The 288,358-nt window shown below is 44.1% G+C and overlaps 4 protein-coding genes across 20 annotated transcripts in view; 1 reads left to right on the top strand and 3 right to left on the bottom strand.

Annotated features, from left to right (window-relative positions):
- Positions 1-65,575, bottom strand: part of LOC310677684 (tigger transposable element-derived protein 1-like) — a 92,722-nt gene extending 27,147 nt beyond the window's left edge. The window contains exon 1 of the mRNA XM_083440837.1: positions 63,517-65,575. Coding sequence (XP_083296963.1) covers positions 63,801-65,252 — 1,452 coding nt within the window. The 5' untranslated portion in view covers positions 65,253-65,575 and the 3' untranslated portion in view covers positions 63,517-63,800. The remainder of the gene's footprint in view (positions 1-63,516) is intronic.
- Positions 1,784-24,593, bottom strand: LOC310677752 (uncharacterized protein; the record flags this gene model as incomplete). Its single annotated transcript, XM_083440994.1, has 4 exons — positions 1,784-2,050; positions 3,394-3,423; positions 5,074-5,160; positions 24,535-24,593. The coding sequence occupies 4 exons, from the start codon at positions 24,591-24,593 to the stop codon at positions 1,897-1,899; spliced, it is 330 nt and encodes a 109-aa protein (XP_083297120.1). The 3' UTR covers positions 1,784-1,896.
- Positions 65,576-68,128: 2,553 nt separating the features above from the next.
- On the bottom strand, positions 68,129-195,890 carry CCDC91 (coiled-coil domain containing 91). 6 transcript variants are annotated; one of them, XM_083440788.1, is made up of 15 exons: positions 193,894-194,061; positions 184,358-184,391; positions 180,037-180,080; positions 179,077-179,155; positions 171,423-171,490; positions 169,393-169,587; positions 168,780-168,884; positions 152,338-152,415; positions 119,870-119,977; positions 111,724-111,816; positions 109,046-109,114; positions 107,909-108,085; positions 90,294-90,407; positions 73,826-74,403; positions 68,129-73,352 (listed from the first exon to the last, which is right to left on the bottom strand). In XM_083440788.1, the coding sequence occupies exons 3-14, from the start codon at positions 180,064-180,066 to the stop codon at positions 74,272-74,274; spliced, it is 1,248 nt and encodes a 415-aa protein (XP_083296914.1). In that variant the 5' UTR covers positions 180,067-180,080; positions 184,358-184,391; positions 193,894-194,061; the 3' UTR covers positions 68,129-73,352; positions 73,826-74,271. The 6 variants fall into 6 exon arrangements, with proteins under 6 accessions (XP_083296914.1, XP_083296909.1, XP_083296910.1 ...); XM_083440783.1 differs by lacking the exon at positions 184,358-184,391 and adding an exon at positions 187,067-187,207 and having other exon boundaries at positions 193,894-193,919; XM_083440784.1 differs by lacking the exon at positions 184,358-184,391 and having other exon boundaries at positions 171,423-171,592; positions 193,894-195,890.
- Positions 195,891-281,500: 85,610 nt separating this feature from the next.
- Positions 281,501-288,358, top strand: part of PTHLH (parathyroid hormone like hormone) — a 15,954-nt gene continuing 9,096 nt past the window's right edge. For 2 of the 12 annotated variants that reach the window (XM_083440974.1, XM_083440978.1), the window contains exons 1-2: positions 285,011-285,140; positions 285,455-285,582. In XM_083440974.1, the coding sequence (XP_083297100.1) occupies positions 285,482-285,582 (101 nt within the window). In that variant the 5' untranslated portion in view covers positions 285,011-285,140; positions 285,455-285,481. The other 10 variants (XM_083440975.1, XM_083440983.1, XM_083440979.1 and 7 more) reach the window with 9 other exon arrangements.

Below are 288,358 nucleotides of genomic sequence, written 5' to 3'. Positions count from 1 at the left end.
TGGGACTTGTGAGCAAATGTGAATAACAAGAGTGTCTAAAATTTGCCAGGTTAAAAGGTGGCAGCCATACAGTAAATAAGTGGTGTTCCTGGTTATTCCCCATGTGTGCATCACCACTTCATTCATCCTTCCCCATCCAAAGTGTTCTGATAATCAAATCTGGTCTTTGCATTGTGTTACAGCATATTGCCATTTGGGGGGGAATGGTGTCAAACTCAATTAAAACAATGATCCATTGTTGATCTATACCGCAAAGGAAGATTTATTGCATTACAAAGATGGGGCAGAAGATAAATCAAGACTGTAATTTTTATTTCAATGGATGTTCAATTAAATGGCTATTAAAATGTTTACATTTGGCCTCATCTATTGCAGATAGGAAAGAAATAATTAAAGTAGCTAATTACTAGATCAATTTCCTAAACTATGTAATGCACATCTCTAAAAGAAGCTAATCTTTCATCTAGATTGCTTACAGCAGGCTTTCTTTTCCTGGCACATGACTTCATATCAGGTAATGTAATGAATAAGACAGGAGCCAAAATTTATTAGGAGATGAAAGGATGAGTGACAATGGCGGCCATTCAGAGCTCGTTCTTACATGCTCTAAGACATGCCCTCATTCCATTTGCAATGCTAAAGGAGGATGATCCAGTCTCCAACTGATGAGGGGTGGAGGGGTATATAAAGAGCCTTCTGTTTGGAACATTCCACCCTTCTTGCCTTCATTATGCTTTCCTGACAACGTGGGATGTTCCAGCTTGAAGACTGTTGCAGAACACAATAAAAGTAGTGTTCTTTCTTTTCTGGAATTCAGTGATAAATAAGATGGTTCTTCCATTATCAGGTGTACAATATTCCATAAATTGGGTCCTTCTCTTAGGCGTGACTTCAGAGGATAAAGATGAATGCTCAGTCTGCCCCACATTAACATTTTTTCTTCCTGGGCAAAACACCTAACAATTTATCTCAACTGTTTCTTCTTTGCTGCTCCATTATATGCTTTCTGTTTATATTGTTGTCTGCCATTCCAAACTCCAAGTGGTGTGAGATTCCAGGTTTGGTTTCCTAGCCTTCCTAGGTTTGGTTTCCTCAGAATGAGGGATAGCGGAGACTGTGGTAACTTTATGATATATGGCTTATTTACCTCTATAGAAATATACAACCTGAGCCAGTGATGGATGGGCTCAAAGCATTCACACCCCAACAAGTTCTGGGCCATAGGCCCAGATTCCAACAGAAATCAGGCATGGCTCTGTCTTCCCAGCCTGCTGCCTTGCTTCTAGCTTCTATCTCTCACACACCTCATCTCTCAACTCTGGCCTTTTGTCTTTCTAACTACCAGCAAGTGGGGGGGGGGGGTACTCATTTTTATCTGGCACAAAGCCACTTCCTTAATGGCCCATTCTTAGAGGGAATTACATTTAGGAAGCTAGTTTGGCTATTCCAGGAATTGAATATGTGCTGGATTAGAAGGGTATCTGGCATACAGCCAACCTTCCACCAAATCATAATATTATAGTATCTTACTAGCAGCTATTAGGAGACTGAAGTCATAATCAGATAATCAGAGATATGCAGTGTTTAGTATACAATATTTAATATCTGCACAGCTGCTTCAGCACTGCACAGGTGTGGTAGCTGTTCAGTGGGCTGAGTGCAGTGTCTGTGTTCTAAAGCTCTGAAAACAAAACCAACAAAATTCATCAATGGAATGGCAGCAGTAAAAGTTATTCCAAATCAGCAGATTTAAACAATTCAAGAAAACAGCCATCTACTCTGAATTGTGCCCAGAGCGAAATAGAAGATAGTGCTGCTATTTCACTCAATGAGTGGCAAGCTTCTTATATGCAGGCTGGCCCCTGCTCAAAAGTTGGCCACTGTGCTCTGGGCCAGCTAGTTTCCAACAGCTCTTCCAGAAGAGAAGGAGGGAGAGAGGCAGACAACCCTCAAGTACAGTACATTATAATAATCCAAATATGATGCAATAAGGCATGTGTTTGCATTCTCCAGGAACAGGTGCAGCAGTGACAAGAGACTGGTGCCAGTTCTGTTAGGAGCGAGGAAGGGACAATATTCTTAGCAAGATTCGAAGGCAGGCACTGAAATTTAATCAGGATTAAATTGCAAAACAAAAGCAAAACAGCAGTGTGCTTTTATAACATTTATTCTGGTTACTTTTTATAGTTCATATAACTGCAGCAATAATGTCAGCACTGATGAAACATTCAAACATAATTATTTATTCTAAAGCAAGGGATTTATTTCTTTGGCGTGTATTTCTGGTACCCATGTAATTGTTTAGGAAAAGTTGGCCAGAAAATGGATGCTCTGGAAGAATAATCTCAAGTGTTCTGAAGGTGCAGGCTGGGAATGACATTGTTCCCCTCTACCTTCCCTGAAGGTGCCTCTGGTGTAGTATCGTTTTGGTGTTCTCACTCTCTCTCTTTCCTCTTTGCTAAGCAACAAGACTAGCCTGAGGATCCAACACTGTGTGAGGTAAACTAGTTTGTACAAGTCCCTGATCCAGCAGCCCTGTGTGGGGGATCTCTGGAAACTCAGGCAGGGAGGGCAAGCTGTTAACATGTCACAGGCTTGTTAGGGTAGAGGCTTTGAAGCACAGGTGTGCTTTGCTGGTCGGTTGCCTGCTAATTTTGCCAACTTCACTTGGCCGGCAGTTCTTCCAGCAACAGAGTCATGACACAGGCTTACAAAAGTGTATTGGCTGCTCATGTTTGCATCAGAAAACCAAAAGGCCAAGTCTTGACAATGGGACACTTTTCTAGATTAGTTTGGTGCTGAAGCTGAAGAAGAACCGATGTGTTAGATGTAGTTCCGACTTCTGCTCTTAAGAATAGTGTCAGGAGAGTATAAGTAATGGATATTTATCAGTAAGGTATGAATACAGTGGATACTGAATACTGAATACACTGTACCTCAGGTTACAGACACTTCAGGTACAGACGCTTCAGGTTACAGACTCCGCTAACCCAGAAATAATACCTCGGGTTAAGAACTTTGCTTCAGGGTGAGAATAGAAATCATGCGGCGGCGGTACAGCGGCAGCAGCAGGAGGCCCCATTAGCTAAAGTGGTGTCTCAGGTTAAGAACAGTTTCAGGTTAAGAATGGACCTCCAGAACAAATTAAGTTCTTAACCCGATGTACCACTGTATTGGTAAAGCTTTCTGCAAGGGTATTGTGAAGTTGTCCTGTTATGTCCTCCCAACATCCCCATGAGATAAGGCTAGGTTGAGAGACAGAGAAATGGCTGGTCTAACAGGACAATTCCATGGATGTGGGATAGGATTTCAGCTGAAGATGCCCAGGTAAACTCCATGTCTGGATAGGGATTTGAACCCAGGTCTCCCCCAACAGGACTTATTCACACTTACTTTTTGGAGCAAAAAAACCATGGACCATGCCTGGAAAGAGCAGAAGAAAGATACATGTGGATAAGCCATTAAAATTATAACTTTACTTTAACACATGCAAATGTTAAAATACTAAAACAGATTAAAATTGCCTCAACTTTCTAAGCATCTGGGTAGGCTTGTCTAAACAATATTTTTAGCAGGAACTGAAAAGAGACGCCTGCTTGATCTCAATATGCAGGGAGTTCCAAAGTGTCATCTGATCACACTAAACGATTGTCTCACGCTGCCACACTAAATGTTCATGTTCTTATGAATGTGGAACGGGTATTATGTGGCACCTGTAGCAGTGCCAATATAAATTTTAAACAAAAACAGAAATTCTTTTCAACGTATTAAAATAACAAAAGATTTGTTCCTAGTTATTCTCAACTGTCCCCATGCCCATATTCTCATATTCCCCTAACCTCTGTGGAACAAGTCCCAGGGCTGGGCTATTTTCAAGTCTCTGCTGCCATCACAAAGAAGGAAATGTGAGAGGACACAAATATTTAGGTTAAATAGGCCACAATTTATTGGTTACATATGTGAGCGGTTTAGTTTAGGCATTGAGTGTAATCCAACTATATCATGACTCCTACCCGTCTGCAGGTAGTCCCACTAAGGGTAAACCACCAGTAGGGGAAGCCCTAGGACATACGTCAAATTGGGGCACCCCGGGGTCCCTGATGGGTCATGGCGTGGCCCTAGCCCATGACCAAGCTTTGGACAGAATCCACACCCTTGCATCCCTTTAACAGGATACCCTTATTGAGGAGGGGCAGGCGTGGGGCTACAACCTCCGCTCCCATAGACAAAGGCTTAAGGTAAAGGTAAAGGTACCCCTGCCCGTACGGGCCAGTCGTGTCCGACTCTAGGGTTGTGCGCCCATCTCACTTAAGAGGCCAGGGGCCAGCGCTGTCCGGAGACACTTCCGGGACACGTGGCCAGCGTGACGAAACTGCTCTGGCAAGCCAGCACCAGCGCAGCACACGGAAATGCCGTTTACCTTCCCGCTGTAAAGCGGTACCTATTTATCTACTTGCATTTTAGGGGTGCTTTCGAACTGCTAGGTGGGCAGGAGCTGGGACCAAAAGACGGGAGCTCATCCCGCCGCGGGGATTCGAACCGCCGACCATACGATCGGCAAGTCCTAGGCACTGAGGTTTTACCCACAGCGCCACCCGCGTCCCTTAAACAAAGGCTTACCCAATGCCTAATTGCCACTCAAGCCAAAGGGCTCGCCACCAACACCCTCACACCTACAACTGATCTCTAATGCTCTCCATGATGTCAGCCAGCCAAATATCATTACTCAATCGGAAAGGTGAACCCCATCGTTGTGAAACAAGGCCTCCTGGTCAAAAGTAATGGTCGGGTACCATATCACTTGACCATTCAAGAGTTGCACCGTCCAGGCCACTGCATGATTAGCCATTTTCCTGGCTCTGTTGATTGCTGACGGGTGACGGCACTCACGCCAACAACCCCTCCAAAAGTTGGGACCAGATTAAAGTCAAGTGCTCGTCCTTAGAACCAGATCCTTCTCTCCCAGTTGAACAATCAGAGCACTGGGGGAAGGCATGTAAGGCAGCTCTGACCGTCACCATTGGCATAAACTCCTCCCATTTCAAGCCATGTCTTGTGACCCAGGAGACTTACGTTTTCAGGACGCCCCAGGCAGCTACCCAAGCCGGTATCGATGGCATGCACTGTGTCCCACTATCCATATGTTCATCACTGGGTAACCTGAAAATAAAGGAGTAACAGAGTGTGATTACTGTGGGTTATTGTGGATATGCCTTCTGTATGCATCAGATCTCCAGCATCCCATATCCTTGATTCAGCATCATTCCTGAAGGAATGCGCCGTGAACTCCATGGCTGGAAGACTACAGGCCTGGATGGCTTTACACATCATGCGGGTAAACTGGTGTCAAGCCAGGCGAGAGTTATCTTGGTGAATAAGGAAGGGGCCTGGACCAGGAGGCCCTAGGTAGAGTTATCTCCTGGCACCTTTACGGGACACAGACCCTTGTGCTCCAATGCCGAGAGTCTGATAAGGGCGCTGTCAGGGAACTGCCATCGGAAGGACAGGAGGTGCAAAGGCTCACTGAGGTTGAGAGAGACGCAGCAGCTGAAGAGGGAACCAGTAGGGGGAGAGCAGGAACTTCAAGGGAAGGTGAGTCGGAGGGATGGCTCAGAGACGCTTCCAGCGAAAACAGCGGGGAGGTCTCAGGACCTCCTATAGGGACACCCATTCCTCGCCGGAAACTGTCACGCCGAGAGTCCAGAAGACGTGTTTCCGTTAAGGAGCTTTTATGTTGGAAACGATTCCGAAAGCAACCACTTTCGGATTCTGCTAGCGATTGACGCAGCCATGCTGGAGGGGCTCCGTCACAGGCAGAGGTTTGAAAACTTGATCAAACTCTGAGGGACTTGCAGTTTACGCACAAGCAGCTCATCATCCCATCACAGCAATCCGAAAGTCACCGAAAGCTAGCTTGTGCAGGGAGAGGCATCATGAGCGACCCAGCCGGAACCGGAGGAGCAGGAGCAGCTGGAGGGGGTCCAAGCCTGGAGGAAAGGTACAGAGCGTTGGAGATCCAGCTTGCCTTGCAAACGGCGAGGCTTGAGGAGAGGAGGGCTCAGGATGCAGAAAAGGGGAAGGAGAAAACCACCCCGCTCGCCAGAAAGATGCCAGGATTGGTGCAGAAATTCGGGGGGGACCCCAGAAACTATCATGCCTTTAGAACAGAGATGCAATACGCTCTCAACCTGCAGTTTGATGACTTCCCCGACGAGGAATCGCGAGTGGCTTTTGTAATTGGCCATCTCGAATCAGGGGCGAAGGACTGGGTTAGACCCCTGATGGCAGCGAATAATGAGATCCTAAAGGACACGAGGAAGTTTTTTCGTGCCATGGACCTGATGTTTTCCAGTGACATTGAGCAGGGAGTGGTGCGAAGGCAGTTAATGGCTTGCAAACAGGGGAGCCGGTCTGTCCGTGAGTACTGGACTGAGTTTACTATGTTGATTCATAGATTGGGGTGGGACCTATCGGCGGAACCCATCCAGATGCTTTTCGAAGAGGGGCTTTCTTCGGCCCTTAAAGATGAACTTTCCCGGGGCCCCAGGGCGGAGTCTATGGACCAGCTGACCAAATCCGCGCTGGCCATAGGAGCGCGCCAGGAAGCGAGGGCTTTGGAAAGGCGGGAAGGGAAAGGAGAACGTTGGAGGGAGCTCCGCATTCCAGACATTCCAGAGCCGCCTTTCCCGCCGGCAGAGCCGATGGAAGTTGGAACAGTGCGGGCGCGCGCAGTTTCAAATCTCAGTGAAGGGCGGAAGAAGGAGGGAAAGAGCGCCAAGAAATGTTATCTCTGCCAACAGCCAGGGCACTTTGCCAGAGTCTGTCCACAAAGAAAGGAATGGCAAGGGATGGCAGGAGCTGTTGGGGGAGAAGAGGAGGAAAGCAAGGAGCAAGTAAAAGCCAACGCCTGGCTGCCACCGTCGGGGCACAGCAGCCAGGCCAAAGAGCAGTGAAAGTGCCCACGCCAGAACCTCCCAGACCTGCTTTAGTGATAGAGGTGTTGCTAGAGCTGCCAAACGGACACCCACTACAGATCAAGGCGCTTTTGGATTCAGGCAGCTCCTGTAATTTCATGAGTAAGGAGTTTGCAGCTGAGCACCAGATACAGACCATCCCTTTAAGTAACCCCTTGCAGGTGACCACGATTGACGGCAGAGAGCTGTTGGGAGGAGAAGTGAACCAACAGACAGTCCCGATGATAATGAGGGTGGCAAGGCACACCGAAAGGATAGCGTTTAATGTGGCCACCTTGGGAGGAGCTCCCATCATTTTGGGGATGAGCTGGCTGGCACTACACGATCCTCTAGTGGGCTGGCATCAGAGGGTGGTCTCCTTTGGGTCAGCGCATTGCCTAGAACACTGCAAGCAGGGGAAGGTTCCAGGAGGAGCCAGAGTCACCCTAGCCGGGATGGAAGTAATGAATAAAGGGGAGGTGCCTCCGCAATACGCAGATCTGAGCAACGTATTCAGCGAAAGGGAAGCAGACAAACTGCCGCCGCATAGACCCTTTGACTGTCAAATCAACCTACTCCCTGGGGCCCAACTCCCAGTGGGCAAGCTGTACGCCATGTCAGACAGGGAGATGCAGGAGTTGAGGGAGTTCATTGACAAAAACCTGAAGCGAGGTTTCATCAGAGAGTCCCGAGCGGTGGGGGGCAGCCCAGTGTTTTTTGTGGACAAAAAGAACACAGATAAGCCGAGACTTGTAGTGGACTTCAGGGCCCTAAATGCCGTGTCGGAACCCCTGGCTTTTCCTATGCCCCGAATTGATGACATTCTGACCAGGGTGAGGAAGGGGAAGATTTTTACAAAACTGGACCTGCGGGGGGCGTACAATCTGATACGCATAAGGAAGGGGGATGAATGGAAGACCACCATGTTCACCCCTTTGGGAGCATTTGAATACCTCGTTATGCCCTTCGGTCTACAAGCAGGCTCGGCGTGCTTTCAAAGTTTTATGAACCACGTCTTGGGACCTTTGCTCTACAAGAATTGTGTGGCCTTTTTAGATGACGTGTTGGTGTATTCGGAAGATGAAGAGCAGCATGTGAGGGACGTGCGAGAAGTGTTGGGCCGGCTGCAAGCCAATCAGCTGTGGGTGAAACTGGAGAAGTGCCAGTTTCATACCAAGGAGGTGGAATTCCTGGGGTACCGCTTGTCAGACAAGGGATTGGCCATGGATCCAGGCAAGGTCCAAGCGGTACTGGAATGGAAGACACCGAAGACCAAGAAGGATGTGCAAAGATTCCTGGGGTTTGGGAACTTTTATCGGAAGTTCATCAAGAACTTTGCACACTTGACGGCGCCCATCACCGACTGCCTCAGCAGCAAGAAGAAATTTGTTTGGACGGCGGAGGCGGAGCGAGCATTTGAAGAACTGAAAAGGGCTTTCGCCTCGGAAGAACAACTTCTGCATGTGGACTTACGGAAACCCATGAGAGTGGAAACAGACGCGTCCGACCGGGCGGTAGGGGCGGTACTTCTTCAACCGGGAAGGAATACGTCGGAGTGGAGACCGTGTGCCTTCTTCTCGAGGAAGCTGAATAAGTCCGAGCGGAACTACACGGTGTATGACAGGGAACTACTCGCCATTCACGAAGCGTTCCGGAGGTGGAGACATTTATTAATTGGGGCACAACACAAGGTGCAAGTGTGCACCGACCACAAGAATTTGGAGTATTGGAGAACAGCTCGAGTACTCAACCATAGAACAACATACTAATAGTTGCAATGTCCAGCTTCTATGACCCAATATCTTAGAATCATAGAATCATAGAATCATAGAATCATAGAGTTGGAAGAGACCACAAGGGTCATCGAGTCCAACCCCCTGCCAAGCAGGAAACACCATCAGAGCACTCCTGACATATGGTTGTCAAGCCTCTGCTTAAAGACCTCCAAAGAAGGAGACTCCACCACACTCCTTGGCAGCAAATTCCACTGTCGAACAGCTCTTACTGTCAGGAAGTTCTTCCTAATGTTTAGGTGGAATCTTCTTTCTTGTAGTTTGTATCCATTGCTCCGTGTCCGCTTCTCTGGAGCAGCAGAAAACAACCTTTCTCCCTCCTCTATGTGACATCCTTTTATATATTTGAACATGGCTATCATATCACCCCTTAACCTCCTCTTCTCCAGGCTAAACATGCCCAGCTCCCTTAGCCGATCCTCATAAGGCATTGTTTCCAGGCCTTTGACCATTTTGGTTGCCCTCCTCTGTACACGTTCTAGTTTGTCAGTGTCCTTCTTGAACTGTGGTGCCCAGAACTGGACACAGTACTCCAGGTGAGGTCTGACCAGAACAGAATACAGTGGCACTATAACTTCCCTTGATCTAGATGCTATACTCCTATTGATGCAGCCCAGAATTGCATTGGCTTTTTTAGCTGCCGCGTCACACTGTTGGCTCATGTTAAGTTTGTGGTCAACCAAGACTCCTAGATCCTTTTCACATGTACTGCTCTCAAGCCAGGTGTCACCCATCTTGTATTTGTGCCTCTCATTTTTTTTGCCCAAGTGCAATACTTTACATTTCTCCCTGTTAAAATTCATCTTGTTTGTTTTGGCCCAGTTCTCTAATCTGTCAAGGTCGTTTTGAAGTGTGATCCTGTCTTCTGGGGTGTTAGCCACCCCTCCCAGTTTGGTGTCATCTGCAAATTTGATCAGGATGCCCTTGAGTCCATCATCCAAGTCATTGATAAAGATGTTGAATAAGACCGGGCCCAAGACAGAACCCTGTGGCACCCCACTAGTCACTCTTCTCCAGGATGAAGAGGAACCATTGATGAGCACCCTTTGGGTCCGGTCAGTCAGCCAGTTACAAATCCACTGAGTGGTAGCATAGTCAAGACCGCATTTTACCAGCTTCTTTACAAGAATATCATGGGGCACCTTGTCAAATGCCTTGCTGAAATCAAGGTAGACTACATCCACTGCGTTCCCTTCATCTACCAGGCTTGTAATTCTGTCAAAAAATGAGATCAGGTTAGTCTGACATGACTTATTTTTCAGAAATCCATGCTGACTATTGGTGATCACAGCATTCCTTTCTAGGTGCTCACAGATTGTTTGCTTAATGATCTGCTCCAGAATCTTCCCTGGTATTGATGTTAGACTGACTGGGCGGTAATTATTTGGGTCCTCTCTTTTCCCCTTTTTGAAAATAGGGACAACATTTGCCCTCCTCCAGTCTGCCGGGACTTCGCCTGTTCTCCAGGAATTCTCAAAGATGACTGCCAGTGGTTCTGAGATCACATCTGCCAGTTCTTTTAATACTCTTGGATGCAGTTCATCTGGCCCTGGAGACTTGAATACATCTAAACTAGCCAAGTATTCTTGTACTATCTCCTTAGTTATTCTGGGCTGTGTTTCCTCTGCTGAATCATTTCCTCCAAATTCTTCAGGTCGGGCATTGTTTTCTTTATCGGAGAAGACTGAGGCAAAGAAGGCATTGAGGAGTTCAGCCCTTTCTGTGTCCCCTGTTTGCATTTCACCATCTTCTCCTCTGAGTGACCCCACTGTTTCTTTGTTCTTCCTTTTGCTACGAACATACCCATAGAAGCCTTTTTTGTTGCTTCTAACCTCTCTAGCAAGCCTGAGTTCATTCTGTGCTTTAGCTTTTCTGACTTTGTGTCTACACGTGCTGGCTATTTGTTTGAATTCCTCTTTGGTGGTTTCCCCCCTTTTCCATTTTTTGTACACATCCTTTTTTAATCTTAACTCAGTTAAAAGTTCTTTAGATAGCCACCCTGGCTTCTTTAGGCACCTTCCATGTTTCCGTCTCATTGGTATTGCCTGAAGTTGTGCTTTTACTATCTCCCTCTTAACAAACTCCCAGCCATCATGAACTCCCTTTCCTTTTAGTATTACTGTCCATGGGATCTCACCCAGCACTTCCCTAAGTTTTATGAAGTCGGCTTTCTTAAAGTCAAGAAATTGAGTCCTAGTATGCTTGGCTGCTCCTTTCCATTGTATAGTAAACTTCAGAAGAGCATGATCACTTGCGCCTAATGATCCTTCCACTTCTACCCCACTAACCAGGTCATCGACATTGGTTAGGACCAGATCTAAAATGGCTGTTCCTCTTGTTGCTTCTGCCACTTTCTGGACAATGAAGTTGTCTGCAAGGCCAGTGAGGAATCTGTTTGACCTTATGCTCTTGGCTGAGTTTGACATCCAACAAATATCTGGGTAATTGAAGTCCCCCATTACTACTATCTCCTTTCCTTTTGCATGCTTGGCCATCTGTTCCAGGAAGGCATCATCTATGTCCTCCGTTTGGCTTGGGGATCTATAGTAAACTCCCACAATGAGGTCACTATTATTCTTCTCTCCCTTAATTTTGACCCAAATGCTCTCACTTTGGCTTTGAGGTTCTAAATCTTGGATCTCTTCACAGGTATACACATCCCTGACATATAACGCCACTCCTCCTCCTTTCTTGTCTGGTCTGTTTCTCTGAAATAGATTGTATCCCTCCATTTTTACATTCCAATCGTGGGACTTATCCCACCAGGTTTCAGTGATGCCTATTATGTCATATTTAGTTTGCTGTACCAAGAGCTCAAGCTCATCTTGTTTATTTCCCATGCTTTGTGCATTAGTGTACAGACATTGAAGTCCATTAGTCATTCCCCCGTGTCTCTTATTTAAGGATTTTTTCCTCCCACCACTAGGTCTGCTTGCTGCTTGCTCCATTTGGTCTATGACATTTGGATGATCATCTTCAACAATTAATAGACTCCTACCTTCAGGAGCACTGTCTCCCTCCCCCACATTAGTCAGTTTAAAGCCCTCCTGATGAGGTTTCTTAGTTTTTTGGCAAAAACATTCCTCCCAACCGTTGTGAGGTGCAGCCCATCGCTTGCCAGAAGTCCATCCTCAAGAAACTGCAGTCCGTGATCTAAGAATCCAAACCGTTCCTGTTTACACCATTTGCGAAGCCAGCTGTTTACTTCCACTATTTTCCTCTCTCTCCCTGGGCCACGTCGTTCAACTGGGAGGACAGATGAGATGACGATTTGTGCATTTAATTGCTTCAATTTCCTGCCCAGAGCCTCGTAGTCTCTTTTGATCTTCTGGAGGCTATTGCTTGCAGTGTCATTGGTTCCCACATGAACCAAGAGGAAGGGGTATTTGTCAGTGGGTTTTATGATTCCTTGCAGTCGTTCAGTTACATCTTGGATCTTAGCCCCGGGGAGACAGCACACTTCCCGAGACATCTTGTCAGGCCCACAGATCACTGCTTCTGTTCCCCTCAGTAGGGAATCCCCTATCACCACTACACGCCTTCTCTTAGGTTTGGTCAGGGTTCTTCCGTGAGCGGTCCGTTCCAAGGTCGCCTGCACATTCCCTGAGGACTGACTTTGCTGCTCATCTTCATATACGTGATCGACTGTAATGAGGGAGAGATCCTCAAATGGAGTCTGCTCTTCGTCTTCCATGCTAGGGGAGAGGACCTCAAAGCGATTGTGTATTTCTAGACAATCAGAGCGAACCCTGGGCCTCCTACTTCTTTGAGTCACGTTTCTCCACATATCGGGCTCCTGTGTTGGTGTTGGTGAACTAGCCTCCTTCTCAACCAACGACAAGTGAGATGGGCACAGGAATTCTCCAAATTCCACTTTGAAATTTGTTATGTGCCAGGCCCAGAAAACGTCAGGGAGGACGCTCTCTCACGCAAACCAGAGTATTTGGAGGGGGAGGGGGCAATCGAAGAAAGACATGTCATCCCTGAGGACCGCTGGGTGTGTGGGGCGGCGCTGGTGGGGCGACGAGAACTGGTAGAGGAAACGGAAAATGATGAGTATGCCCAGGATAAGCTCAGAGGTCTCAGGGGAGAGGGTGAGAGCCCCGAAGGTTTTGAGGAAAGAAATGGGGCATTGTATTACAAAGGGGCACTGTATATACCAGAAGGTGAATTGAGGGGAAGAGTACTCAAGCAGTTGCACGATAGCCCCACGGCGGGACATTTTGGGCAACACAAGACCATTTGGATGGTTACCAGGGAATTTTGGTGGCCCAAGGTGAGGGAAGATGTAAAGGAGTATGTAAGAGGGTGTGACCAATGTCAGAGAGCCAAGGGGGAAAGAAGGGCGCCGGCAGGGTTATTAGAACCATTACCCACACCAGAACGGCCTTGGGAAGAGGTATCAATAGATTTTATGACGGACCTGCCGAAATCCAAGGGGAAAACAGCCATCATGGTAGTAGTAGACCTGTTAACTAAGATGTGCCACTTTGTAGCATGCTCACATGCAGTCACAGCGGAAGAAACAGCGAAGTTGTTTGTAGAACACATCTTTAGGCTGCACGGCGCCCCCTTGAGGGTGATCTCAGACTGCGGCAAACAATTTACTTCCAGGTTCTGGAGGAAGCTCATGAGCTTGCTGCACGTGGAAGTCAATTTTTCGACTGCCCGGCACCCTGAAACCAACGGGCAGGCGGAAAGAGCAAATGGCATCCTCCAACAATATCTGAGGTGTTATGTCAATGACAGAGAGAACGATTGGGTCGAAAAGTTGGCGCTGGCAGAATTTGCCTACAATAATGCGGAGAATGTGTCCACAGGGATGAGCCCCTTTTTGGCTAATTACGGGTGTCACCCCAGGGCATTTCCAGGGGAGGGAGGCGAGAGATGGAGCGTCCCAGCGGCCGAACATTTTGTAGAAGAGATGGAAGCGATCCATCATCAGCTCCAGCTCAACTTAGAAAGGGCCAAGGCACAATATAAGAAGCAGGCAGACAAGAACAGAAGGGAAGGTGAAACCATAAGGGTGGGGGATCAGGTGTGGCTGTCAACCCAAGGGTTGCCGTTCAAAGGGGGTTGTAAAAAATTAAGACCCAAGAGATTGGGACCCTTTGAGGTCATTCAGCAGGTCAACCCAGTGGCTTTCAAACTCCGGTTACCCAGCCACATGAAATTGCACCCAGTGTTCCACAGGTCGTTACTGTCACCGTACAGGGGGTGACGTGAAGGGGAGCACACCAGGGGACCAGCCTTGGAAGAAAGGGAAAGCAGCAACCATGTAGCGGAAATCCTCGATTCCAGGTGGAAGGGAAATCAGGTGGAGTATTTGGTGGCGTGGGAAGGGGAACCGGAGTCAGAAAACACCTGGGTGACTGCAGGGGAGGTCAATGATGAGGTTTTAACAGAAACGTTCCACCAACGATTCCCGAGGAAACCACAGCCGGTAGCAAGGTTTAGGAGGGAGTATTTCGGCACCACCGACGAGGAAGAGGAACTGGAAGGATTCGCGGAGTCGGAGTTGGAAGAGGGAATGGACTCCGATGACGAGGAGTACCGAGAGACCAGGGACAGCAACAAGTGGAGGAAAGTGTTCGAAACTTCGGACGATGAGGAAGGTTCTTTCAGGGGTTTTACCTCCTCACAACCCGTAGGGGAGGAGACGGGAGGGGGTGAAGGGGGCCCTGGAGGGGAGGTGGATGTCAGGGAACTGCCATCGGAAGGACAGGAGGTGCAAAGGCTCACTGAGGTTGAGAGAGACGCAGCAGCTGAAGAGGGAACCAGTAGGGGGAGAGCAGGAACTTCAAGGGAAGGTGAGTCGGAGGGATGGCTCAGAGACGCTTCCAGCGAAAACAGCGGGGAGGTCTCAGGACCTCCTATAGGGACACCCATTCCTCACCGGAAACTGTCACGCCGAGAGTCCAGAAGACGTGTTTCCGTTAAGGAGCTTTTCTGTTGGAAACGATTCCGAAAGCAACCACTTTCGGATTCTGCTAGCGATTGACGCAGCCATGCTGGAGGGGCTCCGTCACAGGCAGAGGTTTGAAAACTTGATCAAACTCTGAGGGACTTGCAGTTTACGCACAAGCAGCTCATCATCCCATCACAGGCGCCTTTACCTGATTGGTCGGTTTTAGATTGTCAGATGCATATTACCAATTCTGAGGGAGACAAATTTCTGTCCACTAACAGTAACCCCCTGGAGGAGGCACCTGGCTCACCCTCATTGACAATTTCGCCCACTCTGAGAGCCGCAAAGAATGCTATGGCGTATGCCACTGAGAACAAGCAACATTTGTATTTTGACCAGCAAATGTCTCTTAAAACCCTATGTATGCAGCAAAGGTCAAAAGTGATTGGCTTCCTTCCCTCCATGCTTGGTGGCTGAAGTCTACACCAGCCTTCAGTTGCCCTGCGTGCCACAAATGTTGTGCAGGGGTCAACAGAATCGATACATTTACTAAAGAAGGCAATAGCAGCGGTTTGAATGGAAAATGTCTTAGCAGCGTACCCTAGCCTCCTGAGGTGCACAAGGTATTGTAACACTTGATCCTCAGTAGGAGGCTGGGAGGGCCCGATCACATTTGCTCTTGTGGGAGTCTGTTCCACTGTGAAAAACAACTCTTATTGAAAGGTAAATCCTTTCAGAAGGATGCATTTTTGTTTGTTTATATATCCAAATGACCTCTTACCAGAACCTTCCCCCATATCTTTTGGGGGTCTTCTCTCCTGTAACCCTTCCCCGATCCCCAAACACACTTACACGGATTTAACACAATCTCTTTACATTCTCTCATTTTGATCTCCTCTCAATAGTCATGATGCCAACTCACCCAGACACACTTTCGGATCCCCTACAAATCTATTTAAGACCAGACTTCCGGCTTGCTCGGCATGTCATCTCTGTGTGATATCCGAGGGTGCCATTTCAATCTACCTTCTCTGTGGAGATGACCTCTGAGTAACCTCTGTATGCACCCTGGGACATATTTAACTTGCTGCTGGACTTCAAACCTAAGACTTGGCAATGGGTCTGTGGCATGAATCCTGCTTTCTGAAATCACTTGGCATAGACTCCTGAGATCAGTGCCTGAGTTCCAGCTCTTCCACCACACACACCATTTCCAGAGTGTTTTAAATCAGAGGTAATCTTCATTGCCAATCGCCCATTTTTAGTTAGAACGCCTGCGTGGTTGTGTTAGAATATTGTTTGTGTGTGCCCAGTACTATGCTGCATTTTATTGTTAAAATTACCTTTAATGTGTGATAATAAATCACTTCCTTTTCTATAATCTCTGTGTGGGACACCTTTTCTAGACTGAAGAGTGTTCTGATGCATGCAAGGGGTGGGGCTTGGTTCAACTCTGACTAAAAGTCCCATTGGAGCAGAGTGTTTTAGGAATCAGGTGGGTGGGCATTTCACACACAAGGGATTCCCTAATACACATGCCTGTCAACCCTGTGTCAACATGTGAGAATGTAGGCTTCTCAGTTGCTGTTGTGCAAAACTTTGTACCAGATTTTCCCTAATCTTTTCTGAACAAGTATACTTTGGCTTTGGTTGCACAAGCTGCATGTTCAGACTAGATGCATTAACAATAGTTGCTTATTATCAACTGTGCATGTGACTGAAACTTGGAAAACCCTGAACTCTCTGCCTCATGTTATATTGGCCCAAATCAAGAGGTATAGAGATCATTGGTGAGATCCTGAAGATGTGCCGTTCATGATCCTAGTTCTGGGTTCACAAAATTTCAATATCTCTGGTGTTTGCTAAGCTATATCAAAGAAAGTTGTATTTCTGATTGCAAAGTATTTAGGAACTCTAAAAATTACACAAAATTATCTGTACTGGTGTGTGGATCAATCTTCTCTAATAGACCATGACAGATTCTTCGCTGAAACACTATATTCAGATGAACCATTTTAATCATGCCAACTAGGCATTTGGCCTTTCATGCATATAAAAAAATACAATGGAAGTATTATTTAAGAAGCTCAGGCTACCCCAAGAGTTTTTAGTTGGCCAATAAGTAATTACAGAACCATGTAGAAAGCTGTTCCCCAATGCCACCTTTGCATTACCCATGGCAAATATGTGTTATATGTAGGGCTGCCTTTGAACTGTTTACAATCAACTGAATAATACTTACTTAGCAGAGGTAATAGATCTAATTCTGCACTGAACCAAAACTCAGCTCTCAGGTGGACACCATTGCCATTATAAGAGAACAAGGGAGGCATTCATGGTGAATTCCAGCACCTCTTTTTCCAGAAAAATAGCACTGGTTGAATCCAACAGGGTACAAAGCCACTGGATCTCAGAATCCTTCAGACTTTCTTTAAAAGACTGAGTGAAATTTGGATAACACTCAGGGACATCTTGGGCTATGTGGGAATGAATTAGGTGCTGGTGTGACTAGGCCAGGCATCAGCATCATCTCTGATAGCAAGGGCCACATGCATGTGCACACTGAGGCCGCGCACACCCTTCCTCCCATCTCAGTGTGCCTTTCCCTTTTCACTCGTGGTGAGTGGTCTTGCATGTTCCTATGACCCTTGTGAGCGAAGCCATCGGGAATCTAATACTCCCAGCAGGATCACCCAAGGCGGTAAGGTCAAAGGGGAGGAGCCAGACAAAGAATGATCCAATATGTCCTCAATGGCAGAACAGGTGGATGATAACAAGCGGTATGTTACAACAACTGTGCAGAGGATGAAGACTGCAGCAGATAAGAATCTACTGGTTGTTGTGATACTCAGGCCATCGGAATAGAGCCTTACTGCAAAGACTGTGCGTTGGTCAGCGTGCACTGATCTACACACATAAAACAAATTCACACACAGGCGTCTTCCAAAAATCCAACCCAAACCCCCAAAGTCCCATGGCGATCAGCAAATGGTAACGGGGGCATGATTGTGAAACCTGGAAGCCCCAAGTCATGAACATAGGTAGTGGATACGGATTCAGTCGTTCCGACTCAAGGAATGAGGGAGTTGAGCAGCTCGGCAGCTGTATCCATGACTGATCAGCCCTTTTTAGGATCTACTATGCTCTCCCCGAAAAGAGGGAGGGGCTAGAAAAGGTGCCCTAAACATAGTCTGCCTCCCTTTCCCCCTGACTGGATTACCATACACAGTGGGGTTACCACCCAGCGGAGGTAAAAGGCAATTGAACTTTGGAACATGGAATATATGTACTTTGTTGGATAACACAGATAATAAGCATCCTGAATGCAGAACTGCCAATCATTGTAAGAGAGCTGCGATATTTTAACATTGGTATTGCACCGCTTCAAGAAACTTGAAGAGCAGGCAAGGGACAACTGAAGGAAGAAAAAGGAGGCTACACATTCTTCTGGAAAGGTCTACCTGAACAAGAACGTTGAATACATGGAGAGGTATGATGAATGTTGATGAATGCTCGATAGATCACCGATTAATACGCTTCACAGTGGCTATCAATATAATACCCTTAACGCAGGCTTCAAGGAAGGAAACCAAGACACAAAATGAACACTCAAGCCCTTCAAGATCCTATTAAGCAGGACTGCTTACAAACAACTCTTAAGGACCATCTGCTTTCAGAATTCCCTGATAATATTGAGGAACACTGGACCAAACTAAAAACATCCATTATTGCAGCATGTGAACAAACTAAGGGGCACTAACTGACCAAGAAACTGTCTTGCCTGGCTATTTCAACAATCAAATTCCCCAAACTCTCAACAATATGTATCTTCTGCATCTTGGTGCCTAAATTATAACATTTGTTTGAGTATTTTAACGATACGGTTATTAACATTTGTGGGAGGTGGGGTTTGCACATATTGTTTGTTCTAATGGGTTCTAATGGGTTATTACCCATGCTTATTTTTCAATATTCTGATAATTATTTGTTTGGCTGCAATATTGAATAAATTTATACCAATGAGTCTTGATTTTGCAAATCCTTCTCACAAGGTCTTACGCTATTTTGTGTAGTACTGCTCAGTGCAGATACTTCCTTAGCAGAGAGTTGATATGATTTGTTGTTTCTAATATTCACTGAAGTGGTAAATCTATGTTTCAGCAGTACTGTTTTTGATATTAGGGATGGAATGTGTCACTGATTTAATGTTCCTCCACAAGGGACATTTTTATTACCCATTTATTTTTGAGTATCTTTCATGGACTGACTGGATGCAAAGGCACCAACTGGGAACCCCCAGAGGAAGAAGGTTCAGTGCCAGGGATTGGTGGTGGGATGACAATGAGTGGTCAGAGGAAGAAAAGGAGCAGGCTTGGAGGAGGAGGTGTCAGAAGCAGAAGAGGCAACAGTGTTTAGTGAGCAGGAAGAGGCTAGGGCAGAGAGCAATCCAGACTCAGAGGCAGGAGAGGAGGAGAGGGCATGAGACAGAGATGAGGCAGGCTGCTGAAGAATCCAGGGAGTCTAGTCATCCTGCTACGACCAGCTCCCCTCCCCCTGGTCTCCCAGAAACTACAGAGGTATGAAGAGATATGAAGATATGAAGAGAGGTATGAAGAGAAGCAGAGATAGACAAGGTGTTGAAGCCTCAGATTGCTTGGGAAGAAGCCAGGGGATAATAATAATAATAATAATAATAATAATAATAATAATAATAATGTCAGAGCTGGCTCCAGGTCCCAGCTCACAGAGGACCAACGCTAGCCGGTAGTAATGTACAAAAGTCTTTATTGAAGTACAGTTTCCATTTTCAAGCCGGAGCGCCCCAGCTCTACGTCTAGGGTTTAGATCGGCGCAGCTCCATCTGAATCTCCGCCCCCTGTACACCAGTTTAAGATTCTAGCCTTACTCCACCTCTTCCGTCTCTCCTTTCTCCTCTGGGTCCTGCTACCCCCCGGGGTCCCTTCCTTCCTGGATTCTTCTGAAGCTGACGTTGACCCCCCTGACTCCTCCCGCTCTCTTCGGCGGGCTTTGGGACCTGGCTCCCTATCCGGGCTGCCAACTGCGCCGCCCTCCTGTACATTTGAACTTGGCGCGCACGCCCAGCCTTCAACCTTCCTCTCGACCGTTTCCTCGCTCCCCGATGGAGGCGTGGCCAATCCTGACTCATGTCCTCCCGCTGGCAGTGCGCCGCCTGATCCCGATGCCTGGGACTCCTCCCCCCTACTGCACTCTGGTGTGGGCGCTGGTACTGATTCCCGACTGCTGCTCTCTGAGTCCCCTCCGGCCCCTTCTTCCTGGGGTGCCCCCCTAGGCACCCCCCTTGCTCTGACCATGGGAGCCCCTTTCTGTGAATCTTCCGATTCGCTGGAAAGACTCAGAGACCTCGGACCGCTGTCATCGCTAACATTTCCTTCGGACTCCTCCCCCTCGCTCTCTATTTCCTCCCTTTCTTGTGCCTCTGCTCCTGAACCCCTGACAAATAATAATAATAATAAATTTTATTTATACCCCGCCCTCCCCAGCCAAAGCTGGGCTCAGGGAGGCTAACAACAATAAAAACAATCCAACATTCTAAAAACTTTTCACCATAAAATCAATCAAAAACAAATTGATGGCAACCAGCAAGCAAGACCCTGTGCAGATTGCCAGAGGAGGGGGTCAGGCTGCGCCCTGACCAAAGGCCTGGTGGAACAGCTCTGTCTTACAGGCCCTGCGGAAAGATGTCAAGTCCCGCAGGGCCCTAGTCTCTTGTGACAGAGCGTTCCACCAGATTGGTGCCACAGCCGAGAAAGCTCTGGCTCTAGTTGAGGCCAGCCTAACCTCTCTGAGGCCTGGGACCTTCAGGATGTTTTTATTTGCAGACCGTAGGTTTCTCTGTGGGGCATACCAGGAGAGGCGGTCCTGCAGGTACGAGGGTCCTAGGCCGTATAGGGCTTTAAAGGTTAAAACCAGCACCTTAAACTTGATCCTGTACTCCACTGGGAGCCAGTGCAGCTGGTATAGTACTGGATGAATGTGATCTCGCAGCGACGACCCCATAAGGAGTCTCGCTGCGGCATTCTGCACCCCCTGGAGTTTCTGGGTCAGTCTCAAGGGCAGCCCCACGTAGAGCGAGTTACAATAATCCAGTCTGGAGGTGACCGTCGCATGGATCACATTGGCTAGGTCAGGGCGAGAGAGATAAGGAGCCAACTGCTTAACTTGGCAGAGATGAAAAAATGCCGCCTTTGTTATAGCTGTAATCTGTGCCTCCATAGAGAGGGAGGTATCGAAGATTACACCCAAACTCTTAACGGACGATGCTGGCACTAGTTGCACCCCCGCAAGAGATGGGAGTTGCCCCCTCAATCCCATATCGCCCCATCCCAGCCAGAGGACCTCTGTCTTCGAAGGATTTAACTTCAACCGGCTCCCACGAAACCATCCAGCCACAGCTTCCAGGCATCTGGTCAGTGTGTCTGGGGCCGAGTCAGGATGGCCATCCATCAACAGATAGAGTTGGATGTCATCAGCATACTGATGGCAACCTAGCCCAAAACTCCGGATGAGGAAACTAGGGAACAGTGGCGGGGGGGGGGGACCTTAAGTCCTTGCAGCTGTCTCACTGGGGCAAGACCTACTCAGAAGAGTTGCTGTGATCACCAGGCCTGTGATGTTTGGGTTTCTTCACTGGCACCAAGTGTTTTATTTCTGACCTACTCCTGACTCCGGCTCCTGACAGTTTCTCATGAAAGAAACTAAGCTAGAAATAATATCAATATATGGTTGTCCATGTGGAATGGTTTTGTAGGGAGAAACAGTGCATTATGTGAGTCCTACATCAGTTTTGAAGCACTAGAGCGCAACTTCAGTGGAAACACAGCCTGAGAGAGCGTTGCCAGTGGATATTTCTGTAGCCTAAGGCCACATTTCCTAAACTTCTGATATCAGAGGCACTTTTTTCAGAATTAAAATTAGAAAATATATTAATCTTATGCAGTCCTTTTTTCCCTAAAAAAATGTTTAGGATTACTCACATTAAACACTCGCTTCCATTTGAGACTCAGGAAACACCGTGACAGGAAATGAGGCCACCATCGGGGTAGCAGCAGAACTGATGATTCACCATGCTAGAATTTTTTGTTTCTTCTCCAGTGAGATTCACAAAATGTTTAGGGGTGTGCATACCCCTGCATCCCCCCCACAGAAAAAAAGCACTAATCTTACAAGAGAAAGGGTTTATGTTGAAAGTAAGTAAGAGTAAGAATTACCTTTCCTCACAAGTGCCTACCCTATGTATTTTTTTATATGAATCACTATCCTGGGCTTGCCTACTTACTGGAAACAAGCCAAGACTAGAGATTCATGCAGAGACACAACGTGAAATACCCTCTGATGGCAGATAATTCTGCCCTCTCTCTGTACTAGGAGTCACTGATTGAATACATGTTGTGGAATGGCAGAATTAGCCCCCCTCCAGCTGCAGAGACTGATTGGAAGCAGACATGGTCAGATCAACACATCAAGGAGATGCAACCAAAAACATCCTGTGTAGACTCACAGGAGCCTTTAATTATTTAATATATTTCCTATGGCACATTTGCACATAGCACACTGGGATGTCCTGGCACATAGCATAGGAATTAAGGGCCCAAAGGAAAGTAAAAGCAAACAAAGGCTAGGCTAAGCAAGTTCACTTTTCATAAATTAGTATATTTTGGCTTCTCTGTGGGGTGTACTAAATGCTTTCCCCCATAAAATATTCTTCATGGCTTTCCCTCTCTTCTTATGCTAGGGGGAGCCAGCTTCATTTTGTCTTCAGCTTAAATGTATTCCAAGCCAAGCTAGACGCCTGAAACTCCTCCATCCCATTGCTGGCTTCTGCACTTGGTTGGATACCAGCCTCCCTCTGAATGTTTGGCATAAATCCTAAAGACCCAGAGTTATTCCTTCCTTAAGTGGAGAGCAGCTAATTACTTGTTCTGCAGAATAACAGGAAACCCACAGAAGTTCTTACAATGATGAAGATGAAATTTGCCACCTGTGGAATTTTTGGAACAGCAATAATCTACACAAAGTTTCCGAATTTAAGCCACAAGATATACATACGTGTGCACACTCTAAAACCCATGAAAGCTTTGTTCCACTGGGTCAAAGCATAATAAAAGTTAAATTTGCCATGCTTTCTAAACACCAAAAGATCAAAAACACCTTTCAAATCATCATGGAAGCAAATCATTCTGCCAATAAGCAGAGCACTGTAGTTGTGGGTAATTTACCTTAATTGCCCTGACATACCATTAACCAAAAATATTTGTGCTTCCATTGGGTTGTGTGGTTTGATAGCAAAATATATTGCTTTAGAAGTGTTGATCCAAATTTGATTGTAGCCTGATTCCACACTTCAGCTCCTAATATCTCACCCCAAAGGCGTCAGGAGAAGTGGTTAAGCTTTGTCTAGAGATGTTTTTGCCAAGATATAATCTCTGTCCCAGCAAAACCCCACCCCTATCCACCAGGTCAGAATATCTTCATAGAAACTCTGACAACCAGAAGGCCCAAATGAAGACAATTCCAACAAGAAAGAAAGGTGGGCTTGCATAAGGAGCTTACAGATGAGCTGAGATTTAAGTCGGGCATGTGTAAGAATTGGAAGAAAGGGAAAACCACAAAGGTTTTCCCTACATGGCCTCTGTCTTCACCCTAAAGCAGACATGTCCAACTGGTTGATTGCGATTGACCAGTAGATTGCGGGAGTAATCCTGGTCGATCGTGGGATTAAATAAAGCGGGCAAGGAATGTCGCTGCCCCCACCACTGGGACCCTCTGCCGCTACCGCCGGTGAGAAGGTTGGGCTGGGTGGCAAGTGCAAGGAATGTTGCCGGCCCGGCCTTCACTGCTGCAGCGGCAGCCCTGGTGCTGTGTCCCTTTGACAATGGGGGAGGGAGGGGGGCAGGCGCGATCGGGATCCACATCAGGTGTGCAGCTCCCTTTGATGGGGGGTGAGAAAGGGCTGGCTTGTGGGGGGCGGAGGGAGCTGCTTAAGGTGGGGGGGGGAGAGAGAGAGCGCTGGCTTGGGGAGAGAAGTCGACTGGCTCCTCAGAGAGAGAACCTTTGCCTCCCTTTCCTCCCCCCCCTTAAACTCCCCCCTCCCGCGTCCAGTTAGCCACCTTCTTCCACACATGCACCCTATGCATGCTCCTTGTCCTTTCAATGACAATGGGTAGATCACTGCCAGTTTTTTATACCGGGAGTAGATCGCAGCCTATTTGAAATTGGATGTGCCTGCACTAAAGGAAAGCAATGCCCTACCCGGAAATATTATACCAAATGATGCAAGGGATGAACTGCAGTCCAAGATAGGAAAAGAGGGGTCAGGGAACACCTAGCTACTTTAAATGAATTCAAATCTCCAGGGCATGATAAGCTGCACCCAATGGTACTGTGATAAATTCCTGTGACTCTAATTTATTTTAACTTTTTAATAGTGAATGTTATATTATTGTAGCACATCCTGGGACCTGCGGGGGAAGGGCAGGCAACAAGTACTGCAGCAACAGCAGTAGCAGCAGCAGCAACACCCCCAGCATATGTCTGAAGACAAACCCTTATGCATTTGCAGTTGCTCATGTATCAGAGATCCTTGTAGGGGGGGTTCAGCTTCAAAAGTCCACAGGTGATCGTCATTCTTATTCAGCACATGAGTGCACTCCAGGTGAGTAACATGTGAGGCTTACACTTTCCAACATTCCAGGTGTTGCAGGCGGGTGAGGGGAAAGAGAAGTAAAAAGCAAGAGCCAGAGGGAAAGAATAGAATTCACATTTCCTTGAGTTTTGTGATGCAGCTCTTTCTCTCTCACTCACTCTCTCCACACACTCACACACCAAAAAGAGTACCTACTGTTGTATGGCACCCGAATCTCCAAGTGGTGCAAAATTCCAGGTGTTCCAGGAACTCATCCAAGGTTTGTGTTTCCTTTTGGAAATGAGGGACAGTGGAGACTGTGGGGTCTTTAGGAGATATGGTTTATTTATACATGTATACAACCTGAGCCAGCTCACAGCATCAGCATCCCAAAAGGGTCTTGTTTGTTCCAGAGACACAACCTTGGATTCAAGCAGAAATCAGCCATGGCGTTCTCTCTGCCTTTCAAGCTTGCAACTTTTTTCTGTAGGTCACATAACAGCAAACTCTGTCCTAAGCATCTGAGAGCTAGAGGAGGGTCCCACCCATTTGTCATCTGACACAGAGCCCCCTTTTCCTTGTTCTCCCAGCAGCTACCTCACCAGGAAGCTAGCCTGGCTTGATTAGCTTTTAACACTTGCTAAGATTATTAAAGGAGTCTGGCACCCACAAACTCATAACAATGTGTGTATGTGTGTCTAAAATGCATATATTCATGAAAATAACATACTATAATACATTATACTGTATATGGGGAAATTGCTTGCAAAGTTGTACACATTAGACAAACCTGCATATAATGTTCATCAAAACGTTATGAGAAATTGCAAAACTGATATGGAAACACAAAAAACTGAGCTTGAGAGAGGTAAGAACCCATTGCCTTTCCACTAGCAGGTGAAGACCTTGTTCCAACAGACTTTGGGGAACTGACTGCATGTGATGAAAGGAATGATGTATTACTGCTTTTATCGTAATTGCTGGTATGATTTTAATGGATTTTACATATGTTTATAGTTTCAATTCTACCAATGTTTTTTAAACTTGGTTATCTTATTTTTATTTGTAAGGCACCTTGAGTTCCTTCAGGGTATAAATGAATGCAATGCAATGAAATGAATAAAGGTGGCAGATTTACTGATCCCTTTTTCAGGGTGCTCCTAGATCTATGATTTATGAACTGCCACCTCCCAGTTTGATCATTGCAATGAGGGAGCCTTTAAAAATGATCTGGAAACTCCAGTTGACCCCCCAAATGGCAGCAACCTTACTAATGGGGATTAGCAGATATGAGCACAATCCTATAAATGCTTCATCATCTGTTCTACATTCCAGTTCATTTCCAATCCACTTCAAAGTGCTTTAAAGTTCTAAATGGCTTAGGACCAGGCTACCTTAAGGCTCCTGTATGTACCATATTTTTCGCCCCATAGGGCGCACCTATTTTTTTTGGGGGGGGGGAATAAAGAAAAAAAAGGTTATTTCCCCCCCCCCCCCAGGCGCAGGGCTGGGGCGGGGGAAGCCTGAGCTTCCCCCGACCCCAGCCCCCAGGACAGGCAGCTCTCCGCAAGCCGTGGGAGAGCTGCAGGACTTCACGCAGCTCTCCCACAGCTTGCAGAGAGCTGCACGAAGCCCGAAGCCTGGGGCCTGCTGAACTCAGCGCGCCACAGGCTTCTGGGTGCAGGCAGCTCTCTGCAAGCCGTGGGAGAGCTGTGCGAAGTCGCGCAGCTCTCCCACGGCTTGTGGAGAGCTTCCTGAAGCCTGGAGAGCGAGAGGGGTCGGTGCCCCTCTCGCTCTCCAGGCTTCAGCGAAAGCCTGCATTCGCCCCATAGGACGCACACACATTTCCTCTTCATTTCTGGAGGGGGAAAAGTGCGTCCTATAGGGCGAAAAATACGGTACTTGCTCCTATATATACTTGCTTGGACCTTCAGAATGATGCCAGAGGCCCTTCCACAGGTTCTTCTGCATAAAGAGTCAAGGTGGGTGGCCACTAGGAAAAGGGCCCTCCTTGTTCCGGCACCCTGGTTATGGGCTGCCCTCTGCCATGGTGAGGCTTGTGTCATGTGACAAAGAGACATGAGAGCAGAAGCAGCAAAGCAGGCTGGGAAGTGCTAGGACTGCACAGTCATTTGGGCCTACTCAAGTTATTCAGGCCTAACTGCTAACTGTGGAGTCACTCTGACATGTGACTTAGTAGCCAGTTTCTCTTTTGTGTTCTCTGTAAGATGTGAGAGTCTTGTCTGTCTCAGCTGTGAGCAGTGTCTGTATGCAATCTCAGTCAAACTGTCTGGAACCATGTTGTTTATGAAGAAGTTTATTTTAATTCAGTAAAGCTTTTATTCTTTAAAACTCTGCATTATTAATTTACGCTGCGCGTCAGCTTGCCCTGCACACAACAGCAATACCTCTTCGGCACCAGGTGAAGACCTATTTATTCTCCCAGCCCTTTTAAACCCATCTTTTAGTTCTTGGAGCAAATAATTTTAGCTGTTTTAGATTTATTTTATTTTGCTTGTGCTGATTTTAGCAAATTAACTTTTTTTTACTGCTATATTTTTTATTGTTTGAATGTTGCATGAGCCACCCAGAGGACAGTGTTAATGAGCAAGCAATGAATGTCTAAATAGGCAATTTTAGAAATAAGTGGAGCGCCTGTTCTGTCATCTGGGTATTTAATGAACACCCAGCTCTAGTTTGCTGCCTAAATATAAAGCAGAATCATTATGAAATAGTGGGTCAGAATTCCAAATCCCCATCTGTCTTGTGTTCATCTTTTGTAAATAAGCCAAGTCACCGTATTTAGCTTGTTCACATCAGGCAATTAATAGTGACTCGGCAGCTTTTCTGAGCTCTTGATTTTGATCAGGTAGGAGCAACAGTCACAGTGAGGCGGTAGTGCAGAGCCACCCTCCTGGCTTTCAGCCACTTCCTGGGATGGGCGAGGGAAGGGTGCTGAGGTCTGCACTATGTGGGGAACTGGCAGAGCCCACTGGCACAGCGTTGCACTGGCTGCTCCTGCAATCACATTCTCCTTGAGGGCGAAAAGGACATCAAACTTAGCCAAAGCACTTGCTCACCCTTTGCCTCTTCAGTAAGGGTAAACATTTTATAAACACTGGGTGGAATTCAACAGAAACCATGCACTAATGCAAGGATTAGCAGAAGTGCTTCAGGATTTTGCCCCTTTCCTCCCCAGTGTACTCTCCTTGCTGTCTCCAGAGGGTTGGGGGAATCCCCAGAACAGATTTAGGGGGTGCACCTGGGGATGAATGGTGTATAACTTCCACTGCACACAGAAAAAATATTTGTGCCTTAGTGTTAAAACAACCCTTTGCTGGCTTCATTGCCAATAGTAAAAAATGATGACTTTGTTTGAATGTTCCTTCTACCTTATGGAGCATTTTCTGGCTAGAAAAAAGAATCTTCTCTTTCAGATTCTGCAGCCGGATATTTAGAACTAGAGACTTCTGGTGTAGGAAGTGTGTTGTTTTCTTTACCTAGTTATGAATTTGTTTTTAAAACATGACTTCTTACACCATATTGCAAAACATGCACCTTGGAATCTTGTTATTGCTTATTTGTACTTAGAGTGAATTTTGTGCGCATTTTCCCCATCTCTCCTGGTGGATTGGTGACAGTAATGCTCACTTCTTTTCCATGCCTAAAATCACCAAGAATTAGAACTTTTAGAACAAGAATGACTAACTTACCGTATTTTTTGCCCCATAGGACGCACCGGCCCATAGGACGCACCAAGTTTTTTGGGGGGGAAATAAAGGGGAAAAAATTATTCCCCCCCCCCCAGGCGCTTGCGGGGCAGGCAGCGGGGAGAAGCGCTCTTCTCCCCGCCACCCGCCTGCAGACCAGGTCCGGGGACAGCGGGATGGCGGCGTTCCGCCTCCCCGCTGTCCCCCGACCTTGTCGGGCTGGCGCTGCGGCTCTCCTGAAGCCTGGAGAGCGAGAGGGGTCAGTGCGCACCGACCCCTCTCGCTCTCCAGGCTTCAGCGAAAGCCTGCATTCGCCCCATAGGACGCACACACATTTCCCCTTCATTTTTGGAGGGGGGAAAGTGCGTCCTATAGGGCGAAAAATACGGTAATTTGAACTGTAATCTTAGTGAGAACAAGGATCAGTCAAGTTTTAGACTGTCTAAACAAGGTCTTTCATGCTTGCAGAAAACTTCTGACAAAAGATTTTGCTGAGTTTCAAAATATGATGCTGGAACTCAAAGACCCCAAAGGCATTGTTCAGAGCTGCAGCATCAATGCACTACATTTTGAAAATATCTGAGAAGCACGTCAGGAACGTGGCAATAAGCAGCACTCAGTAGTTGTTATATGGCCCCTCCCTCTTCTTCAATCTCCCCCCACCCTTTGCCCTGTCTGCTCTTCACACCCACCCTGCACCCCACCCTCCCCCTTCTCCTTCCCCTCCCCCCCAGCCACAGTGTGATGGTGACTGTTAAGTTGTGGGCGAACATATCAGACGACACAGTGATTTCTCCAGAGCAGCTCTTTATTGTAAGCTGGACAGACTGAACAGCAAACAGCTCAGCCGGCCTGCTTTTATAGAAGCCGGCTGTCAACATTGTAGCAACAACAACCCAGGGTTTCCCGCCTAAAATAACTGACGTGGACCTGAGTGAAAACTATCTACAGTAACCCCCTGCTGGCCCAGGGTGAGAACATCAGTACATAACACCCCTCCCCACCGAGATAAGGCGTTAGTTACAATCGTAATGGTTTCCTTATATACAGCACTACACGTAATGGTTCAATTAGGCACAAAAGCATATCAGTTACATTTCCCATACTTAGACCAACAGTGATACATGTCCAACAACATAGTCCTTTAAATAAGTTGGGCGCTTGGAAACTCTGCCAGACCGCCGGGGACTGGTAGCCAAGCCCGGGGGGCCACCCAATTCTTGCTGAGGCTGTGGTGCGACCCTAGGTGGCGTTGAAACCAAATCCCCAGGATCCGCTGCTGTGGGTGGAGCCTCCGCAAGTGGAGTGGTCTGAGTCTGTGGTAAGTCTGGCAGACCCTCTGAAGCGGCTTGGTTCGGCTCCACGCTGGCAGTTTGCGAGGGTGGTGTGGGTGGAGCCTCACCATCTGTAAGTGTCTCTTCCGGAGCCACGAGTGCAGTTGGGGGCACCACGGTAGTGTCCAAGTCCCCAACCCTGCGCCTAAGCTGGTCTATGTGCCGGCGCCACAAGCGTCCGTCTTCGAGTGCCACCTGGTACGAGCGAGGTCCAGTGACTCCCACTATGGTGGCTGGCACCCAAGGAATGTCCCCCACATAGTTCCGGGCAAAGACCTGGTTTCCTGGAACAAATGACCGTGGCGTGTTGGCACAGCCTGGAGGTTCAGCCACGGCAAAGTCCGGGTGCAGCCGGTCGAGCGGTGACCTGAGGCGGCGGCCCATAAGCAGTTCAGCAGGACTCCGCCCTGTGGCCGCATGAGGGGTGATGTGTTGCACGAACAAGTATTCGGTGACCCGCTCGTGCCAGTCTCCCCGGTCCAGGCGCGCCAGTGCCTCTTTTGCCGAGCGCACCATTCTCTCCGCTTGCCCATTGCTGGATGGATGAAATGATGCCATTAGGGCATGGCGGATGCCCAGTCCCAAAAGATACCGCTCAAAAGTGCCTGACGTGAACTGCGGTCCGTTATCAGAGACAAGGACATCAGGACACCCATGCGTCGCAAAGAGGCCTCGCAGCACCCGGATGACGGCCTCGGTAGTGGTGGAGGGCATCAGGGCCACCTCCAGCCATTTGGAATAGGCGTCTACCACTACCATAAAGGTCTGGCCGTGAAAGGGGCCAGCCAGATCGATGTGCACCCTCGACCAGGGTGTCTTTGGCGTCTCCCAGGTGTGTCCCTTAGCTGCCGGTGGTGCAGGCCTTGATTCTTGCCACGCTTGACAGGCGGACACCCAGGCAGTGATGGCATCGTCCATGTTAGGCCACCAGACATAACACCGAGCCAACGCCTTCATTTTGACAATTCCCGGGTGGCCAACGTGCAGAGCCTCCAGGACGCGTTGACGGAGGCTTTGTGGAATCACGACGCAGTCTCCCCACAGCAGACAGCCGCGATGAGCCGAGAGTTCATGTTGTCTGGTTGTGAAGGGCTGGAACTCCGATGCAAAAGGCCCTTGTGGCCACCCCCTCCACACCCAGTTGAGCACACGGCTGATGGTGCGATCCTGGGCAGATGCGGAGGCCACAGTGGCAGCCGATACAGGCGCTTCTGGAAGATCCTCGATCAGGAGGAGCAATGAAGCTGGAGCCGGGTCTTCCACAAACGCTGGAAGAGGGCAACGGCTGAGGGCGTCGGCATGGCCCATCGATTTCCCCGGGCGATGGACGAGCCGGTAGTGGTAGGCAGCCAGGAAAACAGTCCATCGCAGCATGCGCGGCGAGAGGACCGGTGGAGTTGGACGATCACCGGCGAGGAGGCCCAGGAGCGGCTTGTGGTCAGTGATGAGGTCAAAAGTCCTGCCATAGAGGTATTCATGGAACCTCTTCACTCCAGCCACAAGTGCCGGTGCCTCCTTGTCGAGCTGGCTGTAATTCTGTTCCGTCGGAGATAGCGTCCTGGAAAAGTAGGCGAGCGGTGCTTCTCTTCCGTCTGGAAAACGGTGACTAAGGACAGCGCCGATGCCAAAAGGTGAGCCATCGCAGGCAAGGACCAGCGGCCTGGATTCACTGTCCTGTACCAGCACACTGTCCGATGAAAGGAGAGCCTTGACCACGTTGAAGGCCGCCATCTCCCGATGACCCCAGGACCAAGGCGTCTTTGTGCTGAGGAGTCGGTGAAGAGGCTCAGCCACCGTGGCTTTGTGGGGCAGGAACATGTTATAAAAGTTCAGCAGCCCCAGGAACGCCTGCAACTCTGTCTTGTTCTTTGGGATGGGGGCCTGCTGGATAGCGCGGATCTTGGATGTGGTCGGGTGAAGGCCGGAGGCATCGATAAGATAGCCCAGGAACTCTACCTGTGGAACGGCGATCTGGCACTTCTCCCTCTTTACCTTGAGCCCGGCCTCTTGGAACCTGGTCAGCACGGCACGGAGGCGCTCGAACAGCTGCTGGTGTCTGCGGACACCAAGACGTCATCAAAATATGGTACCACGCCCAGAAGCCCTTGCAGGAGACGCTCCATAAGGCTTTGGAAGATGCCAGGAGCCACACTTACCCCAAACTGCAGCCGGCGGCAACGGAATGCCCCTCGGTAGGTGATGATCGTCTGGGCTTCAGCAGTGGCATCATCGACGGGCAGTTGTTGATAGGCTTGGGCAAGGTCCAGCTTAGCGAAGACCTTACCTTCACCCAGGAAATGCAGCAGGTGTTGGACAACAGGAACCGGATAAGCGTGCTGCTGAAGTGCCTTGTTGATCGTGCACTTGTAGTCAGCGCAGATTCTCACCAACCCGTCTGGCTTGACAGGCGTGACGATGGGGGTTTCCCACTTGGCGTGGTCAACCGGCTCCAAAACTCCTTGGGCGATCAGCTTGTCCAGTTGTTCGTCCACCTTAGCCTTGAGAGCAAAGGGAACCCGGCGTGGCTTTAGCTTGATGGGGGCGACTTGTGGATCAAGGCTAAAGGAGATGGGCGTACCTGTATATTGCCCCAAAGTGCCGTCAAAAACCTCAGCAAAGTCTTTGACCAGACTCTCAGCCTCTGCGTTAGAGATGCAGTTGATGCCGGTGACTTCCAGGCCAAGGGCATCAAACCAGTCTAGCTCTAGGAGGCTTGGCCGCTGGCCTTCGACCACCACCAACCGGAGCAGGCCCGAAAAATCCTTGAACGCAATCCGGAACCGGCCAACGCCTACCACGGGAATGTCGTTTCCCTGGTAGTCTCTCAGGTGTACGCGGTGAGAGTCGAGTTGCCTTTTGGACACTCTGGGTACCAGTCTTTTGATGGTGCTCCAAGACACAATGGACAGGGCAGACCCGGTGTCGATCTCCATGTCACATGGAGCTCCTTCAATGAGCACCGTGACGTTCAGCTTGCGTCGCGTAGGCGAGTCGGTTTGGCCAATCGTGGTTCCAGACGGGCAGCGGCAGTTGGTGAGAGCGAAACAGCTTTCCTTGGCAGACTGGAGTGAAGACTTGGACTTGTGAGTTGGTGAAGGGGGGGTGTCAGACGGAGCCGATCGGCAGACCTTAGCGATGTGGCCCCTTCTGGAACACTTCCTACAGATGGCGTCTCTGAATCGACACTTGGCACGGGAATGGTTGCCTCTGCAGCCGGCACATTCCGGTTGGCCCTTGGACTTCTGTTGGAACTTCCTGCGCTCCCGCTTTGTCTGGTGCACGCCATCGTCTTCACTGGAGGATGCCTCATCACTGCTGGCCTCTTCATGATGCACTGGAACTGGCTTCCTAGCAAGACGCGGGCTGCTGGACTTGCGGATCTCCTGGGCGGAGCGTTCAGCAGCTTCTGAGGCCACAGCCTCCTCAATGGCTTTCTGTAGCGTGAGGTCTGGCTTGGCGAGGAGACGCCGTTGCAGATGGATGTCCCTGACCCCGCAGACGATTCGATCCATCAGGGCATCGTCTAAGTCTCGGAACTCGCAGTGCATTGCAGCCTGTCGCAGGGCGGTGGTGTAGTTGTTGATTGACTCCCCCTCTGCCTGGTTCCGGTGGTAGAACGCATGACGGGTAGCAATCTTGGACGGCTTTGGTGCGTAGTGGTTGCGGAGCTTCTCTTGGATCGAGTCCCACGGTGTTGCCTAGACTGCTTCAAGCGCAACCAGTGCTCGGGCTGTCTCAAACACTTCAGGCCCACAGAGGCTGAGGAATAGGCCCCGCTTACGCTCCTGTGATACTTGCGTCAGCTCGTTGGCTTGGAGGTAACAGTCGAACCGAGCGAGGTAGGAGTCCCATGATTCAGAGGCTGGCGCAAACGGCGGTAGAGGTACAAGTGAAGCCATGATTCCGATGCCGGCGTGAAGGGCGATGGATGGAACACAGTGCTCTAGCCAGAACAGTCAGCTCTGAATTGGTTCTGTTCAGTGATTTCGCTCAGTGATTCAGCTCAGTGATTCAGCTCTGCTCAGAGGGTGGCTGCATCTGGCTGTGCTCTGATGTCCATCTATCCCATCCTCGTCGCCAGTGTTAAGTTGTGGGCGAACATATCAGACGACACAGTGATTTCTCCAGAGCAGCTCTTTATTGTAAGCTGGACAGACTGAACAGCAAACAGCTCAGCCGGCCTGCTTTTATAGAAGCCGGCTGTCAACATTGTAGCAACAACAACCCAGGGTTTCCCGCCTAAAATAACTGACGTGGACCTGAGTGAAAACTATCTACAGTAACCCCCTGCTGGCCCAGGGTGAGAACATCAGTACATAACAGTGACGCTCACAGCAGAGGCTGCTGCCTCCTCCCCTTCTGGCTGCCCCCGCTTGCACACACTGCAGAGACTAAAGGGAACCAACACTTGCACAACCGCACACAGCACATTCAGAGAGAGAGACACACACAGGGCAGCCAAGGGGAAACGGGGCAACCTGTGGACTGAGAGCGGCAACTACAGCCTCAAACAAGGGCCTCCGTTTCCTCGCCACTGCTGTCTCAGCCTCCTGCTTTTCACATTCCCCCTTTCAGCCACGGTTGTTTTGCTTGCTCTCCCCACCCTCTATATACCTTATTGCATGATTTGGGGTAAAATAAAAAGGTGCCACTACTGTGTACCGCTGAGTACCACCAAGGGGGAGGGGCTTATTGGGTTGTTGTTGTTTTTATTTAATTATGTATTTTGTGGTTTTATATTCTGATTTTATCCTGTGAACTGCCTTGAGACCTGTGGGTATAGGGCGGCCTATAAATTCAATAAATAAAGCAAGCAAGCAAGCACTAGTTATTATGGCAGAAAAAGAAAAGGTGTTAGCAGAAGAAATCCATAAAGATCAAGCGGGCTTTCTCCCGGGCAGACACTTGTCTGATAATACAAGGAACATAATTAATATCTTAGAAAAATTACAAGTGAAGATTAATACTAAAGCAGTTTTGATATTTGTGGACGCGGAGAAAGCCTTTGACAATATTTCTTGGAGTTCTATGAAGAAGAATTTACAGGGGATGGGGGTTGGTCAAGGTTTTGGAAATGGTATAGGTGCAATTTATTCAGAACAGAAGGCTAAATTAATTGTGAATAATGTAGTGACGGAAGAATTTAAGATTGAGAAAGGAACACGACAAGGGTGCCCAATCTCTCCACTGCTTTTTATATCGGTCCTGGAGGTTTTGCTAAACATGATTAGAAGGGACCAATTGGTTAAAGGTATACAAGTGGGAGCTAAACAGTACAAATTGAAAGCATTTGCTGATGATTTGGTATTGACTTTACAGGAGCCAGAATCTAGTACTAAAAGAGTATTGGAATTGATTCAAGATTTTAGTCAGGTAGCAGGTTTTAAGTTGAACAAGATGAAAACTAAGGTTTTAGAGAAAAATCTAACTGTGATGGAGAGAGATAAGTTTCAGAAGGAGACTGGTCAAGAAAGTGAAATATTTGGGGGTTAACATGACTGCTAAAAACGTGAACTTATTTAAGGATAACTATGAAAAATGTTGGACTGAAGTGAAAAAGGATTTAGAAATATGGTCAAACCTGAAGTTATCACTGTTAGGCTGAATTGCTGTGATAAAAATGAATGTATTGCCAAGGTTGCTGTTTCTGTTTCAAACATTGCAAATTGTGGACAAAATGGACTGTTTCAAGAAGTGACAGAGAGACATCTCCAGATTCGTCTGGCAGGGCAAGAAGCCTCAAATAAAATTTAAGATATTAACAGATGCTAAAGAAAGAGGTGGATTTGCCCTGCCAGACCTTAAACTTTATTATGAATCAGCCGCATTTTGTTGGCTGAGAGAATGGATGCTTCTTGAAAACACGTGTTGGATTTGGAAGGTTTTAACAATGTATTTGGTTGGCATGCATATTTGTGGTATGATAAGGTTTAAGTACACAGAGCGTTTAAAAACCATATTGTCAGAAAAGCACTGTTTAATGTCTGGATAGGATATAAGGACTTGTTAGAAAATAAAACCCCAAGATGGCTGTCACCAATGGGAGCGAAGGCACTGAAAAAACTCAATATGGAGGCCAAATGGCTGAAGTATTGGGAAATTCTGGAACAAGAGGGAGACAGGTTAAAATTGCAGAGCTTTGAAAAATTAAAAAACAGAGTGTGAGATTGGCTCCATTATTATCAAATAATGGAGGCATATAATCTGGACAAAAAACTAGGCTTCCAGATGGAAAAATCAAAATTAGAAACAGAATTGTTAGACCCCAAAGTTAAGAACTTGTCAAGAATGTATAACTTGCTTTTGAAATGGAATACTCAAGATGAAACGGTGAAATCTGCTATGATTAAATGGGCACAAGATGTTGGACATAACATTATGATGGCTGACTGGGAACAGTTATGGACCACAGGTGTGAAGTTTACGGCATGTAATGCCTTAAAAGAGAATTTAATGAAAATTATTTACAGGTGGTACATAACACCAGTCAAGCTTGCAAAAATCTATCATTTGCCCAATAATAAATGCTGGAAATGTAATGAGACTGAAGGTACATTCTTTCACCTTTGGTGGACGTGCCCAAGGATTAAGAACTTCTGGGAGATGATTTATAATGAAATGAAAAAGGTATTTAAATATACCTTCTTGAAGAAACCAGAGGCCTCTCTCCTGGGCATGGTCGGCCAATTGGTGTCAAAGAAGGACAGAACTTTTTTTATGTATGCCAGATGGAAAGGATTTGCTGAAATAACTAATTGAACTAGAATACAAAAAAGGGAGGTGTGAGGAGGTCGATGAAACAAGTAAATGAAAGGTAAAGATATGGAAATATTGGATGTATTTTTAAATGTTTTTGTTTTTCTTGTTGTTTTGATGTATTGTTTTTTTCTTTTTCTTTTTGATGTATTGTTTGTTAAATTTTTTATTTCCCCCCCTTTTTTTCTGTAACTATTAAACTTCTAATAAATATTATTTTAAACAAATATATTATGGCGGAAAAAGCTCTATGATGCCAGGAGACTGTCGTTAAACCATATTGTGAGTCCATTGTTAAACTGTGGTACATAGACTTTCCATTAAAAAAACATAATCAGTGACCACAGTGATCTCAAATATCCAGTTTAAGACTAGCCCTAAAAAATGTTTCAGAAATGAAAATGGCTAATCTATGTCTATACTTCTATATAACATGTGGACATCAAACTTTTAAAATATCGTAGCCAAATGTTTACATAGTAGAGTTTAGTAACCTTCATGCTAACTATTAATGAATATAGAAGCACCTCAATTAATTAGCCCAAAATGTTGCATCTCTTTAGTCTGAAAAGTCCCATTTTTGCTCTCCAGATCTTAGTGATATCATCCTTCTTTGCAAGCAATATGGCCCCAGACAGCCACTCACTCCCTCAAACTAGCTACTGCTTTGGGAGGCAATGAAACGTGGCACTTGGGTCTGCCCCTTCTTCAGGACAAGAGGGATTTCCCTTCCATTACTTCTGTATGTAAAGACAAAGAAACAAGGGTTAAGCCAACATGGTTCTGTTTTTTGGAGATGTTTTTTTCCACTCCTGCTCTGGTTCATAGGGCATGTAAGCAGGATCAGAAAAATGCCGCGTTCATTTTGTTATCAAGTTCTGGCATGGTGATTTCCAAAGGCAGGCCCCTACACCAGAACATAATGATTGCAAGTGAATTTCTGCTGTGACAGAGCTAAATCTCAGCTTGACTCTCACAGCAAAAAGGCTCCTTGCTTCAGCCGTGATGCTGGGCCCCAAATGCCAGTGCTCAGAATGTCTTTAGCATTTCAGTGTGTATATTGGCTGCTGGGTGTTCAATTTTTCAATTAAGGATGAAAACAGCTTTAGATAAATTTGCCAAACTGGACAATGAGGTTCTTGTTCTTTAGGTAGAATTTTTATTTAAGCTTTGCATTGATGTTTAGATTTTTCTTTCAAGAAGAGTGTACTCTGATCTGGAATTAGGCCATACTGTGTTTACACAAAAATTTAGACAACTTTATTTTCAGTGGAGCAGACGTTTCTCAAAGACATTGAAAAGCTCATACAGCAGTAGGAAAGTCTTCCTCCTACTCTTGAACCCCATGGCTGAGTGAGATGAAGCCCAGGAAGCATAATTTGTGAGGAGTCGATGGAAGCAGAATAGGCTGAGGAATTATGAGCTTTATGCCCACAGATTCCATGTTTTAAAAGCTGTAAGATGGAGACACCATTTAGAAATTGTACTGTATTGTAAAACTGAGTATCCAGGAAGATAGTGTGTTTACTGGGAACAGCTATTGACAATGGCCACTTACCTAGTTTGGGATGGGCGGCGGTTGCAACTTGTTGCAGCAGCTCCGCTACTCCCTGAAGCAGCACCATTATGCCTGCAACTGTTGACTTCCTCCCCAGCCGCCACAGAGCATTTTGGGTTCCCTCCTGACCCGATTTTGAGATTTGGCCAGTCCATGGTGGCCTGGGGGGTGGGGCTTTCATTCAGAATCTTAGCACATTCATTCAGGTACTCTGACAGGGACAGAAATTGTGTGAGTGTCTGGATGCATGATGACACGGAGATATGTCCATAACAATGTCCTTAGGCTGTTTTGACCACCACAGATCCACCTTCCCAGGCAGTATTTGATAGTTTCTGTATCATGTTGTTCAAGCACCATGCTGTGCACCAGATTGATTTGGAGTGTGTGTGTCAGGATTTTGAACAACAGCATTATACGGAAGTAAGTGCCTGGATTTTTCACCCTTTCCACCCCATCTATCTTCCTGACCAATCCTCCAGTTGCATCAATGCTCCTACTTGGAATCTTGGTCATGTCCAGGTACCGATGGTAAACCTGGGGCTGTGCTGAGCTGTGATATCTTACGCACAAGTAATCATATGGCACCTGCTGTATAACACTGCTTATATGGCAGTGTGTTCTTTGCAAGTGCAACAGCAAGTATTGGATCTTCAGGCAAGAGAGTGTCCTTCTGAACTCTGCACCTGCCACTCACAGGACATTTGTCATAAGTAGTTGACTAGGTTCATGATGATCAGATTGATCATATCTCATAGTGACATCTGCATATTGATGATGAAGAGCAGTTGCATGTTTTCAGTTGTCCAGCTCTCACTCTTGCTACTCCAACTTTTCTTTCAATGATAATCATTGAAGCACCTCTTGTAAGAGCACTGCATTATTACTGGTCCTTTGACTCATCCCATTACTGTGACTTGACTGCCATACGCCCAGGTTTTCCCAGACATTTTAGCCACTTTTCGGAGATTCCACCTGGACGTCATTTTTGAAGGATGAATCCCGGCTATGTCTGGGAAATTCCAGACATATGGCAGCCCTAAGTTTCTTCCAGAAGTTTCTTCATAATCCTATGCTATTGCTTCCCTTTTTCCACAGCAAAAGCCTCACCTCAGAAATAGGACATGTTTGTGGTCTTTGCATTATTTTATATACTATTGGAAATATATTAGAAATACAGCCTTAATTTATTTTATAAAATTTCCAAACCTCAAAGCAGTTTTAAAAAGATAAAACAGTAAGATAAAATAAAAACACAACTCTACTGTAAAACATTAAAAAAAACCAAAAACAACGAAAGCAGATTAAAATTCCTTAAACTTTCTAAGCAGCTGGGTAGGCTTGCCTAAATAAGAATGTTTTAAGCAGGTACCAAAAAGAGTTCAGTGAAGGAACCTTCTGGATCTCAATAGGCAGGGGGTTCCCAAGTGTTTGTGCTGCAACGCTAAATGAGGCAAGATTCCAATTTCTAAACTATATATATATATATATATATATATATATATATATATATATTAGGATAGTAAAGGTAAAGGTACCCCTGCCCGTACGGGCCAGTCGTGTCTGACTTTAGGGTTGCGCGCTCATCTCGCTCAAGAGGCCGGGAGGCGGCGCCGTCCGAAGACACTTCCGGGTCACGTGGTCAGCGTGATGAAACTGCAGCTGGCGAGCCAGCACCAGTGCCACACACAGAAACGCCGTTTACCTTCCCGCTATAAAGCGGTACCTATTTATCTACTTGCACTTAGGGGTGCTTTCGAACTGCTAGGTGGGCAGGAGCTGGGACCGAACGACGGGAGCTCACCCCACCGTGGGGATTCGAACCGCCGACCTTACGATCAGCAAGTCCTAGCCACAGCGCCACCCGCATCCCATTAGGATAGTACAGTACTCCAGTTGTTGTTGTTTAGTCATTTAGTCGTGTCCGACTCTTCGTGACCCCATGGACCAGAGCACGCCAGCCACTCCTGTCTTCCACTGCCTCTCGCAGTTTGGTCAGACTCATGTTTGTAGCTTCGAGAACACTGTCCAACCATCTCGTCCTCCAAGTAGACTAAGAAAAATAACAAAATGGCTATTTATTATTGTTTGTTGTAAAATCTGTCATTATTTGAAACCCAATTTGATTATACACATATGTACACACAAACAGAAACACCTTGCTTCATGGGTGGGCCGGCCCTGATGCCAGGTGTGAACCTGGCTCCTTTGGCATCCTCCAACAGTGAATTACGGCTCCTTCTCCAAAAATATCATCTGTGACATAGCTTGTGATGGCTTATCCACGTACCAGAGTAATCAACAAGCAATTTGTCTCTTGAATGCAATTTACAGTGGTACCTTAGGTTAAGAACTTAATTTGTTCTGGAGGTCCATTCTTAACCTGAAACTGTTCTTAACCTGAGGTACCACTTTACCTAATGGGGCCTCCTGCCGCCGCAGCGCAATTTCTGTTCTCATCCTGAAGCAAAGTTCTTAACTCGAGGTACTATTTCTGGGTTAGCGGAGTATGTATCCTGAAGCGTCTGTAACCTGAAGTGCCTGTAACCCGAGGTACCACTGTATACAACATGACGTGTGATGTCACTCATCACTTGTTCTCCTTGCCTTTCCCATTATTCTGTCTTGCCCCATTGTCAGAGCAATTTTAGTGGCAGGGTGTGATCTCCTTCTGCTTTTACTGTCTAGTGTCACAGACACTGATGCTGCTGCAGTATCAATTCCAGATTTTATCATTCTAAAGAAACAACTCTTTAAATAATAGAACCTATTGCTTTGAATATCTCCTATCTAATTCAGATTGGCAAAGAGAGAAATATTAAAAGTAAAAATGCTCCAAAAATGAATTACTGAGAACATGGAAAGCATTACATTTTTGTGTGTGCAAAGGTTTCACTAGCTAAAGTTTATGGGTTGTAAACTGTCTGCATAAAACTTTGCGGAGGGGTTTTCTCTCCCTCCAGTTAGTCTAGATTGGCAGGGCAAACAAAGGTGCTCCCCCTGCAGACAGACGATGCTGCATTCCGAGATGCTCTTGCTAATGGCCTGCCGTGTTTGGGTCTCTCTCTCTCCTTGGCCACAAACCCACAGCCATAACACAAAGCAGGCCTTATTTTTTGCAACCTAAAGGGACATGTTGATTATTTATATATTTTGCTTTATGGGCCACCACCATGGTCAAGGGCTGAACCAAGCTGTGAAAACACCTTTTATTCCATTAAAAAATTACATCTCCCACTGTCTAAACATAAGTTTAATAAGCTTCTCTCTGTCCATGTTTTATTACTGTCACTTTGACTGCCTTAAGTCTATCACCAGGTGCTTTTTAAAAGCAGCACTCTGGAGCAACTTGAGGAATAAAACATTGCTTTGGTATCTCTGGATCTTGTAATTTTCCAGTTAAAAAACCCAGACTATTTCTAAGAACTGTAATGAAAGGTATTTACAACACAGTTTTATGTTCCAGGTTTTAGCTTGTTTTGCAGAACAATTCTGTTGCCTGAATAAGGGAGGATGTAAAATACATTTGTCTGGGTAGTTGACACATTCCTCGTTGTTAGAGAGAAGTTTTACATTGACTAGCTCAATGCCATCAACATGGTGAGGATAAAGTGAGCAGCCCACTGTATGCATGTGGGCCCTTGGGGCAATCTAGAACCCTGCATGATCTGGGTTCTAGCTTACACAGGTAGCCTATGTGTGTACAGCAGGCCCCCCACTTCAGAACTTCAGCCCCAATGCACAGGGGTTGGTACAGCCAGTCATTGGGTTGTTTCTTAAATTTGAGGGTTCAAGTTTCAGCAAGCAGAACTGAAGTGCTTCCTTTTCCATTTTTACAGTGGGAACTGCAAATGTAGTATATTAACTGATTAGACCTTGCTGGAAAATAACTGTCACTTTACAGACAAAATGGAGAGTATTGAGTCATCGTGATCATGTGGGAAATAAAATGGAGATAAATGGTGCTCTCTGGCAACAACATGGTATAATCATCTCATACATATGCAGCCTCACAGATGCACACGTAATGTGGAATGCTCTACACAGACAATGATAAGCTACAAGTGGCAGCATTCTATGCATAATAATAAAAAGAAAATTCAGTGTGGTGCAAGAGTCTCAACATGTTTTGATCCAGAGCTCTGATTCAAGGGATGAATTTAGGTCTTGCCAAATTTTTATACAAATTTAAACAGCAATTAAAATGTGTCACAACCTCTAATATTGTATGGCATTATTTAATACACAAGCTGCTGTCTTATGTGTAGAATAAACAAGTAAGTACAGGTTGTCCTTTCTCTTTGCTACTTTATCTTTGTGCAACAACACAATATAGGAGGGATTCACCTAACCAGCCCCTGCTCAAGGTCTCCCACTTGTGTAAGGGGGCTTTACTCTCCTCTCCCTGGGTTTCCCCTGTGCTGCCTTTATTTATTAAAAATTGACTAGGGGGATTGGGGGAACCCCCAGAACAACATGTGGGGTGGGGTGGGGGGTTGTTGCACCTGGCCAGCTGCAACACTTTCACAGATGGACGGATTGGAAGAGTGGAATTGGAATTGAATTAAGCTTATTTTTAATGAACAGAGAAAAATGGGTGAGAAGAACAAAGTGCTTGTTAATTAAGTTAATTAAGCTAAGGTGTTATTAAAGTACATTGATAGTATTATCATGAATGAGACAATAACTAATGCAGACAATACTACACATCATTAGAGCTTGTGTCAAACTGAATGGTTCATATTATTTGTATAAGTGCCAACTTGTCATCTTAAAGTACATATTTCTTTCTTTTTGTATGCTATGCTTATGGTGAAGAGCAGTGTTTCAAAGCACCATAGGCAATTTGAATAAATATTGACTTGCACCATTTTGGGTTTTTGCTTATGTGATGCTTGATCTATAGGCACCATGCCATATTCCCTTCCACAGCTATCAAGCCCCAAAAGCACATTGACTCTCCTCCATTTTGATAATAATACTGAGAAGATACTCTTATGGAAATCAAAACCACGTTGCCTCTTTTTAAAGTTTAAGAAGAACAACAAGACTCCCCCTAACCAGGCAGGCCTGGTCTGCCAGGAGTGGATAAGAAATGTGCCAAAGGCTACAGGCTCCTGGCACGGGAGCCCTGCTTCATCCCGCTGAGGAGTAATAATTTGACACCTCTGAAACAGCAGGACCTCATACTCTGACAACTGAAGCCTTGTTCTATATCCCCTAAGCCATTCAAACACATTACAAAAAAATCACAGTCAGCAACATCCATGGTGGATTCCCCCACCCACCCACCTTAGCAGTTCTCTCACTACTCTGATGTGGGCTCAGAGATAGACTCTGTGGTATCACGGTTAAGTTTTTCATTTATTTTTCCATGCTTACCTACACAGAATGAAACACTCCCTTTTAGACGCCAACCCAAATTATTCAAGAATACGTTTGACAGCTGCCAAGTAATTTATAACGATACCTTCTTAACACCTTTTCAAAACAGACCTGACAACCCAGAGGAGAAAGGCTCTTTCCCCACACTTCTATTATATAGAAATGCTGAACCATACCAAGAGGATTTCATTTCAACCAGTGTTCCTCCCTCCCTCCTAGATTCACAGAACGACTTCACAGGACTTCCCCACTTACAAAGCTCCTCAGTTTACTTTAGCTTTCCTCCCAAGTCCTGAACGCCAGCTGATGAGCGAACAAGGCACTTGATACCAGGTGACAAAAAAAAAAAAAAAAAACCAACATGTTTCCTGTCACAATGGTTTGTGGGAATGCAAAAATGGAAGGGTGTCTTAAGATGGATCTGATTTGAAAGAGGAGAGAGACCTGATGGACTTGCATGCAGTTCTTCATCTGTGTCCATAATCTAATTTAAAGGATAGTTCTTTAAGAGAGCAACATACTATACTGTAGTGCAGGTTTCCTCAACCTCGACCCTCCAGATGTTTTGAGACTACAATTCCCATCATCCCTGACCACTGGTCCTGCTAGCTAGGGATCATGGGAGCTGTAGGCCAAAATCATCTGGAGGGCCGAGTTTGAGGAAGCCTGCTGTAGTGGGTATTTTCTGTGTCTTTAAAAGACAACTAAAAAAGGTAAAGGGACCCCTGACCATTAGGTCCAGTCGTGGCCGACTCTGGGGTTGCAGCGCTCATCTCGTTTTATTGGCTGAGGGAGCCGGCGTACAGCTTCTGGGTCATGTGGCCAGCATGACTAAGCTGCTTCTGGCCAACCAGAGCAGCGCACGGAAACACCATTTACCTTCCCGCCGGAGCGGTACCTTGACATGCTTTTGAACTGCTAGGTGGGCAGGAGCTGTGACCGAGCAACGGGAGCTCACCCCGTTGCGGGGATTCGAACCGCCGACCTTCTGATTGGCAAGTCCTAGGAGGCGGATATGTGAAGAGGGAAGTTTTTGAAACTCACAAGGGTATATTTTAAAAGTCTAAAAGCCTATATTTCCACACTTTACTTTGCTGCATATTTTGTGATTTTAAATCTCTGCTGGGGTTCTTTCACAAAATAGTACTTTCCCTAAACTTGAATCCTATCATCCAAGGAATTCTCATTTTTAATACCTTTTTTGTTTTTTTGCACCAACACTCTAAACATAATTTGTAGAGTGATCAAATATGTGACAGAACTGTGCAAAATTATTACAGTGGTACCTCAGGTTAAGTACTTAATTCGTTCCGGAGGTCCGTACTTAGCCTGAAACTGTTCTTAACTTGAAGCACCACTTTAGCTAATGGGGCCTCCTGCTGCTGCCGCGCTGCCAGAGCACAATTTCTGTTCTTATCCTGAAGCAAAGTTCTTAACCTGAAGCACTATTACTGGGTTAGCGGAGTCTGTAACCTGAAGCGTATGTAACCTGAAGCATATGTAACCTGAGGTACCACTGTATTATTATTATTATTATTATTATTATTATTATTATTATTGCATGATCCCAGGATGAGCCTTTGTGCACCTGTGGAGACAAACTGTGTTTGTTGCAAGGTTCCATTTACTTTTCTGCTCCAAGCTATGGAAGCAGTAACTTATCTTGATCTATAAATTTTGTACATGACAATCTAGCGTAATTAGGTGCAATTTTCTGTAATTTTATATACCTATGTAACACTGACATCAGCATTATGTACTTGTGGACCAGGGTCTTTTCCCAGTCTATAACTGTTAGTATATTTGTGGTGACAGAATAAGGTTGTTAGCACCTGAGACAACCATGTCATCACATTTCTTTACACAGACACACAGCTTGTGTTAACCTTCCTGCCTTCTTGATCTCTCTTCCTTCACTATGTGGTTTTGTTCTTCAGATGGAAATGAACATACTTTGAGAATAGCAGATTATCAAGTCTATTTGTAAAAACTACCAATTAGCAGGAGGAGACAACTTTTTAGCCACATGCAACAAAGATGAACTCTTTATCAGGTCTCACTTGCAGCAGGTGATGTCTGCTTATGGTCTACTTTTACATTATCTCAAAAATAAACAACCAGTTCCTTTGGCTGGCTTCCTTCCTTGAACACAGACATGGAACGTTCTGTACAAGGAAGTGCTCACAATAATTTGAAGGGAGCGTCTCTAACGAAGTTACCAGTAACTGATGCATCCATGATATCGTTTGAAAGGGAGGAGACATACAGGAGTTTTTCAGCAATGTGAGAAATAGCAGCACAATACATTTGGAATATCCCACTGATGCAAGTTAAGAAGGAATATATTTTTGCAACATGGATGGAAAACCTATGTAATGTATTGGTATCCATGAGATACAGCAGCAACATATCTTCCAAGAGTTCAAACAACCAGAAGTGTTATGCTTTTAAAAAATGCAGCAAAAATGCACTTGACTTCTTTGCTGATGACTTCAAGTCAATGCTTATGGGGACATTTTTAGACTGTTATTACCTTTTTAAATTGGATCCTGATTTCCTGCAAAGAAATCTGGATGTGAAGCCTTAGGGAGCGATAGCACCCTAGGAGATGCAGACCTGCACCAAATCTTCATAGTGTTTCCAAGACACAACATGGGGGAAACAGCTGTTTCTTGGACGCTTCAGAAGCTATTTAAAGAAATAATAATAATAATAATAATAATAATAATAATAATAATTTTTATTTCTACCTCACCCTCCCCGGCCAGAACCGGGCTCAGGGCAGCTAAAACTAATAAAATTACAATAAAACATAATAGGAAAGGGGGGGGGGACAGTTAATTAAAATACGGTTTAAAATACTATTTAAAATGCAGCCTCATTTTATTAGTAGCGCATAAATCAAAATCATAAGGGGAGGGAAACATAAGGGTCAGACTGAGTCCAAACCAAAGGCCAGGTGGAACAGCTCTGTCTTGCAGACCCTGAAGAAAGATGTCAAGCCCTGTAGGGCCCTAGTCTCTTGTGACAGAGCATTCCACTAAGTTGGGGCCAATACTGAAAAGGCCCTGGCCAATCTAACCACCTTGCGGCTTGGGACCTCCAAAGTGATGTTAGTTGTGGACCTTAAGGTCCTCTGGGGGGCATACCAGGAGAGGCGGTCCCGTAGGTATGAGGGTCCTAGGCCGCATAGGGCTTTAAAGGTCAAAACCAGTACCTTAAACCTGACCCTGTACTCCACTGGGAGCCAGTGCAGCTGGTATAGCACTGGATGAATGTGATCCTGCAGCAAAGACCCTGTAAGGATCTGAAGATTTATTGCTCAGAGAGATAAAGTCCAGCAGACTTCCCTGCGCGCAGCATGCATTTCCAGACCTCCGAGCAAAGCAGAGTAAACACACAGCGACCAGGTCCTTGGCTTTCTGTCTTCTGTGCAGCAGTGTGCATAAATCAAGACCTCGCGCAGCTTTACTAAGCTAAAAGCGATTTATTTTACAGCAGCATAGATCAGCCATTGTCTAACACACAAAGCATGTCTGCATCGGACAAAATTGGGTGACACCTGGCTTGAGAGCAGTACATGTGAAAAGGATCTAGGAGTCTTGGTTGACCACAAACTTGACATGAGCCAACAGTGTGATGCGGCAGCTAAAAAAGCCAATGCAATTCTGGGCTGCATCAATAGGAGTATAGCATCTAGATCAAGGGAAGTAATAGTGCCACTGTATTCTGCTCTGGTCAGACCTCACCTGGAGTACTGTGTCCAGTTCTGGGCACCACAGTTCAAGAAGGACACTGACAAACTGGAACGTGTCCAGAGGAGGGCAACCAAAATGGTCAAAGGCCTGGAAACGATGCCTTATGAGGAACGGCTAAGGGAGCTGGGCATGTTTAGCCTGGAGAAGAGGAGGTTAAGGGGTGATATGATAGCCATGTTCAAATATATAAAAGGATGTCACATAGAGGAGGGAGAAAGGTTGTTTTCTGCTGCTCCAGAGAAGCGGACACGGAGCAATGGATCCAAACTACAAGAAAGAAGATTCCACCTAAACATTAGGAAGAACTTCCTGACAGTAAGAGCTGTTCGACAGTGGAATTTGCTGCCAAGGAGTGTGGTGGAGTCTCCTTCTTTGGAGGTCTTTAAGCAGAGGCTTGACAACCATATGTCAGGAGTGCTCTGATGGTGTTTCCTGCTTGGCAGGGGGTTGGACTCGATGGCCCTTGTGGTCTCTTCCAACTCTATGATTCTATGATTCTATGATTCTAAAAGTGAAACTAGACTGAAACAAAGAAAAACAGACCCCGGAAATGACGCAGGGTCCCTCCACCCCACAGTAGGGCAGGACACACACTCTGTTTAACCCTGTAAGCTCAGGTTCTCCTCACAAAGGAATCTCACCGTTGCATTCTGCACCCGCTGGAGTTTCTGGGTCAGCTTCACGGCCAGCCCCGCGTAGAGCGTGTTACAGTAATCAAGCCTGGAGGTGACCGTCGCATGGATCATCGTGGCCAGATCAGGGCGAGAAAGGTAAGGGACCAACTGCTTGAAATGGCAGAGATGGAAAAATGCCACCTTTGCTGTGGCTGCAACCTGCGCCTCCATGGAAAGGGAGCCTTCAAAGGTTACACCCAAGCTCTTGACAGAAGGTGCTGGCACTAATTTGAGCCCCCACAAGAGATGTGAGTTGGCCCTCCAACCCCATGTCGTCCCGACCCAGCCAAAGGACCTGTCTTCGAAGGATTTAACTTCAATCGGCTCCCATGCAGCCACCCAGCCACAGTTTCCAAGCATCTGGTCAGTGTGTCCAGGCCAAGTCAGGGCGGCCGTCCATCAACAGATAAAGCTGGGTGTCATCAGCATATTGATGACAACCCAGCCCAAACCCCCAGACAATCTGGGCAAGATACTGAAGATACTGAAGATACTGAAAAGCATCGGGGAAAGGATTGCGCCCAGTGGGACTCCTCACACCAAGGAGTGCCGCGGTGACAACTCCCTCCCTAGCGCCAGCCTCTGTCCCCGACATGAGATAAAGGAGCGCAGCCATTGTTGGACTGTGCCCTGAATCCCCACATCAGCAAGTTTGTGACCGACCATATCGAAGGCTGCTGACATGTAAATGCATGATCTCTAAATCTCTAGACAAAAGGGACAAATTGTTGCTTTAGATATGCTATTAAAGTTAAAATGGAATGTAACCAAACCAAAGGTGAGGAAAAAAGTTTTTGGAAAGGAAGAGATGTGTGGAAAAATGCTAAATGTCATCTCAGTATGTAAACCAAAATAGTAGCTTTTAAAGGGGGAAATGACTTCACTTCCCATCTAATAATTTCATTAAAAGATGCAAACTTGTCAAAAGTTCTAGATTCCTTCATAGAGAAAATCGGTTTTTAAAAACCACACAGACTTTGTTTTCCTTTCTGACTGCTAACAGTTCAAAGCTTTCAAAAGCAGAATTTACATCAAATGATATTATATTTTTGCCTAACTTGCTCCTTCAACTGTTTCCAGATCCTTGATCATCTTGATTGCCCTCCGCTGCACATGTTCCAACTTGTCAATATCCTTCTTAAATTGCAGCACCCAGAACTGGACACAGAATTCCAGGTGTGGCCTTACCAAGGCAGAATACAGTGGTACTATGACTTCCCTTGATCTGGACACTATACTTCTGTTGATGCAGCCTAGAATAGCATTAGCTTTTTTGTAGATGCATCATATTGTTGACTCATGTTAATCTTGTGGTCCACTAAGATCCCTAGATCTTTTTCACACGAACAACTAGTAAACCAGATGTCTCCTGTCTTGTATTTCTGCAGCTGGTGCAGAACCTGACATTTGTCTCAACTGAAGATCATTTTGTTAGCTTGGATCCAGTTCTCCAATCTGTTAAGGTCATATTGAATCCTGATTCTGTCTTCTGTGGCATCAGCTACCCCTTCCAGTTTGGTATTGTCTGCAAATTTGATGTGCATTCCCTCAGTTCCTTCATCCCAGTTATTCATAAAAACTTTGAACAACAACAGATCTTACCCCTTGTCATTTTCCCCCGGGTAACGAGGAACCATTAATGAGTACTCTTTGGGTTTGGTCAGTCAGCTACAAATATACTTAACAGTTAGCTCATTCAATCCACATTTTACCAGCTTCTTCACATGAATATCATGGGGGACTTTGTCAAAAGCCTTACTGAAATCAAAATACACACCATCCACAGCAGGTACGTCCAAGTCTGGCCCGGGGGCCAGATGTGGCCTGCCAGTCAGTTTAATCCAGCCCCACCGGCAGTTTCTTTCCTGGGTGTGGGCGTGGGCGGCGGTTCCACTGGGCAGTTATTCACTGTGGATTGCTAACCTGCCCACCGGTCGGCTCTCGCAGCTGCTCACTGTGCGGCTCTTGGAGCCACCCATTCGTTGGCTCACGCATGTGCCTTGCTGTTTACCCTGGCCGTTGGCCGGCTCACGCATGCACCCTGCGTGCGGCTCGAGAACCCGTCCAGCTGTCGTCTTGCGTATGTGCCCTCCTTTCTATTCCTGTTGGTTGCCTGCTCACACTAAATAAATAAATAAACACATAGATTTTATTTGTATCCCGCTCTCCCCAGCCAAAGCCAGGCTCAGAGCGGCTAACATCATATAAATAAGACAATATGCATAATACAATATACAATATGTAAATAAAATAACATTCAACATTAATTAAAACAATATAGAATAATATTAAATATCAGCATTTCAAAATTAAACAGAAATCCACCCAACAGTTACAATAAGTAATTTCTAAATTCCAATCAATAAAACAACAGCAAACCACAGTGCACGACATAATACAATACAAAATGAGAAGCAGATACTGGAGGGTGGAGCAAGGCAGGTGGAAGGAGGCCTTGCCTGATGAAGTCTCTCCCCTCACACTGGCGCCCTGTGTGCAGCTCTAGGTCCTTGTCCACCCATCAGCTTTTGCATGCGCCCGCCTCTGTATCCTGTCCGTCTGCTGTCTCTCACAGGCGGCTAGCGTTCGGCCTTCTCTCCCTCTGTGCTGCCTGCAATCTGAGCCAAAAGGTAAAGGTAAAGGTACCCCTGCCCGTACGAGCCAGTCTTGACAGACTCTAGGGTTGTGCGCCCATCTCACTCAAGAGGCCGGGGGCCAGCGCTGTCCGGAGACACTTCTGGGTCACATGGCCAGCGTGACATCGCTGCTCTGGTGAGCCAGAGCCGCACACGGAAACGCCGTTTACCTTCCCGCTAGTAAGCGGTCCCTATTTATCTACTTGCACCCGGGAGTGCTTTCGAACTGCTAGGTTGGCAGGTGCTGGGGATTCGAACCGCCGACCTTTCGATTGGCAAGCCCTAGGCGCTGAGGCTTTTACCCACAGCGCCACCCGCATCCCAAAAGGTATTCTTTGACTAATCCTTAAAAAAGGTCCGGGGGGGGGGGGGAACGACGACTCCTAAAAAACTTCAATCAATCCTAAAAAAAGGTCAACAACTTTGGTTGGACCTCACGCATGCTCACTTCATCAAATCTGGCCCTCTTTGAAAAAAGTTTGGACACCCCTGGTCAACCAAGCTTGTACCTCCATCAAAAAAAGAAAAGAAATGAGATGAATTTGGCATGACTTAATTTTGAGAAACCCATGCTAGCAATTTTATCCTTTTATTATCCTTGTTTTGAGCACATGATTTTATTGGTTAGTTTTATTGCATCCATAGATGCATAGATGTCTGCTAGAAGACATCTCCCAGGGCCAGCCCAAAACATCTTGGCTCCTGAGGCAGACCCCAAAATCACACACTGCTCCCTGCCGTGGGTAAAGAAAGAGCTACATCAGAAACAAGGGGGGAGAAGGATTAGCTTGGGATCTGCTGCCCTGGTAGATCCTATTGCTTGAAGCAGTTGCCTCACCTTGCCTCACAGTTAGGCTGGCCCTGCCATCTTCAATGAACGATTACTGAGCAAGGTCAAAAGAATTTACTGTTGTGAAAGGATTGACTAAGGGCATTGTGAGTCTAATTTAAGAACTAATTAATTAAGCCAGGTTTTAATGTGACTCAATCAGTAAATCAGTCAATTTTTGGAATAAGGAATGGTGAGTGATTTCTCTGTTTTGAAAGATCTTGACATCTCCAGGGGAGGGCCTGCTTCTATTCTGGGGAAAGTTAATTTTCCTAGTCTCCTAGGGAAAATATCTTGTCACCTGGAAAATATGATGTCTCTTTCTGGCTGTAATTCTACCATGTCAAGAGCTGGGTAGACAGTAGTTTCATAAGCCTTATAGACCCCTGTTGCATCATGCTCAAGACATCACAGAGATATTCAAGGATTCCAGTTTGTGCTTTTAAGTGAAGTCGGCTGATTAGCATTTCTTACACTAAAAAGTGGATCAGAATGCAGTTCTTTAATCTTTAATCTTCAAGATCCAACTTTTGTAATACACTTCTTGAATCAAAAATGTCCCAAAAATTGTGCATGAAATGTGTATCTTAGGTTAAAGGGCTTACTAAAACCCATATTTTTAGAATAAAATGCACACAAACCAAACGTGCATTTTGTGAAAAAAGTGTTAAAAAATAATCCACATTTTTGTGCAGGGTTTTTGATTTTTTACAAAATAATACTGATTGATGCAGAAATAAGATGGAACAGTAGCGTGGGGCGGGGCGGAGGTTATCCTGAATCCACAAACATTTCCCTCTGATGGCCTCTCCTGCAGTCCCTAAACTAGCCTGTTTTCTAGAGATGAAGTGGATGACACCAGTACATTATTGATGTGGGGCATAGATCACTGCCTTGCCATGGCAAAGGGGCTTGAACTATGCCGAGCAGGGCACCCAAGATGGACAGGTCATAGTGGAGAGTTTTGACCAAACGTGATCCACCTGGAGCAGGAACTGGCAAGCCACTCCTGTATCCCTGCCAAGAAAACTCCACGGACAAAGGCAACAGGCATATAAAAGTTATGTCGCTGGAAGATGAGCCCCTCAGGTCGGAAGGCGTCCAACATGCTACTGGGGAAGAGCGGAGGACAAGTACAAGTAGATCCAGAGCTGATGAAGCGGCTGGGCCAAAGCCGAAAGGACGTTCAGTTGCGGATATGCCTGGAAGCGAAAGGAAAGTCCAATGCTGTAAAGAAAAATATTGCATAGGAACCTGGAATGTAAGAACCATGAACCTTGGTAAGTTGGATGTGGTCAAAAATGAGATGGCAAGAATAAATATTGACATCCTGGGCATCAGTGAACTAAAATGGATGGGAATGGGTGAATTCAGTTCGGATGACCATCATATCTACTAATGTGGGGAAGAAACCCGCAAAAGAAATGGAGTGGCCCTCATAGTCAACAAAAGAGTGGTGAAAGCTGTACTGGGATGCAATCTCAAAAATGATAGAATGATCTCGATACGAATCCAAGGCAGACCTTTTAACATAACAGTAATCCAAGTTTATGCACCAACTACTGTTGCTGAAGAAACTGAAATTGACCAATTCTATGAAGACTTACAACACCTTATAGAAGTGACACCAAAGAAGGATGTTCTTCTCATTATAGGGGATTGGAATGCTAAAGTAGGGAATCAAGAGATAAAAGGAACAACTGGCAAGTTTGGCCTTGGAGATCAAAATGAAGCAGGGCAAAGGCTAATAGAGTTCTGTCAAGAGAACAAGCTGGTCATCACAAACACGCTTTCCCAACAACACAAGAGACGACTCTACACATGGACATCACCAGATGGGCAACATCGAAATCAGATTAATTATATTCTCTGCAGCCAAAGATGGAGAAGTCAGCAAAAACAAGACCTAGAGCTGACTGTAGCTCAGATCATCAGCTTCTTATAGCAAAATTCAAGCTTAAACTGAAGAAAGTATCATAGAATCATAGAATCATAGAGTTGGAAGAGACCACAAGGGTCATCGAGTCCAACCCCCTGCCAAGCAGGAAACACCATCAGAGCACTCCTGACATATGGTTGTCAAGCCTCTGCTTAAAGACCTCCAAAGAAGGAGACTCCACCACACTCCTTGGCAGCAAATTCCACTGTCGAACAGCTCTTACTGTCAGGAAGTTCTTCCTAATGTTTAGGTGGAATCTTCTTTCTTGTAGTTTGTATCCATTGCTCCGTGTCTGCTTCTCTGGAGCAGCAGAAAACAACCTTTCTCCCTCCTCTAAGTAGGAAAAACCACTGGGCTGGTAAGATACAATCTAAACCAAATCCCTTATGAATACACAGTGGAAGTGAGGAGCAGGTTTAAGGATTTAGATTTGCTGGACAGAGTGCCTGAAGAACTATGGGTGGAGGCTCGCAACATTATACAGGAGGCAGCAACTAAAACCATCCCAATGAAAAAGAAATGCAAGGAAGCAAAGTGGCTGTCCAACGAGACCTTACAAATAGCGGGGGAGAGAAGGCAAGCAAAATGCGAGGGAGATAGTGAAAGATACAGGAAATTGAATGCAGATTTCCAAAGAATAGCAAGGAGAGACAAGAAGGCCTTCTTAAAAGAGCAATGCAAAGAAATAGAGGAAAACAACAGAATGGGAAGAACCAGAGATCTGTTCAAGAAAATCGAAAATATGAAAGGAACATTTCGTACAAAGATTACCATAATAAAGGACAAAAGTGGTAAGCACCTAACAGAAGCAGAAGACATCAAGAAGAGGTGGCAAGAATACACAGAGGAATTATACCAGAAAGATATGGATGTCTCGTACACCCCAGGTAGTGTGGTTGCTGACCTTGAGCCAGACATCCTGGAGAGTGAAGTCAAATGGGCCTTAGAAAGCACTGCAAATAACAAGGTCAGTGGAAGTGATGGTATTCCAGCTGAACTATTTAAAATTGTAAAAGATGATGCTGTTAAGGTGCTACACTCAATATGCCAGCAAGTTTGGAAAACTCAGCAGTGGCCAGAGGATTGGAGAAGATCAGTCTACATCCCAATCCCAAAGAAAGGCAGTGCCAAAGAATGCTCCAACTACCGCACAATTGCACTCATTTCACACACTAGCAAGGTTATGCTTAAAATTCTACAAGGAAGGCTCAAGCAGTATGTGGACCGAGAACTCCCAGAAGTGCAAGCTGGATTTAGAAGAGGCAGAGGAACCAGAGACCAAATTGCAAACATGTGCTGGATTATGGAGAAAGCTAGAGAGTTCCAGAAAGACATCTACTTCTGCTTCATTGACTATGCAAAAGCCTTTGACTGTGTCAACCACAGGAAACTATGGCAAGTTCTTCAAGAAATGGGAGTGCCTGATCACCTCATCTGTCTCCTGAGAAATCTCTATGTGGGACAAGAAGCTACAGTTAGAACTGGATATGGAACAACTGAATGGTTCAAAATTGGGAAAGGAGTACGGCAAGGCTGTATATTGTCTCCCTGCTTATTTAACTTATATGCAGAATTCATCATGAATCCCAAGCCGGAATTAAGATTGCCGGAAGAAATATCAACAACCTCAGATATGCAGATGACACAACCTTGATGGCAGAAAGTGAGGAGGAATTAAAGAACCTTTTATTGAGGGTGAAAGAGGAGAGCGCAAAATATGGTCTGAAGCTCAACATAAAAAAAACCAAGATCATGGCCACTGGTACCATCACCCCCTGGCAAATAGAAGGGGAAGAAATGGAGGCAGTAAGAGATTTTACTTTCTTGGGCTCCATGATCACTGCAGATGGTGACAGCAGTCACGAAATTAAAAGACGCCTGCTTCTTGGGAGAAAAGCAATGACAAACCTAGACAGCATCTTAAAAAGTAGAGACATCACCTTGCCAACAAAGGTCCGTATAGTAAAAGCTATGGTTTTCCCAGTAGTGATGTAGTGATGTAGTGATGTAGTGAGGGCTGGAATATAAAGAAGACTGATCGCCGAAGAATTGATGCTTTTGAATTATGGTGCAAGAAGATCAAACGTATCCATTCTTAAGAAAATCAGCCCTGAGTGCTCAGTGGAAGAACAGATCGTGAAGCTGAGACTCCAATACTTTGGCCACCTCATGAGAAGAGAAGACTCCCTGGAAAAGACCCTGATGTTGGGAAAGATGGAGGGCACAAGGAGAAGGGGACGACAGAGGATGAGATGGTTGGATGGTTTTCTTGAAGCTACCAGCATGAGTTTGATCAAACTGCGGGAGGCAGTGGAGGACAGAAGTGCCTGGCGTGCTCTGTTCCATGGGGTCACGAAGAGTCGGACACGACTAAATGACTAAACAACAACAACAGGGTGCACAGCTAATGAGTTCTAAGCCTCCATTCCTTCCTGGAGGGGTGAACCCAGAAGGTGCTACTGAGGAATTCCTGTTCAATACTTTGGCTGGAGAAGGTCCCTCAGGGTTCTGTTCTGTCCCCCTTGCTATTTAACATTTACATGAAACCACTGCGAGAGATGGAGTTTCAGTGTTCAGTGTCACCAGCTCTGTTTCTCCTTTCCACCTAAGTCTGAGGAAGATATCTCAGTCCTAAAGAGGTGTCTGTCTTACGTAATGGACCAGATGAGGGTGAAAAAATTGCAGCTAAATCCAGACAAGACAGAGGTGCACTTTGTACAAAGTCCTGGGAGTAGAAGGTGCCACACCTTCTTTGGAAGCAAATAGTGAGTAGCCATTTCTTTTTATTTCATGGAATTTGTAAACAGCTCAATTACAAATAAAATCTCTAAGCAGATTTAGCAACTCCTTGTGACATGAATAAAGGCTGGTGAGTTGATATATATTAGTAAAAGAAGCAAAGAAGGGAGGTGCTGGGTGTGACTAGAGAGAGATGAAGAAAAAGAGAGAAATCAGAAATGCAGTTGGAAGGGGCCCTGAAAATCCAACACTTTCAGGATGATGAATACTGTCAAAAGGTCATCAGAAAAGTGCGAAAGCCCTTGGCCAGCACACACAAATTGGTTCAGTTAATCTCTTAAACTTAGATTCTAGGGAGGTTTGTTGGAGGAATCTGTTGAAAGCAAAATACCAAGAGCATTTCCTTCCATGCTCCAATTTGCCTCTCTCCTCCCACCACAACACAACACAAATTCTTGTTATAAATGTTTTTCACTTTAGCTCACTACAATGAACTTCTTTTAATTTTAAATCACACATTATAAATTACTTTGCAATGTACATTGTTTACATATTCATTGATACTTAGCTGCCATTGTTCCAACAGGTGCCTGAGGCAGTCTATATGTAAGGCTATAATCCTAACCATGTTTACTCAGACATAAACTACACTAAAGGTGGGACTTACTCCTAGGTAAATAGGGTTAGGGTTACAGCTTAGTTCCTACAATGTATGTTAATATCAGGTGGAAAACATTTTACTATTGTTTTTTTCACACAGAAGTAAGTGACATCTTTGGTCCCCTGTACATTATAGCTGTGCTCCTCAGTTAAAGGCCAGGCTCTTCATCAAAGTGGAGAGAAGCATATGCATTTCTGACTGTTTCAACCGAGGGAAGTCCCAAGACTTTCTAACATCAGCTTCAAACAAATACTTTAGGTTGTTTACTGTCCAAATGGATTCCCTCCCTCATCTTCTTCAGAAGCTTCAGTAAACACAAGTTTCTTTACATGGAAACTGTAGAATAGTGGGTAGACATAGCAGACGACACAGCGATTCTTCCAAAGCAGCTCTTTATTTGTAAGCTGGACAGAACTGAACAGCAAACAGCTCAGCCGGCCTGCTTTTATAGGCAGCCAGCTGTCAACAATGTAGCAACAACAACCCAGGGTTTCCCCCCTAAAATAACTGACGTGGACCTGAGTGAAAACTACATACACAATACTCCTGGTGGCCAGGGTGAGAACTTCAATACATAACAGAAACCACTTAACGTGAAAGGCTGTGAAGCTGTCAATAAATTGTAAGTTACACTAAAAATAGTTTATTTTTTGTTCTAAGCTTGCCATCACCCTGATGCTTAACATTTGGGGCTGAGAAAGAAAGAGTGGGGAATAGGAAGGAGGGGGAAGTAGAGGGACCTGACCCGATGTGACCATGACTTTCTCGATGAATGAAGAGGGCTGTTTTTGAGGTAGCGATGGCTTATCTAAAAGTGTATGTTTAGTATTTACCACCCTTCAGTGCCAGCACGTCTCTTCAGAGTGTGGTTCATAAGTCACTGGAAGAAACCGCATGCTGTTAAGACTTAACATTCTTTGAGTAAGCCTCCTCTCCAACTGGAGAGGGTAGTTACTGAATTTTTCCAAATAAATAAAGCAAACAAGTTACTTCAGGAAGAAAATCACAGCTATATGATTTATGATAGTGAGTTGGTCTGCTGAGCAGAGAATGAACCCAGTGAATCAGCTGTCACAGGCCACCCATCGAGGTCTGTGTTGCCTCCGATGCCTTCCCTCACTCTAAGTGGTACACAGCCACCAGCAGTTTAGGCCTGTCCTGGTTTTAACTAATGTGGGCAGATTCTTACTAGTTCCACAAATTTGCAGCTTACCTCTGAGCTCCAAAATGGACTGATATTAACAAGAGAATATAGGGATCCTATTTACAGCCTTCTGGCACAGAGAAATTCAAAAAGGTGCCTCCAAAATCAATGTTTGCTTTGCTGAGGGCCTCCTTAGGTGTACATTGGAAACAATTCCATTGATCTGACACAATTAAGTCATCCTGAAATCAGGTTTGCTAGCCAGTAGTAGTTTGTGGTCCAGAATCACGTAATGGTGTTGAGCAATACCAGACACCCCCAAGACTAAAGGGGATGGAAAATGCTGTGTGTGACATAGCAACTGATGAATGATGGCTAGAGATTATATAATGGGGCAAATGGATTGCTTGTTCCCTTTGTGAACCTGCGACCCAACTCATCATCTGGTAACCTTAAATTCATGAGTATTTTTAGAGACCTGTTTCCCCCCTGCCAAAACCCAGAAAGTGTGGTGCACTGCATCCACAGTCGCATGGCAACTGATTTTATGTTGAATTAACTCCTTTTATTGGATTTCCCCCAGACTGAGTAAATCTGAATTTACTGTGGCAAAAGTGCAGATGTCATGTGGGCAGGAGTGAAAAGAAATGGGACATGTGGAAGTACAAATCCATATTAAACTCCAATGTGGGTCAGCCACCATTTTGGTGGATGGATGACTGTGGCTTACCACCATCTTACTGCCTCAACCATTACTGTGACTGTAGAAAGAGCAGTTCCCATGTCAAAGCAGATAATGCATGAATTTGCCTTAAGTTGTAGAAATTACTAGGAATTATTACAATTACTAGGAATGATCTTCTTTGGTAGTGAATAGCTGGGGCTCCCAAAGAAGAACTGCTGAGGTAAAATAGGACTGATTTATTTTGGTTAGTACTGTACTATTCTGTACTTCAGGCAACTGTGATAGACCTGTTTTTAAGAAGTCATACCCTCCAAATTCTTGCAAATAATAATAGGGAATCATCTATATTTTCCCCATTATCTTACAGTCTTCCTCTGCATATATTGCTGAGACGTCCTATGCCCATCATTTATATGCTAGATGCATTTGTTTACTCTTATAGCTTGTCCTGCTCTTTTAAAAGCTTACAAGACGTTTGACACTTAGGTTGAAGCAGGATTAGGGAGCCTGTGCTCTCTAGTTATTACTGAATATTGCCAATTATGGGATTATGGGAGCTGGGGTTCAGCAACATCTGGAAAAATGATTTTTCCACTTCTGGGAAAAATCTGCTGGTAAAATTTCAATGTGAGAAGCAAACCAAGAGGATCAAGTATTTGTAGAGACTGGAGTAAATTTGTAGTTTACTTAAAAAACCAAAGTAAACAGTTAAAATCATTGGTAACATTGTAATGTGAAATTGATTACAATAATTAAAGGTAAAGGTAAAGGACCCCTGACCGTTAGGTCCAGTCACGATCAACTCTGGGTTTGCGGCGCTCATCTCGCTTTACTGGCCAAGGAGCCGGTGTCTGTCCGCAGACAGCTTCCGGGTCATGTGGCCAGCATGACTAAGCCGCTTCTGGTGAACCAGAGCAGCGCACGGAAATGCCGTTTACCTTCCCGCTGGAGTGGTACCTATTTATCTACTTACACTTGACATGCTTTTGAACTGCTAGGTGGGACTGGGCAACAGGAGCTCACCTCGTCACGGGGATTCAAACCGCCGACCTTCCGATCGGTAAGCCCTAGGCTCTGTGGTTTAGACCACAGCGCCACCCAGATATACAATAGTTGGATAAAGTAAATGATGCAGAAAACTTAAACTTTTAATATAAGAACCCATGGGAGGGAGGGAAGAAGTCCTTGCGATTCAGTGTTTGAATTGGTTAGAGATAAAGTGTATAAAAATGTGAAAATCTTATTAAAAATTATTTTTAAAAGCAAAGTAAGTTTTATTGACCTGTGAAATGGCAGGCTGCACCCTCTCATGCTTTAGTGTTCATGTGCCTACATTTATAGAGATGGAATCTAATAATAATAATAATAAATTTTATTTATACCCCGCCCTCCCCAGCCAAGGCTGGGCTCAGGGCGGCTAACGACAATGAAAACAATCCAACATTCTAAAAACTTTTCACCATAAAATCAATCAAAAACAAATTGATGGCAACCAGCAAGCAAGACCCTGTGCAGATTGCCAGAGGAGGGGGTCAGGCTGCGCCCTGACCAAAGGCCTGGTGGAACAGCTCTGTCTTACAGGCCCTGCGGAAAGATGTCAAGTCCCGCAGGGCCCTAGTATCTTGTGACAAAGCGTTCCACCAGATTGGTGCCACAGCCGAGAAAGCTCTGGCTCTAGTTGAGGCCAGCCTAACCTCTCTGAGGCCTGGGACCTTCAGGATGTTTTTATTTGCAGACCGTAGGTTTCTCTGTGGGGCATACCAGGAGAGGCGGTCCCGCAGGTACGAGGGTCCTAGGCCGTATAGGGCTTTAAAGGTTAAAACCAGCACCTTAAACCTGATCCTGTACTCCACCGGGAGCCAGTGCAGCTGGTATAGTACTGGATGAATGTGATCTTGCAGCGACGACCCCATAAGGAGTCTCGCTGCGGCATTCTGCACCCGCTGGAGTTTCTGGGTCAGTCTCAAGGGCAGCCCCACGTAGAGTGAGTTACAATAATCCAGTCTGGAGGTGACCGTCGCGTGGATCACAGTGGCTAGGTCAGGGCGAGAGAGATAAGGAGCCAACTGCTTAGCTTGGCGGAGATGAAAAAATGCCGCCTTTGTTATAGCTGTAATCTGCGCCTCCATAGAGAGGGAGGTATCGAGGATTACACCCAAACTCTTAACGGACGATGCTGGCACTAGGTGCACCCCCGCAAGAGATGGGAGTTGCCCCCTCAATCCCATATCGCCCCGTCCCAGCCAGAGGACCTCTGTCTTCGAAGGATTTAACTTCAACCGGCTCCCACGTAACCATCCAGCCACAGCTTCCAGGCATCTGGTCAGTGTGTCTGGGGCCGAGTCAGGATGGCCATCCATCAACAGATAGAGTTGGGTGTCATCGGCATACTGATGGCAACCCAGCCCAAAACTCCGGACAAGCTGGGCGAGGGGGCGCATAAAGATGTTAAAAAGCATCGGAGAGAGAATCGCACCCTGAGGCACTCCACACACCAGGGAGTGGCGCGATGACAATTTCCCCCCCAAGCACCACCCTCTGTCCCCGACCAGAGAGAAACGAACGCAGCCATTGAAGGACTGTGCCCTGGATCCCCACGTCGGCAAGGCGGTGGTCCAGGAGTTCGTGATTGACCATGTCGAAGGCTGCTGACAGGTCTAGAAGAATCAGCAGCCCCGACCCGCCTCGATCCAGCTACCTGCGGAGATCATCTGTTAGGGCGACCAGAGCCATCTCGGTCCCATGACCAGCGCGGAAGCCGGACTGGAATGGATTGAGAGCCGATGTTTCATCCAGAAACCTACCAAGCTGTTCAGCAACCGCTCTCTCAATCACCTTACCCAGGAATGGAAGATTCGAAACCGGGCGGTAATTGGATGGATCTAAAGGATCTAATGATGTTTTCTTTAAGAGCGGACGCACCACTGCCTCCTTCAGTTCCCCTGGGAATATCCCGGTGCCAAGGGACAAATTGATGATATCACCCAGGGGGGCCCGCACCTCGTCTGGACACGCTCTAATCAGCCACGACGGGCACGAGTCAAGAGGACAGGTGGTGGGCTTTCCAGCTCGGAGGAGTCTGTCCACATCGGCTGGGGATATCTGGTCAAAGTGGTCCAATACTGGACCCGAGGACAGTCGAGGGGCCTCCAGTTCCCTTATTGTGTCCAAATTGGCAGGGAGGTCATGGCGGAGCAACAGGACCTTCTCCGCAAAAAAGCTCGCAAATGCCTCACAGTTGTGTGTCGAATTGTTATTTAAATTTGGCTGTCCTTCAAGGGACGTTAAAGACCTAATTATACTAAATAATTGCGCCGGGCGAGAGCTAGCGGATGCAATGGAGGCCGAGAAGTAGGACTTCTTAGCGGCCTTCACTGCCATCTCATAGGTTTTCATAAAAACCCTATAAGATGTTCTTGAGGCTCCGTCACGGGCATCCCGCCATACTCGCTCTAGCCGTCTGAGGTCCCACTTCGTTTTCCGAAGCTCCTCGGTAAACCAGGGAGCCCGGTTTCTGCGGGGTCGCAGAGGGCGCTTAGGTGCGATCTCATCGATGGCTGCTATGAGCTGGGTATTCCAGCCCTCAACAAGCTCAGTCAATGAGTCGCCAGGGGGAGCAAGGTCCCGCAAGGCCTGACGGAATCTATCAGGGTCCATCAGCCTCTGCGGGCGAGCCCAAATCGGCTCGCCACCTAAGCAGGGTGGGGGTGGAACGTCAATCCTGGCTTTCAGAGCGTAGTGATCAGACCATGGCACCTTCATTGAGGGAAACATGATCACATCTATACCAACACCAAAGATCAAATCCAGCGTGTGGCCTGCTTGATGTGTGGGGCCCGAAACAAACTGGGAGAGCCCTAGTGTCGCCATGGAAGACAACAGGTCCAGAGCCTGTGAGGAGGGAGCGGCATCAGCATGGATGTTGAAGTCCCCCAATACCAATAGGTTAGGGAACTCCAAGGCCCAGCCGGCCACCGCCTCCAGCAGGCCTGACAGGGTGGCTGCTGGTGCGCTAGGTGGCTGGTACACCAGCCAGACAGCCAAGCTCACCTCGGAGCCCCACACTAGGCCAACACATTCAATGCCGGGGATCGATGGCGATGGTAGAGCCCTGAAAGAACAATCTTCCCGGATTAATAGTGCCACCCCTCCCCCCCGGCCCACAGTCCGCGACTGGTGGAGGACGGAGAAACCTGGGGGCGCCATCTCTCGTAGGGTAACAGTATCCCCTTCGCGCACCCAGGTCTCCGTCACACAAGCCAGGTCGGGGTGGCGGTTTTGTTGCCTATAGACCTGGCATTGCACAACACCAGTGACGGAGGTGAGTTATCCTTGCTCACCCTACCCTCGTCCCTCGGGATGGGGCGCAGATTGGAAGGGGTACGAGCATATCCGTATCTCGATCCCCTTCGCCTATGACATCTGCCCCCACCGCCATACCTCCCTCGCCCCACCACGGTAGCAATCCCAAGCCTCATACCAACCTCCATTTACAAGTAGAAAGCAAACAAAACAAAAAACAATTGTACAAAACAAAACCAGTCCCCACCCCACTCAATATTCAACCCCAAACCAAAATAAAATGGAACAAAATAAACATACATCAATAAAAAACACCGTACATGGTGGTACAACAAAATAAAAAGTGAAAACCCCTTTAAAATACTTTAAAATATATAAAAACATTTTTAACATTTGCTGCAGCAGCACCAGTGTCCTTAAACTATAGCAGAGGTAAGTCTGGGCCCCTCCCCCTGGGCCAGGTGGAATCAGCCTGAGGGGGGAGCGGCCTTCCCAACTCACAGTGCAGCAGCAGCAGCGATGTCCCTGTGCCTCATGAGGCCTCTTAAGCTGTGACGATGGTGAGCGATGTGATGCTAGAGATGAGGAGCGTTCCCTCTCCCATGCCTCCTCAGAGAGCAGACTTCTGGAGAGCCTGGGGAGAGAGTTGAACCCTGAAAACAATTTTAGTAATTCACATCAACTCTTTTCAAAAGTATTTCCCAAAGTCAAAATTGAGAGATTTAGACTGTTGCAAAGGCTATTTCAATGGCAGTGTGCATGTGTTGTGGGAAACCCAATTCATTTTATGCAGTCTGATATGGAACAGTTCTCTACTAATTACGAATCCACTCTTTACCACAGATGATGTCAGAAATCTATTTTAAAGTTCTTTTAATTAGCATTTCTGAGCCTCATGCTGGAAGCAGCTGTAATGAAGTCATTTATGACACACACAGTTCAGGAGCCAAATGAAAGACTGTAAACCAAATTCCAACATAATGTAATAATGGTTAATCGTCAACAGAAGTAACATTTAAACAAGTTGCTTTAATACATACTTTCTTTGTCTTCTAAGTCCAACAAACTGGATAGAGCTTTTCTAGTACAGTGGTGACTCGCAAGACAAAATTAATTCGTTCTGCGAGTTTTTTCGTCTAGCAAATTTTTCGTCTTGCGAAGCACGGTTTCCCATAGGAATGCATTGAAAATCAATTAATGCATTCCTATGGTCAAAAAAAGTCCAAACAAAGCCAAATTTGGTACAAGAAGAGTTTATTAAGTGCTCTTTAAAGTCACACATACTGTAAAGAGCATTTCAAAAATTGAAGGAACAATAATTTAACTTTGACAGAAAAGCATTTAACAATCACCAAAGTGTACTGTACATTTTCTAAGACTCTGGGGGACAACTCGAAGAAGGTTCCTCTTCCACTCTTTGCTTCTTGCTGAAGAACCTGTCCATGGTCTGCTGCTTCATCTGCCTTTTCAGCACCTCCCTGAAAGACGACATGACCCTCGTGTCAAAAGTGTTCGCAAGGTCACGTGTCAGGTCCTTGTCATGGTGGTGCCGCTCTGCAAAAGCCTGCACATCTTTCCACTTGTGACAAATGTCCCTCAGTTCTTTGGAGGACAGCCGTTCCTCAGTTGCTTCCTCCTCTTCCAGCGAGGCCTGCTCCTGCGCAGCCTCTGACTGCAGTTCGACCAGCTCCTGGGTGGTCAGCTCTTGGTCGTGCTCCTCCACCAGCTCGCTGACGTCCTCTTCTGTGACCTCCAGGCCCATGGTCCTCCCCAAGGAAACAATGTCCTGCACCACTGTTGACTCTGGTGCATCAGAGTCACTTGGTGCCACACAGTCCGGCCACAAGCTGCGCCAAGCGCAATTCAAATTTCTCTGGCTGATCCCGTTCCAGGCCGTGGTGATCATCTTCAAGCAGGTGACGATGTCGAAGTGGTCCTTCCAGAATTCCTGCAGGGTGATGTTGGTGCAATCAGTCACCTCGAAGCATCGCCTGAAAAGCTCCTTGGTGTAGAGTTTTTTGAAATTGGCGATGACCTGCTGATCCATCGGCTGGAGCAGTGGCGTGGTGTTAGGCGGCAGGAACATGATGTTGATGAAGCTGAACTCCTCCAACAAGTCCTCCTCAAGGCCTTTAGGATGAGCAGGAGCATTGTCCATCAGAAGCAAAGCCTTCAGCAGCAGGTCGTTGTCCAGCAGGTACTGTTTGACAGCAGGGCCAAAAGCAAGATTGACCCAGTCCACAAACAGCACATGTGTGACCCAAGCCTTACTGTTGGATCGCCACATGACACTCAGCTGCTCCTTGTCAACCTTGTGTCTCTTGAAGGCCCGTGGGTTCTCCGAGTGGTACACCAGCAGGGGCTTGTTCTTCAGGTCGCCACTTGCATTGGCACAGAAGAGCAGGGTCAGACGGTCCTTCATGGGCTTATGGCCAGGCAGCTTGGCCTCCTCCTGAGTGATGAAAGTCCTTTTGGGCATCCTCTTCCAAAACAGCCTGGTCTCGTCGCAGTTGAAGACCTGCTGTGGAACGTAGCCCTCCGTCTTCACAACCTCCAGGAACTCCGCTGCAAAGTCTTCAGCCGCAGGAACATCAGAACTGGCAGCCTCTCCATGCCTGACCACGCTGTGGATTCCAGATCTTGTCTTGAACCGGTCAAACCAGCCTCTGCTTGCCTTGAAGACTTCTGGCTCGCCTGAGGTTCCTGGCTGTTGCTGGACAAGGTCTGCGTGCAAGGCCTTGGCCTTCTTACAAATGGCGGCCTCAGTCACTGTGTCCCCTGCACGCTGCTTCTCTTCTAACCAGATGAGCAGCAGCTTCTCCATCTCCTCCAGAACAGCTGGGCGGTTCTTCACGATCCTGGTGACTCACTTGGCTACGTCATTCGCAAGGATCTTCTCCCTCATCTTCAGGATGGTCCCGATGGTGGATGGATTCCTCCCGTACTCCCTGGCGAAGTCTGTCACACGCATTCCACCATTGCATTCCACCTGATCTCCTTCTTCATTTCCAGTGTAACCTTCCCCTTCTTCCTCTCGCTGGCCTCTACAGCAGCAGTCTTCTTGGGCCCCATGGCAGCACAGCTCCTACTTTCGCAAACCCCAAAAAGAAAAAATCAGTGCTTCACATCCAAAAAATTCAAAAGCACCAAACCTCCCAGAAAACAATTACCTGACCCCCCCCCCAGCCACCCACCACACAGAAATCCAAACCCAGATTTTTTTTTTTTTAAAAAGGCAGAGTGCCCCAATGGTCACAGAAAATCATAAAAATGCAGAGCTTTCAGATTCTTGCAAACCCCTTCTCAACAATTCTCTGACACCCCCCCCCAGCCACCCTCCACTCAGAAATCCAAACCCAGAAATCTTTTTTTTAAAAAAAGGCAGAGTGCCCCAATGGTCACAGAAAATCATAAAAATGCAGAAAAACCCCACAAGCTTCCACATTCTTGCAAACCCCTTCTCAACAATTCCCTGACCCCCCCAGCCACCCTCCACTCAGAAATCCAAACCCAGAAATCTTTTTTTTTTTTTTTAAAAAAAGGCAGAGTGCCCCAATGGTCACAGAAAATCATAAAAAATCAGAAATAAACCCACAAGCTTCCAGATTCTTGCAAACCCCTTTTCAACAATTCCCTGACCCCCCCAGCCACCCACCACACAGAAATCCAAACCCAGAAATCTTTTTTTTTAAAAAAAGGCAGAGTGCCCCAATGGTCCCAAAAAATCAGAAAAAATCAGAAAAAAACCCACAAGCTTCCAGATTCTTGCAAACCCCTCCCCAACACCAAGTCCTTGAATTCCAAACACCCCAACCCAAAATCCAACCCCCCCAAAAAAAAGTTTTAAAAGTTTAACTTACCAAATGGCTGCAAAAGAAGTTCTGGAAAAGCTTCAAAAATCACCGAAGTCTTCAAAAATCTCAAAAAAGGCTACCACACCGCGTGCTATGAGTTGCTCCTCGAAGTCAAGTCGCAACTGCACCTCTTCAAGCAATGCACCCTGAGTATTAACGGTTTTAAGAAACAGGAAACAAACTTGCAAGACGTTTTCCTCTTGCGAAGCAAGCCCATAGGGAAATTTGTCTTGCGAAGCAACTAAAAAAACGAAAAAAACGAGTTTTTTGTCTTGCGAGGCATTCGTCTTGCGGGGTACCACTGTAATTTAAACCTAGTGTAGTAGGCCTATACAATGCAGTATAGTAAAGTAAAGGTAAAGGTACCCCTGCCCATACAGGCCAGTCTTGACAGACTCTAGGGTTGTGGGCCTATCTCACTCAAAGAGGCCGAGGGCCAGCTAAATCATCTAGCTGTGTGCATAATTTTATTATATTTCATAATTTTAAAGATGGCTAGCAAGATTTGCACTTTACTTTCTAAAATAAATTTAGAATATGACTTGGAAACTAATTGTACATTAAAAAATCTGTCAGATTTAGTTAAGTTCTTTTCTAGTCCACAATTAATAGCATAGCATGTGACCTGCTGGATGGTTCCTAGATGAATAACATTAGGAAAGCATTGTTTGTGAAGCCATGTTGGCTAGTGGTATTAACAATAATTTTTGGTTGTGTAGATAGTTATTTGTGGCTTCTTTTAGTTGGGTGGGATCTGCAAAACCTATGTTTTGTTTGTATTGATATTTAGGCTTTTATGGGTTATGTTTGTTATAATTGGTTTTAGTGTTTATACTGTTTTTCTGAGTTACTTTGGGTCACTTTTGTGAGGAAAGTGACATCATCATCCTCATCTTTGCTCAGATACTTTCATTCCTTCAACGAGTAGCACAACCCGCTGAAGCAGCAAATAAATGCGTAGAAGTGGATCTCACTGGTTGCAGTGCCAGTACAAATGGTCCATACTCTGCGATCGGAATCTAGGAGGGGGTTGTTAGTGCTGATGGAAGTTGCAGTCTGGGCCTTCTGGTACACATTTGGATCACCGAGGAAGCGTTTAGAGTCATACTTTGCATATATACTTCTTTGGACCAGAGCAGGGGTAGGCAACCTAAGGCCCGGGAGCTGGATACGGCCCAATCGCCTTCTCAATCTGGTCTGCGGACGGTCCAGGAATCAGCGTGTTTTTACATGAGTAGAATGTGTCCTTTTATTTAAAATGCATCTCTGGGTCATTTGTGGGGCATAAGAATTTGTTCATCTCTCCCTGAGGGATGGTGGATCGGCCCCTGGATGAAAAAGGTTGCTGATCCCTGAACCAGATACAAAATGTTATTCACTTGTTGAGTGAACCAAGTGTCTACAAAGATAAGGATTCAGTGTTTTTCAATAGTAGAAACCCCACATTGTAATTCAGGAGACACTGATCAGAATTTTCCGCCCACTTGCGTGTGCCAGCAACTAAATATGGCCCAAAGGAAACCAACTCTGCTGTTTGCTGGCAACTGAAGACACTGAAGTGTTTTTGATTAAATGAAACTAGCATCTAAGCCCGGGGAGGGAGGAGGGAGGGCAAACAATACCACTTAACGATAAAATAGTACAATGTGAAAAGTGTTATCTATAAACATCAGAGAAAGAGGATCACACTCTAGTTGCTTGTCTTGCACACTAAGATCACAGGCCAAACTTCAGGCATGTAGCAATTCATCAACAACTCTTTGCTAAGAACCAGTTTTAAGAACAACTTTTTACCTTTACTAGAGCCAACTGTCAAACTGTTTAAAATACCACTGAAAGAGAAAAATGGATTAGCACAAGTGTTTATTCTTACAAAATTCTTGTGCCACATTAGTCATGAAGGACAATGGAAAGAAAGTAAAAAATGCTGGTTTTATAAGGAAGTCAGAAACTTGAAGAATTATAGATTAAGTAAACAAATGTGAAATTGGAACATATTAAAATGTCTTTTTTAAAAAAAGAGAGACAGTTTGTAAGACAGGAAAAATATGGAAGTGTCATTTATTGCTAAAAATTACTCATCTTAAAACAATGCCATGAATGTAAACTGCTCTCTGTAAAATAGATATGATCACAGGTCAGGCACACCCACAAAGTTAGGTTTTCTAAAGCTCATGTCACTAACTGCTTCCACATGGATGAGCACCCTCAGCTGTAGTTCCTTATAAAGTAAGGCTCTTTTATCCATAGCAATCGTGTGCAAATAAGTTAAGTAGTAAATGTCAAGCTTGGAAATTTCTTTCTTGTACAGTGGTACCTTGGTTTAAAACCACAATCCGTTCCGGAGGTCCATTTGGAAACCAAAACAGGTTGTAACCCAAGGTGCGCTTTTGCCAATGGGGCCTCCAAAATTTTTTGTTTGTAATCCAAAAAATGGGTTGTAATCCAAAAAAAGTTTGCAAACCGGGTTTGACATGTTTGTAATCCAAAACATATGCAAACCAGACTGTTTGTAAACCAAGGTACCACTGTGCAAAGGAAACCACCAGGACATTTTTAGATACTGCATAATTATGGATGACTGAGGCCATGTACATAATGCAAGACCCTTTTTTCTGTTGAAGAGGGCATGGACTGTGTGGTGAAAAGTGGAAGAGGGCTGAGTGTCTTCACAATAATGCAAATATATTAAATTCAAATTAGGGAAATATCTTTATTATGCCCACCAAAATGCCACAAAGGTTTTACACTATTTTGTGGTATTTTGATTGGCCTAATCAAAAATATTGCCCTAATATGCATTTTGGAATCGCCATATTGCTGGCACATCACTGCAGATCTGCAACAGTTTTGTGTAAATGTTAAAAAGCAGAAGGGGAAAAGTAGGAGTCCTGTGTTACTCATAACACAAGTGCTGTAGATAGAGAGTAGAAGTACTACTCTCTGGAGTAGATTTGTCAATAGAATCACCAATAATTTCCAGTATAATTTCTTCTGATGTTTTCTTTGAGGATGATTTTTAATGTAGCCACTTTGTAATCATGCCGCTACCATGAGTTATAATTTCCTGAGTAATTTTTTGTTGGACCCATCCCAAGAATTCTGGCTTAGCCTCTTAGCTCTGCATGTGGGCTTGTGAGAACAGTATTGGAACATCAGCCTTTGGCCTGTTCCACCAGGGTCTTCTTATATTCTTATGTCTGAGGAAACCAAAGGGGGGAATGACCATGGCCCCATGAGAACTACTGACATATCCTGGGTGATCCAGTGCTTGAAGAGCTTCGAGACTGTGATCCATGATTGTTTTGCAGCCTTAGGGCTAGTTATACGTATACAGTGATTTTGTTTGCTGACTATTCTATGAGGATGCACAAAAAACACACAGATTTGCCAACTTGGAATGGTGATATTGGGTCAGTCTATTTATAAAATTGGAAGAATATTAATATACCTACATCATCAACTTTCTGTTTAATAAAGAATAAAAAAACAGTTTGTCAAGAGTATTTGTAGCAAAAGGTCAGGCCCCATTAATTCCCTAATGGCATTTTCCCCTCAGCATTTAGGCTGATTTTATTTCTAATGTGAAAATCAGTCACTTTTTGTCAAGCAGCAAAAACATTTGATAACATTGGTTGTGGCCTCCTTTCTTGTAGAATGTTTGATGAAAATCCACCGGCAAAGGCAACTGTAGCAGAAGAGTGCTCTTTATCATGAAACTATTGCCTTAAAATCTGCTCTTTTTCCACTTGCAAGTCTGTTGGGGCTCTCATGGTGGTGGAGGAAGTGGGTGTGGATGTTATGGTCATCCTCAGTAGAGGAATGGCCCCTTTAGGGCTGGTGTTAGCAGAGCATAAATGAGAGAGGTTCTTAAATTATACTTGATTTGTGGAATGTTTTGTACTGCCAGAAAAGCATGGATTGAATCAGTGAAACAGGATTGCTATTTTGGTATAGCTTGTAAGGACATTCTTTCTGGGCAACACATTTAACTCATGTGTCTTAAGAGTTCTTATTTAGCCGGCGTTTTTCTGTTTGGATTCCTTTCTCTTTTGCCCCTCAGCTGTGGTTGTCCCCCAAGATTTTAAGGCTTGGGGTCGTTTTCTCAATTTATCTTCTCTCTCTGGCAGCTATAATCCATTTAACTAACATTAATATAATTTTAGCCTGATGAGTATAAAATCATCTTATCTTTTTTATTTCTTGTGCACACAGTATCTTAATCGTGACCCTTCCAAACCTCTTGCCTGTTTTCCCAACTCTGTTTTTGTTCTCTCTTTCTGTGTTGGATCCCTTACTATCTTTCCTTCTTTGCAAGTATGCAGTCCATTCTAGGTCTTCTAATCTAAAGAATTCTTCAGCTTTTGCCCCTTATTAAGCCCACTAATTAATAGCAGCAGAGTGTTGCCTAACTCCACCCATTTAAGTATACTGGTACTGGGGGAAATTGGTTCAGTTGTCTTTTTGTGTCATATATTTATCTTCTTTGCATTTCCCCTCATTTCAGTTTTTACTATCTCTCCTTTGACTTGTGTTTCTGTTGGATAGTAAGCTTTATCTGGATTCATTGGTACCCATCCTTCACCAGGATTTTGGTGCCTTGGCTGCTCAGGTGGATGGTTCTACCCAGTGCTTTTTTCTTAAAAAAATGTTTAGGGGTACTCTCATTTTGACTCAAGAAAACCACCATTTTATAGTTCAAATTGGAAAAAATAAATTCAGTAAATGGACAAAAGTGCAAAGATTCACAAAATGATTAGGGGTATGCGTCCCCCCAGACAAAAAACCCTGGTTGTACCTAAGTGAATAGGTAGCTGTATGTAGGAAGGATAAGGATGCCCTCTTTGGGAACAGGAAAATCCCCACCAATCTGTGGCAATTGCTATTCAAGGCATCTACCTCACACTTGGGTGTGCTGGTACTAAAGCCCTTAAACACCCTTTCTTGTGAATTTTTTTTTAGCAACCTACCTGAAATCTTGTCATCCTTGAACTATATCAGGAAGGCCTCTTAAGTGCCAGGCACCAAGAGGCCAGAAAAGTACCCAGTACATATATCTACAGGGTATTCAAAGCCCTTCAAACCATTCCTGTTCAAAATCTAAGTACTGTACCATTTGGAAAATCTTTCTGTTGAAATACTGGTGCTGAATGGTAAGAACCATCCATCTTGGTAGTTTCCAATGTGAGCACATTGCTAGCAGGGCATTTACCTGTGACTCCTGCATTGCAAGGGGTGACATGACCCTTGTGGCCCTTTCTAAACTTGATATTCTATGATGCTGTGGAGTCTGAAAATCAGACCAATGGGGAGCTATCAGGATTAACTCCAGATTTCTGCTTCTTTATTTGCTATAAGTTTGATGAATAGTAGGACACTGCCAAGTAGAATGATAGAATTGTAGAGTTGGAAGGGAGCCTGAGGATCACCTAATTCAACCCTCTGCAACCCAGGAATATGCAGCTGTCCCATACAGGGATCGAACCTGCAACCTAAGTATCGTCAGCACCACACTCTAACCAACTAAGCATACAGCAGATCTCTTGATACTCATGAGCCAGATAAATTTATGTCTGAATATAAAGTTCCCACTTGTCTGTTCTCCAGGGTCATACAGTAAATGGTAAGCAGAATGCATTTCCAGTAGTGCTATCTTTGTCCAGCAGGCACCTTTGATTAAGTCTTTTATATTGGGTGGCCTGCTCCATTATGATGGACAATTCACCTACTGTGGCATTTGAGTAGGTGCGCCTTCCTTGTCCTGCTTGAAAGCAGAGAAGATACAGGTGACTAGGATGGGAAGAAGGTGGCTTTAACTGGTGCAAGCACAGACACTGTGTGGGTTGAAAGCACTTTTTCTCCTTTCTCCCCTTCCCACCTGTAGTCATGTGCTTCATGTGGAAAGTGGTAGTGAGAAAGAAAGTAGAAAAAGAGGTGAGAAGGAAAAATAAATACATAAAGTAAAGAACAAGGCAAAACAGGATAAATTCTCTAAAATTCACCTGGAACTCCAGTTTTCAGCAACTATGTCAGTGCAGATCTAGACAATGGAAAATGATTCCCACCTCCTGAGATGGCAATCAGTCGCTGGCCAGCTTGGAGAGGTCACCCCATCAAGTGAATGCCTGACCTCTATCCTACTAAGCAAACTGTATTGTTATGGATTTAGGGCAAACCTTAGAAATGAATAAATGCCATGGTTTTGGTTATTTGTGATATGAAAGGAGAATGCAAGCGGCAAAGGAATTTCTAGGCTGGTTTATGCAAACCAGCCTGGCTGGCTTAGTGAAAAGCAAACCTAACATGGCAAAAGGTGTTGACGGGACACTATGGAGAGCAATCCTTTAATTTGGAGGGTGAGTGATGGGGTGTACATTTGAGGGGACAGGAAAATGGAGTTTTCAAGCAAGGGGTTTTCTGAAAAGGAGGAGAGAGAGAGCGGAGATCCAACTTTGAGGAAAGCAGCTGAAGGTTGCCTGCACTGCTGCCTCTCGAACTGTGTATGCCATAAGATCTAGACTCCCTCCATGCAGACTGAAGGTATAAATAGGTGAATAAACCATATTTCGTAAAGCACAGCAGTCTCCACCATGTCTTCCATTCTCTAAAGTGACACAGACCCTGTGGGGGTGCCTGGGACCCCATGGGCTCTTGCCACTGCTTGGCAGAGAGGGGCAGGCACACAACTTTTGTAACAGTATTTTTCTGAAAAAACTTATAAAGAAAAGTGAGAATAACTTCTAATATAAAAAGCATAGAAAAACTAGGCTGTTAAATATTTCAGCATGTAAATTATTGTCTTATTTTTGGAAACTTTATTTATTGCTAAATGCAATGAAGTTAAGAGAGTTTAAAATTATCTCTGCAATGATTTCTCATGAATTACTACATTATACATATGTGAAAAACATACAGATATCTTCAATAACTTCTCATTTGACTTGATTTGAGAATTTAGAAGCCTTTAGATGTGTTCTTTCATTTTCAAAAAAGTTAGCTAAATACACTAAGGCTAATCCATAATCAGAGCACATCCAGTGAAATCAATAAAATTAGGTTAGTGAAGTCCACTGGTTCATAGAATCATAGAGTTGGAAGAGACCACAAGGGCCATCGAGTCCAACCCCCTGCCAAGCAGGAACCACCATCAGAGCACTCCTGACATATGGTTGTCAAGCCTCTGCTTAAAGACCTCCAAAGAAGGAGACTCCACCACACTCCTTGGCAGCAAATTCCACTGTCGAACAGCTCTTACTGTCAGGAAGTTCTTCCTAATGTTTAGGTGGAATCTTCTTGTAGTTTGAATCCATTGCTCCGTGTCCGCTTCTCTGGAGCAGCAGAAAACAACCTTTCTCCCTCCTCTATGTGACATCCTTTTATATATTTGAACATGGCTATCATATCACCCCTTAACCTCCTCTTCTCCAGGCTAAACATGCCCAGCTCCCTTAGCCGTTCCTCATAAGGCATCGTTTCCAGGCCTTTGACCATTTTGGTTGCACTCCTCTGGACACGTTCCAGTTTGTCAGTGTCCTTCTTGAACTGTGGTTCAGAGAGTCTGCTCTCAGTATGACTTAATTCAGATACTACCCCTTGTGTTTCCAGAAGTAAATGGTAGTGTTTCCCACCTCCTGCTTCTAGTCAAATGGATTTGGAATGAAAAATAAGATTCTACATCCATTTAACAGAGCGATAAATAACATGTATAGAGTTCTAAATGAGTGACCATATGAGCCTCTTCTCAAAGAATGTGATACTGAAGTTATTCAACAGGGACTTGTCAGTTACTGCATCCTTCAGCCATTACTAAAACCCTTGTGATAAAAAGTTGCCATTGTATCCTTTAACTAGATGGCCATGAAAGTGAAAATCAAAGACTAAAACAAATAAGGCTGTTTGATTAATCTTGAATCAATAACTCAATTCTCAGTGTCTTAGAATGATCATCTGCAGCATTTAGTTTAGTAACTACATACATTTTCTGTGATTTTAGAGGGACAGTTTCTTTTGTTCTGCATCTAATGTAGATTCTTCATGTAATAAAGAACTCAGTTGTTTCTGTGCACAAGAGAGGAACAATTCCAGACTTGATAGGCTACGTTGACGGATAACACAATCAGTCTGTGAGGACAAAAGAAAAAATATACATAGAAAAGTAATCTGTATTAAGAAAAAAAATTGCAACTATAATCAGTGAACACTTTGCCTTATTAAACGACACTCAGCTGTATCCAGTGCTAGCTCTACCTAGAGTAAATCCATTGAAATTAATGACTATAACCAACTCAGGCCCATTATTGTTAATAGGTCCACTCTGTGGAGGACTTTGGTTGGACAGTGTTCTTGAAGCTACCAACATGAGCTTGACCAAACTGTGGGAGGCAGTGGAAGACAGGAGAGCCTGGCGTGCTCTGGTCCATGGGGTCACAAAGAGTCGGACACGACTAAACGACTAAACAACAACAACAACAATGGAGGACTTAGTCAGATACAACCCACTGGACGTTTGTGGGAATTCAGTACACTGCATATTAGAAAACATTTCCTTTCAGCTTCAAATATGAAAGAGAAAAACAAAACCTAAATCTGTGAGTCTATGTAGATATTTCATCATTACAAGGCAAGCAGTGGCTTTAGATCATCTTAGCTGTTCCTGCAAATTGAGTCAGAATATAAATAACCATCAACAGGATTTTCACATATCTAATGGTGTTGTCAAATTTCTTAACTAGGAAAGCAAGCCATGTATTTTTTAATAATTTGTTTTTAATGAAATTTTAGAATACATGTGCTTCACTCCTTCATTCTCTTTAGCTACTGAATTCCTTTAATATGATCTCTGAATAAATATGACACTTTTGTTTCTTTTAGTGCATATAAATCAAATTTAAGGGATTCCCAGGGAATTGTCTTTGTTTTCTGCTTTTGTTTTATAAAAATTAAGTTGCTTGTTACGTGTAGCAAGCAGAAGATGAGTAACAACATTGGAGAAGCTCCAAATATTCCATTAAAATACCAGCATGCTAGATTGGTACTCCAATGAAACATTCTTTTTTTCCCAAATGTAGCAAACAAAACTTAACAAAGTACTGAATCAAGGCACAAAACCTTAAGAGGTCAAGAGGCTCTGCAGAACAGCTGGACCCTCTGGGTCTAGGCACAGCCACAGCAAGCCTGGCTGAGAGCTGTAGGAGGGCCCTTGGGCAATGGTGGCTTGAAGTAAGAGCAGCTGTGTCGGTGCTCCCTAGTAAAGAAGCAGACTTGCAACTGTGCAGAAGAAAGGGGGGGGATAGCCTAGCTACTGTTGTCTATGCTCTAGTAACCTCAGGGTTAGATTACTGCAATGTGTTCTACGTAGGGCTGCCTCTGAAGACGGTTCGGAAACTTCAGCTAGTGCAGAATTCAGCGGCCAGGTTGCTCACCGGAGCAAGACGGTTTGAGCATATTACACCAATCCTGGTCTGATTGCACTGGCTACTAAGTAGTTTCCAGGCCCAATTCAAAATGCTGGTTTTGACCTATAAAGCCTCAGGACTGCAATACTTCAAGACCGCCTCTTTCCATATGAACCTACCCAGACCCTGAGATCATCTTCAGAGGCCTCCTTTGTGTGCCCCCTCCTTGAGGGGTCCGGATGGTGGTAACATGAGAACGGGCCTTCTCTGCAGTGGCTCCCCATCTGTGGAATGCTCTCCTTAGGGAAGTTTGCCCAGCACCTTCATTGTACACCTTTAGGTGCCAGGCAAAAACGTTCCTTTTTAACCAGGTCTTTGGTTAATCCGATTTACATCCTATGCCCTTTTAAAATGTGTTTTTGTGTGTAGGGAGCGGTTATTGGGTTGTTGGTTTTATTTTTATTATGTATTTTGTGGTTTTATATCTTGATTTTATCTTGTGAACCGCCCTGAGATCCCCAGGTATGAATTCAAACACTACTACTACTGAAAGCACGCAGGGCAAGTAGATAAATAGGTACTGTTCCAACAGGAAGGTAAACGGCGTTTCCATGTGCTCCTCTGGCTTCGCCAGAAGCGGCTTAGTCATGCTGGCCACATGACCCGGAAAAACTGTCTGCAGAAGCGGACAAACGCCGGCACCCTCAGCCTGTAAACCGAGATGAGCGCCGCAACCCCAGAATCATCTGCGACTGGACTTAATGGTCAGGGGTCCCTTTACCTTTACTAAGGGGGACTGAGAAACAGAGAATGGGTTGCATGTGAGGATGGATAAGTATTTTAAGATGCTATTATTCTTTTACTTTATCTACTTTTTAGGGTTGTTGAGAAGAGAGAAAGACTAGAAAACACTTTGGCAAACTGAAAATGCTACCGCGAAAAAGTAGGATGGTGCAGAGAACTCAGTCAACACTCCGCCCAGGCTAGCCTGTCCCATCAAGCAACCACATACTGGATTTTCGAAGGACCTACAGTCAAAGTCCATTTTTTTGTAAGTCTCAATATTCTGGCTGTATCCACACTCCACTGTCTCCCAGTTCAAAATCAGAGATAGGCAAGCTGGATATGGACTATTTATTCTTAATATTCTACATCAGTATTACATGTATATCCATTCCATTTTTCCTCTAAGGTGGCATTCAATAATCTTCTTTCCTACTTACCCTCATAACTATCGAAGGTAAAAAATAGATCTGACCCACTTGTGGGTAATTGACCAGAGTCAGCTGGGTGCCTAGATTCAGAACATGGGGCTTTGCACACATGCCAAGAGGAGAGAGTCTCTGGCAGTTAAAAATACTCTCAGAATAGCATGGAATATAGGTTGTTGTTGTGCCTTTTTGCATATCCTGTTTGGTCTGATTTAAAGCTCTTGTCCCCCACCACTTTACCCCTCCAGCAATGAACAGATCACATACGCTTAAGTAAGTTAAAAATATTTGCTTACTAAACCCAAACGTCTGATTCATGCATTGTCCCATGAAGCAGCAAGGAGAACAGAAGCAGATTACTATTGGGTGCAAAATACACAATATAGTTTCCAACATGTTATCTGAACTTGGAGCAAGTTCAGACATGTCTGTCCTGGCCAGTTACATAGCTGGAAGACAGTGTGAGCAAAAGAAAGAGAAGCAGCTTCATCCATCTATCATGGGTGCTTTAGAAGAAGAAGAAGAAGAAGAAGAGTTTGGATTTGATATCCCGCCTTTCACTCCCTTTAAGGAGTCTCAAAGCGGCTAACATTCTCCTTTCCCTTCCTCCCCCACAACAAACACTCTGTGAGGTGAGGGGGGCTGAGAGACTGTGACTGGCCCAAGGTCACCCAGCAGCTGCATGTGGAGGAGCGGAGACGCGAACCCGGTTACCCAGATTACGTGACTACCGCTCTTAACCACTACACCACACTGGCCCTTTAGTTGAGATTCCAGCATTGCAAGGGTTTGGACTGGATGCCCCTCAAGATCCTCTTCGAACTCCACAATTCTATGAAATATCCCCACCCACTCTGCTCAGGTGGGGCAGTAGACCCCCATACATTGAGGGTCCCTGTTCTTGTCTAGGGCTGCATATGCTCCAATATCTTGGGAGGGCAAATAGGGACACACACACACACACACACACACACCATTGGGTCACCACCATTCTGCCACTGCCACTGCCCACCCTCTGCTGCCTTCCCAATCATGCTGCCACCACTGCCCACCCACCCCATTTCTGCCACCAACATACTTCTGGAAGCAGGTGCTTCCAGAAGCATGTCAGCGGTTGCAGCAGAGGGAGCCAAAATGGGATATCCAGGACTGGGATCAGAAGCTGGGACAGCTTCTGATAATCGGATGTCCCACTCAAAACAGGACTGTGTAACAGTGGTGGGGCAGTAGTGATGTTTTTTATCCAACTCTTATCTGCCACTTCTTTTTAACATGGCTTTTATCACTTCTGGCGGTTCCCTCACTATGAGAAGTAAAGTTACAGGGGACCAAGCAGAGGGCCTTCTTGGTAGTGGCTCCCGCCCTGTAGAACACCCTCCCATCAGATGCCAAGAGAATAACTAATTATCTGACGTTTAGAAGACATCTGAAGGCAGCCCTGTTTAGGGAAGTTGTTTTTTTTTTTATTTTTTAAATGACTGATGTTTTAATGTATTTCTAATCTCCTGTTGGAAGCTGCCCAGAGTGGCTGGGGAAACCCAGCCAGATGGGCGGGTTATAAGCAATTTAATAATAATAATAATAATAATAATAATAATAATCATTTGTATTATATTTTTTGCCACATTATTGTATTCCCCCCTTATTTTATTTAAATGAAAACACATTAAAAGAGGGAGGCAAATGGATTTTTAAATATGGATGGAGCTTCAAAAGCAGTTTTGATAGAGTATGGGGTGATGCTGCTGTTAAGGGGAAAAGGGAGACTATTGTATCTGATCTCTCATCATGAGGGTAAAATGTGAAATGACTTGTAGTCCCATAATTTCAGTGAAAGAACAAGGCATCGAGTGAATGCGTTTATTTATTCATACTAGTATTTATACTAGTGTGGTGTGGAGCCAGTGTGGTGTAGTGGTTAAGAGCGGTGGAGTCGTAATCTGGTGAACAGGGTTCGCGTCTCCGCTCCTCCACATGCAGCCACTGAGTGACCTTGGGCTAGTCACACTTCTCTGAAGTCTCTCAGCCCCACTCACCTCACAGAGTGTTTGTTGTGCGGGAGGAAGGGAAAGGAGAATGTTAGCCGCTTTGAGACTCCTTCAGATAGTGATAAAGCGGGATATCAAATCCAAACTCTTCTTCTTCTCCTTCTTCTTCTTCTTCTTCTTCTTCTTCTTATATACCACAATATAAAACCCATTAAAAGGAGTACAAAACAATAATTGAAATGAGTAGCTACTGAAGGAAATTCTGAACAACCACTTGGGCCTGTTGGCATTAAAAAAAATAATCTTCTAAAAGTCAAAAGCAAGGAAACCTGCCAAATCTCTGCTGGAAGAGTATTCCACAGCATGAGACCAGCAAAACCTCTTTCCACTCAATAAGGATGGTGGACTTGAAGAAGACTAGAGATTTAACTTCCTTTATATTACCGCTTCAAAAAGATATTTGGTATGTAAAAGAGGGGAGGAAGGGCCTTTATCCTGCCTCCTTATTGAGTGGGAAGAAGTGTGCTGCTTGAGAGCAATGAGCTGAGGGAAACCGCATGGTGTATCTATGGCATGCATGTGTGCTTGTGTGTGAAACACTTCATTAATAGTAGCATTCACATAAAATACTGGAAGCCCAGCTACGGTTTAATGCATTTGTCCCAAATTAAAATGTACACCAACACCCTATTGCATGAATTACTGAACTGAATTATTTAAGTCTTGAATAAATGACAGAACAAAAATAAGGAAGCTGCACTACATGTGCATGCAATAAGGACAATGTCACTAATATTACAATCCACAGAGGTGACATTTCCAAATGCCTATTCAACTTTTCTGTGTATGAAAAATCCAAATCTTTCTTCTCTTTAGATTCATTTGGCCTTCTTCAAGGACAGCCAGGTGCACAGACTCATCTTACATTACAACCTCTCACAAATCCCTTATTTAATCTTCTGGGTTTACACTGCTTTTTGAGCTAGGGTAAGCGGCAGCATGAAAATGCTTCATGTAAATGTTGCTTTAATCCTATGAAAGCCACAAAACAGGCCTAGCTGAATGAGCAGGAAACTGAGCTCAGGAACTCTCTGTGACCTTGACTGCACTGTCGCTCTTGGCACCAGCATGGTGGCCACAAGGTCATGCTGAGGACGAGGAAAGCGACCCAGTCTCACTTGTAGGACCTCCTTTGTATGGATCAGCTGGGCCAATCTGTGTTCTGTGGTGTCTGATGTTTACAATGCTTTGAGCTCTAGGGTTCGATTACACATCTCTCCAATTGCAGATAGATTACAGAATTTCTATCCCCAAATTTGGATGTGACATCAGTCCAATGTGAAATTATTCTTTTTTTTTTCTTTCAATAATTTTTATTATGTTTCCATTTGCCAAATTAAACATATCATACCAATTAGTCCAAATTATATCAATACACATCATAAAGTCCAAATGTTTTCCAAATTAAAATTTTTGTTATGGGGGGTACCCATGCTCCTCGATCGTCAGGAATCCAAAGATCCAAATTCGTGCTGCTTTCCTTACTGCAATGATGTTTCCAGTCCCATCTTCTCATATTTGTCATTTATTCATTTTCCTTTTCTGTCACCTCCGAGTTTTCTCCACAAGTGGATTAAAAGGAACAGTCTTATTTTGTCTGTGTGGGTTTTATAATGCTCTCTCATATGTCCACAAATCCAACCATCATGTTTTCGAGCAGACACTCCGTCCTGTCATTCCAGTGAAATACAGTCTAAATGTCCACTCATTTACTTTCCAGACCCGCTGCCTCATAATTAGTCTTCCAGGAGGATAACAGCCCTTTCTGATTTACGATTCCAGCCTGATATCCAAGCGGCTCTTCCTCCCTAGACCATCCATCTTGCAGCCAAGATCTGCCTACGCAACGGAGCATTTCTTACTGCGTCACTGAGAGAGACTCACTTGTTTCCAAATCTTTCACAGACATATAATTTTTTCCACACAGTTCATTTTCACTCCCACTTGTAAATTAGTCATCGAGACGGTTTTTTGAGGGGGAGGGTTATCAGGCACTCACATAAAAATAAAATAAAAAAGTCTTCCCCCCCCCTTGTACCGTCCACATACCAAAATGTCGGCAGTTCTCTGGTGTTATCTCTGTTCCTTCCGTCCTTCGTCCTTCCGTCTCGACCTTCTTCACTCAGTGGTAAATTTATTAGCAGATAAAAGCATTCCTGATTTCTCTTGAAGCATGTGCGTTTATTGGTCCAATTCTTTTCTTCTTTTTAAACATCGCAGCCAGGCTCGCTCCTGAAAGAAGCTGGCAGGGAGCTCCAAGCTTGCCCGAGGGCTTTCCACCTAGTGCCTCTCACCCCCTCCTTCATCCGAACTCGGGGGAAGGGAAGGGAGGCTGATGTACTCCCCATATCAGCCTCTAGTTACCTCTTGCAAGCTGGACAAGATGTTATTAGCAGCCATCTTTCAAGGTGCCCCTAGTGGCCCCCCTCAATGTGAAATTATTCTTTATTGCTTTTGGTTTTAAAGTATTTTGGAGGGTGGGAAATAAATAGAACAATGCAGAAAGTTCAAACAAACAAATGAGTGAAGAAATTATTTAAAAACACTCCATGTGTCACCACTCTCTTAAAAAGTACCAAGTACCAGGTCTGTTAACATGTGTTGGTGGTAAAATGCAGGGCTTGGAGGACTATCATTAACGTGGCCTCTGGGAAAACACAAACACACTTTCTGAAATTAAATCTTCAAGTTTGCCCACCACAGTCAGTTGCTGGCATGTTAACCTGTAGCTGAGGCCTCACATCCAGTGCCAATGCAAATACTAAGGAACAAGAAGAGCAAAGATCCTTTTTTGTTGTTCAGTAATATTAAATCACAGAAAAGGGGAAAAGAGATAGCAACACTCAAATTTTAAACTCAAATACATGCGCACAGGATTATTTTTCACATTGTCTAAACTGTACTTGCTTAGAAACTTCTTTTTTCATGTTTGTAGAAGAAAAAGATAAAGAAAAAAAAAAACGAAGACTTTCCTCAACAACAATGTACACAGAGTGGGTAAAGATGAGAATCTCTCTGCTTTTTATTACTGACCTTCAACATAATACAGGTTTTGCAATAAGTATGGTTTCATGATCAGTGTGGAAATGCAGCCTAGTTCCCACAACTGTTTTATTGGCAAAAGTAAGAAAGGGCTCGGGCCAGTTTGGAAATTAGTACAAGAATATAACTTGAAATTAGAGTTTGAGGAAAACAGAACTGAACAAGAAAAATTGAGGCTTGAGCAAGAATTGGAAAAAGAAAAACTGAGGGCTGAGCAGGAAAGGGAACAGCAGTGGTTTCAGTTAGAGAGGAGACGGTTGGAATTAACAGTTTTAGAAAATCGTAATAATAGTAATAACACTGATGGGCAGAATCAACTGAAGATAGATTTAAAACGCTTTCCTGAGTTTAGAGATAAGGATAGCCCAGAAGCATTTCTAGTATCCTTCGAGAGAGCCTGTCACGATTTTCAAGTGAGAGAGGGAGATAAAATGATGATCTTGAGAGCTAGAATAAGCGGTCCTCTAGCCAAAATATACGCTCAAATGACTGAGGAACAATCCCGAAATTTTGAGGTGTACAAGCAGTTAATATACACACGCTTTGGGATTACCTCAGAGCAGTTGAGAAAAAAATTTAGAAGTGTGACAAAGGTGAGGGAGGAAACCTATGCGCAGATGGGTGCAAAGATAAAAACTTACCTCACAAGATGGTTAGAACAAGAGAATGCAGACATGGTACCTAAGATTAGAGAAGTGATAGCGTTGGAGCAATTTTATGATACAATAAATGGCCAATTGAAGTACCTGATAAAAGAAAGGAACCCCAAGACAAGAGAGGAGGCAGCTGGTTTAGCCGATAAAATAAATGAAATCAGAGACCACGGATTTGATGGGCCAAAATTTGGTGGGAGATATTGGGAAACAAACAAGAATAAATTTCAGCAAACGAAAGGAAAAATTACCTCAGAAACCGATAAGAGAAGCAGCCCCTCATCAAAAAGCCCACATGAGAAGGCACACACCCATACAGAGTTTACTGAGGGAAAAGTCAATAAAACAAGTTATGCAGGACCCAAAGACATTTCATGCTGGAGATGTGGAAAATTAGGTCATAAAAGTTTTGATTGTAAAACAGGAAAAGAAACATCTAGTTATAGCACCACACAGAAACAGACATATTGTATCCAGCCTGTGGAGCAGGGCCCAACTAGTCAGGTTGTCAAGGAAACGGCAAACTAGGCCCGAGCCTGCTGAGGTAGTAGAAGCCCAAGTCCTGCACTGTTACACGATTCAACAAGATAATCTCTTGTTAAAGAATGCTGGAGAGTATATCTGGATAGACGGAAAAAGATATCTGGGATTAAAGGACACGGGATCGCAAGTCACTATAGTCCACCCGGAGATAATCAAGGATGAGGCCATAATTCCAGGAAAAGTAATGAAATTAAAAGGAATTTCGAAACAAGCAGAGATCCTGAAGGTGGCGGAAATAGATGTCAGTTTCAAATACTGGCCAGGGAAGTGGCAGGTAGCCCTTTCGGAAGAAATTCCCGCCCCTGTGCTCATTGGTTGGGGCATTTTAGAACATGTGCAGAGTACTTTCATAGTTACCAGAGCAAAAGGGCGCCCACAGTCACCTAATCCTGAGGGGGTGGATACAGTAGCACAGGCAAACAATGCTGAACGACAGCAAGGGGATGATCTGTGTGAGGAAAGAAAAGAGACCTTTTTGTTTCCTTTGACTAAAAGTCAAACCCCAAGTTTTGCCAAAAAGCAAAAAGAAGATACTGAGTTACAAATGTACTTTGAGGCAGCCGAGTCGGAGAGGCCGTTAACTCCTGAGTGCCCAGAACGGTTTTGTTTGAGCAGAGACCTTTTATATCGAGAAGTCCTTGCCCCACCATGTAGGGGGGTGAAGAAGTGCGAAGACACTTAGTAATCCCACATGAATACCGAGGCAAAATCCTGCAGCACGCTCACAACAGTGTATTTGGAGCGCATATGGGTATTACACGTACAAAACAGATCTTGCCGGAATATGAATCCTTGTTCAGTAATATTCCAGGAGTGGCCAAGGGTGTGGAACATCGGATAGACACAGGGGAAGCCAAACCCATTGCTGTGAACCTCTACTGTATAACAGGAGGGTATGTGGAGAAGGTTTGCAATGAGGTGCGGGACATGTTAAAAGCGGGAATTATTGCACTTTCAGAAAGCCCTTGGACAAGCCCGATGGATCAGTACGCTTTTGTTTGGATTTCAGAAAACTGAACCATGTCACCAAAGCAGATGCGTATCCCATGCCACGATTGGATGATCTGATAGAGACCACTGGGCGATGTCATTACATCACGTGTTTAGATTTAACCAAAGGATATTACCAGGTTAAGATGAATCCGAAGGACCAAGAGAAGACAATCCATGGACATGACTTAAAGAAGAAAATTAGTTTACCCTATGAAAAAGAAAAATCCACCTTGCATGTGGTATTTCCGATTTCCAAAAACACCTGAGAATTCAGACTTGGCTCCCCTTATTGCCTAAATCTGACAAAAGGATATATTGTTATTGCCCTTGGTCTATCCTAGAGTCCAGAATGAGAATTTTAGGTATTCTGGGAACCCAAGCCATTTGGAACTTTTTAAAGAATAGCATCTTGAGCTGTGCAGGAGGGATAATGGGAAGCAATGCCATTTTTGTTGTATACTATAACTGGGGCCAAATGAGATGTGTTCTCACCTTTGACAGCAGCAGAAACAGTTTCTCCAGATCAGTCCCATATGGACAATCTTGAGGTTATAGAGGTACAAAATATCTGCTGCCAAATCTGCATTTGATAAAAAGGATTGCTGAACAGAGCATAGCCCAAATCCATCTTGCATGCTGTCAGTGTTTACAGCAGACCTTGCAAATGGAACATGAGGATTAAAAATATATATAATGCATGTCTGAAGTAAGAGATATTAGCCCCAAGCTAGCATTCTTAAAGTAACAAAAGCACGGAGCAGGAGACTGGGAACTTTCAGAATTTAAAACTAGATCATGGAATCATTTCAGACAATGAGAACAGTAAGATGATGAGTAGAAGGTACTCTGAATATGATTTATTATCCTCTTACATGCAAACTTCCAAATTTTTTTTCATTTACAGCTATTTTCTATAATCTTGATAAAATTCAAAACTGAAGAATAATTATAGATTGGAAAGTGTTTATAGTGAGTTTGTCATGCTAAGAAATTATAGTATTTATTCTAAAGCAAGGTGTGCTAATAATTGACACCGCTTTAAATGCTTTTGTTCTTTCTAATTTCTTTTAAAGAACAGAATCCCAGTCTCCTCTTCTTTTATTCTTTTTATTGTTTTATTCCCTCTATTATCCTCTTCAAAACTGATTTTCAATCTGCTAAATTATGGACTCAATTTTTAGGACTCCTAACAACATAGGCCACTACATGAGAGTTATTTTGTGCACTTCATAATACTGGATGGCGATGTTTTTCAGAAAACCACCATTATTTTGGCATCCTTCTCTTGACATCTTTCTCCTCAGTGTTCCTTGCTGTCTATGTAATATATGTTTAGAGGTTTGAAGACTGCTTGAAGCACATTGGTGCTGCTTCCCACAATGACTGTCAGGCTGCTTGAAATTCTAGAGTTGGCAAAGTAGGAGAAGAAGTAATGAAAACAAAGGTGACTGGTGACTTTGTAGATGTGAATACATCATCTACAAAATTAACAGTAAATGCTTCAATAATGGTGAAGAAAAAGGGATGGGCCAATGGAGAACACAAATTAGAATCCTTTGTTCAAGGGACGTGGGTGGTGCTGTGGTCTAAACCACTGAGCCTCTTGGGCTTGCCAATCAGAAGGTCGGTGGTTTGAATCTGCATAACAGGGTGAGCTCCCATTGCTCTGTCCCAGTTTCTGTCAACTTAGCAGTTCGAAAACAGGCCAGTGCAAGTAGATAAATAGGTACTGTTGTGGCGGGAAGGTAAATGGTGTTTCCGTGCGCTCTGGTTTCTGTCACGGTGCTCCGTTGCGCCAGAAGCGGTTTAGTCATACTGGCCACATGAACCAGAAAAACTGTCTGCTGACAAACGCCAGCACCCTCGACCTGAAAGCGAGATGAGCGCTGCAAACCCATAGTCACCTTTGACTGGACTTAACAGTCAAGGAGTCCTTTACCTTTACCTATCAACAAGGTTTGTATCAGTTCTGCGCTAAAAGCCAAAATAATGAGCGTAACCCCAAACTACTGATGAACACCAAATTATTAAGGAAATCACATTTGTTTTCTATCTTGTAAAATACTGCTACAACAGAAAAGGTAAGTATGGTAATATCAAATTATTAGCCTTAAAAAAACAAAACCTAGTTGGTTGTAATTAGCTTGTAACTTAGTTTAAGAACAAAGACATGACTGATGAATTTGATTTATATTGATGAATATTGAGATAGCGAACCAGCAAAGTAGCAATGTTATTTCCTTAATATTAATCAGGCAGTGTGATATCTTAAATGTTTGGTCATCTTGTGTGTTTGGTTTTACTCTCCTTTAGAGGCTATGAGACACAGAAGTGGAATTCATAATGCAATAGAAATGAACACAGTAACTTTGATTACAATTGATATATCTTTCAGCCAAGCTCTAGCCTTAAAATTGCAGAGGGCTAGCTAAGTGACATGGGTGTGCATATAAACAAGTAATAATAATATGGGAATTATTTAGAAAGTGTGGATTTTGTTTCAATATGAGAGCCAAACTAAGCTCTCTGAAGTTGCTAGAAATTGCTCATGTATTATCAGAGCAGGTTCAGTGTTTATCCAATTCATTTAGTTGTCAGGAAACAGAAAGTATTTTATTAGAGAAAGCTGGGTGTCACAGTCAATAGGGAAAACTTAACCTTGACTAGCTGTGGTGGGTCTTGAACTTTGAAATCATAAAAACAACCATCACTCTGAACATTTCATCATTTTAAAGAGCCTGCTTAAATGGCCTGCTCAGCAGGTGATACTGGTAATTGCTCTGCTTTAACTTCTGGTGTGCTGGTTTACTCCCACTTTGACTATAAAGAAGATAAGAAAGTGCATGACTACACACACATTTATTAAAATTATGAGAAATACTTCAAGGATAATGTTTAGTCCAGGACTTCACTTACAACAGGAAATACCCAATTTCAATATTTTGGTTATTCATCCACTAGTCAGAATGACAAATAAGTGGGTGAAACCAGGCTGCAATATGAACTTAAGCCGTAATGTGTGGAGAACAGACAAACTGATTTATTCTTAGTCAACAAGAAAATCTATGCTGACATAAAATAGTTTAAGCTATGCTATGGGAACTAGAAGCGAAGAACAAAATGGGTTTTAATAAAAACAAAAAAATGAAAACTATTTTTAAATGGAAGGCATTAAATAGCCAATTGCTAGAGAGAGAAGGGACTATTCTTTGAGATTTGCCAATGTTTTGAAATTTTACCGAGTCAATTTCTTGACAACTTACAAGAACAGAATCAACAGGAAAATGGTATTGTAGAAAGAAGGGTACAGCACTGCTGCCTGACAGTCCCCTACCCTCTCCATTGCCTTTTAAAGAGTAGAGGTGGCCAAGGAGAAGGGACACTAAGGGTTGCTTATAGGAAAGAGACCTGTCACCAGTGGAAGCACATTGACTATCGGGGCACCATCACCTAAGAAGGGGCAGGAGACAGGAATCATGCTTCACATGTGGCCATCTGTTCATCTGAGCCCATGCACCATGCCTTCACATCAATGAGCAAAATCATCAGAATTTGCAGGCGTGTGTTCTGTATTAAATGGAGCTCTACAGCTCAATCCAGGTGTCGAAAAGAATATCCTCATTGTAAACCAGTGTAGGCAGTCCCAAAATTTCTCATGCCTGGATACGTTAGAATATTTTTAGCTGCTTGCCATGTGCCCACAAAACATGTACCTTGTTCCTTTAATATGACAATGCAAACACTTTATTACTAAAATTATCTTTTTGCTTTAAATTTGTTGCCAACAAAATAGCAGGTTGGATCCTGAGATGCTAACTTGAGGAAGTTTCTTCCCCCCTGCTTCCTCAGCAGCCTCCTGCATCACATGCCATATTGCTCAGGAGCCTGCCCCCCCCCCCCGCCCCACAACCATCTGAAGAAACTCTTCGGGGTTGCAGATGGCTGCAAGGGGGGGGGGGAGCTTCCCTTCCTTGAACTTAAGTTATCTTAGGATCCAAGCCAATGTCTTTTATTAAGTTACCGATGGTCTGACTTGGAAAAAGACTAATATTCAGCTAGGACAGTTGCAAAGCAAATACACTTACAAATGCACAGAAACACCTAGCTGTTGTAACTTTTTACAATGCATGGCAGGTAAGGACCATAGGTTTAAAATGAAAATATTTCATGTAGGTAAATAGATTCTCATTCCCTATATTGCCACTACAGGATGAAAAACATCATTGGTGGCTGCCTAACAACACAGAATTCCCTTAACACTAGAGTATTGGCAAAATCAAAGCCTGAACATTTTCCAGAAGAACTATAAAGCATTTTTATTTGATTCTGTGGTAAGCAAACATTAAGTAATTTTAATTTTATATTGGTGTTTCAGTATGAATTTTATTAATATCCTTTTCAAAATCTGGATAGTAGAGTTGTTATTTGTATGTCTGGGATAGGGCAGGCAAACAATCCACAGAAAAAAATATTGTATGCATTATAGTGGTACCTCTGGTTACGAACTAAATTCGTTCCGGAGGTCCGTTCTTAACCTGAAACCGTTCTTAACCTGAGGTACCACTTTAGCTAATGGAGCTTTCCGCTGCCGCAGCTACACGATTTCTGTTCTCATCCTGAGGTAAAGTTCTTAACCCGAGGTGCTACTTCTGGGTTAGCGGAGTCTGTAACCTGAAGCTTCTGTAACCTGAAGTGTTTGTAACCCGAGATGTTTGAAACCCGAAGTACCACTGTATTCTGTGATATGCCATTAACTTGCTGTTGGAACATAATTAATTACCTTTAATAATCCAATATTATTACAATGATTCTACAAACATGGGGCACAATCCATTGATTTCAGTGGGAAGCAGAGCTTCATGTTGGGTTGTGCCTCATGCATTTACAGTCATCCCAGCTGCTTACAATCAAAGCAACTGGTGATAGAGATGGCAGGTTGACCAGAAAATGAATTTATTTTAGAGAACGTGTACAACCATTAAGCTTACATTAATATATCCATAATTTAAACCTTAATGATGGAGGCTCCCATTGTTTCTTATGAAGAACTCAGATCTATAGTGAATAAATAACAAAGCCCCTCCAGTTCTTAGAACCCACATTCTCCCCTTATCTGTAATTGACCAGCTTGACAGTTGCTATTATAACCATACCATCCCCCTATTGTCAAGGTAAAATTCCAAATTCTATATTAACAAAGAACCCACGTAAAATTGCTCACTCCCTAGACAACAGAAAAAAATACCAATGTTTTTAAACATTCTTGCACACTCCACAACATTTCGAGAACATGGCTTCTTGTTTGTGACCACTAGTTTATGGAATCTAGTCACACATTTATAAGTATTTTTTGTTGGTACATGAACTTTCTAAACATATGACTCTGGAAAAGGTTGGAAATTAATAAACTTCCATTTGTCAGTGTGTTAAGAAGAAAATAATCCATGACATAAGTAGGCAACTGATAGTATCCTAGTTTTGTTTGTGTTGAAACTAGTGGTCTTTGCTTAAACCTGGAAATTACACCAGTATGACATTTCACATTTGCACAATAAGTCTTTTTTTGTTTACCGTATTTTTCGCTCTATAAGACGCACTTTCCCCCTCCTAAATAGTAAGGGGAAATGTGTGTGCATCTTATGGGGTGAATGCAGGCTCCATGGCTTCAGTGAAAGCAACACGAAGCGCTCCGGAGGCTTTGAATTGCTTTCGCTGAAGCCAGGAGAGCAAAAGGGGTCGGTGCGCACCGATCCCTCTTGCTCTCCTGGCTTCGCTTCACTGGAGAGGCGCTGCACAGCTTTCCCTCTCTGCGCAGCACCCCTTCAGTGAAGCAGGAGGAGAAATGGAAGGGTCTCTGAAGGGGCGCTGCGCAGAGAGGGAGAGATTTTTTTTTTCTTGTTCTCCTCTAAAACTAGGTGCGTCTTATGGTCGGGTGCGTCTTATAGAGCGAAAAATATGGTGATTCCTAATCAATAGCATGTGGCAGGGATGCACAGTACACTCTATGATTCATGCCATTCAGCAAAGCTCCCAGAACATTTACTGTACATCTTCTCAAAAGATTACACAGAGCTAATAATTTCTCTCTAGCATCAACGTCAACTGTCATGTAAGACTGCTGCTTACCCTTTTCTGTTCCTTGATATATTCCATCAGCTCTTCTCTTGTTTGCTTCACAGCTTTTTCTATAGCTTTTTCACTTTTTTCTTGCTCTTCTAAAATGGCTGCTTTTACAACTGACTATAAAAAAATAAGAGTTACAGTGTGTATAGAGTTTGCTTCAAATATACACCCCCATATACATATAGTGAGATAAAGGAGATTTTCCTCCTCTCACACACCTGCCTCAGCACATAAATGCTTTGGACATCAGCCTCTGACAATTCTTGCAAAAGGGATGCAGGAAGCAGGGGCATGTAAGTGGGCAGAGCAACAGGGCTGCATCCTGTACTGGCACATGCACCTCCAGGACCCTTAGAAGCAACCAAGACAGCCCTTTTAACAGTAGGAGAGGGTTTTTGTTACTATCCAGATGCTCTGGCATCTGGCTGGCCACTATGAGAACAGGATGCTGGACTAGATGGGTCATTGGCCTGATCCAGCAGGCTCTTCTTATGTTCTTATGTACCACCAAAAAGGTGACTGAAACCTGTACAGGATGGATCCCACAGTGGTTGCTAGTGCCCATTTTGACTGGTCGGATGGATGGAAAGAGGGGGGCTAACAATGAGTGGTGGTGGAACCCATGATAGGCAGAGCAAATGTTCTCCCCTTCTTCCTCCCTGCCGTGCTCTACAAGGGCAACACCGAGATCAAGGAGGAGTGAATGGAGTAGTGCCCCCTCTATGAATGGATTGTAAAAAGGCAGGCAGCTGAGGGCTGGCTGAGGGCAGACTGAGAAGGCTGGAGTAGAGCCCCATTTGCCCAGATGGATCAACCTCCACTGACCCCACAACTCTGTCATACAAATAAAAGGATCCAGTCTGCCTTTCATCCAGGGCAGGTCTCCCTGTGAACTGCCCCCAAACCTCCTGACGCATGCCCTTTACCTAGTTATGCCAATAGTTGTTTTCCACTGCAAAACACACACACCCCCACCATACAACGTAAAGCAAAAATGCTGTTGCCAAACTGTTTATAAGAAGGCCTGTAGCTAAGTCACTTGTGGGTTATAAAACTCTTCTGAAAAATAAACAAATATCTTTGCAACACATGGTTATTGCTTCATTACTAGCCTTAAGCATTCCTTGTTGCTTTACAATAACATTAGAAAGTAGCACTTTCTTTACTGGCATCTTCTTCTTTGGCGATCACTCATAGCCGAGTAAGATTGTCTTCCATAAACACGGTTTTAACAGTGTGTCCGTAAGTGATTGTGGAGGCCAATTCTGGATCCACACGTACTTCCACAGTGGGGACATTGGTTTCTGGGTGGGATTTGATCACGGTGTGGATTTGCCAGGCGTGCCTTCCTCTTAGCATGTTTCTCCCTTGTGTCCTGAGTTCGAGTGTCTTCAAAGCCCATGACACCTTTTGGTAAAGGCTGTTCTCCAACTGGAGTGCTCACAGGCCAGTGTTTCCCAGTTGGCAGTGTTTTATATTACATTTTTTTAGATTTGCCTTGAGACAGTCTTTAAACCACTTTTGTTGACCGCCAGCATTACGCTTTCCATTTTTAAGTTCGGAATAGAGCAGTTGCTTTGGAAGACGATCATCAGGCATCTGCACAACATGACCAGTCCAACGAAGCTGATGTTGAAGATTCATTGCTTCAACACTGGTGATCTTTGCTTCTTCCAGTACACTGATATTAGTTCGCCTGCCTTCCCAAGTGATGTGTAAAATTTTTCGGAGACACCGTTGCTGGAATCTTTGGGGGAGTTGGAGGTGGCGTTTATAAGTGGGCCATGAATGTTTCACAAGCATATAGTACAGTTGGCAGTACAACAGCTTTGTAAACAAGTATTTTGGTTTCCCTGCAACTGTCCCAGTCCTCAAACACTCCGCACTTCAGCCAATTTTCAGAAGGGCAGACATTTTCAGAAGGACAGTCCACAGGGCATTACGATTTACAGTGTCAAAAGCCTTAGTCAGGTCAATAAACACCATATACAGGGGTTGATTTTGCTCTCTGCATTTTTCTTGAAGCTGTCGAGCGGTGAAAATCATGTCCACTGTCCCCCTAGAAGGCCGAAAACCATTTTGGGATTCAGGAAGGGTCACCTCGGATATTGTTACGAGGCGGTTTGCTAGGATTGCAAGAATTTTGCCGGCCGCAGCTAATAGAGAAATGCCTTGATAGTTTCCACAATCAGTTCTGTCACCTTTCTTAAAGAGATTGATAATTTTGGCATCTCTAAAGTCTGCTGGGATTTCTTCACTTTCCCAGATTTTTTCCATGAGCTTGTGAAGTTGTTGTGTAAGTTCAATTCCACCCACTTTGAAGATTTCGGCAGATATCCCATCAGGTCCATTGGCTTTGTTGTTTTTCATTTGGTTAATAGCTGTACACAACTCTCCCAGATTTGGAGATATTGCGAGCTCATCTCTAACTTGTTTTTGCGGAATTTGTGGGAGGACCTCAGCAGCTATGGGGGAGTTGCGGTTAAGGAGATGTTGATAATGTTCTTTCCAGCGCAGTGCAATAGCTTCTTTATCTTTTAGAAGTGTGATACCATCTGCTGAGTGTAGGGTGCATATGCCATGATTTATTGGCCCATAGATGGTCTTTGTGATCTTCTAAAAACCCAACCCAAACCCCAAAAGTCCCATAAAGGTAAAGCTAAAGGGGGCCCTGACCATTAGGTCCAGTTGTGACTGACTCTGGGGTTGCAGCACTCATCTCGCTTTATTGGCGGAGGGTGCCAGTGTACAGCTTCCGGGTCACGTGGCCAGCATGACTAAGCCGCTTCTGGCGAACCAGAGCAGCGCACAGAAACGCCATTTACCTTCCCGCCGGAGCGGTACCTATTTATCTAGCACTTTGACATGCTTTCGAACTGCTAGGTGGGCAGGAGCTGGGACCGAGCAACGGGAACTCACCCCATCATGGCGATTCGAACTGCCAACCTTCTGATCAGCAAGTCCTAAGCTCCATTGCGATCGGCAAATGGTAACGGGGGCAGGATCATGAAATCTGGAAGCCCCTAGTCATCATGAACCAGCACATGGACAGTGGATACAGATTCAGTTGTTCCGACTCAAGGAATGAGGGAGTTGAGCAGCTCGGCAGCTGTATCCATGACTGATCAGCCCTTTTTAGGATCTACTCTGCTCACCCCGAAAAGGGGGGGGGGCTAGAAAAGGTGTTCTAAACATAGTTTGCCTCCCTTTTTCCATAACTGGATTACCGCACCCAGTGGGGTCACCACCTAGCGGTCGTAAAAGACAATTGAACTTTGGAACATGGAATATACGGACTTTGTCAGATAACACAGACAGCGAGCGTCCTGAATGCAGAACTGCCATCACTGCAAGAGAGCTACGATGTTTTAACATCAATATTGCAGCGCTTCAAGAAACTCGAAGAGCAGGCAAGGGACACCTGAAGGAAGAAAAAGGAGGCTACACATTTTCTGGAAAGGTCTATCTGAACAAGAACATTGAATACATGGGGTAGGCTTCACCATCAAAAACGACCCTGTGAAGCTCCTGTCAGAAGTTCCTACTGGCACTAATGAGAGACTCTCAACCCTTCGAATAAAGGTCACCAAAAACCAACAGGCTACTATTCTAAGTGCTTATGCAACAACACTGCATGCCGATGAAGACATTAAAGAAAAAAATTTACTCTCAGCTGGATACCATCCTATCGGAGATGCCTAAGGAAGAAAAAATTATCCTCCTGGGTGATTTTAATGCAAGATTTGGGTGAAAGTTTGATCTGTGGCCTATGACTATTGGGAAAGAAGGAGTTGGCAAGAGCAACCAGAACAGAATCCTACTTTTGACGATATGTGCAGCACACAACCTTGTTATTACCAACACACTCTTTCGACAGAAAAATAAATTTAAAACTTCCTGGAGGAATCCTTGGTTAAACCACTGGCACCTCTTGTTGTTGTTGTTTAGTCGTTTAGTCGTGTCCGACTCTTCGGGACCCCATGGACCAGAGCACGCCAGGCACTTCTGTCTTCCACTGCCTCCCGCAGTTTGGTCAGACTCATGTTTGTAGCTTCGAAGACACTATCCAACCATCTCGTCCTCTGTCGTCCCCTTCTCCTTGTGCCCTCCATCTTTCCCAACTTCAGGGTCTTTTCCAGGGACTCTTCTCTTCTCATGAGGTGGCCAAAGTATTGGAGCCTCAGCTTCACGATCTGTCCTTCCAGTGAGCACTCAGGGCTGATTTCCTTAAGAATGGAGGTTTGATCTTCTTGCAGTCCATGGGACTCTCAAGAGTCTCCTGCAGCACCATAATTCAAAAGCATCAATTCTTTGGCGATCAGCCTTCTTTATGGTCCAGCTCTCACTTCCATACATCACTACTGGGAAAACCATAGCTTTTACTATACGGACCTTTGTTGGCAAGGTGATGTCTCTACTTTTTAAGATGCTGTCTAGGTTGGTCATTGCTTTCCTCCCAAGAAGCAGGCGTCTCTTAATTTCGTGGCTGCTGTCACCATCCCCTTCATGGATCACTGCCTTGCCGTGGCGAAGGGGCTTGAAGAACTCAGAGAAGCTATGAACTATGCCGAGCAGGGCACCCAAGATGAACAAGTCATAGTGGAGAGTTTTGACCAAACGTGATCCACCTGGAGGAGGAACCGGCAAGCCACTCCAGTATCCCTGCCAAGAAAACTCCATGGACAAAGACAACTGGCACCTCTTAGACTATGTTATTGTGCATGCTAAAGATCGCCGTGATGTGCTCCTTACCAGAGCTATGACAAGCGCCAACGACTGCTGGACAGATCACTGATTAATACGCTCCACAATGGCTATCAAGATTATACCAAGGCACAAAATGAACACTCACAGAATCATAGAATCATAGAGTTGGAAGAGACCACAAGGGCCATCGAGTCCAACCCCCTGCCAAGCAGGAACCACCATCAGAGCACTCCTGACATATGGTTGTCAAGCCTCTGCTTAAAGACCTCCAAAGAAGGAGACTCCACCACACTCCTTGGCAGCAAATTCCACTGTCGAACAGCTCTTACTGTCAGGAAGTACTTCCTAATGTTTAGGTGGAATCTTCTTTCTTGTAGTTTGGATCCATTGCTCTATGTCTGCTTCTCTAGAGCAGCAGAAAACAACCTTTCTCCCTCCTCTATGTGACATCCTTTTATATATTTGAACATGGCTATCATATCACCCCTTACCCTCCTCTTCCCCAGGCTAAACATGCCCAGCTCCCTTAGCCGTTCCTCATAAGGCATCGTTTCCAGGCCTTTGACCATTTTGGTTGCCCTCCTCTGGACACGTTCCAGTTTGTCAGTGTCCTTCTTGAACTGTGGTGCCCAGAACTGGACACAGTACTCCAGGTGAGGTCTGACCAGAGCAGAATACATTGGCACTATTACTTGTAGGAAAATGGTTGCTTATGCATAAGCGCATGGGCGGAAGTTTATTACAGGGCAAAGCAAGACGCTGCTTGAAGCATGGACAGTGCGTGGACAGCTAATGCTTTTTTAGTGATTGGTCCACGTAGAATGGGCTGAGGGTGGCGTGATGTAATGTCTTTGTCTGCTAGTTGATACTATGTTGTATGCCTTTGCTGAACACAACAATAAATGCGGGCAGCAGCTTTTGAGGCTGTGAGATCCCTTCAAAATCCATCTTGGTGTGTGAGATCCTTTCAATCTATCTTGGTGTGAGACTGTTTCATTCCAAAAGATGAGCAGGCCTTGACAATTACTTCCCTTGATCTAGATGCTATACTCCTATTGATGCAACCCAGAATTGCATTGGCTTTTTTAGCTGCCCGTCACACTGTTGGCTCATGTCAAGTTTGTGGTCAACCAAGACTCCTAGATCCTTTTCACATGTACTGCTCTCAAGCCAGGTGTCACCCATCTTGTATTTGTGCCTCTCATTTTATTTTTTTTGCCCAAGTGCAATACTTTACATTTCTCCCTGTTAAAATTCATCTTGTTTGTTTTGGCCCAGTTCTCTAATCTGTCAAGGTCGTTTTGAAGTGTGATCCTGTCCTCTGGGGTGTTAGCCACCCCTCCCAGTTTGGTGTCATCTGCAAATTTGATCAGGATGCCCTTGAGTCCATCATCCAAGTCGTTGATAAAGATGTTGAATAAGACCGGGCCCAAGACAGAACCCTGTGGCACCCCACTAGTCACTCTTCTCCAGGATGAAGAGGAACCATTGATGAGCACCCTTTGGGTTCGGTCAGTCAGCCAGTTACAAATCCACTGAGTGGTAGCATAGTCAAGACCGCATTTTACCAGCTTCTTTACAAGAATATCATGGGGCACCTTGTCAAATGCCTTGCTGAAATCAAGGTAGGCAACATCCACTGCGTTCCCTTCATCTACCAGGCTTGTAATTCTGTCAAAAAACGAGGTCAGGTTAGTCTGACATGACTTATTTTTCAGAAATCCATGCTGACTATTGGTGATCACAGCATTCCTTTCTAGATGCTCACAGACTGTTTGCTTAATGATCTGCTCCAGAATCTTCCCTGGTATTGATGTCAGACTGGCTGGGCAGTAATTATTTGGGTCCTCTTTTCCCATTTTTGAAAATAGGGACAACATTTGCCCTCCTCCAGTCTGCCGGGACTTCGCCTGTTCTCCAGGAATTCTCAAAGATGACAGCCAGTGGTTCTGAGATCACATCTGCGAGTTCTTTTGTTGCTTTTAACCTCTCTAGCAAGCCTGAGTTCATTCGGTGCTTTAGCTTTTCTGACTTTGTGTCTACACGTGCTGGCTATTTGTTTGAAGTCCTCTTTGGTGGTTTCCCCCCTTTTCCATTTTTTGTACACATCCTTTTTTAATCTTAACTCAGTTAAAAGTTCTTTAGATAGCCACCCTGGCTTCTTTAGGCACCTTCCATGTTTCCGTCTCATTGGTATTGCCTAAAGTTGTGCTTTTACTATCTCCCTCTTAACAAACTCCCAGCCATCATGAACTCCCTTTCCTTTTAGTATTACTGTCCATGAGATCTCACCCAGCACTTCCCTAAGTTTTATGAAGTCGGCTTTCTTAAAGTCAAGAAATTGAGTCCTAGTATGCTTGGCTGCTCCTTTCCGCTGTATAGTAAATTTCAGAAGAGCATGATCACTCACGCCTAATGATCCTTCCACTTCTACCCCACTAACCAGGTCATCAACATTGGTTAGGACCAGATCTAAAATGGCTGTTCCTCTTGTTGCTTCTCCCACTTTCTGGACAATGAAGTTGTCTGCAAGGCCAGTGAGGAATCTGTTTGACCTTATGCTCTTGGCTGAGTTTGACATCCAACAAATATCCAGGTAATTGAAGTCCCCCATTACTACTATCTCCCTTCCTTTTGCATGCTTGGCCATCTGTTCCAGGAAGGCATCATCTATGTCCTCCGTTTGGCTTGGGGATCTATAGTAAACTCCCACAATGAGGTCACTGTTATTCTTCTCTCCCTTAATTTTGACCCAAATGCTCTCACTTTGGCTTTGAGGTTCTAAATCATGGATCTCTTCACAGGTATACACATCCCTGACATATAACGCCACTCCTCCTCCTTTCTTGTCTGGTCTGTTTCTCTGAAATAGATTGTATCCCTCCATTATTACATTCCAATTGTGGGACTTATCCCACCAGGTTTCAGTGATGCCTATTAGTTTGCTGTACCAAGAGCTCAAGCTCATCTTGTTTATTTCCCATGCTTTGCGCATTAGTGTACAGACATTGAAGTCCATTAATCATTCCTCCATGTCTCTAATTTAAGGATTTTTTCCTCCCACCACTAGGTCTGCATGCTGTTTGCTCCATTTGGTCTATGACATTTGGATGATCATCTTCATCAATTGATAGACTCCTACCTTCAGGAGCACTGTCTCCCTCCCCCACATTAGTCAGTTTAAAGCCCTCCTGATGAGGTTTCTGAGATTTTTGGCAAAAACATTCCTCCCAACCGTTGTGAGGTGCAGCCCATCGCTTGCCAGAAGTCCATCTTCAAGAAACTGCAGTCCGTGATCTAAGAATCCAAACCGTTCCTGTTTACACCATTTGCGAAGCCAGCTGTTCACTTCCACTATTTTTCCCTCTCTCCCTGGGCCACGTCGTTCAACTGGAAGGCCAGATGAGATGACAATTTGTGCATTTAATTGCTTCAATTTCCTGCCCAGAGCCTTGTAGTCTCTTTTGATCTTCTGGAGGCTATTGCTTGCAGTGTCACTGGTTCCCACATGAACCAAGAGGAAGGGGTATTTGTCAGTGGGTTTTATGATTCCTTGCAGTCGTTCAGTTACATCTTGGATCTTAGCCCCGGGGAGACAGCACACTTCCCAAGACATCTTGTTAGGCCCACAGATCACTGCTTCTGTTCCCCTCAGTAGGGAATCCCCTATCATCACTACACGCCTCCTCTTAGATTTGGTCGGGGTTCTTCCGTGAGCTGTCCGTTCCAAGGTCGCCTGCACATTCCCTGAGGACTGACTTTGCTGCTCGTCTTCATATACCTGATCGACTGTAATGAGGGAGAGATCCTCAAATGGAGTCTGCTCTTCGTCTTCCATGCTAGGGGAGAGGACCTCAAAGCGATTGTGTATTTCTAAACAACCAGAGCGAACCCTGGGCCTCCTACTTCTTTGAGTCACGTTTCTCTATATATCTGGCTCCTGTGTTGGTGAACTAGCCTCCTTCTCAGGGGAGTCCCCTGTCTCCTCCTCGGTGGAGACGGTGTGTTCTGTTGTTTCCAAGAAGAGCTCCAGCTCTCTAATTCTTTGGAGCGTAGCTACACGTTCCTCCAGTTGCTGGACTTCGTCTTCTAGGAGGGCAATCAACATGCAATTGCTGCAGGTAAAGCTGCCTGCAACCTTTGGCAAGATGGCAAACATTGCGCAGGAACCGCAGGCGACTGCAGCTGTTCCCTACCCCTCCATCTTGAGAACATGTTGTTGGGGGTGGCTACAGTGGTCCTGCATCATAAAAAGCGTGAAGACAGGACAAATAACTCCCCCCCAAAAAAACCCTAGGTCTCCCCCAACAAACGTTTGAGACTAGCTCCCCTAAATCTAAAAGATGGATCAAACTGCTGCCCCGCAAGCTCTGATAAGCTCCTCCCACAGCTAATCACCTGCCTCAACAGAAACCCTGCCCCCTCTGACCTTTGCACAGGGAGAGCAGCTAATCAGCCACAAAGAATCACACACACAAGAAAACCCTTTTGGCTCCTTCTTCAGCACTCAAGCCCTTCAAGATCCCATTAAGCGGGATTGCTTCCAAATGACTCTTAAGGACCTTCTGCTTTCAGAATTCCCTGATAACATCAAGGAACACTGGACCAAGCTAAAACTGGACCAGCTCTGACAGCATCCATTATTGCAACCTGTGAACAAACTATTGGATACCAAACCAAGAAACACCAGGACTGGTTTGATGAGAATGACAGTGAGATTGAACGCATGATTGACAAGGAAGGTCTTTTAGATCTGGCAAAGAGATAGAAACTATGTCACTAAGGAAAAAAACCTATGCCAACGCTAAGGCTGAGGTTCAAAGATGACCCAGAGAACTGAAAAACACCTGGTAGATAAAAAAAGCTCAAGCGATCCAGCACTTAGCCGACACTCATGATGCACAGTTTCTTTACTGGCATAATCCACAATTAACCACAACAGTAAGTAATTTAAGGATTATCCAAATATACAACCAAGAGTTACAAATATCATTTTTTTTCATATGAACCAGCTTCCTGAGACATACTGTTTAGTGTATTTGATTGTTTAGGTCAGGGGTCCTCAAACTTTTTCAGCAGGGGGCTGGTTCACTGTCCCTTAGACCTTGTGGGGGGGGCTGGACTATATTTGGGAGGGGGAATGAACCACCACAGGGGGGGGGATAGAAAGAGCTGGAGTTGGGAGCCCCTATGGCCACAGTCCCCGCTGAGGGAGGAGGGCCCAAGCGCGGCCGCCGCTGCCTCACCGGCCACGACAAGGGCACAGGCGTGGGGGCGCGCAAAATCGACTAAAAATACGTCCATAAATAAAAATATTATTGCAGGAGCTGCTGACCAAACTTTGAGGCGGGCACAGCAGCAGCAGCAACAGAGCCACTCGGAATGGAAAGGGAGCTGGAGAAGACTACGGGAGGAGCACGCACGCGGCCCGGACAGAGAGACAGGGAGAGGAGGTGGGCGTTGCCGAGCAGAAGCCAACCCTCCCTGCCCTCTCGGCATCCCGACAAGGAGGGCAAGTTGAGGTTGGGCGCAGCGTGTAATGTGAGGGAAGCCGAGAGGGCACACGTCTCTCGGGGGAGGGGGGAGTGTGTGTGTGTGCATGTGTGCATGGTGGAGGAAGCCAGCCCAGCGCCAGGCTTCAGAGGTTCCTTTCGTCGAATGAGGAGGTTGCTGCCGCCGCAGCTACTGACATTGCAACCCATGAAGGCAGTGGCTGGCTGCTGTCCTGGGCTTGGTTCAGCGCAGCCTCTGCCCTCGTTGCCTGCCTGCCAGCCACTCTCTACGCTGCCTGCCACCAGCCCTTACCTACCACTGGTGGAGCAATATTAGCACAATTGGTAAGAAGTGAGCAGTGGGAGCATTGCAGGTGATTATAATGTAAAGTTATCATTGTGGAACAAATCCGTATGGCATTGTTTGTATGTTTCATTTAGGTCTATCTGTGTATTGTTTTACAACTGAATTACATTTTAAAAAACTATCAACTCACATCAAAATGTCATTTTCATTGCTGAAACCTTTTATTAAGAAATAATAAATTAAATATTGGATTTTCTGTAAAAGAATTCATTACAAGGTGAAGTGCAGGAGAAATTCAATGGGGGTTGGGGGTTGGAGGAGAGGCGGAAAGAAGAGCTAATTTGTCTGTGGCTAGGGGGCTAATTTGTCCGTGGATGGTTCTGCCAGGGGTGATGAAAGATCACCTAGCTACAGCTCTGCCTGCAATGCAGGAATCTCAACTAAAGCATCCCTGACAGATGGCCATCCAACCTCTGATTAAAAACCTTCAAGGAAGGAGAGTCCAGCACCTCCAGAGTGAGTCTGTTCCACTGCGGAACAGCTCTTACCATCAGAAAGTTCTTCCTGATGTTTAGTCGGAATCTCCTTTCTTATAAATAGTTCCTTTATTTACAAATATACAGAAGAGCATAAATACAGGAAGAGACATTACCAAAAGAATGAACGTGGAAGGCACAACAGCCAGTTTGTAGCAAAGTTGCACCATCACGGATTATTATTTTGTTGGGAACAAACCTGGATGAAGGAATCATTAAAAGACACATGTAGTGAATTGTCGGCAGACGTAGCTCTACAATAACAGAAAAAGAGTATCTGTAGGATGAGGTCAGTGTCCCATCTAGTCCAGCCTCCTGTTCTCACAGTGGCCAACAAGCAGTGCCTGCAAGCAGGACCAGAGCACAAGAACACTCTCCCCTCCTGCAGTTTCTTTCTACTGATTATTGAACGATTAAATTATTTGTTTTACTTTATTCATTCATTTTGGTCTTACCATTTTTTAATATGGATTTTTATACCTTGGAGATTATTATTTTTCAAACTGAAGATGTTAACTATTTTAATAAATATATGACCAACACTTCAGTCCCAGGTATATTTACTAAAGAGTAAACTCCACTGAATTTAACATAGCTGCACCTTCACTTGCTTTCCATTGCTTTCAAGGAAGTCTCTTATATCCAACATCCCTGAATAATATGCTTGCTTCTGCTATGTTAAAATGTTTACTAGATTTTATATGAAATAGATGAGAGAAACATTTTCACATAAATAAAACTGTGGATTTTGCACCTTGTGTACAATTTTATCCTTTTCAGTTGGTGGCACGCAAACGGTTGAGAGTTCCACCCCCCCACCCCCACCCCAAAAAAACCTACCTGACTTAAAAATCCTCCTGTGATTTATTCTGACAGCTACCATATATGAATTGGCCTTTAAAAGGACCATGTCAAATATAAGCAAGATGCTAAAGATAGAACAAAAATAGTGGAACATTGCCAGCACGCCATCCTGCTCGCACACCATGCAACATCCGCAGCATTGGTATTACAAAGAACACAAAGCTGCAGAGGAAAAGCCAAGTGTATTACTGTAATCAGAACTTTACTTATTTTAGGAAGTCATGTTTTTCAACCATATTACATTCCAAAAAAACTAAGATGTTTTATGCAAAGCCTTTCTTTGAATATAGTAAGTCTCCTTTATAATTTGCATTTATCCACCTGGATAGCATATGTCTGAAATGGAAATCCCAACATACCCTGCTCAAAGGAAACAAATAATATTTTGGACTCGCTTATGCTGTACATCTGCTACAGATACCACTGTAAAAAACGTCTAGCATTCCCCTGGTGATATAATATCATTTATCACTGTCATATTTATGTCTCCACAAGGAACAATATTTCCAATTTATTAAGTTACCTGGAAAACTTGGATTTACGTAACATTCAAGATGTTTGTAGAGAAAAGTTGTTTTTATAGGGAAAAGTTAGAAAACTAAAACATTTTCAGAACTTTAATGGAGGGGCTTGGTACACATTGGCCTTGTACAGATAATGATAAACAATGGTTTACTGTTACAAGAATGAGGTGCAGTGAGCTTTGGTTTCCCGTGCTTGCCCTATCCCCACTCTGAAATGGCTAAAGCTCTTGCTTCTGTTTTTTAATTCAGAATTTTTAATTGGTCTGAACTATGTTCAGTTTTCAAACCATTGTTTATGAACTGGCATGTTTCATCTAACCTTCATTAAGATTAACCATAGTTTAGGGTTCAGGTGCTATGCTAAACTGTGGTTAAGCTTCTCTGTATCTCCTCATGGCTAGGCCAGAGAAGGGGCTAGAGGAGCTGTCAGGGACTGACTGGATGAAGAAGAGTGGTGGGAGCCACCAGCCCAAGGAGGGCTCCTAAGATGACACCTTAGAGACCAGAGCCTGGTGGTGGGACACTGAGGAGCACTCAGCAGAAGGGACAATCTGGGAGCTGATAGAAGCAGGAGAGCTAAGTGATCAAGGGGATCAGGAGAAGGAGGGCCTTGGATTAGAAGCTGAGAGTCACAGGATGCGCAGAGACAGTCCCAGTTCTGCTGACTGCCCTCCCCCCCCGGCTCTGCTTGAGGAGGAGCCCACCCCCTTGATGCAGCCTTTGTCTGCTTCAAGGATGAGTGGTTAGAGGAGAAGGGTGGGCCTAGAGCTTAGTTGCAGCAACACCTTCATTAAGATGCTGGACATTGCTGTATCATTGTTTCTCTGCTAATAAAAAAGCTAATTGCATTCCATATCTTCTCTGTGTGTGCCCTGCCCTGAGGATGTCCTGGCTCATTGATAGCTCCTTGACAGCAGCATTGTTTATGCAATGATGACCCGGATTTTTTCTAGGCACTGAAAAAAGCTATTCTATTTTTTCTGATTTCTATGTGTATGGCATACTGAAGATACAGGGTGCTCATAAATCCTGGAAGTAACAAGGTAACTAAAATATATTTACTTTCTTTTAATTTACCAACTTCAATATTTTGCTTTCCCCTACCCACACTCTATTTTAACAGAAGTGGATGAAATATCCAGGCATAGTAGCCCTTCCAGAGTGGATAAGGTAGGAAACTTAGAGGTAAATTTTTCCATTTATTTTTTTAAAATGCTGGCCATCTTTAAAGTTTTTCTTTTTCTTCTTTAAAAAACCCCCTTTTTTGACAGTTAGATGAAATTTGGAGGGGAGGAATCCTGTAAGATTTCTGGAGGATGGTTGTAGTGGTTTGCCCACAAGGCCAGTCTTTTTAGTTTGGGTTGGGGAAAAATTGTGTAATCTTCCCAGTATTTTATAGGGAAGAGGTTTGAAAACAGGAAACAGGAGAGAGGTGCCCCCAGTAAGAAACCTGCCAAATTTCAGACAAATAGGTCAAAGGATTTTTGTACAAGGTGTCTTAAAGTTGTTCTGGGGGTAGAACAACCAAAAGAAATTCGCTTGCTTCCCTGTGGTCATTGTTTGTGCGCACACATTCAGCCAGACAGAGGAGATTTATGCTGAACAGGATTTTGTAAGAATATATTGCTCCAGTAAGATGACCCTTGTTGTTGTTGTTTAGTCATTTAGTTGTGTCCGACTCTTCGTGACCCCATGGACCAGAGCACGCCAGGCACTTCTGTCTTCCACTGCCTCCTGCAGTTTAGTCAAACTCATGCTGGTAGCTTCGAGAGCACTATCCAACCATCTCGTCCTCTGTCGTCCCCTTCTCCTTGTGCCCTCCATCTTTCCCAACATCAGGGTCTTTTCCAGGAAGTCTTCTCTTCTCATGAGATGGCCAAAGTATTGGAGATTCAGCTTCAGGATCTGTACTTCCAGTGAGCACTCAGGGCTGATTTCCTTAAGAATGGAGGTTTGATCTTCTTGCAGTCCATGGGACTCTCAAGAGTCTCCTCCAGCACCATAATTCAAAAGCATCAATTCTTTGGCGATCAGCCTTCTTTATGGTCTAGCTTTCACTTCCATACATCACTACCGGGAAAACCATAGCTTTTACTATACGGACCTTTGTTGGCAAGGTAATGTCTCTACTTTTTAAGATGCTGTCTAGGTTTGTCATTGCTTTTCTCCCAAGAAGCGGGCGTCTTTTAGTTTTGTGGCTGCTGTCACCATCTGAAGTGATCACGGAGCCCAAGAAAGTAAAATCTCTCACTGCCTCCATTTCTTCCCCTTCTATTTTCCAGGAGGTGATGGGACCAGTGGCCATGATCTTGATTTTTTTGATGTTGAGCTTCTGACCATATTTTGTGCTCTCCTTTTTCACCCTCATTAAAAGGTTCTTTAATTCCTCCTCACTTTCTGCCATCAAGGTTGTGTCATCTGCATATCTGAGGTTGTTGATATTTCTTCCAGCGATCTTAATTCTGGCTTGGGATTCATCCAGCCCAGCCTTTCGCATGATGAATTCTGCATATAAGTTAAATAAGCAGGGAGACAATATACAGCCTTGTCGTACTCCTTTCCCAGTTTTGAACCAATCAGTTGCTCCATATCCAGTTCTAACTGTAGCTTCTTGTCCCACATAGAGATTTCTCAGGAGACAGATGAGGTGATCAGGCACTCCCATTTCTTTAAGAACTTGCCATAGTTTGCTGTGGTCGACACAGTCAAAGGCTTTTGCATAGTCAATGAGGCAGAAGTAGATGTCTTTCTGGAACTCTCTAGCTTTCTCCATAAACCAGCACATGTTTGCAATTTGGTCTCTGGTTCCTCTGCCCCTTCGAAATCCAGCTTGCACTTCTGGGAGTTCACATACTGGTCCACATACTGCTTAAGCCTGCCTTGTAGAATTTTAAGCATAACCTTGTTAGTGTGTTAAATGAGTGCAATTGTGTGGTAGTTGGAGCATTCTTTGGCACTGCCCTTCTTTGGGATTGGGATATAGACTGATCTTCTCCAATCCTCTGGCCACTGCTGAGTTTTCCAAACTTGCTGGCATATTGAGTGTAGCACCTTAACAGAATCATCTTTTAAAATTTTAAATAGTACAGCTGGAATACCATCACTTCCACTGGCCTTGTTAGTTGTAGTGCTTTCTAAGGCCCATTTGACTTCACTCTCCAGGATGTCTGGCTCAAGGTCAGCAACCACACTACCTGGGGGTACGAGCCATCCCTATCTTTCTGGTATAATTCCACTGTGTATTCTTGCCACCTCTTCTTGATGTCTTCTGCTTCTGTTTAGGTCCTTACCACTTTTGTCCTTTATTATGGTAATTTTTGTACGAAATGTTCCTTTCATATTTTCGATTTTCTTGAACAGATCTCTGGTTCTTCCCATTCTGTTGTTTTCCTCTATTTCTTTGCACTGCTCGTTTAAGAAGGCCTTCTTGTCTCTCCTTGCTATTTTTTTGAAATCTGCATTCAATTTCCTGTATCTTTCACTATCTCCCTCGCATTTTGCTTGCCTTCTCTCCCCCGCTATTTGTAAGGCCTCGTTGGACAGCCACTTTGCTTTCTTGCATTTCCTTTTCATTGGGGTGGTTTTCGTTGCTGCCTCCTGCATAATGTTGTGAGCCTCCATCCATTTGTATTAGATAGAGCAGGAATGTCCAACAGGTCGATCGCGATCTACCGGTCGATCGTGGGGTGTCCGTGGTCTATCTTGAGACCACGATCCCCTCCCCCCAAAAAGCGCAGTAACATTGGCTCATCCTCCCCCCCAAAATGATCAACAACTGCCAGTTTTTAAATAGTGGGAGTAGATTGCAGTGTCTTGGAAGCTGGACATCCCTGAGATAGAGTAACCATCTATCATTTGAAGATGCCTTCAATTTTCCCCCACAAGGCGGGTAGGGATATGGAGTCCAAGTCTATAAAGGTGGCATTATAGAGAGGTTGTATTACTAGAGGAATATTTCTTAATCAAATGACGTAATACAAAACATTAATCAATGGTAGATCGCCTTTCCCTAAACCCAGCTTTTTCGTCTGTTAGAATGTTCTCTTGTTCCAGTCAATCCAAGAGTTTCCTGTGTTTTTTTGCATAGAGCTTGCTAACGGTGGTAAATAGACAAATTGCTCTGTAGTTTGCCGGATTGTTTTTTTAACCCTTTTTCAAAAATGGAAACTATGACTGCCAACCCCAATCTGAGGAAGCCTGTCCATACCAACAGATGCAAGTAAAGAGAGAGGCCAGTACAGGAGCCTAGAAGTCCAAATTGCTTTTAATAGCTTTTTATATTTTAGTGGTGGTTCTTAAATGACAGGGAGTCTGATGTGTGTCCCTGCATCCTTGGGTGGTAGGCAGTGTTTTGCTTTTTGCATTTATTCCTACAAATAATGAAAATGGCCACACTGATCTTGTGGCCTAACCAGTATCTTGTGCCTGCTCTGCTGCTGGTCTCAGGTTTTCGCCTAGCCCAGGGGCTCTGTGGTCCTTATGAGCCGCAGAAAATGCAGATGGCAGCAATTCCTCTTGCCCCCATAGTCTATCTTAAGTTCTCACTTCTGATCCCAGCTCTCAACTGGGAAGTAACCAAACTACCCCCTGCAAAGGTACTAAGTCCACAGGACTGCAACACTCTCTTGCCCTGACATTCCTGGGACAACCAGCAATCTGTATAGTCAACCACATAACAACACCATTCTTGAAGTAAAAACAAGTCAAATAGCACCACACCTTTGTCCTTCTCTCAGCCCTCTGATGTCATCCCTTCAGTTAACCTGCTGCACTTCTGCAGCTGGTTTTAGAAAGTCCTTGGGCTAGCCAGGACTGCCCACACAGCTCTTGGAGCTGCCTCCTCCAAGCTACAGGTGTGGAGAGTTAATGATTCAGTAACAGCAGGCAAGGAGTGGCTCCCCCTAATTCTGCAACAAGTCCAGCCAGTAAGGACTCACACAAAAATACAGGGGAAGGATAAGTAAGACAAGTTATAAAAAGCCTCTCTCAGGAGCTAAGGCATGATCTAACTTAAGATTGTTAACAATAGTGGTGCAGCTGTATAGAAGTCATAATAATAGTGATAAAAAATAAAAATGTGACCAAAATGTATTGGTCAGTGCTTTACTGCTTACAACAGGGTGCTCTTGCTTTCACAGTAATAGCACTGGAGTCCAGTAACAGGTAAGTGCATGTGAAATTAACTAACCTGACTGCTTTGTCTCTGTTCTTCAACTGCATCTGCAATTGCTTGAGCAATCCTTTCCTGATCTTTGTTTCTCTCTGCTTGCCATAGTTCCTTTTCTTCTACATGGAGTTTTTTCATGTTTTCTCTTTCTGCTTTTACTGCTGTTACAATGGCAGCTTCGAGCTCTTCTTTTTCAATCTTCAAATCATATAAAGGGAAATTAAAAATAGTTTTATCTATTTATTCAGCACACACATAGATACACAATGTTGCATAGGATTCCTAAGTCTAGGCACCAACAATAAATATTCTCCCAACCTTTCTTCTAGCCAGAAGGAAAGGTGAGAATCTCCCACACTGGTGGCAAAGCTTGAAGACTTTTGGAGGTAGAACTGCCCATCTGACTCCAACAAAGCTTGTCCGCCCACCAGCTAACCACAGTCAGCGTCACTCCCCCTCAGCCAGACTGTTGTTCCTCCTCTACAGAGGCTGGGACCACTGGCCCTAGCACCTCATGCCAAGAAACGGGGACTGAGAGAGAATACAATCCCGATAGACATACTGGCTCAATCAGCCCTTCTGAAGAGAGAGAGAGAAATGCATGCCCAGAGCACAAGGAATGCCAGAATTTACAGACTAAGGCTGTGACACTCTCACCTTTCAATGACAGGGTGTCCCAAATTTTTGGATGCACACCTTGGGCTGTGCATGGACCCCTCAATCCAATTTGGGGCTTTATTTAGCAATTTAGGTCAGCTCCAGGATGATCTGAACCCAACTGGATCCCAGGATTCAGACTGTGATCTGGAAATGCAATTATTACGAATCTGCATTGACTTGCATTGAGAAACCAAAACAACTAACTTTCTTGTTTTTAGAAGATTAACTCTTAAAATTTGGACACAACTCTCAATTTAATCTTAAGTCACTGATTCAGTTTTTTGGCTGGGCCAGGAGGAAAAAATAACTAGCAATTCCAAATTTCAGACATTGTTCACCTTCTACTCAATGGTTCTCACTTCTGAGTAGATATGCACAGGACTGTGTAGTTTAATTTTTTTTAATTACTTTATTCTCATGCCAACAATATTCCATACAGAATAACCATAAAACAGTTCAAAAGGTGATTTCATCAAGTCTTTCTGCAAGCCAAGGTACCTTTGCAGAGGCTGCCAAAGCTTCCTTATTGCTTTCCCTCTCACTCTCCATGCATTTTTCCAGCATGTTCTGCAAATACAATACAAAGTAAAGCATATTAAAGTGTAAAAATACAAGTGCTTAGTTTGTTATTAAATTCATTATTTTATAATAACTGGGCATTTCCTTTGTAAACTTTATATTGACTTTTAAAACTTATTATACATAATACCAAGTGAATACCAAGTTATGAAGGAGCATAAACCTAGACTGGATTAAGACTGCATTACTGCAATGTACTCTGTGTGGCGTTTCTTTCGCATTTGACCTGGAAGCTGCAGTTAAGTGAAGAATGCTGCAGCACGACTGCTGACAGGAACGAGAGCCTGTCAACATAGAACACCTGTGCTCAGAGATCTGCACTGTTTGCCGATTTGCTACCAGGCCAAGTTCAAGGTGCTACTATTAGTATATAAAGCCCTCAACAACTTGGGACCACCTTAACTATGCGATCGCTTCGATCAGCGGGATTGGCATTACTACAGGTGCCACATAATACTGGTTCCACATTTGTAAGAACTTGATCATTTAGTGTGGCAGCACCTGCAATATGGAACTCCCTGCCTATTAAGATTAAACGGGAGCTGAGAAGAGCAGGCGCCTTTGCTCTGCTGTTTCCTGTGCCTGCTAAAAACATTCTTGCTTAATAATAATAATAATAATAATAATTCTTTTATTTATACCCTGCACTTCCCGGTTCAGAAAACCGGGCTCAGGGCGGCTAACAACAAATTTAAAACACTTAATTGTAGAAGCAGCATAAAATACAGTATAAAAACATGAGTAACAATAAAATTCAAAGTTCAAAAACCAATTTGGGGAAAATCCATCTAATAAGCATTAGATAGTCACCAGGGCTAGCTGGCTGAATAAGTCCTACTTGGGCCAGCGAGGAGACATGGGGAGAATTAGCTGTGGGGTCCCAGAGCGGGTAATCTTCATAAAAAGGGGAGGGGGGAGGAAGGGGAATAAAAGATCAAGCTGAATTCAAATTAAAGGCCAGGCGGAATAGCTCTGTCTTACAGGCCCGATGGAAGGAGGTTAAATCCTGACAAGCCTACCCAGATGCTTAGAAGGTTGAAATAATTTTATTCTGTTTTAGTATTTTACCTTTTGTATGTTTTAAAGTAGCGTTGTTATTTTTTGTGATTTTATTGTCTTATCTTTTTGTAAGCTGCTTTGAGGTTGTTGTTGTTTTTTACAATCAAGAGGTGTATAATTTTTACTCAATAAACAACTAAATCAAATAACCCTACCCTCTAAGGTCCCATTTCCTCTCATGTGCAATCATCAGCCCTAAGGAGAGGTGCAAGGCATGAACTTTGTTCTAGATCCTAGAGCTTTGATGTGGCCACAGAGCACAATTTTCAGTCCCAAAGAGGACTGAGGAGCACAGTAAATGTTGGCAAGGGGAAAATGCCTAAGGTGAAAAGCCTAGCCTATGGCTTTTGTTTTTATTTTATTTCAGGGTTAAAAAACAAACAAACCCAAAGCATCCCCCATCCCCCCAGTAAGATCAGCTAAATAAATATAACCTTTAAACCCTCTGTCTTCTCCTCTCCCACTCAACAGAAAAAAACAAAATAAAAGGGTAGGGTGGCATAGCCTAGCCTATGGGGAGGTTTTCCATTCCTGAAGGGGTGTTGTGGTTCTGGACTGCCAGGAGTTAACACTCCAGGAGCATTCTTATTGACTGGGTGCACTGCCCACATGATCCGAGCATTTTATTTCTTTGATCTGTGCTCTGTGGGGGCTGAGCTCTCTCTGAAGAGCAGTCTGTCTGAGAATGTGAGCAAGGTCGTTTCGTTTTTTGTTAAGAGGCAGAAAGCTGCAAACATGCAGCTAGATTCTGTAGGTTTTTCTTTTCTGTTTTGAATGCTTTTAAATAAAGTTTTAGATTAGAAGCACTGGTGTCGAGCAGAGTTATTGAGGACACCACGTCGACACAGACAAGCCATTTTACGCTGCGTGTGAACTATGCTATTACCCGGCAACTGGAGAGAGTGGCAGCGCATGGAGTGGAAGCGTGTGGGCACCATTGGAAGTTTGTCGGAGTGGCAATAAATCAAATTTATTGCAGGTCCGTTGCAGCAGACTCAGTGGGTCAATAGATCCACTGACCCAACAAACTTTAACAAAGGGTCTTAGTGAAGGAAGGAAGATCTGGAGGGAGGAGAGATAGGACTTGAAATAAGAGATGAAATAGTGGACAGAAAGTGTAAAATGCTAGCATTGCTTAAAAAACCCTTTTGAGAAAAATGCATTTCCTCAGCCCATTTTATGCAGAGGAGTCTTCCACCCCAAACAAAAGATTGCCTGCACTCCAAAACCACCAAATAAATGTTATTTGTTCTCAGCTCTATGTACCTCAAATGACACTCTACTACCACCAAGCAGAGGTTGCCAATATTTTTGGACTTGCGTGTTAATTGCAAATTGGAGAAATTATTGTGGGCAAAATGCACTGAAACACCACAATCAAGCACACATCAGAACCTATTCTATTGCCTGCCACAGGGTGCTTCTCTCAAGGCCAATTTCACCGGGGGGTGGGCACCAGGGAAGTTTTCTATGGGTACCTGCAGGAAACCGTTGACCCCTGGGTTTTAAAAGCTTTAAAGTTTGTATATACAATGTACCTTATATTTTTGTGATTGCTGCAGCAAAGATTCTTCTGTTTTTTCTTCTAACACTTTGTGCTCTTTGTCCAACATATCAAGCAACCTTTGATGCTATAAAAGAAGAGGATCATATGCTACGACTCTGCAACTGCATTAGTGGCAAATGAGAGCTGCTAAAAGGAACAGGTTGTTACAGATAATATTTAACACATGTAGACACATATATAGGTTCTTTGTGTGTACTAAGCAGCAGTAAAGGGAAATTGCAGGTTATATGAAATTATACTGATACCTTGTCATCTGCTGTGTGTGCACAACTTCATTTTTATGTAGTACATAGAAACAAGATCAGTGACTCCACTAGCATATGCAGTAAAAATGGTGACAATTCACTTGTAATGTTAGTAAGTATTTAAAATATGGATTTAAAAAAGACATTTCAATTTTGTCTGTGCTTATTTTTACCATTGTTTATTCCAATAATTTATATCCCACCTATTATCAGAAACTATATTTTTCCATTCACAATTTTAAAAATGATCACTGATCATTTTTATAAATATTTTTATAAAATATTGTATATGTAATTAAAAACACACCGGAACTAAAAAGCATTTACTGTTTGATGGGCAATGATGGGGCCAAATGGCTTTCCCTGAGGAAAAGTGCAGTGTGTGTGTCTAATTTTCATGACAAATGGTGAGGAAGGGGGTCTCTTCCCCTAACTTTCACTGTGCATGCTTATCACTTTCTCCCAGCCTGGCTCCGATATCAAGTGAGCTAAAGCAAAAGTGCAAGGGCACGGGGAGATAAAGACAAGATGGGCATTGTTCAGCTCCCCTCATCCATATGCCCCTTCTACAATAAAAATTAAACATCCCCGGCCCTTGATCTGCAAACAGTGGATACAAGAACATCCATTTGTGCCTCCTAAGCCCGTCCCTAGAGAGCCAGAACAGATGTTGCCAGAGCCAACAAATAGTGGGGTGCCACAGGGTTCTGTCTTGGGCCCGGTCTTATTCAACATCTTTATCAACGACTTGGATGATGGACTCAAGGGCATCCTGATCAAATTTGCAGATGACACCAAACTGGGAGGGGTGGCTAACACCCCAGAGGACAGGATCACACTTCAAAACGACCTTGACAGATTAGAGAACTGGGCCAAAACAAACAAGATGAATTTTAACAGGGAGAAATGTAAAGTATTGCACTTGGGCAAAAAAAATGAGAGGCACAAATACAAGATGGGTGACACCTGGCTTGAGAGCAGTACATGTGAAAAGGATCTAGGAGTCTTGGTTGACCACAAACTTGACATGAGCCAACAGTGTGACGCGGCAGCTAAAAAAGCCAATGCAATTCTGGGCTGCATCAATAGGAGTATAGCATCTAGATCAAGGGAAGTTATAGTGTCACTGTATTCTGCTCTGGTCAGACCTCACCTGGAGTACTGTGTCCAGTTCTGGGCACCACAGTTCAAGAAGGACACTGACAAACTGGAACGTGTCCAGAGGAGGGCAACCAAAATGGTCAAAGGCCTGGAAACGATGCCTTATGAGGAACGGCTAAGGGAGTTGGGCATGTTTAGCCTGGAGAAGGGAGGTTAAGGGGGGATATGATAGCCATGTTCAAATATATAAAAGGATGTCACATAGAGGAGGGAGAAAGGTTGTTTTCTGCTGCTCCAGAGAAGCGGACACAGAGCAATGGATCCAAACTACAAGAAAGAAGATTCCACCTAAACATTAGGAAGAACTTCCTGACAGTAAGAGCTGTTCGACAGTGGAATTTGCTGCCAAGGAGTGTGGTGGAGTCTCCTTCTTTGGAGGTCTTTAAGCAGAGGCTTGACAACCATATGTCAGGAGTGCTCTGATGGTGTTTCCTGCTTGGCAGGGGGTTGGACTCGATGGCCCTTGTGGTCTCTTCCAACTCTATGATTCTATGATTCTATGATTCTATGTGAAAATAGTTGCTCACACGTCTACTTGTGAGCAAGTGCAACATCTCTTTTAGGTTCACATGGGGATATGACAGCAGCTGCTACTGCGCTAAGAAAAACTGCACAATCTATTAATATAAAAATAATAAAACTTTAAGTTTTTTCTAATCACTGATGTAGCTTCTGCAATCTTCCATGTGGCCATGCTTTCAAGTGTAAATTTTAAAAGACAAAAGCAAAGGGGGATGTTTTTCAAAGTAATATCTGCAATGGCTCTGAATATGGATATCAAAGATGACAAAGAAGTTAGTTCTAAAATGCACACAAGTGTGTCCCTTTCCCATTAAACAATAAGGGTGGCCCAAGAGGTTTTAAAGATTATTGACTATGTTGTTCAGTATAAAGTATGTAAAATTAACTGAAGAGATTTACAGACCATCTTCAAGAACAGGTTTTGCTCAGAAATTTGGATAAAGGCCTGAATAAACCACCATAACTGCTTGCAATGCTTTTGCCCCTCTGGCTTTCTCAAGACATCTTCCCTGGCCTTGATCTCTAAAAGCAGGATCCTCTACCAACACACTTAAAAAAACCTTAACATCTGTAGGGAGAAATTAAGGAGCTTTAAGTAAAATATTTTGGGAAACTGTTTGGTATGTACAGACAGGAAACATTTGCTAAAATAATTTCAGTCAGTTCCTACAGAACGTTTGTGTAGTGGGTGGAATGGGGAGGAATTAGACACATAAGCTCAACTAGGTTTGGAAAACAGATTTAGAAAAGTATTTCTTGAAACTTATCAATACCTATCTGAATGAAGTCCTCAGCTTAGTGTCAATTGCAATATAGTTGCTATATTTCTGTTATTTTGCCACACCGAATTTGGGAAATGCAGTTCATCTACATACCTGAATATTTTATTTAGGAGTTTATCTTTGTTCTCAGTATGATATTAACAAAGACAGTATCTCTGACACAGCAGTTTGTGAAGTTTCAATTCTAAAAATGTGGTTATTTTGTTCAGGAAGCTTACGATGTTTACACATCAATGGTTTCCCTGACAAACTAATAAATTAATGAGAAATGGAGACAGGACAATTATAACTTATATTGTGCCAGTTATTTATTTTACACACTTTTGGCTGTGTAATTGGCCCTTATTAGGAAAAGGGTCCAGGAGGTGGAAATGCTTTCTCCAGGCCTCTGCTACCTAGGAATCCAGAACCATCAACCACCAAACCTATGTATGCATTAAATAAAAGTACTGTATTTTTTGCTCCATAAGATGCACCTGACCATAAGACGCACCTAGTTTTTAGAGGAGGAAAACAAGAAAAAAAATATATTCTGAACGAAACAGTGGGTGTATGATTTCTGCGGTTCATGCTGTGGCCACAGACATGATATGTGATTTGATGGTGACTTTGGGGTAGCCCAATGCAAAAATCCTGAGAATCCATTTGGATCCGTGCTTTGTAACCACGTTTTTGCACCACTGCGGCCCCACAAAACAGTGGATGCGTGATTTCTTTAGTGCAGGCTGTAGCCATGGACATGCTATGTGATCTGATGGTGAATTTGGGGTGACCCAATGCAAAAATCCTGAGGATCCATGTGCTTTTACCTCCCCCCTCCCAGGCTGCCTTCTTTATCTCTAGAGTCCCTTATCTCCCTCCTGATCGCTTGCTGCTCAGCTGCTTCCTTTCAACACCACCTTCAACACTATCTAGTCCAACCTCCTGCAATGCAGGAATCACAACTAAGAGTAATGGTTTGGTCTCTTTCAAAAGGTCAGTCACTGAGCAAAGAAGCAATTAAGGGAAACCTGCAGGGAGAAGGGGTAGTCATAGCTCACAGAAAATCCAGCTGCACAAAGAAGGACTTTCTTTCATCTGTCCTGAATCTTCCAATGCTCAACTTCATTGGATGTTCGTGAGTTTTATTGTTAGAGGGAGAAAAGCTTTTATAAACGTCTAATAAACATCTTTTATAATTCTATGTCTTGCATAATTTTATAAATGTCTACTGTGTCACCTCTTACTTACCTTTTCTCTAAACTCAAAAGTCCTGAACGTTGCCACCTTTCTACATAGGGAAGTCGCTCAATCTACTGATTACTATAGCAACAAACTTCATGACCCCAAGCCTCTATCGTTTTATGAACTTTAATTCAGAAGCTGAGCTCTCAGCTTGCTAACTCTCATGTTCTTTAATTCCCCCCTCATAAAAATGAGAAAGCACTCCATTTTTTTTAAAAAACACCAACCACATTGCTGTTTCGAGACTACACCACCTTCCTTATTCTGTACATTTCTAGTGATTCTCCCCAGTGATCTAGAAGCTACAAGCAAGGCTCCCTTCTCAAGCATCACAAGCAAACACAGTATCCTACCACTATGCTGAACAGCTAAGAGGCTCCTGGGAGGCCAGAGAGACACTGCTGGAACAACTCTTGGGTTGGGGTAACTAGCTAAAAGGTTTTAAACTGTTCTAATTTTGGTTCCCCTGTTTGTTTTTGTCATTTAGTGTTGGCTAAATGTTTAGTTGATGTTGGCAGTTATTTTAATTTGGGTAACTGTAAACTGTTTATTGTTGTTGTTGTTAATATTATTAGTTTCTATTGATTTATTGGTTTGTTTCTTGCTTGTATAGGGTATTTTTTAATGTTTGATGTTTTGTTGTGACTTTATATATGTTGTAAGCTGCCCAGAGTGGCTGGGGCAACCCAGCCAGATGGGTGGGATATAAATTTAACCACCAGCAGCAGCAGCAGCAGCATTAGGATCAGGACAAGTATTAGTCACTTCCAGCATAAAATGCCTGAACACAGGACTGTGCTACTTTAATGTCTCAATAATCAGAGTGTGAATGAACTTTTTGCCAGATGACACCACCACTGAATTGAAAAATTCCCCTGTAAGTTACACTTGATATGAGACTGTTGCTGAAAAGTGTTCCATGTCATGTACTCCATCCTCAGTCTAGTGTTGGGGGACGCTTACCTGTGTTGCAATTTCCTAGGCCCCTTGACATTCTTCCTGCTGTTCCCCCCCCAAAAAAAATAACCTTTTGCACAGGACCATAGGCTTTTTTTTGGGGGGGGGGAGGAGTGCCATTCCTGTGAATGGGGACTTTTTGCAAACCCTTTTTTGCTGCAGGGAGTGGGGGAAGAATTGATGGAGAAAGGGAGATAAAGTTTAAATGATTGTGTGGATGATGTGCAGATGTTTGGAATGACAATATGGATGGATGGTGTATAGACAACTGCATATGTATTAATGGGGGAAGAACAGAGGTGGCTTTGGCACCACCCACTTGTGGCTCTGACACCACTCACCATTGGCACGTAGCCCCCAGAATGTTACCCTCAAGCTGGAAAAGGTTCCTCAACCTTATCTTAAAGGAAGGCAAAACTGTATTTGGAACACATAATTTTTGTCTGCACCTTTGTAAAAATGAAGCTCAAAACAAAAGTTCAGAAATAGGCTACATTTCTTCTGCAAGTAGTTTTTCAAGCAACAGCTACAGATGAAAACTGTTTGATGTAGAGTCAAATATAAATACGGTCTTGCGGTTTTTCATGATTCCTGGTAAAAAAAATCCAGGCAAAGGAAAAAATCTCTTTCCTGGAATGTGAGTCAAAGAAGATAATGTAAACAGATTTTATCATGTTCAGAAGCAGTTACTTTTTTATATTAAGCTTGTGTCTGAGGAATCACAGCAGGTACACAGCTGCATATAGTCGCAGCTACTTCAAAAGACCCATCTATCAAGAACAAGATGAACTGAAATGCAGTACAGAAACTGCTACAATCAAGGTTACAAACATGTCTAACTCAGTAACAGTTGCTAAAAATATTCCTATTGCATTGAAAAACTATGTAGAAAAGTCAATTTCTCTGGAAAAATGTGTAAGTAAAGCTTCCCTTTGACCACATTAAGTAATCCTTCACATACCATTCATTACATGGCTTCACTGAGCTGGTACATATAAAATGCTGCTCAGTCTCCTGCCACAAAGAGTTATATAAGGAAGGCGTTCTATGGATTCATTAACTCCCCCCTAACAACTCATCCTCTTTAGTTTTACCACCTACATTGTCACAAACTATAAGGAGTGCCAAGATACAGTTTACAACCATGGTTAGAAACAGGTTTGCAAACCCTAATTCTATCTGAAACCAAAGCAGCACATTGGTTGCCAGATGTGAAATATATTGGCATTCTTTTCCACTCTCCCACCCCACTATATAGACATTGCACTAACCAAGATTAGTTGTAAAGCTGAAAGGACAATGCCTGTGTGAAAGTGGAGGATTGAAGAGAATAGATTTGCTTTTCACCCACCATTCTAGCTGGTTCTGGATTAAGCATCAGCAAACAGACCATTAATGAATTGAAACCGAGTTTCAGCCCTTGCACCTTTTATGTATGGTGCTTTGGATTTCTCATTCATTGAAATAGGGATAGGACTACGCTGAAAGGCAAGGGTGGGGAACTGGATTCAACCAGCGGGCTGGATCCATATCTCCAGCATGCCCTGCAGGCAAAGTTTAAAAGGCCGGGGGAGTGTAACCACCTAACATCTAATGTTACAATGGTACCAGATGACCAGTTTTCACCCACACAGCTTGCAGACAGCTGCATGTAGCATTTTGTAAAACAGCCATGCTAGGTGCTAGGCACAGGCATTTGCAGGTGCCCACAAATGCATTTTTGGCCCAGCTGCCTTTGTACCTGCTCCACATCTTATATCATATACAAAGCCAGGAGTGGAACAAATGGCTGTGGCTTTGTTCCAACAGCCTCACAAGCCAAATGAATAGGTGTGGTGGGTCTCATTAGGACAATGGATCAGAGGTTCCCTATTGCTGCCATAAGAGTAAAAATATTGATTTCTCACTAAAGGGCCCTCTCTGCCCAAAATACCACATGGCAAATCACAAATCGCCATAGTTAAGGACTACCTGGATAGCAAATTGTGGAAGGCTGAGGCTGTGCATGCACTATACCTTTAAAGCACATTTTTTTTCTTAACCAACTACAATGCCCAGAATTCTTTCAAGGAGATACAGTGGACGCTCGCGCTGTGAACGTAATCCGTGCAGGATGCACATTCGCAACCCGCAGTGGCGCGTCTGCGCACACGCAGGTTGAGATTCGGCGCTTCTGTGCATGTGCGACCGCCGAAACACGGAAGTGACCAGTTCTGGTACTTCCAGGTTTCAGCGGGTCCATAACCCAAAAAACCCCAACCTGAAGCGCCTGTAACCCGAGGTATGACTGCACACTATATAAATTATAAATTATTATATAAAATGTGCTTAAAATGTTCTTTAAAGGTATAGTGGGCACCCAGGCTTACACAAAAGTTTAATTATTTCCCTCCAGACCAGTGAACCTCTCAACAGAGAGTTAAATTTAATTAAATAACAGTTCATTGTTGCACCCAATTTATCTAAACATAGCCATACTATATGCTATGGTGGTTCATAATAGAATTATTATTATAATCAAAGGAACAGAGTGCAGAATTACACAATAATTTCAATACACCAAAGGAAGCTTTGGGCTTGAGTTTCTCCAATAGCAGCCATTTAGGCTGCACAGCAAGAAACATTTGAAATCCCATAATGTACCGTATTTTTCGTCCCTTAGGACGCACCTAGTTTTTTTTGGGGGGGGGGGAATAAAGGAAAAATTGTTTTCCTTTATTTTCCCCCCAAAACCAGGTCGGGGAACAGCGGGATGGCGGCGCTGCGCCTCCCTGCTGTCCCCCGAGCTTGTGGGGCTGGCCGATGTCTGCCTGGCGCGCGGGGCGCTCTGCTTCAGGATGCGCCGGGCGCTGGGCGGCAGGCTGCTATCCACAGCCAAGACAGCCCTGCGGGAACTCCCGCAGGGCTGCCTAGGCTGCGGATGTCTTCCTGAAGCCTGGAGAGCGAGAGGGGTCGGTGCGCACCGACCCCTCTCGCTCTCCAAGCTTCAGAGAAAGCCTGCATTCGTCCCATAGGACGCACCCAGATTTCCCCTTCATTTTTGGAGGGGAAAAAGTGTGTCCTATAGGGCGGAAAATACGGTATCTGGGATACAATATGGATACTTAAAATGCAAGAAAATCCACTGTACATTTAATATGCCCTTATATGTCTAAGTAGTTCTTTGAATTCTGTCCCAGATATACATATTTTTATATAAACTTTTGCAAAGAGACATTGCAATTACTTGAGCAATAAGCAGTTCTTCACACTTTTGTGCCTGTTTTTCAATCACAGATGCATACTGTTTTTCAATGGTTTCTTTGCGTTGCTGAACCGTAGACTGCAGTAAGGCCTGAAACAAAGATACAGCAGATTGGTATAAATGGAGAAGACAGTCAGCCTGTGACTATAAATGCATGCAAATAGAATTTGGTATCAAAGTACACCCACAGATATGTACAATTTCTAAGGCAAATGTTAATATTAGTCTAATGCAAGTTTTATATTTCTGCTAACAGAATTACATTCTTGCTTCTCATGTTCCTTATTAGAATCTTACATTCGAAAGACTGGTAACAGATAGGGAAGGTGAGTAGTGCTGTTAAACAGATCTAATTCAGTGGGACCACACAAGACGAAATGCTTATGTGAGCCATGGAGGCGGGGGGGGGGGGGGAGCCAGACATATTTCCCTGGCTGACAAAACTCCACATCCTCTCAGCACACACTGTTAGATCCCATGGGCCAAGCATGATCTTCACAACCACAAGTAAAAACAGATGGAAATTATGAGTTATTTGTAAACATAGAAGCAATGCCCCCAAAATAGTTCACGCACCAACTTGAAGAGATCAGACATCAGAACTGTGAACATTAAGAAAGTGCCCCCCCCAATAAACCCCACCAACATGCTAAAACAGCAGTATGACGCAAGCAGAATCAGAGCCATACCAGGCTCAAGTAAGCAAAGCAGGAGGGGGAAGGAATCAGCCTTTGAAAAAGGTTATAAGAGAAGCAAGCTCATATTATGCCCAGCAATTTTCTTTAGTTGATTGCTAGTCTTAGCTCTGTCTCATCCTTCCTGCAGTGGCACCGTCTAATTCGAATTCTAATACCATATGGTATTTACATTATTCCTTTAAAACGGATGTTCTATCCACTCAAAAGATATAACACTATGGTTAAATAGGCAACATAATGTTTAAATAAGTTTGACTGAACTATTTGCAATTACAATTATGCTAAAAGAGGCTTATTTTTTTTTTAAAAAAGTAGATCCTTGGCATGCACAGACAGCCAGGCAAGGAAGCACAGCATTCCAAATCTAAAATAGATTTTTGGTTTTGAAAAATAAAATATGTATTTGGTGGAAAGCATTAGGCAAGATGATGCATATATGCAAACAGCCTAGAACAACAAAAAACCACACTAGTCATTGGCATTTTCCAATTACCTGTCTCAGCAAATGATGCAATACACCTATTTGCTGCCTTTTATCACTGTACTTGCCTCTCATACCCATACAGTGGTACTTGCAGGCTTTGACAACGTACTCACCAGGGCAATGAATTACTTCAGTTACAATGAGGTTCTCAGGTTTTGCAATTTTTGCGGCTTATCATCTCGAATTCAGAAGGCGAGGAGACAGAGCAAGAGCCAATCTCTCTGTAGGTTACCTGTAGTTATTTTATCAATGCTAATCAACTAAGCAGGGAACCAAGATGAAAAAAAGCTAAATTGTTTTTAAGTACCAAAAAGTACTTTCCATCAGCAACCCTTGAAGTCAATGAGAGAATGGATAGCCTGTTTCCTAAATTAAGGGATTACTACTTCAGGCTAGCAGTTAAATTATAACCATTCTCTGTAAGGGTTTATTTGTATTATTTCTAAGGAAAAGCTTAAAAGCCACCTTGCTGCTGAAGGTCATTGATAACACTCAGTGTTATCAAAAGTAAGCAGCACTGCTTTCGTAAGTGAGCACCACTGAGCTTAGTGGAACTTACTCCATGGTAAGTTCCTACATATGCGTAAGTCTGGATTGATGCCACACACAAATGGTAGTCCTTAGGGTGCTGCACGATTCCTCCATGAAAAACTGCAATTCTTCTTTCAACATGGCAATAAAATCTGGTAGCCAAAAAGTTAAAACAGGCATCTTACTAGCCAAAATACACATTTCCCTACGCTGTAACGTTTACGTCAAATAACAACAATGTAGGTGTTTAATATTTGAGCATATATAAAGCACATATATTTCTATGTAAAAAAGAACAGTCAAACATTTGAAGGGAAGTAGGAGATAAAAAGCTGTAGAATGACCAATGTCAAATGTTCAGCAACTTGCAAAACGTCTGACAACACAATCCTATATATGTCTACTCAGAAGTAACAAAGCATTGAATTATATAACTCCATCAATTTCACCAGTTAATGGGTGTGTCTGCTAGTCACATAAAGTAATGGTTAACAGTCTACAGTAAATGCATTGATCTCTTTCTCCTCTCTGCTAGCAAGTGGGAACAGCAAGCCTTGGGTAAGTGTTACATCAAAACCAGAGTTCATGGTTTGTTTCACTTTAAGCAAACTGTGATCTAAAGCCAAAGTTGGTTGTTTTTTTACCAACAGTGGGTTGTTGTTTTTTTTGGTTAAGTAAACCACAATCCCTGGTTTGAAGTGGAAAGGAACGCAGCAGGAGCAATCTGTGTGCTTACAAAAAGCCATGATATGGATATGCAGTCAATATCCACAATTAAAATGCATATAATTTTGTTGCATTATCATGATAGGACTGGGCTTCACAGTTGGCTAGTAGAAACCAGTGCTTGGCTACAAAGCCCAACTGTAATTCTAGGTACTTGCAGCACATCTTTTTTCAGTAAAAATTAAACTTAGTTTTTCAAACACCAACATTCTTAGAGCAAACAAGCTTAGGGTAAACCTCTTAAGAGGTGTTTTGTTTTGCCAATTCAGAGCTATACAGTGCTACCTATAGTTACAAACTTAATTCATTCTGGAGGTCCGTTCTTAACCTGAAACTGTTCTTAACTAGAGGCGTGCTTTCGCTAATGGGGCCTCTTGCTGCTGTTGCACCGCCGGCATACGATTTCTGTTCTCATCCTGTGGCAAAGTTCTCAACTCAAGGTAACTCTTCGAGGTTAGCGGAGTTTGTATCCTGAAGCGTTTGTAACTCGAGGTATCACTGTATAGATTTCAAACCAAGGTAAACATGGGTAGTGCTATCTAACAGGAATATTATTAAAATTATCACATGTAAATAATAATAATAATGATAATAATAATAATAATGATGATGATTTCTTTATACCCCGCCCATCTGGCTGAGTTTCCCCAGCCACTCTGGGCGGCTTCCAACAGAATATTAAAATACAATAGTCTATTAAACATTAAAAGCTTCCCTAAACAGGGCTACCTTAGATGTCTTCTAAAAGTCTGGTAGTTGTTGTTCTCTTTGACATCTGGTGGGAGGGCGTTCCACAAGGCGGGTGCCACTACCGAGAAGGCCCTCTGCCTGGTTCCCTGTAACTTGGCTTCTCGCAGTGAGGGAACCGCCAGAAGGCCCTCGGAGCTGGAGACCTCCATGTCCATGCAGAATGATGGGTATGGAGACGCTCCTTCAGATATAGTGGACCGAGGCCGTTTAGGGCTTTAAAGGTCAGCACCAACACTTTGAATTGTGCTCGGAAACATACTCGGAGCCAATGTAGGTCTTTCAAGACCGGGGTTATGTGGTCTCGGCGGCCGTTCCCAATCACCGGTCTAGCTGCCGCATTCTGGATTAGTTGTAGTTTCCAGGTCACCTTCAAAGGTAGCCCCACGTAGAGTGCCTTGCAGTAGTCCAAGCAGGAGATAACCAGAGCATGCACTACTCTGGCGAGGCAGTCTGTGGGCAGGTAGGGTCTCAGCCTCCGTACCAGATGGAGCTGCCCTGGACACAGAATTGACCTGCACCTCCATGGACAACTGTGAGTCCAGAATGACTCTCAGGCTGCACACCTGGTCCTTCAGGGGCACAGTTACCCCATTCAGGACCAGGGGGTCCTCCGCACCTGCCCACCTCCTGTCCCCTCAAAACAGTAGTTCTGTCTTGTCAGGATTCAACCTCAATACAGTGGTACCTTGGGTTACATACGCTTCAGGTTACATACGCTTCACGTTACAGACTCCGCTAACCCAGAATTTTTTTTTTAAATAATTTTTATGAAGTTTCAGATTACCAAATTAAACACATTAAACCAATTAATCCAAATTATAATAATACATATCATGTAATCCAAATGTTTTCCAAATTATAAATTTTTGTGGGGGGTACCCATGCTTCTTGATCGGCAGGAGTCCAATCCTCGAATATTTGTGCTGCTTTCATCTTAAGAGTGATATTTCCAGTCCCCTCTTCTCGATCCTTGTCGTTACTCATTTTCCTTTTCATTCACATCCGAGTTGCTCCGCAAGTGGGTTGAAAAAAACAGTCTTATTTGTGTTTCTGTGTGGGCTTTGTACTGCTCTCTCGTAAATCACTCTCATCCAATAGTCCAGGCATTTCCGCTCGAGCAAGCAATCGCCATTTTGTCGTTCCGATGAAATACAGTCTAAAAGCTTGCTCTTTAACTTTTCCGACCTGTTGCATCGTAAATTAGTCTTTTTCCAGGAGGGCTGCCCCTTCCAGATCACAATCTCCTCGAAAATAATAAATCTTCGGCTCACCCTCCCCAAGACCAAACCTTCTGCAACACAGGTCTCATATCAAATCTCCATTCTTACTGCGTCACAGGAGAGCCCTTCTTCTTTCCAAATCCTTCACGGAGTAAAACCTTTAAGTTCATATTATTCCCACACAATTCATTTTTAGTCCCATTTGCAATTAGTTGCTGTGACGGATCTTCTAAGAGGGAGGGTTATTAGGTAATCACATAGAGCAAAAAAATAAAAGTTATTTCCCCCCCCCTTTCATTTCCGTTGCATTCCATTCCACATAACATGTCTGTAGTACTTTGATGTAATCTTCCGTCTCAGTCTTCTTCATTTCAGTGGTAAAATTGTTAGCAGATAAGAACCTCCTGCCTCTCTTGAAGCATGTGCGTTATCTTTCACCAATTTTTTTTCCTTTTAAGTAACACAACTAGTTTCGCACCTGGAAGCAGCTTCGGAGGAGTTCCGAGGCCCGCCGAGGGTTGTGCACCCAGTGCCTCACCCCCTCCTTCTTCTGAACTCAGGGGTGATTTATGGCAACAGCAGGTGAAAACTGCATCTCTCCCCCCTGGAGAGATGAAGGGAGACTGATTTACTTCCCATAATCAGCCTCTAATTACCTCATGCAGGCTGGATAGATGTTAATATCCGCCATCTTCCAAGGCGCCCCTAGCGGCTCCCCCCCCCGCTAACCCAGAAATAGTACCTCGGGTTAATAACTTTGCTTCAGGATAAGAACAGAAATCGTGCTCCGGTGGCACAGCAGCAGCAAGAGGCCCCATTAGCTAAAGTGGTGCTTCAGGTTAAGAACAGTTTCAGGTTAAGAACGGACCTCCGGAACGAATTAAGTACTTAACCCGAGGTACCACTGTATACCCTAACCAATGATACTCCAATTTTATTTTTATTTCAGTTATTATTTATTGAAACATTTTATCCCATCTTCCGATTTAAAATTTTCAAGGTAGCTTTCAAGAACCAGTTAAAGGAAGGACAGAGTAAGAGAAGTACATTTTTTTAAAAGCAGCACACACCTAGAACAGAACCTGTAAGGTGATCAGGTGTCTTAAGGTGTCCAAATGCATAGCAAACAAAAGGACAACTTTTTAAAATACACAGCAGTTTATTGAATGAAGATTTATTAGATGACAGTAATTTTTTATAAATCACAAAAAAGGCACTGGGAGATTATTTTGAATTAAATCTTGATAATGGAACCAAGCTGCAAACAGTATAGGATGCCAGTAAGGCAGCTATGAGGGGACTGCTTATCCAACAAAACTCAACCAAGAAGAAATTAAGGGAAAAGAAAAAAAAAGGAAATATTCGGTGAAATATTAGAGAAAGAAAAAGAATTAATAAAAAAACCAAATAAGGAGACAGTTAAGCAGGCAATTAAATTATTACAAACACAATATTTAATGATGATTAATGAGGAAATAGCGTGGAAAATTAGAAGGATGAAACAAGTACTTTGGACATTCCAACAAGCCAGGGAAACTGCTGGCATGGCAAATGAGGAAAAGTGAGCAAAAAAATTATATAAGTAAGATAAAATCCAATGGCAAAGTCACAGATAAACCAAAGAAAATAAGGGAAGCCTTCATTAAACATTTTACTGTATACTGAAAAGAAGATGTTGATGGAAGAATATATAAAAAGTAGTAACCTTCCAAAAATAAAAGAAAAACTGACATTATTTAATGCTGAAATAACAGTGCAGGAATTTTTAGAAGCAATAAATCAAGTAAAGACAGGTAAATCTCCAGGACCAGATAGAATCTCAGCAAAGTATTATAAAAAATTAAGTGAACAGCTTGTGGTTCCCTTAAAGGACATGATGAATGAGATTTTAAAAATGGAGGAAATCCCAAAAAGATGGAAAGAGGAGTATATAACATTAATCCTAAAACAAGATTCAGAGATTTTAGTTAAAAATTATAGGCCCATTTCATTATTAAATAGTGATATAAACTGTTTGCATATATTTAAGCCAACAGAAGGATATTTTTTGGGAGGGAAGAATATACACCTTAAGATCAAGCAGAATTTATCCCAGGTAGACAAATGAAAGATAATATTAGGAATGTTTTAAACATAATAGAATACCTGGAAGTTCGAAATTAATAACAAGCTGAATTGATGTTTATAGATGCAGAAAAAACATTTGATAATGTTTCTTGGGACTTTATGAAAAAGTCCTTGAAGAAATGGAATTTGGAGAAATTTTTTATAAGGGAACCAAGCTATATATTCACAATAGAATGCAAAACTAATTATTAATCAGGTGATAACAAATCAATGTAAAATACGAAAAGCAACCAGACAAGGATGTCTATTATCACCACTCTTGTTCGTTCTGGTCCTGGAGGTTTTAGCAAGAAATATTAGAGCTGACAAAGATGTGGCAGGAATAAGAATAAAGAAAAGTGAGTATAAATTGAAAGCTTTTGCAGATGATTTGGTTACTGTAGAAGATCCAAATAATTCTCTCCCTAGGGTAATAGAAAAAATTCAAAGTTTAGACAGGTGGCAGGTTTTAAACTTAATAAAAATAAAACGAAATTGTTAGTCAAAAATCTTAAAGAAAGGAAGGAGCTATCAGAATCTATAGACATAGAAATCCATAAAAAGGTAAAATATTTGGGAATATGGTTGACGAAAAAGAATCTCAATATCTACAAAGATAATTATGAAAAAAAATGGAATGAAATAAAAAGGTATCTACAAATATGGAACGGGATGAATCTTTCCCTTTTAGGATAAATTGCAGCAATTAAAATGAATGTACTACCAAAAATGTTCCTCTTTCAGACAATACCGATAATAAGTTATAATGTCTGTTTCAAAAAATGGCAAAAAGATATTTCATAATTTATCTGAAGTGGGAAGAGACCAAGTATAAAGCATAAAATACTTACAAATTTAAAATTTAAAAGAAAGAGGAGACTTTTCCCTTCCAGATTTTAAAATTTATTATGAAGCAGCATGATTCAGGATTGGATCAAATTGGAAAAAGAAGAGGCAATAGAGTAGGAAGGACATGATATGTCACACATACTTGTGGTATGAGAAAGCAAAGGATAAAAGGATTCATATAATATCATATAATAAGAAATCTTTAATAAAGGTATGGGAAAAATACAAATAATTATTGGAATCCAAAACCCTGCGGTGGTTATCACCCACTGAAGCATTATCAGTTAAAATGTCAACAATGAAAGGAACATGGCTAACAGATAGAGATTTACGAACAGAACAAGGAGGAAAGTTAAAATTGAAAGATTATGATGAGATAAAGGAACATCTTCAGAGCTGGTTGCACCACAGGCAATTAAATGAAATCTTCAAAGAAGACAAGAGATGATTCATAGAATCATAGAATCATAGAATCATAGAGTTGGAAGAGACCACAAGGGTCATCGAGTCCAACCCCCTGCCAAGCAGGAAACACCATCAGAGCACTCCTGACATATGGTTGTCAAGCCTCTGCTTAAAGACCTCCAAAGAAGGAGACTCCACCACACTCCTTGGCAGCAAATTCCACTGTCGAACAGCTCTTACTGTCAGGAAGTTCTCCCTAATGTTTAGGTGGAATCTTCTTTTTTGTAGTTTGGATCCATTGCTCTGTGTCCGCTTCTCTGGAGCAGCAGAAAACAACCTTTCTCCCTCCTCTATGTGACATCCTTTTATATATTTGAACATGGCTATCATATCACCCCTTAACCTCCTCTTCTCCAGGCTAAACATGCCCAGCTCCCTTAGCCGTTCCTCATAAGGCATCGTTTCCAGGCCTTTGACCATTTTGGTTGCCCTCCTCTGGACACGTTCCAGTTTGTCAGTGTCCTTCTTGAACTGTGGTGCCCAGAACTGGACACAGTACTCCAGGTGAGGTCTGACCAGAGCAGAATAGAGTGGCACTATTACTTCCCTTGATCTAGATGCTATACTCCTATTGATGCAGCCCAGAATTGCATTGGCTTTTTTAGCTGCCGCATCACACTGTTGGCTCATGTCAAGTTTGTGGTCAACCAAGACTCCTAGATCCTTTTCACATGTACTGCTCTCAAGCCAGGTGTCACCCATCTTGTATTTGTGCCTCTCATTTTTTTTGCCCAAGTGCAATACTTTACATTTCTCCCTGTTAAAATTCATCTTGTTTGTTTTGGCCCAGTTCTCTAATCTGTCAAGGTCGTTTTGAAGTGTGATCCTGTCCTCTGGGGTGTTAGCCACCCCTCCCAGTTTGGTGTCATCTGCAAATTTGATCAGGATGCCCTTGAGTCCATCATCCAAGTCGTTGATAAAGATGTTGAATAAGACCGGGCCCAAGACAGAACCCTGTGGCATCCCACTAGTCACTCTTCTCCAGGATGAAGAGGAACCATTGATGAGCACCCTTTGGGTCCGGTCAGTCAGCCACTTACAAATGGTAGCATAGTCAAGACCGCATTTTACCAGCTTCTTTACAAGAATATCATGGGGCACCTTGTCGAATGCCTTGCTGAAATCAAGGTAGGCTACATCCACTGTGTTCCCTTCATCTACCAGGCTTGTAATTCTGTCAAAAAACGAGATCAGGTTAGTCTGACATGACTTATTTTTCAGAAATCCATGCTGACTATTGGTGATCACAGCATTCCTTTCTAGATGCTCACAGACTGTTTGCTTAATGATCTGCTCCAGAATCTTCCCTGGTATTGATGTCAGACTGACTAGGCAATAATTATTTGGGTCCTCTCTTTCCCCCTTTTTGAAAATAGGGACAACATTTGCCCTCCTCCAGTCTCCCGGGACTTCGCCTGTTCTCCAGGAATTCTCAAAGATGACTGCCAGTGGTTCTGAGATCACATCTGCCAGTTCTTTTAATACTCTTGGATGCAGTTCATCTGGCCCTGGAGACTTGAATACATCTAAACTAGCCAAGTATTCTTGTACTATCTCCTTAGTTATTCTGGGCTGTGTTTCCTCTGCTGAATCATTTGCTCCAAATTCTTCAGGTCGGGCATTGTTTTCCTTATCGGAGAAAACTGAGGCAAAGAAGGCATTGAGGAGTTCAGCCCTTTCTGTGTCCCCTGTTTGCATTTCACCATCTTCTCCTCTGAGTGACCCCACTGTTTCTTTGTTCTTCCTTTTGCTACGAACATACCCATAGAAGCCTTTTTTGTTGCTTTTAACCTCTCTAGCAAGCCTGAGTTCATTCTGTGCTTTAGCTTTTCTGACTTTGTGTCTACACGTGCTGGCTATTTGTTTGAATTCCTCTTTGGTGGTTTCCCCCCTTTTCCATTTTTTGTACACATCCTTTTTTTAATCTTAACTCAGTTAAAAGTTCCTTAGATAGCCACCCTGGCTTCTTTAGGCACCTTCTATGTTTCCGTCTCCTTGGTATTGCCTGAAGTTGTGCTTTTACTATCTCCCTCTTAACAAACTCCCAGCCATCATGAACTCCCTTTCCTTTTAGTATTACTGTCCATGGGATCTCACCCAGCACTTCCCTAAGTTTTATGAAGTCGGCTTTCTTAAAGTCAAGAATGCCCTCAAGACATTAAAGCAAAGATTATGGGATAATGCACACTTGCGATCTCGATCACATACAGTCTGTAGTCCGCTGGCAGTAGGAGTACAATATGGGCATGTCTTTAAGTTAACATCTTACATTAAAAACCTGACAGTACCAAACTATCGAAGGCTTTTCACCAAAGCCAGACTAAACGTTTTTCCTTCTGCAGTGTTGGATGGTAGGTTGAGAGGAGTTCCCTACCAGGACAGACTTTGCTGGTGTGCTCAAGACATCGATTCCATAAAACATATTTTGTTGCATTGTGCAAAATATGAGCAAGCTAGGGCTGAACTGATACTACCCTTGCTGGTACCTTTCCCAGGAAAATCAGAGGCTCACTATGTCAGGTTCCTATTGGAAGACCAGACAAATGCTAGAACATTAGCAGTGGCAAAGTTTTTATCGGTGGTTGAAAGAACCAATGATCCCTATATTCTGAACAAAATGCTTGTTTAACCTGGAGGTAGGCTGTATGAATTGTGTATTGCTTTGTAACGATTTGTTGGGTCTCTGGACCGTAATAAAGATTGATGATGACAATTTGAGGATTGGATAAGGCTTTGGAAAGTGAATTTGAAATTTACAGATTACATATTGTTGAAAGAGAATTACATGAAAATGACGTATAGGTGGTACATCACACCAGCAAAACTGGCAAAAAGGTATAAAACAGAACAAAAGAACTGCTGTAGATGTAAAGAAGGGGTACTTACATTTTACCACATGTGGTGGGATTGCAAGATTATTTTTTAAAAATGGGAAATAATATACAATGAACTGAAAAAAAATGTTTAAAATATCATTTGTTAAAAAATCAGAAGCTTTTTTGTTAAGTATTTTAGGACAAGAGTTGCTGAAAGAAAAACGGACATTATTTATGTAGGCTACAACAGCAGCAAGAATCTTAATAGCACAAAATTGGAAGACCGGAGAAGTACCATCAAAAGAACAATGGCAAGAAAAATTGATGAACTAAGTTAGCAAAGTTAAGGGACAAACTGTGTGAAAAGGACAATAGTGATTTTGAAAAAGAATGGGAACTCTTTACAGTATATTTGCAGAAACAAAAAAACAAAAAAATGGACTCGCTGGCAGGGTTTAAATAAACATTTTCAATTTTATTTACAGAGAACAAGAGTGTAACAATGTGATAACATAGTATAATATATAAACAGCAGAATGTAGCATTTGATGTAATAAACCAGAAATGGAAGTTGAGGGACGTCAACAGGGAGGGGTGAAATTGAAAAATGAATGTTTAGTAATGGTATTGGATAATTTTTATGGGAAAAGAAAATCAATAAAAATTATTTTTTAAAAAATAAAATAAAATACACAACAGTTTAGTAACAAATAGATGTCAATTGCAAACCAGTATTAGGCAAATGTTGCAGTTTTAAAGATTTCTTTACCACATACAATCAAAAGAAACATGCTAAAGGTTATCCTGCCCTAATGTAAGTTACCCTAATTTGCATAGGGAAATCTCTGTTCAAACTTTTCCAGAAAACCCACATCATTTATTGTTGTTGTTTAGTCGTTTAGTTGTGTACGCCTCTACGTGACCCCATGGACCAGAGCACGCCAGGCTCTCCTGTCTTCCATTGCCTCCCGCAGTTTGGTCAAACTCATGTTGGTAGTTTCAAGAACACTGTCCAACCATCTCGTCCTCTGCATCATTTATTAGTTATTGATAATAATGATGATGCCACCACAGTATTTTCAATCCCCTCTTTCCCCAGAGCTTCTCTACTATATTTTAATGATTTCCCTCCTTCTTAAGCTGTTCTTATAGAGTTTTATTCAATGAAAATAGTCAGAGTAGGTCCAATGAAATCAGTGGGTCTGATCTGAATGTCACAGTTGGATACAATCCATAATCACTTATGAAGAATATACACAACTAAAATTATTTTTGAAGCCAACTACCATATTTTTTAGTAGTTGCTTGTGTGAAAATGCAGGAGTTGCAGGTGTGAAAGGGGCAGCAGGGTTGCATGTTCAGCTCTCTCCATGTCCCCAAGTCACGCATCTCCTCCTGACACTGTATTGATGGGCCATAACTTCTGAAGGAGGAAGTCTGCTCAAGGTACGGAAGTTTCACATGGGACTTAGAAGCCTGATTACCCAGGGTTTGTAGCTGCTGCTCTATTAAAATAAAATTTGAGCATTCAAAAGTGTTGTTTTCTCATCTCTAGTAATTGTCCTGGTTCAAAATTTTTGGAATTTACTGTATACCATATCATGGCTATTTTAAAATTTTCATTCTCTAGAAACATTACTGTGAAAGGCATTGGGTTCTCTTGTGGTTCAGGAAATACAGCGCTGTAAAAGGAAATCAGAGGAGCACAAATTCGGCAAGGGAAAGGAAAGAATTCTTCAATGTCAAATGACCATAGGACTTGTGCTTTTAATATATATATGTAAGATTTTAAGCCACAAAACAACTGCCCATCAAGCAAGATTTCTGTAGATCTAAGTGGTGCCCATTTCGTCTAGTAGTAATGCCAAATCCTGTATTTCTGTTCGTAACAGGGATCTGACAGCTGGCGTCCCTTTTTAAGGAACATGGCTCCGTTTCAAGTGTGTTAGGTTGCACCCTTCTGACGTGTAATCCTAATTTCATGGCAACTTCAATTCTGCATCCAAAAATAGAGCAGATAATCATGGACCAACCTCTTAACTCATTCCCACTGATTCCACATACAATAAGACAATTCTCTAGAGCAGACACTCTTAATATTTGACTACTCGGTATGAAATAAAGTTTGTGAGAATGTTTGTGAACATTATTGCAATTCAGAATAGTAATCCAGAGTAATGGTTTGAATTATATCCTGTTTTGTCATTCAATGCTTCCTTCTTCCAGTTCACTTAATCTCCATTTTATCATAATAAGTAGGACAAGAAGGGAACTGAGAAAAATGAAGATTTAATGTTCAAACTGATGGTGGTTGACTAAACTTGGCCCTAGAAAAGGCTCTTAAATTTCCAACTTGGCACAGCCTTCAATAGCTTTGCTGGCTAATCAAAGATACAATTTTGCCAAGTTTTAAATCTTGCACTTTAATCTATAGCTACATGCTGGCTTATAGATCAGGAAAAGAAACTGATAGTTTGATTTGTTGCTCAAGTTAAATAAAAAAGGTCTCAATGTGCCAATATTATGAGTGAAGGAGAAAATGCAGTTATGTTTAATAAAAAAACAACTATCAGAGATGAATTTTATTTCTTTCCTCATGGTCTGCCTTTGTCAAAGCTGTATACATGAACTCAACAGTCCTACAAATATTACATGTGGAGGCACAGGTTAGGAGCCATTACAAGCTGCACTGTGTCTAGTGTCTCCAGCAATACAATAGTGATAAATCCAGGAGCACATCTGGACAAAGTATCTGTTCTTTCAGAGGAATGTGACCCTGCCCAGAAAAGGCCACATGCCCAAATCCCAGGCCCACAAACCCCATCCGCACCCACACCCCACCTACAAAGTCTCTAGGAATTCAGCTTCAGCCAATTTGCCCTCATCCAGCCTACTACTACATCAAAGAACTGCATCCATGTTTTCCAATAAGATGTTGATGTTCATGGCAGCCGCTGATACAAAGGTTGCCATAACCCCTGTGAGTGGTGGTTGACTCTAAGATTTACCGGATTTTTTGCTCTATAAGACTCACTTTTTCCCTCCTAAAAAGTAAGGGGAAATGTGTGTGCGTCTTATGGAACAAATGCAGGCTGCGCAGCTATCCCAGAAGCCAGAACAGCAAGAGGGATTGCTGCTTTCACTGTGCAGCGATCCCTCTTGCTGTTCTGGCTTCTGAGATTCAGAATATTTTTTTTCTTGTTTTCCTCCTCCAAAAACTAGATGCGTCTTGTGGTCTGGTGCGTCTTATAGAGCGAAAAATACGGTATATGCTAAAGTAATTAGCTCTGCCACCAATCTGCTGTTAGTGAACTCTGGGGTCCAATCTTGGCGACACACATGGATTATCTGAGGATTTAAACTCATAAGACCTCCACAGGTAATCCAAGCTCACATCACAGATTCATACTTTCCGATGCAATGCAATACAAGGCAAAGATGGAACTGACTTTATTTTATGAACATTTATCTATGCCACCTTTCATGTGCAATAGCAAAGTGGTTTACAAAAAAGTCAAGTAAAACAAAACTGCAGTTCTGAACTAAACAACAGCTCCTGGAACATTTACCATTAGGTTTAAAATAAACCACCTGGCCAGCTAGGGCTCAGAAAGTAAATGAGAGTTCAGCCAATGTCAAAATGGCATCAGTGTAGGCGATAGCCACAATTCTTAGGTGTGAATTATGGGTCGATGCACAGATGGGTTGATGTGGATAATACCAAGTTCTTGTCTTAAGAGTCCAAGTATCCCCCCCCCCCCACTTTCCTGGCAGACATGAAACAAGAAACACCAAATTCAGGTGAGCTTCCTAAAGATTTGAAGGATTCAAGAAACATAAGCTCTCAGCCATGACAACAAACAAAAAATGAGGAATTTAAACATGACAATATTGTGAAATTTCACAAGCTCCTTTTTTAATAATAATAATAATAATAATAATAATTAATTTTTTTTTAAAAGGATGTACTAATATAAAGTCAGAAAAAATGATTTTTTAAAGGGTTTGTGTTACTATGCCCCCACTCCCCCACTGAAAGCAGTATTTCAAGAGCAATCTTAAACTTGGGGGATGGGGTGTTCATATGAATCAGTAAGATGTGAGGAATAGAATATACATTTCATATAGGATATGATCCATCCAGTGCCAAGTACTTTTTGATTCCAATAGGAGACTTAAGCTTAAATCCTTTCCACTGAATTTGATTGAACATGAAGTGCTTATCCACAAACCACAATGCTTTTAAGAAGCTAAAAAAATAAAAATAAAAAGAATTTAATATGTCTAAAAATAATTAATATGCCTAAATCTTTAATTTTGTTTAAACATTCTACAACTAAATGATTCCAAGCAGTCTGTTCTTTTGTTTTTACTTTTTTTTAAAGGCTACAAAAACTATACCAAAACATATGAGCTGAGCAGTCAGGTATGGAATACATTAAAGTTTATACCAGTCTAGAATGCACCATAGATTAATATGCACTGCCTTTCAGTTCTGAATACTTAAAATGAAGTGCAAATAAAAATTCTTAGCAAACCATAATGTTCAAGCAAACCATTAATTGGTCAAACTGCAAAGTACTGGTCAAAGTCATATCATACATGTCAGAATTTACATTTATTGATAGGGATTTTTCCTTGCATTTTAAGAGGCCCACAGGCAAATGTCAAAAAAATCTGATACTGCCTGGTAAGCCTGAAGCCTCCACTGAACATTTTTGTTAATCTAATTTTCATCATCTCCTAGTGGAGAAAATTCACCATACCACTGATAAATTTAAATGTCAACAGCTAGAAACATTTCTGATACTTCTTGCAGGATTTCCTAAAACGTTAAGAATTATTGGTCAATGGCAACATTCACAAAATTTCTGACACATTTTTCTGGCACATAGGAAATCATCTGCCTTACACTGAATTAGACTGGTCCACCTTCTCCAGTGATGATCACTCTGATCAAGGAAAGCCCTTGTCAGTCAATGTGGGGCAGGGTCTGTGTCTTTCTCTGTCCTATAACATGACATTCTTTAACTGGAGCTGGTGGGGATTGAATCTAAAAACTTCTGCGTGCAAGACTGAGCAAATGGCCCACATCTCTTGCTTATGAAGGAAATGAGATGATTCTTACATGAAAGCAAACATCAGGGTTATGCATATTTTTTTAAAAAGAACAAAATAGTTCAGGCAAGCTGACATTTTTAGTAAAGTGGGCTGTGAGATAAATAAAAACAAGATGTTCACTTAAATTTTCAGAAAGTTTTCCACTCTTACTTTGACATGTGACTTAAAACTTTCAGTCATGTTACTTTGAACTTTTAAATATTAGTCCAGATAGAATTTCCTTTGGAAAATTCTTTTCAATAATTATTAATGATGGGAACGAAAGCCTTATGTGAAATTGGGTTTTTAAAAATAAATTAAAAAATCCACCCTACACTGTTTTCTGTATGCGCTCAAGGGGGGTTTAGACACATGCTTATTGGCCCACCAGCCTCAACCCACCTCACACAGCAAACCTCCTTTGAATCTGAGAGGACTATCAAAAGCTGGGAGTAGGGAAGGAGTAAAAAGAAAGCCCCAAGCTCTTTCTTAATACAAAATATTAATTGAGATGTTCTGTAATACAGTATGGTCACACCACGGGTCTTATATTGATGACTATTGCTTTCAGATTACTAATAATGACTGAAAATAAGAATGGAGGGGACCAACCCAGATTACCAAATATATAACCTACTTTTAGCCTCTTTAAAACTTTCAATAGAATATTATTTACACAGGTACGAGGTACCTGAACAAAAAGTTTGTTTTCTCCTGCTCCAGAGCCTAGGGCCTGAACCAATGGCTTCAAGTTACAAGTAAGGAAATTCTAACTAAACATCAAGAAGATCTTTATGTGAGTAAGAGCTGTCTGACATTGAACGGGCTTCCCTGCAAAGAGGTAGACTAGCCTTCCTTGGAAGTTTTAAAGTAGAGATTGGACGGTCATCTGTCTTGGATGCTTTAGTTGAGATTCTTGCATTGCAGGGGGTTGGACTAGATCAGTGTTTCCCAACCGGAGGCCATATCTCACATTGGGGGGGGGGGGCAGGATATTTCAAGGGGACCACACATGAAAATCACATAAATGGGGGGCCACAGCACGAGGCTAGGGGGCCACAGACCGAAGTGAAAAGTGAAGGAAAAAAATCATTTTTTATTTTTTAAAAAATCCTGATTGGATGGCTATCTGCTTGGCCGATCACAAGCGGGTAAGGGGGTGGCCCACCAGGGCCTAGCGCTCCTTCTTGCCATGTGCGTTTTCTTAGAGCAATTCTGGTTTGTTTCTGGTGGGAGAGGGCAATTGCTGAGGCAATTGCTGAGGCAACTGTTTTGACCAGTAGAGCCCGCAATCCAGAACCCCCAGGTCAGGTAAGTGCGGTGGTGGGGTGGCAATGGGAGTGCTGGGCCTGGTGGCAGCCTGGGCCTGACTCTTCACGGTGCAGAGTGCAATCCACTCCAGCGCCTAGCCAAGTGGGGCCTTCGGGCGTTGTCAGGGGGCGCAGGGCCCGTCAGCAGCATCAGCTTGGCTCTGCAATCCGCCCCAGTGACTAGCCAAGCGGGGATCGTCTGGTGCTGCTGACTTGCTCTAGTAAATAACTAAGTGTCTTCTAAGAAGACAGCTGCAGTGAGTTCAGCGGGCCTTACTCCAAGGTGTGGGGGGGGGGGGGCTATAGTGTTTTATCTAGACAGCCAAGGCTGCTCCAGATTACAAGATCTTTTTGCACCAGGTTAGGGAGGACCACTTCCTTTTTAAACTTCTCCCATATATACAGAACTCCCTGCGTGCCTTTTGGACTGTACCTGTAGGTTTCCCCCTCTGTGTCTAATAACTGGAGTCAAATAAGTGTTGTTTGCTCTTTATAATACATGGAAGATGGATCTCCCTTGGGAGTTTCTGGACTCTCCATCCTTGGAGGATTCTAAGCAGAGGTTGGGTGGCCATCTGTCATGGATGGTTTAGCTGAGTTTCCTACGTTGGAGGGGGCGGCACTCAAAATATGACCCTTGAAGTCCCTCCCAGCTCCATGATACTATGTTTTTCTGCTTCAACAATATTTCATTATGTTCCTATCATTTTAACTAATGGAATTTTGTAAAAATTATAAACATAATATGTTCTATTTACAAACAAAACATTTAAACAGCTACCTTTCTACAGTGGGGCATGGGTGTAGCCAGAATTTTTTTTAAGGGGACTGATTTTTGTTGGGGAGGGCAGAACCTCAGAATAATATTAATTTATACTTTTTATAGTTTTGCGGGGGTAGCAAAATTACACCCATGGAGAGGGCACAGGTAGGAAACAAGGTTGGAAGGGGCCACAGTTGGAAAAAGATTGGGAAACATTGGACTAGATGACCCTTGCAGGGCCCCTTCCAACTCTATGATTCTATGATTCTAAGTAGATCATGAGCCAAGCAAAAGATTTCCAAGAGTTATATTTACTTTTCTTTACTGTTGTTAATTATCAAGGATAAAAGTTAAACAAACAGCAGCATAAAAGACAGAAATTAAATCATGTTAGGTTAACATGCAAGAGAAAAGTTGGCCGTCACAGCACACGGTTCATTTAATTTGCTCTCTCATGTTTTAAGTGTTCTGAGTTTTCCTCAAGCTGTCTTATGCTGTCTGTTTGTTGAAATAAACATGGGAATGGAAGGCAGCAGCAGTTTATGACCTGTGCAGTTTATGATTTATAACAACCTGATTCTCAATGGAGTATCAAATAGATACACACTCAAACTGAGGCTACACCTGAGTGAATGAGGAATAGTGGGCTCCCAGGAGTGGAAGCTATTAGGAATATATATGGGTATGTGTTTATCACGTTGCTTGCTTGGTGCAAATGTTGAAGGTAAAAAAATTGTGTGTGTGTGAAGGGGTGCTGCTGCATGCTGACACCACTAAAATGCAGTGATGTGGTCAAGGGTGGAAAATAGGGCTTTGGGTTGTATGTTAAAATCTTGGACCTCCCAAGTAAATATCTCAGAAATGCGACCCATTCCACAGACATGGCCCACCTAGACAGTCAGACTTCAATGTGTGGGTGAGTCAGTGGTCTCTGGAGCAAGGGTGTAGCATGGGGGTGTGTGCATGTGTGCCAGGGATGTCATTGCCCCAGGCGCACCATTTTTGAGTGGGTGCGAACCAGACTCCCCCACGCAGGCGACCCCAGCACACCACAACATGGTGCTCCTCTCCGCCAGCCAAGGGCCGTGTTGGCCGGCCAGGGTCCACCCTGTGCAGGCAAGCAGGTCCCACTTTGCTCCAGTAGGGGGTGGGGTTACTGTGGTGGTGGTGAGTGTTGGCATCTCTCCACCAGGCACTGTCCCCCCACCCCACATGCCCCACCCGGCACACCCCAGATGCCAACAACCAACACTACACCAGTGCTCTGGAAGAGGGGTAAAAAATTATTGCACATCATGAGACACTCTGGAAAAGGAACATGCTCCACTTTAACCAAAAAGGGCTTGGGCTGTTGGCAGTTAGTTTCTCTGGGGGAAAGGTAGCAGAAGCTGAAGAGCAGCTGATTTGTGACAAGTCATCCCTCGGGTATGTTGGTGTACAGTTGGTAGATCTTCCAATGAGATGGCACAGAACTCAGCAATGAGTATATGATGGCTTGTCAGAAAATCCAATGGACATAAGGGGAAATGTGCATACCAGGGTTATTTGTAGAGAGAGAGAATATAAGAAAGAAAGCTGGGGTATTGAATGCTGAATGAGAAAATAGATACAGGAGAAATAAAGAAAATCTTTATTGCATAGAGGGGTTATGCACAGAGGGGTTATGATTATTCCTCATAAAACCAGAGTCAGAAGCCAGCATACTGGAGCATTTGTTGGGGGCCATGTACACACACTGGGGCTCCCACCTTGCCTGGACCCCTCCAGTGCCCAGTGACAGTAGAGCCACCCACTTGTTCATGGGTAGGAACAAGGGGAAGGACCTCTCTGTTCTGCTCACAAGCTGGCTTACACATCAGAAACAGTGTAATGGGCCAGGAGCTGAACAACTCATTTTACAGCACCACTGCTACCTCTTGATAAGCAGTCCTGAGAACAGGGAACAGCTGGGAGCTGAAGCTGACTGCTGCCAGGGGACCAACCACTGGCAAGCACTGGGGGTACCCAGAGGCAGCCTGCTCAAGACCCCCCAAAGTGGAAGGAAGAGTGGGATATACATTTAATAACTATAAAACAATCCCTGGATATAAACATTATAGAAAGACCAGGGAGGGGCATATTGGGAGTGGTGTAGCTCTGTGTGCAAAAGGGAGGCAAATGTGTGTTTGGGTCAAAACAAAGATGTATTACTAAATAACTGGTCCTTTAGTAATTGGTTGGTCATGGAACCAATCAGATGCAAAGTGACCCTGGACTTAATCCTAAATGACTCTTAGAACTAACCGTGAAATCTGCCATTGAACCAATTGGGAACAGCTACCACAGTGCTATCAATTAAACATACTTATATTGCCAAAATGTTAAACACAATCACATTTGACTTCAAAAGAGGAAACTTCCAAAAAATGAGGGGATGAGTTAAATTGAAGTTGAAAGGGGAAGTTGTGGATCAATTCTCTCCAAAATAGCTGGAGATTATTTAAAACCACAATAATAGAAGCCCAGCTACAGATACCACAGATTAGAAAAGGCACCATCAAGTCCAAGAGGCTGCTAGTGTGGTTAACAAGCAGAATCAAAGTCGCTATGAAAAACAAGATGAGTTCCTTCAGAGAAATGAAGTCTTTCCCAAATTAGAAGAACAAAAAGGGAAAGAAAACATGAGAAAATAACTGTATGTTGACAACAAGGAAAGCAAAGCAAAACAGAATAAAACACACAATAAGACCAACAACAAACATTTCTTTAAGTATATTGGAAGCAGAAATATGACCACAGCGACATTTAATATATTTAGATGATAACATAAAGGAGTGGAAGGGATGCTAAAGGGATAGGGAGATGCAGAAAACATGAATGAAGTCTCTGTACATGTTATTACTACATGTAGGACAGATAAACATATTTTCAAGGACAGCTCAAGAAAGTGGCAAATAGTAGTGGCAAGGGATGAAATTCTCATACTTAATGAAACTAAAAATTAACAGATCATCAGGTACAGGTACATTGTCAGGCTCAGGAATTCTATCCCTCCCCCGGTGGCAGCAAGAAGCAGAGAAAAACAAGGTAGAGTCCTTTTTATTGAGTTTATTCATTCATAATAATGAGAGACAAAAGAATGCCGTATGCCCAAACAATGGTGATGCTCCAACTGAGCTCCTCCTCCCTCCTCCCTAGCAACAGCATTTCCTTTTACTGTGTCTGCTCGTGGCCAACTGTCTCCAAGTTCTCTGTTCCTGCACTTTTAACAAACGCCGAGTTCTGGGAGAAGGGGGGTCAGAAATACTCTCCAGTGACAACGTGTCAGCTGGCTGCTCTGCCTCCTGGCCTTGCCTCACCTTCCCCTTCTCCTAACACTTCCCAACTCTTCTGTTCATCTGTCTCTGAGCTGTGAACTTCCTAAAACCCCTGCTGTAAATCAATGCAGCATTCCTCTTCTCCTGCAGCGTCAGGAGAATGGCAGTGGGGGGGGGGGGGTGATCTCCTCCATTCCTCCTCCATCTCGTTCCCTTCAGTACAGTCCCTGACAAACATCTGTAACTGGTGGTTTTCAGACAAAAAAAGTGGTAGGATAAAAATCCAAAGCAGGGAGCTTGACTAATAACTTATTTTTTATTTAATGTAGAGTAGTACCTCTGGATGCGAACGGGATGCGTTCCAAGCCCCGTTCGCATCCAGAAGCGAATGCAACCCGTGACCGCGCGCGTCGCGATTCGCCGCTTCCGCAAATGCATGTGACGCCATTTTGACCGTCTGTGCATGCGGCGAAACCCGGAAGTAACACACTCTGTTACTTCCTGGTCGCCGCAGTGCGCAACCCGAAAATACTTATCCCGAAGCTACTTCAACCCGAGGTATAATTTACTGCAGTCCAAAGACCCGTAACATAGATTCAGAATAAAATGCAGATTCATACAGAAAAACCCCCCAGGAGAGGAAGACCGAGACAATATTTGTTTAGTCTTAAGTATGATTATCTTTCCTGCCAACCTAGCAGTTCAAAAGCATGTCAAAGTGCAAGTAGATAAATAGGTACTGCTCCGGTGGGAAGGTAAACGGCGTTTCCGTGCGCTGCTCTGGTTTCAAGCTCTGGTCAAGCTGGCCACATGACCCAGAAGCTGTACGCCAGCTCCCTCGGCCGATAAAGCGAGATGAGCGCCGCAACCCCAGAGTCAGCCACGATTGGACCTAATGGTCAGGGGTCCCTTTACCTTTACCTATGATTATCTTTGATACGTATGACTACCGAAAGAAACTTTGCCACGGCCGCTGTGATATCTTGGACTTTTCTTCCAGGAGATATTTCGTATAGTAAGCTTCAGATTTACCTGGCTGATTTGCCAGTAGGGGTTTAATCAATAGATTCCCTAGCTTGCTCATATTGTCCGCAATGCAGTAGGTAGGATATGCCTCATACAATCGACATCCTGAGAGCATACACAGAGCCTATTCTGATAATGGATGCCTCTCAGTCTGCCACTTCTGGCAGTCTGCACTTCTGATAGAAATACACTTAATCTGGCTTTGGTAAAGAGACGCCGGTAAGTTGGTACAGACAGATTTCTAAGATATGCAGGTATCTGAAAATCATACCCGTAATGAATTCCTACTGCTATTGGGCCACAGATAACATGAAATTGAGATTGGAGATCACTATGTGATAAGTCCCAGAGCCTTTGCCTCAGAGATTCAAGGGCAGTATCATAGCCCAGATGGTAGAAGAAGGTGGCATTCCAATCAAAGTGGCTTTTCTGACCATAGTTTTCTTCCATGAGCTGATAAAACTCCTCGTTGTTTAGGTGTGAAAGTAACCCCTTCCTTAGGCCAAAGACTGAGATCTTGAGCCAGTATCTCAGGGCAGCCCACCATGCTTTAGTTGAGAGAGGGCATTCACCTGTTTCTAGAAATAGAATTGCATTTGGAACACAATTTGGAACCTGTAAAAGGGACAGGAGAAACTTTGCCTGGAACCCATCAAACATGGGAAATGAGCCATTGAAACAGACATTTGAGGCGTAGAAGAGTTGAGAGACAAATTTTGCATTAAATACCCTAATGGCTGATGGAACATAATGGCCTCCCCTTGTATAAAAGAATCGAAGTATAGCCAGTTTGCTTACCTCTGCCTTTTGATAGGCAGTCTGCCAATGGTGTTTCCATCATTCCATTCCAGAATGATGGAATGGAAGCCCTAGATACTGGAAATATTTGGTCTGCTCTATCCAGTATCCATTTACTTGGGGAGAATCTTTTCTCAAACACCAGGACTTTTGATTTTTCATAATTAATGGATAACCCATTACCAGAGCAGTAGTCTGAGAATTTCCTTAGTTGGTAATTCAGGCCAGGTCTGGATTGGGAGATCATAGAATCATAGAGTTGGAAGAGACCACAAGGGTCATCGAGTCCAACCCCCTGCCAAGCAGGAAACACCATCAGAGCACTCCTGACATATGGTTGTCAAGCCTCTGCTTAAAGACCTCCAAAGAAGGAGACTCCACCACACTCCTTGGCAGCAAATTCCACTGTCGAACAGCTCTTACTGTCAGGAAGTTCTTCCTAATGTTTAGGTGGAATCTTCTTTCTTGTAGTTTGAATCCATTGCTCCGTGTCCGCTTCTCTGGAACAGCAGAAAACAACCTTTCTCCCTCCTCTATGTGACATCCTTTTATATATTTGAACATGGCTATCATATCACCCCTTAACCTCCTCTTCTCCAGGCTAAACATGCCCAACTCCCTTAGCCGATCCTCATAAGGCATTGTTTCCAGGCCTTTGACCATTTTGGTTGCCCTCCTCTGTACACGTTCTAGTTTGTCAGTGTCCTTCTTGAACTGTGGTGCCCAGAACTGGACACAGTACTCCAGGTGAGGTCTGACCAGAGCAGAATACAGTGACACTATAACTTCCCTTGATCTAGATGCTATACTCCTATTGATGCAGCCCAGAATTGCATTGGCTTTTTTAGCTGCCGCGTCACACTGTTGGCTCATGTTAAGTTTGTGGTCAACCAAGACTCCTAGATCCTTTTCACATGTACTGCTCTCAAGCCAGGTGTCACCCATCTTGTATTTGTGCCTCTCATTTTTTTTGCCCAAGTGCAATACTTTACATTTCTCCCTGTTAAAATTCATCTTGTTTGTTTTGGCCCAGTTCTCTAATCTGTCAAGGTCGTTTTGAAGTGTGATCCTGTTCTCTGGGGTGTTAGCCACCCCTCCCAGTTTGGTGTCATCTGCAAATTTGATCAGGATGCCCTTGAGTCCATCATCCAAGTCGTTGATAAAGATGTTGAATAAGACCGGGCCCAAGACAGAACCCTGTGGCACCCCACTAGTCACTCTTCTCCAGGATGAAGAGGAACCATGAAGAGGAATGATGGTTGCGTCATCTGCATACAACGAGAGGGGTCTTTCTCGTTCCTATTTTTGGGAGATGGCCATCAAGATCCATTAAGCTTGCCTCTAAGTCATTCAAAAACAAACTGAACAAAGTAGGTGCCAAAATGCATCCCAGTCTCACTCCCCTGGCCATCTCAATACAGACCGAGAGCTGGCCCTGCAACCCACACCTAACCTGCAATTTGCTTCCACAGTGCAGGGCTTTAATAAGATGTAGGAGGCATTTATCCTTCAATACTAGATGTAACTTGGACCATAGTTGAGATCTGGGGATGGAGTCAAAGGCAGATTTCAGGTCCATAAAGGCCACAAAGAGTTTTCCCTGTAAAGGTCTCTGGTGTACTTCTCGGCTAGGAGGGACAACATCAGACAGTGATCTGATGTTGAGCGGTTCTCGCGGAAAACTGCCTGAGCTTCAGATAGTATGTTATAGTCATTTAGAAAAGTTGTCAGTTTATTACAGAGAAAGTGGGCATACAGCTTTCCTATTATTGAAAGCAGACTGATAATTAGAAGGCACATTTGGCTGGCCTCTCTTCAAGATTGGGACTACTATTGCATGTTTCCAACTAGATGGTACTTTGCCCGAGTTATTAACTACAGTGGTACCTCCAGTTACAGACGCTTTAGGTTACATACTCCGCTAACCCAGAAATAGTACCTCGGGTTAAGAACTTTGCTTCAGGATGAGAACAGAAATCGCGCGGTGGTGGCGCGGTAGCAGCAGGAGGCCCGATTAGCTAAAGTGGTACCTCAGGTTAAGAACAGTTTCAGGTTAAGAACGGACCTCCAAAACGAATTAAGTTCTTAACCTGAGGTACCATTGTACCTTAAAAAGTGCCGCCAGGAGAGGAGCCCACCAGTGCTGATTTGATATGATCAATTCAGCTGGGATAAAGTCATTTTCCAGGGCCTTGCCATTCTTCAGGTTCCCAATTAATGTATAGACTTCTTCCACTGTAACCGGGCTCCATTGTGGGAGCAGTGACAGTTCTGCCGAATCTTCATCATGAAAACTGGAGGGGAGATTTGAATTTCCTGTGAATATATTTCTAAAATGGTTCTCCCATACCTGAGCTGGAATGGCACAGCTGGGGGCTGGAGAGCTATTGCTCAGGAAGCCTGAGACCAGTTGCCAGAAGAGTTTTGTTTTGTTGTTAAGCGAGGCATTCAGTAACAGAGACCAAGAGTTTTGTTCAAACTGCCTTTTTTTCCGAAGCCAAAAGGGCTTTGTACTCTTTTTAAATTTTGAAATAAGTTGGGAGTAAATAGTTTAGGCCAGTGTTTCTATAGGCCAAATAAGAGTTCCTTAAGGCTTCCTTCTTCATGTTGCACTCTTGGTCAAACCAGCTGCGCCCTTTAGCTATATGGAGCTTGCTGGCTGGGTTTGTGTTAACAGAGACCACATCCTGCAAGTACTCAATGAGATTGTAAGCCGTCAGGGAAGAATCCGTTGATAGATCATTGATTATAGTTGATCTTAAATTAATTGCAGTTTGCGAATTCAATCTGGGCTCAGCTACAACAGCCAGCTCAGGTGTCCAATTTTTTCTGCGCATTGCTGGATCTTTAGCTTTATCAATTTTCTGCCATCGTGAGTGTTGGGGAAGGCCGCTCCCTCCTACAGGCCAATTACACCGGGCCTAGGGGACGGGGCCCACACTCACCACCGCCACAGCTTTAAGAGGCTCCAGCGAGGCCTCGGGACACTGATGCTGCTGCTACTGCTGCAGCAAATGTCGAAAATGTTTTTAAATGTTTTTAAATGTTTTAAAAGCGTTTTTACTTTCTTGCACTGTGAACAGTGGTTTTTATTTATGTATTTTTATTTAATTTTATTTTTGTTTGGGGTGGGATAAATGTTGAGTGGGGTGGGAATTACCGTATTTTTTGCCCTATAAGATGCACTTTTCCCCCTCCAAAAATGAAGGGGAAATGTGTGTGCGTCTTATGGGGCAAATGCAGGCTCCTTGGCTTCAGCGATAGCAACGCGAAGCCTCCGAAGCGCAAAAGCCGCACGCTCTTTAAAGGGGCTCTGTGGCTTCTGCTGGCTTTTCTAGGGCTCCTAGAAAAGCCCATAGGAGCCGCGGAGCCTTTAAAGAGCGCTTTTCCCCGAGGAGGGAGAAGGGACTGACTGGCCAAGTCCGTCCCTTCTCCCTCCTGTGGGCTTTTGCGGGAGATGGGGGAATTCCCCCACCTCCCGCAAAAGCAGCCAAGGGCCTTCTGGCGGTTCCATCCTTACGAGAAGTGAGGTTACAGGGAACCAGACAGAGGGCCTTCTTGGTAGTGGCACCCGCCCTGTGGAATGCCCTCCCTTCAGATGTGAAGGAAATAAGCAGCTATCTTCTCTTTAAAAGACATCTGAAGGCACCCCTGTTTAGGGAAGTTTTTAATATTTAATGCTGTATTGTTTTTAACACTTGATTGGAAGCCGCGCAGAGTGGCTGGGGAAACTCAGCCAGATGGGCGGGGTATAAATAATTAATTTTTTTAAAATTATTATTATTATTATTACTATTATTACTATTATTCTGTGTGAGAGCGCTGGATTGAATTTTGGCCAGTAGTGGAGATGATTAGAGGCAGATGGCCAATCTCAGTCCTGTTATCGATATAGAAGTTTTTGGTTAATTTAAAGGCCTCCCTGTTAGTGAGACAGCGATCTACTGTGCTAGCTCTGTTAGTATGTATGAATGTAAACACTCTTTCTCTGTCCTGGGGGAACGCCCCGTTAATAATCATGAGGTCAAGACTTATTTGTAAAAAGGGCAGACAAAAGCCGGCATAATTGATTTGACAGTCTTTAAAAAACAGGCAATCATCATTGGAGTCTAATCTGGCATTCATATATCCTATTATATAAAATGTCTTAATTTGAAGCGAGCAAAGGAAACTATGGCATTTATGCCATGTACTCTCAATCTGTGCTTGCACTTTGTGTGGTGGAATATAAGGTGAGATATGAATGATACTTTTGGACTCACAGTGCAAGATGATCCCCTGCGCCAGGTGCTCAAGGACTGTACACTCAGTAACCTGTGACATCAAGGAAGTGGAGACCAGAGTTACAACCCCCCCCCTTGGATGTCCCCTCTTGTGCAGTTTAGTAAAGGTAAAGGGACCCCCAACCATTAGGTCCAGTCGTGGCCGACTCTGGGGTTGCGGCGCTCATCTCGCTTTATTGGCCGAGGGAGCCGGCGTACAGCTTCTGGGTCATGTGGCCAGCATGACTAAGCCACTTCTGGCCAACCAGAGAAGCGCACGGAAACACCATTTACCTTCCCGCTGGAGCGGTACCTATTTATCTACTTGCACTTTGACATGCTTCGAACTGCTACGTTGGCAGGAGCAGGGACCGAGCAACGGGAGCTAACCCCATTGTGGGGATTCAAACCGCCGACCTTCTTATCGGCAAGCCCTAGGCTCTGTTGCTTAACCCACAGCGCCACCCGCGTCCCTCCTCGTGCAGTTTGTTGTTGTTGTTGTTTAGTCGTTTAGTCGTGTCCCACTCTTCGTGACCCCATGGACCAGAGCACACCAGGCACTGCCACCCGCAGTTTGGTCAGACTCATGTTTGTAGCTTCGAGAACACTGTCCAACCAACTCGTCCTCTGTCATCCCCTTCTCCTTGTGCCCTCCATCTTTCCCAACATCAGGGTCAGTTTAGAGGCCTTAATTTCATAGGCAAAATAACCATCAAGGACTATGTTGTCAGTTGACCTGGTTTCCTGCAACATTATCACATCAAAACACATTATGTATTCACAAAATGTCTCATCCCCTAGTTTGTTGGCCCAACCCATTATGTTCCATGAGAGAATATTGAGGCTGCTCGTTCCGTCATCGGCTTGGCTTCATTGTGGAGGACAGATTGTGATCGGCTCTCCCTCTGTCTCCATAATAACGCAACCATTCTTAGGATGTATACAGTGTTGTTCTTCCTGGGGCTGAGTTACAGAATTGTCCAAATTACCAGCGGTCAGTGATGTTATCCAGTTTGCTGTGGCATTTGGGGGGTCAGAGTCAAAGACAATTAGATCTATCTCTGGCAGTCTAAATGTTGCACTTCCCTTAGGAGGAGCATCACCTGGCAATGGCTGATCTGTTTCCAGTGGAGATGGTGAATGGTGAGTTTCGGGGTCTGCCGCAGGTCTAATAGAGGAGCCTATCTTTGACACAAAAAGGTTGGGCAGGGTTTCTTTTTGTAATTGGTCGTTGAACTCAATATTTCCTATCCAGGGGGATGTTTTGGCCAAATGCACCGCCCAAAGCCCTCCTTATTGGCCCTGGAGATTGTACCTTGAATCTATGACGAGTGCCCGCCGACAGGAAGTGCATTGATTGACTGGAATCAGTCTGGCTGTACAACAGTAAAAGTTTTTGTTCTTTAAAACACGCCTCACCAATACTATAGTCCTGTAGGTGGACCCTATATTTCAGGAGTAATTTAGGGGTAGCTGAGTCGGAGAATGTCAACATGAGTCTAGCGTGCTAGGAGTCTGTTAAAAGCAAGTGTATGGCGATTAGCTTGTTGCACTGGATGTTTAATAAAAGCTTGAGATTTCGCTTTAAACTAGTGATTGATTTCCAGTAAGGCCATTAAAAGGATATATGTCAAGAACTAATTCCGTGCTTTGCAGGATCAGTTCGCTGCTTTCGCGTACGTTGTTTTTGCAATTGGTTGTCTCTCGGATGCCGGCAACAGGACGATTACACCCCTGTACACAGGGGTCTTGGTGGGGGGGGGGCAACACTGTGGCCAGCCTCGAGTATCAGGAGGGATGTTTCTAGCCACCAGCAGCACCAACTCGGCCAGGAGAGACATTACCTTTTCTAATTTGGTGTTATTTCCTCCACTGTTCTTGCTATTAACAAACAGTGGTCCACAAGTATTTCTGCATAAAGTGGGGCACCCTCGGATAATAGTTCATGGGTGCTCAGCAATGAGTTCTCCCTTGGATGGTCTCCTCCCATTAGAGGGTCCCCACCTACCTGGGAGTGAGCTCTGTTTGATGCGGAAGGTTCTAAATTCTGAGCTCTTATGAAATCATCCAGCTTGCTCTCCTTGCTCTTGGGCTGTGGGCTCACTTGTGGAGATGAGGCCGATCTCTTCTTTTTCCTGGACATTTTGGAAAGTAAGTCTTACTCTTGGAGAAGCAGCCACTGCTAATTGCTGCTGTGGGTGAGAGAACTCAGCGTCCTTCTAAGATTTGAACGTTTAACAGCACCTCCGACTGATAAGTAGTCGGAAGATGAGTCCGACCGGTAATTAAAACTTTCTCTAAAACTGATGCGGAGCTCAAAGTGGTGCTTCCTCTCACGGCACCATCTTGCCTCCACCATTCTGCTCGTAGAGCACTTACGGCAAATAAAACGCAATATAATAGCCAGAAAAACAACATATTAAAAACACTGGGATGAATGAAGATGCTGGGATGAATGCAAGTTAGTTGATTCAATGTGACCCATGTTTAATGAATGAAGTACCCATGGCTTGCATTGTCCAGATTGCAGTAGGAACTTACATAGCCTGCATCAAACCAATTTAACAATGTAATCTCAAACTGTAGTAGCATCACTGTAAACGCCCTAGAATCATAGAATCATAGAATCATAGAGTTGGAAGAGACCACAGGGGCCATCGAGTCCAACCCCCTGCCAAGCAGGAAACACCATCAGAGCACTCCTGACATATGGTTGTCAAGCCTCTGCTTAAAGACCTCCAAAGAAGGAGACTCCACCACACTCCTTGGCAGCAAATTCCACTGTCGAACACCTCTTACTGTCAGGAAGTTCTTCCTAATGTTTAGGTGGAATCTTCTTTCTTGTAGTTTGAATCCATTGCTCCGTGTCCGCTTCTCTGGAACAGCAGAAAACAACCTTTCTCCCTCCTCTATGTGACATCCTTTTATATATTTGAACATGGCTATCATATCACCCCTTAACCTCCACTTCTCCAGGCTAAACATGCCCAGCTCCCTTAGCCGTTCCTCATAAGGCATCATTTCCAGACCTTTGACCATTTTGGTTGCCCTCCTCTGGGCACGTTCCAGTTTGTCAGTGTCCTTCTTGAACTGTGGTGCCCAGAACTGGACACAGTACTCCAGGTGAGGTCTGACCAGAGCAGAATACAGTGGCACTATTACTTCCCTTGATCTAGATCTATACTCCTATTGATGCAGCCCAGAATTGCATTGGCTTTTTTAGCTGCCGCATCACACTGTTGGCTCATGTCAAGTTTGTGGTCAACCAAGACTCCTAGATCCTTTTCACATGTACTGCTCTCAAGCCAGGTGTCACCCATCTTGTATTTGTGCCTCACATTTTTTTTGCCCAAGTGCAATACTTTACATTTCTCCCTGTTAAAATTCATCTTGTTTGTTTTGGCCCAGTTCTCTAATCTGTCAAGGTCGTTTTGAAGTGTGATCCTGTTCTCTGGGGTGTTAGCCACCCCTCCCAGTTTGGTGTCATCAGTAAATTTGATCAGGATGCCCTTGAGTCCATCATCCAAGTCGTTGATAAAGATGTTGAATAAGACCGGGCCCAAGACAGAACCCTGTGGCACCCCACTAGTCACTCTTCTCCAGGATGAAGAGGAACCATTGATGAGCACCCTTTGGGTTCGGTCAGTCAGCCAGTTACAAATCCACTGAGTGGTAGCATAGTCAAGACCGCATTTTGCCAGCTTCTTTACAAGAATACCATGGGGCACCTTGTCAAATGCCTTGCTGAAATCAAGGTAGACTACATCCACTGCGTTCCCTTCATCTACCAGGCTTGTAATTCTGTCAAAAAACGAGATCAGGTTAGTCTGACATGACTTATTTTTCAGAAATCCATGCTGACTATTGGTGATCACAGCATTCCTTTCTAGGTGCTCACAGATTGTTTGCTTAATGATCTGCTCCAGAATCTTCCCTGGTATTGATGTCAGACTGACTGGGCGGTAATTATTGGGTCCTCTTTTTTCCCCTTTTTGAAAATAGGGACAACATTTGCCCTCCTCCAGTCTGCCGGGACTTCGTCTGTTCTCCAGGAATTCTCAAAGATGACTGCCAGTGGTTCTGAGATCACATCTGCCAGTTCTTTTAATACTCTTGGATGCAGTTCATCTGGTCCTGGAGACTTGAATACATCTAAACTAGCCAAGTATTCTTGTACTATCTCCTTAGTTATTCTGGGCTGTGTTTCCTCTCCTGAATCATTTGCTCCAAATTCTTCAGGTCGGGCATTGTTTACTTTATCGGAGAAGACTGAGGCAAAGAAGGCATTGAGGAGTTCAGCCCTTTCTGTGTCACCTGTTTGCATTTCACCATCTTCTCCTCTGAGTGACCCCACTGTTTCTTTGTTCTTCCTTTTGCTACGAACATACCCATAGAAGCCTTTTTTGTTGCTTTTAACCTCTCTAGCAAGCCTGAGTTCATTCTGTGCTTTAGCTTTTCTGACTTTGTGTCTACACGTGCTGGCTATTTGTTTGAATTCCTCTTTGGTGGTTTCCCCCCTTTTCCATTTTTTGTACACATCCTTTTTTAATCTTAACTCAGTTAAAAGTTCTTTAGAGAGCTACCCTGGCTTCTTTAGGCACCTTCCATGTTTCCGTCTCATTGGTATTGCCCTGTTTCTTGTGTTATTCAGGTCCAAGAAGAAGGCACCTTAGTGAATCTGTGGCTTGGTCAGGTCTTTGAATTGAATTGAAGGTCTTTGGGGTAACATGGGTGGGGGCAACACTTGAAAGTGTGACAGAAATATAAATGGAGTTATGTGTTCTGACCATCAGTTACTGCCTTCCTGGACTGATGATGGAATTAAGAAGCAGAGAAATATATATTCCACTACTGATGACACCTTAGTCCAAACCTGCAGATAACTTCTCCCAATGAAGTTTAGCTTCCAGAGAGCAATAATTTCCAGGAAGCAGATAAGGAAGCCACACTCAATGGTACTAAATGGAAAAGTTCACAGGAATCAACAGAATGGCACTCCTTTCCCTCTCCCACCACCAGGATGTCCAAGGCCGTTTCCATTTCAAAACTAGGACAGAAATCAGACAGTAACAGATCCAAATAATTGGCTTCATCCAAAAATCCCTGAAGCAGACATGACAATAGGCTTGACAACAGGCTCAAGACATCCTCTGAGCATTTCTGCTTCCTACACCAAATCCACAGGAAAGTTACATAGCAATCAGAGATGATTGGGTCAACTCACTGTAGCATTTTTATAAAGATATTTACCTTAAATTCTTCCACAATAATAGCCAGGGCCTCATGGCCAGCTCTTCTCAAGTCTTCCAACTCAAGTTTATGCTTCTCCTGTAAGAAATATATAATCATACAGTCATGACAACATCTAGTCAACCCTTTATCCAGTCCACGACACAAACTAAAGTGCCATAGACTTTTCTGTTTGTGACATCGGAAACATATAACATGTATGTGTTTCTAGTTTCACTGTTTTACTGTTAAGGCAGAAATACAAAAGTCAATTTAGACTTTAGGTGAAACTGCCGTTTCCATATGGTGCAGAGAGCAGACCATTTAACAGCACAAAACAACTGAGCCTGAGGGTAAGGTACTTTTAAATAAATATCAGCTATAGGAAAGGGTATTTCCAAGATTGCCAGGTGTGAACCTCAGTGCTTAAAGAAGCCCCAAGAAATAACACATGCAGAAACAGAAAGAAAAGAACTATGTCTTTGGTCAAGCTAACTGTGTACACCATCCATGTGGACCCTATGATCTCTGCATCACCTGATCCACTATGTAGTGTATGCAGGGATCATTTGAACCATGAGGGCCAGGGTTTTTATTACATATGCACCCTTCTCCAATGGTTTGTGTAGGCATCCTTATTTCTTCTTAGTCTGGAAGTGAACACAGCTTGTTTTAAATATAGACCTTAGTACCTATACTAAAATGAAAATAAGCAGGTTGTTTACCAGTAACTGGTGTTCAAGAGGCTACCTGCAACCATACAACTGAGTTCTACACCTCCACAGAGCATCTCTAGAATCTTCTAAAATTTAAATTAATGACTGCTGGAGTAAGCTGCCATCATCCCTGATTGCAGGATAAAATAATAAATAAATCTGGTCTGAAATTTCTTGACCTTTTCAGTCTTTCATCAACTTTTATCATCTTCACAGCAATAAATATGAATTTAGAAGCCTATAACTACTTTTCTTATCAAGGAACCAGTACCATTGATTCTTTTATTTTATCCTGTATTTTATTATGTGAACCACCCTAAGATCTCATGATGAAGGGCATGTAAAAATCTAATAAATAATAATCAATAATAATCATACTTTTGTTTCCTCCTCCTTTATTTGATAGTCATAGCTTTGAGGTTGGCAACATGGTTAAAAGTAATAATTATCCATTGGTTCTGCTATTATAATACTATAGACATGCATCCCTTAATCACTCCGCTCACTTTTGTGAAAGATGAATTCCATGGACAAGACACCTACTCTCTTCTATAGTTGGGTTACTCAAAAGCTGTACTCTTTGGACACATTGTCAGGAAGCCTTGGAAATGAACTATGACATTTTGCAAGCCTAACAAAATATATTTCAGCACCTCTGACCTATGATAGTCCATAATTAGTATTTTAACTGAAACACAGGTTTATTGCAGGGGTAACTTGACCAAGATGTGCCAAAAAGAATTACTGAAACCATCTCAATAGTTCTGCAAAAACAGACCTACTAACTCCTTCCCACAGTCATTCACTTGTGAAGAGCGAAAAGAGGGAGTATGCTGGGCAAAAACTGACTCAACTGGGACAAGCTGCAGCCAAAAGGAAATAATCTAACTTTTGGATCCTGTTTCTAGGTATATTGTTTCATATAGTTAGACCCCTAATGAATGCAGAGATATCTGCCAGTAACTGGCTCGTGCATTATAGCAAGATCTTTGGGGATCTATCTTTAGATCACATGCCAAAATTATCCTTGGAAGCCACATGATTGCCTTTTTGGTCCCCCGTTACTATTTGAGGATTATTACATCCTTCAGATGGCAAAGCACCTGGAGAGGGTATGCCTCCCACAAAAATAGTTCCACACTCTCCACTGAGCTCAAAATGGCTTACATGGGAGTTATATCCAACTGAATTTTACCTGAAATTATAGAATCATAGAATCTTTGAGATGGAAGGGGCCCAGTGGTCATCTAGTCCAACCCCCCTGCAATGCAGGAATCTCAGTTAAAGCATTCATGGCAGATGGCCAGCCAACCTGTTTAAAAACTCGCCTCTTGTGGGAGTCTGTTCCACTGCTGAACAGCTCTTACTGTCAGAATGTTTAGTCGGAATCTCTTTTCTTGCAACTTGAGTCCTATCCTCCAGAGCATGCTCCTTTCTCCATGTGACAGCCCTCAAGGTATTTGAAGATGGCTATCATATCTCCTCCCTCTCTCCTCTTTTCCAGGCTAAACATACCCAGCTCCTTCGAGTGCGACTCATAAGGCTTAGTTTCTAGACTCTTGACCATCTTGGTTGCCCTCTTCTGCACACGTTCCAGCTTGTCAACATCCATTTTAAATTGTGGTGTCCAGAATTGGACACAGAGTTCCAAGTGTGGTCTGACCAAGACAGACTAGAGTGGTACTATTACTTTCCTTGATCTAGAAACTATACTTCTGTTTACGGAGCCTAGAATAGCATTAGCCTTTTTTGCTGCTGCATCACACTGTTGACTCATGTTAAGCTTGTGGTCCGCCATGACCCCTAGATCCTTTTCACATAAACTGTTAGTAAGCCAGGTGTTCCCCATCCTATATTTGTGCATCTGTTTCCTCCTAACTGCAGAACCTTACATTTGTTCCTAATGAAATTCATTTTGTTAGTTTGGGCCCGGTTCTCCAATATGTTAAGGTCATTTTGAATGCCTGTTTGAAGGAGGCAGTGGTAAAACCACTCCTTAAGAAACCTTTCCTGGATTCAGAAAACCTAACTACTGGCCAGTTGCTAATCTCCCTTTCCTGGGCAAGGTTCTGCAGCGAGTGGTCGCAGACCAGATCCAGGCGCTTTTGGAAGAAACGGATTTTGTGGATCCTTTTCAATCGGGGTTTAGGCCTGGTTTTGGCACAGAAACAGCTTTGGTCCCTCTGTCGAGAGACACACAAGGGAAACATGTCCCTGTTAATTGTTCTCGACTTCTCAGCGGCCTTTCATACCATCGACCATGGTATCCTTCTGGAGTGACTCTCCGTACTAGGGGTGGGTGGCACCGCTTTGTGGTGGTTCTATTACTTGGGGAATGCTATTCAGACCTGTGGAAACCGCAGGGCTCAATCCTATCACCCATGTTGTTTACATGAAACCGCTGGGTGGGGTTAGCCGGAGGTTCGGAGTATGTTGTCAGCAGTATGCTGATGACACCCAGCTCTATTTCTCCTTTACATCTGCAGGTGAGGCAATGGAAGTGCTGGACCAGTGTCCTGCCTCGGTAATGGACTGGATGAGAGCCAACAGACTGAAGCTCAATCCAGATAAGACTGAGGCACCCTAGACCAGATGGCTGGGGGGGTTGCCTGCTCTTGATGGGGTTACACTTCCCCTCAAGGAGCAGGTGGCCCAGAGCGTCTTCCATCAGCTTCAGCTGGTGGCCCAGTTACGCCCCTATCTGGACAGGGATAGCCTAGCTACTGTTGTCTATGCTCTGGTAACCTCAGGGTTAGATTACTGCAATGCGTTCTATGTAGGGCTGCCTCTGAAGACGGTTCGGAAACTTCAGCTAGTGCAGAATTCAGCGGCCAGGTTGCTCACCGGAGCAAGACGGTTTGAGCATATTACACCAATCCTGGTCTGATTGCACTGGCTACTAAGTAGTTTCCAGGCCCAATTCAAAATGCTGGTTTTGACCTATAAAGCCTCAGGACTGCAATACTTCAAGACCTCCTCTTTCCATATGAACCTACCCAGACCCTGAGATCATCTTCAGAGGCCTCCTTTGTGTGCCCCCTCCTTGAGGGGTCCGGATGGTGGTAACATGAGAACGGGCCTTCTCTGCAGTGGCTCCCCATCTGTGGAATGCTCTCCTTAGGGAAGTTTGCCCAGCACCTTCATTGTACACCTTTAGGTGCCAGGCAAAAACATTCCTTTTTAATCAAGCCTTTGTTTGATACAATTTACATCCTATGCCATTTTAAAATGTGTGGTTGGGGGGGAGAGAGCTATTGCGTTGTTGTTTTTATTTTGTGGTTTTATATCTTGATTTTATTCTGTGGACTGCCCTGAGACCCCCGGGTATAGGGCGGTAAACAAATAAATGTTCTTCTTGTTGTTGTTTACTCGTTTAGTCGTGTCCGACTCTTCGGGACCCCATGGACCAGAGCACGCCAGGCAATTCTGTCTTCCACCACCTCCCACAGTTTGGTCAAACTCATGCTGGTAGCTTCGAGAACACTGTCCAACCATCTTATCCTCTGTCGTCCCCTTCTCCTTGTGCCCTCCATCTTTCCCAACATCAGGGTCTTTTCCAGGGAATTTTCTCTTCTCATGAGGTGGCCAAAGTATTGGAGCCTCAGCTTCACGATCTGTCCTTCCAGTGAGCACTCAGGGCTGATTTCCTTAAGAATTGGATAGGTTTGATCTTCTTGCAGTCCATGGGACTCTCAAGAGTCTCCTCCAGCACCAGAATTCAAAAGCGTCAATTCTTCGACGATCAGCCTTCTTTATGGCCCAGCTTTCACTTCCATACATCACTACTGGGAAAACCATAGCTTTTACTATATGGACCTTTGTTGGCAATGTGATGTCTCTGCTTTTTAAGATGCTGTCTAGGTTTGTCATCGCTTTTCTCCCAAGAAGCAGGCGTCTTTTAATTTCGTGGCTGCTGTCACCATCTGCAGTGATCATGGAGCCCAAGAAAGTAAAATCTCTCACTGCCTCCATTTCTTCCCCTTCTATTTGCCAGGAGGTGATGGGACCAGTGGCCATGATCTTGGTTTTTTTTTTATGTTGAGCTTCAGACCATATTTTGCGCTCTCCTCTTTCACCCTCATTAAAAGGTTCTTTAATTCCTCCTCACTTTCTGCCATCAAGGTTGTGTCATCTGCATATCTGAGGTTGTTGATATTTCTTCCGGCAATCTTAATTCTGGCTTGGGATTCATCCAGACCAGCCTTTCGCATGATGAATTCTGCATATAAGTTCAATAAGCAGGGAGACACTATACAGCCTTGTCGTACTCCTTTCCCAATTTTGAACCAATCAGTTGTTCCATATCCAGTTCTAACTCTAGTTTCTTGTCCCACATAGAGATTTCTCAGGAGAAAGATGAGGTGATCAGGCACTCCCCTTTTTTTAAGAACTTGCCATAGTTTGCTGTGGTCGACACAGTCAAAGGCTTTTGCATAGTCAATGAAGCAGAAGTAGATGTCTTTCTGGAACTCTCTAGCTTTCTCCATAAACCAGCGCATGTTTGCAATTTGGTCTCTGGTTCCTCTGCCTCTTCTAAATCCAGCTTGCACTTCTGGGAGTTCTCGGTCCACATACTGCTTGAGCCTGCCTTGTAGAATTTTAAGCATAACCTTGCTAGTGTGTGAAATGAGTGCAATTGTGCGGTAGTTGGAGCATTCTTTGGCACTGCCTTTCTTTGGGATTGGGATGTAGACTGATCTTCTCCAATCCTCTGGCCACTGCTGAGTTTTCCAAACTTGCTGGCATATTGAGTGTAGCACCTTAACAGCATCATCTTTTACAATTTTAAATAGTTCAGCTGGAATACCATCACTTCCACTGACCTTGCTATTTGCAGTGCTTTCTAAGGCCCATTTGACTTCACTCTCCAGGATGTCTGCCTCAAGGTCAGCAACCACACTACCTGGGGTGTACGAGACATCCATATCTTTCTGGTATAATTCCTCTGTGTATTCTTGCCACCTCTTCTTGATGTCTTCTGCTTCTGTTAGGTCCTTACCACTTTTGTCCTTTATTATGGTAATCTTTGTACGAAATGTTCCTTTCATATTTTCGATTTTCTTGAACAGATTTCTGGTTCTTCCCATTCTGTTGTTTTCCTCTATTTCTTTGCATTGCTCGTTTAAGAAGGCCTTCTTGTCTCTCCTTGCTATTCTTTGGAAATCTGCATTCAATTTCCTGTATCTTTCACTATCTCCCTCGCATTTTGCTTGCCTTCTCTCCCCCGCTATTTGTAAGGCCTCGTTGGACAGCCACTTTGCTTTCTTGCATTTCTTTTTCATTGGGATGGTTTTAGTTGCTGCCTCCTGTATAATGTTGTGAGCCTCCACCCATAGTTCTTCAGGCACTCTGTCCAGCAAATCTAAATCCTTAAACCTGCTCCTCACTTCCACTGTGTATTCATAAGGGATTTGGTTTAGATTGTATCTTACCGGCCCAGTGGTTTTTCCTACTTTCTTAAGTTTAAGCTTGAATTTTGCTATAAGAAGCTGATGATCTGAGCCACAGTCAGCTCCAGGTCTTGTTTTTGCTGACTTCTCCATCTTTGGCTGCAGAGAATATAATCAATCTGATTTCGATGTTGCCCATCTGGTGATGTCCATGTGTAGAGTCGTCTCTTGTGTTGTTGGGAAAGCGTGTTTGTGATGACCAGCTTGTTCTCTTGACAGAACTCTATTAGCCTTTGCCCTGCTTCATTTTGATCTCCAAGGCCAAACTTGCCAGTTGCTCCTTTTATCTCTTGATTCCCTACTTTAGCATTCCAATCCCCTATAATGAGAAGAATATCCTTCTTTGGTGTCACATCTATAAGGTCTTGTAAGTCTTCATAGAATTGGTCAATTTCAGTTTCTTCAGCACCAGTAGTTGGTGCATAAACTTGGATTACTGTGATGTTAAAAGGTCTGCCTTGGATTCGTATCGAGATCATTCTATCATTTTTGAGATCGCATCCCAGTACAGCTTTCGCCACTCTTTTGTTGACTATGAGGGCCACTCCATTTCTTTTATGGGTTTCTTGCCCACAGTAGTAGATAGGATGGTCATGCGAACTGAATTTGCCCATTCCAGTCCATTTTAGTTCACTGATGCCCAGGATGTCAATATTTATTCTTGCCATCTCATTTTTGACCACATCCAACTTACCCAGGTTCATGGTTCTTACATTCCAGGTTCCTATGCAATATTTTTCTTTACAGCATTGGACTTTCCTTTCGCTTCCAGGCATATCCGCAACTCAGCATCCTTTCGGCTTTGGCCCAGCCGCTTCATCAGCTCTGGATCTACTTGTACTTGTCCTCCGCTCTTCCTCAGTAGCATGTTGGACGCCTTCCGACCTGAGGGTCTCATCTTCCAGCGTCATAACTTTTATATGCCTGTTGTCTTTGTCCATGGAGTTTTCTTGGCAGGGATACTGGAGTGGCTTGCCGGTTCCTCCTCCAGGTGGATGACATTTGGTCAAAACTCTCCACTATGACCTGTTCATCTTGGGTGCCCTGCTTGGCATAGTTCATAGCTTCTCTGAGTTATTCTGAGTTATTCAAGCCCCTTCGCCACGGCAAGGCAGTGATCCATGAAGGGGAAACAAATAAATAGATAGATCTGATTTTGTCTTCTGCAGCAATAGCTACCCCTCCCAGTTTGGTTTCATCTGCAAATCTGGAAAGCATCCTCTCAATTCCTTCATCCAAGTCATTTATAAAGATGTTGAACAACAACGGGCCCAGGACAGAACCCTGCGGCACCCCACTTGTCACTTTTTCCCAGGATGACAAGGAATGGTTAATGAGTGCTCTTTGGGTTCAGTCAGTCAACCAGCTACAAATCCACCTAACAGTTACCTCATTCAACCCACATTTTACCAGTTTCTTCACAAGAATATCATGGGGACTTTGTCAAAAGCCTTACTGAAATCAAGATACACTATCTCCACAGCATTTCCCTGATCCACCAAGTCTGTAATTCCATCACAAAAAGAAAATAGATTGGTCTAGCATGACTTATTTTTGAGAAACCCATGCTGGGTCTTAGTAATCACAGCATCCTTTTCAAAATGCTCACAGCTCAACTGCTAAATTATCTGTTCTAGGACCTTCCCTGGTATGATGTGAAACTCAATAGTTGGTAGTTACCTGGTCTTCCTTTACCCCCTTTTTGAAGATGAGGACTACATTTGCCCGCCTCCAGTCTGTAGGGACCTCACCTGTTCTCCAAGAATTCTCAAAGATAATAGACAAAGGCTCTGAAATTACATCTGCAGCTCCTTTAGTACCCTTGGGTGCAGCTCATCAGGCCCTGGAGATTCGAATCCATTTAAAGCAGCTAGGTGTTCCCTTACTACCTCTTTTCCTATCTTGGGCTGCAGCTCCCTCCTTATGTCACTTATTCTGTTATCACCAGGTTGGGCATCACTTTCCTTTTGGGTGAAGACAGAGGTAAAGTAGGTGTTGAGAAGTTCTGCCTTTTCTCTGTCATCCAATAGCATTTCTCCATCTTCCCCACACAGAGGACCTACCACTTGCTTGTTTTTCCTCTTACTTTGGCCAAATGAACTTTTTTTAAAACCTCTCTTGCAAGCCTGAGCTCATTCTGAGCTTTTGCCGGCCTGACCTTCCCCCTGTTGGCTACTCGTTGGCTCCTCCTCTGTGATTTCCTCTTTCTTCCATTTCTTATACATGCCCTTCTTAACCCTCAGCTCATCTGTAAGCTCCTTATGCAGCCACACCAGCTTTCTTTGACGCCTCTCACTTTTCTTTCTTGTTAGTATTGCCTGCATTTGTGCCTTCAACATTTCTCCTTCTAGAAACTCCCATCCTTCTTGGACTCCCTTCACATTGAGTATTTCTGACCATGGGATCACACCCAGGAGCTCCTTCCGCTTCTCAAAATTGGCCTTCTTAAAGTCCAGAGTGCGTGTCCGACTACACTCGGTTTCTCCTTGCCTCTGTATCCTGAAACCCAGGAGAACATGATCACTTCCTCCCAAGTTTCCAAGCACTTCCACTTCAGCAATCAATTCCTCCCTACTGGTGAGGACCAGGTCCAAGATAGACAATCCTCTTGTTGGTTCTTCCACCTTCTGAGAAATGAAATTGTCAGTGAGGCAATGGAGGAATTTATCAGACCTTACACTCTTGGCAGAGTCTGAGTCCCAACAGATTTTGGGGAAGTTGAAGTCCCCCATGATTACTATTTTTCTCCTTTTTGAATGCTCTAATAAGGCATCATCCAAGTCTTCAGTCTGGCTTGGTGGTCTATAGCAGACACCCACAGTAAGGTCATTGCCATTTCTCTCCCCTGCATTTTTTACCCATATGCTCTCAATCAGCTTTTCATGCTCCGGGTTATGGATTTCTTCACAAGTGTACTCCTCTCCCCTTCCTGTTTGGTCTGTCCCTTTGGAACAGGTTATACCCCTCAATTCCTTAATGAACCTATTTAACAAACCTAAGTAAGGCATGCCCACTGTCTATGGGCCCATGAATACGATTATTCCCCTTCCTCCCATTGTTCCCCTTCCTCCCATTTTATCTTCACAATAATCCCTTGAGATAGGCTAGACTAGAGACTGTGACTGACCCAAGGTTACCCAATGAGTTTCATGGCTGAGTGGAGAGTTGAATCCTGGTCTTCCATGATGTAGGTCTAACATTCTTACCACTACACCACACTGTGGAGAAGCTATGCTATGAAAACAAAATCTGCTATGAAAATTGAATAAAAATGTTAGCCGGAAAACATGGATGTTTAAGAATTTCTCCAGGAAGTCAATAATGAGGACAGACGCACCTCTTGAAGGAGAGCATTCCACACAGGAAACTGCCACTGGAAAGGCCCTATCACAGCTCAATGGCAACGGGACAGCCCCTGGTGGCAGCACCACCACCACTAAGACCTCAGCTGCCAATCACACTTTCTGAGATGCTTGATCTTGCAGGAAGTGCTCTTTTAGGTACTTTGGTTCCATTCCATGAATTGGGCTCAATAGCTCAACGGCAGCCAGTGCAGTGCTTTAAGGACTGGTGACATACTTTCCCATCAGGCTGTCCCACTTTTATCAGCCTAGCAGCCACGTTTTGAAATAGCTGCAGCCTCCAGTCTGTCTTCAAGAACAGTCCCATATGCAGCGCATTACATAAGTCCCGACAGGTCACCAGAGCTGGACAAAGCTGGGTAAAGTCAGGGCCCTCGAGGTCTATGTTAATACATAGGAGAGCAGGCACCTCAACCTCATTCAGGTCATCACCTTGCTTCATGTGATGCTCCTGAATGAAGTTAGGTTGGCAGAGCCCAGGAGCAGAACCTCTTAGTAGTGAAACCAACTTTTATGAAATGTTTTCTCCAGAAAAAAATGAGATGGCACACCAATATGCTGCTTCAGGCTTCATTTGTTTGGTAAAGACTGGTTTTATATTTTAAGCTATTTTGTAAACATCATTATATGCCACTTCAAAATTACAGTGCTAAATTGTTTATGGTGCCAAGGTTTTTGCTGAAATACATCAATAACAATTAAAAATCTTAGCCAAAGTATTTTTGAAAAAGCTAATTCAATTATTTTATCTTTCAGATTTAGTTTGATTTTTTTCAATGCTTATTAACTGTTTCTGCTGCTACTGTGCTTTTTTTCCAGACAAGACAACATTTTTATTAACCTTTCTGCTGCTATTAGTATTTATTGAATTGCTGACTTTTGTTTGTACAATGATTTTTCTTCTATGAACCAGTTTTAGTTTCTCTCTTTTAAAGTAGAATACAAATTTATTATTGCCTTTATTATTAGTTAAATATAACTGATGAATTGTAGTGACTACGTAAAACACTCTTTCTCTATGACATGTAAATAAAATGTCTGGTTGAAAGGTCTCAGGGTCCATAACTGCCAGCATATGAATTACTGTGTCATAGAGCTAACGATTAACATCAAAAGTCATGTTTTCCTTTACCTGGGAGAGCTGGTATTAATGCAATGAGTTTGACAGCAATTTCTTAATTTTAAGTGATTATTAGTACAAACATTACATTTATTTACATTAGTCAGATATCATTTTATTACTGCATATTTAAGGACACAGATTAACTAACACTATATACAAATAATATATATTCTCGTAAAATATCTTTCAATTTTTAAAAACCTAATTTATTTTGTTTTTTAAGACACAATTTAATTTTATCCACCCAGATTCCATCTCTAACTGTCCTTTGAAATAATTGCATCCAACTTGAAACTGTTAATATCCAAATGTTTATGGAAGCATAAATAACCTTCTAAAGTTAGAAGAATGACTCAGAATGCTACTGAACATTCAAGTGTCTAGACACCTAATGCTTTAGCTACTATTCAATAACCAAAGCCTGGAAGAAATGGAGTCCTGGCCATATCCTTTGTAATACAGTAGCATTAGATCTTGAAGTCAGACTACATTTACTGGAAGGCTCATCTTCATTTCAACAGAGATGGAACTGCTCTTTTTAAATTGGTGGGTGTCATGTCCTGCTCATTTCTAGGAGTCCACTTTTAAACAGGGGTAGGTACTTACCACTGTCCCCTTACTGTAACTCCTCCAAGACAGGGAACCCCATTCTGATGAGGAACCTGTTCAATAAAAGGCAGCTTTCCGTTGGGAATGGAGAATTCAAATTCCCCAGGATTCAATTAAATTCTGACTAGTAATGTTGCAAAATGTCTAGGCAAATGGAATATTTGAACTACATTATTACAGCAGTTTAGAGTATTAAACTAAGAAAGGTATTTCACATTGCACTTTAGAGAAGAAATAAAAGATAGTCCTAATACTCACTGCCATTATCACCACAAGTAAGGTTTTCTAGGTGCTCAACAAAGTATCACATAAAGTTTTCTAGATGTTGCACATCATTGCCCCAACAAACAAGTCTACAATCTAACATAAGTAACTCACAACTTATACACGTTTAACATGTACAATTTCAGTTTTATGCAACTGAAAGCAAGACAGTTGAAATTACACCAATTAAAGGCACAGAAGCTCTTTTTGTGCAGGGTTTTCCTGCAGAGTAAAGAGCTTTTACAGTAAGCTCTCAGACTTCCCTACTACATTCTGGGAGGCTCTCATGAGATCTCGCTGGAACTTGGATCTCACAAGGGCCTCCCAGAGCCCAGTGAGCAAGGAAGAGAGCTTAAAAGTTCTCTGCTTTGCTTGGTGGACAAGACTCTTTTGATATGATGGTTTTGGAAGGTAAGATTGGGGGCAGTTCCAAAGGGGTGCAAGGGGGTAGTTTGGGAATAAATGTTTGTGTGTATAAATGCAATCCCCAGAATATAACCCCTAAATTATTTTATTTTATTTCTATACTGTCCATCTGAGGATCACAGCATGGTTTACAATATAAAATCACAAAAATACGTAACATGGTAACAAACAAAAACAACACCCCCCAGCCAAAATGCAAGTTACCTGTATACACAATACAACAGAAAAAAGCGATAGAGATAACAGAAAAACAAGCCAGGCATTACTTTTTGTAAGGTTACATAACATGAAAACAAACATTAAGGTTTATTCTATTTGTTCCTTAAGGCAGTGATAACGAATTCTCAGATACGCTAATATAGATGTCTACACCACTGGCTTGAGATATTACTGCTGCTGCTCCATAGTTTGTTTATAGATAGCAAATTGCAATGACCTGGCTTGAGAACATGAGCTTTAAAAAACATGATTTACATGACCCTAGAAGAGAAAAAGACAAGTGAGTCTTGACCGGGAACCGGCCCCTAAACCTACTCCTAGGCCACACCCCCGAGGGCAGCCCATTGGTCCACCAGGGGTCGGCCAAGCCCACAGTTACTTGGAGGGGAGCACCCAGCCAGGTGGCCCCGCTTAGGGCCGCAAACTCTGCCCACCTGTTGGGAAGGGGTGAGTGGGAATTGCTAATGAGCAGCAAGCAGCCCTATGATTCACATGCTCCCTCTCTTCTATCCTTACACTAGAGGTTTTCAACCTTTTGGAGTCCACGGCTCCCTTAACCAACTACCTTCTTTCTGCAGTACCCCTGTGGGGCTCAGTTATGTCACCTTCTGCCTGCAGAGCGAGCAGCCTCTCATCCTTTTTCAGACACCCTCCCTTGTGGAGCGTTACCTCAGCCTCCTCTCCCCTCTCCTTGGGTGTCCTCTGGGCAGCCGCTGCTGCCGCCCTGTCTCTGAGCTGCCCCTCCTGCCCCAAAGAGAGGTGCTTCCTCACACGGACCCACAGGGGCATGGGACTTGTCTGTCCATTCCCAACAGCAAGGGCTCATGGACTGGCTGGCTAGGCTCCCTTGCTTGCCTGCCTGCTTACTCTGAGACCACCTCAGCTCTTGGCAACCAGCACCATTCCCCTGTGGTGCTTGTAGCCAAGGCTGCTGCAACAAACAGTTGTGCAAGCCTTTGGGAGGCAGAGATGCGAGAGGACATCAGAGGAGGAAGGGAAGGAAAAGGGGACATAGGCCAGTGTTGCCCATAGCACCCCTGGCCATTATTTGTGGCACCCCAGGGTGCCATGGCACACTGCTTGAAAATCACTGCCGTACACATTTGAGAAGAGGGGAGCAAAAGCTTCTTTTCACTTCCCAAACACCTGGAGGGCACCACATTGGTTACCCCTAGTTTAGAAAATCACCTGAAGTGAGCTAAAGTTATCTTCATGTTCCTAAAAGAAGTTTCTACATAGCAAAAGTAATACTCCAAGATGAAGAACTTCAAATACTATGGAATATACAAACTGACCATTTTAAAGGCAGGAATTTTGTGAGCATTTTCATAATGGATCACATTGATCAAATCATTGCTCTTGTCCTAACATAATTCTGGTGTTGTTGTTTTTTCATATTTAGTAGGAGACCTTTATATTTAAATGAAACCTAAAAGAGGAGGAAAAGCAATGTATGCTTAGCATTTCTGAGGCAATCATTGGAAATGGATCTGATGGCTTGACACCCTCATTGCTGGATACAGCTGGGATTGAAAGATGCTAGCTGAAAGGAGCCCAGGCAGTATTAGAAAGTGTACAAATTGGAAAAAGTAAATTTTCTGCCAGTTATTGTGCCCTTTAGGATTTAAAGTCATTCCAGATACATTTTAGCATTAGGTAGTGCTATATTTATCTATTCTCTTCTATGTGCTTCTTCATTAATCTACTTTGTTCAATACAGTTCGCTGTATACGTTGAGTTTGTGGCTCTGGGAGGTTTGGGGAGGGGGGGAAATGTCACTGAATAAAACAAGGAAAGGAATTCAAAAGCACAAAGACATGCCAAAAATAAACTGAAATGTCCAGGCAGAAAAACTGAACAGAAGTGGGCATATGCATAAATGTGTTTAATCAACTAGCAAAAACAAGGCTAGAAACTAAGAAAGTACCCTTTTCCTGCTACTTTCCTCAATGCACCATATTTTCAAGCTCTTCTATGACCTGCAAAAGTTCCTGGAATTTCATCTATAAATTTAGTGGCAGGTATAACTTTTTAAACACCCATTTTTCATTATTAGTGTTCTGTCTCCTCTATGTCTGCACCTAAAACCAACCTAAATATTTTGTTAGAAGATGATATTTAACAGGATGTAAGTCATATTACTTTTAAAAGAAAACATACATTTTCTAATACTCTTCGCCACAGAATGTACCTACCTCCGAGATATATTTCTTGCTGTTCATATTCATGTGCACTAAATGAAACAACATTGTTCTACATTTTAAAGTTTGATTTCAAAAATTCATGGTTTTCAACTAAGGGTGGAGCTGAATACATGGGCTGATCGATGACCAAACTAGGTGTGATGGAAGCAGGTCTGCCCTGTTAACGTGCAGGTTAAGGTAGAAGTCTGATTTGAAGAGCAAAAGGGGAAACACAAGTTGGTTCAAGTACTGCTTAGACCTCACCTCAGCAATTTCTCTCTCATTTTTCATCTGAAAACCAATTTTGCTCATAAAACCTGCCATCAACCCACCCTGATTCAGATAAGACTGAATCTGCCACTTCCAGAAACACCACCAGAAAAGGATCCTGTGAAGTAACTAGAGTTCCTGCCTCAACAACTAGGTAGTGCTAACCCCAGATGGGCCCAAGATGACCAGAATGGAAGATCAGCCATCACTTTGTTTCTTCACACAGATGCATATATAAGGGGCTGTAAATGACAACCAAGACCCATCTCCTATGTTGATTTGCAGGTGATATGGCAGTTTTGTCATATAATCTGTTAACCTCCCTCCCAAAAGCTATGGTTAACCTCCAAGACTTTAGTATTTTGGCTGCCTACAGGATGAATTATAATAAATCTAAATCCTTATTTCTTAAAATTGACTCCAACATACAACTTGTGACATGTCATTTAACTGGAATTAAGATTTCCCTTTCTCTTCAATATATAGATGTTTATTTACCTGGGAACTTAAATGATTTACCTTAAATTATAGCCTGGTTAACAATAAGATTAATAGGGACATAGCCTGATGAGCTAAATCCAACCTGTATTTTGAAGGAAGAGCTGAATTCCTAAAAATGATGGAATTGCGTAAATTAAGGTACTTATAAAAGTATTCATATGCCACCAATACATACAATATAACACTGTGGTGTGCAACAATAGAAACAGACAGAAGTTATCATTAAAATGATTGGCTGATCAAAAAATGTTAACAGTTACATAGGCCTATCTACATAAAAGTTGTTCTTGTTTCAGGTTTTACCTATCCCTATTCCTAGATCTCTGATTGCTAAATGGCAAATAGCATTTAATAATCTTGGACTGAAAAATAAACTGACTTGTAAATAGACTGGCTTGTAACTTTTTTGTGCATGCAATTTTTGGGGTTTCCCACAGCTTCAGCTTTAATACAACTTAATTACTTTTAGCCCAAATAACTTGTGGCTATTTTGAGAGGAATTTGGTTGAAATAATAGGTACATACAATGAAAGGCAACCTTCACTTCTCTTGGTTTCCTCCATTGCCAGCTCTGCTTTGTTGTCTTGGCCACCATGCTGGAGCACTCACAAGCGGCCTATCGCTCCATGGGCTGATTGTGAGTCATTAAACATTCCCCCAAACAAATGCTACAGAGGCCGCTCCAAAAAAACGACTTTATAGCATTACTTTATGGGATCATTTACCTTTACCTTTTTTTACATAGGGCAACAGGTGTCAAAGCTGGTAACAAGTGGCTCTCAGACACCCATGACATCACTTCCACACAAAGAATATTTTCAATTTATTTACTGAATGAAGGCATTATGTACTCAACCTTTATGGGCAAATTATGCCTCTCTGGGCTTCCTTTGAATTTGTTACCACCAAATAATGGAGAGCAGCCATTGGCAAAATAATTATACGTTCATTCCAGACAAACACCGTCAAAGGGAAATACCATGTGATACTTCCAGAGAAAAGAAAAAGATTAAAATTTTGAAGTCAGTGTTACAAGTTCTCCAAAGCACTGAAAGACTGATAGAAATTTAATGTTTGCCTATGAAAATGCCGAACAGCTTATGGGATGCATTTTTTGGTTTTGGTTTTTGGGTGGAGGGTTAACCTTGGGAAGAGGGGACCCATGGCTTTATGTTATAAAATTCAGTGGCAAGAGAGCTTCTACTTTTTTAAAGCCCTGTTCTGAAAGAAAAAAAAGGTTTTTCAAACTTTCAGGCAACCATGCAAGTCACTGAAAAAGAAAAATATGTATTGGACCACATATTTTGCCCTAGGGAAGTGGGGAGAGAAAAACAAGTTACCTGAAGCTTGTTGTACTGATCTTCATGTGAAATCAATTTATCCTCCTTGTGTTTCAGGAAATCTGTTTCCAGAATCCTGTATTTTTCCAACAAATCTTCTAACTCCTAAAAAAGATTTAAGATTAACATGAAGAAGTACTGAACCTATTTTTAAATTCTAAGCCAGACTTTCCACAAAAAATATTAAACAATTAAATATTAGTCAACTTTTGGGCAAAGGGAGGAATTGATAAGCCACTGAATTTAAGGGTTTTTTTAAGCTCAGCAGAATTAACAGTATTAATATGATATTCACCAGAAAGGTGTATATATATACAGAAAGAGAGAGCCCCTACAACATATTCCTAGACTATCAGCAAAATAACATTTTTCCACCTTGTTCTCCGAAGGATCTTGACCTTCTTTCCTGAAACTTTCCAAATAAGTCAAACTGAGTCAGACATGGAAAGGAAACTAAAATGGTTAGATTTGGGCAAAGCAAACAGCAACCGAGGACAGGATCTTGGACTGGAAAGTGTTAGACAAGTCTAACTATAGGTGATGTTGCCAGCTACAACCATAATGAAATTACCCATAGATTTCAAAGGATGACGCTGAGGAGTTTTAATTATACCTTTTTTATTCTACATTTTTCTTCATCAGCAGCTTTAAGTTTAACTTCTAGACTTGAAAGTGTTTGCTGAAGTGTTTCTTTATTTGCTTCATCCAATTCTAGTTTCCTATCATTTTCACTTGCTGTTTCCACATCTTCAGTTACACTCAGACAGGAAACTGGTACATTCAAAGAAGGATCAACTGATAATGGAACCTATTTCATTGAAGATACAAAAATGCATAGAAATGACAAGAGATAAAAATTACAATGAGAAACCATTTCCATAGCAATACCTTCCTGAGATGCAGATAATAAAGGTATATGAAAATATATATAGTTCCAGGCCTGTCTGAATAAGAGGGATTTTCGCAATGAGCCAATGAAGCATGCCACTAATTATGTGCGTCCAAGGTGACTTTGGACCTTGGTTTCCCAAACAGCAGAACTTACCCAATGCAGTCCCTGTAGCAAGACATTTTTGAAACTGAGAAGAGTCTCAAAATCAGCATGGCACAGGAAGTCTGCTGCTGAAGGGGGAAAGTGCCAAAAATACCACTGGGTTTCTTTTAATAATTCTAATGGATTACATAACTATAAGAAAAAATACAATGACAAAAAGAAAATGCAATATTCTTCTCAAGCTGGTCAGTATCATAGCTTCCATTTCAAAATGCACAGGGCACATTGCTACAGATCAAAGAGATTTTGGCTCCAACCCACCTAATGTGACCTGTGACTACAAACTATCAAAAGCAACAGTACTTAATTAAAGACATGATGGTGCAGTTGTAGCACTGATTTCAAATGGGCTCCATGGTTGCAATAGGGTGCTGCAGCTCTGAAATTGAAAGAGGTTAGCACTTGTGACCAATCTTTTTTGACCAAAGGGTTTCACAACAACCCCTCTGAGGGCTGTCTGCCAGCAGTGGGCATTACTAGCCACCATGACACTTTTGCACATGCATGCATACACACACAGTGCATACCTATGCAGAGACATTAAAGAGAGCCAAGGCCGCACACTCCTCAGTCCACCCAATGTTTTCCTGTTGTTATTATGTGTCTCACAGCTACAATAAACCTACCATTAAAATGGTAGGTCATTTCTTCGTCAGAAGGCAAATGGGCAAATTTAGCAGGGGGTCAAATACTTTCCCCCCTCACTGTATCAGCAGAGAAGCAGGGGCATTTTTCATCATTGTGGCTCTCAGCCCAGGAAGAGGTTTACATTGAAACCCCTAAAACAAACCCCCCCCCCCTTTTTAGCAGAGATTTCAATTGCCCCTCAGATCCTCAGGTATGGGATTGACCGGAAAGTAGGGTTGGCTGATATATCATCCAAAACCGGTCTGAAGTCAGTATCATTATATAAGTTTCATAATTTTTGACCTGCCAATATATCACAAATCATTATGTGTGTATGTATGTGTGTGTTTGTCTGTGTGTGCTATGGAAAATCATAATGTGAGGAAATCTGTAAAGCCAGCAAATACTTCTCTTGATTCCTGCAACTCCTGTTAACTCTACTGGCTCAGCTTTCCCTGGCCTCATGCAGGCGGCAGCAAATTAAAGAGCAGGTGCAGGCAAAAATCACAATGCGAGAAAAACCATGAAGTCAGCCAGTGCCTTGACATAGCTCCATCCTTATTTCAGGTATCGTGATATATTGGTGAGTTGCAATGTTTCGCTGGTGATGTATCACGGTACTGGAAAGTACCTAATATAACACCAATTTTGCATGGACAGGACAAATAAAGTTGATTGAAGAGCCAGAACCAGAGCCAGTTCACAGGCCAGCAGTTCATGTATCTGTTCAATAGGCTAAAGAGATTTTGGTCAGGTGGACTGCAGCCAAGATTTTAGTTGTAAAAATGCATGTTTTACCTACAAAAATTCAGCTCTCCACTCTACTCCTGGCAATATTATGCGCATAACAAAATGATTTACAGGGCAATCTTATATGTTTCTACTTACAATTAAGTCCCATTGAGTTAAATGTGGATTAATATCAATTTTGTGCATAAAGGATAAAAATAGGTACGTTTTACCTGTTCTTTAAGATCAGCTAAATTTAAAGTGCTGGTTGATGGCTGACTATCTGTCACCATATCATCACCTGAAGGAATTAATGGATCACAAGAGAAAAAGCTGGGATTAGTGGAAGACAACTCCTGAAGAACCTCAGCAGAAAGTGTTGGGGGTACATGGATTTCAGGTGCTACATAGGAAACATGAAAAAGCAAGCTCAATATACACTTATTTCTGAAATTCAACATCTAACAGAGATGACAAAAATAGGAACTTGGTAATTAAAGAAAGGAATTTTACAAGTTGCCAATGGAAAAATAGGTAATGATGTGGAGAAAATTTAAGGCTAGATTACTTCGCACATGTATTATGATTCCCCCCTCCCCTTTTTACACTTAAAAAACATTTTCAAATTTGACTATTTTGCCAAGATAGAATAACATGATACCAGGTAGAAACTACACAGTGAATTTCAAATGCTGCTTTTCATTCATAAAATCACATTTGTCATACTATATGTGTCAGAGATCAGACTGAGGATTACAGCTCTGATGAGGAATGGTTGGAGCCTCCCCCTCTTTCTGCTCCTAACCCGAATTCTGAAGCTGCCCATTAACAATGGAGAAGTATATAGATTTAGAGAATTGGTTTGCAGAGGGACATAGTTTGGAAAACAACAGCTGGGCAGACTGAGTGGGGAACAGCTAGGAGAAGCAGAACAGGAAGAGAGATAAGTGACTCCCCTTCGCTAGAAAGTGTCCTGTCTATATCTCCAAGGGCAAGGAGAGCTGATAAGGTTGATTTGCAGAAGGTTCAGTGGTTGCGAAATCAGGCTGCAAGAAGAGGGGGAAGTGAAGAAGATAACTGGGGGGGGGTAGGAGGGAAGCTTAATTGGGAGCACCTTTATTCTGAGAATGGCTGCATTGTTCCTTTGCTCTGATCATTAAACACTCTTAAACTGATAAGGGACTCTAATTGCTTTGTTCTGCTAATGCACGGCCAAAGCAGGGGAGGGAGCCATTTCTCCAAAGCATGACAATATGCTGGGATATTCACCAGTCACTAGACAAATGTATACGTATAAAAAATTATGGACACTGTTTTGGTTAATAGGAACAGCTCCAGTTCAGCATTGGATGATGAATTACATAAAGAGCAAGGACTCTCAACCAGAGAATACCTGCCTTTTAATGTTTTTATAATATGCATACTGACAAAGTAATATTAATGTTGGATGCTCTGCATTTTCCTTGGCATTATGATGAACACTGACTATGAACACTGATTTGGCAATATGCAAAGCCAAATTCATTTGTTCACATTCTAGATGTCATTAGGTTAATGTACACTGTGGTTGATTTTTAAGCATACATGGGTCCCTGAGATGTAGAATGGTTTTGTGTCCACGTATTTCTTTCAATGGTAAGCAAATGAAGGACACCTCCAAGAGCACTTTCAAACATGAGAAGGCTACAAAATGCCTGCAATACTCATATCATTGCGTGTGAGCGATCAGTTGAAGTCATTTGCAAAGGAACTGCTTGTCTACACCAGCCCCCAAGTGCCCTGCATCTCTAAAAGATGCCAAATTGCCAAGACAGGCATTAATATTTTTCTGGGTTACTCGATCTGGAAAGGGAGTGAAATAATCTCCCAGATAGCTCAAGTACTTGACTGTATAATCCTTTGCTGCAGGCTCCAGCATTTCCACGCTGGCAAGGATTAAAGCCTCTGCCCCACTGAGGAATGTATTAAGAAAGATGCCAGGAGATAGCAACCTTCTTGCTAGCACACCACTAAGATCCTCTGCCCTTAAGGCTTAGATCTCAAGAAAATGCTGTTTATGAAGAGGTAATAAAATGAATAATAAAAGATGTAAATTATTTTATCCTTTGTTTCATTCGTTTCCCTTCCAGGGGCTGACATGTCAGCAGCTCTCTGCTCCTTCCTTGGAAAGTGCCAGCTTTGAGAGGGCTACCAAAGAACCGCTGTCTGGAGAAAAGTTAAGGACACTGTTGGCCTGAAAGATGGATGCTAAGCAGAGCTACCCAATGTCTATGTTGACATGTCTAGACATTGCTGAAAGCACAGTCAATTCATTAGACTACAAGAAAACAGACCTAGCAAAGATACACAGAATCGTAGAACTGTAGAGGTGGAAGGGATCCCAAGGGTCCAACCCCCTGCAATGCAGTAATCTCAACTAAGGGCCACATATAATGGGACAAAACTCAGTGCTGTTTCCAGACGGGTGGCTCCTACCATAGGCAGGACATTAGTAACAAGAGCCTGGGAGACACTCTAATTCTGTATTGCCTGTATGGTTTTTAAAAATGGCTTCAGTGTGGTTTCCTTTTCAAGGCAAGAAGACCGGTAGCATCATGAGAAAGCTGCCAAAATAGTTACATGGATCACCTCAATGATGGTGAGCATAGAATTGCAGAGTTGGAAGGGACTCCAATGGTCTTCCAGTCCAGCCCCTTTCATTTCACAAGTCTTATGCATAGCTTTGGGCAATGCAATACCACCAAGCCAACATTGCAAAAAGATTTCCCTTGGGAGCTCTAACTCAAGATACTAAAATCTATTCATGTTAACTGAAGAGCAAACACTGCTACTGGCCTCCACATAAGAAAATCCTGTCATGGTGGGGTCCCACCCTATTCTGCTAATATGTGAGATACACACCTACTCCTCCAGTTACTCACGCCTACCACCTCCTATGCTTGTGCATTTGTTATATCTGCTTTTGTATGGTCGCAGAATTATATATCTAATTCTTTCCCCATTAACGCAATAGATCTGCACAGTTTACCTCTTTTTCCTCTTCAGAAGCATAGTTTATGCAGATTTAAAGTCTGCTAAAAGTCTTGTTTAAATTTTAAATGGGTGACAGCTGTAGTCTAAGTACCAGCAGGGATATCAGGGCTCTACAAATCAAGCAAGCTTTCACTCTGCACACAACATATGACTATATTAGATTTTGACCTGTGCCCTGATAACACCAGTTTCAAGTATCACATGTTTCATTTTTAGATTAACTCTAAAGACTATCTCATTACTACACACATATATGAAATGGAGAAAAACCTAGCCTCCCACATTTTTTATTACAATGTATGGTTGAGCTGCTTTTTCCCAGACCCAAAAAGCACCCCAAAGCACATGCATGAATCTCCTCCCCATCTGTTGCAAGATTTGGATAATAGACACAGGTGTGTCTCAGTCTCTTAGGTTCTCATTATGCACAAGCAAGACACTGCATGCCAAAAACCACAAAGCCTGCACCAGTGGAATCCTATTTCTTAATGGTTATATGCACAGATGTACTGTTTCTGAACTGTATTCCAAAGACTGTTTGATATTTTACAGCCACTACTGGAATGACATCAGAATGGAAGGAGTGAAAAGGGATCAAGGGGGTTAGAATGCTGTTAAGGTGACAGGAAGCAACCCCACAAATGAGGCACAGGAAACCATGGAGTATGCTAATGCTCAACATGGAAAGACCTGCATTTGTCCATCTGGTTTCCGTACTTGCCAAAGATAATCCAAAAAGTCATTTGCAGTAAAGGCCGCAAAGGAACAAGCTGAAGCCTTAAAGTGCACTTCCAAGTGTTCCTTGGCAAGCAAAGCTTTCAGTAAGCACCAATCAGCTGGCTAGAACTTACAGCAAGCTGCACAGGGATTGGCTGCATTATGGAGTTTCCGATTAGGTAATGTACACAGACAAATTTTCAGATGCCCTAGAGTGTGATCTAATTGAGCAGGTAAACAAAGCTAAAACCTTAGAAACTGGCACACTTAACCAATACAGTGGTACCTTGGGTTACAGACGCTTCAGGTTATGCATTTTCGGGTTGCGTACTGCACCGAACCTGGAAGTACCGGAACGGGTTACTTCCGAGTTTCGGCGCTTGCACATGCGCAGAAGTGCCAAATTGCGACCCGCACGTGCACAGACGCAGCGCTACGGGTTGTGAACGTGCCTCCCACACGGATCAGTGAGAAAACTTGTGGGAAAATTTTTGGGGGGGATCATCCTACACCACTGCTTATAGCACAGATATTAAGATAATAATTAATATTTAATGCTGTATTGTTTTTAACACTTGATTGGAAGCCACCCAGAGTGGCTGGGGAAATAAATAATAAATTATTATTATTATTATTATTATTATTATTGGAAACATCATCCAATAAGTTGGAAACATCGTAAGGAATATCAAAAGATTCTTGATACAGATTACAAACCTATAAAGAACCAAGCTGCGAGTTCAGCATTGTAAACATTGATCACTGTTATAATAAACTGACCTCCTTAGGTAGACAAAGAAGAAGATAGTTTTAAGAGGAGGAATGTGTTGAGCTAGGCCTGTGTGCATATTTAGATTTTAAAATACTTAAAGTGGGAGAATGATTGTTGCTCCTATTCACAAGTAAATTCACTTATATAGGTACAGCAAAATGCTTTCTGAAACAAAGAAAAGACTGTCTTTTTGCAATCTTTGTCAGTGCAAGGATATTGTACGAAAAGTTATAACCTTTCTAAAAAGCAGTGGCTTTCGCACGAGGAAGCCTAAATGTGCAGTTCACAGCAGACACATTAAATTGAGACTGGCCTGTTTTATCTTGGCTTAGAATACTTCATGAAGAGAGACAACAAAGATGTACAGTGGTACCTTGGTTCTCAAACTTAATCAGTTCCGGAAGTCTGTTCCAAAACCAAAGCGTTCCAAAACCAAGGCACACTTTCCCATAGAAAGTAATGCAAAACAGATTAATCTATTCCAGACTTTTAAAAACAACCCCTAAAAAAGCAATTTAACATGAATTTTACTATCTAACCAGACCATTTCTGGGTTAGGGTTAGGGTTAATTTTAGGATTGGGTTAGAGTAAGTGTTGTTTCATGTTTTCTTGTGATTTTGATTCATTTGGGGTTGGTTTGCTTTTTTCAATTTGTTGTGTTGCTGCTTTTTCGTGAGTTGCAAGTTTGTTGGCTTTGTGGTTTTCTGGAAAGTTTCAGTTTTAATTTTGAATGCAGCCCTGGTGTTGAGTGAGGGAAGGCAAGGGATATCGCCACCGCCGCCGCCACCGCACCAGCTTGCTCCTGCTTGCAGGCAAGTAGAAGTCGGATTGGGCTGCTCCGCTAGGCAGTGCGAAGCTCCCGCTTCCCAGTTTAGAGAGCCCCAATCCGTTGCTGCTTGCACGGGAACAGGAGCTGGACCCGGGCCACTCAGCTGGGGGAGTGCAGGCTCTGTTACACTTTCCGTTGAGGAGTTTGCAGCTGCACTCCCCTCAAAGAAGAAGTTTAAAGGAGCCCCCACCTCCTCATCAGAGCCCCTGTACCACCTGAAGGCAGCCAGGAGCTCCTCAGCTGAGCTGCCCAATCCCGCTCCTACTTGCAAGCAAGCAGGAGTGGAGGCAGGGATCTCTCAGCTGGGGAGTGGAGGCTTTGCGCTCCACTCCACTTGCGAGCAAGCAGGAGCAGGGCAGGGATCTCTCAGAAGTGGAGGCTTCGTGCTCGGACTTCCCCAAGTGGGAATGGACCTCCTGATTATTGAGTGATGTGGGTAAGTTCCTCATCAACAGAACCTGGGCAGGCTACCTGGGGCCAACATTCACCTTACCACTGGCAATAGGCCCAACAGCCCCACCGTCTCCCCCATGGCCTGCTGCCCGAGGACCCCAGCCAACACAGCTTCTGGCTGAGCAAGCTTAACAACAGGCGTTAGCTTAGCTTATTTAGCTTTTAGTTGCTATTTTGTAACTATTGTTTTATACTGATTTGTTAATCATATGACTTATGTTGTAATTATGATGTTTATTTTCTGTTTTATTATGCTATTGTTATTTATTGTTTGTAAGCTGCTTTGACTGAAAAGTGGTACAGAAATACAATAAATCAAATAAAATCAAAGCTTTATACTACTGCTAGGACCAAAAAATATAGTGTTATTAATTTGAAATATATAGTGGAAATACTAGAATGAATTTCACATCCAATTACATAAATCCTGCCAATAGTAAAAGCAAAAGATTCTTAAGGTATCAAATATGACAAATCAGCATAAAACCTGTACAAATGCTAACACTGCCTCTTCTTGTAAGTTATGAGTAACAACTAAAAAGAGTAAGTCAAGTAGGTATATGTTTGCATTAAAAAAAACCCATTCCTTAAAGTTCTATCCATTTAAAAGGAAAGACTATCAACTTCAGAAGTATTAAGCTACAGAATACATTATGTTTGACATTAGACTTTTGCAGTAGCACCAGACCCATTCAAAAATATTTATGACGGGGGGGGGGCACTAGGGGCGCATTGGAAGATAGCCAACAATACCATCTCTCCGGCTCACACAAGGTAATTAAGAGGCTGATATGGGAGTATGCAGCCTCCCTTGTTACCCCAAGGGAATGGGGAACACTGGCTTGCCTGCGGTTGCCATAAATCACCCCCAGATTCGAAAGAAGGGGGTGAGGGTATTAGGCACACAGCCCTCATATGAGACGGCTCTCCCTGACGCTGTCTCTGATCGCGTGAACTGGCTGCAGGAGCTCAAATGCACATATTTCGAGCGAAGAACGGGAGTTAAGACTGCTAACTGAAGTGACCTCTGTGAAGTGGAGAAATCGGTTGGATTTAACAGGAAAACATAACAAGAAGAAGATACATCAAAGGGTTGGTATGTCGGAATGGGACGGAATGGGGGGGACTTTTCTTTTACCTTATGTGATTACCCAACAACCCTCCCCCCCAAGAAGAACCGTTGCAATTACCGATTATAAGCGGGATGATTAAGAACTGTGTGGAAATGAATTACTAATCAAAGACATGGTTTGTGAAACATCGGGGAAGGAACGAAGAGCCTTTGGAATGACGCAGTCATAAAAAGAGACTTGTTTAATAGCAGGCCAGGCTACTGGATTTACGATCGAGGGGGAGGAGACCATGGTAATTGGAATGTGAGTTCGACCTGGCAGAACCCCCTAAGATTGAGGAGAGATTGTCAGACCTGCGAAGATTTAATGGGCAGACTTTAAGAATGTTTTGTTCGGAAGTGTGGAAATGGCGTCTGTTTGTGTGAAATATGGCTCTTGGAGGAACGGAAAATCCACACGGGATAAACAACGTCTGTTTTCAACCCGCTTGTGGAGACTATCAGAGGTCATAAAGAAAGGAATATATGACAACAACAAGAAAATGAGGAAAATAATAAAGAGAAGATTGGATAGAACTGTGAATACTATTTGGACAGAACTGTAACATCAAAGCAGCAGCAAGAGAGATGTTTGGATCCCTTTCTGAGCTCGAAGCATGGGTAGCCCCAACAAAAATTTTAACATTTGGCTTTGTAATTTGGAACTAATGTGATTTGATTGGTTTGTTAATAAAAATTTTATATATATATATATATATATATATATATATATATATTTGTGACAGCTGTTGCTTTTCAGTAACAAAACTGCACACTAGCACTAAATAGAGAAGTTACAAATGTACATTTATCAAGCAGTATGCTTTAAAATTATAGTAATTACACTATAAATAGTTTCCAAGGTCACTTCAACAGTAGCCATGGACAACAACAAAATGGTTCATGGACTTATTCCAGATGCTCTAATTTAAACTGGTAAAGTAAAACCTGATTTTGCTTGTTCTCTCTACCTGTGGGAAATGCTGCCCAAGGAATAGCTGGAGAAGTAACTGGGGGTTCACCATTTCCATCCTTAAAGTTTTCTGCTGCCTGAAAATACAAGGCATATTATTAGTGTTTAAGACGTGGACTTTCCAGCACCACGTCCTGATCAGGTACACATTACATTTCTTGTATAGTACAGTGTTGCATACCATGTTAGTTTAAACATGTTTTTGCCATACGCTTGAGGATATGATATCCCCCCACCGCCCCAGCTCAATGGGAAGGGACTGCAAATGAGAGGTTCCATTATGTTAATCCAGTCACATGGGCAACAACAGAAGACATTTCCACTCTGTGCTCTTTGCGATATCACATCTCTATTGCTGCAACCTCCACATGATTCGTCTTCCAGATCTGTAGTCCACAAATGTTACATGGGTGCCATGGTAGCCATGCTCCTTGGGACTACAGCAGTGCATTCTATGTTGGGTTGCCCTTGAAAACAACAGTTATTTAAGAAGAGACTTTTAATTATTTAATATTGAACATACTGTATGTTCCAGCGTACAAGACAACTTTTTATCCCTGGAAAATCACCCCAAAAGTTGGGGGTCATCTTATAAGCCGGGTATACGTGTTGGGAAGGAGGAGAGGGAGCCAGTGAGCAGAGGCGCCCCTTCTGCCGTCGCTCCTCCTCCTTCCCCACAGAAGGGGACGCAGAAAGTCCTTCCGAGCGTGGTGCTCACCCGCCTGCCCGCCAAACGCCTCGCCTCGGGCTGCTGCTGCGACGGCAGAAGCAGTAGAGGGGTGCGTGCTCTGCCCCTGGCAGCGCTCAAACTCTATAACTCTAAAACTCTAAAATTGAACAGCAAAAATTGGGGATTGTCTTATATGCCCAGTCATCTAATACGCCGGAATCTACGGTAAATAAGTTAGTTTAACACTGTATTAACTGAATGCTTACAAACTATTTCTTAGCTCCATACCTCAAAACCTCCAAAGTCGTCGTCATCCATTTTCCTGGAAATACCTAGAGAACAATATAAGATGTTCATTTACAAATCTTTACCGTTCATTAATAATCCTCTTTCTCTTTAATCTCTGAAATAACTTAAGTGGTAAAAATGTCCTTGAAATTCCCTCCTGAGTCTACGTTTAAATGACAATTAAAAAACACATAATGAATGGAGTATAGAGCTCTCACAAACACCAGTATTTTTGATCCAGACTTTACTAAAGATCCACAGGTAGGTGTGGTTTTAAGTGGGTAGAACTTTGTATTGAGATTTATAAGGATTGGTTCCAAGAGGGAGATCATGTGCCCAGGTGTTAAAATATAGAGAACACCACCCCCTTGCATGTATGCAACTCTGCTTGCATGTATCCAAACACAGGGCAGCCAATCCCATTTTGCTGTCTGAAGCCAAACGGGAAGGTGTCACTCACCCCCCGCCTGGCCTGGCAAAGCCTCACTTACTGGGATTGAACAGCTGCAGTTTCTAGCAAGATCTCACTGGAAGCCACTGCCAGTTCTCCTCAGTTATCCAGCAGTGGCATCAGGGGCTAACAGAACACCACCCCATGCAATTCCACCACCCAAGGCAGCTGCCTCATGGAGTCTACCTCATGAACTCAAATATTAAGATCTCCAGTGGAGCACTTCCAGCAGGTGTCCCCAGCATCTGAGCTGACCTGGGCTGCTACTGGTGAGAGTGTGACAACATTCCAGTTGTCAAACACCCTCCCCAAAGACATTTGACTGGCACCTACTTTATAGTTTTTTCAGCCCCAAGCAAACGCCAGACTGTTTTAGATACAATTTCAATCCTACTGACTGTTTAATGTCTTTGATGGTACTGTATAATCTTTATCACTTCAAACTTTGTACACCACTTTGGAAGATTGCAGACCAGAAAAATGATATAACGTACACTTAAAATACTTTATGTAGTCAGCTTTAAACCATTTGTTCAGTAAGGAGGGTAAACAGGTTTTTCTCAATGTTTAAGCAAGAATTCTCAACTCTATAAACCACCAAGAACCCTCAGGACAAGGAGGAACAAAAAGTTAATAATGCAACTAGAGGGAGAGTAACTGAGAAGTAGGATGTTTGTCTTATCATGAAATCTACAATTAATGCACCAAGTCTGCACACTTGGAAACGGTTATGGTAAAATGTTCCACACCAAACAATCAGCATTAGTTATTTTTGTTAATTAATTCTTTGCTGGTACTTAACCTTCCTAGAGCTCAACTCTATTCAGAGAGGTTCAAACAATCTATGTTGAAGATGGAACAACAGAAGTGCAGGTACACCCTTGTGCAAATTAACTGAAACAAAGAATGTTTTCTATCTTACTCATAATCCTGTACTCAAAAAAAAACAACGAAATGCCAGTTGATCATTATGGTGTCAGAAGCCTGCAGCCAACAGAAGGAATTATGCGCTTGCCGCAATATACTGAGGTTCTACGAAAGAGAGTTATTCCAGAGCTGGAAAAGAGGTATCCTGACAGTGCTGGGATATTGCAGCAGGATCTGCAGAGAGGAGTGGGACAAAATACCTCCTGAGGTGTTTCCAACCCTGGTGGCCACCTACAAGAAACATCTGACCTCTGTAATCACCAACAAGGGTTTTGCCCCCAAGTACTAAGTCATCTTTTGCAAAGGGATCAAATACTTACTTCACCCATTATAATGAACATCAATCTCTGACTTTTGTCTTCTGGGTTTCTGGAGGTTTTCCTGTTGTTATTCTGTCTCTCACAGCTACAATAAACCTACCATTAACATTATGGACTGGTTATTTCTTCGACAGAGGGCCAACGGGCAAATTTAGCAGGGGATCAAATACTTTTCTCCCTTACTGTATATGTGAGTTTTCGACATGTTTATGTGAGTTTTATACAATAAACTACATTGTTTGTTTCAATTAATTTGCACAAGGGTGTATATATGACATGTCTGAAAACCAGAGCCTTTTAGATGGCTGTAATTAAAGAAATGGAGGTAATCGGAGGAGATGTCCTGCCGGTGAGCTCACTTGCTATCCAACCTGGCTATGCCAAAGATAGATAATTGCTAATACATTTATTAAAAGCTTCATGTATGGCAATCAGTTATAACGGGGGGAGGGGGGAATCCAGTTTTTCAGAACTGGGTGATTGGATATCTAGAGTATTGGTTGAGGGTGGAGTGTTCAAATGATAAAATTGATTAATTTAGTCACTAGAAGAGAGAGCAGACTCAGTGATCAATTCAATGAAAAACTGAGAGGCTGTTATGTATTGGTTAAACCAAATATCAAATATTATAATAAGTTTATAAATTAAATATTAGGTACCATTTATTTCTTACTGGGGTTTTTCCTTGTTAAGTACTTAATCATTTAAGTATTAGACTGTACTATCATGATATCACTATTATCACATGTGTACACATGTTTATCTATGTATAATATACAAATTGTTTAATAAATAAAGTATAATAATTTTGTGTAATATTAGTAGTAAATATGTTAGTAAAAGTCCATTTTCATCTTTATATTTACTCTGAAATCTTAAGTTTTGTGCACTAGGGATGGAAATATTTTTACATTCTCTGTTGCTGTTCCAAATTGGCACAGCAGCTCATTGCAATAATGTTTCCTGCTTTTCACATTGCCCCTTAGCTTTCCTGGTGGGTTCAGCACAAACTACAGCTTTACACATGACTGTGGTGAGTGTCTGCCCCCACAGACGTTCTTCCCTAAGTTTCATTAAAAGGGTTCATTTACAGTTTGGAAGCTGATTGGTACACTCATGACTTTTGTGGCTATTGCCAGATATATTTTTAACTAAAGCACTCTTGCTTCTTTGCAAAAATTTTAAGTTATGAACCCTGCTAATGAGTTGACCATGGAAAAGTACACAGAGGGATGGGGGGGTTGGTGGATTACATACATGGGCTCCCTGCTTCCCTGGTATCTAGTCAAAATAAATAAGATCAAGCTATTCAACTAGTGGCTTAGAAAGTTAAGTTGTATTTGAACCAAAAATAATCCTTCCTAAAGCAGGGATGGTAAGTTTTTTTGATGGTCTGCATCTTTCCATGGAAAGTAGGAGAGAAGGAGAATTCCAGAAGTAGGCAGGACCAAACAAACTGTCACACAACCTTAACACACACCATGCAGAACAACAGCGCTTGATAGCTAAAGGTAATTTTCAATTAGTAGCCCCCTCCACAAATCTTTTAAGTGAGATTTTTAGTAAACTGGAAGGTAACCAGCTACCTTCCTATTTAGAAGAGACTCAGCATTAATTCTGATTAACCTGCAGTTTATAAAAGTAAACTGAGAGGATTACGGTGATTAATCAATTGCTTTAGTTTTCTCTTTTGTTTCCTACTGCTTGCTGACACAGAAGAGAAGGTGGGCAGAGCATCCAACAATTTCCACTCAGCTGTGAACATTACCTATGGAAAGTAGAGATTTGAACCCTGATCTCCCAGGTTTTAGTCCCAACACTCTTAACCTACACAGTCTTCCTAGAGTACTTCTGCTATGGGGCAGCTATATAAATTAAGTAGGTAAATAAATATCAGGAAAGCAAAATGTCACTTAGAGAAGGGTCTAAAATATTTTCCTTGAAGCTTGAATTTGTTTTATTCTGGATTGTTTTACTTGATGTATAAATGTGTTGTAAACCATTTTGAGATTTTTTCTTTAAAATATAAAGCGGTATAGAAATAAAATGAATCAGACCTGGAATGGTGTCTAGACATTCTGTTGTGGCAACCATTATCTAGGCTTAAGGTTTCATTTGGCAGTTAGCTGAGTTTCTAACACTGATGGACACTGTGCTCTTTCCAGGCACAGGTCCGTGCTGAAAAGCTCTGTGTCTGAGCGTTATTTTTATTTATTTTTTGTCCTAAAGCTTTCCCCATGAAAACCTACTTTTTAGTGTTCAATCAGAGCATATATTATGGTTTGCTCCAACTGAGCTTTAAAGAGTGGATTTTTACAGTGAAATATCCAAAGCAAAAAAAGGGCACTCTTGGACATGGAGCTTTAAAACACAGACCATGAAAGAGCAAAGGAAAGGAAAGTGTGGATAAGCCCTTCACTCTAACAGTTTTCACAGGCACTCATCAGCATTTCTGCAGTTCAAAATTACATGATCCTGTTTAACATTTACAATTTGGAGCACATGTATTAAGTTCCAAAAAGTCAGCTTCACAAAACCAGATGACAGAGGAAAAATGAGGATTCTGTACATGATACATATACTTAGGAAAGGCGAAGTTTAAGAAAATTTACACAAAACTCACATTAATAACTTCTGAACTTACGCCAACACATGACCTGTAGGGTAGGAAATTAAGCTAATTATTTCCGGAGACAGAATCCAAACTCTTCTAGTAAGAAATATGGTACTTTTGCAATGAATTTAGATAAGGTGCAACTGCTGAATAGGATACCTGTAGAATTTTTCAATGATGGTAAAAGCTAAACATTATTAAGAAACTTATATCCATGTAAGAGCCTTACTCATACATGAACGTTCAATTAATCTGTCATTTCAGTTTCCTTTAAAAAACAAAAATATTTTTCAATCAATATTCAACAAGAGGAAGAAAACTGTACTTGCTTGAAAAGAAGAGTCATAATTTTCCCCACATTCAAGTAAATAAAGGATCTCAGAGGTAGCTTGAGGAAAAATTATGTGGGGTCTAAAGTTGTGGCACAGTAATGCATTACTATAGTGCCATCTGCACTACACATCTGATAAAACTTGGGCAGCTTTCTGCTGTCATCTTTTACAACTACACTGGCAGGCATGGCACCACCCACTTTCAAGTCTGCATGACTACACTACAGATGCTTCTCACAGCCATGTTTCAGCAACAAATCCCACTTAATCCTATGTAGCACTGCCCACATCCAGCAGAAATACCACCTACAATGAATGATCCAATGGCATCTCACATTTGCATATGCAGAGTTAGGGCCAAACCGCCACAGCTGCCCCTAGCTCTCTTGGGAGGGCCGCTACTCAGTACAATATGAGAAGTTTTCCTCCTCCCAAGACAACAAAAGGCAACCACTCAGGGAAGGTGAGCCTGGACATGGAATTGTCCTATCCTTCAGCATCAATATGCCATATCTCACCAGATATTTTTTAGTTGCATCGGATTGAGTACATGGCAGAATTTAGAGGTATTTGGGATTTTAACAAGGCTTGTGATGTTGCATGATTATAAGATGCTTTTACAATATCCCCAACAGTCTGCTGCATTTCTGCATTTCAAGGGAAGATGCTTTGGTCTGATCCAGTTTTGCTTTTTATTTGTTCCTAAGTAATGGTGAATAAACTTCAAGCTACTACTGATTTCTCATTAAGGAATTCTAGTTTCCCAGTTCATAAATTAAAAGCTACTCAACCCAGTGTACACAGAGCAGTAGAGTGCTATGGCTGAATGAACATGTACTATCAGTATCATACTGATGAGGCAAAGAAAGGATACAAATTGGAACACACAGGATTCCCTCCCCATGAGAACTTCCTGATTTTCCCAGTGAAAAAGTAGCAATTCTGAGAGGGGGGATTAAAACCTCTGATGAATGTTCTCTCTTTCAGAATAAGTGAAATAATGGTTGAAGTAGTGTTTTAAAATAATTTAATCAAACTGCTACAAAACTCCAAGATTCCACAGAAATGTGGCCCATGTTCTGGAGTTCTAAACAAGTAACACTCTCAGGACCAACAATAATTACAAATTACAAATACAGGTAATTCGCAACTCATGTACATTTAACTTGTGTGGATTCAGTTTTCAGCGCTTGGCAAAAAAGAAGAAGAAGAAGAAGAAGAAGAATTTAAAAAAGAGATTTGGGCTTTATGTACTATCTCCAGAACGTAACCCTCATGTAAGTTGAGAGGCACCTGTATACACTTATAAGAAGTAGATAGAACAGTGCAAGATGCTTTATACTGAAGCACCTAACTGTGCTACATATACATGTGTCTACTAAGAGGGAAACTCTAGTGGGCTCAACGAAAATACATACTTTTGAAAACAGGAAAAACTAAGCAGAAGTTGAAAGTTGAAGCCACTAACAAAACCATTAAACACTATACTTAAAAAGTATATAGATCTTAGAAATTGTGCAAAAACAAAAGAAACTCATATTTTAGTAAAAGGTCTACTGATGCACACTTTCATTGGCAATAACTCCACTGAACTCAGTGAGACAGGCTTCTAAGTAAACATTTAGAGGAACAAACTTTACACAGCACAATAATTGTAGATAAAATTAACAATGCTGAAACTATAGTTATTGTTCCATTGTATCTTACTCTAATCGAAGAACAGGGCACATGCAGCCCTCCAAATGTTATTGGACAACAACTCTCATCATTAATGCAGATTGAGGCTGATATGGGTTGGGAGTCAAAGACTCCCCTTAAGTGCTCTAATCAGTCTTCAAGACATTCATAGTTACTAATTTTCATCCACAATTATTTATAACAGAGTTAATTATAACAATGTGGCACAGTTCTAAAGAGACAGCCCTTTCCTCTTCTGGGATATGAATGCAGTCACCATTTCTAGTTATCAGTATCAGATATTTCAGAAATAGAACAAGCCTTGAACAAAAATTATTCAATTAACTTTTCTTGCCTAGCATAAACTAGAATCAGCACAATATTGGGGAAAAGGTTTCCATTTCCATTTCCACAAAGCAGGACCATCATTCTAGTAAGGCACAAACCACCACCATCAGCCCACCATTTCATGAATGAAGCATGTCATATACTATTCGGGACTGATGACTCTAAAAGCATTTATCTTGAAACTCACTTCTTTCACAGAAGCAATTACACCCACTCTAGAAAAAGCAATTAATTACTACATTGTCTGGAGGTTTTCAATGCAGTTATCCAATATGTCTACCCACTATTCCAGTTGTCACCATTCCATCTTTAAAAGAAGTGAGGATTACCATGGACTTAATCTGTCCAGGCATTGGCATACCCTCCTGAAGTTTCAGAACAACAGTTGATGTTCCATCTTCCCAAGCTTTGTCCAGAATCAACCTGGAATGGGACTTTTCCCAGCACAAGAGCACCATCTTGTGGACATACAAGCTCACTTGGAGACTGGTGTGTGCAGACCCTATAGAGTTGCAAAAGGAATCTTCAGAAAGTGGTGGAACCACCAATAGAATACAGTGGTACCTCAGGTTACATACGCTTCAGGTTACATACGCTTCAGGTTAAAGACTCCGCTAACCCAGAAACAGTGCTTTAGGTTAAGAACTTTGCTTCAGGACGAGAACAGAAATCGGGCTCTGGCGGCGCAGCAGCAGCAGGAGGCCCCATTAGCTAAAGTGGTGCTTCAGGTTAAGAACAGTTTCAGGTTAAGTACGGACCTCCGGAACGAATTAAGTACTTAACCTGAGGTACCACTGTATTATTATTTACTGGTCATTCAGAATGAGGATGTTTCCTTTTACATTGAAGAGTTGCCTTTTCAGGTCATGGAATAATGTAGAAGAATTGTGTACTCTCAAACCAGATGAGCCAATCAAATTCTTCTCACTTAATATGGGTTTAGGTTTCACTGAGTTTCTTTCTTGGAGGAATGTGTAGTAGTCAGTTGCTATACATCAGGGTTGGATAGTTTTGTTCTTTTGAAAAAGGCTCCAAGAATGGTGGCCAATTATTTTATAGCATATTTTGATTATCTGGGGAATCTTAAATGTCATCAGGAACTAATCCAGTTCAAATGTGGCATGCAAGTTATCCATCTCTAAAATAAGTATCCTATCACATGGGTACAGTAAATAGATCGTTAATTTATTTCCAAGTGCTACAATGCCAGAACTAAAAATGTTACATTTGTTATTAATGTCTGGGTTTGGTCCATAAAGTGATTTAAAAAACCAAAACCTTTCTGCCTTTAGTCCAAAAGAAAGATCTTAAATGAAACTGTAAACAGAACCTGGAAAGGAAAGGAAAGGAAAATGGGGGGGGGGGGGGACTTCCCAAAATTTCAAGTAATAGTTTCCAATCCAGGTGCCTCCACACTAAACCCTTAAAATTGACCCAATCTTCAGATATTGTTATAGCATCAAAGCAATGACACATATAACTATAAAAAGTTTGAATGTAAGGATTTTAAGTATCATTAGAAAGTTAAAATCTAGTACATAGACATCAACTTGATATTATCTTGAAATTTGTAACAGGGAGGGAAACTTTTAAGAAAATATCTGAAAATACCTTAGAAATCTGTGTGAAATGTAATTTAAAAATATGTGGTAAGGGTACACCCAGCTACTTTAAATGAATTCAAATCATCAGGGCCTGATGAGCTGCACCAAAAGGTACAAAAGGACTGGAGGTGGGCAAATGTTGTCCCCATCTTCAAAGGGGGGGGGGGGAGAAGTCCCAGGTAACTACCGACCAGGAAAGGTCCTAGAACAGATAAACAGTCAGTCTGTGAACACTTAGAAAAGGATGCTGTGATTACCAAGACCCTGCATGGGTTTCTCAAGAACAAGTCATGCCATACGAATCTTATTTCTTTTCATGATAGAGTTACAAGCTTGGTGGATCAGGGGAATGCTGTGGACATAGTGTATCTTGATTTCAGTAAGGCTTTTGTCAGCACTGTTAAACAGAAAGCTGTGCAATGGAGCTCTCTTCCCAATCCTTCCAACCTGATGCTGGAAGAGAGAAGTCCTCTAGCAGACTCCCTCTGCAACAGCAGAGGCATCAAATCCACATTTGGTTTATATGACCCAGAAACTAAGCCTCCAGCAATACAGAGATCATTTGTATTAAAAATGTATACTGACTAAACTTTTAAAGTCTTCTTTCAAAATGATTAATTCACAGAATTGTGGAAATACTGGCCTTTTTAGAACAATTACTGGCATTTAGAACAATTACTGGTTTACAAGAAAGCAAATACCTCATTATGAATTAATTTCAAGTTTGAATGACAAAAGAATGGGGACTTGGACGTTTCTGGACTAGAATCACAAACACTTTTCGCAATGAATACTCACACTTCCAAAGAATAATAATAACAAATATAAAACAAAATCAAGGTCCTGACACAAATCTTCTTGATTGGCTTGATATATCCATTCAAACACCATGTTATGCAGTCACATCATGCAAACCTGCACAGATTTTCCCACATTATCAAACAATTCTCAAGTGCTTGTATGGCTTTAGCAGTTTGCTCTGGTATACGTGACTAAAGACAGGGGAGGATCCTGCAACTCAATCAATTTGCAGTTTATGTATGTGTAAGAGAACTAGATACACAGCCAGAGGTTTAAAAAAAACAAAAACAAGCTTTTGCTGCTGCTTATCCCAGAAGATAACTGCTTAACTTTTAAAAGATGGCTGCACTGCTGGCTAAGGAATAGTGAAATTAGTGCATATTCACAGTAAGAGGCCTTGGTATATGAATTAATGTGAATTTAAAAGAAAACTATTACATTAATGGTACCTCACTTGAAAAAATATTACATTACAGTGGTACCTCGGGTTACATACGCTTCAGGTTACATACGCTTCAGGTTACAGACTCCGCTAACCCAGAAATAGTGCTTCAGGTTAAGAACTTTGCTTCGGGCTAGGGAAGAATGAGCATGGGTCCTGCAAAGGGAAGTCCTGCCTTATCAACCTTTTGGGAGTTCTCTGAGGTTGTCAGCAAGTAGGAAAGGAGTGGGCATAGGCAAGAATTGTAGGGGGCTGGGCATGGAGGGAAGCTCATACACAGAGTGTCAAACAACTAGTCTCCCATTTGTGGCAAATCTGGTGACTCAGGAGCTGTGAGCCCTGGGCATCAGGTCAACACTGTTTGCACAAAGGGCTGCTATGTGGTACGACCTGTTACTCTTGTGGAGAGCAAGAAATAGCTATGGATACCCTCCCAATTTTCCCTACCCCTTCACATAGTAGTGAGGCCCAGTAGGCACCTACAAAGAGCACAACTTTCTCTGTAGTGGTACCTACTCGATGGAATGGTTCACAAAATGCACCCACAAATTGCTTTTTAAGCAATGCACAAAAACCCTTGAATCTATTATACAGCAAAAGTATAAAAATAATAATTATTTTTTATTTAAATTGCTTGTTTAATTGTTTAAAAAAATCATACGCCGTTATACAATGTTAGTCAAAGTCTGGATAGACCACTGCTATCCTGGGATCCTTCAAGCGGAAGGCCAGGGTATAAATTTAATAAATCAACATAATATAAATTCAGTAACTAATAAATCCATTGACCTAAATGCATAGGATGGAGAACAAAACATGTTATTGTGCTGTTTTGCCCTCCATCATAAGGACATATGACATACGCAGAATAGTGGTGTGCACGGTGGCTTGGATTAGCTGACAACCAATCACCATAAGCTCTACACAAAAGTAAAATACTTTTATAGAGATTGGTTAAACAAGAGCAGCAAGATGCATAAGACATTAGCATCACACAGAATGGCAAAGCAAGGAACATCAGGAATACATTTTCTAGGACAAAGTCTAACTGACGATGCACCTCACTAGATCTGAAACACCTATTCAGCCTAGAATATGATGGTGAGAAAGTTGAATTTGTATGCTTTGAGGGTCTCCTTCATGACAAACATATGATGCAGCTGATCTGCTGAGATTTGATGTGTTCGATATAGCACCTATAGAAATCAGAGCCTGACAATAACGTAACTTTCATCTCCCTGACAAATGATATAGGCATGGATGATGTGACCAAAGATTTGCTGGTTGCTAATGACAGAGGAATACAAATTGCAGTGTGTAACGTGATTAAAGTAAAGATTAATCAGTGCAACTCCAGTTTCATGATCCACTGAAAAAAACTTTAAAATTTGCTTCATCATAATATTCAAACATTGCCGCATCAGCAGAACATAAAAAAAATGATCAAGGTGATGGTAAGCACATCTAGAGACTGCTTAATTTTACAACTGCTTAATGCCCCAGGTGCTAGCCAAATGATATAAATGTTGAATGTCCTATGGCACTGTTGCTTACAAAAGCCGGAGAACGGATGAACACTTTATCCACCCCAATAGTAATGATGTGGATGCTCTACATGAAGTCCCATATTTAGATTTGAAAATACGTATCTATGACTATCAAGTTATGCCAAACCTCAGAAATGTTGGCCATAAATAATACTGATGTATTTTCTACTCTGCAGTGCCAAATCCAATGGCAATACAGTCATACCTTGGGTTGAAGTAGCTTCGGGTTGAACGTTTTCAGGTTGCGCTCCACAGCGACCCAGAAGTAATGGAATGTGTTACTTCCGGGTTTCGCCGCTCGCACAGATGCTCAAAATGACGTCGTGCGGATGCGCGGAAGCGGCGAATCGCGACCTGCACAGACGTGGGTTGCGTTCGCTTCAGGATGCGAACGGGGCTCCGGGACGGACCCCATTCGCATCCAGAGGTACCACTGTACATTCTGTCATTTTTTACTGTTAGATTTGAGTCTTGCTGCTGAACAGAAACAAACATTCACTTTTGGGCCTGATGTGCAGTCAATTCATTACCATGAATGAATATCAAGCCCTCTTTCTCTCTGGTGTCCTTAGGACAAGAGGGGTAGAGGTGTAAGATGAGTTGGTGTCTGCTGGTGGCAATTAGAAGAGACTTCTCCAGTTTTCAGGGAAGTCTTGAGGAAGCCAGCACACTTTGATCCTTGTGAGGTGGCTGAAAGAGGTTATGAACTAGTTGTAGTCATCTCCACAAACAAAGATCTTGTTTCTGTTGCTGCAGTCCCTGACCACAAAAGCAACTGAAACATGGATGATCTGTGTCACTGCTCTGTAAACAACTTGTTAAGCTTCCATGTTAACAAAATGCAATTCTCAATAGTCATAGAAAAGTTCTGCTGGAAGATATTTTTGAAACACCGCTACCTTGTCAGTGGTACTGGAGGGGATAGGTGTTACTCAGGTGCCAAGACATAGTGGGTCATGTGTACAGTTCCCCAAAGAAGAAGAATGCCAGGCTACAAATATTTACCAAGAGCAAGAAGAATCTGCATATGTGGCCTCCAACAAAAGATCCTGCATTGCAAGAGATTAGACTAGATGGCCCTTGGGGTTCCTTCCAACTCTACAATTCTATGATGTTCTTCAGCTTCCTGTTGCACATTCTAATCACCAGGCAAAGATCCAGCTACAAGCATTGACATGGAAAGGCAGAATACAAATAAACCATGGTGTTATTCCTGCACATACCTCTGCCTGAAAGGGAACCGAAATCATAGAATCATAGAATCATAGAGTTGGAAGAGACCACAAGGGTCATCGAGTCCAACCCCCTGCCAAGCAGGAAACACCATCAGAGCACTCCTGACATATGGTTGTCAAGCCTCTGCTTAAAGACCTCCAAAGAAGGAGACTCCACCACACTCCTTGGCAGCAAATTCCACTGTCGAACAGCTCTTACTGTCAGGAAGTTCTTCCTAATGTTTCGGTGGAATCATCTTTTTTGTAGTTTGGATCCATTGCTCTGTGTCCGCTTCTCTGGAGCAGCAGAAAACAACCTTTCTCCCTCCTCTATGTGACATCCTTTTATATATTTGAACATGGCTATCATATCACCCCTTAACCTCCTCTTCTCCAGGCTAAACATGCCCAGCTCCCTTAGCCGATCCTCATAAGGCATCGTTTCCAGGCCTTTGACCATTTTGGTTGCCCTCCTCTGTACACGTTCTAGTTTGTCAGTGTCCTTCTTGAACTGTGGTGCCCAGAACTGGACACAGTACTCCAGGTGAGGTCTGACCAGAGCAGAATACAGTGGCACTATAACTTCCCTTGATCTAGATGCTATACTCCTATTGATGCAGCCCAGAATTGCATTGGCTTTTTTAGCTGCCGCGTCACACTGTTGGCTCATGTTAAGTTTGTGGCCAACCAAGACTCCTAGATCCTTTTCACATGTACTGCTCTCAAGACGAAATCATGACAAGGTTACCTCCTGTGTCCATTCCCTGCCCAAAACCTATGACACATGGCCACAAAACAAAATGCAATACAGTAAGGCGCACCTGTTTCAATGATTGCAATGTACTATCGCCTGAAGTTGTGATGCCATGCATGTTTTCCATCCTGCTGCCAACAGTTTTCTTACACTCTAATTTGTGAGTTTCTTCATCACCCACATTTCTACATGTCCATTTGAACCTGCTCTCTATTTACAGCAAGTGACTTTCATCTTGCACGTGCTGTAAGGGTTATGGCCATCTCTCTTGCTTATGGTCGTGACTGCATAATTGTCCATCCCACCTGGATATTCTCCCAAGTACAGTGGTACCTCGGGTTAAGTACTTAATTCGTTCCGGAGGTCCGTACTTAACCTGAAACTGTTCTTAACCTGAAGCACAACTTTAGCTAATAGGGCCTCCCGCTGCCGCCGCAGCCCGATTTCTGTTCTCATCCTGAAGCAAAGTTCTTAACCTGAAGCACGATTTCTGGGTTAGCGGAGTCTTTAACCTGAAGCGTATGTAACCCGAGGTACCACTGTATAGGAAATGAATGGCATTTGAGGCTGGGGCGTAGAGGACGGCAGCCTTTGAGGGGGCCGAGGAGAGGGAGCGGGGGGCGGACTCTGAGGGGACCACGTGGCGGGGGGGGGAGAAGAGGAGCCTCAAGGGAGGCAAACGGGGAGCCACCCGCCCGGCCGCCACCGCCGCCTAGCAGATCACGCCAAGGCCCGGAAGCTGAGGGGGGACGCAGATAGCCACCCCCCCCCGGCAGAGAGAAACAGAGCCCTCCCCCCTGCTCGCCGTAACCGCCGCTCCCCTCACCTGCCTGCGCGACGTCGCCGACACCGCCTCTTTGGCCCGCCCCCTGTCCGGCGCGCGCATGCTCCTGTCGGGCCGAAAGGGGGAGGGAAGCGCAGGAGGCGGGTTGAGGGGAGGGGGTCCCCCCAAGGGCCTTTGTGGGGGCTTTCCTATTGGTTTCCCGCAGTTCCTGCTGAGCGACCAAAGCCGCGCGTGGGCTGAATCTCGCGAGGTTGTCCCGTTGGGCCTCGTTGGCCAGAGAGAGAGGGGCCGGTTCAAGGGGAACTGAGGCGAGCGTCTCAGATGGCGGGATCCTCAGGGGCAGCAGATCCTGAGGTAGATCTTTATTCCCCACTTGTTTCTTGTGAATAGTCCTGTGGGGCAGCTCAATCCCCATGGAATTCACGGGGGCCTGCTCCTGAATGCTCGAGATGGTGGCAGCAGGCTTCCGTCAGGTGCCAGGTATCTGTACAACTGCAATGCTTTGCTAGGGAGGAAACCAGAAAAACAGCCACGTCACTGATCTGCTTGGCCACCTCTGTAACCTCATGAAGTGCCAAAGAGCCCAGCCAGGTTCAGGGGCCACCAGGTGCCATGGTTCCAGTAACACGCAGGTGCCCTTCAGCAATGTTTTGTATTTAAGATTGTTAGGAAACATACTTTGGATATGTATTCTGGTGGGAGTGCACCAGGCACATAAAAATTCTCCCAAATATTTCCCATAGCCTAAAGACTTGTGCAGCCAAGAGCTTAGCTCTTGTAGCATTGCTATGGCAGTATACCCTCCTGAGAGAGACTTAACAGCAGGCTACAACCATGGATTCAGTGATCTATGAAATCTGACCATCTTTTAAGTGCAGATAAACTTTCCTCTCTTATTTTAAATTAATCTATTCAGATTGCATAGAATTGTAGAATTGGAAGGGACCAAAAGGCTCATCTAATCCTGATTGAACAAAAATGAAATGCTTTTAAGCCCCATTGATTTCAGTGGAAGAGGTTTGATTTAAGCATGCCTTACAACTCCCATAGAGAATTAAAACTCTATAGCTATCGGGCCAGATTAAAAGGTCAGCTTGAAAGACTATTCCATCTTTCAGTGTCCACAAGACAAGTAGTGGTAGTCAGGAGGCATAATTCTGAGATCAGTATCTCTTGGTATTACACTGTCATCTTGTAACATGAAGCTGAATGCTGAATGTCAAACACTTGTGTAACATTCAGAATAGTAATCTGTATGCAAAAGTGTTCTGAAAACTAGAAAAGTGAATAACAGCCCCATTCAAAGAAAACATTTTATGAAATGAGTACAGTGCTAACTCGGGTTACAGATGCTTCAGGTTATGTGTTTTCGGGTTGCGTGCTGCGCCAAACCCGGAAATACCAGAACAGGTTACTTTCAGGTTTCGGCGCATGCGAAGAAGTGCTAAATCGCAAACCACACGTGCGCACATGTGGCGCTGCGGGTTTCAAACACTGCGGGTTGCAAACATGCATCCCACACAGATCACATTCGCAACCCAAGGTTCCACTGTAAAAGTAAAGGGACCCCTGACCGTTAAGTCCAGTCGCGGACAACTCTGGGGTTACAGCGCTCATCTTGTTTTACTGGCCGAGGGAGCCGGCGTTTGTCCGCAGACAGCTTCCGGGTCATGTGGCCAGCATGATTAAGCCGCTTCTGGAGAACCAGAGCAGCGCACGGAAATGCCGTTTACCTTCCTGCTGGAGCAGTACCTATTTATCTACTTGCACTTGATGTGTTTTTGAGCTGCTAGGTTGGCAGGAGCTGGGACCAAGCAACAGGAGCTCACCCCGTTGCAGGGATTCGAACCACCAACCTTCTGATCGGCAAGCCCTAGGCTCAGTGGTTTAGACCACAGTGCCACCCGCATCCCTATGAAATGATTAGCATTTCAACTAAGATATTTCAGATGAACATGTCACAGTAAATAAGTATTGGGATATGTCCATAAATTGATCTTGTTTTCAAAAGTGCAGGTAGTTTGTGTAAAAAAAGAAGAGAAAAGTAGTAAGCATGTATGTGCATTGTAATACAGCTTGTTGATGTGCTGGGCCCGGGAGTAACCCGAGTAACGCGGTCCAGGTCCGGTCCCGAATCCAAGGGTTCCGTGAGGAGTCAGTCCGACAGGGCCAAGGCAGGACACAAGGCAGGAAACCAGGCAAAGTCAGGCACAGGATCACAGGTAGGTTCTGGCAAACAGCAGCATTGCTCCCGCAACCTGGGGCAGGGTCCAGCAGCCTTTTATCTCTGTAAGGGTAACGGCCAGTCCTGATCCCCCAGTGACTCACCTCCTTGTCTCGCCCGAAGGAGAGCACTGCTCCTGCAAGTACTCAGGTCTCTCCTCTCAGGCCTCAGTCTCTGCAGCTCGGGAGATGTCGGTGGGTACTAGACCCAGAGGCCGCCTCAGCCTCTTCTGATCCAACTGGTGGTGGAACAGCTGTAAGTGATTGCCCAGCTGAAGGCAACGAGGTAATCCCCGCATCTGGAGCCAGGGCAGGCTCAGGCCCCTGACTCGGCCCAGCTGGTGCTTGTTGCAGGGGAACCTGTGCAGACTGGGGCTCTCCAGAATCAGGCCCCAGACTAGGTTCAGCTGCCACCTGAGGCAAAGGATCCGGTGCGGACTGAGACTCCTCCTGCTCCGAGTCCGACCCTGAGTCCCAGGCCATCACACCATCCCCGCTCCCAAGCCCCCCCCCCCTCCGGCCGAGGGCCCAGGCCCGGCTTGCTGGGGTAAGCAGTGTGGAAGGCCTGGAGGCAGTCAGGTGCATGAACGTTGTCCGCTGGTTCCCAAGAACGGTCCTCTGCCCCATATCCCTTCCAGTTGATGAGGTACTGGAGCTTTCCTCTGCGGGACTGGGAATCGAGGATACGTTCCACCTCATATTCCGGCTCCCCCTGCACCGACACTGGCTGAGGCCTCAGACGGTGTGGGTGAAACTCATCAGGTGGGATGACTGGACGGAGCAGCGACTGATGGAATACTGGGTGAACCTTGAGTGTTGGAGGTAACCAGAGGCGATACGCCACAGGCGACACCTGGGCAGTGATGGGGAATGGACCCGTGAACCGGGCATCCAGCTTCTACGAGGGCCAAGAGTAGTGCAGATGACAGGTGGAGAGCCACACCCGATCGCAGACATCGAGTTCTGGCCCCTCCTGATGGTGGCGGTCAACCTGGGTCTTATAGGTGTTCTTGGCCTGGCCTAGTTGCTCCATTAGAAGTTGCTGCTGGGATTAGAGCTCCTGTAGCCAGTTCGTCACTGCGGGAACCGCAGGCGCCGGCAGCATGCTTGGGAACAAACACTGGTGGTACCCGTAGTTGACCTGGAACAGGATCTGTTGGGTGGAAGCATTCACTGCATTGTTGTAGACGAACTCGGCCAACGCCAGATGGTCGACCCAATCATCCTGGTGGAAACTGCAGTAGCACTGGAGGTACTGCTCTAATACCACTCTCGGCCTGTCCGTCAGTCTGCGGGTGGTAGACCGACGATAGACAGACCTCTGTCCCGAGAGCCTGGTGTAGGTTGTGCCAGAAATGGGAAGGTGAACTGAGCACCACAATCAGAGATCAAGCGTTCCGGGACGCCATGCAGGTGGAAAATGTGCTGCAGGTACAGTCACGCCTTCTCCTTGGCTGAGGGTACAGACGGGCACGGAGCGCAGTGCACCATCTTAGTGAAATGATCCGCAAATACCAGGAGGCAGGTACACTGAAGAGACGGGGGTAAGTTCACCATGAAATCCAACGAAACCGTGTGCCACGGATGAGGTGGGACTGGCAGTGGCTGAAGCAACCCAGGAGGTCTCCCGGTTAATCCCCTGGCCCACTGGCAGACGTCGCAACCCCCAATGTACCGTGCCATGTCGGCCTTAAGTGGGGCCACCAGAATTCTTGACTTACCAGGTGGGTGGTCCGATATCTCCTGAAGTGCCCAGCTGCCGGGGCATCATGAGCCATCTGGAGTACCTTGGTCCGCAATGGTCCCGCTGGGATGTACAACCTACCTTGGTGCATCAGTAAACCCTGGTGCAGAACCAGTTCTGGATATGAGGGCATGCTCTGCTGGCCAATTCCCAAATACGTTCCTGAGTACACACATCGATTCATTGCTGCTCCCGCACTCGATCCTACAGTGACTTGGTCTCCTGGGTAGTCAGGAATGCAGCTGGAGGTACGATCATTGTTGGCTCCGCCTGCTGCACCGTCTCCGCGATGTCCTCTGGTTTCCGAGACAGAGCGTCTGCCTTCTGGTTTTGGGAGCTAGGGATGTAGCAGATCTGGAACTGGGAGAAGAGCAGCGCCCATCACATCTGCCGCTGGTTCAACTTACGGGTGGTCTGAAGGTACTCAAAGTAAGAACTGGTGGTCGGTTCTTACTTCTACCGGGTGTGGAGCACCTTCGATGCAGTATTGATGCAGTGCGGACTGAGACTCCTCTGGCTCCAAGTCCGACCCAAAATCCCAGGCCATGAAAGCTGAGGCAATGACACACAAGTCTATAAAATTGTGCCTCAGGTTATGGGACGATAACTTTTTAAAACTTTGACTTTTGTCTTGCATCTTGTGATCACAGAAAGTGTATGAATACGCTTAATAGAAGTTAGTAAGTGCTAATAATTTTACAAACTTTGATAAAGGGACTGGAAACCAAGCTTTATGAAGAACTTTTGAGGGAGTTGGGTATAGTTGCCTGGATAAGAGCAGACTGAGAGGAGATATGATAGCCTTCTTCCAGTATCCAAAGGGCTGTCACGTGGAAGATGGAACAAGATTTGTTTTCTCCTGCTCTGGAGTCTAGGACCCAAACCAATGGCTATTTGACTGCTGATTCAGGATCCTAAAGTGTGTTTTATATACAGTCATACCTCGGGTTGAGTGTGCTTCAGGTTGAGCACTTTCGGGTTGAGCTCTGTGGCAACCCAGAAGTAACGGAACGTGTTACGTCCGGGTTTCGCCGCATGCGCAGACACTCAAAATGACGTCACGCGCGGAAGCCACAAAACACATTCTATTCAGGATGTGAACGGGGCTCCGGAACGGATCCCATTCACATCCCAAGGTACCACTGTAATCAACTTTTTATTTCTGTCCTTTGTATATTGTGTTGCTCTTTTGTTGCTATGGCAAATAAAGATTCATTCATTCAAATGGCTTCAAGTTACAAGAAAGGAGATTCTGACTAAACATCAGGAAGAACTTTCTGGTAAGAGCAGTTCGACAGTGGAACGGGCTTCCTTGGAAGGTGGTAGACTATTATTCCTTGGAGGTTTTATGATTCTATGAAAATATTTCATTTATTTGTTTTATTAAAATTTCTAAGAAATTTTTCCTGTAAAGGAACTTTCAGAACTTGAATTTCATTTGAGGACAAACCCAGGCTTGATCCACATTGTATCCTCTTGTTTTTGTAGGCAACATTAGATTATTATTTTTTTAATGCAATTGCTGCTCATTTGGCATATTGTATGGAATACCATGTTATAAACCCTGAGAAGTAGTGTATAAACATTTTGTTTATGTATGACTGTTCTTAATACTCTCATATTCTCAGCCAGTGAGAATAAAATGGAAGATTCAACTTTTCCATGGATCCACTGTAAGGTCAAAGATGGGATGTGAAAAGTGAAAAACAGTGTTTCAAACCAGTTTTTCATGAGCAAAGACACTCCCCATCCAAACACAGAAGATGAAGAACAGCAGCAAAACATAGGGTTGCCATATTTCACAAAGTAAAAACCAGGACACCCCAAAAGTTATTTTAGAAAACCTTTTTTTAAAAAAATAACTTGCCTAAGCTCTAGGACAAAACACCCCCTTTTGGATATTCTCCACACACACACACACACAGACCGGATATCAACTCCACCTTTCTCCAGGAACAACATTACCTTGATTTCAGCAAGGCATTTGACAAGGTGCCCCATGATATTCTTGTAAAGAAGCTGGTAAAATGCGGTCTTGACTATGCTACCACTCAGTGGATTTGTAACTGGCTGACTGACCGGACCCAAAGGGTGCTCATCAATGGTTCCTCTTCATCCTGGAGAAGAGTGACTAGTGGGGTGCCACAGGGTTCTGTCTTGGGCCCGGTCTTATTCAACATCTTTATCAACGACTTGGATGATGGACTCAAGGGCATCCTTATCAAATTTGCAGATGACACCAAACTGGGAGGGGTGGCTAACACCCCAGAGGACAGGATCACACTTCAAAACGACCTTGACAGATTAGAGAACTGGGCCAAAACAAACAAGATGAATTTTAACAGGGAGAAATGTAAAGTATTGCACTTGGGCAAAAAAAATAAAATGAGAGGCACAAATACAAGATGGGTGACACCTGGCTTGAGAGCAGTACATGTGAAAAGGATCTAGGAGTCTTGGTTGACCACAAACTTGACATGAGCCAACAGTGTGACGCGGCAGCTAAAAAAGCCAATGCAATTCTGGGCTGCATCAATAGGAGTATAACATCTAGATCAAGGGAAGTTATAGTGCCACTGTATTCTGCTCTGGTCAGACTTCACCTGGAGTACTGTGTCCAGTTCTGGGCACCACAGTTCAAGAAGGACACTGACAAACTAGAACGTGTCCAGAGGAGGGCAACCAAAATGGTCAAAGGCCTGGAAGCGATGCCTTATGAGGAACGGCTAAGGGAGCTGGGCATGTTTAGCCTGGAGAAGAGGAGGTTAAAGGGGGGATATGATAGCCATGTTCAAATATATAAAAGGATGTCACATAGAGGAGGGAGAAAGGTTGTTTTCTGCTGCTCCAGAGAAGCGGACACGGAGCAATGGATCCAAACTACAAGAAAGATGATTCCACCGAAACATTAGGAAGAACTTCCTGACAGTAAGAGCTGTTCGACAGTGGAATTTGCTGCCAAGGAGTGTGGCGGAGTCTCCTTCTTTGGAGGTCTTTAAGCAGAGGCTTGACAACCATATGTCAGGAGTGCTCTGATGGTGTTTCCTGCTTGGCAGGGGGTTGGACTCGATGACCCTTGTGGTCTCTTCCAACTCTATGATTCTATGATTCTATGTCCAGGAAAATCCGAACGTATGGCAGCCCTAGCAAAACATAGTATCTCGAAGTTTGTAAAGCCAGTCCAAGAAATCACAGAAATAAAGGTCAGAAGGAGCGGTATCAATACAAGTAGCAGTGGGTGTCATATGCATTGTAAGGAGCCAAGAAACAATAATACCTTTTAAAAAACTGATTTGAATCAACCCCCAGTAGCAACATAGTAATATGAAGAACCTGTTCTGAGACTTTTTGCTAGACATACAGTACAAGCCTATGCATGTCTGTTCAAAAAAAAGTCCACTGGGTTCGATGATACTTACTGTGCTAAGTAAGTTGGTATAGCATTGAAGATTTAGACCTTGCTGTTGCCCCTACCGCTGGCTGTTGTGCCAATGAAGAGTTCTGAAGGTTCCCCACTAACAGGTAGAAGGAGTAGATCTCTCTCTCTCTCTCTCTCTCTCTCTCTCTCTCTCTCTCACACACACACACACACACACACACACACACAGTTCCAAGAAACTGCTGTTCTCCAAACCAGTTCTAACTGTAGCTTCTTGTCCCACATAGAGATTTCTCAGGAGACAGATGAGGTGACCAGGCAGTCCCATTTCTTTAAGAACTTGCCATAGTTTGCTGTGGTCGACACAGTCCCAGGCTTTTGCATAGTCAATGAGGCAAAAGTAGATGTCTTTCTGGAACTCTCTAGCTTTCTCCATAATCCAGTGCATGTTTGCAGTTTGGTCTCTGGTTCCTCTGCCCCTTCGAAATCCAGCTTACACTTCTGGGAGTTCTTGGTCCACATACTGCTTAAGCCTGCCTTGTAGAATTTTAAGCATAACCTTGCTAGCGTGTGAAATGAGTGCAATTGTGCGGTAGTTGGAGCATTCTTTGGCACTGCCCTTCTTTGGCATTGGGATGTAGACTGATCTCCAATCCTCTGGCCACTGCTGAGTTTTCCAAACTTGCTGGCATATTGAGTGTAGCACCTTAACAGCATCATCTTTTAAAATTTTAAATAGTTCAGCTGGAATATCATCACTTCCACTGGCCTTGTTATTAGCAGTGCTTTCTAAGGCCCATTTGACTTCACTTTCCAGGATGTCTGGCTCAAGGTCAGCAACAACACTACCTGGGGTGTATGAGGCATCCATACCTTTCTGGTATAATTCCTCTGTGTATTCTTGCCACCTCTTCTTGATGTCTTCTGCTTCTGTTTAGGTCCTTACCACTTTTGTCCTTTATTATGGTAATCTTTGAACGAAATGTTCCTTTCATATCTCCAATTTTCTTGAACAGATCTCTGGTTTTTCCCATTCTATTGTTTTCCTCTATTTCTTTGCATTACTTGTTTAAGAAGGCCCTCTTGTCTCTCCTTGCTATTTTTTGGAAATCTGCATTCAGTTTCCTGTATCTTTCACTATCTCCCTCGCATTTTGCTTGCCTGCTCTCTCCCACTATTTGTAAGGCCTTGTTGGACAGCCACTTTGCTTTCTTGCATTTCCTTTTCATTGGGATGGTTTTCATTGCTGCCTCCTGTATAATGTATGAGCCTCCATCCATAGTTCTTCAGGCACTCTGTCCACCAAATCTAAATCCTTAAACCTGTTCCTCACTTCCACTGTGTAGTCATAAGGGATTTGATTTAGATTGTATCTTACCGGCCCAGTGATTTTTCCTACTTTCTTCAGTTTAAGCTTGAATTTTGCTATAAGAAGCTGATGATCTGAGCCACAGTCAGCTCCAGGTCTTGTTTTTGCTGACTGTATAGAGCTTCTCCATCTTTGGCTGCAGAGAATATAATCTGATTTTGATGCTGCCCATCTGGCGATGTCCATGTGTAGAGTCGTCTCTTGTGTTGTTGGAAAGCGTGTTTGTGATGACTCTATTAGCCTTTGCCCTGCTTCATTTTGAACTCCAAGGCTAAACTTGCCAGTTGTTCCTTTTATCTCTTGATTCCCTACTTTAGCATTCCAATCCCCTGTAATGAGAAGAACATCCTTCTTTGGTGTCATTTCTAGAAGATGTTGTAAGTCTTCATAGAATTGGTCAATTTCAGTTTCTTCAGCACCAGTAGTTGGATTACTGTGATGTTAAAAGGTCTGCCTTGGATTCGTATCGAGATCATTCTATCATTTTTGAGACTGCATCCCAGTACAGCTTTCGCCACTCTTTTGTTGACTATGAGGGCCACTCCATTTCTTTTACGGGATTCTTGCCCACAGTAGTAGATATGATGGTCATCCGAACTGAATTCGCCCATTCCCGTCCATTTTAGTTCATTGATGCCCAGGATGTCAATATTTATTGCCATCTCATTTTTGACCACATCCAACTTACCAAGGTTCATGGTTCTTACATTCCAGGTTCCTATGCAATATTTTTCTTTACAGCATTGGACTTTCCTTTCGCTTCCAGGCATATCTGCAACTGAGCGACCTTTTGGTTTTGGCCCAGCCGCTTCATCAGCTCTGAATCTACTTGTACTTGTCCTCCGCTCTTCCTCAGTAGCATGTTGGACGCCTTGTGGAATTGGAAGGGACTCAAAGGGTCATCCCATCCAAGCTCCTGCAATTCCTTTAAAGGGGGTCATTTTGCCAAGTTGGCTACAGATCACTGTAATAATTTTTGCATATTTTTTGAATTGCTAGACTTCTTTCTTCCCAGCTTGTAGATATTATTTCCTTAAAATACGATCAAGTTTGCTTTAACATTCTATCCTAGTAGATACTATTTAAAGCATTTAATCCTTTAATATAAAAATAGGAACCAGCTTATTTTTCTTCCTTTTTAATAGACCCTAAACAATAATGTGTGGTCTTCTTTCCTGAATTCAGATCATGAAAGAGGTCATTATTATCAAATTACAGGTTTCTGAGGGATATATGATATGATAATTACTGGCAAAAGACTATGCAGTAACAACATTGCATTCCTTCTATGAATAGAGGCTATGAAAAATGTTTTACAGCTTGATATTTGCATACAAATATTCAAAGACTGAAACACGCACAGAAATATGTAGAGTTAAGACTCAAACAGTGGTTTTTGATGAAACAAAGCAAGCAAGTCAATAAAATTTTGTCAATTTCACACTTAATCTACTTTTGCCAGTGCCAAATGTATTCTATTTTGTGTCAAGAAAGGAGGCAAAAAATTGGTCTCTCCAAGATCTCACTCTTGAATTTAATCTTTTCTAAGAGGATCTCACTGTGTAGCTTTTAATTACAAGACCAGTGGCAGCTGGAGTGTCCAAAATGTGCACTCTCGGCCATGTCTGTATATAAGAAGCCACTCTGTCAATATTTGACAAATAACACTTACTCTTGATGCTGTGTACCTGATTCTGACAGCTTCATGTTTTCTATTCTATCTGGTGGTAATCTTGTATTCAAAAGACAGCATGCTTATATCAAGAGAGGACGGGTTTGCTCAGAAGTGGGTAGGGCATGCTGCCACACAGGGCAAACTGGGCACACAGCCCCTCCCACTGTGTCATCCTGTTACCCCTTAAGAAGAAGCTAAGTAGGCTACTGGGATGGACCAGGGCATGACTACATGTGACTGGTGTCACATCCCACCTTTATCAGTTTCCTCTCTCAATATTTTATATCAGTGTATCTTGCTGCTTTAATATTCCCAAGCAATTGACAGAGGGTTTTTAAAAATTAACAAATCTCTTTCTACAGATTTCTTCAATATGGTCACTGTGAATCCTTCAGATGCATTTAAGGGAATTGCTTTATTGCTACTGTTTCTCTAACAGCTTGTGATCCAGGACAGAAATTTAATTTTCTCACTGTGACTTTTCAACTTCTTTAACAACCCTTTTGAGAGTCTTTGTCAGAGGCCTTATGTAAGCCCAAATAAATTATGTCAGCTGGCTTGCCTTCTACAGTGCAGCTAAATTCTCAATTCCAAAATTAACTTTAATCTAATTCAGAGAAATATCAAGAACACTAATAAACTATATTTGATTTATTTGTTTGTAGTGGTTTGGCAATAGCTGGACTGATGCTTTACCTGGCCTTTAGCCAGTCATGTTCATGTCAATAAAATGAACTGGGTTTTAAGTGTTGCCCTCATATTCCTTTGAACACTGAATAACTTGCAGCTCTGGTGTGTCTGATGCATGTGAAGAACCTGTGTCATCTACCTGTTCTGTCTGGAAACTTTGCTTTCAGAGGTAATCAAAGTGATGCCAAGCAAAAAGACACAACTCTTTGGCAACTAAGAAATAGCACAGCTGTGTGTGTAGAAAGCCAACTCCTTGCTATCCTACCTATCTAGTTTCATATGACCCCAAGCTTCAGATTATCACTAGGCCTGTGTAGTGTTCTCCACCACCTGAGTCGCCACTTGCTAGGTGTTGGAGGTGGGGTGTGTATGTTGCTCCCTTTTGAAAGGTCGATGGGGCACTGAAGGAGGACAGCCTCTACTGTAGTCTAAGTTCTGCCAGACGGTTGGTGTGATGCCTTTGGTAGGGAAAAGACAACAGAAAAAGTGGTGGGGCTGGTTGCTCTGCACAGGCCACATCTCCAGGCCATGCTGCCATAAGTCTTGTGTCTTAGCATAGTGTCACCACTTCTAGCAACACCAAAAGAGAGGACCCAGATAAGCATACAAAATTTTGAAATAATTATTCTAATTTAAATAGAAAGGTAGTAATTTTTCTTATTGCAGTGAGACCAGGTGACCTATGTACCTGCTCAGTTTGCTATCTAGTTGATGGGGTCCTACTCTGCATTCTTATGTTTCTGTATCATTAACCAGTCTTAGAGAAGGCACTCCTTACAATAGAGGACTGTGCTTTTTAAAGTAGGACATGTGGCCACACACCTACAGCAATGGAGAAATTTGTTGTGTATTCAGTGGTCTGTGTTTGCCTGAGCTTGAGTCTGGACGAAGTATTCTGAGCTCCTGTGTTCTGATTCAATACATGATCACAGAACATTTCAGAATTTGGCCTCTGCCATTGGCCCTTGAACTCTGAGTCATGATTTGCAGTTTGGAAGTTTAGACACCCAAGCATGGGAGTGGGTTTCAGAAATGTATATAAGCAGTTGCTTTGCCCCCGTTTCCCAGTTATGTAGTTCAATAAAGGTTCTTGCTGTTATCACCGTGTCTTGCCTCATGTGAACCCACCTACATTTCAAAAATTTTCACACAAGAGCATATTTCAATTAAAACACATTCCCCTTGTATTTTGTGGGTTAACTCACTGTGTTGAATTCCTTTTTGAATTGCAGTGCACATTTCTTTGCATACCATGTTATAATAACAATAATAATAATTTATTATTTGTGCCCCGCCCATCTGGCTGGGTTTCCCCAGCCACTCTGGGCGACTTCCAACAAAGATGAAAAATATACTAAAATGTCACATATTAAAAACTTCCCTGAACAGGGCTGCCTTCAGATGTCTTCTGAATGTCAGGTAGTTGTTTATCACTTTGACATCTGATGGGAGGGCGTTCCACAGGGCGGGCGCCACTACCGAGAAGGCCCTCTGCCTGGTTCCCTGTAACTTGGCCTCTCGCAGTGAGGGAACCGCCAGAAGGCCCTCGGAGCTGGACCTCAGTGTCCGGGCAGAACGATGGGGGGTGGAGACGCTCCTTCAGATATACTGGACCGAGGCCGTTTAGGGCTATAAAGGTCAGCACCAACACTTTGAATTGTGCTCGGAAACGTACTGGGAGCCAATGTAGGTCTTTCAAGACCGGTATTATATGGTCCTGGCGGCCGCTCCCAGTCACCAGTCTAGCTGCCGCATTCTGGATTAGTTGTAGTTTCCGGGTCACCTTGAAAGATAGCCCCACGTAGAGCACATTGCAGTAGTCCAAGCGGGAGATAACCAGAGCATGCACCACTCTGGCGAGACAGTCTGCAGGCAGATAGGGTCTCAGCCTACGTACCAGATGGAGCTGGTAAACAGCTGCCCTGGATACAGATTTGACCTGTGCCTCCATGGACAGCTGTGAGTCCAAAATGACTCCCAGGCTGCGCACCTGGTCCTTCAGGGGCACAGTTACCCCATTCAGGACCAGGGAATCCTCTGTACCTGCCCGCCTCCTGTCCCCCAAAAACAGTACTTCTGTCTTGCCGGGATTCAACCTCAATCTGTTAGCCGCCCTCCATCCTCCAACCACCTCCTGACACTCACACAGGACCTTCACCGCCTTCACTGGTTCTGATTTAAAAGAGAGGTAGAGCTGGTTATCATCCGCATACTGATGAACACCCAGCCCAAACCTCCTGATGATCTCTCCCAGCGGCTGCATGTAAATGTTGAAAAGCATGGGGGAGAGGACAGAACCCTGAGGCACCCCACAAGTGAGAGCGCAGGGGTCTGAACACTCATCCCCCACCACCACTTTCTGAACACGGCCCAGGAGGAAGGAGCGGAACCACTGTATGACAGTGCCCCCAGCTCCCAGCCCCTCAAGACGGTCCAGAAGGATGTTATGGTCGATGGTATCAAACGCCGCTGAGAGATCCAGCAGAACTAGGAAACAGCTCTCACCTTTGTCCCTAGCCCGCCGGAGATCATCAACCAGTGCGACCAAGGCAGTTTCAGTCCCATGATGAGGCCTGAATCCCGACTGGAAGGGATCCAAATGGTCCGCTTCTTCCAGGCGTGCCTGGAGTTGTTCAGCAACAACTCGCTCAATCACCTTGCCCAAGAATGGAAGATTTTAGACTGGGCGATAATTGGCCATCGTGGCCGCATCTAAAGATGTTTTTTTAAGAAGCGGTTTAATAACCGCCTCTTTCAGCGGGTCTGGGAAGGCTCCCTCACGGAGGGAAGCATTCACCACCCCACGAAGCCCATCGCCCAGTCCTTCCCGGCTAGCTTTTATAAGCCAGGATGGGCAAGGATCCAGGAGACAGGTGGTTGGCTTCACTCGTCCAAGCAGCCTGTCCACATCCTCGGAGGTAACAGGTTGGAATCCCACACAACTTGACTAGACGGGACTCTAGCACTCTTCCGCCCTGGCCCTGCTCCCACGGTGGAGTCTACTTCTTCCCGAATCTGAGCGATTTTATCTGCAAAAAACTTTGCAAAATCATTGCAGGAGATCATGTGGCCCGTACTGGGCCCTGATGTCGCAGGTGGTTCTGCTAAATTGTGAACCACCTGAAAAAGTCTCCTGCTGCTGTTTTCTGCAGATGCAATAGAGGCGATGAAAAAAGTCTTCTTCGCCGTCGCTATCGCCACTTGGTAGGCTCGACATTGAGCTCTAACCTGTGTCCGGTCAGATTCGGAATGAGTTATCCGCCACCGGCGCTCTAGCCATCTCAACGATTGTTTCATTGCCCTCAGATCCGTGGAAAACCACGGGGCTGTCCGGGCTCCATGCAATCGGAGAGGGTGCTTCGGAGCCAAACAGTCAATAGCCCTGGTTAACACCACATTCCAGCTGGCCACCAGGGAATCGGCTGAAAGGCCATCAACATGGGATAAAGCATCCCCTACCACTCTCTGGAAACCATTTGGATCCATTAAGTGGCGGGGGCGGACCATCCGAATTGGTCCCACCTCCCTGCAGAGGGGATGGGTCGCAGAGAAGTTCAGTTGCACCAGGAAGTGATCTGACCATGGCACTTCTTTCGTTTCGCTTTTACTTAGTGTCAGATCACCAACATCCATAGAGGTAAACACCAGGTCCAAGGCATGTCCGCGGCTATGGGTTGGGCCAGACTTATTCATGGAAGTCCCGAGCGGCCCCTTGTAAGGTCGTGTTGGCACGGATGTTAAAATCCCCTAGGACAACCAAGCTGGGTGTCTCCAGGAGAACATCCGCCATGACCTGAAGCAGCTCGGGCAGGGAATCCTTGGTGCAGCGGGGAGGTCGGTACACCAAAAGGAATCCTGTACTGCCCCTATTGCCCAACTTCCAGAACATGCACTCGGAAAACTGGGTATTCCCAATAGGATGCCTGGTGCAAATTAATGACTTCCTAAAAATCACTGCAACCCCCCTCCCTTCGCACATGACCTGGGTTGCTGTGCGTAAGAGAAACTTGGTGGACAAGCAGCAGCAAGGACAGGCCCATCTGCTTCAACCAAGTCTCTGTCACACATGCCAGGTCAAATCCTCCATCCATGATCAAGTCATGGATGGCAGTGGTCTTATGAATCATTGACCTGGCATTGCACAGCAGCATCTTCAGGTCATGTGGGTATCCCTTGCTGATTCTAGTATCCATCCGGTCAGGTCCAGACCCGGAGGCAGGGATAGTCCTCAGACAACGACTAAACCTGCCTCCTCTGTAATTACATGGTCTGGTCTTAGCATAACTCCTCCTCCTACCTGTGATCACTGAGATCGAAGGTCCCAGTGCATCCCCCCCTGTGGAACATGCACCAGCCATTTTGTTGGCTGGGACCCACTCGCCAGCAGCCCTGACCCCTCCCCTTAAGAACAAAAAAACACCAATAAAACAATACAAACAAAAAACAGTAAAAATTACAAAAACATAAAATCAAACAAATTCCCAGGCCCAATAAACATCCATTCCACCCCCACCCACCCCCACTTAAAAAATTCAAAAGAAATTTTTTAAAAACATTTTAAAAGCACTCTGCACCCCTCCAGCAGTAACAGCAACTGTCCTAGTGAGGCCCTTCAGGCCCTGCCCTGGGCCAGGTGGTAAGTGGCAGGAAGGAGCAGGGCCCCCAGACACTCACACAGGAGAGTCCTCCTGGGCAGCAGAGCACAGCAGTCCCTGTGAGGCTTCAGTCCCCGTCCCGGGCCAGATGGTAAGTGGCAGGAAGGAGCAGGGCTCCCAGACACTCACACAGGAGAGTCCTCCTGGGCAGCAGAGCGCAGCAGTCCTTATGAGGCTTCAGGCCCCGCCCTGGGCCAGGTGGTGAGCGGCAAGAGCAGGGCCCTCAGACACTCACACAGGAGAGTCCTCCTGGGCAGCAGAGCGCAGCAGTCCCTGTGAGGTTTCAGGCCCCACCCCGGCCAGATGGTAAGCGGCAAGAGCAGGGCCCTCAGACACTCACACAGGAGAGTCCTCCTGGGCAGCAGAGCGCAGCAGTCCCTGTGAGGTTTCAGGCCCCACCCCGGCCAGATGGTAAGCGGCAAGAGCAGGGCCCTCAGACACTCACACAGGAGAGTCCTCCTGGGCAGCAGAGCGCAGCAGTCCCTATGAGGCTTCAGGCCCCGCCCCTGGCCAGGTGGTAAGTGGCAAGAGCAGGGCCCTCAGACACTCACACAGGAGAGTCCTCCTGGGCAGCAGAGCGGTCCTTATGAGGCTTCAGGCCCCGCCCTGGGCCAGATGGTAAGTGGCAAGAGCAGGGCCCCCAGACACTCACACAGGAGAGTCCTCCTGGGCAGCAGAGCGCAGCAGTCCTTATGAGGTTTCAGGCCCCGCCCTGGGCCAGATGGTAAGTGGCAAGAGCAGGGCCCCCAGACACTCACACAGGAGAGTCCTCCTGGGCAGCAGAGCGCAGCAGTCCTTATGAGGTTTCAGGCCCCGCCCTGGGCCAGATGGTAAGTGGCAAGAGCAGGGCCCCCAGACACTCACACAGGAGAGTCCTCCTGGGCAGCAGAGCGCAGCAGTCCCTGTGAGGCTTCAGGCTCCGCCCCGGGCCAGATGGTAAGTGGCAAGAGAAGGGCCCTCAGACACTCACAGAGGAGAGTCCTCCTGAGCAGCAGAGGGCAGCAGTCCTTATGAGGTTTCAGGCCCCGCCCTGGGCCAGATGGTAAGCGGCAAGAGCAGGGCCCTCAGACACTCACACAGGAGAGTCCTCCTGGGCAGCAGAGCGGTCCTTATGAGGCTTCAGGCCCCGCCCTGGGCCAGATGGTAAGTGGCAAGAGCAGGGCCCCCAGACACACAGGAGAGTCCTCCTGGGCAGCAGAGCGCAGCAGTCCTTATGAGGTTTCAGGCCCCGCCCTGGGCCAGATGGTAAGTGGCAAGAGCAGGGCCCCCAGACACTCACACAGGAGAGTCCTCCTGGGCAGCAGAGCGCAGCAGTCCCTGTGAGGTTTCAGGCCCCACCCCGGGCCAGATGGTAAGTGGCAAGAGCAGGGCCCTCAGACACTCACACAGGAGAGTCCTCCTGGGCAGCAGAGCGGTCCTTATGAGGCTTCAGGCCCCGCCCTGGGCCAGATGGTAAGTGGCAAGAGCAGGGCCCCCAGACACTCACACAGGAGAGTCCTCCTGGGCAGCAGAGCGCAGCAGTCCCTGTGAGGCTTCAGGCTCCGCCCCGGGCCAGATGGTAAGTGGCAAGAGCAGGGCCCCCAGACACTCACACAGGAGAGTCCTCCTGGGCAGCAGAGCGCAGCAGTCCTTATGAGGTTTCAGGCCCCGCCCTGGGCCAGGTGGTGAGCGGCAAGAGCAGGGCCCTCAGACACTCACACAGGAGAGTCCTCCTGGGCAGCAGAGCGCAGCAGTCCCTGTGAGGTTTCAGGCCCCACCCCGGGCTAGGTGGTAAGCGGCAAGAGCAGGGCCCTCAGACACTCACACAGGAGAGTCCTCCTGGGCAGCAGAGCGCAGCAGTCCTTATGAGGTTTCAGGCCCCGCCCTGGGCCAGATGGTAAGTGGCAAGAGCAGGGCCCCCAGACACTCACACAGGAGAGTCCTCCTGGGCAGCAGAGCGCAGCAGTCCCTGTGAGGTTTCAGGCCCCACCCCGGGCCAGATGGTAAGTGGCAAGAGCAGGGCCCTCAGACACTCACACAGGAGAGTCCTCCTGGGCAGCAGAGCGGTCCTTATGAGGCTTCAGGCCCCGCCCTGGGCCAGATGGTAAGTGGCAAGAGCAGGGCCCCCAGACACTCACACAGGAGAGTCCTCCTGGGCAGCAGAGCGCAGCAGTCCCTGTGAGGCTTCAGGCTCCGCCCCGGGCCAGATGGTAAGTGGCAAGAGCAGGGCCCCCAGACACTCACACAGGAGAGTCCTCCTGGGCAGCAGAGCGCAGCAGTCCTTATGAGGTTTCAGGCCCCGCCCTGGGCCAGGTGGTGAGCGGCAAGAGCAGGGCCCTCAGACACTCACACAGGAGAGTCCTCCTGGGCAGCAGAGCGCAGCAGTCCCTGTGAGGTTTCAGGCCCCACCCCGGGCTAGGTGGTAAGCGGCAAGAGCAGGGCCCCCAGACACTCACACAGGAGAGTCCTCCTGGGCAGCAGAGCGCAGCAGTCCTTATGAGGTTTCAGGCCCCGCCCTGGGCCAGATGGTAAGTGGCAAGAGCAGGGCCCCCAGACACTCACACAGGAGAGTCCTCCTGGGCAGCAGAGCGCAGCAGTCCCTGTGAGGTTTCAGGCCCCGCCCTGGGCCAGATGGTAAGTGGCAAGAGCAGGGCCCTCAGACACTCACACAGGAGAGTCCTCCTGGGCAGCAGAGCGGTCCTTATGAGGCTTCAGGCCCCGCCCTGGGCCAGATGGTAAGTGGCAAGAGCAGGGCCCCCAGACACTCACACAGGAGAGTCCTCCTGGGCAGCAGAGCGCAGCAGTCCCTGTGAGGCTTCAGGCTCCGCCCCGGGCCAGATGGTAAGTGGCAAGAGCAGGGCCCCCAGACACTCACACAGGAGAGTCCTCCTGGGCAGCAGAGCGCAGCAGTCCTTATGAGGTTTCAGGCCCCGCCCTGGGCCAGGTGGTGAGCGGCAAGAGCAGGGCCCTCAGACACTCACACAGGAGAGTCCTCCTGGGCAGCAGAGCGCAGCAGTCCCTGTGAGGTTTCAGGCCCCACCCCGGGCTAGGTGGTAAGCGGCAAGAGCAGGGCCCTCAGACACTCACACAGGAGAGTCCTCCTGGGCAGCAGAGCGCAGCAGTCCCTGTGAGGCTTCAGGCTCCGCCCCGGGCCAGATGGTAAGTGGCAAGAGCAGGGCCCCCAGACACAGAGGAGAGTCCTCCTGGGCAGCAGAGCGCAGCAGTCCCTGTGAGGCTTCAGGCTCCGCCCCGGGCCAGATGGTAAGTGGCAAGAGAAGGGCCCTCAGACACTCACAGAGGAGAGTCCTCCTGAGCAGCAGAGCGCAGCAGTCCTTATGAGGTTTCAGGCCCCGCCCTGGGCCAGATGGTAAGTGGCAAGAGCAGGGCCCTCAGACACTCACACAGGAAAGTCCTCCTGGGCAGCAGAGCACAGCAGTCCCTATGAGGCTTCAGGCCCCGCCCCTGGCCAGGTGGTAAGTGGCAAGAGCAGGGCCCTCAGACACTCACACAGGAGAGTCCTCCTGGGCAGCAGTGAATTAATGCTTAGAGGATTTTATCTTAGAGCATGGCATGGACTTGATGTCTACCCATTCAGTATGGAAGATGAAGTATCAGACCAGCACAGAGGTATCAAAAACATTTCTCGAGTGGGAGTTAGTGCAGTTCAATGGCTAAGCTGTGCACATATCAGTGTTAATGCACATGTCGGTTGCACACATCCACAATTTCCATGTGCACTTTTGTGCACATTTACCCACACAAGTGCTTTTAATTAAACTCTAGTGTTTCCTGTCAACACTAGTGGGCAGTACTTCATGGAATGTATTTGCACTGTGTGTTGTTGTCCCCTCCCCTCAGTCAGTACTTCCCCACCCTTTCTGGCCATGTGAGCAGCCATTTAAAAGAGAGAGAGAGAGAGAGAGAGAGAGAGAGATACAAATGTTCTGATATACCAGGCTTGCACAGAATGGTAGGTTAAGGGGGGGGGTGGCCCCACCAGTAGTTCAGCCTCCCTGTGTTCCAAAAACCTGGAGGTACATCTTTGGCATGAACACAGGTGTGTGTTTACCTGTGTGGTTGGCATTTAAAAAGAGAGAGAGAGGCTTTCCAATTGACCAGACTTACATAAAACATTGAGTTAGTTAAAAAAAATACATGTGATACATCAAATCCAATTTAAACTGCCATGTGTGCACAGGCTAAGTATAAGCCAAAAAGTTCCCAACTAAATCTTCACTTCTACCACCAACTGACTTAAAGGGCCCCAGGCAACCAGGCAAGTCACCATATTCTCAGGTGTTGCTCTACATCTTCACTACAAAAATAATGATGTTCTTGTATGGGGTGTTCTTGTAAGGAATAATGAGATAATGTAGGGGAAGGACACTTGAAATCTGTTTTTCTGAATGCTTAGTATTAATATTAAATAGCTAAATGAAAAGGAAAGAACCATCAAGCACAAATCTTTCTCAAAGGATTTTTAAAATACTGGCACCCACTAAACCATCCATTTCTCAGTGTTGAACTTTGTTTGTTTGTTAGCATGGGACAGATGATTGATATGGCACCTGAATGCACATCCACTTTGCCAAAATTGACTGCCTGGCTATTTTCCCTTCCTTATCCCTTGCGAAGGGGAAAAAATATCCAGTAGCTCAAAGAAAACTTCCTAATGTCATACCCGAGAGCAGCACACCACCCACCGCCTGACCTCCTTCCCTTGCAAGAAGAAGCTTCCCCCCAAGAGGTGTGGGAAAGGGAACTGCTTTCATGTTTTAGCAACTGTTTCTCCTCCACCTATTTCCTTCTTAGTTTTCTTACTTGCTGTATATATCACTATCCTCTAACAATAGCTTTGTTTCCACAGCTGCACTGATTATAATTTTCAGTGTTTCTCATTTTTTCCAGAACTATTAGGGTGGGTTGTTTTTATTCATTTAACTTGGAACAGCCTGCAATAATATTGCAAGAAGAGTCTGAGAATAAGGTAATAAGCACAGGCCACTTTTATTTCTTTGTCTGTTTTGTTAGCCCACCCCCCACCCCACCCCACCCCAGCCTCTATCAGTTTATATAACAGTAAGTCTGTTGTGATAGTCCTGGAAAGGTAGCCTGGAAAATCCAAATGTTTAGTAGGAATTTTCCAAAACACTCACACTGCATTTAAATATCCCCATATGCTTAATTCTTCCCGTGTAGGCCCTATTTTATCCCAATTTTCTACCAAAAAACAAATATTTGGGGGAATCTTTGAAGTCTTAATGACCCACTTCACACATTCACACTTCACACGCTAAACCACGGCTGAGGTGAATGAATGAACATAGGGGCATTCACAGAAAAAAAAATCACCACCGGGATACTCATCCCCCAGTCCTCCTGGTGCCACATTGCCCAATGTTGAGATAGGATTTGACTTAGCATGACTTCCAAACCTAGAGTCATGGCTTGTCTCTCTCAGACAAACCAGGCACAGTAAATCAAAGACAAATCTTGGTTGCAGCTAGTGTTTCCCTCTTCTAGTTGTACAATCCTGTAAGGATAAAGCAATGCCTTATGGGTGGCCTCTCACAGAACCAAGGGTATTCCTTGGTCCAATTTTTCTTCTTGTGAGCATAGCGAGGTTCTCTGCTTGCATGAGGTTTTAGGAGTAATCCCTGTGGATATCCCTCAAGGATAGGATTACTCTAGGATTCTGTGAAACTGTATGATTATATCTGATAACTTTGGTCATGTTTATTTGACCAAATACACTTTACTTTGTTGGAGAAATGTAAAAAGGGTTCCAAGACTGGAGGTATCACTCACAGAAACCCAACAGAAAAAGATGCAGACTTCAAGAGTCTTTGCTCCACCCATTTCATCCTTCTCCAGGTTCTGGGAGTCAGCGGGGAGGGGAGTTTGTCACAGCATGCATCTTCACCAGCTGGACTCATCTCTGCCTCTTGGTCTCCCTCCCCTTCTGTTTTAGGTTCAGACTCTGATTCTGGACTTCAGTAAGCCCTCTTACCTCTTCAGCTTCCCAGTCTTCTCCTTCTGACCACTCATCATTGTCCCATCATCATTCCCCAGGTTCTGAACCTTCTTCCCTTGGTTCCCCAGCTGGTTCCACCCACCACTCTGTGTCCAACCAGCCCATGGCAGGTTAAATCTGATAGATATTTATCTCGTAAAACTGTGTGTGTTAAAAATTCGTTTTCCAATTGATCAGATAGATGACAAGTTGTTTTGGGGATACTGTATGTAATAAATGTTCATTCCCGAACAATGGAAAGAAAGGACTGTTATGGTTTCTAATTGGATGGGGAGGGCTGTGTGTTGAGATTCCTGCATTGCAGGAGGTTGGACTAGATGACCCTTAGGGTACCTTTCAGCTCTTACCATTTGATTCTATGAATTCAAGATTAAATGCAATTGCTATGTCTAGCTGGTTCTCTTTTCATGCATACAGCACAGACCCTCCAAGTGGCCCTACTTTCCAGGGGCAGCCCTGATTTAGAGAAGTCATCCCGGTTTCTGATTTGATTCCAGAACATCCCACGTTTCCTTAGGATGTCCCCAATTTCATTGAAGAAATGTTGAAGGGTATGGAGTTATCTGACCCCTGAGCTGTCTGAAGGCAATCCTGTATAGTGAAGTGCTTTTTTTAATGTTATATTATGTTTTTATATATGTTGGAAGCTGCCCAGAGTGGCTGGGGCAACCCAGTAAGATGTGTATAAAGAGTAAAATTATCATTATGGAATGGGATGTCCCTATTTTCACTGGAGAAATGTTGGAGGGTATGACATCATTTCATGCATTCTAACAGTATATTCCTTCCTGTGTTCTGGAACAAACATCCATTACATATAGTACCTAAAAGCAACTCGTTCTACACTAAAAAGTAGACAGGCAGAGGTCTTTCTAGTTTACCTAGGCCATAGACCCAAAATAAAATGCAATCATTAAAGCAATAACAGTTATTTTTATTTTTTAATACATTTTTATTAATTTTCACAATAAACAAAATCACTACATTAAAGAAAAATGAAAAACATAAAATAATACATTTAAAAAAACTGTATACACCATGGGTAACCATAACATTACAAGTGTTTTTAAAATGTATTCACTTCCTTGCAATGTTTTCCCATTCTTTTTTATATTTGTTATCGTCTTGATTTCTAAGTTTTCAAGTTAGTTGAGCCATTTCTGCATATTCGATTAACTTAATTTGTCAATCTTCCTTAGTGGGGACCTTTTCTTCTTTCCAGTGTTGGGCTAGCAATATCCGAGCAGCCGTTGTTGCATACATGAACAAATTCTTGTGTTCTTTAGGTAGATCCATTCCTGTGATACCTAGTAAGAAAGCTTCTGGTTATTTAACAAAGGTTATTTTTAACATTTTTTTCAATTTGTTATATATCATTTCCCATTTTTTTAATTAACCTTACATTGCCACCACATATGATAAAACATACCTTCGACTTCTTTACATTTCCAACACTTATTTTCCCTTGTTTTATACATTTTTGCCAATTTAACCGGTGTTAAATACCACCTATACATCATTTTCATATAGTTCTCTTTAAGTAAGGTACATGCCGTAAATTTTATATCATTCATCCATAGTCTTTCCAATCTGTCATCTGAATAGTATGTCCCACGTCTTTTGCCCACTTTATCATAACACACTTGACCTCTTCATCCTTAGTTTCCCATTCCAACAATATATTGTACATTTTTGATAATAATTTAATATCATTTTCTATTATTTCTCTCTGGAAATTTGAAATTTCATAGGTGAATTCTTTCTTTTTATCATTTTTAAATATTTCATTTAACTGAAAATATTGTAACCAATCTGTTACCTTCTCTTTTATTTCTTGAAATTTCTTCAATTTTAATTGATTATCAATTTCTGTTAACAAGTCTATATGTTGCTCAATTAGTTTTCATATTTAATTTTTTCACGGATACTGTATTGCTTCCAGCACAGACAGCTACCATGGTGTTTTCCCCCCTAATAAATCTTTATATTTTCCCCAAACTTTAAAAAGCACATTATTATATGATTCTGGATATGATAAGTACTTTTGCCTTCTAGTACCACAAGTATGCGTGCCAACCAAATCTATTGTCATGTCCTTCTAAATCTAATAAATCTGTATTTTTAATACTATCCAATCCCAGATCCAGCATATGCAAGAAGCTTCATAATATAATTTTATATCTGGTAAGGAGAAGCCCCTCTGTATTTAAGATCTGTTAGTAATTTATATTTTATTCTTGGCTTCTTTCCTCGCCAAATCTTGAAATATCCTTTTGCCTATCTTTGAAGCAATTTACATTGTTTATCACTGGGACTGATTGAAACAGAAATAACATTTTTGGCAGTACGTTCATCTTGATTACCGATATCATTCCTAATAATGATAGACTCATTACTCCCCAAATCTCTAAATTTCTTTTTATTTCTTTCCATATTATTTTTTCCATCAGTTATGCTACCCTACCTCTTGGACTGGTGAGAGGTTCAGGCACTTACCTTTGTTTCATTTTGCTTTTTTGGAAATAGGTCAATGGCAGCTTAAGATGTTTTATAGTATTTGAATGTATACACAGATATACAGGTTTTACATAGGTGGAGGTACACTTTAAACACTTTTAACAGAACTTTGCCCCATGTAAAACACATACTCCTTTGGGGTACTATTCACCTGTTAATGATAATACCACATACTTAAATGTGATTGACTGGAATTGCCTCATGAAGAATCTCATGTTTTTGCAGCAGTAGTATTTGTGCTAAAGCTGAAAATCAGTATTAAGAGCAGAATCCATAAACCCTGGTAATTCTGGGGAAATGGATTTCCTGTCTGCCTTGTTTTTGTGTGTGAATCTAATTAAGTGCAGACTTTTGGCTGCTGGATCATTTTCCCACAAGTACTGTTGTGGTTCTAGGGATTGCTTGTGCGTAAATTGCCTTCACTCGTGGCTGTCTTGCATGGTTGAACCCTTTCTGACAGAGCAGCCTCTATCTCGTGGCTGCCTCAGTCGCTGGCAGAATCCGTCAATGGGCGTTTCTTAAACCGCTTCCAACATAAAAGCTGCTTCACGCCCAGTCTCCTCCCCCGTTGCCTGCGCGCAACCTTTTTACGCGCTGTGGGTGTGGGTAACGGAGCACTTGTTCCCTCTCCGCTTGTCCCCTGCGAAGAGTCTTGGAGCCAGCTCTCCGTTTCCTCTATCTTCTCCCCTTCTCCACTGGTGTTACGCTGATTTCCTTCCCCAGCATATGGGCTATCCCTCCCCCTACTGGTGCCCTCTCCACCATCGTCCGAGAGCCCTCTCACCTCCTCCTGCTCCGATGGCAGTTCCCTGACAAGTACAGAAAAAGACTAACAAATACTTGATAAGGTAGGGTTTGATTAGATACTAGATACTTGGTGGATTCCTACCTATATCCTACATAGTCCTACTGAAACTATTGTAGACTAAGAATCAATACAGTGTAGTGGTGTAAAAGATCAGCATTCAAATCTCTGCCCAGCTATGCAACTCACTGCATGACCTTGGACCATCTGTGGTCATCTGTCATGCCAACCTACCTCATAGGTTGTTAGTGAAGATTTGAGTGGAATAGTCTGGTATACATTCTCTGGTCTTTTGGAAGGAAACCTAGAAAAATGTATGAGAATATTCAGCCCTAATCTGTATGTTTGCCCTATTGTGTTGTAATATACAGTTACTGACTTATACTTGCATGCATGAAAGGGTTAACCTGAGTCCTGAGCTCAAGTTACCATGGGTGGAATTAATTGGGCCCAATCAGCTTTGCTTCTTCCCTCTCTTTCTCTCCTTCTTCAAAGAAGCTGTAGCCAAGCATGGCTCCCAACTCATGTATAAAACCGATGTCAATTGAAAATCTCTCCAAAAGGAGGTTTTTACAGCCTGCACATTTGCTAACACAAATACCACATTGTTCTTTTGTAAAGAAACCAGGTTCTTTTCTTTTTTAAGTCATTAGAACCTTTCTTTTTCATTTTACAGCCAACAAATAGCGCCTTTCTGAAACTCTGAGTAAAATCTAAGCGCCTGTGATTTATTCTAGCCTAAGCATTTTCATGGGGAACCTTTGTTTAAAGGTGAATGAGGACAGATGTGACTCTAACCAAGTTTTAATGTGCTTGGAGCAATCTACAACTCTGCTATGGGAGAGTTAGAATCTCTTTTCCAATCCTGTCTCTCCAACATTTTGAACAAATGCACTGTTCTTGGATGCTCATCCAAAAGGGAAAATATTTATTTTCAGGAATGACTGTGAGCACAGTGCTTCCATAGAAATAACCAAAACAGCTTGTTCATATATCTATCATCATCTAATTACTCAGCCCTTGATTGCTCTCAACTTTTGTTGTTGTTTAGTCGTTCAGTCGTGTCCGACTCTTCGTGACCCCATGGACCAGAGCACGCCAGGCACTCCTGTTTTCCACTGCCTCCCGCACTTTGGTCAGACTCATGTTTGTAGCTTCGAGAACACTGTCTAACCATCTCGTCCTCTGTCGTCCCCTTCTCCTTGTGCCCTCCATCTTTCCCAGCATCAGGGTCTTTTCCAGGGAGTCTTCTCTTCTCATGAGGTGGCCAAAGTATTGGAGCCTCAGCTTCACGATCTGTCCTTCCAGTGAGCACTCAGGGCTGATTTCCTTAAGAATGGATGCGTTTGATCTTCTTGCAGTCCATGGGACTCTCAAGAGTCTCCTCCAGCACCATAATTCAAAAGCATCAATTCTTCGGCGATCAGCCTTCTTTATGGTCTAGCTTTCACTTCCATACATCACTACTGGGAAAACCATAGCTTTTACTATACGGACCTTTGTTGGCAAGGTGATGTCTCTACTTTTTAAAATGCTGTCTAGGTTTGTCATTGCTTTCCTCCCAAGAAGCAGGCGTCTCTTAATTTCGTGACTGCTGTCACCATCTGCAGTGATCATGGAGCCCAAGAAAGTAAAATCTCTCACTGCCTCCATTTCTTCCCCTTCTATTTGCCAGGAGGTGATGGGACCAGTGGCCATGATCTTCATTTTTTTGATGTTGAGCTTCAGACCATATTTTGCGCTCTACTCTTTCACCCTCAATAAAAGGTTCTTTAATTCCTCCTCACTTTCTGCCATCAAGGTTGTGTCATCTGCATATCTGAGGTTGTTGATATTTCTTCCAGCAATCTTAATTCCGGCTTGGGATTCATCCAGCCCAGCCTTTCGCATGATGAATTCTGCATATAAGTTAAATAAGCAGGGAGACAAAATACAGCCTTGTCGTACTCCTTTCCCAATTTTGAACCAATCAGTTGTTCCATATCCAGTTCTAACTGTAGCTTCTTGTCCCACATAGAGATTTCTCAGGAGACAGATGAGGTGATCAGGCACTCCCATTTCTTTAAGAACTTGCCATAGTTTGCTGTGGTCGACACAGTCAAAGGCTTTTGCATAGTCAATGCAAAATTGACTCTCAACTAGATGTGCCAAATGTCTGTGTTGAGAAAGTTGTGTGTGTGTGTGAGCGTGCGTGCGTGCGCGCGCGCACGCACGCACATGTGAATTGACACCCATTGATAGGTAAGTTCTGTCTAGAGCGATTCACGTATGATGACCAATTCACATCTGCAAATCATTGTGTGGTGCTGCATCCAGTGACTGATGAGCTTGTGCTTATGAATTGACTCTTATTAGTCACCTAAAACTTGTTCCTATATACAAAGGTGTTAGAACTTATGGGATCAGTTTTAGCAGTTGCAGCCTGATGTGGACAGGATGCTTGCAGCAGTGAAGCCAGCTATGTGCCATCTCAATCCCTATCCATCATGACTGGTAAAATCTACAGTAGTAGAAGGAGATTGACTGGATGGGTCTAGAGAGCGGTTAATGCCTCAATATAGGAGGGAATTGTGCCTACCTGCTTGGAGGTGGTGTAAGTCAAATTGCTGCATTAGCAGCATTGAAGGAACCTCTTCAGGGGACATGGAGGTCCTGGACTGTCCAGATGACAAGATTAACTATTGAGGTCTAAAGGAAAGCACAGCAATACATTTGGCACTAGCCTGGTTGCAGGAGTTGCCAGAAGTATACAAGGCACCATCCAAAATCTTAGGGACTCCACTCTGGAATTGTGTAGGGTATAGTCTTATCTTCAAGATGTCCCACAAGGCAGCAGAGATTTAGGATCAGAGTTTACCTTCTCCCAGATGGGCTCCATTCCCAGGAGGACATGCCCTGCCTGCCCTGCCTTCCTCTCACTTCCCTCAACAGCAAATGCTGAAACCGCCTTATTGACCATTGGACCCACAATTGGTCTTGTCTGCTCATCTGCTCAATACATACGGGGGAAATCCCTAGCTCACCAAGGGTTTGGGACCCATTGGCTACCCCCCACCTGGTTTAGCCAGCCAGTTGAAGCTGTTCCTGGGGTGTTGCCACTGTTGCATGCTGGCAGCTTCTAGCAATCACAGGTGAGAGATGAGTGGAGGGTGGGAGCCAAATGTAAACCACCCCAGAAGAGGCATGATGTGTCCATCACTAGAGGTACTAGCCCTTCCCTTTCCTAACACCCCATACATCCTATAGAATAAATGATATATTCACTATTATACTTTCCTATGTTGCTTGTTCAGTATTGAAATTGCTTATCAACTGGAACATTTTGGTACCCATGTCATTAAGAAACAAAGCTGAGCTGCATTGAACCACTTTTCAGCTTGAAAGCAAAATGGTCATTAGATTATATCAGAGTTCCCAAATGCTCCAGAACTTTATGAATAATACTTTAACAAAACACTGTATTAAGAGAGATGATTAATTTTGATTTCACCATCCCATACTGTATGTGGAAATGTTGATGATTCCTTATGTAACTACTTATAAGTTGAAACATGTCCTAGAGTTTCAAAGCCCGCCCCCCCCAGCAAAATTCTATTTATATTACACAAGGCTCACATTCTGGATTTTCCTAATGGTTGCAATCTCTACCCCTCTACTGATGCCCACACTTGACAGCATGAGTTGAACCCAAATGGTCTTAAATTGCCATTGTGAACTAGTTTCTAGACTTCTTTTTAGCCTTGCAGAAGGATTGTCTAACCTAAAGAGGATATTCACACATTCAAGGTTGCACATTAGCCCTACAGATGTGGTAAATAGAACCAACATACAGTAGGGCAGTACTTTGCACACCCCAAGCCTGTTTTCATTGTATCCAATGAAGTCATCCAATTTCATCATCCCAAGCTGTGCACAACAGAACTTCTGCCGCCACCGTTCTTCTCACGCATCCCCCCCCCAAATCTGCTCTGGAGGATTGGGGCATGCAGGGAAAGGGAGGGAAAACTCTGTTGCAAAGGCAGAAGTCCTTGTGTGAATAGGATGACTACACTGGCTGCAACCCATTATGTCAATTTGTGATCAAGGCATGAAAAACCTGAATTTATTGCTTGAATGGCCTAGAACCTGGATTTCTTCCCTCATTTCACCAAATAATTGAGGCCAAAAGTATTGAACTTCCATGTGTGTCTCAGTGGCTATGTCCCAGGTATGTGAAGAAGTGAGCTCAGTGCTAGGAAGCCCAGAGCAGGGCACAATCATGGACTTTGTCAAATTTTGGAACATGGTGTTGTCTGGAGGAAATCCTCCCTGTAGCTGACGGTTGTTACCAGAAAAGTTGTGCATGACTGGGAATGAGATTACTTATTATTTGTTCAAGGTTTGCTTTCCCCACTACTCAACATGTTTATGTTTTCAAACCCCACCAAATTTCTCATTCTATCAGGTTTTAAGCAATTATTTTTTAAAAAAGAAAAAAGCAACCTAAATAATAAGAAGGGGGGGGGGATAAAGTATTTTTTTCAAATTGCAAGTAAGAAATAATTGCCTGCCATGGCACCCAGCTAATGTTTTCTAGATTCCTTATGTTTTATGAGAAGAAGACTATGCAGACCCTTGTTGCCATTACAGCTGCAAACAGAAGATTTGCATATGAAGAAGTTCCAGGTGGAGGGGAGCCCCAAACTGATCTTAATTGGGAATAATCTGTTGGAGAAATATTTCTCAGCTGAGACAGTAGAAAGAAAGCACTATACATTCCTTGCAGGCACTCCCTTAATTCTCATAAGAGCAACAGGAAAGTTTTATAATGCATGGCCAAAGGCTAGTAAAGTTGAACAAATAAGTATAGTTATTCATTCTCTCCATGCAATAATGAGTGTATCCCTGCCCATCCTTTGCTATTACCAGGGCCCTGTCTCATTGTTTCCATTTTGCTATGACAGTAGAATATAGCAAATCTGATGACTAAGACAGAGGATAATATATCAATGCTGATGTGTTACAGTTCCGTTCATAGTATTAAGTGAAATCCAAAGTATAAGCCTTCCTACAGTTCCTTACTTGTCTTCTGCTTAAAATCATTGAGAGCTATTTCATCATGGAACAAACCTGAGACAAACTGATCTGTTCTGCTCCAATCCATGGAATGATACACATGAAACCATTGTGAACAGCTGCATATTGGGCCAGATTAGTCATAGATGAAGTGGAAATTTGAAATAGCTACAGGCGCGTCTTGCTCTGACATAGCGAAGCCGTCTACAACAAACTCAGAAGAGTAATCACATACACAGTGTAATCAATGAACTGACTGTTGTCCTTGCACGATGCACTAAATTTAGATATCTCACCTGCTTCCCACTAGTGGGGCTTTATGAAGCAGTAGGACCACCCCACCTCTCCCTCCTACTGCTCATGGCAGCCAGGCAGAAGGTTGGGGCGGGCAGTAAGATTTCTGTGCAGTCTGGAACTAGCGTAGTGATCAGGCCCACACTGGGCCAATAATGTTGCACATTGTCTGTGAGACAGCCCAGCTCCTCCCCACCTCCAGAGTGCCACATTTGGGGGTCCTCTGCTGGTTACTGCCAACAGACGGGATGCAATTATACTTTTAAAGAACGGTACAGGTGAATCAGTCATAAAAAAGAACATAGTCAGTGCCTGTTGTCTTCCTTTCTAGTGTTTGTTTGTTTATTTAGTTCATTTATAATGTACCTGTGACGGACATCAAAATCAGACCAGTCTGGTGATGCAGTGCCTCAGAATTCCACCAGAGGGTTGGAGCCTCTCTCTGATTGGCTACTAAGACAGCCAGTTGGTGGGGGGGCGGGGAGTACACTTTGTAGTTCACTATAAGCATATAAACTATAGGTATGAAGTGAACTACACTTCCTAGCCACTCTACATAGCTCTTACCTGTTTGCTTAAAAAGTAAAAATATATTTGAAAATGACCCTTAGGCTACTTCATAATATTCATTGTGAGTGCAGATGCAGATGATCCACACAAAAATCCAGGTGTTTGACTGGCTGAGAACATTTAAAATAAGCACCTGAAAATAAATGCATATTTTTTAATGCCAGAAATATTTCACTCAAATTATGCCAGGTTAAAAAATATGTGGGGCTCAAGTAAAATATATCAGAAATGTGACTCGACCAGGATTGAGCATCTGGCTGAAGTTCTTTTATCCACAAAGCCATCTATCTTACTCCAATAGCTTTAATCACACATCTTATAGTCATGCTTTTAACTCCATTTCAGCTTCTCTCAAGCTTTTTTCTCTTTGGTCTTATGACTCATTGTGATGGACAGCTTTTATGCACATTGTATTTTTATGTTGTACATTAAATCTGATATCATGCTCAGGTGATTTCATGATCTAACATGAACTAACTGGTGTGGTTGTAATTGATTCAGCAGTTGACAATAGCTTACAGTTTACACATCCTGGGAGTTAAATAATGTGCAATGCTGGGAGGATTCCTGCCAAGCACAGAAATAACAGCAGTTAACCCTCTAGCAGTATTTATTGTCAAGAACTTTTATGCCAAATTGATGGAGGAGGCCCCTGAAGATTTATTTTTTCATAATCCTCTAGTAGTCCATTTCTGGATTAGAACAATATAGCAGCCTCTTGATAAGACAGAAATCCTTAGAATACTCCGTTGATGTTGCTCTTTGGTAAGAAGTGGTGTCACGCATTGTTAGAGCTTGGATGGATGCAAGCTAAAGGCACCAGCATGGGTGTCCCATGCAAAGTCACCAGAAATGGCCACTGTAGAAAACTCTTGGACTTGGTGTACTTTTGGCCTGGATCAACAGCAGGGTTCTGCTTATGCACACACAACCTATATGAACCATATAACCCTTTATTTTTGCATATTCGTGAGCCCAGCACAGAACCCTAACCCTAACCCAGCACAGTACTGCAGTCACAGATTTGCACCTGCCTGCAGCTTGCACCTGGAAAGAAACCATCAGCAAGAGACCAGCTGCTCTGGCACGAACATAATGCTTGTATGCAGATTAATGCCAGTGGCCCAAGGATTTTATGTGAGCAGAGAGCAGTCCCCAACATAAGGCCATGGTGGCTGCTTCTATGTGGAAGGAATATGCAGCAAACTCCAAGGGGTTGGGCCCACATGTGCAGATGGCCTTTCTGAGGGCTGCAGTGAACTTGCTCCTGGACAATTGGGCACCATTACGGTGCATCATCAGAGGGCCACTCCCAGCCAGCCTCACCTTCAATAATTTCCTAGCATCTGTTACCAGACAGAGTTGTCGGGAAGGGGATGTCTTCAGATAAAGTGTGGCTACTTTACCCAACTGGTCCATCTTTGAAAAACGCAATTCAATTTAAAAATTGCCGCCAAGTCTTGACTCCCCTTGCGATCAACTGAGACTGATGATATGGTCAGCTGTTCATGCAGGAGTGTGAGGTTTTTTGGGGGGAGTGGCTTTCTCAGAGCCATGCCAGTCTGCTACTGTTGCTTCAGCTGCAAATGGTAAGTGGTCTTTATAAAATTAACACAGGGTAGGTGGGAACAGGACTGGAATCATGCTGTGTCTGGAGGGAGGGCTCAAGAAAAATCGACCTCAGAAGGTTGCTGGTTGGCATAGAAGGGAATCTCCCATTAGTGCCAGTGGAAGTTGCTTCTCTGAGGGAAATTGCTTTATTTGAAGATCCTTTAAATTACAGCAATATATTAATATTAATCTATATTTCACACACTGAGCCCACTCTAGCTGCTATTTAGTCCATTTGTTTCAATATGTCATGTCTCAAACTAGGGATAGAGAAGAAATTTGGTTTGGTTCACAATATAATGCAAATGTACCTAATTCCTAAAAGAATATGCAAACCAAAACACATCTCTCATTGGACATATGTATTTCACCAAATTTTGTGATGCAGTTTTTCAAACTAAATATGTATTAGAGGACAGACCACAGAAATATGTACATTAAAGAAAATTATATGCAAAACATGTTGTATTAGGGAAAATTGTGGCAGAAATGTGTGCCTCAGGAGAAATAGGCCCTAAAATGAATTTTCATGGCATGCCCCACCAACGTCTGGCCAGAGGTGGCAGCAGCAGCCACAGGTCAGCAAGTCAGTTCTGCAAAGAAGGCTCTTGGGCAGCAGTGGGGCAAAGCAGGTTGTATGATATCTCTCCTCCTAGCATGTTACTCCTGCCCCCAGGACCTCATGCACCGCATTGCCAGAAACTGGACCGATGATATAGAACTGAATTGGACCAGCTATGGTACAATAGCTGCTTCTGTGGTAACACTAATAATCATGGCTTCGGTTCTCTATTTTTTTAGTTTTTAAAAGCAGATATAATGTGCCCACTAGACTCATTGTACCTACAAACTAAGGGCAATGTGGATTAGAAGGCATTTCCTTTGTTTAGCAGATGTTAAGAAAATATGGCAGGCTGTGTTAATTTTATCATAGGCAAGTGGAACTAGCATCTGTTTTGATTTTCCCTGACCACCAAGAAACACTTGCCTTTTAACTAGATACTCCTTGGTTTATACAAGTATGGAAAAGCTTTAAACAACCAACACCAAAGACCCTCCAGTTCCCAGAAGAGCTGTTGAGTTATGTGTCAAATAATTCATGTATTATGGGCAGTGGGTGAGATGGGTAGGGAAAACAAGTATTTTTTGCTCTATAAGACTCACTTTTTCCCTCCTAAAAAGTAAGGGGAAATGTGTGTGCGTCTTATGGAGCGAATGCAGGCTGCGCAGCTATCACAGAAGCCAGAACATCAAGAGGGATTGCTGCTTTCACTGCGCAGCGATCCCTCTTGCTGTTCTGGCTTCTGAGATTCAGAATATTTTTTCTTCTTCTTTTCCTCCTCCAAAAACTAGGTGCGTCTTGTGGTCTGGTGCGTCTTATAGAGCGAAAAATACGGTACCTTCTGCTTAAGTTTTAAAGTGTGAACAATTAACTAATTTATGCCAATGCAATGCAATGCTTAGTAGTAAGTTATGTAATAACCACAAAGTGCTGATCCTTCTTTTATCTCTTGGGCCTTTACATTTTGCCTGTCCTACAGAAAGAGCTGCTTTCCAACCATGTGCCCCCCCCCATAACCATTCAAGTTACTACTCCTCCAATCACTAGGCAGAAACAATCTGCATATAGGAGAATCCCAGTCCTTGTTATGCTGCCCATGAAGCAAGTGCACTGTGCTCTCATTTTTATTCTTGAATACAAAATGCAAAGCAGCAACACAACTCTAGGAGACAAAATCAGAAATGCAGAAATGCGCAATCACCTGAAACACCTTACAAAATTGAAACCCAATGCCATAGCAAGGGACTCTGGGCAGGAAGCTGAACGGTTTTGGGGCTCACACAGTCTTTTCATCACTCCTTCCTAGAACCATAGAATTATAGAGTTGGAAGGTACCCTGAGGATCAGCTAGTCCAATCCCCTGCAACACAGGAATATGCAGCTGTCCCTTACAGAGACAACCTTGGCATTATCAGCAGCATGCTTACTGAGGTGTTGAAGGTTGTGATCCAGGAAGAGAGAGGAAAATACCAGAAGGTGGTGTCATCAGGAAAAATTTGGCTTCTTTGACCATAGTCTCTGCTTTCTTGAGTTAGGACTTCTGCCAAGACATGGGCTGCACCTCACAGCAGTTTACAAGAATGTGTTTGCTAAAAGTCTCAAAAACCTGATCACGAGAGCATAAAACTAGATCCTGAGGGGGAGGGAGACAACATTACAGACAACAGAAGAACACCTGGTACTGGGGATAATGACTTAATTGATGCTCAGGAAACGGAGATGGTGCTCCAGAAACCTGTTAAAGGGCAAGAAACTTCAAGAAGGAAGTAGTTGGAGGGAATGATTCATGGTTTCAGTTGTTTCTACACAAATGCACAGAGTTTGGGAAACAAGCTAGATGATTTGGAGCTTTTAATACAGGATGGAAATATGACCTGGGTGCCACAATTTAAGAAGGATATTGTCAAGTTGGAACGTGTGCAAAGGAAGGCAACCAAGATGATCAAGGCTCTGGAAACTAAGCCTTATAAGGAACAGTTGAAGGAGTTGGGTATGTCCTTAAAAGAGAAGACTTAGCGGAGATAAGACTTCTTTGAAAATGTTTTAATTTAACAATTATAGTGCTATAAATTACTGAAATATGTTTTATATTTCAGTAATTTATACCACTATTCCAGAGTGCTTCAGTCTTAGATCACATGTGTTTATTTCCTTTCCTAGTTCCCTATACTTTACAATACACAAAGGAATGTCACACTGGTCTAAATAGGATACATATTTGAAATTCAAGATTATCTGATTTTTTAAAAAAATAATATAGCACAAATAATTGAGTGCAAGCTTCAGTTTTATAGGGACTATGATCTTCATTGTAAACTTGCAAGATTCTGTTTCAAATCAGTTTTCATCTCAAGCTGTTTTGCAAACCCAAGATCTCTTATTACTAAGTTCATACAGTGATTTATCTAAAGATTACAAAGATCTCTGAGCCTTATTAAGCTCAACAATTCAAGTTGTTTGTGAGCTTCCTGCAACTGCCTAAAAATTTTTTTTCACCCTCTTAGTGTTACATTGCCTTTCTAATTGTTGGATTCTTGTAATTAAGTGATTCTTCACCTTTTTCTTTTGTCCTTTTGTTTACACACTTCTTTAATCCCTCTAATGACCATCTTCACAGCCTGCCATTCCAGTCCTATAGACAAGTCTCGCAAATCATTAAGGCTATCTCCAGACTGGTGGTTTTTTGTGGGTGTATTCTGCAACATGCCAGTGATGCAATAATAGTGTATTAGTGCTGGATTTATACTAGACTGTCCACATTCCTCTTTGCTAGTTGTTCTGCAATGATTCCACACTATATTTGCCTTCTTGCCTTCTATAGTGCAGCAAAAGTAGACAGCAACAACACTCCTGAACATTTCATAGAATCATAGAATCATAGAATCATAGAGTTGGAAGAGACCACAAGGGCCATCGAGTCCAAACCCCCTGCCAAGCAGGAAACACCATCAGAGCACTCCTGACATATGGTTGTCAAGCCTCTGCTTAAAGACCTCCAAAGAAGGTCTTATATTTGAACATGGCTATCATATCCCCCCTTAACCTCCTCTTCTCCAGGCTAAACATGCCCAGCTCCCTTAGCCGTTCCTCATAAGGCATCGTTTCCAGACCTTTGACCATTTTGGTTGCCCTCCTCTGGACACGTTCCAGTTTGTCAGTGTCCTTCTTGAACTGTGGTGCCCAGAACTGGACACAGTACTCCAGGTGAGGTCTGACCAGAGCAGAATACCGTGGCACTATTACTTCCCTTGATCTAGATCTATACTCCTATTGATGCAGCCCAGAATTGCATTGGCTTTTTTAGCTGCCGCGTCACACTGTTGGCTCATGTCAAGTTTGTGGTCAACCAAGACTCCTAGATCCTTTTCACATGTACTGCTCTCAAGCCAGGTGTCACCCATCTTGTATTTGTGCCTCACATTTTTTTTGCCCAAGTGCAATACTTTACATTTCTCCCTGTTAAAATTCATCTTGTTTGTTTTTGCCCAGTTCTCTAATCTGTCAAGGTCGTTTTGAAGTGTGATCCTGTCCTCTGGGGTGTTAGCCACCCCTTCCAGTTTGGTGTCATTTGCATACCCTCCAACATTTATCCGATGAAAATAGGGACATCCCATTCTATAATGATAATTTTACTATTTATGCCCCACACATTAGTCAATTCAAACAGGCAGAGTCCCAGGGGCTCACACAGCTGCCACAGGAGGATGACATCCTCCAACTGCCATGCGGAGCTGAACAAGGGCCCAGAGTGGCCAGGCTGCACTGGGCCACAACTGCCAGCTCACCAGGATTACCGGTGAGTGTTCTTTCTAACCTTTACCCCTTTTTTTGGTCTACAAATTTTCTCTATGAATTTTGACACCTCATCTATTTCCAGTCTTACTTCACAATCAGTCAGAAGATTATTTGTACCTTGGACCATGTTCATAATTCATTTGCAGAGGCATGTAAAGAATGCAGCTCAAGTGTTCTTTGTTCCTGCATTTTCTGCTTGTAATACTCTAAAGCCTCATTTGTGGCTCACAGGTCTCAGCACAGGTGAGATGTTGAAGCCCCTTTTATGCACATCTAAGCCACATACACTGGTGGGGTTGGTTCACAAGTACATGGTCATCACATTAACAGCAAAATCAAAAAGAGACTTAAATACGGGAGTAACATACTTTGGATTCATCAGAGTTGAGTGATGAATGCTCAGCTGCTACCATGGGCCACCCCCAGGGCTTAGTTTGTTTCAGCTTGTGTGAAACTTCCATGTGTTTCCCGGTCACAAGTGAGCGTATCCATGGCAAGAAGGGAAGCATTTTGAAAGGGTAAAGCTGATCTAGTAAATGCTCAGTATATTTTGTATTAAATTATTTGATTGCTATCCTACTACAAACTACTGTTGAGAAGTCTCACTCATTATGGGAGGGCCATTTTAAAAAATGGCATCAAGCTCTTGATTTCTTCCACTCCACCGGTAACAAGTAGCACTCTTACCTGTGTTTTGCATTTCTCTGCCTTTATTCCACATAACTGGCTGCCACAGACAGAGTCAAAAAATCCCACAATGTCTTGTTGACATGGGATAGGTGCTCCTACGTAATATGGAAGCGGGAAACTTGAAACAAGGATGCCATTTTCAGTAGCAGCCCCATTCCATTCATAATATGTAATTCTGTCCTAAAAAAGTTGCAGAGTCATACATTCAGATAATGAATACAGTGGTGCCCCGCAAGACGAATGCCTCGCAAGACGGAAAACCCGCAAGACGAAAGGGTTTTCCGTCTGCAGAGGCGCTTCGCAAGACGAATTTCCCTATGGGCTTGCTTCGCAAGACAAAAATGACGAAAAAAAACCCCTTATTCTGAATCACTAAGCTGCTAAAAGCATTTTAGCAGCAAAACCGTTAATCCCCCCCCTAAAAAAGCCGTTTTTAGCCCTTTTTTAGCCAATAGCGCTAATAGCGCTACTCCGTCAATGGGCTTGCTTCGCAAGACGAAAAAACCGCAAGACGAAAAGACTCCCGGAACGGATTCTTTTCGTCTTGCGAGGCACCACTGTATTTATAATCCATGCTGTCTAAGTCTGTGTGCAGTTAGACTTAGACATTCTTATGACAAGAATTTCTCCCAAACCTTTAGTGTTCAAGTGTCAGCACTGCATGTTGAAGTACACAGTGGCATGAGTAAGAGGTACCACTGCGTCTAGATAGAAATATAGTTTCACTATGTAGAAAATCAAATCAATTACTCTGAATGTTGTGAACACTTGTAGTTTAGATAAAAGGTCATCTATCATCGCCCGTTCACAGGAAAACTCAACACTGATGGGGACTTGACATCTGTTAAAGAACACATGCCCCCATAACAATTAGCTGAATTAACCCCGAGTTTTTCCTAACTTGAAATAAAGTAATTGAACAGGAGAGTTATTGCAATTTCCATACTAAAGAAAATGAAGCATTCAAGTTCAAAAAAAATTACACAGTAATTTGTTTCCCCCTTTCATGTTAAAAAGCATAAATTAGATATCAGTAAAGGGCCTTTCATCACACTCCTGGATTTCTTCCGCTGGGTTGCTAGTTGGCTTTCCCACACATTTATTCATATGATGAAGCTTTGTTTACAGGGGACAAGAACAGACTTGTGTAAGGAAGCAATTAGGATGGGCGAGACTTTGGTAAGAGAGCACATTTCCATATACATTTCCTCGCAAGAACAACATTGAACTTGCTTCCCACGTCTATGTTCTTTCCTCAATCTGAAGCTTCAGCTATTCTGCAGGAGACAACTCAACATAGGTAAATGTTAAGAATGTAACATACGTGGACTTTAGTAATTCTATCTATCCTAATTCAAAATGGAGGCTTCTTTATTTATAGCATTCAGTTGGGCAGATTTCCCATATATTTGTTCCTGACAGCTTCCGGAAGTTCCTCTCTCTCAAATGCAGCCCAACTTCAGACCAGAGTTCTCAATCAAGTAGAAAAACAGCCAGCATGACAGAAGTACAGCACATTTGTGCAGCACATAGTCAAATTATGGAACTCCCTCCCTCAGGAAGCAGTGATGGCCATCAAGTTGGATCCCTTTCAAACAAGATGAGACAAATTCATGGAGGAGAGCAGAGCTATCAATGGCTACTGCCAAGGTGGCTGTGCTCTCCTTCCACAGTTGGACGCAGCAATGCTTTTGAACAGCAGCTGCAGGAAATCATGGAAGGGGACAGGGTTCTGGGGCTCATGTTCTGCTCACTGGTTTCCCAAAGGCCACTCATTGGCCACTGTGAGAACAGAATGCTGGACTAGATGGGTCATTGGCCTGATCCAGCAAGCTGTTCTCATGTTCTTAATGTTTGCTTGCTTGCTTTAAATATTCTGGCGGATTGCCAGAAAAGCCATGACCATTTTTTGCTAGCCCTCTTTGGTTATGGTTGGTGAGGTTTTCTAGCCATGCACAGTAACTTTAGGCAAACAGACAGCTTTTGGAGATAGTCCCTAGCCCCCAAAGCAGCTGAAAACCACTGGGCTGTGCACCCCTGCTCCACACATAGACCCAGCCAGGGCTTTGTTTCTGGGTTCACCTATGGACCCAAGTCATGGCTCTGCCCCCTGAACCTGGGGACTCTATCCCAGGACATGCCAAATTACTTGAATTTTCTGTTGGCACCCCCTGATGCAACCAAACTCCCACATCCCAATGTTCAACACAGCTTGCACCATTTAAGCCCTTGTTCATGCTGCTATGGCATATAATTTAACAGTGCCTTATGCCCACATATTGCACCAGTACATAAAGCACTGAACTCAGTTGCTGTGCATGTTGGGCAAAGAGATGTTTCAATGTTTCCATCCATGTGCAGCATCAGTGCTTACCTGTCACCTGCACATGAGATAAGTAATGCTTAAATTAGGTAATAATTGCTGCTCACTCAGAAGAAATGAGAATGAAGTAGATCATCTGCTTAGTCAGAGCACACCTGGAATACTGTGTCTAGTTCTGGGTGCCACAGTTTAAGAAGGATATTGACAAGCTGGAACATGTGTAGAGGAGGGCAACCAAGATGATCAAGGGTCTGGAAACCAGACCTTATGAGGAATGGTTGAAGGAGGCTGGGTATGTTTAGCCTTTAAAAGAGAAGCGTGCGAGAAGATATCCAACCCCAAATATCTTAAAGGCTGTCACATGGAAGATGGAACAGCCCTTTTCTCCTGCTCCAGAGGGTAAGAATCAAACCAATGGCTTCAAGTTACAAGAAAGGAGATTCCAACTAAACATAAGGAAAAACATTCTAATAGTAAGAGCTGTTCAGCATCGGAACCTCTCCTTCATTGGAAGTTTTAAAGCAAAGTTTGGCCATCTGTCATTGATGCTTTAGTTGAGATTCCTGCATTGCTGAGGGCTGGACTAGATGACCCTCAGGGTCCCTTCTAACGCTACAGTTCTATGATTCCATCTTTTCTGTCTTATTGTTCAGTTCCTCATAATGTTCATGTTCTGTGACATATCCAAGGAAGGCATCTCAAATAGAGGTGGTGCAAAGCTAAGAAAGCCCTACACCTCTTGAATATTCTGAACCAACCTCATGTTACCAAGCATTAAGTGGTCCAAAAATGATTACCGTATTTTGTTGAGAGCAGAAGCTGAGAAAGCACTCAAGATGGACAATTTAGCAATGAATCATAATTGTGGCTATTACTACCTGCATTTTGCATTTCTCTGATTTCACTAATATGCTATTACTGATCTCCTTCCATAGTTCAGTTTGTAAAAGATAAGAGAAAAACTCACCACTGGAATAAAAGGTTGACTCACCTCTACTCTTAAAGGAAGTATAAGCTTTTAAATCCCATAAACTCCTAGAGGCGGCATTAAGTCCCTTAATGGCTTTAACTACTGAAAGCAAGATAAGCTGCAGTAACCCCCTCTGGTAAAGTCACTACTTAAACTGAATGCAGGATTAAAGGGAGCAAGGGCCTAAGTCACCTTTATTACTTGGGGTGGAGAGAAAGGAGTTTAGAGTACTGCTAACCAGGGTTCAAAAGGACAGAGGTTAACACATTAGCTGGGATTCCAATCCAAAAGTTGTTTGAGAACTTCACCTATCCAGCCACCCAAGAAGGCTCTTAGTTGCCATGTAAATAATCAAAACACCGCAGGAATTTAGGGCACATTATTTTGCACTATGACATTGGCAAGAACTACAGCAGCTTCCTTGCCACACTGCCTTTCAGACACGCACAATTTTCACTAAAGAAACCTATTAATGTGTAGTGTGCAAGTTGATGTGCTGCACAATCAAACATGGGGGAATTGGAAAAACTTAAAAGTATTATTTTCAAATATGTTTGCCATTCTTGCAGCAATTTACTCATAATGGAATCAAAGTGCTTCGAGAATGTCATTCTCAAAGGATGCAGTGAATCCGGCAATTTGTTGATGCAGGTGTATGATGGAATTTTTTTGGGAGGGGTTCTATCTTGCTGGGAATATGTATTTGATTTCTGTATTTTCTGTGACAGCAGGGAACCCTTTGAACAATGGTAAAACACACTTCATTTTAGTTAGGTGCTAAGTATCTGTACAACAGGAATGCTCCAGAATGGTGCATTCCTTTTTAATACTGGTTGCCTCCATTGTCTGGCTTGATTTAAGGCCGTTTCCTATTTTCCCATGGACCAGAGGCAAGCAGGCTGTCAAGCAGGTCTTAGGCATGGGTAGTCCCAGAACAGCTCAGTTTTTGCTACAGATTGCATATTCAAGCCAGAACTGGCAACTCTATAAGACCCTGTGGTAGCTCTAAGGGATTCTTGTGTTGGTAACAGCAAAATCACCCTTTGGCAATCCACACTGATGTTGATGCAGCTCAGCAGAGAGCCCAGGCAGCTGATCACTCCTCCAGCAACAATCAGGTGCCTGGCTCCTGCTGCTGAAATTTCAAGTTTCCTTAATATTTTTCAGTACATCATTCTGACAATGCTCTGGTTAGCAGGACACAAATCAAACTCGTTAGTATCCAATTGTTAGATGCTGACAGTGGGTGTTAAGCAACTCTCAGGCTTCGGCTATAGACATACAAATATTTCAAAAGTATTTAAGCTCCATTAGGGTTGAAACAAAAACAGCCATTATAGAGATGTACCGGTACTTGCAATAAAGCATTCTGTGGTTTTAGAAATTCTCATCTTAGCTCAGTCATCAACACAGGTTCTGTTCACAGTGGGATAATTTTGCCCATAATTTCCAGCTACATTTTGCCCTGCCATTTGCAGCATAAAATACATATTGCTTTGCTGCTTTATACCCTGAGAAATATATATTTGTCCATGTTTCTCAGAGTTTGGCTTCCCAATGCATAATAAAATAGTAAATGTTGCCTCAAAGAATTAGCATATGGTCCAATGTAGCAACATCTGATTTTGCTGCTGAGTGATATTTTAACTCCTTAAACAGAGTGTTCAAAGCTTGAAGAGCACCAGATGTTATGCCTTCCATACTGAATCAGCAAAAACCATAAACATGCATTTATCACCAAGTACTGCACAGTCTCAAAGGGGCTGGGAATATTCTAGCATTAAGGTAAAACCTTAAAACAGGCCAGAAGGCTCAGCATCTCAACAATGTATTTGACATATTTAGCCTTTCCTCACAGCTCCAGCCCACTGATCATTGTGTTTTCCATTTGCTGCACCTTTTCCAGCTGTATAGTATAATTTTTGAAGTGAGGCAAACAAAACTGTCTACAGTATCTCAATTGTGGCTACCCCATAGATTTGTATAAGGCCATCATGATACTGGAATTGTTCTTTCTAATAATCCTTAGTTTGGAATTTGATAGGTCAGTTCAGTGCTCTCTTCTGTAGAATTGTCTCTGGTTCTGAGAATTTAGGAATGCCTAGGTGCTGTGTGTTGACGCGGGTGGCGCTGTGGGTAAAACCTCAGCGCCTAGGACTTGCCGATCGTATCGTCGGTGGTTCAAATCCCCGCGGCGGGGTGCGCTCCCGTCGTTCGGTCCCAGCGCCTGCCAACCTAGCAGTTCGAAAGCACCCCCGGGTGCAAGTAGATAAATAGGGACCGCTTACCAGCGGGAAGGTAAACGGCGTTCCGTGTGCTGCGCTGGCTCGCCAGATGCAGCTTGTCACGCTGGCCACGTGACCCGGAAGTGTCTGCGGACAGCGCTGGCTCCCGGCCTATAGAGTGAGATGAGCGCACAACCCTAGAGTCTGGCAAGACTGGCCCGTACGGGCAGGGGTACCTTTACCTTTACTTTTAGGTGCTGTGTGTTAACTAATTAGGTACAGTGGTACCTTGGGTTACATATGCTTCAGGTTACATACTGTCAGGGGTTCAGGAGCAGAGGCACAGGAAAGGGAGGAAATAGAGAGCGAGGGGGAGGAGTCCGAAGGCAATGTTAGCGATGACAGCGGTCCGAGGTCTCTGAGTCTTTCCAGCGAATCGGAAGATTCACAGAAAGGGGCTCCCATGGTCAGAGCAAGGGGGGTGCCTAGGGGGGCACCCCAGGAAGAAAGGGCCAGAGGGGACTCAGAGAGCAGCCGTCGGGAATCAGTGCCAGCGTCCACACCAGAGTGCAGTAGGGGGGAGGAGTCCCAGGCATCGGGATCAGGCGGCGCACTGCCAGCGGGAGGACATGAGTCAGGATTGGCCACGCCTCCATCGGAGAGCGAGGAAACGGTCGAGAGGAAGGTTGAAGGCTGGGCGCGCACGCCAAGTTCAAATGTACAGGAGGGCGGCGCAGTTGGCAGCCCGGATAGGGAGCCAGGTCCCAAAGCCCGCCGAAAAGAGCGGGAGGAGTCAGGGGGGTCAGCATCAGCGTCAGAGGAATCCAGGAAGGAAGGGACCCCGGGGGGTAGCAGGACCCAGAGGAGAAAGGAGAGACGGAAGAGGTGGAGTAAGGCTAGAATCTTAAACTGGTGTACAGGGGGCGGAGATTCAGATGGAGCTTCGCCGATCTAAACCCTAGACGTAGAGCTGGGGCGCTCCGGCTTGAAAATGGAAACTGTACTTCAATAAAGACTTTTGTATATTACTACCGGCTAGCGTTGGTCCTCTGTGAGCTGGGACCTGGAGCCAGCTCTGACACATACGCTTCAGGCTACAGACTCTGCTAATGCAGAAATAGTGCTTCAGGTTAAGAACTTTGCTTCAGGATGAGAACAGAAATCGTGCTCCAGCCGCAAGGCAGCAGCAGGAAGCCCCATTAGCTAAAGTGGTGCTTCAGGTTAAGAACAGTTTCAGGTTAAGAACGGACCTCCGGAACGAATTAAGTACTTAACCTGAGGTAGCACTGTATAGTGGAATTTCCCATCCTAGCTGGTGAAACAAAGATTTACTAACAAATCATTAATAATAATAATAATAATAATAATAATAATTTTATTGAAATTTTCAACTATACATTTTCTGCCATTAAATATCCACTATTATAATAAAGCATTCATCAACTTCTCTTCTACTCCTTCCATGGTTCTTTTAATTTTCTCATTATTACTGCATATTCTATTACAAGCAATTAATTCCCCCCATTTTATATTTCCTCATTTTACTTTATACTGTTGAATTTACCTTAATCCTGCTAGCATTTTCACTTGTTTACAATTATTTTCCAAACATTCCACAAAATCTTTCCATGTCTCTTTGTAGACTCAATATTCTTGCTCTCTTATTTTCCTGGTTAGGCCTGCTAACTCTGCATATTCTATCATTTTAAGTTGCTATTCCTTCTTCTTAGGGACCTCTCCCACTCTCCATTTTTGGGTTAACAAAATCTGAGCTGCTGTGGTTGCGTACATAAATATTTTCTTCTGACCTCTGGGTACCTCCATCTGCATCATTCCCAAAAGGAATGCCTCTGGGTTTTTTGGGTGGGGGGATGTTCTTTTAAACAGTTTTCCCATCTTATTATATATCATTTCCCAGTAATTAACTATTCTGAATGACCACCACATATGAAAAAACGTTCCTTTACATTTATCTTTACATTTCCAACACATACCAGATTCAGATTTGAACATCTTTGCTAACTTTCTTGGACTTAAATACTATCTATGTATCATTTTCATATAATTGTATTTCTATGTGTAGCATGCAGTAAATTTTAAATCCTTCTTCCATTATCTCTCCTAGATTTACTAGCAAATCCTAGCTTTCTCATGAACTATATTTAAAACAATATATTTTAGATTCCCTTTTCTTGTTAAACTAAGAACTGAAAATTGAAAATCTGGTGCCAGAGCAGGGAAGCCTGCAAGTAACATATGGGGTTCTTGGGTGGATGTCCTGATCCCAGCCACTGGACAGAGCTCAACTACTACCTGACGTCTGCTCTGGGCTTGCCCGGAGACAGTGTCTTCAGGTGAGTCCGCTGGGGCTCGCTACAATAGGAGGGTCCCCATTAAAAGGCATTCTGGGCTCTTTCAAACTTTATTAACACCCTGTATTATAACACCCTGAAGTTACAGTCTATTTCCTTTGTAAACCATGGGTGATATTCAACATGGGGGGGGGGGCATAGTTGCATACATGAGGGGAACATAGTTGAATATAACCACATGTCATTTTATTTTAATAAAATAAAATAAAATCACATTCTGCCCCTCCGATTTTCATTGGAATTGCAGCATATGAGGGAGTGAGGCTTAGCTCTTCCCTTTCCAGCCACAAATCAGTCCTCTATGTGTCTAAGTGCAGGGATGGGTGTTGCCAAGGCAAAAATGGGCATTGCCATCCCACATTCACTCTTATACACACAGCACACATACATCCATGTACACTCCCCAGTGTGCTGGAAAAAAGCCCTGAATTTGGCTCTCATTAGGAGCCTTCAGTAATCAAGCCTGCTCATGTTTGCCTGGCCCCATTGCTATACCCCAAATCCTGGGCTCTGATTCTTGCTAAAGTTGGTAGAGTCTTGAGAAATGGTGATGACAACATCACAATATTTGGCAAATTATTTCCCCCTAGTTCAGATCAACCAGTGATGTTCCCCTGGCTTAGCTTGCTTGTTGCAATACAAGGCAGAGGGTGCCATTCATCTTGGTGTACCAGACGTTTCGCAGGCCCATCCCCGCACTTTCAGAGCATCTGGTACAGTCTTGCTTCTGCCATCAAAGAGTATAGATAGCACATCAGCACAGGGTTAGCTGATGTGCTATCTATACTCTGGGCTTGAGTACAAGAGACTTACCTTTCCAGTAATTATGAGCAAAGGATCCCATTGCTTTCAAAAGGAGGACATCACTGGACAAAGGAGCTAGAAGTTATGTTTAAAAAATGTAATGCAGTCAGAAGGTAACTTCGTTTTTTTAGTTCTTGAGAGTGATGAAAAGATGAAGCTTTTTATGCAGGAGGAATTCAAAGACAGATAAACTAAGTCAGTAAGTCATCCCTCTTCATGAAGCAAAAAGGTTTTTCTACTGCATCTCATTGGGACATTCTATCACCGCCCTGCCATTAAGTGTTTGGCAGGCAGGGGGGAGTGGGGTGAACTTCCCTGTCAAGTAACTAAATCTGCAAAAAGTGAGTCTCATCACCATTCATCAGGGTAGAGAAAATGAAAGAGCAACAGAGGCAGAAAGATCTGAACTTTTGCCCATTTCCCACATAAAGGGCTTCTGTGTTTTCCAATGGAGAGAGTGAGCTTGGCATATAGTCATATCAAGCTGACAGAAATGTGATACAGTAGTCATGTCTGCAGGCCAAAAGCCACGGATACCACAGTTTAACTATGTGCCCTGTGAATAAGTACTTCATTTTGTCTGTCCCAAATCTCCCAACATTCAGCTTCATAGGATGCAAGGCCATCCCCAGGTTTTGAGGAATGGAGGCACGGGGCTTTGGGAAGGAGGTGTGAGGCTCTGGCAGAGTCCTAGAGCCCTCCCACCATAGGTGCCAACTCCCTGGGGCCCTGGGTGCCCAAGCATCCACAAAATTCCCCATGAAGAGGCCTGGCACCCACAGATTTCGGTGCCAGCACCATGCATGCTGTATGGTACCCATGGCTCCAGGCACCCACGGCCGCAGAGCCAAGCTGGCAGTCCTGCCTCCCACCTCCTTCTCAAAGCTGGGAACATGCTAACTAGGCTTTAGGAAGGAAGAGGAAGGACTCTAGGGCTCTGTCACAGCCTCCTCCCTCTTTCCTAAGCACCTTGCTTACTGGGCTTTGCTGACACAGCCCTCAGTCCACCCCTGCACCCAAGGGCCTCAATACTTTTACCTCATCAACAGTTTCCCTCTGATGACAAGCATTTGCCTAGGAGCACTGATCCCCTTGCCTCTCCTTCTGCCTCCATTGTTTCTCAGCCTTCCATATGAAGGGCAGGGAAGGAATCTAAACATAATGTTTGATTGTTTTTACTAATAATTTTAATGTTTTATTATTTTGTAAACTGCACTGAGATTTTATAATTTTAATGAAATAAATCAATAAACCTACAGCAAGTTTTGAGTCACTTTGGGTGAGCCCTGTTAGAAATTGCTCCATCCTGTTGTCCTTCCAGAAGTGTTTCCTGTGCTCTGTTCATGCCTTCTTGTTCTGCTCTGATAAGCTGGAGCATGGACAGAGCTAGCTCAGACTCCTGTGCCATCCCTTCTAGCAGGCATACCCATTTGCACTTGTTGCAGGTGTAGTTCTGGGCATCCTCAGCCTTCACCTCAGGGATACAGGACTGAGGCACATGCACTCCAGGTCTGGATTCAAGGCCAGAGCCTGGATTCCTATTCCCAACAAGACTACAGCTTTCTGAGCTACACTTTAATGATTATTGCTTTAAGACAACATAACCCACCAGTCCAATACGAACAGAACCTCTTCTGAGGGCTGGGTAGAAAGGCTCCAGCTTTCAGCACACTGGAGTAACATGAACCTGTGTTCATTTCCAGAGTCTACCTTTCCAAACTCAGACTGGTTTTTCACTAGTTTGTAACTGAGTATTAGAATGAAAACATAGTTTCCTTTAAGGGCGTCAGTCAAGATAAGATTAAACACAACATACATTTCAAAAATGCAGGAGAACAAAGCAGAATTAAAATGAGGTTTGGAACAAAAGAAAATGATAAATAACTCTCTCAAATTTGCATGTGGGTGGATCATGGCCAGAGGCATCTAACTTCCACCTCCTCCTTTAAAGGGGAAATAATAATCCCTTCTGAAAGCAAATAAATACCTTGGTGAAAGTCAGGCTTAGGCATGTACACACTGACCGAGACAAAGCTTTTGTGCAAAATTATGCTGTAACCAGTTACTCTCTCTTGTTGAGCAAAGCCGGATGTTAGTAAAGTGCTAGAGAAATTGGGGAAATGTCTGGAGGGGGGGGGGGGACTTATTAAGGTTTTTAAAAAGAAGGATTAAAAAAGAAGGAAGGAAGTAGTGCTGTGGTTTGAATTAAAACTATTGTATCTCCTGTTGCCTCTAAACTGTTCCTGCTCTGCTAATTCCTAAGGTACAACCGTGCATTAGAAATGAAGCGAGCCAGGAACAAATGCAGTTCCATCAACCCTATTGACATAAATGCCACAATAATTACTACAAAGTAACACACGGGTGGCGCTGTGGTCTAATGCATTTTTATGTTTTAATGTTGTATTTCAATCTTGTTTTTAAGTTGTATTTCAATCAACTTGTTTTTATTATCAGTTGTTAGCCGCCCTGAGCCTGGTCTTGGCTGGGGAGGGCGGAGTATAAATAAAATTTATTATTATTATTATTATAGAAGGTCAGTGGTTCGAATCCCCGCGACGGGGTGAGCTCCCGTTGCTCAGTCCCAGCTGCTGCCAACCTAGCAGTTTGAAAGCACATCAAAGTGCAAGTAGATAAATAGGTACCACTCCGGCGGGAAGGTAAACAGCGTTTCCGTGCGCTGTTCTGGTTTGCCAGAAGCGGCTTAGTCAAGCTGGCCACATGACCCAGAAGCTGTTCGCCGGCTCCCTCAGCCGATAAAGCGAGATGAGTGCGTAACCCCAGAGTTGGCCACAACTGGACCTAACCATCAGGGGTCCTTTACCTTTACCTTTAACATTATTATCAAAACCATTAGGACACTGTTTGCTCATTGTAAAGGATTTCTCCTCTTTCCTGCAGTCTGTTGCTGCACTGCTGCATTTTGCCTATGCATCTGGGAGTGAAGGACAGATGTTTCTCCTCTCCACTAAATCCCCCCCCCCCCCCGGTCTGGTGTGGCATTTCCCTCCTTGCCAAAAGCAGCGCAGAAGCTCTCCTTGTATATATGGATTTAGGCCTTTGGTATGAACATGCCACATAGAAAATGCTTTCTGCTTTAGTCATACCTGCATTTTTAAATATCTGAGTGATTAGATTCCTTAATTTTATTTGAAAATGGAAATTTAAATCCCCCTGCTGAGCTCTTTTTCTTTCAGCCTTTGACATCATGTAACTATAGCTGCAGCACATATTCCTCTTCCTCAGTAGCAGTCTATTGTTTATTGTTTGCCATAATGCAAAAGTATTTTATGCTTCTAAGGTCACCTTCAGTTTGTCACTATTCTGAGGGAGGGATCAGTTGTTTATCAGAAATGTAGATTTGCACAATTAAAGTGAATGACAGTGTTCTAGCACAACAAAGCTACTTAAAACAACAACAGACATTTGTGGTAAAGAAATGTGTGTGATAACTATCTACAGACAGGACGTCATATAATATCATAGAATCATAGAGTTGGAAGAGACCACAAGGGCCATCGAGTCCAACCCCCTGCCAAGCAGGAAACACCATCAGAGCACTCCTGACATATGGTTGTCAAGCCTCTGCTTAAAGACCTCCAAAGAAGGAGACTCCACCACACTCCTTGGCAGCAAATTCCACTGTCGAACAGCTCTTACTGTCAGGAAGTTCTTCCTAATGTTTAGGTGGAATCTTCTTTCTTGTAGTTTGGATCCATTGCTCCGTGCCCACTTCTCTGGAGCAGCAGAAAACAACCTCCGTGCAAACAAATTGGAACAACTAAAGAGCAGATCTTTGATGATAGACAGCTCTGTAAATTTTGGTTCTCTCATTTTTCTGATCTCAAATTCAGTTCTCCACATTTCAGAAGCAATTTGAAGATTATTTTTTTTAAGATCCCCATTAAAATTCATTGGCATTTTAATGTGAATTTTTCCTAATAACCACATTTTGTATGTGATTCTCCCTAATATAATGCATTTTGTATGTTATTTTCACCAATATATTAATCTTTATTAACTTGCATGCACACTTCCTCCTGATACATGTTTGGTTGACAAACTGCATCACAAAATTTGGATAAGTGCGAGTTTTGAAGGGTGGCTGTGTTTTGGTTCTAACATTGTTTCAGAAAATACAGATTTGGTTAATTCACCTGCAAATGTCAACTGAATCAATTTTCTCCCCCAGCTGCTAACAACTTAAATGCAAGTTTGTGCAGCAAATCAGGATGGATGAGCAATGAGCAGGTGGTCTAGGAGCCCCTAATGAAGGGCTGGGGCTCGCGTTGTGCTCATCTCCAAGAGTGTCCCCCCTGCTCTTGCCCCTCCCCCAGGCACTGACATTCTGTCGCCTCTTGCCTCTGAAAATGGAAGCTTCATTTAGCAATGGTGGCCAGACACAGACAGACAAATCAGCCATGAATCTAGGGCCATTGCCCCATCTGGTGACAGTGAGCTCAATAAGTTAATGACATGTTTTATGAAGCGCTTCTTTGTGTCTGTTCTGAATCAACTGTCACACAATTTCATTTGGTGACCAAGAGTTCTAGTAAGGAACTGAATCGATCTCCCTGCAACATGCATTATCATTAAAAGCTTTGTCACTTCTCCTCTTTAAATGTCTCTCTAAACTAAAAAGTGCCAGACATTGCAGCCTTTCCTCATAGAGAAGGCATATGGTGGTTGCTCTTTTCATCTTTTTCCAGCTCAACAATCTCTTGTTTGCAGTGAGGCAACCAGAGATGCATCAAGTATTCCAGACATCACTACATAGTAGATTTCTCTTGGGATTATGATCCTGCCTGTCTAATTCTGTCACAGAATTCCTATTTAAAGAAAAACAAGTGGGCATACAGTGGTACCTCGGGTTACAAACACTTTGGGTTACAGACTCAGTTAACCCGGAAGTAGTACCTAGGGTTAAGAACTTTACCTCAGGATGAGAACAGAAATCGCGCACCAGCGGCAGCGGGAGGCCCCATTAGCTAATGGTACCTCAGGTTAAGAATGGTTTAAGGTTAAGAACGGACCTCTGGAACGAATTAAGTTTGTAACCAGAGGTACCACTGTATAGGTTAAAGAATGAAAATAAATAAATCTGTATGAACCACCTGACATTAGCAACAAAGGCAAATTCCATGCTAGGGAAAGTTTTCAATTAGCAACAATCATGCCTCGGATTACTGCCATTGTACATTATTCTGTCATTTATACGCCCACTTATTTTAATTAAAATTCTAAATGGTTTGCATGAGATCATTGGTTTATCTATTGCCTAATCTGACTGGCAACCACACTTTAAGATCTCAGGATTAAATCTTTCCTGCCAACTATGGTTAGAATTGTGTACAGTGGTACCTTGGTTTGCAACTGTTTTGGATTACAACCATTCTGGATTACAAACACGTCAACATGCATGTCCCTTTTTTGGGATTACAACCCATTTTGGGGGGATTACAACCCATTGGGGGAGGAGGCCCCATTGGCGAAAGTGCGCCTTGGGTTGCAACCTGTTTTGGTTTTGAAATATACTCAGAGTCGCAAAATGATTTCATGTTCTTTATTCAGCTCATAGTGGTGAGGAGGAATGAATGAATGTCCCCTCAAAGTATCTGCTTTATATACATTATTTACACAATGGGCTGCACATGATTGGCTAATTCTGGAATTCTACTGTAAGCCAATCAGGTTGTGGATTCACTTATATCTGGAGCATGATTGGGTGGTTCCTGCCAACCAATCATACTGCTGCATTGTTCTAGGACCAATCAGACTGCTGCATTCTGAATCCTATTGTTCTAGGACCAATCAGATTGCTGCAATTTGGATCCTATTGTTCTAGGACCAATCTGACTGCTGCAGTTTGGATCCTATTCAACTCAGTACATAACACCCCTCCCCTCTAAGTTCCAGTCCTGCCCGGGAGGTCGCATTCATAGTCCTCGAGGTACGCTGGCGGCCTACGTGTGCGTTGCGGCCTGGGGTGTTCCCTGGTCCGGGGTTCAGGTTCTGGCTCGTGTTCCAAGGATGCTGGCTGTGATGGGGCTGTTTGGTCTGGCGCAACCGGCTCGCTCAGTCATGGTTATGGTTCTGGTGTCCTTTCGGCCTCACGGGTCCTCTCTGTATTTACTGATTCTGCCTCTCCTGCTGGCCCCTGCTGCTCTATGGGCCTCACTGCCCCACTGTTCCCTTGGGACTCCTCTGACCTGTCCGCCTCCTCCTGGTTTTCTCCCAGGAATCGTCGCCGTATCTGGTCGCAGTGGCGGCGCCAGCATTGCCCCCCATCTGTTAGCACCTCGTACGACACGGGGCCAGTGACCCTGGTGACTGTGGCAGGTACCCATGCAGGGCCTGCCCCAAAATTCTTTGTGTACACTGGGTCCTGGGCCTCGAAGGTCCGGGGGTTCCTGCCTTCCCCCACCACTACCTCATCCTGAGCTCTATCAGGGTGAAGGCGGTCCAATCTGATTGCAAGGCACCAACCCATTAGTAGTTCAGCGGGGCTCCGGCCAGTCGTTGAGCTGGGGGTGCTGTGCTGTGCTAGAAGGAATGTGGCAAGGCGGTACTCCCAATCCCCTTGCGTCATGCGGCGAAGGGTGTCCTTGGTGGTCCGCACCATGCGTTCTGCTTGGCCATTGGTGGCAGGGTGGAATGGCGCCGAACGGATGTGGCGGATGGCGTTCTGCGCTGTGAAGGTTTGGAATTCTCCTGACGTAAATGCAGTCCCGTTGTCTGAGACGAGAGTGTCAGGGAGCCCGTGGGTTGCAAACAGCCTGCGTAGTACCCGGATGGCTGTGGACGTAGAAGTGGACGGTACCAGTGCGACTACCAGCCATTTGGTGTAGGAGTCCACCACTATGAAGAATGTTTTCCCCTGAAAGGGGCCAGCGAAGTCCACATGCAGGCGTGACCATGGTGCTCGGGCGGACTCCCAGGACTGGACTGGGGCCCTTGGGGGATCTGGGCGGGATTCTTGGCAGGCCTGGCAGTGTTTGACCCAGGCCTCTATCTCTCCGTCGATCCCCGGCCACCACACATAACTCCTGGCAAGGGCCTTCATTCTTACTACCCCTGGGTGTGTCTCGTGTAGGGCTGTGAGGACCCTTTTGCGGAGGGGCTGGGGAACAACGACCCTGCTTCCCCATAACAGGCACCCCTTGTGGGCTGACAGTTCATGTTTGCGAGTCGTGTAGCCGGCGAATTCTGGCCCGGGGCTGCTGCTGGGCCATCCCCTCCACACCCAGTCCAGGACCCGGGAGATGACCCTATCTTTCTTGGAATGGTGGGCAACTTCTTGTGCCTGAATGGGGCGGTCGGGAAGCAGCTCCAGGCTCATAACCTCTTGTGCAGGTGCTGGGTCGGGGCCTGTTTCCGGTAGTGGTAGCCTGCTGAGGGCGTCCGCATGGCCCATCGCCTTCCCAGGGTGGTGAATCAGTGCATACTGGTAGCTGGCAAGGAAAATTGACCACCTGAGGACACAAGGAGACAGCACTTGGGGGTCTGCTTTTCGGGGGCAAACAAGCCAAGCAACGGCTTGTGGTCAGTCACCACAGTAAAGGCCCGCCCGTACAAGAAATCATGGAATTTTTTACTCCCTTCACGATTGCCAGACCCTCCTTGTCGATTTGCAAGTAGTTCCGCTCCGTTGCGTTGAGTGTCTGGGAAAAGTATGCCACCGGTACCTCTCTTCCATCCGGGAGTTGGTGTCCCAGGACAGCGCCAATGCCATAGGGTGAGGCGTCGCATGCTAGCACCACCGGCAGCCTCTCGTCAAAGTGTGCCAAGACCGAGTTTGAGTCCAGCAAGTCCTTGACTGCCTGGAATGCGGCCTCCTGGTGCTGGCCCCACAGCCAAGGGGCCCGCTTGTCCAGGAGTCTGTGTAGGGGCTCCGCTACCGCTGCCTTGTGGGGAAAGAAGAATGGTAAAAGTTCAATAGTCCCAAGAAGGCCTGAAGTTCAGTCTTGTTCTTGGGCGGTGGGGCATCACAAATGGCCCGTACCTTGTCCCCAGTCGGGTGGACCCCTTCTGCGTCCACCATAAATCCCAGAAAGTCCACCTGAGGCACTCCTAGTAGACATTTTCCCCGCTTCACCTTGAGACCCGCTGTCTGGAAACGGTGCAGAACGGTGCGGAGGCGGTCCTCAAACTCCTCTGGTGTGGGCCCGGCAATCAACACATCATCGAAGAAGGGGGTGACGCCAGGAATTCCTTTAAGGAGAGAGTCCATTAGATTCTGGAATATGCCTGGTGCCATGCTGACACCGAATTGCAGCCGCTTTACCCTAAACACTCCTCTGTGCGTCACAATCGTCTGTGCCTCTGCTGTGGCCTCATCTACTGGTAGCTGTTGATATGCCTGGGCCAAGTCCAGCTTGCCAAAAATTTTCGACCCAGCCAGGGTGGCAAGGACATGGCTGACCACTGGCACTGGTTATGTATGGGCCGTGAGGGCCTTGTTTGTGGTACATTTGTAGTCTGCGCAGATGCGGACCGAACCATTAGGCTTGACGGGTGTGACGATTGGGGTTTCCCAGGGGGCATTAGGCACCGGCTCCAGCACTCCTTGCTCCACGAGCCGGTCCAATTCCTCGTCTATACAGGGCGAACGGGACCCGGCGGGCCTTGAGCCTGACTGGTCGTACTGCGGGGTCAAGCTGTAGAGCAATGGGGGGTGGCCCGTATACTGTCCCAATTTCCCATCGAAAACCCCCGGAAATTCCTTGCATATGGCGTCCACGTCCACTTGTAAGCTAGTGTGGTTCACCCCGGTGATGGCTAGCCCCAGTGGTCCAAACCATGCCAATCCCAGTAAACTAATGTAGGGGCCCTTGACCACAAGCAAGTCCAGTTGCCGCGTCCGCCCTCGGTATTGCACCCTGAAGGTCCCCACCCCCATTGTGGGGACCTTACTTTTCTGGAAGTCCCGGAGGGTGAATGGGGCCGGCCTGAGTTTGGGACCCCCAGTAGGACACAGTTTCCTTAAGGTCCTTGCCGAGATTATGGATAGAGTTGAACCCGTGTCAAGCTCCATGCGGCATGGGGCCCCCTCTATCTGTACCTCTACATAAATTTTCTCTACGTTGGGGTGGGGCAACTGGTATACCTGGAAGTCGGTGAGCTCCGTTGAGTTGCCTTGGTGCGTTGGGCCCCGGGACCTGGGGCTCTTGGATTGGTCATCTGATGCCTGGCGTTGGGTGGGCCGAGCCCGACACACCCGGGCGATGTGTCCCGATTTTCTGCACTGCCTGCACTCTGTGTTGTGGAAACGGCAGGTCCTCCTCTCGTGACTTTCTCCACAGCTTGCGCAGTTCCCTCCTTCTCGTCGAGGCAGCTGTGGTATGTGGGCTGCTTGAGTGCGCTGCTGTACTCGGTGCACCTCCTCCTTGTTGGATCCTGAGTCGTCGGTGAGGTCTTCATGGTGGACCCTCAGTTGGGACGGCTGGCTCAGCCGTGCCTCTTGCGTCGACCTCTCGGCAGCTTCCGTTGGCAGGGCCTCCTCCAGAGCGACCTGGAATGTTAGGTTCTTCTTAGCGTAGAGGCGTCGTTGCAGCTTTTCATCCTTCAGGCCACTGACGAGGCGGTCACGAAGCATGTTCTCCAGCTCTGAGAAGTTGCAGAACCGGGCGGCTTGGCGGAGAGAGGTCACAAACCCAGTTATAGTTTCCCCAGGGGCTTGCCGCTTTGCATAGAAGGCATTTCGACGAGCCACCACTGAGGGCTGTGGCGAAAAGTGCCCCTTCAGCTGTTCCATTATTGCTTTGTATGGAACAGTATCAACGTCTTCAGGCGCAAGGAGAGCCCGGGCGATTTCAAACGTCTCCTCTCCGCAGACGCTGAAGAATATCACCCTCTTCTTGGCGTCTTCTTCATCGGTGACCCCTTTGGCTTCTAGGAGGAAGGTGAAACGGGAGGCGTACGCTTCCCAGTCTCCAGATGCTGGGTTGAACGGTGAGAAGCTGCTGTTGGTTGCCATTCTGAGTTCCTTGTGTCCCGAAGCTGAAGCCTGGATACACGGTGCGAGGCAGCGGTGCGGCAGGTGGCGGTGCTGCGGTGCTGTGTGTGGCAGTCAGCTCAGCGGGATCCCACCTTCGTCGCCAGTGAAATATACTCAGAGTCGCAAAGTGATTTCATGCTCTTTATTCAGCTCATAGTGGTGAGGAGGAATGAATGAATGTCCCCTCAAAGTATCTGCTTTATATACATTATTTACACAATGGGCTGCACATGATTGGCTAATTCTGGAATTCTACTGTAAGCCAATCAGGTTGTGGATTCACTTATATCTGGAGCATGATTGGGTGGTTCCTGCCAACCAATCATACTGCTGCATTGTTCTAGGACCAATCAGACTGCTGCATTCTGTATCCTATTGTTCTAGGACCAATCAGACTGCTGCAATTTGGAACCTATTGTTCTAGGACCAACCTGACTGCTGCAGTTTGGATCCTATTCAACTCAGTACATAACAGGTTTACAACCGGATCTCCGGAATGGATTATGGTTGTAAACCAAGGTACCACTGTAGTACCCTTCATGAACTGTAGAGTTAAATGGGAAGAAACTGTATATACAAAACTTGTAAACATGGTTGTCTTCATTGAATGCAGCCGCGTCTGTGACTTCCATTTGTTCAAAAGCATATAAACTGAGAGTTACTCAAACGGATGCCAGCTGAAAAGGGAATACAAAGCACTTACTCAGGCGTAGGCTGAGTGGGAAGAAGCACCATGGACAAAGATTTGTTTCCACCCTTAAGTATTTTATTGTATTTTTAATATTTTAATATTTTGTTGGAAGCCACCCAGAGTGGCTGGGGAAACCCAGCCAGATGGGCGGAGTATTATTATTATTATTATTATTATTATTATTATTATTATTATTATTTGATAGTTGTGAGAATCCAGCTCTTTGCTGCAGTTCTCACAGATAGCTTCAGCATCCTAAGCTAAAAGATGCCCAAGGCAGAGGAACATTTAAGACGAGGAGCCAAGCCAACCGCTCCAGGGAAATTATTGCACTGCTAACCATCCAAAGAGCATGAAACAGATTGGCAGTACCAATGGAAGCACCCCATTATTTTCCTTCATACAGACCACTTCATTAAACTTCCTTCAACAGTGGGGGACCACCTTTAAGGCTAGTGCAGTCTCCATGCCAAATTAGTCCATAGACATTGGTGAAGCTGCCAAGGAGGGAGAAGTTATGCTTGTGTTCATAATGTAGATATTTGCCACCCACTGAGAACCAGACTGAGAAGCCATCCATTCATGGATTTATTCTATTTATTTTATTACATCATATCAGGTAAAGTTCCTTCCTGAATCCTTGTGCTGCGGCTGAAAATACCTCCAAGCAACACTTTCAGATTTAAGTGGTCTTTCCATTAGTCAGAATCTCACTCCTCCTGTTTCTCCAAAATCTCATGGTGAACATGGTAACAGCTTTCTTATTATAGGCTCAATAAATGTATCAGAGCCTAAATTTAGAATTACAAATGGTATTGGCTTAGATTGATTCTGTGATCTAAACTGGTGTCCGATACTATAGCTCAGTGGTAGAGAGCATCTTTGCAGACCCACCAGTCTGGTTCAGCCTTTGCCATCTGTAGATTGATTGATTGATTGATTGATTGATTTCATGCTCTTTATTGCAGCTCGTATAAACAGTGAATGAATCCCCCCCCCCAAAAAAAACCCTCTGCCTTTACACAATGGGTAGTTGAAACAAATTAGAGAAGCACAGTTGGAAAAGATCTCTGACTGACAGATGGCAGCACAGACCCAGAACTCAGGTAGTAGAGACCAATGGCTTGACTTCATGTACTGATAGCATTTGAGCAGGCAATTGGGAATAGGTCATCACACAGTGACTTGAACCTGGTTTCTGCACACCATTGCAGGAATGGGGTCAGGTCAAGTAATGTGTGATCTGGGACTGGAAGACTGGAAGAGATATAATCACAGAAGCCAAGCTAGAAATGACTTTCATTAAGATGATAGTGAATATCATGCAGTGGTGGGGGTTCCAGGACTGGCAGGGTGAGGGGTGCTTGGGACTTGGGTCAGGAGACTTCAGCATCCCTGTGGAACAAGGAGATGGGGGAGAAGGGGCCCATGGGAGAGCAGGAAGGCTTCAAGAAAAGCAAGGAACACAGGGAAGAAGAGATCACAGAGCCCTCCAGCACAGAGGACCCTGGAGGAACATGGCTCCCTGCCCCCACTGTCTTCAAGAGCCAGGAGGAAGATTAGGAGGGCAGAACAGCTGGGGCAGCCTGTACAAAGGAGCGCCAGATGAAGAGTTAAGAGCCAGGGCAGCACCTGAAACCAATGGAGCTGAGACCCAGCTGGTGAGTCTCTGCCCAGCAACCAAAGACTATATAAGAGGAGAGCCATCATTCCTGACACCTAGGAACCACCAGGGGTGGAGGACTGTAGTGTAGCTAGCCGGTGCAGAGGAGCCACCAGTCCTGGTGTTGAGACTGAGAACACACCAGCATCAGCATGGCACATGGGCTCCTGACCTCAGCACAGAGCACCCACAGGACACACTATCAGTGTGGTGTTATATAACAGGGTGGTGCTATATAACAGGGATGGAGGAAAATCAACTCTGGAAACCAAATCCATCCCTACATTCCCTATCATCCCTGCCTCACCCCCTTGGGTGCATTTGCCTGTCTGTAATGAGTTCTTGAACTCTGATAATGCCTCTCACTTGTCTGGCTGGAGGGCAGAGGTGGGGGGGGGTGTACATACAAACTAGCCTCCTGTAAAAGGTAAGATATACACCCATCACTTCACCCACATATGTCTCTAGCTCCACCCACCACTGGCATGCCCAGGAGGCAATGCTGCCCTCTGCCTGAAAAAGAGTTCCCCATGCTTGCTATATAGGACGTGAGGAGGATACAGCTGGAATGAGACCTGCAATTGCAGCAGTGGGATCAAGGATGAGCTGAGGAAAATGGTCACTGAAGGAGCAGGAGCAGAGCTAAGCATTGTAGGAGCTAAGCAGGGCCGGCCCATCCATGAGGCAAGGTGAGGTGACTGCCTCAGGTGGCAGCATCCACAGGGACAGGAGATCCCAAAGTTAATCTTTATTCTCTCGCCAACCCATTCCTGATTTATATCTTCACTCATCTCCTCTTCCCCAGTCTGGGAAGTGGGGTGCAATTTTGTGGCTTGCCTTGGGTGTCAAAATGTCTTTGGCCAGCCTTGGAAACAAGCACTCAGTCCAGAAACAGAATGGGAAGAAACATGGTGCAGAACACAAGCACACAGAGAAAGAAACTAGAACAGGTTTAAAATGCAGGTACAAGATTTAGCAGGACAAACATCACAGGCATTCTGCCTCAAGCAAACTACCCAGGAAAGACTGGGAGGTCAGCAAGCCAAGATGTTGTTGCCTGTTGCATGGACAAGGGACTTTAGGGTTCCCTGAATGGAATCAGCAGTAGCCAATATTTTATCTCAAGGTGGAGTTATACAAAGTGGCAACAGTGGCAGACATGGCAATTGCTTGCCAAATACAACATCCCTCACTCAAAAGGCAGGATGTAGCTACACTACTCACTTAAACTGATTTCTGTTCCCCAGGGCTCTGGGAACTGTAATTCTGCCAGTGGTGAATTCTTGGCATCCTCACTAAACTAGAAGCCACAAGTAGGAAGGTAAGCACTTAAACTTGCCACTGTTTGTCCTCCAAGAAATGGGTCCCTTCTTAAGGAATGTTTCCCTCTTCCTCAAGGTGACACCTCCTTTGCCAAGACTCTCCTCCTTGACAGCAGGGCATCCTTGGCATGCTACACAGGTATAATGTCTCTGAAGGACTCGTCCACGACATCTCAGACTCTCTTTAACCTTATCCAGGTCCGCCACTTTGGCCTCAAGGGAACAAACACATTCCCAGAATTATTTGTACATATGTCATTAGAAGGAAAACATACAGTCCTCAGTGGCTGAATAGCTAAGGAAAGTTGGATAATTTTTGATTATAACATATACAATTAAAAGAAGATAATTTGAAGAAAAGTTTTGTGCAAAATTGTTCTCTTTTTATTTTATATTGGAACTAAATAATCCAAACCATATCACGTATTTCAAATTGCTTCCTATATAAAAGATGCAAAAGAGAGAGGGAGACTTTTGTTAAAGAGCTCCTGCAAGCACTCCCAGCCTCTGTAGTTATAGCATCCCCCTGCCACACCATAGGCATTTCCAGAGGCAGAGCGCTTGGCTTGCCCTCCAGCCCACATGCCCTCCAGGTGCTTATGTGGTGGCTGCCAGCAAGTGAGAATGGTGTCTTAGTCCTCTCTCTTTTCAGATCTATACTATTGACAGAGAAAATCCTTTGGCAAAGCCTTGAATGGAAAGAGCTTAACTCGTCAGATGTAAGCCACTCTGCCTAAACTAACAAGCTGTCAAATAGCGAACTTTTACTTATTAGCTTCACAAAGCAGAGCAAAACAGAATGACAACCGATAGCTTTTTGCCTACCAGACCAACTCACAACATTGGAGAAGAACTGGCAGGCCAAATTTTGCTCTCACGTGGAACTGCTACATGAGAGCAGCTAGAAACTGATCCTCACCTTCCGTATCCATCACCTGTGACTATGTGGTATGGGGAAAATGTGTTTTCTTAGTCAAGCCAGCCTCTCCTCTCAGTCCTAGTGCTCTGAAAGTGCTGCTTCTATTCAGTGGAGGTTGGTCCATGGTTGGTCCATTAGGATGAAATGGGCATTGCCCACCAGTCTCAGTCTGCCCTCCGTCACACCCACCCACCCTTCTTTCTTACTTGCCTCCAGTCCAGGAGGTGTCAATACTGAACTCAGTAGGGAGAGGAAGGTGCAAAACTGGAGTTTTTTGGCTCTGACTGTTATTGACGCTGGGTCCACCTGCTGTTGGCCTCTGGCGCCTCCTGCATTGCCACCCAATGGCCCCATCATTCCAGACAGATGGGGTATGCCAAATACTACAGCCAAGTTTTATGAGACACTCTATTAATCCTATACTGCTAAGAGCAGAGAGGTCACATTTCTGATTGTCCACCATGCAGGTGCATCTCATTAAATAAATAACATACAGTAAATTTTATTTTATTTCCCTGTCTGTTCTCATCCCACATACTGTCTACTCCACTAAAACCCAAGGCTCTTCCTTCTCTTCTTCATATTTCCTGCATGTAATTGGATATTTTGATTATTAGATATCTCGATTAAGACATTATCTGAGCTGGGAGGCTAGGATGTCTTTGGTGATGTTTGTCTTGAAGTCTTGGTTTGAGCATTGTGCTGTTTTTCTACAGATTCAACTGCATTCTTTGTGTGAACTCAGCTTCACAAGGCTTTATTGGCTTCTTATTTCACAGATGCAATGCCATATCACATAAAACCCTGCCTGACTGAGTAGCTTCATAGTAAGAGCATGTGAGCATGAAGGGCATTTGCCTGAGCATGTGTTGGCTAAAAGCCCTGACATCCCTGACATCCCTGTGCTTTCCAGCTCCACTGCAGACTTCCCCACATGGGGTAAGAACCCAGATAAGGCAGGGTTTGGCAATCACTGGGGAATTCTAAGCACATTCAGCTGAAGAATCTCCCATCTGGTTTTTCCTCTCGAGTCAGGAGGCTTTGAAGTGGAGCCAGTGCATGTGGAGATGTTGGGGTCTGGACTTGCATGTATGTCCCCATTCTTCTTTTGCCTGTACTGATTGGGTGCTGTGCTGCCCTTTTTTGTGTGACATCCAAGACTTGCTTCAGTAGAAATCCAGGTCTCCCGCCCTCAAATCCATTTCACACTATAGTACTCATTTGAAATGAGGGCCAGCCAATGCATACTGATTTTTTAAAAAGGGACTCCCACTTAAATGGCAACCTACATTTGGGGAAGGACAGCAACTCAATGATAGAGCACCTGATCTGTGTACAAAATGTTCCAGGTTCTGTCCCCGATGCATCTCTGGGTAGGGCTGGGAGGGGCACCCTGTTTGAAACCCTGGAGAGTGTAGACAGTACTGTGCTGGCAGGCCCAGTGGATTTTGGATTAGACTGGACAAGACTTGGGAGTGGCGGGAATTGTACAAAACCCAACAGACTGTCTTTGCAAACCGCAGATTGATGTTTGTTCCAATTCAGTGGTAAACAGCAGGTTTTCCCAGGAAAACTGAAGGGCAAATGGAAAATCGCTCAGACCCATGCCTAAAAAGTGCAGACAAGTGGAAAACCTCTTGGACCAGTGCTTTCTGAGCACAGGACAAGCAGCAGTGTGGATGAGCCCTCATTAACCTCACCTTCCCAGGATTTAAGAGGAATAGCGCAGGCCTTGATAACTTCTGGAGTAGATAACTTCCTCCACTTGCAGTTCCTTAGTGTGATTTGGTAGAAGGCAGATTTCTGTGTGTGGTATCATCAGCTCTAAATGTTGCATGCACCTTTGTGATGGCTTTTCCACAAGAAGCACAGGAATAGCAGCTGGGAAATGGCCAGGCTGTGCATTTCTCTGTTCACCATTGACAGATTATCATGCCATTTTAACTTGGGTGTCATTTTTGTGCCAAAGCTTAGCAAGTACGATGGGATTCAGCTCTGAGTGTGTTGGAATAAGAGACCTCAACTGGCTGACCTGGCTTGTCTTTTGTCCTTCTAGATAACCTGCCCAATAATATGGGGGGAGGGGAGCAATCCAGGAAATGAGCAATTTAAGATCTCAGCTGAGACTAGTCAAGTTTGTGTGTTTTTGTTTCCAAGCAATGCTCATGTAATATTTATCTCAAGAAACTTTTCCAAAGGCCATGAAAGTACAACTTAAAAATTAGCTATATATTTCTACGCAATTTTCATTTCAGTGATGCCAAGATTATTTCCATTTTAAAATTTATACCTGCATTTCTTCCAAAACAGCACCTCAGAGCAGGTAATAATAAAAAAAACATTAAAATATGCTAGCAATTATTTAACTAAGTAGTACAGGGAAAAAGTTTAGTCTCTTGATAGCGATATCAAATTCAAGCAAATCAGAGGTCTAGCTTTCCCCCTCTACCCTCCCAGCAGATGTTCAGAGAACTCTCCCAAACACTTCCATTAAACATTTCCCAAATTTGATGAGGACAGTGGAAGTCCCAGGGCTTCATTTATTTTTTAAAAAAATGCCACTCAGTATCCAACCCCCATTAGTTTGGATCCAACTAAGTCATACTCAGAGTAGACACATTTTACCTAATGTGATTCATTTCAATGGGTCTACGCTGGATATGACTTAGTTAGATACAACCCTTCGTTCCACATCTTGTCTCTTCTTCACTGGCATCCCTGCTTTCTCCAATTCACAGGTTCCCCCTTCTGGGACTGAGCACCTGCTTGGAGATCTGAAGAAGTTGTTGTTTGAATTAGTGTAATGTGTTGTATGTGGAGCTGCCCTTGAAGATGCCTCAAAAATTTCAACTAGTCCAAAATACAGTGGCCAGATTATTGACTGGAGTTACTTTTAGAATTTACATAACCCCCACTGATATAACTGGGATCCAATGGTGAAGGATGTGCCTTTTCGGTAGTGGCACCCACCCTGTGGAACACCCTCCCATCAGATGTCAATTAGATGACCTCTAGAAGGCATCTGAAGGCAGCCCAGTATAGGGAAGCCTTTTAATGTGTAATGTTTTATTATCATAGAATTATAGAATTTTAGAGTTGGAAGGGACCCTGGGGTCATCTAGTCCAACCCCTGCAATGCAGGAATCTCAGCTAAAGCACACATGACAGATGCTTTGATATATGCTGGAAGTTGCCCCGAGTGGCTGGGGCAAGCCAGTCAGACAGGTGGGTTACAAATATTTACTACTACTACTACTACTACGTATTATTATTATTACCCTCTTTCCCACCATGCCATGGCTTGTGCTTCAAAACCTCATGAGTGGGCTAGCCCTGCTTACAATGGTTTGATATCCTGTCCCTCCCAAAAAAACCATAAGTGGTTTGTGTTTACACTAATCCAATTTGGGCAATTCAAGACTCCTTATCAGGTTCTGCAAAAACACTGCATGTCTGCTTCCATACTTGTTGTGTGCTATTTCTAAAAGTCATGGTATCCAGTGGCATAGTCCAAAGAGAACAAGTTTTTCTATTTTAATTAATGTGGATTAGAACTAAAATGGATTTTAATGTTTTTTGAATGCATGAACATACAATGTTGGTATTGAATTGCAGTGTGGACACTTTGTCAAGAGCAACACCCTGCTAATTATTTAGTTTAGTTTTATTTTATTTTTATTAATTTGTTACATTTATATACCATATGTTCCTCCAAAGTACTCAAGGTGGGATATTTGGTTTTCCTTCTTCCCATTTCATCCTCACAACCACCCTGTGAAGTAGGCTGGGCTGAGAGACAGGGACTGGCCAGGCTTCAAACCCTGCCTCCAAGGTCTTCATCCAAATATGGCACCACACTAGCTCACTGATACACGGCTATATTTTGTTTTCATCTCATTTTTAGAAATTTTTGAATATTGTTATTATCTATGGATAAATAAATAAATGGTTTTGTTAACGGATTCCTGAAAATGGCTTGATAGCTAAGAGGCTGCCAGCGCAGCGTTCTGGCTAGAGTGTTTCCCTCCGCAGAATAGAGCTGCCTTCTCAGCAAAGGGCATATTCTAAAGACCGGACAGGCTGATCTTGTTCATGGCTGCCCCTCTGCACTCCCCTGAGCTAGACGTGCTTTTAAACGGCCACTGTCTGATGTTGCAGCCATTAGCTCTCATTACAGCATGGTGGGGATATACTCCTCTGGCCTGAAGGGTCTGGGATCTGAGAATAATGACTCCCCAGGTGTGTTGCTCAAGAGGTACTTCCTCCCTTTTTGTCATCTTCTGAGCATGAGTGGGGGCAGGCTTCACTCTTCAGGGTTCACCCACTGAGCACAGAAAGATCTGAAACAAAGAAGGCTAGGCCAGTTGTTTAGTCTAGCACAGGAGATGGAACTCTACCTGATGAGAGTTCTGATTCCTATGGAAGCCTGAGTGCATAAAGGTTTATCTGTCTAGGCTTCTCTAGCTCAAATGTCTACATTGGACGCCCACCCCCATTGGGTGACCAATCTGGGTGATCAACACATGAAGCAGGCCAGATTTCCAAACACAGGCATGATAAAGACAAACTCATCAGGGAGCTGGGGTTATCTGCAGTGCCTTGTGCACACTAGCTGGCGAACTTGAATTTGTTGCTATATGTTATGTAAAATGGCCCACAGAGTCTAGGAAAAACAAAGAGATATTTTTCTTTGACCCTATCTCATACTGAAGTGTTTGATTCAAGGTTTCCTCTTTCTCTCACACTGCCTAGCCCTCTCTTACAAGCTAGGTCTCTCTCACTGAACCAGAAACATTTCTAGAAAATTAATGAGTAGCTGGAATGCACTAATAAATATTGCACATTGGGAGTGAAACAGCATATGCAATGCAGCTTGCAATGCTAAAAGGCAAGAATAGAACAAGGTACCTGCATTCTGTTCATTCCAGTCCTCAGGAATAGGCAGGTCTCACCTAAAGGCAGCCCTCTGGCACAGAAGCAACCTGTAAAATGATTTAATATCTTTTGAAAGAATAGTTTGATCTAATCTAACAATGTCAACTGCATGATAGACAGCAGGGAGTTAATTTGCTGCGCTGATATTTCATAAATGAACCAAAAGAGAAAGGGTTACCTGTTATTGCATTAGTATTGCACCAGTAGAGAAAAATATTATTTGAATGCCACAATTTCCAGAATTTGAACCAAGGCTTAAAAGGGGGGAAATACTCAGGTTTGACATAATCCAGTATCATTCTTTGTCGTCTATGCAAATACTTAATTTGTATACACCTGATGGTCTAGATAATTATCTGACTACCCTTTCCAATCTGAACATTTTCTGCCAGTGACACAAGACATTGACACAAACTTTATATGGTCAGCACCAAGTGGATTTGTCCCCATGCTTCAAGAATGAAGGCACAAGGCAGTAAGTGGCTCAAAAGGGGTTCGGAGAGACTTTCAGGAGCCAACTGCATATCTTGGAGGGGGGGGCACACATCATAGATGCACTCAAAGCCTTCAGAATATGATTGGTTTTACAGACCCAAGTATAACTAATTGCAGAGCATAATTTAGACACTGTTTAATGTGAATAAGTTTTATTTTTCTCCTGTGCATGACATTACACTTGAGGCTCAGGTTCTTTATCAAGGGCATACAAGCTGTTTTGGGGTGGGATGGTGCCCTCCTTCCCCTCTGTGATGCTCAGAGCCGCAATAATTCTTAACTGGCCCCTGATGACAGGCCAGGATGAACCTGAAAGTCATCAGGATGGCAGCTTTTTATAAACAGATGTGAAGTCTAGTATTTTTGTCAAGGAATGCAGAGATCCATGTGTTCCTTTAACCACTGTGTTTTGGTCGCTATAATTTAGTCAGGAATTTGAGACTGAGAGCTTTCTACGCTCAATCACTACTTGGCAATCATTTTTCCATTTTCCACTTGGCATTTGGAAAACACCACAATTTACATGTGAAGCTCCAGCTTCCTTCCCACTTCCCAGCCCAAAGCAGGCACTCACTGTATGGCTTGAAAGACAACTGCTTGCACTGTCAACTTCAAGAGATAAATGGAGCTTGTTCATTTAGATTTGTCCCAGCCTCCTTTCAGCCTATCAACATATGACCAATGGGAAGTGACCCCAAGGCCAAGTCAGGAAAATATTTAAATTCATGTTTCCTTTGCAGTTCAAGCAATGGAGCACTGAAACCTGCATGTATGTTTGGTCAAACATGACAGTTCAGTAATAGGTAAACAGAACTGAAAGCTCAAGAACAAATTCAGACATAATGTAGTAAGTGGGCATGGGGTGCCACTACAAGCTCATGAAACCGTTTCCAGAAAATTTCTGTGCATGATGAGTTTTGAGTTTCAGCACATTGCCCGTCTTAACTCGGTCTGCAAGAGTGCTTCTGTACCCACGTTTAACCTTAGGCTGTTAAAATAGCAGATTGCGACTTATGGATGCATTATTATTATTATTATTATTACTACTACTACTACTATTACTACTACTACTACTATAACCAGAACCTGAAACACAAAACCTTCCAGGGCCTCTTTTCTCAAATGCTTCATGGTAGCGACTTGTAGGTTCGTTACCTTTATCTGTGTCAGTAGGCTTTGCTAACTTATAAACTAACCCTGATAATTAAATCAGAATATTGACAATGAAACAAAAAAATAGGTTATCATTATCTCCATATCATAGAATCATAGAGTTGGAAGAGACCACAAGGGCCATCGAGTCCAACCCCCTGCCAAGCAGGAAACACCATCAGAGCACTCCTGACATATGGTTGTCAAGCCTCTGCTTAAAGACCTCCAAAGAAGGAGACTCCACCACAGGAAGTTCTTCCCAATGTTTAGGTGGAATCTTCTTTCTTGTAGTTTGGATCCATTGCTCCGTGTCCGCTTCTCTGGAGCAGCAGAAAATAACCTTTCTCCCTCCTCTATGTGACATCCTTTTCTATATTTGAACATGGCTATCATATCAACCCTTAACCTCCTCTTCTCCAGGCTAAACATGCCCAGCTCCCTTAGCCGTTCCTCATAAGGCATCGTTTCCAGGCCTTTGACCATTTTGGTTGCCCTCCTCTGGACACGTTCCAGTTTGTCAGTGTCCTTCTTGAACTGTGGTGCCCAGAACTGGACACAGTACTCCAGGTGAGGTCTGACCAGAGCAGAATACAGTGGCACTATTACTTCCCTTGATCTAGATCTATACTCCTATTGATGCAGCCCAGAATTGCATTGGCTTTTTTAGCTGCCGCGTCACACTGTCGGCTCATGTCAAGTTTGTGGTCAACCAAGACTCCTAGATCCTTTTCACATGTACTGCTCTCAAGCCAGGTGTCACCCATCTTGTATTTGTGCCTCACATTTTTTTTGCCCAAGTGCAATACTTTACATTTCTCCCTGTTAAAATTCATCTTGTTTGTTTTGGCCCAGTTCTCTAATCTGTCAAGGTCGTTTTGAAGTGTGATCCTGTCCTCTGGGGTGTTAGCCACCCCTCCCAGTTTGGTGTCATCTGCAAATTTGATCAGGATGCCCTTGAGTCCATCATCCAAGTCGTTGATAAAGATGTTGAATAAGACAGAACCCAAGACAGAACCCTGTGGCACTCTTCTCCAGGATGAAGAGGAACCATTGATGAGCACCCTTTGGGTCCGGTCAGTTACAAATCCACTGAGTGGTAGCATAGTCAAGACCGCATTTTACCAGCTTCTTTACAAGAATATCATGGGGCGCCTTGTCAAATGCCTTGCTGAAATCAAGGTAGGCTACATCCACTGCATTCCCTTCATCTACCAGGCTTGTAATTCTGTCATAAAACGAGATCAGGTTAGTCTGGCATGACTTATTTTTCAGAAATCCATGCTGACTATTGGTGATCACAGCATTTCTTTCTAGGTGCTCACAGACTGTTTGCTTAATGATCTGCTCCAGAATCTTCCCTGGTATTGATGTCAGACTGACTGGGCGGTAATTATTTGGGTCCTCTCTTTTCCGCTTTTTGAAAATAGGGACAACATTTGCCCTCCTCCAGTCTGCCGGGACTTCGCCTGTTCTCCAGGAATTCTCAAAGATGACTGCCAGTGGTTCTGAGATCACGTCTGCCAGTTCTTTTAACACTCTTGGATGCAGTTCATCTGGCCCTGGAGGCTTGAATACATCTAAACTAGCCAAGTATTCTTGTACTATCTCCTTAGTTATTCTGGGCTGTGTTTTCTCTGCTGAATCATTTGCTCCAAATTTTTCAGGTCGGGCATTGTTTTCTTTATCGGAGAAGACTGAGGCAAAGAAGGCATTAAGGAGTTCAGCCCTTTCTGTGTCCCCTGTTTGCATTTCTCCATCTTCTCCTCTGAGTGACCCCACTGTTTCTTTGTTCTTCCTTTTGCTATGAACATACCCATAAAAGCCTTTTTTGTTGCTTTTAACCTCTCTAGCAAGCCTGAGTTCATTCTGTGCTTTAGCTTTTCTGACTTTGTGTCTACACGTGCTGGCTATTTGTTTGAATTCCTCTTTGGTGGTTTCCCCTCTTTTCCATTTTTTGTACACATCCTTTTTAAATCTTAACTCAGTTAAAAGTTCTTTAGATAGCCACCCGGGCTTTTTTAGGCACCTTCCATGTTTCCGTCTCATTGGTATTGCCTGAAGTTGTGCTTTTACTATCTCCCTCTTAACAAACTCCCAGCCATCATGAACTCCCTTTCCTTTTAGTATTACTGTCCATGGGATCTCACCCAGCACTTCCCTAAGTTTTATGAAGTTGGCTTTCTTAAAGTCAAGAAATTGAGTCCTAGTATGCTTGGCTGCTCCTTTCCGCTGTATAGTAACTTCAGAAGAGCATGATCACTCGCGCCTAATGATCCTTCCACTTCTACCCCACTAACCAGGTCATCAACATTGGTTAGGACCAGATCTAAAATGGCTGTTCCTCTTGTTGCTTCTCCCACTTTCTGGACAATGAAGTTGTCTGCAAGGCCAGTGAGGAATCTGTTTGACCTTATGCTCTTGGCTGAGTTTGACATCCAACAAATATTTGGGTAATTGAAGTCCCCCATTACTACTATCTCCCTTCCTTTTGCATGCTTGGCCATCTGTTCCAGGAAGGCATCATCTATGTCCTCCGTTTGGCTTGGGGATCTATAGTAAACTCCCACAATGAGGTCACTGTTATTCTTCTCTCCCTTAATTTTGACCCAAATGCTCTCACTTTGGCTTTGAGGTTCTAAATCTTGGATCTCTTCACAGGTATACACATCCCTGACATATAACACCACTCCTCCTCCTTTCTTGTCTGGTCTGTTTCTCTGAAATAGATTGTATCCCTCCATTTTTACATTCCAATTGTGGGACTTATCCCACCAGGTTTCAGTGATGCCTATTATGTCATATTTAGTTTGCTGTACCAAGAGCTCAAGCTCATCTTGTTTATTTCCCATGCTTTGTGCATTAGTGTACAGACATTGAAGTCCATTAATCATTCCCCCATGTCTCTTATTTAAGGATTTTTCCTCCCACCACTAGGTCTGTGTGCTGTTTGCTCCATTTGGTCTATGACATTTGGATAATCATCTTCATCAATTGATAGACTCCTACCTTCAGGAGCACTGTCTCCCTCCCCCACATTAGTCAGTTTAAAGCCCTCCTGATGAGGTTTCTGAGATTTTTGGCAAAAACATTCCTCCCAACCGTTGTGAGGTGCAGCCCATCGCTTGCCAGAAGTCCATCTTCAAGAAACTGCAGTCTGTGATCTAAGAATCCAAACCGTTCCTGTTTACACCATTTGCGAAGCCAGCTGTTCACTTCCACTATTTTTCCCTCTCTCCCTGGGCCACGTCGTCCAACTGGGAGGACAGATGAGATGACAATTTGTGCATTTAATTGCTTCAATTTCCTGCCCAGAGCCTTGTAGTCTCTTTTGATCTTCTGGAGGCTATTGCTTGCAGTGTCATTGGTTCCCACATGAACCAAGAGGAAGGGGTATTGGTCAGTGGGTTTTATGATTCCTTGCAGTCGTTCAGTTACATCTTGGATCTTAGCCCCGGGGAGATAGCACACTTCCCGAGACATATTGTCAGGCCCACAGATCACTGCTTCTGTTCGACTCAGTAGGGAATCCCCTATCACCACTACACGCCTCCTCTTAGGTTTGGTCGAGGTTCTTCCGTGAGCTGTCCGTTCCAAGGTCGCCTGCACATTCCCTGAGGACTGACTTTGCTGCTCGTCTTCATATACCTAGAATCATAGAATCATAGAGTTGGAAGAGACCACAAGGGTCATCGAGTCCAACCCCCTGCCAAGCAGGAAACACCATCAGAGCACTCCTGACATATGGCTGTCAAGCCTCTGCTTAAAGACCTCCAAAGAAGGAGACTCCACCACACTCCTTGGCAGCAAATTCCACTGCCGAATAGCTCTTACTGTCAGGAAGTTCTTCCTAATGTTTAGGTGGAATCTTCTTTCTTGTAGTTTGGATCCATTGCTCCGTGTCCGCTTCTCTGGAGCAGCAGAAAACAACCTTTCTCCCTCCTCTATGTGACATCCTTTTATATATTTGAACATGGCTATCATATCACCCCTTAACCTCCTCTTCTCCAGGCTAAACATGCCCAGCTCCCTTAGCCGTTCCTCATAAGGCATTCGCTTCCAGGCCTTTGACCATTTTGGTTGCCCTCCTCTGGACACGTTCCAGTTTGTCAGTGTCCTTCTTGAACTGTGGTGCCCAGAACTGGACACAGTACTCCAGGTGAGGTCTGACCAGAGCAGAATACAGTGGCACTATAACTTCCCTTGATCTAGATGCTATACTCCTATTGATGCAGCCCAGCATTGCATTGGCTTTTTTAGCTGCCGCGTCACACTGTCGGCTCATGTCAAGTTTGTGGTCAACCAAGACTCCTAGATCCTTTTCACATGTACTGCTCTCAAGCCAGGTGTCACCCATCTTGTATTTGTGCCTCTCATTTTTTTTGCCCAAGTGCAATACTTTACATTTCTCCCTGTTAAAATTCATCTTGTTTGTTTTGGCCCAGTTCTCTAATCTGTCAAGGTCGTTTTGAAGTGTGATCCTGTCCTCTGATCGACTGTAATGAGGGAGAGATCCTCAAATGGAGTCTGTTTTTCTTTCTTTCTTTCTTTTTCTTCCATGCTAGGGGAGAGGACCTCAAAACGATTGTATATTTCTAAACAATCAGAGCGAACCCTGGGCCTCCTACTTCTTTGAGTCACGTTTCTCCACATATCTGGCTCCTGTGTTGGTGAACTAGCCTCCTTCCCAGGGGAGTCCCCTGTCTCCTCCTTGGTGGAGACGGTGTGCTCTACTGCTTCCAAGAAGAGCTCCAGCTCTCTAATTCTTTGGAGCGTAGCTACATGTTCCTCCAGTTGCTGGACTTTGTCTTTTAGGAGGGCAATCAACATGCAATTGCTGCAGGTAAAGCTGCCTGCAACCTTTGGCAAGATGGCAAACATTGCGCAGGAACCGCAGGCGACTGCAGCTGTTCCCTCCCCCTCCATCTTGGATTATGGATGAGGCATTGAAGCTGACAGAGAATGGCTAGCCTAATTGTACAGAGGTCAAGTATAACATGAAAAATACAATAGAACGAAGACTTTGGCATTGTTTGGCATTCAGTAACCTTTTGTGCAGCGGGCATGGATAAATAATAGGGCTATGCATGCTCCTCTCCATTCAATCTGGGGCCCAATTTGGTGATTCAGATTCAGGCCCTGGATACTAATCAATATTTGATTGTTTGTTCTTGCCACCTTTGCAAAATATTATTTCCTCTTTCAGCTTTAAGTACAAATAATCACTTTTCAGTGTCCTAGAAACCCTCATGTATAGCAACCTATTTTTGCACTTAAGTAGTTTGAGTCCTTTGTTAAAGTCGAGGCTTTATGGGCCAAACTGTGCTCTCTACAGGTATGTGCCCTGGGTAGGTTATGCAGACCTCCTGGGGTCTGTAGACTACCAACTGGAAACCATTGTTCTAAAGAAATGCATCTAAGTCAGTTGTGGAAGGCCTTCAGTCTAGAATTAGTGAAAACTCTATTCACCAAATTCTCTGCAGTACCTTTTGCTAAGAAGGCAGAAAGGGATGGATTTCCAACTGCTCCTTGTGATGGATCTCCCATAACCACATCAACTATGAACACCTGCCTATTTTGCTATTTATTGCTTTGACGATAACTGTGTATGTGCTAAATGATAAGTCAACCTGTGTATGGTGACCTGGGGAAATTCTATTTGGCTTTCTTCAGCCCCATCCTGTCAGATATAAGAACATAAGCCCTGCAAGATTTGACCAGGGCCTATCCTATTCTTTCAGTGGCCAACCAGATGCCTATGGCAAGCCCAGAAACAGGGCCTGACAGCAACAGCAATGCTTCCCTACTGGTGATTCACAGCAGCTTACATTCAGAAGTACATGGCTTACAAGCAATGGCTGGACATCCCAGGTAAAACACAGCTATCATGACTGACAAATTACAAAAACAAAGTATGATAACGTGTGTGTGTGTGTGTGTGTGTGCATGTGATCAGGCATGGAAACCTTGCAGCGTTTTAATTTAGTAACTCATGTAGATTACTAAATAATTACTACTGATTAGATTAGGTACTATTAAGAGTACCCAACAGAAGGTAGCAGCTCCATTAACTTGCAGTGTCTTTTGGGGTGAACCTAGTCTCCGTGGTAAAGCTGGAATAATTAGACTGCCATGAAACTGAGCTTCCCGGTGCCCCCTTGGTGCCAGGTTTAAGGAGATTATTAGCTACTCTTCGAAAGCCCATGGGGATGCCATGGATCACTTTACAGTTAGGAGGTGGTTTGTTCCTAAGCAGGAGATAGTACAATTAATTTAAATTACTCCCAGCAATGAACCCTGATGTCTGCAATGCCATACACACATACCTAGGAGTAAGCCACATTTAACTCAACAAGGATTTACATATGAGTAAAGTATAGGATTGAATTTAGCCCAATGAACTATTTCAGCTTTGTTCTAGATGTATGTTGTACTACAATATACTTGCTTTATCTAGATTTATGTGGATAAATGCTATCTTCCAAAGGTCAAGACAGCCAAGCAAATCTTTCATGTGCATAATGAGCAATAAATAGTTTATTTATTTAAGAAGAGGACACCCCCCCAAAAAAAGAGAATTTCACATCTATATTTATATTGTAAACCACCCTACGATCCTCAGATGAAGGACACTAAAGAAACAACAACAACAAAAAGAAAAAGAAAAATGATGATGATGTTTGAAAGATCTAGGCAATTCTTTGCCAACATGTAATCCATAGTAGCTGTTTGTGTTTATGTGTTAGGCTCTTGACATGGCAGCAAATATTATATCCCAGTGTAATATTTGGCTTTTAACTTCAGCAGTTAGAGACCCAACCTTCTAGATCAGCAAAAGCAACCTGGGTTAAGACATGAACAAGGCTTGTCCATGCCAGAAGGAATACAAGCGCCCCCTTTCACAGTCTTAATGAAATCATTAATTATGTCAGCAACTCAAGCGATAGATCTCCAAACACTTCACACGGCTCCAGCAACAGAGCAGTCCCAGAAACCCTGGAACTTCCAGAGAAAGGTTTTCTTACACGGATGTGTAAGAAAACCCTTCTAACCACAAATAAAAGTACAGTTCCATAGCTTTCAGATTCAACTAATTTTTGCTTTGCGCTCTCATAAAAGAAATCAACTGGTGTTTTAACCAAGAAGGTTGACTGCCTACATGCATCCTGTAATGGTGCCATGATGCAATCGAGGCTAACTTCTTGGATCTGAAAATATACCACACATCACATTAAGGCTAGTTCTTCAATAGTCTGCTTTCATTTTAGTTAACATTTACTCTGAGCTCCTTTCCAACATTTAAAGGTAATTCTTAGCACCTTCCAGCACCATTTTTCGTGACATAAACATTGACACATATTTACCTTCTTGGAGCCTTTGCTAAAAAAAAAGATGGGCCTCTCTATGTATAGGCCAGTATCTGAACTTAAGGGAGGGGAGTCGGGAATTCAAGGAAGGAACATTTCCAGCTAGAGTGGAGGAAAACTGCCAACTATATTTTTCAATTATAATTTTTAAAAATGGAGAGAAAGCTCATTCTTGCTCATAAATTTAGCTCAGAAATATGAGTTGTGTAACTTTGAGTGTCAGGTTAATATTACCTGGTGTGCCTAACAGACTATTCTTTTTACATTGTACAAGTTGCCACCTCCCTTTTCCATATCAGTGCAAGGCACAGTCAGAGTATTTCTGATTACACAAAAGGATAAAAATGGTGTGGCAACAGGGTGGACCAGATAATTTTTTAAATTGTCATTATTATATTAAAGTATTTGGAAAACACATAAATTGCATGTTCAACATTACATTTCAGCAGCTGCAGCAGTTCTGGGTGACACAACTGCTACAGAACATCAAGCACTCAAGGACAACATCAGGCTTGTTTTATGATACATTATTTGGTTAGTAAGTCTGCACCCTGTGCTACATTGCATATGATTACAGTGGTGTCAGAGGCCTCCAGGTCACAAGCTCTATCCTAGTCAATATAGTAAGTTCTCCATGGACTTCCAAACAAAAGCTGGGGAATAGAATCAAATGCTAATATCTGTGTACAGATGCCTTATCCGGGTTCCAGTGCTATGGATGAATAATGGAAAGTGATTATTTTCCCAAGGAAAAGCAGGAGATTAGTGTAAAAACTAAACTAATGCCACAGCCTAATTCTTGATTAAGTAATGGCACAGCAGATTGGTTCATGCAAATCTGTCTTCCCCCTTTCCAACTGGGAAACTCCATTAAGATAAGGGAACCAAGGCTAAGATTAAGGGGCTAGTAAGATGAGCCACTGATGCCCAAGATGTCAATATTTATGCTTGCCATCTCATTTTTGACCACATCCAACTTACCCAGGTTCATGGTTCTTACATTCCAGGTTCCTATGCAATATTTTTCTTTACAGCATTGGACTTTCCTTTCGCTTCCAGGCATATCCGCCACTCCATCAGCTCTGGATCTACTTGTACTTGTCCTCCGCAGCATGTTGGACGCCTTCCGACCTGAGGGGCTCATCTTCCAGCGTCATAACTTTTATATGCCTGTTGTCTTTGTCCATGGAGTTTTCTTGGCAGGGATACTGGAGTTGCTTGCCGGTTCCTGCTCCAGGTGGATCACGTTTGGTCAAAATTCTCCACTATGACCTGTCCATCTTGGGTGCCCTGCTCAGCATAGTTCATAGCTTCTCTGAGTTATTCAAGCCCCTTCGCCACAGCAAGGCAGTGATCCATGAAGGAGAGCTCAAAATATGGTTTGAAGCTCAACATCAAAAAAACGAAGATCATGGCCACTGGTCCCATCACCCCCTGGAAAATAGAAGGGGAAGAAATGGAGGCAGTGAGAGATTTTACTTTCTTGGGTTCCATGAACACTGCAGATGGTGACAGCAGTCACGAAATTAAAAGACGCCTGCTCCTTGGGAGAAAGACGATGGCAAACGTAGACAGCATCTTAAAAAGTAGAGACATCACCTTGCCAACAAAGGTCTGTATAGTTAAAGCCATGGTTTCCCCAGTAGTGATGTATGGAAGTGAGAGCTGGACCATAAAGAAGGCTGATCGCCGAAGAATTGATGCTTTTGAATTATGGTGCTGGAGGAGACTCTTGAGAGTCCCATGGACTGCAAGAAGATCAAACCTATCCATTCTTAAGGAAATCAGCCCTGAGTGCTCACTGAAAAGACAGATCATGAAGCTGAGACTCCAATACTTGGGCCACCTCATGAGAAGAGAAGGCTCCCTGGGAAAGACCCTGATGCTGGGAAAGATGGAGGGCACAAGGAGAAGGGGACAACAGAGGACGAGATGGTTGGACAGTGTTCTCGAAGCTACAAACATGAGTTTGACTAAACTGCGGGAGGCAGTGGAAGACAGGAGTGCCTGGCATGCTCTGGTCCATGGAGTCACGAAGAGTCGGGCACGACTAAATGACTAAACAACAACAAGGTGAGCCAACCCTCAACTTCTCAATTCATATTTCATGTAAAACCAAAATTAATGTAGAAGGTAAGCATGAGTCACTTTTCTCCAGAGTTGTTAATAGAACTAGATATCAAACACACACACACACACACACACACACACACATTTTCATGCTGCCTCACTGGTACTTACAATCAATTAATTTTCAATTTGTGGGTTGGGGGTGGTGGGTACCCTTCCATGGAAGCTACATAAAGTGAATAATTCATGTCTGAGTTTATTCTTTCATCCAGCTCCCAAGAGACCTTATATGAAGCAGCATTTGCAGTCGCTAAACACTTGGGATCCATATGGGTTTAGCTCAGGCCCACACTCTTTGAGTATCACCCTTTATCTGTATTTGGTCAGTGTAATCAGCTGGGAAGGGTGCAATGATACACTGGGGGTCTCTCGGAATTGAATGTGCTATATCTCGCAAGCACTGAGCAAACCCATAGTGATATCACTGTCCACTGATCTAGGATCACCCATCTGGCTCTAATAAAATTCTGTTACCTCCCCATGACTTTCCCTATTTCACTTCCTGCTCCTACCATGGAAAATCTTGCCAATGGAAACCATAAGAAATTCTTCCTCTCTAGCCCTTCCTCCCAGTCCTAGGCTCATAGAAAGCAGTCTCCTTGGATTCTAGTTCATGCACCTATGTTGCAGACTGCGATTTTCATGATGCAAAAACATATGCACCTCTTAGGCTTAAGATGTTGGGCATCCAACCCTTGAAGTAAATCCTGTATATCAGCTCCATCATTCCTTGGAAATATGTTTTAGATCAGAGTTGCAATCTGATCCAATCCACAGAGTATGTGAACAATATCTATGCTTAATAGCTTACAAGACTATTTTGAATGACAGATTAAGTAGCATGGTAATACTGATCCTATCATTACCTAAAGAAAGCTATCAACATACACACCCTGTACATATACTCAGTCCCAGTGCTATTTTTTTAGAAAAAGAGCTGCTGGAGCTCACCCTTGTTATCTTAAAATGGCAATGGCACCCACTTGAAAGATGCCAGAGCTGAGCTCCGGCTGAAAAAAAGCCTTGCTCAGCCATTCATACAATGATTAAGCCTTAACATTAAACACTGCTACTCTTCCTCCATACCTGTTTGGTCTTTTCCTTCTGAACATATAATAATAATAATAATAATAATAATAATAATAATAATAATAATAATAATAATTTATTATTTATACCCCGCCCATCTGGCTGGGCTTCTCCAGCCACTCTGGGCGGCTTCCCAAAAAATATTAAAATACTATAATACATCAAACATTAAAAGCTTCGCTAAACAGAGCTGCCCTCAGATGTCTTCTAAAAGTCTGGTAGTTGTTGTTCTCTTTGACATCTGGTGGGAGGGCGTTCCACAGGGAAGGCGCCACTACCGAGAAGGCCCTCTGCCTGGTTCCCTGGAGTTAATCAGGGCTATTGACCAAACAGTCAATAGCCCTGATTAACTCCACATTCCAGCAGGCCACCAGGGAATGAGCTGAAAGGCCATCAACATGGGATAAAGCATCCCCTACCACTCTCTGGAAACCATTTGGATCCATTAAGTGGTGGGGTCGGACCATCTGAATCGGTCCCACCTCCCTACAGAGGGGAAGGGTCATGGAGAAGTCCAGTTGCACCAGGAAGTGATCTGACCATGGCACTTCTTTGGTTTCGCTTTTACTTAATGTTAGATCACCAACATCCATAGAGGTGAAGACCAGGTCTAAGGCATGCCCGCGGCTATGAGTTGGGCCAGATTTATTCAGGGACAGCCCCATGGAGGCCATGCTTTCCACGAAGTCCCGAGCGGCCCCTTGTAAGTTTGTGTCGGCATGGATGTTAAAATCCCCTAGGACAACCAAGCTAGGTGTCTCCAGGAGAACATCCGCCATGACCTGAAGCAGCTCGGGCAGGGAATCCTTGGTGCAGCGGGGAGGTCGGTACACCAAAAGGAATCCTATACTGCCCCTATTGCCCAACTGCCAGAACATGCACTTAGAGAACTGGGTCTTTTCAATAGGACGCCTGGTGCAAACTGATGACTTCCTAAAAATCACTGCAACCCCCCCCTCCCCACCCACAAGGCCTGGGTTGCTGTGCGTAAGAGAAACCTGGTGGACAAGCAGTGGCAAGGACAGGCCCATCTGCTTCATCCAACCAAGTCTCTGTTGCACATGCCAGGTCAAATCCTCTATCCACGATCAAGTCATGAATCACAACGGTTTTATGGATCATTGACCTGGCATTGCACAGCAGAACCTTCAGGTTGTGTGGGTATCCATTGCTGATTCCAGTATCCGTCCGGTCAGGACCAGACCTGGAGTCCTCAGACAACGACTAAGCCTGCTTCCTCGGTAATGACATGGTCTGGTCTTAGCGTAATTCCTCCTCCTACCCATGATCACTAAGATCAGTTGTCCCAGTGCACCCCACCCCCGTGGAACCTGCCCCAGCCACTTTGTTTGCTGGGACCCACTCCCAGGCAGCCCTGACCCCTCCCCTTAAAATCAAATTAAAACCTATACAAAAAAACAAACTAACAGAACAATAAAACTATAAAAACAAAAAAAGAAAGTTACAAACACAACATAATTAAATTAAACAAATTCCCACAACCAACTAAACACCCACCCCACGCCACACACCCGAGGCTTCCCTGGAGCCCCATAGGCTGCGGAGGTGAGTATGGGGCCTGTCCCCAGGCCCAAGATGGAAAATGGGCTTCCAGGGGGAGCGGTCCTCCCCAAGACCCACCGGCAAAGCGGCAGCAGCAATGTCCCGTGGCCTCCTTGCAGCCTTATATGCTGTGGTGGAGTATGGGGCCCGCCCCCAGGCCCAAGGTGGAAAATGGGCTTCCAGGGGGAGCGGTCCTCCCCAAGACTCACTGGCAAAGCGGCAGCAGCAACAGATTATACCTCTCAAATTCTACATTCCAGTCATGAGTCTCATCCCACCAAGTTTCAGTAATGTCTATTAGGTCATATTTGCCATCCTGTATTAAGAGCTCAAATTTGTCTTGCTCTCATACTTTGTGCATTAGTACAGAGAGCACTGGAACCATGAGACATTCCCTCCAGCTGCTTCCTTCTGCTTGTTTCCTGTCAGGAGCAGGAGTCAAGCATATGTCAGCAAATAAAACAAAGTGTCAGTGACATTAACTCCTTATTCAAAGCAACCAAAGCAGTACAGGTCTAGTAATCCCAGCAAGTCTTCCCAGGAGGTCTTGCCACATGAGGTAGTTTCAAGGACTGAAGGTCCCTAGCTTCCCACAGCTGCCAAAGTCCCATCTTCTGCAGGATTTCCCCCAAGCAGTCTAGACAACCAGTCTGGCTCTGCTCTTTTCATTTCTCTGTGTGTTCTAGGAGACCAGGGGGTGGGGTGGGGGTGAGAAGGGGAGTTGGTTGCAGCAGAATGAGGAGATGCCCTAGATTCTTCATCAACCTGCCTCATCACAACATCTTGGGCCCCCTCCTCTCCAGCCTCTTCTTCTCCCTCTGGTCACTCAACATGGTCCCACCACCAATCCCCTGGCTCTGGGCCTTCTTCCCTTGAGGACTGCCTGCTGGGGGCTCTGCCCTGCCTCTCTCCACCTGGCTTGGGGCGGAGCCTGACAGGCTTCACAAGGACTGTGGCTGCTACACGGCGGAGAAGGCTCCTCTTTTTAATTGTTTTTAAATTATATTTTATGTGGTGTTTTAAATGGTGGAGTTTTTTGTGCTTTTTATTTCTCTGTTGGGGGGTGGGATGGGTGTTGGGTTGGGTATTGGTTTAATTTTAGTATAGTTGTAAATTGTTTTTATTATTATTAGTTTCTATTTTTATTTTTTGGTATAGTTGGTATAGTTTTGAATAGTTTGTATAGTTCTGTTCTTAAGGAAAGAGGGTTAGGGTTGCCTGGGAATGGGCCCCAGCCAACAGAATGACTGGGACAGGTTCCACACCCAGTCTCAGTGATAACAGGTAGGAGGAGGAGTTACGCTAAGAGCAGACCATGTCATTACAGAGGAAGCAGGCTTAGTCGTTGTTTGAGAACTATCCCTGCCTCCGGGTCTGGTCTTGACTGGAAGGATACTGGAATCAACAAGGGAGACCCACATGACCTGAAGGTGCTGCTGTGCAATGCCAGGTCAATGATTCACAAGACCGCTGTCATCCACGACTTGACCTGGCATGTGTAACAGAGACTTGGTTGGATGAAGCAGATGGGCCTGTTCTTGCCGCTGCTTGTCCACCAGGTTTCTCTTACGCACAATAACCCAGGTCATGTGAGTGGGGAGGAGGGTTGCAGAGATTTTTAGGAAGTCCTTAGCTTGCACCAGGCGTCCTATTGGGAAGACTCAGTTTTCTGAGTGCATGTTCTGGAAGTTGGGCAATAGGGGCAGTACAGGATTCCTTTTGGTGTACCGACCTCCCCGCTGCACCAAGGACTCCCTGTCCAAGCTGCTTCAGGTCATGGCAGATGTTCTCCTGGAGACATCTAGTTTGGTTGTCCTAGGGGATTTTAACATCCATGCCGACACCACCTTACAAGGGGCCACTTGGAACTTCGTGGAAAGCATGGCCTCCATGGGGCTGTCCCTGAATAAGTTTGGCCCAACACATAGTCGCAGACATGCCTTAGACCTGGTGTTCACCTCTATGGATGTTGGTGATCTGACACTAAGTAAAAGTGAAACAAAAGAAGTGCCATGGTCAGACCACTTCCTGGTGCAACTGGACTTCTCCTCGACCCTTCCCCTCTCCAGAGAGGTGGGACTAGTGATGTTAAATTCTCAAGAATAATCTTTTGGAGAATATTCTCGATTAATGAGAATATTAGATAATTTTTGTTTAAAATAGGAGAATATTCATTTTAATGCATTGAAAATGATATAATAAGGTGATGGCACCAGTAATTGTCATGTTAAGGTTGGGTATGAGGAAACTCAGTATTAAATCATATTTTATTCTTCCATTAGAACATGTACATGTTATAAGGTAAAGGTACCCCTGGCCCGTACGGGCCAGTCTTGCCAGACTCTAGGGTTGTGCTCTCATCTCACTCTAAAGGCCGGGAGCCAGTGCTGTCTGAACACACTTCTGGGACACGTGGCCAGCATGACAAGCTGCATCTGGCTAGCCAGCGCAGTACACGGAACGCCGTTTACCTTCCCACTGGTAAGCGGTCCCTATTTATCTACTATCTATCTACCCGAGGGTGCTTTCGAACTGCTAGGTTGGCAGGCGCTGGGACTGAACGACGGGAGCGCACCCCGCCGCGGGGATTCGAAATGTTATCTGTTATAGGACAAGTCAAAAAATACAATTGGCATGTTAAGGTTTGATACAAGTAAATTCAATAATAGGCTAACTTGTGCTTCTAATAACTCTAAAACTTTTGGTGACTAAAACACTGCTTGGTAAACAAAACTATATGCATACATATAAAAAGGAAGCCATTAACATTAAATATAATATCATTACTTGATAATATATTTCAGTATGTCAGTCTCTGGTAAATGGCACCTTGTACTATTGAATGACACTACAAAAACCAGTTAAAGGTAAAGGTAAAGCGACCCCTGACCATTAGGTCCAGTTGTTGCCGACTCTGAGGTTGAGGCGCTCATCTCGCTTTATTTGCCGAGGGAGCCGGCGTACAGCTTCCGGGTCATGTGGACAGCATGACTCAGCCGCTTCTGGCGAACCAGAGGAGTGCACGGAAATGCCATTTACCTTCCCGCCGGAGCAGTACCTATTTATCTACTTGCACTTTGACGTGCTTTCGAACTGCTAAGTGGGCAGGAGCAGGGACTGAGCAACGGGAGCTCACCCCGTTGCAGGGATTCAAACCGCCAACCTTCTGATCAGCAAGTCCTAGGCTCTGTGGTTTACCCACATCCGCAAAACCAGTTACTGGCACTAAATAAAAATTCAATTCAAAGTGTTGGTGCTGACCTTTAAAGCCCTAAACGGCCTTAACCCAGTATACCCGAGGGAGTGTCTCCACCCCCCATTGTTCAACCCAGACACTGAGGTCCAGTGTCGAGGGCCTTCTGGCGGGGCAAGTTTGTAATGTTTGATGTTTTATGCTGTTCTTAATCTGTTGGGAGCCGCCCAGAGTGGCTGGGGAAACCCAGCCTGATAGGTGGGAAGGAAGGAAGGAAGGAAGGAAGGAAGGAAGGAAGGAAGGAAATAAATAAATAAATACATAAAATAGAATTGAGTGTGCTTCCCACACTCATCCAGCTGGCATCCAGCCAGTCCATGACATTTCCTGCCATTCCACAGGTTTCAGTAGCACAACCACTCCTGTTTCCTGTGTATCAAGGGAGCTATTATTCCCAGTACCAGGTATTCCCTTATCTGCTGTAATATTGTCTGCCTCCCCTCTTAGGATTTAGTTCAAAGCTCCTTTCAGGTTTCCAAGATCTGGAGATTATTTTATTGAAGCAGAAACAGACATCCAAACAACATTTACACAGTTTACAAGAAAGGTCAGATCATACCTTAGGTAACAATGATTACTATTATAATCCACAATATTACGTCAACAAATAAAATATTGAGAAGATATTGAAAGACAGAAAGTAAAAACAGCAAAGCTGAATGAGAGAAAATGGAAGGAGAAAGGAGAAAAAAGGAGCCAACATTCAGTATTTCTGAAGCAGAGCCCATCAGTTACCTTGGTAAATGTTGTGTGTTCCAGAACACACTGATCTACAGTTCAGGTTGCATCTAAAGGATGCATAGGTTTTTACATAGAGCATTTTACTGAAACACACTTCATCAATTATTGCTTAACTTTGTAACTTTCTCCCTATACCAAATTTGCACTAGTCTATCATCACACTGTTTTCACTGGCTCTTTCCCAAGGTTTTAAAGGCAGGGGCAGGGGAAGGAGGAGGTGTAGGAAGGAAAAAGAGAGAGCTCATGTCTGAATTTGCCAGTATGTGACTGAATCCTGTCTGAAATTAGTGACAGTCTCGATGTGCCCTCAGGGACACATTGCAGAATACACCTGCAAAGAAAACATGCAGGAAAGACTCTTATTGAGTTGGCTGGTATAGGCTGCATATGGCAACTAGTGACAAGATGGAACGTGCAGAGGAGAGAGACCAAGATGATAAAAGGGTCTGGAAACCAAGCCTCATGAGGAACGGTTGAGGAAGTTGGGTATGTTTAGCTGGGATAAGAGGAGACTGAAGAGGAGGTATGATAGCCATCTTCAAATATTTAAAGGGCTGTCACAAGGAAGATAGAAGAAGCTTGTTTCCTCCTGCTCTGGATTCAGGTTAGAAGAAAGGAGATTCTGACTAAAGATCAGGAAGAACTTTCCGACGATAAGAACTGTTTGACAGTTGGAGGTTTTTTAACATAGGTTGGATGGTCATCTATCATGGATGATCTCGTTGAGATTCCTGCATTGCAAGGGGTTGGACTAGATAACCCACCGGGCCCCTTCCAACTCTACAATTCTGTGATTCTATGAGTCTAAATTTGCAGTGGGAAATCCTTCACTCCTCAGATTCTCCAGACTGAGTCAAAAAGTTCATCTATTTTTCTCATACAATTCCTGAATGAGAAGACTGAGCTACTAACTAAGAGGGTCATGGGTCCTTAGAACTAGCATACACAATACAAACACAGTAACAAAAGAAACAAACAAAAACTTACAAATCTGGAAATTGGTTCCCTTAGTATAAAAGATGATTATACAATTTAACCAAATTGACCCATCTGACAATACATTTATTGCATATTAAACTATATCTACTATATAAAATAAAATTACAATGTTCAGACTTTTCTACATAACAAGGAATTAATACATCAAAAACTGAAGACTAACAAATATTTGGCCAAAGACAAATCTGATGTCATGAATGGAAAGTACTCATTATATCACTACCAGGGGTGCCAACCTGAATAAAATGGGGGGGGGGGAGGTAAGCCCTGCCCCACATAATTGATCACATGACACAGTGCACACACAGTACTTGAATGGCAATGCCTATACTAGGTATTGACAACATTCATTTATGTGCTCTACTAAATCTTTTCCTTTCCAAATCATTTTATTGGTTATTGGGGTAATGTAAAAAAGCAGAAAATTTATATTAAAATTTTAGGCTTGACAAAATGCCTACCTTCATAGTCTGCCAATTTATCTGTACAAACTGCTAGCCACTGGGATGGGGAATGAATCAGCTGAACAGATTTCTCTTTTCCAGAGAAGCAATTGTGAGCCACACCACACATTTTATTTAATCTGAACCCAATAAATGTTCAGTATTTAGATGTGAGAACAAGATGTATACGCAGGAGTTTTAAAAATTGCCACATACAGTTTACAGCAATATATATGGTTTTAGCTAATCTGGATTATGGACACTCTGATACTAAATCTGTACTTGTCCAAACCTGACCTAGATGACAGAGTCCCAAGGTATTTCAGAGGTTCCTCTTGCTCCTGTTGGCTTTTTCTGAACACTGGAATGTCAAAGCGCAAGCCACTTCACTTCCCACCCAGTTAATCAGAATCTTATGCAAGCCAGTTGCAAGTGTGTTCCTTTCTGCTGGAGGTGAGGTGACAACAACAAAAGGAAGGTATTTGTGTTTTTGGTGAATCTGGATTAGGGACACCTGATTTTAAATCTGTGCTTCTATAAACCTGGGCAGCAATGTGAGAAACCTTTATTAGGACCAACCAAATTGTCACAAAATAGTGAGCAAGATTTGAGTTCTCCAGAACTCTTAATCAGGCTAGATATTAAGCAAAGTGGAGCAGGGTTGAAGCTGGCTTGTTCATTGGTGTGTATTGGTCACAGATAGCATGTAGGAAGAAGTTGCAGACTTAGTTGGATTAGGCTCTTCTGGGCAGTATGCAGTTTTCAAGTGACACCAAGAGATGACTGGACAAAGAAATTCTGATTCCTGCATATAAAATTTTGCCATGGACTACAACTAGAGACCAGACTGACCAATAGTGGCAAAGCTGGATGAATACAAGTCAAGTGGGTGGCTATAATGGGAAGTATTAGACAAAGCAGATCACCTGCTGATCAGGAGCATACCCTGGTATTTAAAAGCGGGGGTGATCTGTGGCCTTACTAATTTTGCTGGTCTGTCTATCTATATCTATCTATCTATCATCTATCTATCTATCTATCTATCTATCATCTACCTATCATCTATCATCTATCTATTTGCTTTCCATCATAAGATCTCAGAGCCATCTAGATCTCCCACCATTAGCCATGGTTCCCACATGATCTAAAACAAGATAATATAATGCTGTAGGCTTTGCATCCATTCTCCCAAATAGGTTGCTCCAGATACAGTGGTACCTTGGTTTGCAAACTCTGGTTTGCATACATTTTGGATTACAAACACATCAAACCCGGAAGTGCGTGTCCCAGTTTGCAACCTTTTTTTGGATTACAACCTTTTCTTTTTTCTTTTTTGGATTACAAACAAATTTTTTTGGGAGGCCCCATTGGAGAAAGCGCGCCTTGGGTTACAACCTGCTTTGGTTTACAAACGGATCTCCGGAACAGATTATGGTTGTAAACCAAGGTAAAGGTAAAGGTAAAGGTACCCCTGCCCGTACGGGCCAGTCTTGACAGACTCTAGGGTTGTGCGCCCATCTCACTCAAAGAGGCCGGGGGCCAGCGCTGTCCGAAGACACTTCTGGGTCACATGGCCAGCGTGACATCGCTGCTCTGGCGAGCCAGAACCGCACACGGAAACGCTGTTTACCTTCCCGCTAGTAAGCGGTCCCTATTTATCTGCTTGCACCCGAGAGTGCTTTCAAACTGCTAGGTTGGCAGGCGCTGGGACCGAGCAACAGGAGCGCACCCTGCCACGGGGATTCGAACCACTGACCTCTTGATCGGCAAGCCTTAGGCACTGAGGCTTTAACCCACAGCGCCACCCGCGTCCCTGCAGTAAACCAAGGTACCACTGTATATAACTGAGGATACCAAAGTGCCTTGGGGGTGCAGGGGATCTGTGGAACAAATGTCTACATCCCTAGCCCCAAGAGGCTTTTGTGTATAAACAGCTTTATCATTGTACCATCAGAAAAGATATATTGAAGGAAGGAAGGAAGGAAGGAAGGAAGGAAGGAAGGAAGGAAGGGGGTTACCACTTGCTATGACCAGGAGAGAAACTTCCTGGGCTGCAACCACCATGGACAGCTCACTGGATTGAACCAGCCAGTCCAAAGCATCAAGTGCCTTGGAGTCACAACCCGATTCTGTGTTTTATCCCTCTGGAGTTCTGCCACGCTCCACAGTCTACACACCCAAAGCAAATGCCAGCAGCATTCACCATGGAGCTATATATAGAAGGAACAGGCTTTATGAATTAAATAACTGAATCCTTGCCCTCCTCAACATGGAAAGTCAATCTACTATTAGACACACAGAGAGACTACTAGATTCTTAGAACCAGGCAGCAGTTTTGGCACAACACACTTCACTCTCTTAGTGTGTTTTAACCTAAATTCTTACAGGCATCCAGCCAAAAAAGTATGTTACATGAAAACTGCTGCAACAATTCATAACTGGAAGAAGCTGCATCAAGTGAAGCTATCCAGTTCAACCCACCTGTTCATGGTTTAGTAGTATCAGGAAGTGTCTGGGCAGGGAGAAAAAGAGGGAGGTGCACTGCTCCTGATTACAGGAACACAGGAAACAAGAGGCTGATCAGACAGGACACCTACGTGGGAGAATCCACTTCCTAGCAGGCTGGATGGATCATCAAGAGATTTGACAATAGGTGGGTGAGGTGAGTTACACAGTGGGGGTGGGGCAGAATTGTACAGGAAATTTGTAAGACACTTTGCCTGCTGAATAGTGCTATGGAAGTCATTGGTGTGCAAACACCAGTTGAAATGTTACTGACCTGGGTTCAAAGTCAAGAAAGACCTTTCTGGAGAACCCTCATAGAGCTGTAAAGGCCACAGCTCCCAGCCCATTCATTTGGCAGTAGAAGTTCCACTGAGACTTCATATCCTGAGTAAACTCGTAGAGGATCAGGAAGAAGAGCCGCTTGGCTATTCCGGAAGTCAAATGTCCAGCTGAAGGAGGAAGAAGAGGACAGGAGCACTGATGCGTATGCATACTAGGGTGAGGCTGGGGAGCAGGAACAGAGAAACAAAAAGCACCCTAAGGGGGGAAGCGGGTGCACTTTGAATCCTTTGTCAGACTTTGCTGGGGCAAACAAAAGTAGGAGCTCTTCCAGCCCGCGGATATTAAGGGAGCCCCAGCCCACCCCCTGAGTCAGACAACAGAAGCGCTGGGCTGGTGGCTCCTCGAAATCCTTCAGGCGCTTTTCCTAGCTAGGAGGTCTGCTGACACGCGCGCCTCCGCCACCATTCTTCATCCACTCCCTACGCGTATTTAACCGTTTTCCCCCAGGAAAAAAGGCTCCAGGGCTCATTTCTCACATTCATCAGCCCAAGACGTGAGGTCGGCTCTCAAAACGCACAAACAAGGCGTTCGGAAGCGAAGGGTTTAAAATCGCAGGAGTGCGATCAGATAAGAAGCGCCTTCTGAAGGTCTGGCCGCCTGGCGCGGCAGGCAGAGGAGCATTTCTCTCCAGCAACCCCTTCTTGCGGAAGAGACGCCGGCAGCAGGGGCCAAAAGCCGGGGCAGCGGGGCAGCAACCGCCTCAGCTCCGCTGCTCCAGGGCATTTTGGAAACAGCTGTGATGGAAGGGAAAGGAGCCAGCGGGGCAGCAGGAATTCCAGAGGGATGCAATGGCAGGAAGGAGCCCGGACTGGGATGCCTCACGGCTCCGGCATGCGTGTGTAGGTGTCCCGCGGGCCAATGGCGACGAGAGGAGGCGAGCAGGAACTCCCTCTCCCTCCCCCCCCCCCCATTTGCTGGAGGGCGCGATGGGGCGGTCGCCGTCCAACCAGATGGGGCTCTGGGGCCCCGTCCAGCCAGCCCTCCCGGGGCTGCGTCATGCCCAGGCCCATTCGCATCACATGCTCCCTCGAGGGCAGAAAGAAAAAAGGGGTTCTCCCATCCCCACCCCGTTTCCGTATAGGTATATATAAGGCGAATCCCTCTCTGTTCCTCCAGTGACACAAAGAGTCAGAGAAAAGGAAGCACCTGCTCCTATTATCTTATTTTAATTTTATTTGCATTCTGTTCATTTCTCCCATGCAAAATAAAAACTCCTAGGTTTGGATTACTGGAGCTGGAAGGGGAGAGAGAGATTCCCTCTCCTGTGACTGGCTTGCTTTCTAGGGTGGAAAGGAGGGGAGAGAGACAAAATAAATTCTGGAAGCGACCGCTGAGAAAACCAACTTTGTCTTGGCCAGGCTGATCTCTGAGAAGACGAAGAGGAGAAGCGCTCAAGGAAAAGGTGAAGTAATGAATTCTGGGGGAACTTCAGTTTTCCAAGTCTTTTTACACCAACTGTTTGTTTTTCCTAAGTCTGTAATGAATGGGTCGGCAGCCCCACGGAAGATCTCTGGTGGTTTTCAGAGAGCAGCATTTCCTGGGCAATGCAGAGAAAAGAAATCCGAGGACCGGTTGATTTGTGCATTTGCCTCTGTTTGAATTGGCTGAGCAAGAGGCAGTTTGGAGCAGGGTAGCCCTGCCGCCTCTTTCAAAATCCCAAACAAATCCTGGGCTTCACCTGATTTGATATCTCTAGTTGGGGGAATTTGGTGTATTTCAAATATCTCATTGTTACACTGGAGGCAGGCTTGTGATGTAGTCCTAGAATCATAGAAAGGGAATCTTTGGCCCAGTGTGGGGCTCGAACCCAAGACCCTCAAGATCTACTGACTGAGCTGTCGGGAAAGAAGTTCCCAGGATTGGGTGTGTGTTGGATGGTGGGGACGAAGACTCCTACTGGGAAAATGTGCCCATTAAACTTCCCCATAAGCAGGAGGCGGGTCCATTCTTCCAAGTTCCATTGAACTAAATGGCGTGACTCCCATTCATTCCAATGGGGCTGGTGAAGGAGCAGAAGCAGCGCCACTGAAGGGGACTGGGCAGGGGAGGCCGGCCCAAGACATTTCGGCCAAAAGGGCACCAGGGAAGGTCGGTCCTGAAAGACTGGCCGCATATCGGGATTTGCTGCCTGATAGGCCCGCTCCCCTTGCTCGGCAGGGCGCCTGGGGCGCATCCCAGGAACCAAGGCGGACAAGTTCCGCCCGGCTCTGCCCAAGGCCGCCGGGTTGGGCGCTTCCAGGCCGGGCCGGCAGGATCCGCGGGGGCCTTGCTCCCGAGGAGCAACTTCACTCAGCCCTTCTTTCGGAGGGAGGTGGAGAAATGCCCTTTGGGGCTTCGCCCCAGGCGCCAGGCCCACTCCCTCGAAAGCCTCTCGTCAGCCGGCTCGTCCGCTCCGGGGTCGGACTGTCCCTGGCCTTCGCCTGATCGGAACCCGCGACCCGCAGCCTCGCTCCTCTTCTTCGCATCTCCAGCAGCTCCGCCGAGCCACGAGGGCCGGGCCCAGGGTTCTCTCTCGACCGCGCCTTGGTCCCCGCCGTCGGGCCGCCGGCTCCTCCTCCCGCGGGGGAAACGACGCGGAGCTTGGCGGCGCCTCTGGCGGAGGAGTCCCCGCCCGGGCCGGAGCGCCCTCGGCGCCAGGTCGCCCCGTCGGAATTGGGCCTCGGGGAGGTGGGGAGGAGGAAGGGCCGCGGGGCGGACGGCGCCCCCTCGGCCTCCCCTCCTCGCCCCAATCCCAGCGGCGAGGGGGGCTGCGGAAGCCTTTCGACACCTGCGGCGGAATGAGGCCGGGAGACCTCGGAGGACAGAAGGACTCTAGGCTCGCTCTGGCTCGTGGGAAATGTTCCCCGCGCAAGTAGAGAACCCTCGCTGCACGTAGAAATGTAGCGCCTCAGGGACCCCGATGGATTTTCTGCTTGCGGGGAGGTTAGTTTGAAATGCGATCTGCTCCTCGCTCCATTCTGCTGCCTTCGAAGAGAAGCAGCGCCCTGTCCCTCACGGCCGATTTGGCATCCCACGAGCTCCGGGACCCGGAGGATCTTGCTGGCGGGCGTGGGAGGCGGGCGGGCGGGCGCTCTTCCGCCAAGGGTGGGGCTCGCCGCCCGCCGGCAGCGCTGGGGTCTCGGCCCATGTTCCTCGGGCGCCATCTCTTTGCAAAATGCCTCCTCCTCCTCCTCCTCCAGCAGGTTTCCCAGAGGCGGCTGCTCTCCCCGCTGCCTCCCTCCTCCCTTTCGTAGCGCTCGGCGGGTGTGCGCGCACCAGGACTCAGTGTGCGGGTGTATGTTCGTAAGTACTGTAAGCAGAGAAGACAACTTGCCGGAAGCTCCTGACCTGAACCTCGATTTCTAGGTACTTTGCCGACGGAGGATGCGTGGCTTTCTCTCTCGGAGAGGAAAGGAAAGCGGCTGCGGTTCTTGAAGGACGCGACCCCCTGCCCAGTTCAGGGCTGTCCTGGGACGCAGAATCCTTGGTTCTGTTGCCCACCTAGGCACTCTGCTTGCTTTCAGCTCAGAAGATTGCTCTGGATTTTGTGTGTGTGTGGCGGGGGGGTGGGGTAGGGACGAAGTGGGGAATCCACGCGTGGGACCTACGTCTCCGCTTCAAAGCGCGTCTCACGCACCCACGCGCTTAGGAGCAAAAACTTATCGTGTCTTCCTTCGCAGGTTCCAAAGACTCACAGCAAAGCGACGATGTTCCCCAGGCTCTTTCACCAGTGGAGTTTCCTGGTTTTTCTATTGAGTTACTGTGTACCCTCCTCTGAGAGATCGCTGGAAGGGAATAGCCGCAGACTGTAAGTTCCAGTTTGATCTTCCTCTCCTCTATCATTACAATTGGAGTGGTTGGGGAGGGAATTTTGATACAGCAACAGCTTTCTAACAGTGGCATTTCAGCTTTTCACAGGGGAAAGTGCCTGAAAGGTCTTAAACCAGCTGCTTATGAAGTCATTGGTCAGAGATACAGATTTTATTCAACCTTTAAAGAATAATAGCAATAACAAGTTTAATTTTAGAAAAAAAACAGATAAGGAACTATCTCTTTCACTGCTTCCAGTTTTTTTGAAAGTGATGCTGGTTCTCTATATGCATAGGAAGATATTTTTCAAAGTGTGATTATGAAGACTGTTTGGGGACAGCATAATATTTGGAAGAGTTGAGAACAGTGATGGGGTTGGGGAGAATCTCACTCAGTGATTCTTGGCAATGCATAAGAGGAACAATTGCTGTCCTTAAAGGACACAGGGTGGGTGGGGAGCAGAGCCTCACTTGTGTACAATTACAAATATACACACAGACAGTATTCATATTACAGGAATGCTACAATAGCAGACACACTACAGACTTCAGATGTGGAAATGGGGCTATAGGCATGTTGGCCTAGGTCCCAGCTACACTGTGGGAGAATATACATGACACTTATATCACAGACATTGCCTTCACCCACCTTGGTACCATGACAGTTAACATTAACTTTCTGGTCCAGAGTTAAATATCTGATTTAGTGAGAGTTTTGAGATATGAGAATCTGAGAAAGAACCCAAAACATGTATGCTCCCCCACTGCCCCCATGTCTATTAATATGAATCATATGCCTGCATATGTAAACAAAACAGAGAAACCACCCATATCATTAATCCCGCACTGTGGTTACGATCTAATGATCAATAGATTTCTAGTTACTTAAGATCCTGATCCTGAAATCTCTTTATGCTGGTTTAATTATTCAGAAGGGGAGTGTCCAATAAGTTCAGAAGCCAAGTATAAACCAACAATTTTAGGAAACCATATATTCCATAAACATAGAAGTAACAGTGCTGCTTATTAGCTTTACGCTGTTTTACTGCTTTTATTTCTGTTTTTAGGCTCTATTTTTATATTAGTGATTGATGTTTCGGGGTGGGGTGGCATTTATATGTCTAAGGGACTTGCCTGATGCAGTACATTGATTGCTGGGATTACTAATAATAAATCCATTCAAATTTGGTTGGAAAATGCATGCATGAACTTTGTCCCAAAATGCAATCTTTAAACCTCCTTGAGCAATGTGGGTAGAGAACACTGTCCTGAAGATAAAGCTAAAGGACATTCTCTTCCCCTTGTTAACACTAGTTACGTCTTTTATTTGGAAATGCTGTGTGGTATTCAGCTAGGTTTTACTCAGATTGGGCATATTAAAATTAATGGACCCAACTTTGACATGTTCATTAATTTCAGTTGATCTGCTATGAGTAAAACTAAGTTGAACGCCACCCCATGCTTCTCACCGCAGCTAATAAGAAAATCCATGTTTGGATTTGTGTTGAGCCTTTCCCTTGAAACCAGTCCTATATATCTTTCTATTAATCAGGGCTCCCTTTCTTCTGAGGCAATGCTCCCCACCACAAATCTCTGATTATTCCCTCTCCACTAAATGTTACCAAGGCGAAATTCGCAGTCACACACCCCTTGGTGCTAACCCAGACTGAGTCACTGTGTGTGAAGCGATATTCCTGAACAAAGCCCACAAACAACAACAGCCTGCCATATTACAAAGAACAGCTGTTTTGAGTTGATTGGTAACTTAGTTTGGTAGGCTATATACTGAACGCAGCAAGCTGCCAAAAACAGATTTGGTCCCAAAGACCGTAGTCTCTGCCTGTCCTATAGTGCTAACTCCAAGCCAACCTCCAACTGTGGAATGAAAGAGTAAATTGTGGAAGAGGGGCTTCACAGGAGTCTGTAAACATGAGAATGCCACCAAACCCACAAAGTACCTTACAGATCAGTAAACATTCTAGTGATAGAAAGTTTCTTGGCATGTATTTTCCTAAAGACTCCAGGAGGAGAAGGCAAACTGCAGTTACGAGAAGCGAGCTTTTTGGAGGCAGTGAAAGAGAAATTGGGCCAGGACGACTGTTTGAAGTTATGGTGATCAAGACATCAGGAGTGGACACTTTTCTAATGATGACTGGTTAACCATTTTTCCTTTGGGGATTAGCAGTTTAACCCAGCCAGTGTGTTTATGATGCTGAATTCATAGCAGTCAGTACTGTGTACATGAGATTGAATGATAGCTCTGTGAATGTGGCATACAATGTATACAGTAATTTGTGTGGGTACTTCTGGGCAGCGAGAAACCATAAGCTCTCAACTCTTCTCTCAAAATTGCTTACCACATGTTAGCATTGCATTAACTGCATCTGGTTTGGGGTCAGAATTCTTTCATTTAACATGGCTTGCAGGCTGGAAGGGATCTCTAGTGGGTTATCCTAATAATTTCGAAATCTTCAATCTTTCTGTTTTTAGGAACTCAACAAGTAATCCACCCCAGTGATTAGGCACACATGAAAAGTTTAATAGTTTAATCTTTTCCCAGTCCATACAGTTACATGGAATGGGAGAAATAATTACATTTCTTATAGCCTGTGTTATGGTTCTATTATTTATATTTATATTATTATTTAAATGACATCATTTACTAGGGCCTTCCCAAGATGTTCTGGTTCCTGCTGTATTGGGGTGCGTTTTTTAAAGAGTGTGGGATGACCTTTCTCCCCACCACTTCCCCTTTTTGGTCACAGATTACTACAG

Source organism: Podarcis tiliguerta (assembly GCF_965153285.1).
Source record: "Podarcis tiliguerta genome assembly, chromosome: 5".
Lineage (NCBI taxonomy): Eukaryota > Metazoa > Chordata > Lepidosauria > Squamata > Lacertidae > Podarcis > Podarcis tiliguerta.
Note: the sequence above shows the minus strand (reverse complement) of the source record. Positions and strands in the feature narration are given on the sequence as shown.

What these genes read in the sequence shown, in the direction of transcription:
- CCDC91 (XM_083440784.1), bottom strand. Translation starts at nt 194,266, where the DNA reads ATGGGGATTGAGCTGCCCCACAGGACTATTCACAAGAAACAAGTGGGG. An exon ending in TTGGGCAGCATTTCCCACAG is followed by an intron (nt 171,593 to 179,076) that starts GTAGAGAGAACA and finishes TTTCCTATGTAG; the next exon opens with CACCTGAAATCCATGTACCC. An exon ending in AAGAACTGCTTATTGCTCAA is followed by an intron (nt 111,817 to 119,869) that starts GTAATTGCAATG and finishes CTTCTTTTATAG; the next exon opens with CATCAAAGGTTGCTTGATAT.